A 267,411-nucleotide genomic window follows, 5' to 3' on the forward strand; every position below is an offset into this window, starting at 1 on the left:
ATAATTTTAATTGTTAATTTATAAAACAAAAATTTGCTATCTAATGGTAACTTGTAATAAGTTAAATATTAAGTATAACTAAACTTATTTAAATAAAACGTTTTATAACGAAATAAAGTTATAAAATATGTTATAATTTAATAAAATCCTAATTAATCTTTGGTATATTAGCCGTATTTATGAGCATTAGTTTTTAATTTATAATCACATAAGCAGCACATAATGTTGTTCGTATATTATAGATTTTTTTTTATAACTTAAATTTAAACTAAATTAAATAATTATTAAATTAATTACTAATTTTTATATAGCTCGTTATATTCCCGCGCGTCAATTTATTTTTAATATAATATATTTTTAATATATAGTTTTCTAGATAAACATATATCCCTACCGTGTTTACGAAGAAAAACGCATATAAATGTTAATCTGAAAAAATAATTTCATAAGCAATTAAAAAACATATGTAAGAAAGACGAACAATGGCTAACTATATATATATATTGTTTTCTTGACCAAAGTAATGACGATATTTTTTTAATTGCCAGTCCAAAAATATCAAATACAATTGAGTTTATTTATCTTTCTTAATATTGCATTTTTTATAATTAAAAATCAGAGTAACCTTGATGATCTTTCATATTTATTTTAATATTGTCGCCCGTTCCTGTTATGACCTGTAGAACTTTAAACGCCTTAGACTGCCGCGGCGAACCACCTTGCGTGAATCTGTGGTAGTACACGCTGAAAACGTATAAAAAATATGATTAAAACAATTTAAAAAACGACCAATCCACCTTTCATTTTATTCACAAAGCATCTTAAAGTTATCGAATTTACCTATTTAGTTGTTTACAGGGCAATTAGTTAAATAAAATGACCCTGTCTCTTAAATGTCAAACCAACTATGACTTTCTTCTTATTAAAAAATAAGTGTTCACCTAAAAAATTGTTTAATGAAAACAGTATTTATAAATAAAACCTTTTATAACTAGTTATGAGTAGGTATATTCATTTTACTTTCAAGCAAAACAATATTAAAGTAATACAATAAAACCCTACTTAAAATCTTTTTAAAATCTTTGAAATTGTTTATTATACAATGTCTACATTAAATACGTTAAGTTGAATTAAATATTTAAAATAATACTAGACTTCTATTCACAAAAGTATTAAGGACTTATATATTGTTTTATGTTATATAATATAATTTTACACATAAAACTCACGAGTTGAGTCTAAGGGTTCTTAGAAGCCTTTGACATTCATATCACTACGTCATTGTTAAGCTACAGACCCTTTTATTGGTCAATAAAGAAGTATCGTATCAAATGATTATGTTAAGTATTATATGAAAATTATGAAATAAAAAAAATACTATAAGTAAAACTGATAACAAACAAATCAACACTACAATTACGCTTTGAATCTTGAGTGATTTCGAAACCAAAAATCATAAATTCCGGTCAAAGAATTTATACAACGAAGCGGTTGTTAGAAAAGCCAATTAGAAATATTTTGTGCACTACGCTGTGATGAAAAAATTAAGTAGGTACTAATTATCTCTATCGATATTTAGCAGCTAATTACAGAGAGAGCAAATTTGTTAAATGAATGAAGTAAACAGAATTAGAGCGCGTTCACAAAGCGTGAAGATGCTAATACAGCTAATTATAGAGCAAGTGCTTGAATCATAGAAGCGGTGCAATAAAAATAAGTTTACTTTGGACAGCGCAAACAGCTCCCTTAATACCGCCCACCGAAGCTGAAAATTATAACATTCAAGTTCTTGAGGATGTATTTTAATTACGTAATATATAAACATTCTAAAACAGAGTATCTCCATAAATATGGATATGAAATTTAACACTAATAATGTAAATAAATATAAATTATTTTCTTTAATAATAATAAAAAATAATATTACCTTTTGTTTGCCCCACCGTTGGTGCCACCTTCAATTTGTATTGGAATTATTCGCGTTTTTGGCTGACTGTCCTGAGTATTCTGGAAACTTCTATTCAACACTGGCAAATCTGGCTGGTTGTATCCGGGCTCGTCCATCCTTACTAGTTGCGGCGATAACACTCTCATAATGCGCTGAGTCGGTTGAGAAAATGGAACTTGAGCGTTATTTTGGTTGTGAGACTCAGGATTTTGTTTCATATCAATAACGATCCTCAACTGAGGCTGGTTGCCTCCTTGTCGACCTTGATTTCTCGTTTCCGCACTCGAGACCTCCATTTGTATCGGAATAATTCTTCCTGTGTGTGTGCTCTGTGTATTTTCCCGCGGTAAGCTTTTTCTATTTTCGGAGGGTCTAGTTGACCAATTAGGTTGAACGGGCTGTTGATATTTAGGGGGACTAATGACTTCACGTGCACCCCGTTGCATTTCGTTACTCTTTCTTACCCATTCTGGTTCTTGTTGTGTATCTCTCGGTGGTGTTGCTAACTCCCTGGATGAACTCTTCCTTCCTTCTAATGGTCTCTGACACCAAGCAGGGGGTGGTGTTTTTGTTTTTTCCTTTTGTGTTTTAACCCAGGGTGGTATTGATTTTGGACTATCGGGACAGTAATAAACAGGTTCCTGATTGACATATACTGCCTCTTTCTGGGTGTTATTATATTCTGGTTGTGAATTTTGTTTTCTTGGTGTCACGGGGATGGATATAGAAGATTGATAACGCGTTTCAGGGGAGATAGGCTGGGTAGTGGATCTACCTGTATTATCTTGTGACCTCCAAGGCGCAGTGTCTTGTGCCCTGTTGTTATTAGCCTCTTGTGCAGCCCACGGTGGAGAGTATTGTTGCTGACTAATATTATTGGGAGAACTTTTCTCTTGCTTCCATTGCTGATTATAGTTACTTTCACCTTGATTGTTGTTAGCATCATTTGCTTTCCAGGGAGGATTATAAACCTGCTGTTGATTTGTATTTTGAATATTATTATGAGTAGTTTGATCTTTCGGGTACCTATTAAGTGTATTTGTCCGCCACGGGGGTGTATTTGGTGACTCATTGTTTTGAATCGGTTGAGTTTCTTTAACATTACCTGTATTATTATAAATACTCTGATTATTTGGAAAACTATCCTGATTTCTTTGTCCAACTCTCGGCAAAGTATGAAAAACAGAATTGTTAGGCGCTGTTTGGTTATAGCTTGGGGAATTTTGCTTAACAACCGGTGAAAATGGCCCTCGATTTAACTGTGGAGATTGTGGACTATTGTGCACACTTGCCGGAGAATCTCGTCTTTCTGGTTGCCTCCAATGATTTGTGGCATTAGGTGTGTATGGTGAACCAGAATTTTGTGGCGATTGGTTATTAGTCAGTGGCGGCTGATTTCCAAATGGTTGTGGACTCTTATTGAATTGAGAGTCCTGACGTAATAACATGTCCCTAGTTTGTGGTGAACCGTTGACATTTGGTGAACCTGATTGCTGATGAGCATATTGCGCTTCTGGCCTGTGCAGTGGACTATCAGGAGCTTGATTCTGATTTCCATAAGCATAGTTCGGTCTTTGAATGTTGTTTTGAGGAGAATAATTTTGGTATGAGTTATTTGAAGGTAGCTTGACAGTCAGAGGACTGGGTACCTTATCAACGAATTTAGGAACAGGGCCGATACGCTGCAACTCGGCTTTTTCAGCCTCCCAATGGTAAGGGCTATTAGTTTTTCTAAGCATACCTATAGGATTTTCAGGTATAACAATTTCAGGTCGCTCTCCAGGTGCTATTGGTTTAGGAGACTTTGACGGAGCTTCAATAACAAGAGGTGGTGGTGGCGGCGGTGCTGGTATTTGTGGTGGAGGTGGTGGTGGCGGCACTGGGCCACCCTGAGGATGGTAGACGCTGTTAGGTGGTGGTTGAGTATAGGCATGTTCTTGCTCTTCTTGAGAGCGTTGACGAGCCATCCTTCTCGCCATACTCGGTGTCTTAATTTGTGATAGATCTAAACCTCCAGGAGTATACGTGAATGGTTTCTTGTCTTTAGTCATCATCGCGTTTTGGATACACGCTGGAGGCTCGACACCACCCATGGGCTAGAATTTAAAAAGAGAAATAAATAATTACATTATTCTAATATTTTTTTTATTTGATCACTTTCTTAAAGACAAAATTACCATACAGATATTAATATATCATTATTATTTACTTTATAGCAATGCAAAACTAATGCAAAATGATAAAAACACTTTTTAAGTCCACAACTTTTATAAAATCAAAATGATCTCTTTTCACCAGTTCCATATATGCGTTAAATTAACTATAACAATTAATAACATATACTTACATTGACCTGAGTCTTGCCATAGTTCGGGATCCGGCCGACGTGTCCAGTGACAGGCGCAGGGCCGTATCTGGAAAACGGCCAAACATCACGTTATTTTTACCCGTATGACAACGCCGGTGGACACAAACACTGAAAGCTATTGTTGACCCATTTCGCTTTACCTCTTCGAGTTCAACTTCAAGTTTGCGTAAAACGAAAACGTCAGTTTTGATTTCAGTCGAAATGAATGGCAAATATTTTGGTATAGGGAATATTTTTAAAAATAATAGAGGATTAAGTTCAAGGAGGAGTTCATAAAGTATTACTAGTAGAAGGTCACATTAACGAAGGACTCACAAGAAGGTAACCTATTAGACCATCTGCTATACTAAAATAAATACTAATTAGCCGATTTAAACTGACGTAATTTCTTACCTTCAGGAAATAATTTTCTTTTTTTTCTTATGTTTTGACATACATCTCCTACTATTGCAATCATTGAATCAAATTACAATATACGTTAAAAACAATTTTTAAGACTGATATTGTTGTTTATTATTTAAATTATAATCTTTTTTTTTATTATTTGATTTTAATATAATTGGTGACAGACACACAGACTTTATTTTATTTTAGGCTGAATGTTAACATCTCTTGAATTTACTATTGATTAAAATAATTCGCAGCAATTTATTGGCAAAGGGCTCTATGACAAACAAACCACGAAGTACTATTTTAGACTTTGTAAATGAAACGCCAAATGGCGTATGACTCATTGTGGTATATTTGGTTAACACTAATTTCGAGAATCACGCTTGTATGACCTTCATATTAAAATTAGTGATATTATAATAAAAATGCACCATTATGCGGTTCCGTTTTATGATCTATAATACGAGCCTTATGTAATAATGTACCTAATATTATGAGCAAAATGTTTTAGAAACCATTCGTGACATTATTTCACTATGCAAATATAATATAGTTTTATAAAATATCATTACTTCACAAAGACTCCGAGTCACAAATATTGTAATGTGCAAAAAAAAATTATGATTTTTTTTTTTTATAGTTGTTTTGTAATAATGAAAATTATAAATTTAGATTTTTTATGATAATAATGAGATAACATAACTACATTTATTGCAATTGATTGATTTATATTTATACTAATCTATTACATTTCTCAACTTCAAGTACATTTTATTATAAATCCACAAGATGTGGAGCATGACTAACATTATTTACCAATACCTTTTCTGTACTTATACCTAACGATTTAGAAAAAAGATTATAATTTAAATAAAGAAGTAATTTATTTTTCAAACCATACTATACAAAGCTCAAATAATATTTCGTTCATTTTAATTAATTATAAACGTCACGCCCGTAAAAACAAAATACCAACTTATTAACTGATATCTTTAAATTAAAAAAAAGGCTCTATAGTACCTCGATATGAATTAAAATTAAAATATAAATTTTAAACTGCTTACCCGTTAGCTGCCATGATGTTATCACGTTGCTGTGGATGCAGCTTCAATGCCAGCTCCGACTGGAAGTGAGATCATGTATATTAGTGGATGAACAGATGTAACGGTAAACGCAGTTTTCCACCTGCTGAAGGTTAAGAATGTGCAACAAACTTTTTCTTATTATTATTTTTTTACAAATCTTATATGTTCTTTTGGCTCTAGTTGGCGTACCTTTTAATTTTTTTCTTTGACATTTAAAATTAAAAATTGTATTAAATGACTTGAAGTCGTTACGTTACGTTAAATTAAAAGAAAATTAAACTTTAATAGTATCAATACTCCATATAATACATTCACTGAAAAATGACTCCATAAAATTAAATTAAACTCACAAGGGTTTTCTGAAAAGCATAGAAAATACTGGTAAAATCTATAAATGCCAGAGATGGAATGCGATGGTAGATTTTGGCACTCTTACGATAATTATAGTTGATGGCTAGACGCCAATACGATTTTAGCTCAACTACGCCTTACGTACCACGGAGTTAGCAATAAATTTCCTTTTTTCCAACGTTCGTTTACCATTCATTTTCAGTGCGAAGAAAAATTTACGACATATTACCGGATATAATAAATTTGGACACGTTGCACACTAATGTGCATCATCCAAAACTTACAAGCCTATTTATATAATTGTAGTTTCATATTCAATAGAAGAGGATTTTGCCCAGCAATGGGTAAAGAACTATTCACTGACGAAAGCCCACCCCTCCACGTTTAATTATAATAATAAATATTGGACAACATCACATACATTACTCTGATCCCAATGTAAGTAGCTAAAGCACTTGTGTTATGGTAAATCAGAAGTAACGTCGGCACCACAAACGCCCAGACCCAAGACAACATAGAATACGAATGAACTTTTTCTACCGGGATCGAACCCAGGACCTAGGAGTGAAATACCCATGAAAACCGGTGCACACACTACTCGAACACGGAGGTCGTTAATTACTATCGGCTTGCATTTGTAAGTGAGTAACGCTCTTGCTTACAAATTGTCTTAGTGTGTGTGAGACGACTTATAGAAAAGACAGCAAAAATAACAAATTACATTATAGTTGTTAAGTTTGTTTTATTAAATAACGCCGATAAATAATTGAACTTAGAGAGCACCTTCGTGAGTGATTATATCTATACAATCATACAATGCCATTAGACGATCTCTTGAACGACGATAACATAACATAATGTCTGCACAGTTTTATTAATTTACTTTTACTTTTCTATTGCAACTTTTTTTAAGTCCTGAATTTAAAGAATTTTCAGTTGATAAAAAAACCTACCTACGTAGGTAACCTACACCTTTTGATGATATTAATTTAAAGGTCAATCATTTCACTTTTATTGACATAATAATTAAAATAATATTAATGAATAAATTCAGTAGATATATATTGCATCGTTCCTTTGTACATTAATATATAAAAATTTATGCTTTCGCTTATAAATAATTGTTGCTTATTTTAAAAAAGGGTTAATAACGCTGTTCGCTTTAATACATTATACACAGGTCTTGCAAAATGTGCTTTGCAACACAGCTGGTAGCCGTCTATTGTTAGCACGAGGACGACCATTGAGGTCGGAAAAATATATGTATGTGAGAATGAGTAGCTTCAAAATATATAATTAACTATAATACTAATATTATAAATGCGAAAGTATGCCTGTCTGTCTATCTATTGGTCTCAAACCACTGAACGGAATTTGATGAAATTTGATATAAAGCAAGCTTGATCTCCATGGAAGGAAATAGGCGGCTTTTTATGCCTAGCATGTAACGAACAACCCCTAAAACGCGAGCGAAACCGCGTGCAATAACTAGTTGTAGGTAATTTTAATAAAGAAAGATGTCTACCCAAACATGGACAACACCGTACTACCGGCAATATTAAATGAATTAGAGAATGTAAGTAACTCAAAAAAATGGAGAAAACCCCAAAATAGGTTTGTAGAGGTATTATGTACGAATAAACTCGAAACTCACCGCAGAACACGATCCTGAAATGTCAGAATTGGATATGCGACATTGACCATAATAATTATACAATATATAAAATACACGTATCAGAATGGCGCATCACTCTCGGTTGTCAACATGCCGCGTGTGAGATACGAAGTGAATTCTTACAGAATCGCACTCCTTTAAAAGTTATTCTAATGTGAATGACATAATACAGAAATCATACACAAACAAAAATACAGAAATCATAGGATTAAACAAAAAAATATATAGAAATAATGCTCAAAACAAAAATGTAACTAATTATATTTGTGTACATCGGGCGGACTTATGGCTAATAAGCCATCTCTTCCAGACAACCCAATCTGAGAGAGATTTTAAAACCATTGGAATGTACTATATATAATATGTATTTTGTTGTACCGTGTGTCTATGTGTGTGTGTGTAATCAAAATGTGGCTAGTTGCCGCAACCTTAGCGACGCATTTAAGGAATGTTAGAAGTGCAAGACTAAGTTGTTAATAGATTTGTTAATTACATTTATGACAGACACACAAGACATACAGACATTGATATAATAAGAAAAATCGGGTCGTTCTACTACTACTACTAGAACGAAACAGTAAATACGGTCACAGATAAGAAATAAAAAAAACTTACCTAGAACTTTATACACTGTTTAAATATACACAACCTTAACTAAAGTCGTGTGGGTAATGATGAAAACCGACTATGTAAATTATTAAACATAGATACATAAATATTTAAGGGATAATTAGTCAGATGATACTGTCTTCTTTTTTCTAATTCAAAATCAATAAAGAAAGAACGAGAAAGCGGTGTTTAACTAAACACATGTTAAACGATGTTTATAATAAGCCAATAATGATTAGCTACCTTTAAATACAATAAACAATAATTATCTAATGTGTATCAATACAATAAATTAAATGTCCATCCATTAATAATACTTATAGTAATTCTAAATAAAAATAAAAATATAATATAAGTATGATAAATTTTGAACAAATGACTTGATGTATATATTGTAACCAGTGTTGGCCTAGTGGTTGAAATTTGACAAGATCAGTATTAAATATTTGAGGACTTATAGGAATATACTAGCTGAACCTGCGACTTTACTTGCGCGAAATATTACCTATAGTACACAAACCGTAAATTCATCGGCTTAAGCGGGCAGTTACTTTCGAATTTATACTAATATTATAATTTTTTGAATAGGTTAAAATTAATAATGTTTAAGCTAATTAAGTATTAAAATAATAAATTCGGTTGATAAACAGAGCAGGAAAGGGCATTGAACTATTTTCTTTGCGTATTTGTATATAGATTATGTCGAATTTATTTTATGTACTGATTTTAGACTCTCTAAAATGGACGGACGGAATTATATTCTGTTAGTTACAAAAAAACTAACATAACCCTCAAAGAATTATCCGCGAGGCAAAAGTTAAAAATATTTATTAAAGAAACAATTGTTACCAGTTTGTAGAGACGAAATGGCCTAGTGGCTGGAATTACTACGTATCTTAAACGATGATTACGGGTTCAAACCTAGACAACATCACTAAAATTTTAAGTGCATAATTTGTCATTATAAAACAAGCAATTCTCAAATGTTAAAAATAAGTTCCACACCTTCTCAAGAGGAGAAGTGAACCTTGCTTGGCTTTGAAATGTTTACAGTTTACAATTTTAATTTTTGACAAATTCATTATCTATATATTCAAAATTTACAAATGAGGAAACTTTTTTGTATTCCCTAACTAACTTAACCAATATATATTAAACTTATACCAAAAGATGCAGCAAGTTTCGGATAAAATTTAAGTCTATGTAGTTGTCGTTCGCGGCTTCCCTCCAGGTTCAAGGGTTGGTCGTAAGGTGTTAGCCATAAAAAGTAGCCTGTCCTCCTTGGAGTTCAAACTTGCTTCATACAAAATTTCACCAAAGTCGGATCAGAGAATTGGCCGTGAAAGACCAAAAAAGAGACAAACATACTTTCGCATTTTTAATATTAGTACAGATTAAATAAGCTAATAATAATAATCATCAGCTTTTAATCTTGCATTTAATTAACATGGCAAGAGTCAATTTCAACAACAACCCATAAAAATTATTACAAACATTTTCAATAATTATCATATAACTATTGTTAAAATCAAATTAGAATATTAAAATAATCGCAAAAATGTATAAATAATTTATGATGTTCGTATTTATGAAGCATTTAGCGTCTGAATGTCTGCGATACATTTACGAGACATAGATGTCAATTTTTGTAGTCGTGAGAAGACCTGTTGGCATGACTAATACCTTACCTGCGCCAAGACTCCGACCTTTTCGTGAAACAAATTGATATAATTCACTGCACAAATATGCTTAAGGCAAACAACTTAATACTATACAATGTTTATATTTATCGTAATATATATAATTCATATACGAAGTTATGTATCTAAGTTATATTTCGGTAAGCTTATAATTCCGTGTCAAGATAAAAAAGCAAGATGTTTTTTTTACGTTGCATACATTCGTGTGACATTAGTCTATCTACATACAGCCTATAAATTTCCTACAACTGGCTTAAAGCTTTTTAAACTTTCGATTGGATGACTTGGAGCGTATACCACCAGGCGACTCCAATGCGAGTCGGTAAATACTCCGGTGAAGACCACTGAGTATTAAGTTAACTATAAACATATAAATATAACAAATTAAGCACATGAAAATATTAATAATATTTTGTTATATTTTAATTCAGTCTAAAGAGAAATTGAATAAAAAAAACTTAAAATTTAATTTATTGCTTAATTTAAAACTTACGACTTTACCTGAGAAAGAAATATCTTGTAATGGAATAAATTTAAGGACAAATTGCACTGAAATTGTTTACCTAACTGTTCGTTTTTTAAACTGACGAGAACAGGCATGTTACTAAATATTTATTACTTAATCATCATCGTCAGCAGCCACTTCTGGTCACAGGCCTCTCCAATTGCACGCCACTGTGATCTATCTTCGGCTACTCGCATCTAGCTCCTGCCAGCCGTCTTGCGCAAATCTTCACTCCACCGTGCCTGAGGATATCCTACACTACGTTTGCCGAGTCGCGATCTTTGCCGTTTTCCCAAACGGTTATCGGTTCTACAACAAATATGGCCGGCCCACTGCCACTTCAGCTTACTAATCCAGTGGACTATGTAGATGACTTTGGTTCTCTGACGGATCTCCTCATTTCTGATGCGATCTCTCAGAAAAACTCCGAGCATAGCCCTTTCCATAGCACGCTGAGCGACTTTAAACCAGTTTACGACGACTTTAGACCAGCTTTGTCTTGAGTGTATTACTTAATATTATAAACATGTGCAGAGGGTATTAACAATACGAATTCCAATTTAAAGATATTTAACAACGTCACATTAAATCTAAGTATTTCAATAGATCAGTCAAAATCCCGACAAGAATTGAGTTTTAATAAGTAAAGCGATGAACTAAAGCATCGCGTAGAAAGTTGTATGTTAAGGATTATAGATACAGTAATAAATCAAGGTTTGAACCTGCGACTTTCACATGGTTAGGTGATGTTATTTAAGTAATGCAAGTACTTATTCACGGTACAACTGAGTTATTTTTTTATGGTATCGGTAGGTGGGCGAGCAAATGGGTCACCTGATGGTAAGTGGTCACCACCACCCATAGACAATGGCGCTGTAAGAAATATTAACCATTCCTTACATTACCAATGCGCCACCAACCTTGGGAACTAAGATGTTATGTCCCTTGTGCGTGTAGTTACACTGGCTCACTCACCCTTCAAACCGGAACACAACAATACTAAGTATTGCTGTTTGGCGGTAGAATATCTGATGAGTGGGTGGGTCCTACCCAGACGGGCTTGCACAAAGCCCTACCACCAAGTAGCCTGCTGGGTTAGGTGTAGAATCAACATTAGCGAGCGACTGTTGTTTTGCGTTTAATTAACCTTGTAATACTACGATTCAAAGTGGTGTAATAATTCCATACTAAGTTCCACAGCAATTTTTTACTTTGCCTAATAATAAAATTAAATATCATGCCAGGAAAACATTTTAAAAGATATATGTCAATTTAATTGTACTTAATTGACAAAAATTCTGCCTATAATAAAGGGGTAAAGAGTAACTACTGTAACCGGTAAGTTACTTGCCGGTGCGTCTCTTTCTACTTTCCGAACCGAATAATTCAATACTGTAATACAACGATTCATAGGTGTTTTTTGAGCCTACCTTAATAAAGAATATTTTCATTTGATTTTAATCGTAAAAGTATGCGTGCTAAAGAACATACTATAATTTTTAAATTTTACCTAAGACCCACAATGGCATTAATAGATATTAAAACTTGTTTAAGATTGTCTAGATTCTTACACTTTCAAACAAAACCGACAACCCGAACAATAGACGTGTACGGTATATAGTATTTTAATTGGCCCTTCTTTGTGCTGTTGATGTACCTGTGAAGTTCATCATCTGCCGTATTGCCATCTTCCAAAGTTCGGGCTGCTACTGAGAATTTCTATCACTAATTATAACTTTTACCCGGAATTTGAGCTATAGACCTCGGGCCTTCAGTCTTGTACCCTAGTCACTAACTCAACGAGGTAGTTGAAAATATTAAAAGTAGACTTTTTTTTTTTAGCATTAGCAGCCCGTAAATGTCCCACTGCTGGGATAAAGGCCTCCTCTCCCCTTGAAGAAAAAGGTTTGGAGCATATTCCACCACGCTGCTCCAATGCGGGTTGGCATTATAAATTAGACACATGCAGGTTTCCTCACGATGTTTTCCTTCACCGCCGAGCACGAGATGAATTATAAACACAAATTAAGCACATGAAATTTCAGTGGTGCCTGCCTGGGTTTGAACCCGAAATCATCGGTTAAGATGCACGCGTTCTAACCGCTATATAAATATTGAATACATACATGTATAATAAATTGTTTTATTCTACAAAATAAAATAACACCGTTTTTAAGAAATGACATATGAGTACTTAGTGAATTTATGAGTTATTAAAAAATTAAAACAAAAGAGGTTAACTATTATTTCAAGTACAAAAACATATCATTGTCTTTGTATTTATAGTCGAGGACAGATGGAAGATTCTTATTTATTTCCCTTGAATCAAATTTGAATGTGTTTATGCGCTAAATCTGAGCTTTGACTCAGTGACGCGATTGCGTGTCATTACTCACGGCTTACGTATGAAACTTGCGCTTGCGCACGTGTAATAGAGTATAAGTCTCATTATCAACATAATAATAAATTAAAATAAATATATACAAAAACAAAAATAGTACTGACTGATTAATAAAAATATCAATAAACTTAATTTTCAAAAATTAATTATTATAAAACTTTTTATTTTGACATAGTCAAAATCTCAAATCTTTATTCAATATAGAAGTGTCACACTTGCTTATTGATAATCAAAAACAACGGTTCGGAAATAAACATCTCGGACCTCAGAAGAACCAACGAAAGAAACTCAGAATATTTTTTACAAGAATAGCAAGCAATAAAACTCATATTTTCGTTGTTTGAAATAGCTTGGAGGCGATCATTTTATTCCTAATGTGTTCTTAGTCGACAGAAATGATTAGTTTCGTAATATCCTTCAGGAAACAAATGCTCTTTAAAATTTATTTTAAATTTTATAATTGAAAATTTTTCAGTGTTGTCTGAGATTTTTTGTAAAAACGAATACATAGTAATGCCAGTTTTCCCAGTGTTAACAGTGTTTACGTCACAATTTTAAAATCAATAAAAGTATTAATTATATTGACATAATTATTCCGAACTGCAAATAAATTTCTATTGGTTCAAATCAAACTAAACATCCGATATTAGTAAAAGTATCGTATAAATAATATTATACGCTTACGGATTTTTTTTTTCCAAAAATAGCAACACTTAAAACTTATTACAATACAAAATATCAGAATAATTCTTAAATAGTTCAAGTAATTTTAGTTACAAACCACTAACTAACGTGTACTATCAAATTTCCGAACGTATGTTCAAAGTAAAATTGAAAACAGCCTTCGAAAAGGAAATATAAAATGATAAAAGACGAAAACGAACGGCCAGTTTAAATTCGATTCCTTTAAAATAAATGTTATAACTCACCTCTCCTATAGGGTCAAATAATCCAAACAGATCACACTGCACTCAAATGATTTGAATAGGTAACGTTCGTAAACACGGTCGCGTGGACTTCGTTCGTTCGGATGCGCTGCCGGGCGCCCGGGCAGTCGGCGATTGCGGGCAGCACACAGGCGTCGTAGTAACGTAGGAATGGGAAACATCGATATCGCTAAATATTTTATTTTATACCTCATATCCAAAATATTTAATTCCAATTAGACATCCAGGCTAAAATGTACGTGCAGAGTATACGAGTGGAGATCGTAGGTTTTAGGTATAAAAAATTGCGTTTATCCTTCCTTAGGGTACAAACTTTCTTTATCAGTCATTTCGCAATCAGTTTCATGAAATTCGGTTCGGAAGTATAGCCATGAAAGCGTAACAGAGATACAGACAGACAGATTTACTTTCACATTCACAAAATTAGTATAGATTACATTAATATTTAATAATATAATCTATTTTTATTGTGATAAAAACTCTAATTATTTTTATGTTTTAAAGTTACACGAATACTTCATTAATTTAAATAATATTCTATTTATATATATTCTATATATATATATATATATTATATTATTTATTTCTTATCGATATAATAGTTGGCAACACTAGATTGGCAAATAGTTTTATTTCGGACGCAGACTCACGATTAGTCTGTCTCACCACTTATTACGAGCCACGGTTTTTTAATTCACAACCTTCAATTTGCTGTAAAAAATCTAAAATAGCCTCGCGCTGTCTGTAAGCTTATTTATAGAAAAGCTCTAACATTATCGGTTACTTTAAATATATTAAAAAACTGTTATTCTCTACAAAATATTATTATATGTTATATAAAATGCCTCTGCTGCTAATGTTAAAAGCTAACCGCTGGACTTCTTCTGTTGAAAACAAGGTTTGGAGATAATTCCACCACGCTGCTGGAACGCGGGTCGGTGGATACACATGTGACAGAATTTCATTGAATTTAGACGCATGCAAGTTTCCCACGACGTTTTCCTTCATCGCCGATCACGCCGATCATGAAATATCAGTGTTGATCGCCCAGATTTTAATCCGCATCTTTGGAAAAAATTCAAATGTTCTAACCACAGGGTCCACTAATCTTCTATATCTAGTAGGCTTTAGTACTAAAAATACCAAAATATACAAATCCAACAAATTATATAAAAAAAATATTGTAATCCATCTACTGACCAGTGAACACACAGCAGTAATAAAGACTTGAAATTCGAACTTTCATTTCATAGTGTAGTTTTATTTAAAATCGTCTAAGGGCGATCGACTTGTTCAAAGTGAGATTATAACGATCAGACCAAGACACTAATATCGATTTAATGTCTGAAAAAAAGATATTATTAATTATTATTTGTAGATCAACATATAGTGTTGCAATTACACTGATGCATTTAATACTCTCCATATATACACACATAAACACACAAACATTTTATTTCTATTTTTTAGTATTATCCTCGGTCCTCGGGGTAAAATCTACAAGTGTGTGCACAAACACAGTTGCACTCTCTATTACGAAAACCCCCATCACGACTGGACCGAGCTCAGGCGCAAAACCTATGCTTTACTATCTTTTCGAGATCCATGATTGTACAGACATCCAACTTCAAGACTCCGCGCAAAGTCCTAAGTTTCCGACCAAAAAACTCAATATCTTTAAGTCCTCCAACCTGGGACTTAAACCGGACCTTATACCTAGTAACAAGATTGTAACAGGACTCAAATTTCACGCAGAACTGTACCGAGAAATTATATTAGTCGATATACAACATTTATTATAATAATGACAACATTCAAAGGATACACGCGTCAAAATAGCGTATCACCTTTAGCCGATATGCTTTAGCTTTCCCGTGTTGGAAACGAAGTGAGTTTTTCACAGAACAGCACTTGTAAGCGTTTATTTCTAATGAACAAATCTAGAATCTAGAATCTAGAACAAGTCCAGTAATAAAGAAAACGAACAAATCGTAAAGTATTTAAAATTGAAATATGGGACAGAATTTAAGTTTGGGTAATTAAATTTGATTTTTTTTTAAATATATTTCGGATATCCGGCCAAAGAGCCACGTGGTGATAATTAATTGGTCATAACATTGGCGCTGTAAGAAATACTAACCATCGCCAATACACCGCCAACATTGGGAACTATTATGACCCTTGTGTCTATAGTTACATTGGCTCACTCACCGTATAAACACAACATTACTAAGTATTGCTCTTTGGCGGTAGATGTAATAAATGAATGGTATCTTCCCAGGCGGGGTTGCAAAAAGTCCTAGCAAGTAAACATACTTATATAATTAACGAAGTAACATGATTTTTTTTTATATTTGTATACCTACTACTTTACTAAAATACCGATCAATAGTATCAACTAGTGGAGTAAAATTCACTAGATAATATTCATAATATTTAATTTTATAATATGTAGGACATATAGTACATGGTTTGTTTCAAGTTAGTTTAATTACAATGTTACGTTATATATAATATTGTATTAGAATTATACAATTACTTCCCATAACAAATTCTAAGATTGTTTTTCTATATTTAATTGTTAGGTAAAATAGCAAACATAAACTAATTGTAAATGATCATCAACGCTCATAGATAAGACTATAAGAAATTCTAAACATCACCTAAAGTGTCATTGCGCCAGCAACCCTATGAACTAAGATGTTATATCCCTTGCATAAGGCACCGTCTCAGTCACCCTTCAAACCAGAACTACGATAATTCTAAGTATTACTATTTACCGGTAGAATATTTGAGTAACCTACCCTGACGGGCTTGTACAGGCCCTAATGACATTCATAAAAACAGTTACTTAAAAAATGCTATTTTAATAAAAATAATGACGTTATAAATTTATTTTAGTCCTTGTATATAATATAATATGTAATACTACAAAACATAGTAGATAATCCCAGCTTTATTTCAACGGAAATAGCAGTTGGCAGACAGACAAGGTTCTGTGTGAACGATGAATCACTACACTAGCGTGTGCTCACTTACCTATGAATAATCGAAATACCTGTTAACGTAACCCGTTTTGAGTTTGCGAATTGATCCCACAATAATTAAGTAATTAAATCATTTCGAGTAAGACACAGGCGAACTTAACGGCCTGTGACCAAAAATTACCAATATTTAATTGTCAAAAATGACTGTGCCTGTGACTTTTCAAATTTCGTGTTATTTTTACTACCGAAGCTGTTTTTTTTTATTATGAAAAGGCACAGTCCAAACATTAAACGGAATAAAAATATAATCATTTATTTTTTTATTCCGTTTAATTTCCGATTTCAATATAACGCTGCGGTACCCCAAAAATTGCTTGAATTCATTTATTGGTACGATATGTTCCTCCCACACACTGGAACGGTTGAAACGAGGTTGGAACAAATGATCTTGAGTTTGCATAAACTACGTGTATTTGCTTTGAAACTATGTATTTTATACTTATCCGCCATCCGGTAATGTATTTGGTGCCAAAGGACAAGATATCAAAATCTATAATAAAGAATCATTAAATGTTTAAAACGGAAAGAAAAATCTTTGCCTCATTAAGTTCCAGGCTATGTTTCTAATTATTATAAATTTTTTATTTTGTTTTGATGTTTAATTACATTTTTTTTTAATTTTAGTTGATTAATCAGGTATATACACAAGAATGTATCAAAAAGTGTTTCAATCAAAAAAAAAATATTAAGAAAAATTGGTATTACAAAGGCAAGCTTACTTCTATAATAGATTTCTTCCAGCCTTTAGTTTAGGTAAGATGAGTTTACAAAAAAAAAGTGTGATTTTACCCACAACCTGAGCTTATTATTTCTATTTAAGTATTATTTAATAATACTCAAATATACTTATTACAGGAATTACTTAACTAATACTAAGAGGATTAAATTCTCCGCGAAATTCCTTATGGTACGTTTTTACTGCTACAATTATTAAAAAAAACTTCGGTTCGCCGAAAAATAAGACGATCGTGAAGAGAAAACATGTAAACAGGGTCGGCCTCGATGCTAAATATACCCAATATTTCGGAATATTCCCATTGCGCCCGCGCAGAACCGACCTAACTTGTAAATATTTAGCATTTGTATATATAAATTTATGTCTTTCGTTTCTTCTTAGAATTTATATAAAATAGAAATATTTTAAAAAGCCTAAAAAGAATTTTATTATTAATTTGTTATCTTTAAAGGAACCAAAAAAATTGAACAACGTACAAGTTTGCACGTATATTAATAATTATTTAAAATTTAAAATTAATAATATAGACGAGCAAAAAACATCTATTCAATCCATGTTAATAAATTTCATCATTATTGACAAAAATATTTTGGAAATCTTATCAGGAACATCTTGTTAAGAAATCCTTACGTACCACAATCAAATATTATAACAAATGTTTGAAAGGTTGCTATCAAATAAATTCAACAAGAACTCACAGAGCAATATGTAAATAATAGTCAACTGTTGAAATAGAGCGATAGAAAATCGCGCGTTGGATTTCAGTCGACAGTTGGTGCGCGGGAGTCGCCAAATATTTATACTGGCCATGAGATAGCTTGGCGCAAATCATAGGATAAAGCTTGTTTAAAACTCAAACAAAATACTCAGACCACACTCTATTTTTCTTGCTTAACAGTACATTTGCGAGCAGGCTGAGTTGGCTTGAGCCTAGTTCGTCTTCGGATTTGAATAACATAAATGTAGGTATCGATTTTAATTAAGTTAATAAATAGTTTGACACAATATAAAAAAATATATCTTGCAAAAAGAAGTCTTCAAAACGTCTTACTAACTTATTTTTTTTGTTCCTCCGTTCCATTATACATTTTAAATATATAACGACTTAGTGAAATAAGATCTAAATTGCTGAATTACCGTAAATTCAGACATTGGCAATTGGCCTTGATAGGAAAAATTAGGGTAGGAGTAAAAATTATATTGCGCCTTTACTTGGAATGTGTTTAAATCCATCACTTTGGTTAATATAAAAATGCATTACATGGTTAACAAAATTAAATTTATGCAAGTGTTACGCACCTTGAAAATACGTAAAAAATACCTACACGTCGGTAAGAGACGAACTATAAGTTTAGTTTAATTATATATGTATGTACGCATTATATGTTAGAACTCGAATTTTTTTCCCTACATGAAACTATAATATGGTTTATTTTTCACACTGCACATGACCAGCACAGCCCATCTCATTACAAGAGTCATGTATACTCTATTCCGACCGTAAGAGAAGTCGAATAAACAACATTTGACAGCAAAATGACGCGATATCTAGCTTGAGTAATGCGAAAAATTGGCGTTTTGAACGTCGACGAAACTGTTATCGGAAATTTGGAAGTAAAATTAAAGTGGATATAAGTAGTTAAGTGTAATAGTGTTTATTATAAATAAAGATATATTAATAAATTAAACACTTAGTAATGCACAATATAGCTGAATTATTAGCAAATCGCATGAAATACGTAAATCTAAGGTTTGACCTATCTACAGCCTATTCCAATGGAATAGATGTAGATAGGTCAAACGTCAACACTGAATAACATCTTTGGGGAGATCTTTGCCCTACACTTTCAAAAGTTAATATCTAAAAGACATATTTTCTTATTACATAGACCAAAATGTGTGCTTTAAAATGGGGCTGACAGTAGATGCGCGGGAGTGGTTTGGTATTTTTAGTGCTCTACGTCGAAGAACTGATCACGGTCATAAGTATCGTATCTTTGTTTCGTATAGGTTTAAGAGTTTATTTATATTATCCGAATATTATTTGGATAAAAATCTAAATATAAATTGCTAAAAGTTGAATGAAACATTTAATCCTTGGTTTTTATGCTGAATCGTAAAAGAAAAAAATGGTCTGCCAGCCAGAATATTCTTGTAATTTCACCGAAAACTAATATATTATTTGTTCTGGTAACTGTACAATGCAAATACGTTTCATTTATAAATTTCCATTTCCATATAACAACAAAATATATATGGTTGACAAAACAAATGTCTTTTGAAGTTGCTTAAAGAAAAAAAGTAATTAAAATAAAATAAAACTACATTTAGAGGAATAACCTTTATATTCATTTCTGTTCCATAGTTTATAGTCACTCTTAAAGTATGCACTTAAGGCTACGTTTCACCGTGTGCGGTAATTCTCCTTACGATATGAGAAAAGAAACATTGAAAACAAAATCACGTACAAAACGTCGTACAAATAATCAAATTGATACATTAGTCTCTTAAACAGTTATAGAATTTTTTTCGCTTTGCGAATATCCGAAAAATATACCAAATAGCCAAACTGCATTACGTTTCACAATAGATATTTATAAACATCATTTCATACTTAAACTCCGGATATTTAGTTATTAACAATACCCAACTTTCTATATCTAAATCCAATAACTGTCACACTGCTCGAAACATTACCCGACCAAAACAAGTAGACAATCTAAGCAGACAAGGCGACACACACAACGATCACTTCTCGAAACGGTGATACAATTAATGTATTTTAGCATGTCTAATTACTTTGTTGGGGTAGCACATTGAATGATTTTAGATTACGTCGAATCTTATCGTTTCATAAAATACATCATATTGTTTAAACATCATGTTAATTCACAACAACAGTCACAACCTTTACAAATTTGCTATGCCACCTTCCAAACTAAAATCCTTTGAAGATATAATGACTTATGACATGAAAATCAAGGTGGAATTTCTATTAGTACGTATCTCTTACCATTTACCAGGACGGTATAAATGTATTCACCAGCGAAGGCGCGTTTTATTGCAAGGATACTCATTAATCACACCACAAAATTAATTAGTGTGACAGACTATTCGTTACCATGCAATCTCGTCTTGTCTAGCGAGACATCTTCAGTTGCTTATATTATAAATGTTCAAATACGTGTCTGTCGTACCAAGTCTATATAATAAATTATGAAATTTACATTAAAGGATTTCTTTATCGGAAGTATCGAGAGGACAGGTAAGCGCTTGTGGAAGGTTCTAGAGAATATGTCATTTGTCAACTATCAGCTCTTTCTCATTTTAAGTATTAAAAATCGTTGCAAAATTAAGATATCAATTCTCGTTTATAATTTATGATAAACAATGAACACTCAGTTAGTCTTTATAGATAATCGCTGTGAGGTATAAAGTCTACACGGATTGAAACAATTACATCACGAAAGCATTCCCAATAATATTGAGACAATGATTAAATTATTCTTTCATATAATAAAAAATAACTTATATATTCATACAGTAGCGTATTTTGTTCGTTAGATTTTCAATTACAGAGTAAAAAATCTCTTAGTATTCTACAGATGTATAAGGTAATAATTATTCGCGTATGTGTCTCATGAAACGATCGATTCGACAGCACGAGCGTGATCAACGTCAAGTCCAACTGTGGTATGTAGAATTTGTCAAATATTATTCAAAACATTAACATCATTAAAACCTTACCACTTATTAAAATCTAAAAACCCTTTGAATCCTTTTTTTGATCACTTTACAGAGGTATTTTCGATTGTCACTTATTTTTTATTTATCCTTCGTGAAAACTCCTTAAGAGAACATTTAAATGGGTATAATTCCTAAGTACCGATACGCGGCCACCGTTCGTCCCAGCCGGCCGACCGCCACACGTCACAATATTTATTAAAAATATCATATTTAGTACTCGTACTATATACACTTGCACATACAAATTTCAAAAATGATTTGGTAACAATATTAATATTGTGAACGACGAATAAACAATAAATAATATAATTTGTGATGATATTCGGCCAGTAGGCGAACTCGTGCAATATTATACGAAATACAAAAAAAAAAAAACTGTTACATAAAATGAGACAAAATTAAAACATTATAAAAAGCTTAAAAGTAGGTGAGACCTACAACATCATACAAATCTTTAAAATAAAATAATCAATATAAAAAAAAAATCGCAACACGTCACTAACAGTATTACAATTCAACACATATAAAACTGAGAAGTATTTAAAAATAAAAAAAATTAAAGCAAATCTACATTACATAGCAAAACGAAAAGGGAAAATCTCAAATATTTCAAAGTTCCAAAAACACGACATACATTTCTATCCTTAAACATTTAACTCTCGTACACAAAATATGTCATTTGGCTTAATATCTAAGTTCATCGAATCGATTACGCGACCTATCCTATTTTTTCCCTTTGTTAGCACATCACAGATCATCACTAACGACGAGGTTGCGTGTGACATTACTAAACATTTCATTTAATCTGTTATAAATCATTTAAATAACCACAACAATAAATCCAATTCGTCTTATTTTACCATTTCATGGCAACACAAATGTAATTTAATTTATATTTTTTTTATATGGCAAGTTCTTTAATTATATCATACATTTGTTGACTCGTAACGCTTCACGCAACCCCAACGTGCAGTTCCTCCCGCTAACAAAATACAGCCTTCCTGCGCCGCGTATATCATATCACTTAAAAATATATCTATTCCTAAATATCATAAATTACTGTATAAACTTAACCGCGGTACTTTAGCTTACGTCTATCGAAAGCTAATTACTATTTGGCTTCTTTCAAGTTGAACCATAATCATGTCTTGTTATATTTAATCTAAATTATATAAAAAAATGCCTTAATTTGGTATCGCTGTTACTAAAATTCGTATAACTTTACAACATATATATGTATATCACTAATATCTTACTTAAGTATTATTAACGATAATTCAATTAGGATTTGTGAAAAATATACTGAGATCAGTTCTATATGTTCTTTAGTCCATTTGATATCAATACTGGTGCTATGTTACATTCTAATCTGATCTAAGTTGTAAAATAGATACAAGACATCAAGTATAGTTCACCTTTTTATATAAACGCGAGCGAATGCGCCTTAATACAATGTGCAACGTTTGTTTCCAATCAACAATCCTTACCGTACAAAATATAACCAAACCATTTTATAATAACAATTTAGAAAAAGGAAGACGAAAATGAAAAATAAAATAATAATAATCTTTTGGAAGACGGTTTTAGCCGAAACGTATCTATACTAAAATACAACGTAAAAATAATTAACAAATATATAAATGCTAATCATATGGCAATACTAAACATAAATATCCAGCTCTGTGAACCGTTCAACACTATACTCAATCCTTGACACTTTACTTCACTAAACAAACTTGCACATTTCGCCTGGTTGCGTTCGAGACACCGCTCGAGGGAAAAGCATCTTTAAGATCATAGCACTAAGGTTCATTATGCACTCTCCATTGTGTGCTTTTGCTCTTCGATACATCAAGAGGACAAAGTTAGACTAGGTAGGAAGGATGTGGGACGTACAAAAATATGCTATATAAACTATTAATATCGTATATATAGCAAATAAGGATTAATAAAAACATATTAAAATGCAATAATTAAGTATTCTGACTTGCATTAAATAAATATACCATGAAAACAAATAGAATCTAATGTCTTGCAATGTTTCTTTGTTAAAAAAACTATACACTAAATTACTGGAGGGTAATCTATGTTACCATATCACGTGTAACAGATTTACGTCGAAATGATCAGAGGGGGTAAGGTATACAAAGTGGAGGGGTAAAGAGGGTAGTTTGAGCAGTGTACCGGCGAAGGCGCCAGGCTGTGCGGAGTCGCTCGAAGGCCTCAAAAGAAGCCGATCAACTCCTACTCGATGTTCGACCGCGGACCGTCGATGGGCATCGTGTGCAGCACCTCGTCCAACAGTTGCAGCGCTCTGGTAACAAAACAATATTTGTATAATAAGTATTTTTAGACATTTGATGATAATAATTATTGAAAATTACGGTAAGTAAGAACATTATACAACATATACTAATATTATAAATTCGAATGTAACTCTCTGTCTGACTGAATGTTGCTCTTTCATGGCAAAACCACTCAACCGAATTGTATGAAATTTGGTATGAAGGAAGCTTGAACTTCAAGGGAGGACTTCTTTTTTATGTCTAGCATCTAATGACCAACCCTCAAAAAGCGAACGAAGCGAAAGCGAATACACGGACAACAATTAATATTATATAAATGTTTCAAACCTTTTATCTACTCTTGTCCCAATTTTTACAGATAATATTAAAGCTCGTCAAAAGTTACCAAAAAGTAAAGAAATCCTGTTACAAACTTTGCAAAAGGATGCGCGCTGAATCAAATAATGTTTATATATCCAAATACAAATTCAATAAAATATATTAATGTATACATAATACATAAATAATAAATTTATGTAATACTTAAATATATTGAGGTAGGTAAGACAAGTTTTTAGAAATTATTTCTACCAAGTTTCTTGTTAATGAGATTTTAAAGATAAGTATAATACAAACCTGTGCAGATGCACCTCAACCCAGCATGGCGTCTCCTTGATGGAGGTGCGCGGGTAGTCCGGTCCCCAGCCCTTGACAAACGACAACCTCACGATGCACAGCCGTCGCAGGTCATCAACGCCGATGCCAGCCGCCGCTGATAAACCTACAACAATTGAAATGGTAAAGTTACGGTATAAAAGAATGGACCCATATAAGTCCAACAGCATTTCAAATGCATCCTCTTCTCTTTAAAATATTCAGAGAACTGTTTAATTAAAGCTATTACAGCGAGCCGTGACTGTATCCAATATAATAAAGTTTTCATTCAACGCTGAAGACGAGATTAATTATAAATACATATCAAGTACACGAAAATACTGTTGCATTTACTGCCTTGTTTAGTGGCTAGATATAAGGCTACAGATCCCGAAGTCCAAGCCCCAGGAGAAATCGATAAAAAGTTATTGGCTTTTGGTATCGAAAAGATCTCAGTAGCAGACTAGAGTCGCAGTTCGTACACCGGAGTGCGTCGGAGAGCACGTCGAAAAGTCGTGTCGGACTTGCCGTCCCGTCGGATTATGAGAGGCAGGGAATATAGAGTGCACTATATTATATGTTCTGCATAGTAGTCTGGCTGTGTATATGTCCTGAGTAGTGGCTGGTCTCTAGTTGTCCTTACTGGTAGCACAAGAGTAACTCACACTTGTTCATCCCGGGGTGCGCGGGCTGGATGTGTCCAGCGACAGCGGCGGCCTGCGCGGCGGCGGCGGCCTGCGCCGTGGCCGCCTGCGTCTGCATCTGCCGGTGGCACTGCCGCAGGTCGAACACCTGCCACGGAACGGACCATTGCTGTAGCATGTCTGATTATGTATCGGGCAGGTGAGAGATAAACCATCTTTCACCTGCCCGACACATGCCGATCACAGGCCCATAGGTATAAATCTATCTACTTTCTCTCACGAAGACAATTTTCACGTTAAATTATAGTCATCTCTCACACAATGCATACATGCATTGTGTGAGAGATGACTAAAAGCAGAGATAGCAAATGAAATGAATGGATAGATATCTATAGCCTATAGGTAAATAGGGAGTATTTTTTTTTATTGGTTAAGATAATTTGTATGACATTTTAATAACTATAAGAAGCTTAAGTCCAGAGAACTCTATGGCGATTTTGTTTCTATCAGATCTTCCGTTACTAAAAGAAGACACGAATCGAGCGTTCGACATACATACAAACCACAATTTGTCAAAATAGAAAAAGATAAATGAAACACTTCGGTTAGGCCAGATCAGGCCGCACCTTGATGCAGGCGGAGGGGTAGATCTTGTGCACGGCGTCGCCGGGCGCGCGGCCCGCCTCGCGGTCCAGGTAGTAGGACTGCACGAACACCGAGTGGTCCGACAGGCAGCGCAGCCACACGTCGCCCTCGCCGCGCAGGTCCAGCTGCACGCCCTTGCCGATGTGCAGTCTGCGGATACACACGGTACAGGGTTAGCGGACTATTGCGTTAATACGTTTGAGACTCCTGGTTTAGAACATAGATTTCACCTTTTGTGCCTAAATCATCTGTATAGTTTATATAAAAAAATAATTATACTTTTCTTTTAAAACGTGAGATGTCCATGTCGTCATAACTCACCTTGCACGCTCACTCTGCTCTGTTCTGTGGACATTACTGAGAGCACCTAAACAGAATCTGTTCCCGCCGGAGGGATCTACGTAGCCATCGACCTGAAAACGAAACGTAACCAATGATAAAAATCTGTACACAATTGGAGAACCATAAGCAAAAACCATAATGGTCTGATTGAGGACCTCTTGCATTTAATAGAAAATACATTTAAATTTATCAAAAAACAAGCAATGATGTTTCTCTTGTGACAATGTAAAGCTTAATATAAGCTTATTATTATTATAAATAAAATATATATGTAATCAAAATAATATTCTTTATTTATATGTGTAAGTAAATTTTACTGAGAAGAACTGGCAAGAAACTCAGTAGTTTGTTTTTCACCCATCAAACTACATCACCTTGGAAATTACCGAAACTTTCAAGTTTTTTTTTATCATCTATCTCTATAATCTTGTACACAATAATGACTTGTGTAGAAGTCATTATTGAATATGAGCTTAATATATATTATAAGGTAAATTTAAATGAACCAAAGTAGTAAGAATAGATACAAACTCACAGTAACATTAGGCCGACTGGAGGGCACTTTGAATGTTTCCCCCACTTGAGTGTCCAGCTCAAAGTAAGCAACCGAGCACCAATACTCTGGGGCAGGCTGACTTGATAGAAGACCACCAGGGTTTCCATTGTCTGCAAAGGTTAAATATTGCTATTACATTTCATGTATTATACATACATTAAATTCTACTCACAAAATATATTATTTATTTAAACATAAAATCATTATACAAATATATATACATCCAATAACAATTTTAAAGTTTATAAAGACTAAATTATTTAATTAATCTTATTATTCATTAAAAGAATACTTCTTAGAAAAAAAAAGCCTGGATTTAGGCTCGGATTCCATTCCATTGTAGTTACAATTAAAGAGGACTTTTAAATTCCAATACACTAATCCAATGCTGGTATTGATTCATGTCTAATACTCCATTTTCACATGCGTGCCTTTTGCTTAGTCACTCACACGAATGCGGTATTAGATTACCTTCAAACACATGCAATGTTCTATGTACAGTGCTGAGAACTAAGATGAATAAAAACAAACACAGATTTCTTTATATTATAAAGACACAGCCCCGAGTACTCACAGTAGTGGTGGTGGTGCGCGGGCGCGTCCACGGGCGGCGCGGCGGGCGGCGGCGCCAGGCTCTGCGTGTACGTCAGCGTGTTGTTGCCCGTCCACGTACCTGAAACGTGCCCACAGCGTGAAGATCACTCCCAACATTTCTACATTGATATAAAATAGCAAACAGTCCGATACTCTAATTAAATTATTATTTTAACCATCTAAAGTGACTGAAAGTTTGTGCTAATACTATATAGCTACAATTGATTTAATTACAATTTAATCTATCGAGTGCAGTGAAATTACGATATAACGGAAATTGTCTAATTGAGACAAGTGTCAAAACACCATACAATATTTACCCATAATTTTGAGGAAGCAATTACCCCGCAATATGTAAATATGAAATGTTTTAATGCCTCCCCTGTTTGGAGGCTCAATTTCCTTACCTAGCATTCTTAGTCAATAGTGTGCTACCTTTGATTTTACAATACTTCTTACCCTGTTGGTGCTGTGTACGATGAGGGACTGGACTCTGCTGAGGAGCAGGACTGCCCGCAGCAAAGCCATTCTGCTGAGGCTCAGTGGGCATAGCCGATACTGCTGTAACTGGGACCGCCGACACTGCAGACACTGCTGCTGTTCCGGCTGAAATCAAACTATCTTTAAAAAAAACCAGATCAAAAATATATTAATAAAGTCACATATATAGATTTGGTGATTTGATTATAATAATGAGTTATGATCAATATTTTACCTGGTAATGTTTGTGTCATTTGTGTGTCTGTAGCTGTCTGCTCTGTAGTGAAGAATGTGTTGTTTGAACCGTCTAGTAACGGTGTTGTACCACCCGGTGACATACTGACTGGCATAGAGGCTGAAAATGATCAAGAAAAGTACAAAATGGAACAAGGTACAAGAACACCAAACAACATATAAACAAAAAAGAAAACAAATGTGGTCAGCCTTTACAAAAATAAAGTGCAAAATAAATACATAAGCTTACAATGATTCATTCTCTTTGGCAGCCACATCGCGCGAGCGTCCATTGTATCGGGTGGTTCCAACTTAGGGGCTATAGCTCTTTGTTGCGCCATTGCCATCTGTTGCGGGCTCGGTATTGACATTCCCTGGCTTATGTTTGGCATTTGTGGAGTTCCTGGGGACATCTGGTTAGGCGCAGATGCTAGTCGCGGCGAAGCCATCTGTGGTACGTTTGTCCCCATTTGTGGAGTTCCTGGCCCCATTTGAGGAGTTCCCGGTCCCATTTGAGGAGCTCCCGGCCCCATTTGAGGAGTACCGGGTGCCATTTGGGGTGTACCCGGACCCATTTGTTGAGTACCAGGCATTTGGCCACCAGAATGATTTGTGATCATTTGATTACCAGGTGAATGTACCATTTGGGGTGGGGCCAACGGTGCTCCGGGTCGTAATGGGGTTCGCGAGCCGTGCGTAGCAGAAAACATATTCGCAACGCCATCGGGCGCTAATGAAATGAAAAATGCAAAAGAAAATTAACATGCATCGCAAATTAAACACACACATGGTAAACAAAATAAAAAAAAATAACACTTAATGCATTGGTATCTTACTCTGGCCTTGATTTATAATAATATTTGTAGTTTGAAATTGCTGATGATGGTGAGGTATGGTAGAGTGGTGATGTCTCGGGCTTGTAGCATGATGCTGGATGGTCACCAACTCGCCAGTATCCATGTCCATTCCATTACCGCTTAGACCTGCTGTATACTCATCTTTGACTAATCGACTAGGTCCGGACTGAAGTGTGAGTCCTGAGAGATCTAAAACAAATGGTTTTACTCAAAGAGTTTGTTGTTACACACAAAGGAAAGAGGCAATGTTATTAATATATATCAATGCTCTCTATATATAAAGTGACATGTCAAAAATCAAGTCACAAAGAACATATGTGTAGCATTACAAATATATATAATATTTAAGATTTATATACCAGCTTACTACTTAAGTTTAAATTTAGATATTGTATTTTAGATATTGACTTGTAGTTTTATAAACTTACATCCTCTACTAAAATCCATGGGTAATAATATCTGTCAAATATACTTTAACTTATATGGGTTACTTACCAAGTAAACTAGAGTAAAGTAATGGTGTAAACTACTGCTAGGCTTAATACTAGTTAAATAGTATTTTCATTGGATTTTTTTTTTATAGCAAGTAAGATCACGACATAGTAAAAGGGATTTTTTTATACTGGTTTATATGAAAAACGTTGCCCATTCATACAGTTTCACCTGCATTAAATATAACTACTTCACACCACAGCTTTAATTGCAATTATTTACTCTTTATACTATTTCAATACATGGAAATTCACACATCATTATATTTAAAATTTAATCAGAAATGTACCTTCTGAAATCTACTTTTTTCAACAGACTCTAGTTTTATGTAGGACAAAATATACCAAAAATTACACTTCCATATACACCAATATAATATAAATATATTATATAAATAAGAGAATATAAATAAAGAGTAAGAGCAGTGAGGGTAGTGGTTAGAACACCTGAATATGAATCAAACATTTGCTTCAAAGCTAGGCAAAAACCAATAGCTTGCATGTACAAATTATATTCATCTCATTCTCGGCAGTAAAGAAAATATTGTGAGGAAACACATGTGTTCGATTTAATCTGCCATATCTGGATTCACAAATACACTTTGGAGCAGCATTGTAGAGATAACTCCTAGCCTTGTCCTTGAAAAAGAGAAGGTGTTAGCCCAGCCGGTGGATGTTTAAAGGCTGTTATTTTTATTATCTCATAAAAAGGTAATTATAAAATATATACTATGTAACACTCATAGCTATGCCTAGAAATGAAATGTTATATTTTAAAAGTAAGAACTCACCAATTCCAGGAGATACAACTCGTTCATAATGATAAGGATTAACACAAACTGAATCACATTTAAGGTCAAATGCAAACTGACAGAACTTAACATGTTTAAGTTCATTCTTATGGAGATCTGGCCACCGCCAGATACGAGCATAGATCACATGAGGGAAACCTTTTCTTCCTGCAACCTAAAATAATTCATAAAGAAGTAATGTTACTTATATAATACACAATAATAATAATTTATTACAGACAACATACTATATGCCAGATTTGTTTTTTTTTTTATTGCTATATTTAGTCATTTGTCAATTTTTGTTAAAATTTGACCAAATACGTAAATAATAATAGTAACAAAAAATATCTATAATAATCTCTCAATAGTTTAAGACATCTTAACAAATGCAATCACAATTTAAAGACTTTCTTATTATATATGTATATAAGATTGTAGATCTTGACAGAAGTCTGTATTTAAAGGATTACCTGTAAACGACCATCCAAAGTTCGCTGAATGGTAACACATTTGCTTGGATGGGCACCATTTGTTGTTATTGCTGTGATCAATGAATCTAATTCATCTCGTTTTTCTTTTAATTTCTTAACTAGTGACTCAATAGCTCTTTTTGAGAAGCCCTCGCTTTCACCCCCTTGCCTGTGGCACATCAGGGAGTGAACTATACTCAGGCAGGCATCTGCCGAAGTTGGGGCTGTAGTATTCATGACTGCAAATATAATCAAAATATATCTATATATTTTGTTTATACCGAGAAATTAATCTAAAATATATATATTTAAAGACCTGTACATATTTCAAGCGTATTAATGTATTAATTACACAAACGTATTTGTAATAACATTATTGAAATTATCCGTCTATTTATATCAGTTGAATAATTACTAAGTCTTCATACAAAATGCAGTTATTAAACTAATTTACTACAATATCAACAATCACACCGCTTTAAGTATTTAAAAACACATAACACTAAAACCATTATAATTAATAATCTAGATAAATTAATAGATCATTAGAAAATATAATAATCATTTCCGTAATATATGCGATACTCGAAACTCAGACAGTTCACACAATTACCTGCTGATTAGATTTAAAATTCTTCAATTTTTCATATGTAAAACGCGTAATGTATAATTTTAAATTCATGGATATATTATGAAAATTGATTTCCTTTATTGCGAGATGATACCAAAACAGAACACGACATTTTAACAATCCATAGTCAATAGAGAAACTAGAAATAGTAGAAACTCCGAAAGACTATGTATAGCAAAGAGCCAAAGAACAATTTGATGCACATAAAAGTGAGTAAGTAGTAAGTGGACGTTTTTAATATTTTTATTTGTAATAAATATTAAAAATTGCTCTTTATTTTATATGATACAGTCATTACCATTAATTAAGTATTAATTATTTGGATTATTATTTTCGATTTAAAAACAAAAACATCACACAGTGAGATGAATCAAAACATGAAAACAATTAAACTATATTTTGTAAATAATTCGCTCAATTAGTTATAATATAATAAACACACTTTTAATATTTATATAAAATTAAGAACTACTTTTTTTTTTAATCATCGATTCAATTTAATGTTATTATAAGACATCATATGATTATAATATAATGCGTTGTAAGAAATATACCGTCACAATACAAATTTTTAATTCGTGGAGGTGCTGACATTGACAGTCCAATTTTGTCAAAATTATCTTTTCAATATTTTCTTTTGTAAGTCAAAACAGGGAAAAAAATAAGTAGGTTTTGGAATATTTACGATAAAGCTTAACTGTTTGCATCAATTTATCTATATATGTTTCTTTTTAAAAGGGGTCAAAAAAGTGGGTGGACCTAGGTAGCTAATTAGACAGTGTTTTAGTGTTATGCAGATGAAATTAACTTTTCTGATGATGAAAAATGAAGGGGGTCGATAATTCACCAGCTAATCGTGAAGGGATGACAAACAAACCAATAATAACATGTAAGCTTGAAGTTACTGTATCCATTTTAATTTTATGTAGTTTATGAGATATTTAAGAGTAATTTTTGGATTATCAGGTGCTGGAGATTGGAACTTATTCTGTACTCTCGAAGCGCCATTAGTGGCTGCGATTCCTCAAGATTCGTGTGAATGGCGAAGGTCTTACGGTCGAATCACTAAGTTTGTTTATTTAGAAGCATCCTTTGTAAAATTTAATAAGGACAAAAATCAATCTGAGTTAAATCTTCTGAAGCGACCAATATTCCACGTTTATTGGACAGACTGTGTGGTAAGAAATGACTTCCTACACCTACTTTTTAATAAACAATCTACATACTATGTTTGTTCTTTCGTTTAAATACCAGGTCAATATAAAGAATATCATAACCATTTTGAAATTAATTTACTTGTTTTAAGACTATCCTTTATTATATTATAAAAACTGATATAACAATATTACTCAAACTTACAGGACATAGAGTATTATAAAACAACACTCCGAGAAGACATAGAAGGATGGCTCAAATATTTAGAGAAAAACAATATAACAGACTGGATGATAGTTTTAGTAGAGACTTACGATATAAGAAAAACAAACAAATTATTGCCAAGGACTACTGTATTAGATAAAATAAAGGGTGATTTTTCAGTTAAACAAACTGAGGATAGATTTATTTCAGTTATTAATCCAATAAAGTCTGAAGCAAGAAGTGCTGAGTCATGGAGAGCATTGGTAGCAAAAGTGAGGCATTTTGTTCTTGTAGCATATAATAAGGCACTCATTAAGTTTGAGGAGCACATGAGAGAACAGAGAGAGAAAAGAAATGATCCAGAATGGGATTTTTGTAAATACTTTATTTTACAAGTAAGTTATATTTACAAACAATCATCAGTAATATTATACGAAATGATTCAATATTTTTTCATTTAATTAATATGACCTACTTTTCATGGATAAGTAATAATGTTATGTTTGATTACAGGAGCAATTAGCATTTGTACTTGAAATGCTCTGTCTCTATGAAGAAGCTTTAGTGCAATATGATGAATTGGATGCATTATTTTCGCAATTTGTACTCAATTCTAATGTAGCCGAGAGTCCAAAATGGCTCGACACATTTAAGCAACAAGTGACATCCTGGCAAGCAGTAAGACTGACAGCATTAGTACCACAGAATTTAAGGGAATTAATTATTAAGAAAAAGGCATCTCTATTAGACTTTAGAAGTTATTTATTCCAACGACAAAGTGCCATGTTACTACTTACATTTAAGCCATGGGAGGTAAGGATATAAAACTACTTTACAAAATTAAAATCAATTACAATTAAAAACATTTTATATGTATTTTTTTTTAAAGAAATACCATGTCTTCTCTTTGATCAATGATAAAAATATATAATTTAAATTTGGACTAACATCACACACACACATATGTACACAGTTTTCTTGACTTTTTAAATTTGATATCAAGGGGCACCATTGTTGTTACTTGCTAATACACCGTCTGTAAACAATAGTTATGATGTAAATTGTTTCGGTGCCTGTTATTTGCGTTTTGTGCAATAAATAACTGAGCCTTAATTGCAATTAAAGAACTATATCTATGATGAGTAATTTTTAGTTGTAACTCATAAATTTCACTAACTACATATAACTTTATTCGCAATTGGAACAAAAAGTTTTATATTTCTGCATTTTTATAATTGCGTTTCTTACTGAAAACATTATTTCTCTAATGATCTTCATGCTTCGAATTTTTTTTTTTTTCTACTTGATCGCCCATCTGTAAAGCATATTAATGATAATTGGTGCAATTATATATATCAGCCTATTTAGTTGCTTTTAATTGATGTTTGTTTATATCAAACTATTCTATCTGACTTTTAATAATAAATTCTATGTGTTATATATAGTATGGACTAATAGTTAACAATTTTAATTTGGAACTGAATTTTTATCTATTATTTCAACTAAAAATATATGTCTATAGTAATTATTATGAAAACAAAACATATTTACTATTATATTATTTATATTCGTTGATCTGCAAAGTGGATTCTACCGAGAAGAAGTAACAAAAAAATTAGTAGTGATTTTCTCTTCTCAGTTATTTCTTTCTTCTATATGACTTCAAACAGTTCATTCATGTCATCAACATCCATACAGATTTAACCTTAACCTTTTTGTAATATACATTATTAGTATCCACATTGTGATAATAAATTTTTATTGAGCTTTTCTTTTACTAAAGGTGTTTTCTTAATTTATAATATCCAGATCGCGTCCCGTTGTCTAACAACAGTCCACAACACGCTGGTGGAGCTGTCCCTGCTGGGCGCGCAGGCGGTGGAGGGCGCGGCTGCGTGCTGGGCGCACTTGGCCTGCGTGGAGACGCTGCGTGCGTGCGAGCGATTGTCCTCCACCAACACAGCGCTGGAGGCTTGCACCGCTATGCATGCGCCCTTGCTGCATAACGCTAAGGATAAGGTGAGACAACTTATTATCATAACTGGTTCAATCTTTAATTAAATTTAATTAAAATCATATCGATATTATAAATTCTCAATGATGATTGTTTTATGAGTTTGCATTCTACAATGTTATTAACATCAATGATTGATACTTTGAGCCAAAAATATAAAAATTAAAGCAAATGTATGAAACTCTTAGAAATATAAATGAAGCCTGCTTTAATAAGTTTTATAAAAAGCATGGAATTAGGCTATGTATCACTTTTTCGTAAAGTACTTCTGATTTCTTTGTTTGTGTTTTTTATTTTCTATTTTAAATTTAAAGATATGCAATCTTTTCCCAGCTGCACGAGCTCGGTAAACTCTGTGGCTTATTGCCGGGTTCGTCAGACCCAACGTCCGAGCAACTGCATTTGGTGGTGATGTTGTCCGCTGGCATGGGAGACAGCGAGCCCAACAACCAGCAGAGTCCGACAGATAGATTGAAGGAGGCATTGTGCAGTAAGAATAGCTTCCATCAGTACTACTTAGAGTTGGCCGAGCTCGCAATGGGAACATACAAGCATATTGGAAGGTTAAGGTAAGTCTGATAAAAAATGTTTTTGGAAATCAAGCGCAATTTAATTTAATTGGATAGAATGTAGTAGAAAACAAAAGACGCCAAAAAATAAATTTATAATTTTTTTTTTTTAATGTTAATATTGTTTAAGTAAAGATTGTAACTTGTACTTGTTCTACTTAGCTATCTATTGTCACAGAATTATTAATAATTCTGTCAAAAATAAATATTACAGCTACAGTTTTTATAAAAATAACACCAGTAATAAATCATTAACTCAACACGAATAAGCTCGAAGACACCCCTGATAGAGGAGGGTATGCTAGGAAGGAAGATTCGCTAGGGGCCGCTAACGCAGTATGTTCCCGGGCAGGTTCGCGCGGCACATCGGGCGCGACCTGGCGGCGTTCTACTCGGAGCTGGGCGAGTCGGGCAAGGCCGTGGTGTTCCTGACGGACGCGCTGCGCTCGTACGAGGAGCAGGGCTGGCGGGACCTGGCCGCGCACACGCGCCTCGAGCTCGTGGCCGCCGCGCTCCACATGCGGGACGTCGACAGGTCGGTCGCGCCTCACTCTCTGGGTTACTCTCGATTCGGTTATTATATATGTTATATACCTATAAATGGAATAAACATATTGAATTAATTCGGGACGATTGTACGAGATTAGTGTTGTAAATAAGAAAAATGTAAATTAAACTAGAAAAAGCACTTTCCTGTTCCCCTCATATTTTCAATCTCATCATTTTAACGGTCGAATTTCAACCGCTGGATCGACATGAGTTATTGTAATTATTAATAGCCTCTAGTTGCTATTTCACTTACGTTATTTATCGACTATTGCTCGACACGTAAAGACGTCGCAAAAAACAATACATTCTTATATATCCACAAGAAATCGATGGGACGCAAGAAGGTCTCATAACAATTATAATATAATTTGATATATTTCAGGTACACTAAGCTCTCTGCTAGAATAGCTAGTACAGCCGAATTGGAGATTCTAGTCAGGAATTTTTATTTCGAAGAAATGATGAAATCGCTCAGAGATAATCTCGCGGACAAAAAGGAAACAGTACTGACCGAGCTCAATGACTGCTTTCAAATAGTCTCCGCAACGTTACTGCCGTCCGAACGTGATGTTTACATCACGGATAATAAAATACAATGCCGTTTCGTGGTCGAGAGTTATATGCCCAAAGATGTAAATTGTACACGGGCGGCTATCAGCGTAGAAGTATATCAAGACAAACAGACGGAAAAGAGGACGCCCGTGAAGAATAATAAGACTGATTTAAGTGTTAGTGTAGGTTCACAGTCCAACTCCCCGCGGAGATCGACGCCGGATGATACTTCTGAGAATGAATCGAATAATTTAATTACTAGGTAAGCGTTTTACAGGTTTTAAGATCGTGCTAAAATACCCTCCAATGTTCTAGCATTTATCTTGACTATTTTCTAATCTATAACTCTCTCAAAAAATGTTGGCACTCATCTTAATAATTCACAAATATTTCATATTATACATTGACAGCCTGCAAATTTCCCACTGCTGGGCTAAGGCCTCCTCTCCCTTTGAGGAGAAGGTATGGAGCATATTCCACCACGCTGCTCCAATGCGGATTGGTGGAATACACATGTGGCACAATTTCGTTAAATTTAGGCACATGCAGGTTTTCTCACGATGTTTTCCTTCACCGCCGAGCACGAGATGAATTATAAACACAAATTAAGCACATGAAAATTCAGTAGTGCTTGCCTGGGTCTGAACCCGAAATCATCGGTTAAGATGCACGCGTTCTAACCACTGGGCCATCTCGGCTCATCAATTTACAAAATACGCTGTTTGTTAAAGCTAAACTAGGTTTCCAATAGTAATATTCGATAGATGTAAAACGATATTTTAATTGTCATTTCATATCTTCCATGCGATCTAGATAATTGTTTTCACAATGACTGCTGATAGATTTTTATAAAAAAATATTAAATTGGCCTAGCCGTTCGTTGTCGTTCAATGTTCTTTTAGTTATTACAAAATATTGTATTGAAATTACAACTGGGAAAAAGATTAACCTAGAATATTAATTAATATAAATATTCTTTATTTCAGTATAAGACTAGATGATTTAAAACCTAAAAATCCGTTATTAAATCCAATGAATATAACGTCTAAGCTACATTATAAAGAGGATAAAACCCTCCAAAAAGCGACGGTAGAATGTCAAAACCCTAAAGTCACTCTGAAGCGATCTGACAGCAGCAAATATAGAAAACCATCCGCTACGGTGAGAAATAATTACAAAACGTGCTTCTCTGCCGACGATATTATAATAAAACCAGGGTTAAATGATATAACCGTTGAATATATAGCCAAACAGTGCGGTAAATTCAAATTGGGACAAATTTCGTTGGTCGTAGAAGGTAAATTGGAGTTTTTGTCTAATGCTCTGGTGTCTAGTAAAATGGGATATGAGGTGGAAACCCAAGGAGTCAGTGTGTATTTGAATAAAGTGGAAGCGAAGAAGGATTTGGTAGCGGGATTGGAACAGGAGATGGAGCTGGTGGTGAACAGTGGGAGTTCGAAGATTGAGGAGGTTAGTGTTTCGCGATAAGACTTACACTGTTATTGTTGGTTTTAAATTTTTCTCTAACTGATAATCTTTTCGTTCATCCATTTGGTAATCAATCAAGTTGTTTTAGTAATTATTATACTTTTAAAAATATTAAAAAAATAAAAAGCTGCGTGTACACGCGTGAGAAGTTCTATTTATTCGGCATAATCAAAAATAGATTTTATTTGCATGCAAATAATTAATTATAATAAAATAATAATTGTTATTATATGTATAAATATAATTTTACACTCATTCAAAAATTTAAACATTGAGTAAATGGTAATTAAAATTTGTAATTGTAAAAATAAACACTGTAAAATACGAATAGGTATAGAGTTGTCATTCGATGGACTTGACACTTAATTATCTTAGCGAGCAAACTCAAAACTCAAACTCAAATTCCTTTATTCAATATAGAAGAATTACACTTACTTATTGATAGTCAAATTAAACACTACCACCGGTTCGGAAAAGGAAACATCCTGAAAGAAACTCAGCGGATCTTTTTTTTTTTGTCAAACTAATTAAATACGTATATTGCAACTTCATTAAGCAGTTTTCATGTTATGCTGTGGTCGCACATCATAAAAAATAATCTATAATTTTTTCATAACGCTCCTAAAGAATATAACTTAAAAAAGAAAGATTTCAAGATCAAAGACATGAGTTTAGTTTAACCTTAAAATTTCAGAATGCGAAAATCGAATTGCGAACTTCGACTGGCCTTCATATGCGTTTCGTGGACGACCAATCAGCGATGACCCGTGAACTGTCTATTCCTATTGACGCGATTGGACCGTTCCAAACGACTAAAATACAGCTGCGCCTCTTTGCGATCTTACAACCAAAGAGGGAGAAAAATATTGAACATACAGTGAGTAAAATTGTCTCTTTTATTTATATTACTTGTCACCTTTTGTCCCTTGACCTTGACCGATATCAAAAATCACAATCAAAATGTACTTTATTCAAATATGCTCTTACAACACTCGAAACGTCGTTTATTGCCATGTGAAATGGAAGATCTTGACCGTATTCCATTTTAGGGTCTTTCTGTTGTCAAATAGTCTCTTGAGTATTTCCATTTGTAACTAGATTTGTGCAAGTAGTAAATTTTATTTCATGGTTTGGCGCGATACTTATTAAATTTACTTTAAAGAACTTATTATGTTACTAGCTAAACCTGTGGCTCCCAGTTTAACCCCTCGATGGGAATTAAAAAAGAGGCCTAATTCATTCTCCGGCACTCATACTATCTCCATACCAAATTTCATCTGAATCGGTTCAGTGGTTTAAGAGTCAAGAGGTAACAGACAGAGTTACTTTCGCATTTATAATAATAATCACGAAAAACTTCGTTCAACATCCAAATAATTTACAGCGTGTCCGGAGTTCCTATTATTAATTCATAAGTCTTATTCACACTTTCAAAACAACCCAATTTAAAAAAGTAAATATGTATCCCAGGTGTGGCTGACCTGTCCATGGTGGGAGTCAGCTACAGAGGTGCCGCTGCACTTCGTGCCGCCCATGTCTGCGTCCTGGCGTCTGCTGACTTCCAACACCAGGAAGCTGGTGCACATCACGCTGAAGTCCACAGTTGCTCATCCGCTGCAATTCCTACTCACCGACCCCAGCTTGGACTGTGATGCCAATACCAATGTGTCCGATTTGAACCCGAAAAACGCTGGGGATCTGGTGAGTCCATTATCCCGCTACATGGCAATCGAATTTGGGTAACGCATTCATACCCTACATTAGAAAGTTAGTTGGCCAAATGGGCCTCTTGATGGTAAGCGGTCACCTCCACCAATTATCATTGACAAGGTAAACTATTCCTAACACCATCATTGGGCTGCCAACCAACATTAGAAATGCGTAGGATTCTCGTGCCAGTAGGTGGGTTTAAATAAATTTAAATAATTTAAATACCCATCTAGGTGGGTTTAAATAAATTTCTGTCCCTAATAAAATCTATACAATATTATTTTAATATTATTATTAAAAGCCTTTAAAGTTGATTTTTGTTATAAGGCGGATCGAAACATGTTTCTGGTACCAATTATAGTATTACTTACGATATTATAAAATTACAAACCCAGTATGAACCCTTTAAAAATCCATTAAATAAAGTCAATATTATTTTCAGGTTGTTGCTTCAGATGGTACAACTGCATCATTCATGTGGGAGTTGCTCAAGGACCCGCTTGTGAAAGCTGGGCCGATGAAAGCCACATTTTCAGTGAACTATCGCCTGAAATCGGCCAAAGAAGAAACTTCTAGAAGATTCTCTTGTCCGTTTGACATTCAGGATTACACAACGCTGTTCGTTATTAGGACGAAATTGGAGCCGGGGAAAGGTTCGGACTTTTGCAGGGCGTCGCAAGTTTGCTGTTTGCAGTTGAATGTACAAAGGGTGGGTATAAATATTAACCCGTATACAATATTATATGGAAATATCCGAATACTGATTTATAATTTTTGGTAACAACTACCATAGTTTTTTAAGGAAACTATAGCGATTGGAACTGTAAAATATTTTTTATTTATAGGTAAATGAAACGGAACACACCTCCTTGATGTATGAAGTGCTAGCTGATCAAACTATGTGGGCGGTACTCGGGCGTACTGCAGGTTAGATATATTAATTATTATATAAATACAGTAATTATATATATATGACAGTGGCTAGTTATGGTAGCGTTTCTGACAGATAATGGTCTTTGACGGGACTATTAAAAAGCAAACACGATCTCTAATACTCACGTCATTGAAACAATTTATTGAACAATAGTAAAATGATGTGAAACTATCATAACATAATTTTCACGTAAAGACAGTCGTAATAGTCTGCAAAGTTCTGCCTCTGAGTTTTATTACTACGATCTTAAACATACGAAGTAGAATTACTGGACTTAACTAGACGAGGTTTTATTATCAGATGATTTTCTTAATATATGTGTATCAACAGGCGTGATAACGATGGAATCCAACTCCACGGAGGGTCAGTGCGTGTCGCTGGACGTGATGCCGCTGGGCGCCGGCTACCTGCCGCTGCCCGCCGTCAGGCTGTCCAAGTACATCGCCGCCAACACACGAGGTAAAACGAGATGCCCTACCATATCAAAGACCTAATATTTCTTACACTGCCGATACAGGTGGAGGTGAAAACTTCAGATCATTTGCTCGTCTAACATTCCATTATAAAAAATAGTTCTTATTATTCTCAAAGTAAATTATTTATTCAATATCCAAGCATAACGTTTACTTATTGATGGCCAAAAAAATCTACCATCGGTTCGGAAATGCCTCCCAGCTGTGGAGAACGAGATTTGTCTGAAAGAAAAAATCATTACAATTGTAATTTCGAAACATTTTACAGATCCAAAGAAAGATATATCAGCTCACCCAAGATTAGAACCCTTTAGTCCAGGACAAGTATACCACGCGGGCAAGGCCAAGCAGATCCACGTGCTGCCGCCAGCTCCTAAAGAACACGTGGATATTACCGTTTGAATTGTCGAATGTATGTACATTGTATTTCCAATGTTAATAGAAATACTTGTAATTCTGTAAAAGGGCATGGTGCTAGAGCTTTGTCTCCGCAAACAAAATTGGAAATGTTATGTTGACCACGCACGTTGGTAACAAATGTTTGAGTGATAACCTTAAGTTGTCAACGAAAACGGTCGCAATATTGAGTAATTGTTTGTGACTATCTGAAGTAAACAGTCGCCAACACTTATTTCCAACTAATACAGTGGAATACACTTTATGATATTGAAGTTTCATCAGATGTTGTAAACATTTTCTTTCTAGATAATTCTGCAATTTGTGCTACATTTTTTTATTGGGTTTAAGGTTAATATACATAGGATGAAAAAATTATGCTTAATTGCTTGCTCTCTGAATATATCTACGGATAGCTTGTTAGCCGTGCTAAAACTTATGTGGTAATGTCAATTAAAACGCACATTCTGATATAAAAAAGTATTTATTTAAGCTTCATTCAGATTTGATACTATTTCATTAAAAAAATATTTAAAAAACGATGTTAGTCATGAATAAGTAGTGAAAAAAAATATCCATCTATGCTTCTTACAATGGTGTTAGTTCTACACGACATATTACATAGAAATGTCTCGTATTAATCAAGAGGACTGTCCATTATTTCCCTGTTAGGATGATTTAGGAAAAAAAATTGAGATCTCTTTTTAACAAGCAAGCTCTTATAATTTGGGTGAAATTTCTGTCATTTGTGGTAAAATTATTTATTAGTAGGAATATAATGAACAGAAATATCATTAAATGGAACATAATTACTGTAATGTCAACTGTTTAATGAAAAGATACAAATTTATTTAGTAATATGTAAAAACTCCATAGCTTTTGACAAACTCAAGCTTAATTTTGAGCTTCAAATATATCTTACTCCAAGACAAAGATTGTCTTAGCAATCAAAAAATGGCATTGCAATTTGCAATCTGATTTGTATGTATAATAATAAAAAATAACAACGAAACTTGTACAAATTATTGTGTCCATAAAGGGTACCTTTATACATAGCACAGTTACAAAATGCCTGTGTGAACCTAATAAGTGGCATGTTCACGTACTCTCGTCAATATCTTAAATAAAAATGTCACTGAAATAAGAAAAACCTTTGGGGTTATTAAAAGAAAATATTTGTGCAGTTTGTGCAGATTCTATTGAATTGTATCTGCTTACAACAGATGTCAAAGAGTATATACTAAAAACCCTTTTAGTAGTTTACCATCCATACGAAATAAAAAATTGTGTGCAAAGTATTTTAAGATCAAGCAATGTGTTCTAAATGATGTGTTTTATCTTCAATCTGATTTATGTGAAGTCTTGGACCATACAATATATGTGATAAATGTATTTATGGAGATCTTTGTATATTGTGCAGTTATGAAAATTAAACTTAAGGCTATTTAAGAGCATTCATAATACATATATACTTTTACATACTGGTAAATTCATATGAGTCATTTTAAATCTTATCGAAATATATCCTTTCAACAAATGCTCGATGAATGCATAAGGGCAGATTATTTTGTCTTCTAAAGCTTAAAATATATTCATTATAGATCGGCATGAAAATTGTAATTATAGTTTTAGCTCGAGATGTAAATGTTTCTTTTCTTCAAAATAATTTCAATTTACTACAAATTCCAGTCTTTAGAGTGTAAATATTTTCGGTGTTTTTTAGTAGTTATCAATAGCTATGTTAATTGTTATGTACAAAAACATGCTATGCTAATATTTGTGTAACAAACAAAAACATTAGCAAATGTAATCACATTAGCTATTGATGTTATTTTTATTTTCTCAATATTTTCATTAGATATTATTAAATGTTTGTTATATAAAACCTAGTACATAAATAGTGTTAAAAGTGGAGCTTTCGCAATATTACAGTTGTCTGTTGTAACTGTATTAATACTGTTGTACTGTGTTGTAGCTTTTAAAAAATATTCATGTAAGTAAAGCCATACGTTAATTCATTTTTCGCAATTATTATTTATTAAACAACGATTTAATATGTATAGTCATATGTTATTATCTTCATATATAAATTTCAACTTAATTTCCATGTTATTGGAGTACAAAATCGTCTGATATTTGATTTTAATACATCGACGCCATGTTTTCATAGATTAATAATAACTAGTCTTTGTTCTTGTCTATTATTTATCTATGACATTCGAATTATGTTTAGGTGCTAAAATGATTTTCACCGATACATTTATTGTATGTATATTATGTATTCGATTGTGCTCCGTTTTTAGATTCTATATGTCATGTACTGCGTCGTATTAATATAATTTAATTGTTTACTCAGTTGTTTTTAAGAAATGTAATAATTTATGTTTATAGATTTTATTATTTAACGATAAAGTCATATTATAACATCTTGTGCCGGATTTATAATATTTAAAATAACATCACTCTTTGGATGTTAATTCAAACGATTGTGGAAATCATATATACAATATCATATTTTCTTTTTTTTTCTTGGAAAGCTAAGAAATATTCTATCTGGCTTAATTAATATTAGTTATTATAATTATCATATTATTGAATGTACAAGACAAGGTTTTTTTTTTCTTATAAAATTATTGTTATTTATTTTTCATTATTCAACATAAATATATGGCTTAGCACAAGATATCACTAATTTGTTTTAGAATATGGAAGCGCCAAAAACCAAAGGTAAATCAATTTAATTAAACCATCTTAAAAGTTTTTTTTTTTATTTTTATATGTGAACAATAAGTTTCATATAATATTGGCTGGATATAATTTAATGATTTATTTGAAATCTAAAATTGTATACATAGATATAAGTATTGTCATAATAAATGTCGTGGTAGACTCTTAAATACACTAATATATTATTTTTTTGTAACAAGCAAACTATTTCTGAAAAATACATAATTGTTATTGTAAATATTATTCAAACTGTATAACTGAAAAATGTATTTATATGCAATTACATACATAATACTTATGGCTATCAATATAATGTTTATTGTTACGATGTATGTTTTATTTTTGTTTAAACAATTTAACTTTATAGGAATCAATTAAAAAGTGGAAGCTAAAAATCTAATAAAGCTCCATTTCAGAGCGATGTTGAAGATTAGAACAATTTATTATTATCATCACCGTCCAGGTTCTCCGTCTTCTGCGACCCATTCTTCAGATCATAAGCAAATTAATAAAATATACAATCAGATAAATAATTAATTAAAGATCTTTTATTTGCATGCTTTTTTATAATATAATCAATAAACGATTTTTTTTATAAAAATCCATTAAAAATAGGTAAACAAAAGACTAATGAAGCATTATCCGCAATGTTGTGGATGTTTATCTTGTGTCCATACTTAGTATGCTTCTGCTAAACAAAAAATGTTGCCACTAAATGCTGTTTACACCATATCTTTGTTGGCTTCTTGTTAAATAAATATTTATTAGGGAAACAAAATATTCCAGTAGGTAGTAATGTTAAAGCCTAGCTAATTAACGTTAAACCTATGTTAAAGAAATATAAATGGTACAATGGTACTATGCAGCGAAGCATTTTATTTAATAGAAATATATAACAACTTAAATCTTTTTTCGAAAATGTATAAATATTAATTTGAGTTAAATTTTATTATTTATAATATAGAAATGAACATTTTTAAATTTATTCAACTATCAACTCACTCACATATGAAATAAAATATACATACATTAATTGTTAATGTACTCTAATTTATTTTAATTTATTTTGAATAATTAATATTTAAAAGAAGCATAAAGAAGACGAAAAATAATTATACAAATGTAATCTCACATGTAAATTTTAAAATTTCGTGAAACTACTTCATGTGTTTGGTGCCAGTCACATTAATCCAACTTTTTTATTTAGCAAAGCATTTAATCTTTACGTACTGTCATTTTAAAATTTGTAGGAAATAATTATTCATATTTAGATATTTTTTAAAAGCTTAATTATATGCCAACAATATAAGCCTATTTTAATATGAATCATTTTATAATTTTAAATACAAATAACGTTTTCATTAATACTAAGGCAACACTGTTTATTAGCTATTAGTGTGTGTCAGTGTGTGATTGTGATGTGAACAGTCGTCGAATAAAATTGATAAAGTTTGTTTTGTCTGAGAAGTATGAATATCATTTTACAAAATTTCTAGTCGTCATGAGATAATATAATATTAAAATTAAAAAAGTATCATAGTTATAGATGAAACCAAAATATTCGATGGAATCGGGTCGTGTCCGATATTAAAAATGAGAAGTGTTCTTGGATTACTGATTGTCACACGCGATTCTATCTCCAAGTAGAAAAATTGTATTTTCTTGAAAGAATCGTTATATGTACGCAGCGGGAATGACAATAATGGCAGTGTCTGTTGGCGAAATTTGCGAGAACACCAAGCTGGCTCGGGAAATGGCACTGATGGGAAACTATGAATCGGCTTTGGTGTATTACGAAGGGACAGTGCAGATGATCCACAGACTCCTGATTACGATCGCGGACCCCACACGAAAGTCAAAGTGGCAATTGGTAAGTACAGCATTAACTACCAGTATGCGGCTACTGTATACCTAAATATATTTTGATACATAATGTTAACCTTGTGTATAGTGTCATTTCCTTATATGATATCTCAGTTAATTAGTTTCGCATAATACGGAAGGCCACCCGCGTTCTATAATGGTATTCTTAGATGGTTTGTTTACAGTTGATTTGTAGCATTTTACCTACCTTAGCACCAATATGAACAAGTAAACAATGAGGTTCTGTATAAGTTTTCTATACTTGGCGTTTAACTCCATATAAGAAAACTGATTTACTTAAATTGATAGAATACTATATATGAATTGTATGACAAGTTTATATTTATGTAATTAGTTCCATAGTGCACAAGCAATTTTATAGAAACACAATTTTCTATCACATAAATATAGAAAAATATTAATTAACATATATTACTTTTTTAATAAATCACATTATAGAATTATTATAATATTATATAGAATAATTTGAATATAACAGGCATATAAAATCATATAAAATTATTTATATAATTGACCTTTTGCTCTCCCAAGTTTAACAGTTGCTAAGTTCATTGTATCGTTGATTCATCGCAATTGTAACTATTTAACTCAACTGAGGTCAATGCTACCAGAACTGAGTCAGTCAGACAAAAATACTTCTTACAAATGAGTAAGTTAGAGAATATACAATGGAACCCTCACTAAGCATATCCTCACATCTTTCTTTGCAGATAAATAAAAAAATATATATACATGTCATTGACCCGTGTTTCATAAGCCTGTAATGTCAATGTTTATGTAAATATTTTCAGAGCATAGTTTTAAAACATTGAATTTAACTAAACACGCTAAATCAACTTAATTTATTCTTTTGTTTTAAAGAAACTTGCTTAATGTGGGATTTAATTATAATACAAAATAAACAGTTACTTAAATAAATGTGAATTACATACATAATTAGTTGACTCCACTCACAAATAAATAAGTCGAGTATATATTTATACTATATATGTGTAAATGAATAAATGTGACTATTCTGTCATTGAAGCGTGAACTCAAGGGCAGCAGGACTTTGAGTAAGTTTGACTTAATACCACGCACTTTTCAGTTAATTCTATTGCTACATACACAGCTACATACTTAGTATTGCTGTGTTCCAGTTTCAGGTGTGAGTAAGCAAATTAAGAAAATATATACAATTGCTTACTGATATTAATAATTATTACTCTAAATATGTAAGTGCATTTGTACTCAGTCATACATATTGACTTATCGACAAATAATATGCTTGAATACTTTAAAATGAAATGAACAGACACAATAACCTTAATAAGTTAAAAATAATACATACTATATATTACAAATTTGTCAGTTCAATTACTTTATGAAATGCTTTATGTTTCAGTTATATTAAAAAGTATTTTCAAAAACTATTATCTCATCTCATCTCTCAGCCGAAGGAAGTCCAGTGCTGGACATAGGACTTCCTCCAAAGATTGCCACATGATCATTTTTATAAATTTATCTTGAAGAAATTAATTAGATGTTACTGCTTAGATATGTCTGTTAATTTCAAACAAAGTTGTGGCTGTAAGCTAATTAGTTCACATGAAAATGTTACAAGTATGTGTTAGTGTTGGTAGTGATGGATAAGAATGAAAAATGGAACAACACTGGCTAATGTAGAACAAAGTGTCCATGAATTTGACAGGATTAAAAGTTTTACCATATACTTAAGTAAAAGATTGTTTTAAATGGAAGTCATTGATAACATTCAAATTTAATAAATCTCCTTATTGTGTACCACAGAATTACACCTTTTGTATTCAAGCATTTGAAATCCAATACCAGTAAAAGGTACTTTTTTATACCTTACCTTTTCTTCTTTTTTTAGCTAATTTCTATAGTAAGAAATGACCAGTACCATTATACATACAAAACATTTCATGTGATTACACTTGCATGTCCCAGGTGCACCTCTGGAAGATATATTATTGTTAGTTCTAGTTATTGTTAGTGCTTAATTTAATGATAACCACAATCGATATCAAGAAGTATTAATTACGTGACAAAAAAAAACACAGAGGCGCCACATGTTATCATTACGTAATTATAAGTAGATTGAAGTGTGTTACTTTGGTTTTAGTATCAGTTAAGTTCTCGAGATAACTCATCCGTCGTTGGTTAGAACTCGATGTATCCACGATTAGACTATTAGGAGATAATGATAATTTCCTGATAACTCTTTTACTTCCGGTGATAAGAATTATATTTAAATCTAGAATCGTAATATCGACCACTAAACGAGGCGTGTCACCTGTAAAATAATCTGTACCCTTTTGGTAAGACTGGGATGTGTGGAGAATTAATATATGATAAATACTCCCTAAGACATGTTTTATAGGAAAATAGTATCAGTAATTAAGCCTTTTTTTATAATAAATGCCCTAATATTCCTAATTACTCTTCCAATCCATTATAACGCTTGTACTAGGATTAGAAACAACAAGTGCGGTTCAGGAACGAACCTACGACTTTCACATCGCTACCTGCTACGTTAAGGTACTAACACTTTTATTATAATGACGTATTCAAACGATACCTTACCTAATAAATAAATATTTGTCTCAACTTCATTAATCATCATTGAATTTTAATTAACATTGCGTAAATAAAACAAGTTACTGGTACGCCTACATACATACTTATTTGTGACATATTTTCTTAGGTGAATAAATTAACACGCAAAATTGAATCCATTTTAACTAAGGTATATTTTGACTAAGGTGTAGACTGTAGAGCTTGTGAAATCGGCCTTGTAGAGTAAGAGAGAGTGTGTAGAGCGTGTAGAGTTTTGCTTGGCTTTAAGTGTGGTCGGATAATTTTTTGACAGTGCGAGACACATGGTCTCGCCGTCGCAAATTTACCATGATAATGTGTTCTCTTCTTTTTTTCCCTGCCAGTGTCCCAATATATTTGGTGTCTTTTCTTTCCATTCTCCTCTATTATTCTTAATATGTCTTCTGATCGTTCACATCCATCTTTCTCATATTCCCCCTCAAAACACGACATCCATGTTTTCTTAGGTCGTCCTCTTCCCCAACCTCCCTTTACGCTCATCACTCTTTAAGTAACGTGGGTCTCTTCTCTGCGCCTCAAATTTTACATGAGAATGTTTTTCGTGGGATATTCAATTTGGAAAAATATTACGCAAAAATTTTGAAAAGAGGTTGGTTAATTTTTTGCTAAGACAATCAAAAATTCCACAAAGTCATATTTGAAAAACATTTATTTACATAATAATTACATTAAATATAAACAGTCATTCATGTATATATTTCTTCTTACGTAAAAAATATATATTTTTTTATACGTATATATATTTATATTCAAGAACAACGTGACATAAAATCGTATGAGTATTTGTTCCTCCTACGTAAATTAACTAACTTAAAGAAATTTAAAGTCGTTATGTTCATGAGGTTTCATCGCCATTCTCTAAGAACTTAACTTTGTATCTTGCTGGTGAAATGTTTAAAATCGAGATACAGTGTTACGCTACTTTATACGCCTTTTCTTCATATTTTATGATCATGTTGCATATCACTCTCTGACATTTTACGTTTGTGTTCTGCGGTGAGTTTCGAGTTCGTTATTTCAGAATAGCCTTTCGTATACGAGTTCTTGCCCTTAACTTGTTTTCGCGTTTCAAAGCGTCGTTTACATCACGGTTTAGTTGTATTTTTTAAGGATTATTATTATTTGAATATTTTTATCAGTGATAAGTATTATTTAAATATTTAGCCGTAGACGTATGAATTTGGAATAAATATATTTAACGGTACTTTTATGGATAGGCTATGTGTAATCCTGTGATTAAACACATATCTTATAAATTAATCCACGTATAATCAATTGTTAATTAAAACACGAATAAGTAAGTAGTTGTGGCTGAGATATGTGACTCAAATTTAATAAAAGGTCTGGCGCCAACTTTCAATATTGAACAAGTCAATATAAATGTTCATTCCTTTAACAAGTAAGCCCTTCTCTCTTGTTTAATATAATAAATGATCTTAATCTCACTACTTCCTTATTAACTCAATTCGATCTTATTATTCTATCACGCTTACCAACGAATTGTAGACATAGAATAATTTCTGACACAAGCATCAACCACTTAGTATGTTAAAGTTTTTTTTCAATACAAGCCTTTATATTGCAGCAATAAAAGAAACAATTTCAATATGTAGGTTGTATTGTCACCATTACCAAAAATGCGAAATATCAGCTCAGTTATGTACAACTGGTTTTAAAATCAGTTGCAAGGTTTGACCCACGCATACTCACATGTTAAGTTAAATTTAAAAAAAACGTATAAACAGAGCACCTTGAACTATAACCAGGAAAAAATTATCTCGTATCGTAGCTCACGTACGGTTACAATAATTACTGTCGAATTCGAAACACTTTGAACGTTTGCTTTTTAAACATCGTCAAAGTAATAAAAACATAAGTTCTATTTGTATGAAATGTGTTACTGTGTGTAGCACTAAATTTTGAGCCTAAAAATGATTGGATTTTTGTATTTAACCGGTTTAATAGGTGAATAATATAACATTAATCTTATTTTATTATATTATTATGAATATAAGCTATTGTTAAAAGCTATGTCGTGAAAACCAACCACCAGACACCAATGTGCCCTAATAGTTTCCGTAGTAATTTTTTAATTTTATCAATCATTTCGTAGATTAAAATATGACTTTTATAAATAGGTATGTTTTTACAGAACACTTGTTTAAATGTCCTTGTCATTGCACGATATTTACAGAGTTTTTTTTCCGAGTGAAACCAAACAAAAGCGTTTTACACCTGACTGATTTTACTGTAACGTAACACTATAAATCCACTCGTGAAACCTTCAGGGTTATTGGTCTATTAATTAAAATATATCTGTGTCAATCTTTTAATGTTCAATTAGGTAATCTAATTCACTTAATAAACACTCTTATTAAAAAAAGTTAAGCTTCAATGGATAGTTTGCTAATAGTTTTATGTTTTAACTAGCCCTGTAACATTGAAGACTATCTAGATATAAATAACTTGAAATAAAGCTAGTGAAGGTAGAAGTTGTGAATATATTTTTTTAATTTAAGGGTAATCAAAAATAATTGCAACCATATATACATCTTTTTGATATTTACACACTTGTCATAAAAAGGTTTGTTGTTTAATGTTATAAGCTGACCATAAAACGCTCAGCTGATTTTCTCTTCAATAACGTTGACACATTTAGCTATATCTTATAAACATACAATGTAGAATCATTATACTCATATTGCCAATATCCATCTTAATAGAACAGGCTATCGTGTGAAAGTTCTGACAAGCTGGTCAATAGTTTTTGCGTGAATTCAGATAAAACTGACACAAAACTTTCTTCTCGAAGTAATGATGGCTTTTTTAACGAAGTGGGAAGTTGTTTCCGATGAGCTATAAGAATTACGCGACCTAAAATGATCGAATGGCGTGGATAATCGCTTATTAGAGATGGTTTTTATTAAACGAAATCGTAAAGCGTCCGTCGTTGTGTCGTAGATCCAGTTAATGTTCTTCAAAATAGATTAAAACAGTTAATACTATGATTCGCATTAAAACTCTTTGGATACTATACGATGCAGATGAAATGGCTATTTGAAGACGTAAAATTAGAAGAAGAATTAAGAAATATTATATTTCTATAGATACAATATTTGTAAATCCAAAACGGGTTTTATTATTGGTTCCATATAAAATACCTATAGAATAATTGCTAAAAATAACCCTGAGCTGAGACTGGTGCACTGAATCATGACCTATAGTTAGATCTTTAAATTATTAAAACCTCATCAAAACCACCATAATTTATTTAATAAGGATACATATGATGTATTTTTTTATATGTTTGATTTCGCTAAATACTTCGAATATTTAATTTAGCATACTACAATAAGACGTGTAAAAAATAAAAAAAAACTTTTTGTTTGGTTTTTTTTTTTAACATTTAGTAATGTTTAACTAGTTACCACTGGCGACAACTAGTGTCGCCAGTGGTAACGTTGGTTGTCAGGTATAAAAAAAATATGGAAGGAGTTGAACCTTAATACGAAATTTCATCAAATTCGGTTCAGTTGCTTCGTCCTGAGAAACAGACGTGAGAGTTACTTTCACATTTATAATATTAGTATAGATAATGGTTTCAAATAATGGGCCTTATAAATTTAATCACTTGAATGTAAAACGCTCATTCTACTATTAGACGTTCTATTCTTTGTCATCTTATTTTCCGGCAGCGGAACATCAAAGGCTAGAAAGTTAATAGTAGTTCATCAGTACACATTGTGTTGTTTTATTTTATTACTATATCTATACTATGGTTTTACCCGTGTTCGTTCTTCTTTACTTCAAATAAACTTCTAAGATCAAAGAAATAATCAAGAGTATAGTTTTATCATTGCCCATTAACGGACTTCAAAAAAAAGGAGGAAGTGTATGTTATATGTTTATATTTATGTGTATTCGCCTAAAACTTTTATTATTTTCGTTTATTTAGTATAGATCCATAGGTGGTCTCATCCTTATTACTTACGTGTTAATTTTGCATATGAAGCGGACAACCAGGCAATTTTTTGAGGTCTGACATTTTTTTAAATTATATTTTGTTTATACTTTTATTAATATAGTATGTAATCAAACAATACTATGTTGTATGTGTGTGTTTTAGTAAAAACCCCATTGTCCTTTAAGTCGACTTTCACCCCCCACGGGAACGAAAGGTATACTACGTGGACATGCCCCCGGGACGAAAAAGAAAACGAAATTGTATTGTTTCAATTTGCACTCGTGACTCTCTTCAATATTGTTCTATGAAAAGATGATCTCATATAATGAATTAATTATATACTTTTACTGCATGAGTCCGCTGTGTTCGATATCGGCGTGCAATTTTTCTCTTTCCATGAATTTGCATATTATCACGTAATGTTTTACACTCGAACAGGCACAAATTAATCATATGATCAACTTAATAATTTATTGTACTTTAATAATCTAAGCGTCGTAAATGACGTCAGATTATGTAAATATATTATAATTAATGCTTCATGTTGTTCGTAGTCTGCGGTTACTTATCATCAATGTATCCGATAGAGTTGAATCATTATATAGTAAAGTTGTTTTTGGACATTGAAGATATCTGGCATAATTTAATCAACGTACAATGGGTGGCGTACGACTCGTGATTAAAAGAGACATTACAGTGCGCGTTTGACTTGGCGGTAGTGCTCTGTGCAAGTCTGTCTGGGTAGATACCACCCACTCATCATATATTTGGTAGCACTCATAATATATTAAGCAGCAATACTTAGTATTGATGTGGTCCGATTTCAAGGCTGAGTGACCCAGTGTATCAGGCACAAGGGATATAACACCTTAGTTCCAAACGTTGGTGAAGCACTGTTGATGTAAGGAATGTTTAAAATTTCTTACGAATCCACTATCTTTAGGCAGGGGCGACAACTTAGTATCAAGTGGCCCACGCTATCGTCAGCCTACCTATGACATAAAAAGTAACAAACCAAAAAGACCAAAAAGTTCCTCATAAAAAAGGTTGGAGCCTCTTCAATATGTTATACAATATTTATGATTATATAATCTTTGCCAAGGAAGCAAAGATTATAATCATCAAGTCACGTAAAATATAGATACGGACAATATCTTCCAGTAATTTACATAATAATGATAAAAAATATAGCTACTTTTTTTTACAAATTATATCTTTCTTAGTTATCATTCAAGAATTACTTCAGTTAATCATTTCTTAAAATAACTGCTGATTCAGGACTCTCTGGGCTTAGCGCTAATCAGTAATCAATTCCGCAGTGATATTCTGTAAAATCTTATTTCGTATCTATGTTTATTTTTTGCACATTTTCTGACATATCTGGAGTCGATTTCTCAGTGATTGCGCGATGAGTTTCAATTTTGTTTTCACAGAAGAGCTTGACCATTCCCGACGACATATTGCATTTGTTTAATGAATGAATGTAAATTTTATTTCTCAATAAATATGCAAATTTTATGTTCTGTCCTGTTTGATCATTACTTATAACGTATTATTATGCGTCCATTGTAACTATTCGCATTTGTATACCGTATTGGTCTAGGAATATATATTTTTAAAGAATTTCCTCGTCGTGTAAGTGGTCTTTTTTTTAAATATTTATATAATTGTCTCTATGACATTATTTGAGTTGCAAAACCTGTTTCTAAATGGTATTGGATATTTTTTACAGCGGTGCAGTGTTTTGCGTCATTTTCACGCACGTCATTTTTCTTGTGAGGTTATACTTTGTATGTACTGAGAGTGTATTTTGTATTGTTCGCTCTATTACTTTGTTTTAAAATATTAAGATTGAAACTAAACTTGTCAATTCATCACATTTGACCTACCTAGGACATTTTTCAAGCCTAGGTAGGGTGGGTAGGTAGCACTATCTATCACCACTCTTGAATGAATTTGTACGGTCCTATTCCGTTTCAAATAGGAGTGAAAACATTTTTGTTACCGAAGTTGGTTTGACTTTAAAAACACATAGGTTTAGTTCTTACATACGTCACAAAAACTATAAAAACTTGAACTGTACTGAGTAGTATATATATAAGTGAACTCTCTAATAGCAGATTCGCCATTGTTCTATTATTACGACATCGTTATGCATTGCATATTATGCAATAAACTTTATTTAGTTTTGTATTTTTTTTGCTTACTCAATCAAGAAGTAGCTGTGGCCGACTACGAGTGTAGTGTAGTATGACTAGTGTGAGTCTCAAGCTTTTTGTAGTTTAATGTCGCTTTGGTTGCATCGTTTGTTCTTTCTTTTATAACGCATCTGTGTAGATTAGTATAGAGATATGTTTTAAAAGGAAGGACGAACGTAACATAATTATGGGGATACTAATTCGTTACGGCTGACATTGGAATGTTGGAGTGGTATTTCCTGAGGAAACCAACGTAACAACATAAATAAAGATACTCAACGGATATACTGGAATATGTCGACGAAAATAAGAAAAAATTCTGACACAAACTACTCTGTAACCTATTCCAGTCTATGTAGGAGTAAAGATAAACAAACGTTTGATTTACATATTCCACGCGATTCGCTAATAACTCTGCCTTATTGAGTAACACAAACAGTTCTTGATTTTAATATGGTTTTATTTATAGTACAAAACTATTCCACTTAAATAGATTCACACACCGAAGTTCCGATAACAACTTCGCCGACATTCAAAACGCGATTTTTTCGAGACTCTATATGAATACCGTAGATTATTCAAAATCTTGATCAACGAACGAATTGACGAAGTTTTTTATAATTTGACTTCACTTCTGTGATTGGAATAGGCTCACTTAACTTACGTTCAAACTTATTGTATCGACAGAAAATGAAATGGTTCTTTGTGTTTTGAATCACGAACTCCGATTATGGATTTTATGATACGCACTGCGTCTGTTTAAAGGTTCAATGACCTGTAACATTAGAAAAGTGATCGATGTTATTATATAGTCTAAATCTAACTAAATTTATAACTCTCTGCTCAAATGTAAATATTCACAAATGTTTTGCTTCAGTTCCATATCTGCTCATATTATCGTAAAGTGTTAAAGTAATGACACTTAGTGTTCAATGTTCACTCGACTTTAGCTTCACTTGCCATTATTGTGAATGATATACGATTGAGACTAACGATTAGTGTTAATACTGATTTTAAAATCGAAGTTTATTTCAGAATAAGCGCAATACATTACATCTTTTAATAACAAGTAGTTTTGACTTCGTTTATAAATATTGTTTCGTAAATAAAATTAGCTGTGTTGTTGTTTCGGTTTCTCTGTTTCGTCGGAACTATCATCCGGGAACTATTGCTTTGTATAAATATACATATTAATTTGTATGCCGAATGATGTACGTGTTTATGTACGAAATATGTCTGTGAGAGGTAAATGGGTGGCTCAGAAGGATAGGCTTTGAGTCACAGTTTAGGTCACCTAGTCTAATTCGGTGTCTGGATTGTCGCCAAGCATTTGTTCTATTGTGGCGTCCGTTCGTCATGGATGTTCGTATAGTCACGCATGTTGATAGCATTCGGCTGTCGGTCTGCAGGCTAGGTCGTTGAACCTGTATAATTTATGTCGGTCGCGTATCGTCCGGGGGTGTATCTTATCTTGCAGTGTGCATTTAATAATATGCACTTCATAGATTAATATTATAATCTGTGCCTAGGTAATAGTTGACGTCGCTGTTGTGATTGACCTCAGTGCCTATTTTTGGTAAATATATATAGAAATGTTAAGTGCAAATTGATATATGTTATATTAATTTAAACACTTCCGTTACGTTCCTAATTAACTTGTAGACGAAATGAACGAAAAGATCTTCCATCAACTTCAATTATTTTTATAGTCTCATGAATATTTGAATAAATCACTCATTTTTACCAACATAATAGCCTAAACTAAATAGCTAGAAACAAATTGAACTGTACTATACAATCGTGCTGTTGTTTGGGACTGAACAGCGACGTTCAACGCCGAAACAATTTAGTTACACGCTCGCCTTAAGCGAAGCAGTCAATCTTTAACCAAAGTTCCAAACTATGTGGGTAGTTTTAATCGTCGCATATTAAACAGTAAACACCCTCTTAACATAACAATTTCTTGAAGAAACTCGGTCAAGGCGGTCGGAATAAGATTTAATATTTATATATTTTAATGTTTCAACTCGAATGAATTGTACATTCTGTGTGGGAAGTGTTTTTTTTTTTATTATTATTTTCTGTGTTAATCATGTGAGATATTAAATTTCGCTTTTGTGTATCAAGGAAATTACTCATGTCTGCATTGTTTCTTGTCGTCCATTGTGTGCTATTTGACACTGTACTTTCTGTGAAATGTGCTGGAAATTCGCGCAACAATCGACAGAAGCGCGGTTTGTTGTGACTATGACTAATTGAATATTATTTTCAAGAATATAACTCTTTTTGTTGTTACGTTTTTAAAAGAAAATTACCTTGAAGAAATTAAACTTCTAGAAGCGACGGTATTTTATAATTTAAATCATTGCGCTCATTATAACAATGTAACCTACAAAGACTTTTTTGACATTTAAGCGGTAATTATAATTTATATTAAGTGATTTCAAAGAAACCAGTTGTTTCTTTATATGGTTTATTTTATAAGGCCTTGACTCACTTTTTCATAACCGACCTTCTTAAATAATTAGCATATAATATTAAGAAATTAACCACGTTGAATGTATACATAAACGTGTAGTTTATTTAGTGTCGTGCGTTCAACTACCTAGGCTCATTAAACCTAGCCTTTATCTATCCCTACCTAGATATTATATGCTCATGCAAAATATTTCTGAAAATCAAACCTATTTAAAACCGATGGATAAAACAAACAATTCTATATTTAAAATTATCATTTTGAAATTGAATTTTCTGTAATTAAGTTTTATTTTAACCATCGTACATTTTATTTCAATTAGTTTTATATAAAATACAATACTCATTTACTGCAAAGACAATAATTATAATGCATAAGTACGTGTAATTGTGTGCGTTTTGCTTAAGTTTATTTTATTCCATGAAAAATGCTGCTTATTTTTATAACAAATAAAAATGCTATAAAATAATTCTGGCTGGATATTTCAATGAATAATAAAAATTCAATACACCTTTGTCTAATCATAGTCCACGCGAGTGTATTGACGGTCATTGCTCGTAATAATAATAGGAAAAATATCGATTTGTACAACACTTAAAAGTAATGGATGGATTAAACTGAATGGAGTCGAGATGGCCCAGTGGTTAGAACGCGTGCATCTTAACCGATGATTTCGGGTTCAAACCCAGGCAGGCACCACTGAAATTTCATGTGCTTAATTTGTGTTTATAATTCATCTCGTGCTCGGCGGTGAAGGAAAACATCGTGAGGAAACCTGCATGTGTCTAATTTCAACGGAATTCTGCCACATGTGTATTCCGCCTACCCGCATTGGAGCAGCGTGGTGGAATATGCTCCAAACCTTCTCCTCAAAGGAGAGGAGGCCTTTATCCCAGCAGTGGGACATTTACGGGCTGCTAATAAAACTAATGTAACAATTGCTTTAAAATGTCCTTCTATTGGACAAAGACCTCTTCAGCTCCGTCAAGGCGAAACCTTGAAGTTTACCCCACTATTCTGCTCAACACGTGGCAGAAAAGTGCAGCTTGCACACTTCCTTTAATTAAAACTCAAGCGCGTATTACTCAGTGATATCCTCTGGATTCGAAATTGCTTAGGATTTACTAATGACGTCTAATAATCGAGATTTTTGATAACAGGTTCAAAAGCAGATGGCGCGGGAATACGAACAGTTGAAAGCGACAGTAGCGACCCTACAGATGTTCCAGCATGAAGGCGAGAAGGCCATCACACCACTGACCACTGGTGAGTGTCATTAGTTTGAATGATTATTTCGTCTTATCATAAATTCCTTATATTGCGATCAATCAATGCCGCTTATGTTGAATCCTACTTAATGTCTAACAGAACGATTTGATAACAAGCTTTTTTTTTTTAAAAAGTGATCGTTAGAAAAATATGGTGATAATCATCGTCATTAATGATACGCGTCGAATTCATGACCCTTGCAATTCATATAAAACCGGTTACAATGGTCCAAAAACGAGTAGTACTTCTAATGTTGTTGTAAACATTAGTTGTAAACAGGAGTGTTCGATTTATTTTTCTAAAAGTATTTATCTAATGAAATATTATAAATAAATAACCTTTTCACATCGAAAGAAAAACCATCTTTGATTGGTCAATAAAAAAATATAACATCCATCTCGAACGCATATAGAAAACAAAAATTCCTTACACCTTTAAGAGAGACCTCTAAATACTTTTAAAAGGACGATTTTTATTACCCGTTCGTCTAAAACATAATAGTTTATTCTGTGAAATTCTCAGTGGGATATAATTAATGCAAAGAACTCAACCTCGGTACAGCGAACAATCGGACTTAACACATTCAACTACAGCGCGGAACAATTGTTAGCCAAAACGATGGTTTCCATTCTAGGGCTGGTTGCGATTGTGATCGTAACTCGTTAAACTCTGACGTATTTTATTAACACCCACTTGTATAATGTTTTATTAATGTTTTGCTTTCGTTATTTGGGTCATTGCTTTTTAATTTGTATACAGATTATTAAAATTTTATTTATCGTTTAAAATAGTTGAGCTGAGGTTAGCTGATGGTAAAAAGTCATCAACCCCCATAGATATTGGTAGTGTCAATAAAAATATTAATCATTTCCACAATTCTTTATTCCAATATAGAGATATTTAATATACTTATTGATTGTCAAAAACAATGTAACACTGGTTCGGAAAGAATATTTCTCACACTTGAGAACTCAGCGGGCCTTTTATTTATTTAATATAAGTTTTTTCTATTCTATCATCATCGACTCGCGCCTCATAGGTTCTAAAATCTTTATTTTTTTTTTAATAATGTCTGTTTGGGCTTGCAAAGAATCTTACCAAGTGATACCAATAACGCTATCGATCAAGAGTGATGATCGATATTTGAAAATCGTAAATAGGTTCAAGTCCTTAGATACGTGGACGTATGGCCATTATCTGTATCGTATATCTGAATCGCTACAAACGATTGTAATGAAAACTGCAACTACAACAAACATAAAATACAAGTACAGTCTTATCTAATTGACCCTAATTAATTAGTAGCCGCGCTGTGCAATGTTGTATGACATTTATGATTACTGCTCCACTCCTAAAAGTCGTAAGGATAAGTAATATACCCCCAAAACATGCCTCAATAAAGGGACTATCGAACGCAACAATGGGTATTCCAAATCGAACCGGTATGTAGTTGCAGAGACGAGTACTCTCTCAACCATGTTAGATGTACAATATGTCGTTGATCTTCAAGGACATGCTTTAAAATGAAATATAAATAAATGTAGTTTATATGTGTTTGAGTTATAGTGATTTAAATTTAAAATAAATTACGCAGTGCAGATAGTAAATGTTTAATTCTTTTTACAAGCTTTTGAACTTAGCTAATGAATATTATGAATATACTGCGGTAACTATGCGGGCATGCCGTATGAAGGTATGTTTGCGTTAGCGTCTTGCTTTATATGTTGAACGTATCTATACATTTATAACGAATGGCTACTGTATTCTGCAAGAACAAACTTAAAACTCACCGCAAAATACGATCGTAGTAAGTCCACCAGTAGGTATTATAAGCGACAATGATATTAAAAATTTAAGGTTTCCATCCATTGTTGAGATACGGAGTGGGTTCTTCCAGAAATGCAGATAATTTTGCTACTATTAGGTAATGAAAAGAAGACTATGAAATTACAACATTTCTAGATACTTTTGTAATAATACAGGAGTTACTATTCGTTGATTTTTATGCAAGATACAAAATTTTAATGTAAATATGATTAATACGTATAAATTTATAAGAACAACAACTGATTTGCTCGCTATTTATTTTCAGTAGAAACTACATTCACTACTCCCCTACTAGTAGTAGCTTTTCGTATGAATGCTATTGTAAAATGAAATCTACGTGATTAAATAAAGTATATTTTTGATATTTATTTTGGAGCTATTTTTTTCTGTGACGTAATGAACATTTTATATGATCGAATATTTTATAAGTTTCTCACTAACTTGACTAGTATCAGTCGGCATTTCTTTTCTTACATCTGCTTTAGCACTAGCTGATATTCTACCGGTAAACGCCTTTGGTTTCAATGCTCTGTTATCAAGAATAAACCAAACATACCGCCTTAGATACGAGTACGAAGTGAGGCCTCGATGCTCGTAATCGAGCGTGGCGATCTGATAAAACTACTTTCCAATCTGCATGTTCTGCGATAGTCCATACTCCTACAGAAATAATCTACTCTTCTGTGAACTATAACCTCTATTAGTATACAACTAAAGCCTGCTTTTCCTTGTATATTTGATTTATGAGTTATTATAACTATATATATACATGTCTTCTATTTTTTTCTTTTCATTATAATCTCTGTTTCTATGGGGTTAAGGACTAGTTTTGAATATGAGTTCGGTGTATTCTGCTCTTCAGGTTGTGTTGTTAATTTTTCACTGTTTTAACCTTTACGTCCTTGTGTCAACTATTAGCAGTATTTACAGTTATGTTTTTTTATTTTATTTTATTTAATAAGTACACTAACAATATACATATTAATTGATGGTTTACACAACATCCAAAAAAAGAAAATCAACTTCTGATATGTACATCGATTACAAGTGTACATAAAATTCACAGTGTATGGAGTCAACATGTAAAATAAAGTTTAAATTAAGTTGAAACTAAAATATATTATACAATTTTAAAAAAAGATTATTGGCCTATTTTATCGTCGTTTACAAACACAATAACTACATATTATAAAAGAAAAACAAAAAAAAAAGAAGAAAACAAAAAACAAGGAATTTAACGCACTATTTAACTGACAAGAAGTAATCCATGAGCTTTTTTTTAAAAGTAATGAAGCTATCATGAAAGATGTCAATGCCATGTATAACTTTTGTCAATTCATTATGTTGAGCACATATGCGCACTATCGGAGCCAGTTTTCCAAGATGAGTTTTCGTGATAGGAGTATGGAATATTTTTGTTAAGTAACTTCGGGGATGTTTGCGAGGAACAGTAAGAGATATTCGATGTAAATAGTCGCAGCACTTAACAACATTAATTAACATTAATTAATTTTTTGTTTAAAACATGAATGGTTATATATGTCCGACATACTGTTTGTTTATAATTTTAATATGTAGAAGCTTTAGTCAGTAACATGTTATTGCCACACACTACAAAACTAAATAAAAGTCACACAATACAAAGTCAATTTAACGTAACATGTTTTGTGAGAAATGAACTAGCTCAGCATAAATAAAATGTGTGTGTCAAAAGAATGCAAGTGCATGCATTAAAGAATAGCGGAATCGAATCACAGTAATAGTCGACAAAAAAAAATCTATGCCGTGTTCATAGTAAATTATACATGAAATAAGAATCATATTTTCAATTAAATAACACATTTACTGGTAATATGGACACAAAAACGAGAGAGAAAATCGAATTATAAATTAAATTTAAAGTGACAACCTCAGTAATAATAGAATATAAAATGGACCTTAATAGAGCGTCTTTATAATTTTGCGTAAATAATTATCCTATATGGCGCGCGACTTGTGTGTTGATGGAACTATGCCAGAAGCCTTCTGACGTAGTTCTATTCTAAATGTCAAACACGATAGTCCCACAAAAAAAAAATTCAACATAAAATCGAATGAACGATGTTCGAACCTAAAGATTAGTTACAAAACAAACTTAACTTTGAAACATAGCTTTTGTTTTTAAATATTCTAATCGTAATAATATTTGAACGCATGTATCAAGTAAATATATAATCTGATTTGATTTATGGCTGTATGTAAATAACTTTAAATGCTGGTATTTCTTATTTGCTTCGATTTCCCTTAGCGTTATTTACCATGTGTTTTCTAGAAGCGTTTATACAAAGTCCTATTTGTTTTAATGATAAGATAGTAATAGTTTAATTGTAATTTGTTCAGCTTTATTCGATATTTGTCTTAAGATTTGTAGTAACGTTTATTGTTATTAGACTATTCGCCTTAGTTCAATTATGTTTTTATTAAATTTCGTGAAACCGGTAGGAGCTCTAACCCTCAGGCTGCAACAAGAAAATATATTACACACGATCCATCAAAGAGAAAAATTCTTAAACGATTACTAATCAAATATATTTTGTACCTTCATTTGATTAATTTAAAGAAAAACTAATAACATTTATCAAGGCGACTTGATTAAATAATATTTGGTCTTTTAAATCTGGTCCTGAAAGTAGATACTTTTGAATGTTTGACGTATTTTTTTTTTATTAAAAATTTTCGTTGAATCTATTTATAAATATAGATTCAACTTGAAGTCTTAACACAACAACTAGGTACTCTACGTGATGCCTGTCACCTCTATGAACACCATAGACACATAATTATTAATAAAACAGTACTCGGGCATTCGATATGAAGACGGGAATGAATTTCCAATCTTCACGGCGAAGTGCAAGCACTTATCAAGATTGACTTGAGATGCTGCGGCTACACTATTGCGGAGATTCGATGCGGCAATTTTCTCATACTCGACCGGTCATTTTATCGGTACAGTCTGAAAGGACATTCTTATATATTTATTGGTTCGAATGACAATAGTCAATATAGATTTTTATCTTATATATTTGGAATTTGACCGTGATTATACCTTTTACAATTTTTTGCCCTACGTTTCGACATAGTGACACCTGTCGTAGTTATTAGCTAACTGCCTGTTTCGCGTGTCTTCGTTTTATTCGTCTACCTGTTTCCAGGCAGAATTGTTTAGTAAATATACAAAGCGCAAAGATTAAAAATGTACAATTCTCAATATGCTATTAAAGGAGTGGATTGCAGAATCAACCAAGGCTTTGAGTGCACACCAATAGCTTTCCTGACTTGCTTGTAAGGCAAATCGTAACATTAATTAACCCGATTTAGAAATGAAACCCAGGTCCTCAGGATCTGAATGCAGTTAACTATTAGTTAATCGGTGGTGAGCTTTGTGCAAGCCCGTCTGGTCAGGTACGGCTAACTCATTAGATATTGTACTGGACCGTAGCAATATATCTATGGGTAAAATATATATATATATATATATTATTTATGTCGCATACACCATCTATTGCTTTGATTGACACTCAATAGAAGGACAATATCTATAACTTTAGTACGCGGGAGCTTAATAGATAGTGAGCGGCAGCGACGGGATTAGCGTCGGTCACGGGTTGACAGCCGTCATAGGAAAATGAATTAATTCAAAATATAAAAATAAAGAAAATATATTGGAATTGTTACAATGCCTCATCAATCTAATTGTAAATCTAATGACGATGGTCCTCATTTAACTTCGTTATATACATAAGTATACTTACTTAGATTCTACACCGTATTAATTAAAACGGTGACCTTAAATCTCATAGCGCTTTGCATAATGAAGAAGTGCTCTTTAAAGCCACGCCAAGCAGCGCTCACGTACTAGTCATTATTTTAATACATTTTCTAAGCAAGAAAATAAATCGTTGTAATATTTTATCTTTATTAATTTAAATACCTGTATATGAGAAGCAGTTTTTGTCTTAATTTTATTGTTTGAATAATTTGTATATCCATAAACATTTATTAAAGCTGAGGTTTTATTTCTCATCCCTATTTTTATTACTTATGTAACCACAAAAATGTTCCAAACAAGTTAGCTCATTTCTCCTCTTAACCTTCCACGAGATGTGCTGAGGTCAACGCAGACCATCCTAAATATTATACGAGATCACGTAACTGTGATAATTATTATTATAAATTTATATCCAACTAAAGATATAGTGCAAAATTTGCATCTATGAAATAAAAATCTTTGGAATATTAACGGAAGCAAAATAACGCTTGGTATTTTATCCCGGGGAATTTTAATTTGTGGAAATAGTTTTTATTTTAAAATAGCCGTAAGCAGATATCATTAATCTTTACGTTGTTATAACTTTGTATACGTTTAACCGATTTTAATTAAATAACTTTAATGGTTGCCGTGGAGTTAAATGGTACCGTGGGATATTTGCTGTATTTATAGAGGTATTAAGATAGAAACAAATAGGAATAACAATATTGTTCTCGTTTTGGAAACTTGTTTGTTTTATTATTTATAAAGGTACATTTATCGTTCATAAATGTAAAAAGTTTTATAATCATAATTGCGTAGGTAATAGGTGGTGTTAGGGGTCTATTAAATCGCTAACGTTTTGTATTATCAATTACCATAAGTTTAAATATAAATTTGAATAAATAAATCCTAACAAAATTTTGACAGTCTTACGAATGCTTAAAGTAGGTAAGCTTTGGAATAAGCTGTGAGTGTCAAATTTCTACACATGTAAAGTTAATTTTAAGATATTTTATAATCAGAGAAAAAAACAAAAGTAAACACAAAAAATATATTTACTATAGCTAATAACTTAATCAGAATCGGAAAATACTTTACGACACTAACTAAAAAAGGCAGTTATGACGAAGTTAAACGGAATAAAAATATTTGGTCAGGAATAAAAACGGACTAAGTGCCTACCCTAAGTGATCTCATGAATCAACACCTAAGGACGCCATTAAAGTTAATTAAAGGATGCGACGTGGTATGTCGTGAAGAAATCTAAAGACCTGAGATATCCCTTTAAGGTGGCGTTCATCCGGTGCACGGTATTTACATGCATTTTTTAGAGCAGCTATCGGGATAATGTTTCGAGTAATTTGGTGAGTCAACACGATAGTCGTTGTACTCGGACACGCGTTGGTACCAGCCCTCGGTTTGAACAAGTTTTTAATTTGGACTCGGCCTAATTTTGCGTTCTAGGTGCCGTTTTAATTATTTTTAAAGAATCGCTTTAACTAAAAAAGCCTGTTAGTGTGTTATTTTCTGCTCCTTTAATGTTTGCGTAAGAGGCGTTTAAATAATTTATAGTTACTATGAAACCATATAAGCAACCATATCTTCATAGCTTTACATAAATTAGACCCCTATTTTACTTTGATAATTAGAGTCTAATTTATGCTAAGAAACTACAATAGTAGGTTAAGGGGTTAAGATCTGGCGATGTTTACATCGCTTGTCGACCTGTATACTATTCGATCGATTGAGACTATAATACTTAGTTGAAATGTGTGTTCTTAATACAAGATTGGTATTAAGAAACAGGCATTAATACTACGCGTACATACAGGTATTCATTTAATTTTCTCAAGTAAAAAATACCCCATAATATTGTACCTTGGTTTGAAGAGAGAAGAAAAATAAAAAAGTTGTTCGTTAATTAAATTGAATAATAATTCTGTCGTGATGTATTGTTTGTGATTCAGTCTATCATTATAAATCTAACTTAGCAAATGTTAATGAAAGATAATTTAAAAATGATCTGAGAATCTTGTCCTGCAGTTTATATGGATAAGTGAAAGTTGAATTGAAGGTAATTAGTGTATTCTAGTAACCAAATCTCTATTAGCGGCAACAGCGATTTCATAAGAAGTTGAAAAACTGGTTGACATTTGTAATTTATTTCCATCGATACGAATTATTCATATTTTATATTGAATGTAATATAATTTATAATATACTTCCGTTAGAGTTCGGAAATTCAATTTTGGTTGAAGAATTTATCAATGAAAAGCGATAACACAACTATGTCATGTTTAATGCGAATATTCCATACAAAATAGTATGTTGTTTTCCTTGGTCTGATTTGTCTTGGGAAATGTTCCGTTGGGTAAATATGTCAAGAGTTAATCCTCTCAGTTTCGTGCGGTGTGCATGTAAATGTCGCTGAATATCGTTCGAAACGTGCAGTTTTTCCATATGATTTCGTTCCCTCTTAAGCAAAAAAAATATTGTAAACGCATATTCAATATGGGAAATCTCGGCTGTGTTTATCCAGATTTTAACGAGTGATTTTCAATTAAGATTAACGTGTTGTTCATGGGGTTATTCTGTTCAACTGTTTTATTATGAGGATAGTATATGAGAACTTTTTATTTCACTATGTAAAAAAATACTACTGAATTACATACCCGTACTTCTAGGTAGAATTTACGCTCCGAACCGGTGATAATTTTACATTTAATACAGAGTGGTTCGTACTAATTAACTAAAGTAAAGTTTGTTCTAATTTTAAATTAGATTATTCTCAGATAAATGAAGTTAACGATGTATTTTCTTTCAGCTTTTGAAGATCTGCCAACCCGCGATCAAATGTGGGGCCCAGCGCCGCATGAGATAGATCCGGATATCTGGCCTCCGCCGCCCGACCGCGACCCCACAGCCTGGCCCTCGCCTACCAGCGTCGAACACAAGTTAGTTCATTATGAATGCTCCTTACAATTATAAAGTTTTAAATATGAAACGATTTTTTTTTAATTGAAACGTTAAAAATTATCGAATATATGTTTACCTCGAATTTACAGTTTTACTAGCTTATATGAATTAAAAAAAAAAGGCCTTTTTTGGTTATAATGTTACTTTCTATGACATCATAGCCCTAAGTAATGTTAGCTTACTTAAATTTCTCCTCAAGAAAATAACTTAAACTAGTTTCTCAGATCGATGTCTAGATTCACAATACGTATATGGATGAAACAACTACCGACGCAAGTTCAGTGCCGGCTACGGTCAACTTTTTTTATTAAAGTAGCACGTACAGTTAGCCTCATTGATATATTAAAAAAAAAAAAACCTTTATTAATGTCAATTCAATTTTGAAGTAAAGGTGTGCGATATCGTTTTTAAAGCCCAACGGAAGAATACCGAGGACATTATGAAAAGTGCCATGTGTTAATCTTCGGATGGTATTGATGTTTCCAGAATATTCATAATAAACTTCCGTTGTTTAGAGGACATCCAGCAATGAAATCGGCAAGGAACAATCCCCGTAACAACCGAACAGCGGACAACAAGAAGACGACCGGCCCTCGCAACGCGACCACATCACAACGTAAGACGTCAGACGTCAGGAATCCTCGGATAAACACGAGCAAAGGGCACAGCGGTGAGAGAACCAGTTCACGTATTATAGTCATACTGCAATCAGCTATAGATATAGTCTTAGCATTCGACTTATAAAAGCATTTATATATAGCTACACTTCACCGGGTGGTAGGGCTTATTGCTAGCCCTTTTGTTTAGGCATCACCAAATAAGTATATTCTACCGTCAAACAGTGATTAGTTTGAAGGGTAAGTGAGCCAGTTTAACGGAGCATTAGCGATGTAAGGAATGGTTAATATATCTAACCGCGCCAATGTATGTGAGCGTTGGTAACCACTTAACAACAGTTGGCCCATTTGTCGTATAAAAAAAACAATAATTAACGTAGAGTCAAAACTTACATTTGAAACTTGTGATAAATTTGTCAAATATGGTTGGTTAATGTTAATGAATAGAGATAATATCTTGTCAAAACTGTTATGTATTAAAACTTATGAGTTCGATTGTACCTAATTTAAAACAAAAGAGTCACTAAAATCGGAAAATTAATTGATGGAACACGTTTGTTCAATCAAGCGCAGCCTTAGCGCCCGCCGGAGTCGTCTTTAAAGCTATCGCCACACTGTAAAAATCCAAATCAGTCATCAAAAGTTTGGTCTGTTTATATATACAAATCTTCACATAATATAACGAAAACATACAACATATAAACATGAATAGATCAATATGACATAATATAAGTCAACTAGTTGCTCGTCCCGGTTTCGCTCGGCTATATAAACATATTCTGACATACATGATTTTTGCGAAATTTTGTTTCATTTTTGCGACATTTTTCATGTCTGTTCCGTCTCTAATAGACGTACGCTACATTGAAATATGTTTTCAAACCCAACTAGTAGTTCATGATTATCGCATTCAAAAAAACAAACTCTTCAGCTTTGTAATGTTATACCTGGGAACCTAGTGCTAGCGAGTAACTTTGCCTCCAAAACGGTCTGTTTGGGATACTGTAATAAATAAATAAATATAGGACAACATCACATACATTACTCTGATCCCAATGTAAGAAGCTAAAGCACTTGTGTTATGAAAAATCAGAAGTAACGACGGTACCACAAACACCCAGACCCAAGACAACATACAAAACTAATGAACTTTTTCTAAACCGATTCGGCCGGGAATCGAACCTGGGACCTCGGAGTGGCGTACCCATGAAAACCGGTGTATACAATTGTCGACCACGGAGGTCGTCGTAATGACAACAATGTACGTCAATCTGTTTATTTCTCTTGTAAGTACATACATATTTAGGTCACTTCCTGCAGTTATTGTCCTTAGTTCATTAATAACTCAGGAGTATTTGATGACGTGAATTTAAAAAGGCTGCTTTCCATTGGACGGTATTGTGCCACTACTTGGCCTTCTTTCTTGATAAGAACTACCCATACGAGTGTTTATCTATGGAGTCTCTATCTTTTTAGAATTTAAGCCAAATATCTCAGTCACAATTACTTAGTTTCTTCGTGTTTTAATTAACAATTGATTATACGTAGATTTATTTTATTTTACACGTAATCTATCCATAAAAGTACCATCAAACACATTAATTTAAATTCATACGACTACGGCGTAATATTTAAATAATACTTATCACTGATAAAAATATTCAAATAATAATCCTTAAAAAATGCAACTGAAACCTAATGTTAACGACACTATAAAACGCGAAAACAAGTTTAGGGCAAGAACTCGTATACGAAAGGCTATTCTGTAATAACGAACTCGAAACTCACCGCAGAACACGATCGCGATATGATAGAGAATATGCGACATTGACTATAAAAAATTTAACATTTATGTAGTTTTAGCCGTCTGGAAACCGGCTGTCTTGATGAGGGCATGTTATGCGGAGGAATGAGGACCATGTTGTGATAAAGGTTTTGAGAATGGATGTGGATGGACATAGAGGTAGGGGACCCAAGAAACGATGGATGGATTGTGAAAGACGATATGGTTAGAGATAATGTTACTTATGAGATGACGTCCGACAGAGAAGTATGCAAGAAGAAGAAATGCTGCGCCGACCCCAAGTAAAATTGGGATAAGGGCAGGAGGATGATGATGGATGAAAGAACATTTGAATTATAGTGATACGAACCGACTTAAATGTCAGTTTTCAACCTTCACGAGTGAGATACAAAGTGAGTTCTTACAGAATAGCCCTGCTGATACACTTTTTATTTTTATTTTATACGTAACAACGCACTTAAACCTGTTCGTATAATTTTTATAACGGTTTATTCTGAAAGTTATTAAAATGTACCCTAATTATGCTTTACGTCTGTCGTTTCCAAAGAATTTATTTATTTACTTATTTTGGAAACATTATAATTAATAGTGGGATCTAAGTTTAGTATTAACGAAATATGTATAAAAAAGTCGCTATGAATTGTTCGAAATTGGAGTTAAGTTGTTTTTGTGTGTCATAAATAAGTACTAAAGATTTTAACAACCAATTTCGCTGTTCACGTATTAATAACTAAAGATATTGTAAACACATAAAAGTCGATATAAACAAATTTATTATACTTAACATCCATAATAAGTTACCTTTAAATACGATTTGTATACTTTATATAAAGTTCGTCATACATCGATAAATTCGTAGATAGTAGGCACGTTAGGAAGTCATTACTAGATAATTCGGTTGGGTGTGACCGTATGAATGACATTTCGAAATGAAGTCATAACTCTAAACGACGACGTCTTATTATGTTTGTAATAACATACGCGCGAACTCACGCCAAGATAAGCATAGGGCTTACGCGTGACATTATTGTAAAACGTAATGTACTTATTAACACTTAAAATACGTTTCGTATAACTATTATAAAATATTATAAATGCGAAAGTAACTCTTGTCTGTTGTTTTTCATGGCGAAACTACTGAACCGAATTTGATGAAATTAGGTTTTAAGTAAGCCAAGCAACGTAGGTTATTTTTTATCTTATCCCTGACGACAAAACTCTGAGACGCGGGCGAAGCTGAGGGGCGATAACTAGTTCCTGATATATTCATAGTATGTTCTACCCGCGTAGGATGTCCTAGCTCCGCCCCCGTTGGCCTTAATATGATATTAAAAAGCCTTATAATCTTTTCCAAGAGTAGGTTTATGAAATGCAAAACTATTTTTTCAAAGCTGCCTCGTAAATCCAAATTTAGTGAAACAAGAGAAACAATTTTATACATCAAGAAACAAAAAATATAAGCTAATGAAATGGCTTACCATCAATCTACATTTAAAAATACTAAGCTTAGTATAAACCATATACCGGTGGTAGGTCTCTATGCAGGCCCGCCTAAGCTGGGTAGCATATCTACTGTACAAGACCGTCAGAAATTAATTAATTTGTTTTATTCCGGTTTGAAGAGCGTATGAGTCACTCTATACAAGTGACACATCGTAGATCGTCATCTGACTTCATTAATTTTGTAAAATGTAATCATAATTCTAACAAATTTTGTGAGTGTATTATTCAAATTATACTTTTTTTTAACCGTCATTTTGTCACTCTATTTCCGTTGGCGGATAACATACAATATTTATATATGAACTATAGTAAGAAAATATAATAAAATAAAACGTATCAACTAATCTTTGAAATCGTCATGTAGGCATAAAGATTAATCACAATTACAGAATGTAGAATCTTACAGTCGAACCGGCTAGAAAATCACTCCCCTCAATACAGGTATTAGTCCAGTAGTGGGACATTTGACTGTAACCGTGAGATGATTGATAATCATTTAAGAACAATAGAGATGAAATTTGACTACAATTTTGTAATTTTTTTCGGAATAATCGATACACTGATTATTATCTAATTGGTGGGGGGATGGATTTAGATACGGTTTTTTCGACCTTGACTTTTCATTTCACATCTACTTGAGATATTTACTTATCTATTTATATCTGTTGATAAGTTTAATTAATTTATCATCGCGTTACAAAAAAAATATATGATATAATGTTTGACGTATTTTACCTTATTTTATCGATTCAATGTCTTTTTATCTCTTTCGTTGAATAATTAATGATGTCGCTTTGTTTATAACTGGCAACTTTTAGATCGAAGTACGAACATTAAAAAAAAATCTTGTTTTGTACTGGCTAGGTGTTTCGAAATTCTCGGCTTTTCTCTACTAGAACATGCATGTAAATAAACCTTCCTCTTGATTCGCTCTGTCTATTGATGAAAACCGCATTAGAATCCGTTGCGTATGTTAAGTTCTTAGCGTACAGACGGCGAGAAGCGACTTTGTTTTACAGTATGAAGAGAGATAAATACGAACATATTTCCGGTTCGGTTAGGAGTTTATTCGGCGCTACTCTGATGCGGATTTTTCTCATCCAACACATGAGGTTACCTCACGATGTTTTCCTTCACTGCCATATCAATCATCGTAATCAAAATATACTTTCAATCAAGCTTTTACAAGCACTTTTGAAGCATTTCCAACATCTGTCTTAAAAGTAAAGTTACTACTGACTGGAAATCTAGATTAAAAACCGGCAAGAAACTCAGTAGTTACTCTTTACCACTTACATAGTAGCACAATACTAAATGTAAATACAAGTTAAGCAAATGAAAATTCAGTGTTACCAGCCCGGGTTTTAACCGCCGGGCCATCTAGGCTCCACACTATTATTATTATTCACGAGCGCGGCTTCGCTCGTGTGTTAAGGGTTGATCGTCAAGTGTTAAAATTCAGTTAAGCGACTAAGCCGTAATACACGTATACATTACTCTTCCGGACAACTTAATCAGAGAGATTTTAATAACATAATCTGTGTAGACGTTTCTGCCATAAACATACATATAAATATTTAATCACAAATACACGTACTTATATGTAGTACATATATAAAAATATTGTTATAGCATATATCATTATGATAGCTTTTTCTTTGCATAATGTAACTTTACAAAGAAATTAAAAATTGACGAAAAATAACGAATATTTTTTCTATGCATACGCGTTGTGTTTAAGCAAAACGTAATTATAATTTATATTAGGCGTAAACGTATCGTATCATATACGCAAGTAACAATATAATAAAACTGTGACAGTCGAACCCACAGTAACTAATGACATTAAATTTTAATTGATACTATTCATGTTCCCGTCGCTTTTATGGTGTGTAATAGGTTGGTGTTGGTTGTATGGTGTTAATTATAATATAATTGCAGAAACACGCACGACGCCATTTTTTCTTTGTTCAACTCATATAATCACGAAATACTAGGGTTGGAATCGAATCCTACTAAATAAATAAGAGAATCACTCGTCTCGATGTGTGTAATGTTTTTAATAATTAATGTAATTAGTTAAATATCAAAATCTTTCTTCAGCTAAAGCCAAGGACACGAGTAACAAAGAGAACAGCAATGCAAAGGATAAGCAAGACAGAGACAACAATAACGGAGACACGGACGACGAGAAGCACAAGGAGGAGGAGCGGAGATTCGAACCACCTTCGGCTGTTGATGGCGACCTGGTGGATATGTTAGGTGAGTCTTTGATTTGTGGTCGAGACCTGGTTTACAATTCGAGAATAACGTTACTCTAGTCAACAGTAATATTCTATAATAACTACTTAACTCGCTTTTGAAAAGTTGAAAACCGACTTATGTTTATATATATACCGTGTATTTCATCCTTTTGAAAATTTAAATTTTTACAATGAACGTCGCAAACTTTCCAACATTTCACGACAGTATTCTGCAGTTTAATAGAGAAAGAGAAAAGCTTTACAGCTCTCGTTCCGATAGTTATAGGTCGTGTTAAGAGTATTGTATTGGTTGGAAAAAGACTATATATAACTGTATTAAATAAGACAGTACGCTTTGAAGACAAATATTCGTATTCTAATTCAACTGATTGTCCATCATTTATGAATAAACGGTTCGAATATTTATTTTGATAGTGCCATAGTTATAGATCTGTTCAATCTCGAAGGCGGGCCCCGTTACGTTTAAATTATCGGCACGCATTTGTAAGTGTGACGCTCGTGCTTAAAGGGTGTCTGTGACTGTGTGTGCGTGAGACAATTGTATAATCTTTTTATATACATGTATTGTTTCATTACCATTTCATAAATGGTGTAATTTTTCTTATATTATGTGTTAAGTAGTGTTAAGTATATTTATTTGACGAAAATATATTTAGAATAGTTTATTTAAACCACCCACCGAATTTCACATCCTAGTTGAACGAAAGTACCACAGTGTTTACGTTGTTGTGGGCGTGACGTGTCAAGTGATGGTACGAACACCGTAGCAAGTATTTTATGTTTTCTCTTCTGTAGTGTTTGAATAGAAATGTTTGTATAGCTATAAACTATTCTATTTTACATTTTGATTTCTCGGACAATACACTATTTACTTTGGATTTTAGACTCTGTAACATTATTATGATATTAATTTTGTTTTGTCAACGGTATCATTCAAGTGTAGATTTGCGTACAAGATTGAAAAATACTATATCTAATTGAAAAAAGCTTAATTTGATTTTTTTTTTATAAATGTTTTACTTCTACTTTTTAGTTTTTAATAAGTTAAGAAGTTTCATTTTTATACGTTCTCTATAAGTTTACTAAAATTCGATTTATGAAATGTAACGCTCGTCTTAATCACATTTTTAACTTTCAAACCTTACATCATAAAAAAATCTGCCTTAATACAGTTAAAAGATCTTAATGTTAATAATTCTTATATAAATAAAGCTTAATATAAGTGTATATATATAATTTTAGTTTTACCGAGAGAGACATAGAGCTAATACCGAGCGTGCAAGTCTTCGGTGCAGCTAAGTTTAAAACAAACAAACCAACGACGCGACTGTTTGTCTTCTTTCTTACTTTCGAAACTAACTGTGTAATTTGTTAGAACTTGTTTTTATAGTTTTATATTTAAAAAAACGATGTATATATACTATATATATTACAAGTACTCCTACAACAATAAACTCAGTAATTACTCTTTTATACAAATTAAAGTACATAATACCTATAACTATTAGTGTTTGATAAATATTTGATATTCCAATCTATACAATCCTCAGAACGAGACATCGTCCAGAAGAATCCGAACATTCGATGGGACGATATCGCCGACCTTACAGAGGCGAAGAGGTTACTAGAGGAAGCTGTGGTCTTGCCCATGTGGATGCCAGACTTTTTTAAGGTTAGTTTATATAGATGAAAAATGTGTTTGGATACTTGTACTAACTTAATTTATATTTACTTAGCGGTTTCTTGACTATTTATTTATGAGAGGTTTACTAAATAAACTTGACTTGGAAGTTCTTATCTTTATCATATGTATCTTTAGAAAGAGCCGAGATGGACTAGTCAATTTCAATGAAATTTTGAAATGAAACGCTGAATACATGTGTATTCAGGAATCCGAATTGGAGTGGCAGAGTAACCAACCTTCTCCTCAAAAGGGAAAGGAGGCCTTAGCCCAGCAGTACAACATTTATACAGGCTGTTACTTTGAAACTTAAAAACTTAACTTAAATAAAATATATATTTTTTTTATAGCTGAGATGAATAAATAAGAATAGGAAAGTCGCATGTCATATATCAGAGCATATCATGGTTAATGAATCTGATTGATCTGTAATTGTTTTTTAACAATATTTATAATATATATATATTTATATTCATTTCAATCCCCCCCCCCCCTTATGGAAACTGAACTATATTATATGAATAATTTTTAGTAAACATCAGAAAATAAAATATGTCTTTTCGACAAATGTCATTCCAAAAAACATAATTATGATAACATATGTTTGACATGCTAAATGTACATTTAAATCCTTTTAAATGACGAATAACATTTTCAATTTATTTTTAATTCAATAGAACCTCCCAGGATAAAGTACAGTTAAATTTATTTATTTTAATTATTTAACTCACCTGCATTGATCATAAGTAAGAAACTTGAGTAACATAATTTATATTTTCATAATGATTTTTAGAACTCTTTAACAGAAATCACATATATTAAATATGTCATTTCTGTTGTCAGTCCACGTTGCTTCAATTTTTGTTTTAATAGATACATAAATGTCATTTTTTTTTGGTCAGGGTATTCGTCGTCCGTGGAAAGGAGTGCTCATGGTGGGTCCACCGGGTACAGGGAAGACAATGCTGGCCAAAGCCGTTGCCACGGAGTGCGGAACCACTTTCTTCAACGTGTCCTCGTCCACGCTCACGTCCAAGTACCGCGGGGAGTCGGAGAAGCTGGTCAGGTTGCTGTTCGAAATGGTGAGCCAAATAATATCTATCATTTAAAAGTAAAATTCAAATATAACAAAAAAACGCGTATACCCTTGCGCTTATTCTGTAAATTGAATTTGGTAATGAATAAAAAAATATCCATAAAATCTACCAATATAAACTTAAGCTTAGCAAGTTGTTTAGTATAGTCAACTTAGTTCATTTTAGGTTACATGATAGTCTTAATGACTCAATACCGAGATAAAAATATTGCTAATAACTCAGCTCGGTATATTGTTCAAAGTTCTTGGTTAATGTATTTTCATTTTTGCAACACTATTCCACATAATAACTTATGTCCACTTTTATTTTGTTTCCAAAGTTCTGAAAACAGTATCGTCCAAGTTCATAGATTATACAACCTCTCTATGATATCGCGGCAATTCGATGTAAATTTTCGTTCTAATTCTTGATTATATTGATCTTTTATCCTCTTATGGGTGGAATAGACTTTAGAAGTATATAGTATTCCCGAGTGGGTAGTGGGCAGCGAGTAGCGAGTAGCGACTATAAGCGTGATGTCCTTAGGCGCGGTTCTACGCGCCGAGCACGATCTTCATCGACGAGATCGACTCGCTGTGCTCGCGGCGCGGCTCCGACAGCGAGCACGAGGCCTCGCGCCGCGTCAAGTCCGAGCTGCTCGTGCAGATGGACGGGCTCGGCTCCGCCTCCGACGAGCCCGCCAAGGTAACCTCGTGTATCCTTAATGTGTCGAAAGTTCATTTTGAACTTGTTGAAATACGTTTTGACTTTCATGTTACAAGAAAATATATCTTTGTAAAACCAGGTCGTGATGGTGTTGGCCGCAACTAACTTTCCATGGGACATCGATGAGGCGCTGAGACGGCGGCTCGAGAAAAGAATTTACATACCCCTCCCCACTCAAGAGGGGCGGGAGGCGTTGCTTCACATAAACCTCAGGGAGGTCAAAGTTAATCCAGAAGTTGATCTGCGAACAATCGCCAAGAAACTCGACGGGTATTCTGGAGCGGACATCACTAATGTTTGCAGGTTAGCTTATTGGCTAGGTTTTCAATTATTTTAGATTAATAAAAGATATTTTTATTGGTAGAAAGCGACTTAGTACTTATTGATTGAAATATGACATTGCTTATAGCATACTAAGTGGCCTAGATAAAAGAAAGTTAAAAAATTGTTCAGCAATCAATGTCACAGGACATATGGTATTAAGACATTAAAACGAACCACCGCATGCACTGAGAAAAGACATATTAAAAAACAAAACTGCTAAAATTACAACTAAGCGAAAGTACTTGAATATATATATTGATATTGATATAGAAAAACCTAAATTTAATCTTTGGACAATTCATTACAATAAAAACACACAAAAAATAACACTTGACATGACAGATTGAAAAACTTGATTTATAAAATGTTTAATTAATTATTGTGTTCATTTCAGAGATGCTTCAATGATGTCTATGCGACGAAAAATCGCGGGTCTCAAGCCCGAACAAATAAAACAACTTGCCAAGGAAGAACTAGACTTGCCCGTTACTCATCAGGACTTCATGGAGGCGCTCGCTAAGTGCAATAAATCCGTCTCCAAAGGAGACATACAGAAATATCTGACGTGGATGGATGAATTCGGTTCCTCTTGATTCACGTAGAAACATTCGAAAGACAATCAGTGACTATCAAAATTAAAAAAATATTTCAAGTGTCTGATAAGAACTCGTTGCAGAAAAAATTGAACCATTTTGGATATAAACGAAAATATACCAGCAATAGACTATTGACACGATAATGACTTTTCAGTATTAGAAGCGTTTAAATTACGCCTACTTATTTGTAAACATTGAATAAACATCATATAATTACATTCCCATTCAATAAAATGATGTAAATAAATTCTCAGCTTTGCTTTTTGATAATCGAAAATGTATTGAAGACTATTTTGTGTGATGTATAAATGTGAATAGATTGAGCACAAAATTGTAAAATACGCGGTAGAAATATGCAGCTTACGCGTGTTTAACAAGGCAAGCTACATTCAAAAGATCTGTCATCACATTCTGTCAATATAATTATGTGAATATACCGTGATCTTTGTACTTAAATTAGGATATTACGAGATTTATAGTTGTTTAGAATAATTTTATGCCATAACTAATTTATACCTACTTTTATAGATTTTTATAATTATCCAATTATTATTGTTAATTAAAAATACATATATATATATTTGGCATATAAAATCATTCGCTCAATTTGAAATTAACGTTTTTAGTAGTTGGTTATAATTTCGAATAAGTTTCGTTTAGTAAAATATAATTTGAAACCATTAATATCTTCAGCGATAGATACTCGAAAAAAAGTTAACCGTCAGTATTGAACAGAATTATTCAAAAATGTAAAATTAGACAAATAATAAAAGTGTTTTTAGAAAATAACACAATCATGCATGAACTTAATAAATGTTAACACTATATAAAATTATTAATGCATCATTTGTTAATGTTAATCCTTATGCTAAATTCGTGATAATAATTAAAATTAACGCCTTAAATTAAACAAAAAGTCTACACGGCTTATTATTGAAATTCGAAAGATGATATTTTTGCATCAGTGTTAACGGTAATTTCTATGTACAACAAAATAAAAACCATTTTTAAAAAACTCAACTTTGTTTCATTTAATTATAAGTGTCTTATTAATTATAAGAGTGTTTTGACTTTTGGTTGCTAACTTTACTGTCCACATCCACAGCAAAAGTATTTTTGATCATAGATATCATAGGGATGAGGCACGATTAGATTTGTACATTCCCGCCCAAATATTACCAAATGAGACGTGATACAATAGTACATTACCAATAAAATTATTAGACATTAAATCTATTTTTTAAACATCATATTAAATGTAATGTCATGATAATTATATATTAGTATTTCTAGTAATTTGAATCTCAAACATCTCTATATATATATACTACTATACATGCTATACTATACATACTATAATATATACTATACTATTATTTATATTATAATATATATATAATATACTTAAAAAAGATTCAAAGTTAAAAAAATCTATATTCTATTCTTATTTTTATATTTGTATTTCGTTTTGTAAATTATAAATTTGACAATGAATGTGTGTTGATTATGGCAACCCATTCAAACTATATTTTGTTATAAATATTACATGTAGTCAAGGTAATGGAGAGATAATGCTTTTTCTTTTCTTTGTACAATTAATTAAATATCATTCGAATTATAAGTAAAATATAAAATGAAAGGACCATATTACATGTATCAATATATTAATTAAAGAAATTTTAATAGGCATAAAAGCTACAATCACGAAAACGTATCACTACATATATATACAAATTTTCGACTTTACCAATCCATCTATTAACCATATTTCACTTTAATTATTAACATTTATCACACCAATATTATTTACTAAAGTTAATCATCATGCTTAAAGTTACTTCACTATTAATTTGATAATTTTTCATATAAAAAGATATGTATTTACAACTAATATTTATGACGAATATTATTGATGACGAAACTTACCAAATAGTAGAAAAAACCTTACAATATATTATTGTATATTAGACGAATAAAAACTTATTTTTGATTAAACATTTATTTTCTTTTTTGTTAAAAGAACACTTTGATGTTTTTAAGTTTAATTATTTTATTGTCTTTGGAGTTGTAAGAAACTTCAAGAAAGTTAACTTCAATGTCGTTAAGTTGGTATTGTAGTCATAAGCGTACTTTCTTTTAAAAATAATACAAGAAGAAGAGTTAAAATTAAGATTTCAAATACATTACTATTTTATTTGACATATGATGCATGCGTAGATGTATTTTTTGGTAATTTCATTTTTTTAAATTACTTTCATATAGTTTGTTAAGAGTGAACATAGTTACAGAAGTTCTTGGCGCCAGCGGAACTAGTCATAGACTATTTTGAATGTTGGTAGTATTGTAGTTACTACGTGGTCCCAGTATTACGGAAATGTAAACATGCACAGATAATTTTTGCCTTATTTTCTATATTTGGTGCTTTTAGTCCAAAAATATCTTATAGAAAAATAAAAAATATATTAAATCACTTCTTAAAATTAATAACGTGCCTTTAAATGCTATAATTTCTGTATTTTTATTTTCTGTCACCGAAGTGAAGATAGGCAAAAGCGTCGTCAAGCGCTGTAGAATTTCAAGTCCGCTAATGGCGGACGCCAATAATTTTGGAAGTTTCGTGATTCTATTGTTCTGTTTTTGAGGATTTAATTCATTTTTATAAGCTGGAATGAGTTTAGTTTCAAGTGTTTACGTCCATAGTGCTATAAATGTGCAAGTGATATGAAATGTTCAGTTTGAATATGACAAAAGCGCCCGCTAGATATGTAACCTTTTCCATAACCTCGTTTACGCGAATGGAGTAGATATGTGATCGATGTGTGTGCAACGGTGAACGATTTTTCGTCATATTCGCGTTACTATTAGTGCGAAGTTATTTGGCATATTAGTGATGGAAGTGTCCGCGTCGCGGTTTTGCAATCCGACGCCCGTTTTCGATGTAACGTAAGTGAGCCGGTCGATCGCCAAAGCTAGTGTAAGCAGGGACGGCCGCTACCAGCCGAACATGGCTGCGACGCAGGCTGAGTCTCAGCGAAGCGAAGCGAACGTAGATCAGAGTCCATCGGAACAGCTCAGTGAATCTCGGAACGTTCTATTACAAAACGGCACCGACAAGACCGTCGGGCGCGTTCCGCCCGATGGCGTTGTGAACACAAAGAGTAAATCGCCGATGTCGGCCGATCCGGGCCTGCCACGCGACGGTGGTGAAGCTCCGGGCCACGATCGGAGTGGTGAAAGGCCATTGCCGGATCAGTATGGATCGTATCGTTACCCGGAGGGCGCGGATCCTTATTATGCTCAACGGCCCGGTTTTCCCGGCAAACCGCGTCCGCCGCCGCAGCAAAGATATTTCCCGGGGCAGGCGGTGTCACAAGCTCCCGGGCCTACGCCGACGCTTAATTCGTTACTCCAGTCGAGCGGGGCGCCACCGCATCGCTACCCCAACAGCTATGACCAGCCGCCTGGAGGTTATGGGCCCGCGCCCGGCTGGCCACAGCCTAGGCCAATGCCACCATACAATCCTCAACCAAGTCCATATAGAAATTCGACGGTAAGTTATTTTTAGTTTTATAGACTAGTATTAGTATTCAGTAAGCACATAACCTGTAATTAATAATAAATTATTAAGATTTTTACTTAGTTGTTTAACTAAAATATTTAGAGTAAACTATATCAAGTGTATTGACTTTAATTTACTAAAAATATATTATTTTGAACTAATTATTTATTGAATGTATCCAGTGGTATGAAAATAAAAACCAAGATTAAGATTATGATTACTTTGAGTACCTAATTCAAATAATTTTGGTCTAGATATTAACTACTTATTTTGAAAGGTCTACATGTAAAGTGGATAAGTTCAATTTTAGTATAATTTAATAATGGACAATTTGGCATACACATAACATATAATCCCATTGTATCAAATGGAAATTGATACAACAATCTCTATTCATCTTTATTCTTACACCATCAAGTGTTTGAAGTAAACCCAAGACTCACATTGAAAGTTAAAGTTACCGAATAATAAGATACTCGAAACTAGAACTCGCTATATGTCCTATTTGGTTCAAATTTTTTTTTAAACTAGTAATTGAACATTATATTCTATTGCAGTTAGTTTAGTTTGAATTCTTCAAGTTGTTTTGTGCCTTAAAAAGAGCTATAATACTTTGTGTTTAAAAATCTTTATGAATATTAGTTCTCATACAAATAATATCCACTGGAGTTTAACCTTTTTCTCAACAATAAGAATAGTATGTTGTACCTTCTTTATTCTTACATTGATACATGTATTGAACAATAATTATTCTTAAACCATCAAAAATTTAAAGGAAAATCTGAAATTATGGGGTGGTAGTGAGGCCACATCGCTCACCTTAAGCTTTATTTTCTATATTTATCTTTTTAAACATTGGCATCAATATTTTAAAAGCGCAGAATTATTTTATGTCTCATAACTCTTTTATCTTCATAACAGGCCATTAAATATGTTCAGTTCATATGCAAAGGTACTGTACTTCATTACTACAATTTTTATTTTGTATTTTTTTTATGTTACTATAGTAAAATATTCAACTATTTTTTTAATTACTAGGAATTCTTAAATTGAATTCATACAATAAAATATTTCAATGCATACTGCTTAACTAAAACATGCAAACAGTTTTTAAATTTCTTGTAAATTATTCTCTCTGGTTATACTTAAGAAATTTTATTACGCTGCTTGAAACTTATGAAATGAACTTGTACGTAATTGCTATGTTTCTTGTAGTCAGTAGAATCCATATTCAGGACTAATTGTATTATATATTATACTGCCTTAAAAAATGATAATACTATTAATTTAATTTAATTTTCTCATTAAAATTCCTCATATCAAGGTGTATCTTATATAGAAAATAACAACATAGTACACCTTTATTTAAAATGAATGTTCTAGAATGTGTTCCCATAGGTACTCAAAATTGTATTCAGTTCTACTGCACAAATAAATATGTACAAACCAACATGCTAGATACATATTTTAAAAGTAACATATCAATAGATCAAGGTGTTTGTATGTATCTGTAGGTATAAAAAAAAAGAATCATTAAACATATAAAGAAATTTATATGTTTTATGCTTTAGGCATAAAATGAAAGTGCATTTTTGGTTAATTAAAGTGCAATATTATAAATACGATAGTAATACTGCCTGTTTACCTTTGCCACTGAACAGATTTAGATGAAATTTTTGTATTGGGATAGTTAGTTTTGCGGAAATCATCCCTTAGGGTGTGAAAAGGACAGTGGAATTTGTATGGGGAATCAATAATTTCTCAGTGGGGAATATAATACTTAAATTATCCTTGTGCGTTTTTAACCAATGGGGTAAATGTACTAAAAAAGTTTAAGTATCGTACGGGTAAAGCAATAGCATCATAATAATGTCACTGTCTTTGACACTGACATTCTTAAACAGCTATCAGGTTGAATGGAGAGTGATATCAAAGTTGGATTTCAGCAATTAACGGTCAATGTACTTTATGAAATTGAAATTGTATAAAGACCAAAATGGCACAATAGATACATACTTTTGTGCTCGTTTTCACCAATGCTAAGTAAAATACAATTAACAGTTATTTTTTATTCATCCTGTAAAAGCATACACTAATGTTAGTTTATAGCTTTAGCACCAGGGTGACTAACAAAAAAATACAAATAATAATCAATCAGCCTTTGTCGGGGGTGTCATATATGTATAGTATGTAGTTTAGATTTACTGTTGTTTGTTCATGGTATAGTTCATGGTTTTTTATGGAAATGTAAACCATGTGTGTTAAACCAAGTCTCAATTATTCTATATACTGACCACAAATTGGATTCATATTCATATTGAAGGTGGAATAGTATAGAATACTATATTCCACCTCTGTGAACAAATTTAATAAAATTATATGTAATGTTATCAAAACTCTAGGGAATGAAGTTTTTAAGTAATTGGAAAATTTATATTATATTAGCATAATATGTCTAACACAATCATAGTTTCAAATTTTTACCTAATCTTTTGAATACTTGCTTGCTATGCTTTGTGTATGCACTAAAGTTTCATGCATTTTCATCAATATAAATATGTAACCAACCATGTAGCTATGTAATTATTATTTTTTTAGTTTTATTAATTACTTTTTATCGTTTTCGTAAGTTTGTCTTAAATATTTTTCTTTGCCTGTTTAAAATTGAGAAGATAAAAAATAATTTAACATCGAAGTCTTTTTCCCCCATAATTATTAAAACTTTCTATTTGTACTTAAAATACTTGTTTTGATGGAAGTTAAAAATAACTTATTATTTTCGACGAAAGTAGTTCTTGCTAAATTTGTAGTATATATATGAATATTTTTTATATAGATTATTTTAAAATGAGGGTTTCTTTTATCTAGTTCAGGTATGTATTGGTCTAGCTATGAAGTCATGTCTCATAATTTCCCAATAGCTTGGGAAGTAAAGAGATATTTTTTATTTACAGATCAGATTCAATTTAATTAAAATCAATACTATAATTATTGTACACTTCAAATGGTGGTGTGGTATTCCTCTACTATAGGTAATTAATAAAAATCGCGATACATTCCAATTATCTAGTAACAATATTTTGAGGTTTTGAGTTATGAATTTATTAGATATTATATTCAATGTTTAATTTTGTCACAAAATCAAATTACCTCTACACTATCTTAATTCTATATATTGTACAAAACTCTGCAATAAATTGAAAAATTATATCTGTTTTATTTAACATTTAATTTTTTTTGTTAAACTTCATAACTGTTAAGTTTTAGTTTCTATTTAAAAATTTTTTTTTTATAATTTACTAAATTTCGGTTCTTACCCATTTGCGCATATGCCTTTTGCCTTAAGCATCATTTTATTTAATTCTAACGTGTTATGTAGAACCAGCGCACAATCCGTATTGGTAAGCGAATTGATATTTACTAATTACTTTACCGTCAACAACAATGTCGTATTCTATCTTTGTTCCGGTCGAAAAGAAAAACAAGTGTAATTTCCACTCACAAAAGGCATGACGACTTGAATTTCAATTTGTTAGCAATTTGGCTGTGGAATATCTAGTTTGCCTAATTTTAAAATTAGCATTAGTTGCAAGTTACTATCAGGTTCAACATTGGTTGTCGTGAAGTAGACTGCCTAGTGACACCTGACTAGCCAAGTGTAATCAGTGACTATTTAGAATAAATTCGAGTTTAAGTAGATGTATGGTCTTCGTTTCCTATGATTGACGAATGATCGATGAAATTAAATCACTATTAGAATTAATTAGCTTTCTCAACTTTGTATAAGAAAAATTCATACAAATTTAACCCATTACAGATGAAATTTCATAAAATAATTGCGGATTACCTTTTAAAATAACATGTGTTCCTAGTCTCAGCTTACTAGACTCCAGTTTTATTTTTATTACGATTTTAGTAAACAGCATTGATTACGTATAATTTTTGATTGAAACAAATTGTCATATAGTAAGCAGTCTTTCCGTGATTTTATAAAAAAAAATATAAGATTATTTTTGTATATTTTTATGTTTGTAATGTTTAGTCGAACTCAAGAGCAGTAAACTAAGAGATGAATTATAGAGACCGTTAAATAAAAAACTACAAGGCTGTAAAACAAAATATTCATTAATGAATGCATCCAACATGGAATTGTAGAAACTATGTATACTATTGATACGTTTTTTTTTATATTTATAAAGAAGAGAACCGAAAAAATACATATTAAATTTGTAGTGTATGCTCTCGCAACGGCATTGAATGTCGGTTGTTGGTCACAAAAAGGAAAAATCGCGGAGGAATAACAAAGCTGGCCCGTTGCTGTTAGCGGATATAAAAACGAAAGCGTACGACGATAGTGAAAGTTTGATGTGTAGGCAAATATTACTCGCTTCCAGGCAGAGATTTGTGCGTTCGTCTCTCAATTACAAAACGGGGTAAAGGCAGCCGCGATGCCAGGCTTCGGCGCCATTCTACCGCTTCCACTTTCCGCACATACATTATGTAGAGGCAGCGGCGTCGGGACGTGTTTGACGGAATCAACGTGAATGGAACTTGACATCTGACACGTGTATCCAGCTTCGCGTGAATTCGAAAGGGTTTCGTTTTACTGTGTGCCCAACATATCATGTGTCTCTCTGTCTTTACTTAGTCTGCAACACAGTGTTTCGAATTTAAATTTTCTTTTTTTTTATGCCTTTTGTTGCATTTGAATTTTTTTATTTTAAATACACACGAATCATACTACATTTTCTGTGTACATATTGTCTTGTTCATTGCCACAAATATTTCAGCTGCTGCTTAGTAAAGTTTAAATATAAGCGCTTAGTGCGGTACTGTGTTTGATACAATACTCCTTCGATTTGCGTTAAAATCCTAGTATGAGTGTTGCTGTTTCGAACGAGCCTCCATAAAACAATGCATCGAGCACGTGCTGTTTACACTTTGAGTTCACATTCAAGGTCGTACGCATTTGTAAGGATGTACCTGTGTAGGCTGGCCGGCGAACAAATACCGGTTACGTAACACTGTCCCACTTCCCACGATGCGGCTGTTCTTCCGCTCGTCCGTCCGTCAAGACTCCTTGCAATTAGTCCCATTTATTTTAAGGAGTTACGCCTTATTATTTTTTAATTTTTACGGAGCTTTTTGTCATCATGTTATTTTCAGAACGCCTTGTTAAGAGGTTGCTCGTCGAACGTTCAATCTTATTAGGTGATATTGAAGACTATACTTTTTGGTCTTATAAAGAACACTGTAAGCACTGAAAGTAATGTTTCTAGACGCTGACGTAACTATATAATACTCTTTATTGCACTGAGAAATTTTACATGGTAATTTTACTCATGAAATTATTGTTCAACGTATACGTAAAGATATCTGATCAGATTTGTAACCTACATTGAATGTGTCGTTATCATCGCATCATGTCATCGAAACCGTTTTGACGATATTAAATACATTACTTAATTTATGAATGGCTCAATAAACAAGTGTTGTGGAATTAGTCATTTATCTCGGCATGTTGTTTACCCACAATCGTGTTAGATAGTTGTCGATAAGGAGACACGTGGTTGTGGGGTCGTCGACCCGACATACTTGTGCTCGCCGACAGCTCGGTAATAATAATAAAATGTTTCCGTGCGACTGGTTCAAGGGCGAGCCGCTGATATCGGCGCCCGCTATATTTAGATTTAGCTGTTTGATGTGGATATACAATACGTTGCTCTTGTTTCTGGCATCCGATCTAATCTCTTACACGGAATTTTACAATGTCCTATACCAAACAACTACGATCAAAACGTCTTCTGGTAAATTTCTTTCGAGATACACATTTCGTCTTATTCGAATATCTTTACTATATATTTTGGTATATCTTCATTATATAAACAGTATATAACATCGCCGAATGGAACCATTTAGTTCTGTAAAGTAAACCTCATCCAACTAACCGCCTTTGGTAATCAATTAACGGGATAGTGCTCGATATTCTATTCTCTTCGTATTTAGGGCGGTACGTTGCGGTGCGTAGTGCAAGCCCGAGTAAATTTCGCTCTCACTTTCGCATCGCAATAGCGGTGTGTACATGAAAACGAGATGAATGGGCCGACGGAGACCGTTCATTCTGAGTCCGTGATGTGGATTTCGTAAAATCAATGCGAGCCGTCTCGGACCCGCGTGCCCGATAATCGTGTCATTGTGTTGTGCTTGGATAATGGCCGCTCTCGTCTACCGCATCGGGTGGATGACCGCGTAACTACCATCTATTAAAATTTCACTTGACATCAGCTGCTCTCGTTTCAAACAACTGAATTAGCAGCAATAATGATTCATACAAAAATATGACTCGTTTTATTTTTAATGGTTTGTTAAATGTTGCATCAATGTTCTTTATTACCGTATTGCAACATAGTCATTAATATTTCTTATCAGTATTAAGAATCAACGAGGCATTACTCCGCAACGCGACGTCTTGATTTGCTTAATTATCTCCTTTAATATGAACGTCACGGTCATCTCGATCGATGAAGAGACAATCTTACATCACGATTTGTATTGGCGAACGAAAACGTCACTCGTCACGCGGCTTGCATTCATTCATACTGTATGTTGTAATGGGGTCGTTAAACCACCGTGACGTCATGTAATTGCCGGCCCCTTTGCCCGTCCTCGGTTGGAATCAAAACGTCGGATTAATAACAAGGGAAACCTGTGTAGGTCAAGCCCATTATCTCTTTGCCTTGCCGCTAGACATATCGGTCTACAAAAAGCTAATGAATCACGATTCATCATGTTACAAATCAAATGACTTTTACGTAAATAATACATAGGTCTTCGTAATCATTGTCAACGTATCAAGCGTAATATACGTTTCTGTTAATAGGTTTATTGTTTTGCTCGTTTATTATATAACATTACATAATATGATAATAGCATTAGCGCTGTAATTGATTTAGTAATGAGATGATTATTATGCTTTGATAAAAGAAATGATAATTATTTATATTTGTATATTAATTTCCATTTCAATTGAATGGTTTAACTCGCGAAGTTAAACAAAGTTTAAACATTGACAATAGTTAAAACATTTTAAAATAAAATTTCTCGTGCTTTCGATACTTTATAAACTATAAATACATTTCACTCAACTTCGCACGTGTGCATTTTATAACCAAAATGCACACGTGCTTCTTGTATGAAGAATTTAATTACAAGCTAGCCTTAATAATGCAAACGATGTGACGTAACTTACATCGATAAATGTATATGAATGCAAAAGGGGCCATTACCAAGGACCTCGATCTGAACGCAGTCAGAAAGGTAAATGACTCATTCATATATAATATATATATACCTAAGTTCTGATCTACTGAACGATTTTAAAGACGTCACGGAGTTATGAATACACTTTATGCATCAATACTTGATAGAAATTTTTATATTTTCTTGATATTTCTATTCTCGTCGATGTGATAGGTTGAACTCGACGGTTTGTGATACTCGTATGTATAATGGTGTTACAAGTATGAAAGCGTAACGTATATAATACCCTAGACATCTTATTTCTTCTGAGTTTCAAGATTTTAAAATATGCATCAACTTTCTATTTATATAAATAATAAAAAATGGTTCGAAGTAGATTACACAAAAATAATGAATGATATTGATGTTACGCGACGTAAATTTAAATTGTTGATTCTGTGAAATGCCGCCTCCGTCGAGAGTAAATATTTTTTAATCCTGGGATTGTCGGTGGGTACATAACGGGCGGGCGTTTATACATTATAGTATATCTACATCAAAGGTCACGACCGCCACTCTTATGTACGCCAGATAGTATGTACCTAAAGGGAGTTCTTTATTGAACCGTCTTGGGTGGAAAAGGGGTCGCTTTATTAGGTCAGTAACACTTGTAATCCCTTTGTTTACACTTGTTGCGTGTGAGATATCGATATGCAGGTTGTCATTTATGATTTATTCGATAACATGAATTATTACATAATCTAATTTAAGCATTGAATTTATTGATTAAATTTAACGTCATTCGTACATACATAATTGATTACGGTGACGTGGGCTTAGCATTGAAAATACGCTCGTTTTAGTATCTATTTTAGTGAATATTTCAGCTGAAACGGAGTCTAGTTCAATGATAACTTTATTGTACTCTAAAATGTGTGCGTATTTGTAGATGATGTTTAGATTAATAAACGTAAAGAAATCATTTAATCGTTCTCACATGGTATATTCATCATTTCCATGATTATCTAAGGCGTTACAGTTGTGGCGAGGCTTTAGCCTGGTCAAGTAGAATCTCTCTTGGATTCATCTAACTGATCTTACTTTATATTACTTGAGAAAAATTGTTACTAATTAGTATCTTTAAAAATGGACGTGTGAATTTGTTTATAATCAACCAGTTTAATGTGACCCTTGGTACGTAATTAGAGTTCACCGCTTCCAACCTTAACAAGCGGCTCATTAGAAATGTATGCCCGTATTCATTTTACACGTCACATATGACGGCCGTGCCCTAGAAACAGCCGAGCAATAATAATGCTGCACTATAAATTAAAGACAGTTTATTTAGCTTATTTGATATTTAATGAGAATGTATTATATGCCACCTGTTGCTTAACCGCCTGCACCTAGTATCGCGAGCTTGACATTCACGGGGCTCGTGACGCCAGAGACCGAAATAACACGTCGTAACCAACCGCATAACACGACGTAATGTTCTGTCTATTTATAGATCTTTATAATTAAATACACAGACATTTTCTATTTACCTCCAGCTAGTGGATGAGGCAGGAGGTGACGTTAAACGCGTGCGTTTCAATTCGTCATTATTAACGTTAATTGATTAGTTTTCTTTACGTCGTCGCGAATGTTTCATTTTGTATTCAATTCAATCGTCGTTTATGATTCATACTTATACATGTACTTCAATTATGATACAGTTGTGATGTTTAAATAGAGAAATCGATTGTTATGATCTATTTCTGTGAAATATTTAATCGACTAGTGTATTCATTAAAACGGTTATTTAAGGCAGCACGTGTCATCCGAGGTCGGCACAGATGTGATGAATACGGTTTACGTTCCATTGTTGATTCTCAAACAAGTACAAAAAGTAAACCGGTCAGCGAGCCTTTTATCGTTTCTCGCAGGAGCTCATTGAAATAAAGTAATAATAGTAATAACAGTCAATCCCATCTCATTCATTTTCTCTTTTTCATCTGACAATACAGTTATGGCTCGGCTTTTTTGTAGATACGCAAAGGGATAGCCCGACGGCGTTTAATATGTAAAGGAAGGCAAGGTTACACTCACACAAGTGTATCGGTGTAAGGTGCGCGTGTAGTTGAGGGAATCCCCAACTTTTTACAAACACAATCAAAGAGTTATGTAATGTTTGCTCGTATCCGCCAGCGTACACAGCTACTGTTGTTTGTACGAATGTCGATATTATACATACATTACCGGCCTCTTGTATTAGTCATAGGTCATTAACATTTCTGTTATACGCTGTTTACTTTTTGCACATTTTATATAGCTCTCGCGTCCTTGGCGGTAAATGTATAACGACTGAAATATTTAATGTTGCTCTCAAATGCCTCGTAGGCTTGCTTACGAGCTAACTCTTGTTTTGTAACAGTTTTATTTCATCTCGTCAAATGCTTCATATCACGTAGATTTGAACTATATACTTGTCATCAGACCGCTTCGCTGGCAAAATCAAACTAGAATATCTACTAAAAAGTAATGGTTAATATTGGGAAATCGATAGATCCAGTGGAATTAGCTGAACTTCTTCACCTTAATGTTGATATCAATTCCAATGGTTCCTTATAAACGGTTCAAGGCCAGTCAAAGCTCTGCGATATTTGTAGTTTATAAAATAAGACTAAATCATAGAGACAAAAGATAGAAGAAGTTAAATGAAATTATTGTAAGAAAATGAGTTACTCATACTATTGGCACTCACTTAATACCAAAATCAGTATCTTCAGTAACGTAAATATGGACACAGATTTGAAGTAACAAACGATCACATTAACAGTTTTTGTAATTAAATTTGACGTCGTGTATAAAAAATATTATAACACCGAATAAATATGATAAGTTTAAAGTATAAAAAATCTTTTTTAACGCAAGCATTACTTTAAAATTCATAAAATTACAGCTTAATCGATTAGGTGGTTTAATTCAATAGCAAGATAGCCATACTAAAATTACATAAAATATTGTAACAAAAATACTCCTGAAGATATAAATTTGTTATCAAATTGATTATAACTTTAATAAGGATCATTAATTAAGATAATTTGGATGTTAATTTATGTAGGTGCGTGTTCAAGTTAAGTTTGGAATGGTAGAATTTATTATTGTAACTTTAATTACGCATAGACTTGCTAAATAAATTTGTGTTAGTTTTCTTATTTAACATATTTACTTGTATGGACTTACAGAAAAAAAAACAAAGTTAATTACCAATTCATATCAACCGAACAACGACCAAATATTTATTCATGATGGTAAATGGTTATATTTGATCATTGACAACATTGTTATTGATATAAGATTTTAAATTAACATGGTTATTTTTATTACTAACCATATTACGGGATATTTACCATGTGTTTTATTTTTATTTGTTGGAGCTCGATATTTCATTCATTTCGATATTTCGACATTCGTAGATAATGTCGAAATATCGAGCTCCAACAAATAAAAATAAAAAACATGGTAAATATCCCGTTTTAAATACTGTTAGTAATTGTTATTGATGTTTGAGACTTGATCCATTCATCATATTTGCAATGAACTGTGAGATCAGATATTTAAAGTTACTTCTACTTATTTAATTATACATAGCGGCCTTATTCATACGATGCTTGCAACTATTGCGATCTTAAAACATTTAATAACAAAGAAATAGATTTGAATGTAATTTTAAATAATGTTAATCTCATATAAAATATAAAGTTATATAATGTGTTCCAAAGGAGGCTTGCTAGATGAATTTATTTAAGAAAAAAATAGATTTACTTATACGTTAAATAAACTTTGAATGAAGTTAGAACACTAAAAGATTGAGATTGCGTCTGGCAACAGCTCAAGTTGAACGCAAACTCTTAAAGTTGGTATCGTACTCATCTAAACACAAGTTGATGCTTGCTGGAAATATTCGCAATTTACGCTTAACATAATCCCAGTGTATATTTTGAGTGTAATCTTCCATGCACATCTCACTTAACTCTTATATTGTGAACTTTTATGTGTTGATTATAAATATACAAATAGTAATATTAATAAATATAATAATAACAACACATCCGCGTCGAAAACATTTTTAACAATTCCATACATCGTCAATGTACCACCAATTTACGATCTAAGATACTATGTCTCTTGTGCCCTAAGTCACTGACTCTTCAAACCGGAACAAAACAGTACTAAGTATTGCTTAGGTGGTACCTAACCAGACGGATTTGCATAAAGCCACCACTATCCTTTGTTAATATGTTTAATACCTTTGACGAAAAGACATAATCAGCTATAACAATACCATGGCTTATTAAAATGGCCAATACTAAACTACACTTTGTATAAATAGGCTTTTTATTATATAGGACCAAATTTTAAAACTTGTTTTTATAAATCCCCTATACAGTTAGAACCTGAAGTTAGCAATGGATATTGAAAAGAAGCAATTTTTTTTTTATTTACGATTATTTTTAATTCAATGCGATTACACTAAAATCAAACCTACTTTGTTGTAGCAGGTTCTTCAAGCATTTTTCGAATTTAAACGATTGGACGAGTGAATTTAATATGAAGCTACCGTCGGAATGTAGAATCTACTGTGAAAAATCTACAAAAAAGTCTCAAGACATGTTTTAGATCAATGTATTCACTTACGAAAGCGAGCTCCTCCACCTTAAATTTTCGATTTCGTGCCCACAATATGTTTTAGTGTGTAATACGACTAAGAGTATTGACATCAAAAAAATATACAAATTAATTTGGCAGTGAATCGATCAATAATTGCTCATGCGAGTTTTTTTTGTCAGGCATTCTTTCTCTACAAACAACAACAAATATATATTTCAAAATTTAAACTATAAAATAATATGCCTTGTTGATATTTAAATATAGATTGTTTTAAACTATTTGGTGGCATAATAATAATAATATCGTTTTCATTGTCATATGTTAACAGAAAGACGATGTTAAAAAATGTTTTCAATACTCGTATTGATAAAATAATCTGGCCGAATTAATTAGGATAGATTTATGGACACGGTCGTGTTACAGATCTATTACACGTATAGTTGTTTAGGTTATTAATGACCTAATAGTGATGCGAGTGACGCGGCCGCGCCCGGTCGGAATCCGGTCACATTCCTAACGGTTTGCTTCGCACTTGCACTCGCGTTTGATGCAATGCAGTTGCTGCCGGCACGGAATATTATATCTAATTAAATATGCCCGCCTCATTCCTACTGACTTCATTCATGTACAGTTATAGTTGGGTAAAGGTCGAAATGTTTATTTAAATGAAGTTATGAATGGTTTCGAGTTTGTTTTATAAATTTCAAGTCACGATTTGAAATAATTTAGCAAATAATCCAATTCGAAATACGTAATAATTAATTTGATAAATCTGTGATTATGTTTCTCGGGATTGTGCCCTTAAATGCGATGGGGGTTTGGGGATTTATGAAATACTCTACTAATAACTCTTAAAATATATAAACTATCAGCTACTCTGATTATAATACCATCTTTCGTTTGAAATTCGAATTCCATTGAAAAGTAATTTGACCATATTTTACAACCGATTGCCAACTATCCCTAAGAATGCTTTTGCTGTTTATGCGTGGATTTTGCAACCATACAAGTTATAAATCATAAAAAAACCCTTAAGTAATCTATGTACTAGAAGGTAAATAAAAATATGAAATGACAATTTTAAAATGCTTACTTACAAGGCTCTGAATCAGCCGACTTATATAAATATATATATTATATTTTTTATTTTTTTGTCGTAGTGAAAGGTTTCATGAGAAGATTGATCACACTTTCAAAGTAATCTGTGTACCATCGTTTGAAAAAAGAAAACATAATTGGATGATAGACTATAAATAACGTTATAAATATGATTATTTATATGTAGAGTTCCTTTTTTTGCGAATTATTCCAAAAATTAATTACTAATTCGAAAGGAATAACATTGCTTTTTTTCCTTTTTATATATATTTACTGAGTCATATAGCAGTATATTTTTAATCTATTAAAATTATTTGGTAACTGTATAAGCAGATTTAAAATACCTATTGTCTTACTATATCCCGTTCAAACAGTTATTTTTGATAGCTTCCTTAGAACGTAGGTGCTGCGGATTGTGTAAAAGTTAATTGAAAATGCCTGAAAAGAAGTTAGGCGCCTCTTATTCATCTGTTTTTTTTTGCTTTATTTAGGACTTGTTACATACATTTTAAGTAAAGTAAATGTTTTTGCTTTTTAACTAACTAAACTACTCAAATATTTTTAAATATATAAATTAAATAATTTTAATGTTTTTGAATTGTGGATTTTATAATCTATAATTAAAAAATATAATAAATATTTAATAAGTTATTATTCCAACAATATTATTAAAAATTAAATTAAATATTTAAGTAATATAAGCTTAATTTCTTATCATTCTTAGTGAAATGACATGTAATTTTAGTCGCATGACGAGTCTTGATTTCGATATTTTAAAATATCATGCACAATATACAGTGTTTAAATACGTAGTACATTTATGTATATAGTCTACTTCATAATTGATACGAGAAACAAGTTGATAAGATAACTGTTTTTACGATATTTGCAATAAAAATTGAATTTAAACTAACATAGCGGCGATTGTTTCATTTGATGATATACTAAACACAATGCATAGAAACCATCAACAGAACAAAGAATGATTTTATTCAAACAAGAAAAATTTTATTCAGCGGCAAAAATCGATAATAATATGAACTATATATCAATTAGTGCCAATAATCATTCTTCCATTTGTTAAAAAGTAACTGTTTGGCCAGGGTGTAAGAGTAGTTGGTTTGTTAAAAATGGTAAGAGAAACATTACAAATGTCTTTATCTTCACTACTAAACGCAAATATAGCATCGATGAATCCATCTAGCCGAACATCGTAAAGTAAAAAATCAAATTTTATACTGTACGTTGTTGACTCCCATCTTTTTTTAAATAATAAAATATAAGTAAAATAATATACATAATACGATCAGTACGTGTCACGCCAGGCTTATCATCTATCCGCCAGTACTGTTGTACCGTATTTTACCACACGCTCGACTCAAGTTTTTCATGTGTTTATTCAAATAGGTATTTTATATCTACATTTCTACTTGTCCAAATTGCAAAGTGTAAATGTACACTTTATTTACAGTAAATGTTTAAAATCAATGTTTAGACATTTTGTTATGAATAAATTATGTGTAACAAAGACATTTTTAAAGTTGAAGATCAGAAGCAGTTGTTTTTCTATCTTTTAAAACATGTAACAATGTCTTTTCTATTTAAATTAGATATTTGCTCTCGCAGACTTTCGTTGGCATTTTCGAGATCTACAAAAGTCACATACAAAGTTTCTAAGTGAATGTTATAGTTTTGACAGTGTTTGCTTTTAAAACACCCTTTGATAATTGTATCTCGGTCTAAGTTGACATAATAAGCCATATCAAAAAATTGTACAACATAAAAATTATCTACATAACCTTTGGTTTTTCTGAAACTGTCATAACGTAAAAGTTTTATAGCAATAAAGATAACTACTTTCGGTTTGAATCTGAAAAAAAAAACACAATACTTCTTTATAAGTAAAATTTGTAAATGTTATGAATAAAACAGAAATGTTTGAACAATTTCTTCTTAAAATATTCGTGCTTTTTAAATGAAAAATTATAAAATACTTAAAAAAGGATATTACCTTGTACAAGTTTGTGTAACAAGGTCGCTGCGATTGAACTTTGTAGTTAATTGTTACAAGAATTATGAACGAATTACGCAAGTACAATGTAGTAACGAGCCTTATCGTAATATTCATAATGTACGCTAAAATGAATGATTCAATTATTTTAAAAAACAAGCCCTTATCGTAACTATTGTTTGTGAAAACGTAATGCGCTCGAGTATCTGAACGGATGCACGTGTTTCAATAAACTATTAATCGTTAATGTACGAAACGTTGAACAAACTATATACGGTTTTCGAACGAAATAATAATTGTCTTACATTTGAATATTTTTCGAACTGAAATAGGTCAATATGTTAGTAAACATTAATTTACAAAATTCGAATAGCGTTATCGAATTACGTAATTACTATTACATATTACTTTCGTGATTGTACATTACGCGTATTACATTTGAATCACGGTTAGAGTTTTGTTTTCATTCTAAAGAGAACCTCCCCACCGGTCTCAAAACCTTACAAAAACCCTCCCTCGCATTAAATGAACTTTTATGAGACTTGAAGAGGCCTCGGCTGTGAGGCAATAGGTCACTGCGACATCGGGCCTATTTAACCTAAGATTATGATCTCGAGATTTGGGGCGAGTTTTTCCTACATTGAATGTTTATACGTTTTGTTTATGGATTATTCACTTGAAATACATTACGTTTACAAAATAGGTCGATTTATTCGTATAACGTTACATTGAACCAATTGCATTGTTCTCTTTCATATAATAGAGATACGTGCGTGTAGAGGCAGCATAGGTGCGTAGCGGGCGGAGGTATGCGCGGGCTGCGCACCTACCCGCGGGTCAATTACTGCATAAATCAATACGGATGTCGCCCTATGCGGTGGCTCTTTGTTCCAACAGACTGGAGATACGAGGCCCGTCTCAGTGGTTCCAGCTCTGTCCGGAAAACTCGCTGAGGTATCGCGGGGTCGAATGATTACTTATTAACGTAGGTGGAGGCTGGCTGCCGCGGGCGGGCCGCTCTGAGCTCGTCGTGCGATCGATGCAGTGTCCGCCAATAGCGCGCCGCCGCCCCCCGCCTCGCCCCGCCGCCCGCGCCTTGCGCAACCCTCGCACCACCCCTCGCGCGCCGCACCCCGACAACACACCGCCCTCATAAATCATTGAATCCGCCATAAAACACCCCAATGTTCGTAAAAATGTAAGTCTAATTGGCGGACAAACTCCTCATATCTCCTAGTCCCACTAGATCCAGAGCCTCCGGTATGAGACCGTCCTTTCGAGATGTAAAACGTTCGATCAAAGGGTACCGACCGATTCTCGGCGCTCGTTTGCCTCGGAGCGGGGCTCGTACGGAATAATTGAATTTTCATCATAGAACAAAATGAGAGCTGAAAACTGAAACGGGCGGCATTGTTGGCACAGCGAATTACTTTGGACGTCAATTATTTAGATGCGATATCTGTCTGAAAATTGATATTACAGTAAAGGCGTGTTGTTTTTATAGTGACGATGAGCCTGAAACGTGTTAGATAAAGGGTTTCAGTTGAAACATGATTATTGCCTTTTTAGAGGTTTCGACGTTTTAGAATTGCGTTATTAAACTACAATTTTTACGTAATTCGTAGTAGTAGAGTTATATCGTATTTTAATATTGAAAAGATACTTTTTTCAATTCTAACCATTTATTATGCGATAACGGCCGTATTGACATATTATAATATTTTGTACAAACTTTTAGCTTTGTTTCAACTATTTTAACGTTATGTTTTTATTCTCTATCAGATTTTAATGAATGATATTCGAATTTCGATATAATAATTTGTTTCGTAAATTATTTGTGGTAGGATTTAAGTATAATTAAAAATAGGAGCTATTTTACATTCTGCTTTGTTCAAAATAGATTTATCTTCAATGAACATTTAAATTTTAGACGAAATATAATTTATTGAAAACAATCTAAACTAAACATACGACAGATATTGTTTTGTCGAACAGTTTTAAGCTACTATAAAAAAATAAAAAACATGTTCTAAGAACATTTTATTGACATAATCTTATTAACAGAAGCATATTTGAACAATTGAAAATTCGCATGTTTTTTTCACAGCAGGATTTATCTTTAAATAAATACCATTAAATCGAACATAATAATTTGTCTTATTGATTATGTTAATTATGTTGTTTACTTTTATTATGAGTATTTATTTATTTTTGTTGTTATGTATATACGGATACCGGATATACATAACAAGTTGAGGTTTTTATTTGTTTAGGTGGAAATTGTTATATATAATATGAGAATGGTTTGGATAAAGAACACTTGTGAAATAGATATTAATGAAAAATGACGTAATTCAATTTTTATGTATTAATAATAAATCTTATATATATATTATATTTTATTTATCCTATACAAATCGAATTGTCAGACTTTTTTGTTTATTTTATCAATTTATATGCGAGTTCAATAAAACGGAACATTAAAGACTATTGAATTTTTATGAGTATCAATACCGTTTATGGATTAATTTATTTATAAATTTGCTTTAAAATAATATATTATACAGTAAAGTCTAATATCGGATAATTATTTTATCCTATAGGTACAGATAATACAGATTTTAAGTTGTTATTGATTTGAAGAGATATTGATTATTTATATCTTTTGTATTAGAATTTACGTTTTAATCTTATGACGAAAGAGTATTAAACGAAATTGAGCCGAAGTTCGTTCGAAGATCGTGAGTTCAAATTGGGGTATGAGTTCGGATTATTCAAGTGCTTAAATAGTGTCACTAACAATCATGTTTGAAGGTGAGGTACAAATGTCGTGAGGAAACCTTAGGATATACCAAACCGAACTGAAGCTGTGGGTTTCTTTAATATATAAAATACAAATTAAAACGATTGTGTTGTAAATATAAATATTCTTTCCAGCCACCACGAGGTTATGGTGGTCCGCCATACGGTGCAGGCGCTCCAGGCGGTCCTCAGCAGCCGCCGGGCGCATACGGTCCACCTGGCTCGTATCCGCCACGGTACCCGCCGCCGCCGGGGCCACCGGGCGCACCCAACTCGAGACCACCGTTCTCTCCGCACCAGGTAACGCAAACAAATAGCCTCTCTTCTCGTGACCATAAAGATAAGTTATCCTTTGACTACAACTAATTGAATTGTGTACAAATTTTTCACTGTATACAAATTACATATAAGGTAAATATCAAAGGGTAGCTTCACAGTTAACTGGCACGCCAGACGTGCGAAATGAAGTTTTAAAGATGCAGGTGTATGACTCCACTTGAATATAATATATTTTGTTCAAATGACACGTAATGCTTGCCTTAGATATAATGATTACATAAGGCTTTAGAATTTTTATACGATGTTTAGTTTTTTTAATTCTAAAATAAATAGATATCGAGATGGTCGGTAATAGATATTTATATTATGATAGATGTTTCTTGCCTTATATTGAAAATACGATGATAGTATTTTTTTTCTTAATTTTATTAGCTTGTTCGATAATGGGACATTTTCCTTTGACTGCTCGTTTATATTAGGTATCGTTACATAACAAAAAATATTCCAACTGTTAGCTCATATAGTTAATAACTTGATCGTTGTTTTGCGGAAGTTTAGACGTATTTAGTTTATTATCATATATAATTCAACAATTTACTTGTAAGATTATTTTCGTAATAATACAAACATGGTATTAGCAATCATTGCAAATTTTAAATTATTTATGAATTTATCTTATTTAAATATTTATAAAATGAAATAACGTTTAGCAAATAATCATCTCTGCAATGTGTTATTGGACCCCCGACATAAGTTGAATGTGAGGCCACATAACAATATTAATTTTTTTGTTCATAATTACATTTAGCACATAAAATATATTTTTTTATAAGAAAATGCTAAGCAAATTGATATTAAGGTGCATAAAATAAAAACTTAGCCATATATATATTTTTTATCAAGCAATTGCATTACGTAATAAAAGGTCAATGATCTATTACGAAACGCTTAAATATTTAAAATTTGCTTTGTATTCACGATAAAATATTCATAAAATATGAATATATTTATATATTCCACTATAATTTATATTAATTTTCCTTTCATAAATAATGTTTCGATAGTCGGTTGTTATGTCGTTTATTGAGTATTCACATACCTATGGGAAAGATTATTATGAAAACTGAATAAATACTATTATTATATATTTGTCAGTTTCAACAAAGAAATAGTTCATGTTTTATTGAAATATCAAAATTATTATTAAACTTGTCAAATATACCGAATGATAACACGGAATGTACCTAAAAGTTTCTTTTAAGGTATAAAATAAAAGTCTATAAAGAACGCTCAAAATAACCTTCTTAGACGTTCGTATTACACGATTCATATTCAAGTCCGAAACTAGAGAGACTCGACCGTTTCTCAGAATCGTTGAGCCGGCGGCGCGACGGCGTCGCAGCCTCATCCACTCACGTGAACTTAAACGCTCTATCATACTAGAGCACCCGTCACGGCAACAACGCCCATATACCTAAAGGCATAGGCTTCATCTTAGCTTGAATCTATCACGCTCGAATGACGTAAGCCGTTCTGCGAGCTAGCTGACGTAAGCTCGTTGTGCAACGAAGCCCGAGGTACGTTTTGAAGCAGGGCTGTTGGAGCGAACTCGTCTAGAAATCGGTGTTAAGAAATGAACCGACAATGCGCAAGGTCGTTTTGAAATCATACCTCGTGGGCAAATAACTAAAAGCACCAACGGTTACCTTAATTCCATAGTATCATTGCTCGTTACCTGTATTTTGCGTTACCGACCTTCCGTTCCTTGGAAAGAAACATGCAATTTTTGTGGTTTTGTTGGTAGATAAGTGTTGGTAGGCTAGTAATAAGTGGAAAATTCCACTATGGTATGGGAATATTAAACAACAGTTTTGTTTGATGTCTAAAAGATTTTTTGAAACGTTATGAGAAGCTATAAATAGTAAAATATTATTTTTTGCTAGTCGCCAAGAAAAGTATAATTTACTTAAATATAAAATTGAGTATTACGTTAAGGCCCTAATGTTAATAATTCCTATGTAAATAAAGTTTTTTAATCATCTTAAGTGATATGGTTCATCGTTCCATGATTAAGTTATGTACATGGCTTATATGTATTAAACGTATTGAATATGCTCAGAAAAAATATTTTAAAGGATATTTTATAGACAAAAGCAGGTTTTATTAATTCAATAAGTAAAATGTTTAAAGATGTATACTTGTTAACGTCGCATGCGGGTTTGGTAGGATTCTGTAGTCACTCTTTTTAAAAGAAAAGGTTATATTTGAGGTCACCTATAATTACCTGGCCTACTTATTGTAAAGGAGAAAGTATATAATAAGTAGGCTATGTAATTAAAGGTGATATATAAATGCAAAAGTTTGGATGGATGGTTGTCTGTTAATCAATCACGCCAGAACGGCTGAACCGACCTCAATGAAATTTGGCACAGATATAGATTATGAAATACACCTGCAACATCCCACGACTCCATCCCTCACATGCGGGCGAAGCTACGGGTAGAGACTAGTAATATGTATGTATATATTTTAAAGATAGTTGTTACTTAATTAAACACAAACGACTGGACGGTTTTTGATGAAACTGGAATGCATATAGCTTATACCTGAGACTTAACAACTCCTCTCTCCGTCATACACGCCGGTTTCGTAGGTATTTTGATTTTTAAATCAATGATCAATAAATTCATTGAGTAAATTTAAGCAAAAGGTCTCCAAAGCAATTTCCAAATACCTTTACAACGGTACCCTAATCTTAAAATGACTGAATTTTATAAGTAGGGTCGTACGTAAAAATAATGATCGTGTATCCTTTTTATATGTACAACTTTTAAAGGAACGGTCTTTGCAATAGGAAACGTAATCGATTTCTTTTATATGATTTGTTTCATATTTATATATGTAATCTATTTAACGATGATTAGTAATTCTATAAAACAATAGTTTTTAATATCAGGGTTAATGTTTTTTTGATGTTTACGTAACGTAAGTTTCAATATAATATATATTGAAACTAAACTCTATTATTTTATAGCTTCACATCGGTGCTATGAAATCTCCGAAATTCAAGTTCGTAATTAACTTAAAACTAGGAACCCTTCAAGGTAATAATAATATACTGTTTGAAAGCCAATATTCCATTAAAGTATTAAGGGTTTTGCTAGGTAATTTTTTGTAACACTATTTAGTAGCAGCGTCCGTATATGGTATTAAGTTACACTAGATAGCTGTAGCTGATTCTTAGAGAATAGCTTTAATATAAAATGATTCTGTCTATTAAATCGGGATTTTTTAAAATGTTCCAAAAACTTAAACGTTTGGTATTTTATAAATTTAATAAATTCTATTATTACATACTAGTTCTCGCTTGCGGTTTCGCTCGTGTTTTATAGTCGGTCGGTGTAGGTTGCCAGGTGTTAGGCATAAAAAAGTAGCCCATGTCCTTCTTTGGTGTTTAAGCTTGCTCCATAACAAATTACATTAATTTCGGTTCAATGATTTGGGCGTGAAAGAGCAACAGATAGCTAAGTTCGCATTTATAATATTAGTAAAGATGAATTATAAGATTACGCCCAACGTGCGTATGAGGTAGATAAGGTAATTTTTTATTTTTATTTGTCACTTCAATTAAACACAGGATACAAGTGATTTGAGGAACTATTTAAATAAATTTCTTGACCTAAAACCAGTTTGATGAATCTATTCGCTCGTTTTTTATAAAATTTAACATGTAACCTGACCGGTTCTCAGCGGGGTTTTTCTAGAAAATTGTTTTTATTATTTACTAGCGACCTGTCCCGGCTTCGCACGTGTGCAATGCTTATACTAAATATACTGTAGAATGTCTTACAACGTTCACAGTTTTTCAGTCATTAGACAATACAAACCACAGAGCCTGCGTTTTAATTCTGTAATATCTTCGAAAATATTCATTTAAATTACATGCTGTAAATATTGATCTATATTAAATTCAAAATGTATTAAAGTACGTAATTGGATAAGGATTAATGCTGTATTGCTTATAATCGCTTCGAAAATAAGTTATTATTTCTCGTAAAAAGTAAAGGATAAAAATGGTTATTGTGGGTTATACCTAAGAGATGACATATACCATCGTGGACTTTTTCGAATACCTTGTAAAGGTGTACAATACTGTATTACATTATTTTGATCTATTTCGTAGGGTTCAGCTAGCGTTTGCGATGTAAGCGCAAAAAATGTGTTTTTTTACGACATTACCTCAGAAACCTCTAAAATCATAAGTGTTTCTCTACTATATTGAGCATGTTTTATACATATAAATTCTCTTGAATAAATCTATCTATTTAAAAAAAAAACGCATCAAAATCCGTTGTATAATTTTAAAGAACTAAGTATACATAAGGACAGACAGCGGTAAGAGACTTTGTTTTATACTATGTAATGATGATAACGGGTCGTTATATTGGATAGGAATTGTTTGCTACTCGAATTTCTTTTTTATATTTATTTACTTTAGGAACACGTAGAGTGTTTACTTTGTTTTATACTATTTAATGATTTTATTTTGGGCCAATGTTTTAAACGTGACTTATATTTTATAAGAAGAATTATTTTTTTGTTTTTCACAAATTTTCAATTATTTGAAAAGTTTCTAACTAATCCTTGACGTAAAATGAAGAGGCAATTGAAAAATCTATTCAACTTAAGTTTTATTATAATAGTAACCGTTTACGAATGTCATATACTTTACGATTATTTTGACGTCCGGTTTCTGTATTCAGTAAATGATTCGTTTTGCTTACGGTTGTGATAATTATCTACGAGGTCTAATTCAAAAGCGTTCACCTAAAACGATCTCGTAGACAAAATTACCGTTTACCAGCTACCTACGTAATACGAATTACGAATTTTAGTGTGAATTTACATGCTAGCGCGTAGTAGTTCTATTTAAATATGAAACGCACAAAGTTATTAGGACTTAATTGTCATTTATAATTTCGATACTATGTATAGAATTTTGCTAATAGGTAATAGCTTTTATCAACGACACTGTTCAAGTATTGTTAACACCAAGTGGCTCACCCACTCACTGGCAATTTTACCGTTTAACAGCAATTTCAGTACGAAGAGTTAAACACCCGTTGTATAACATAAGTGATACAGTGTAACGTACGGTTCTGCTCTATGAATATATATTTATGGCATTTGTTTACCACCAGACTGACGAGATTATCTCTCACTTATAGTGAGAATAGTATTTTTATAAATATCTCGTAACGCTATAATTCAATGCAAACGCTCATAATTTACGTAAGATCCATTAAATGCAATATATGATGATTAATAACGTAATTATATCGAAGGTATTGTATCAATTCGTTCATTATCGTAATATCTAGAACGATTTTTTTTTTTAATAATCTATATTCATTTTGTTAAGTCAGATTTAGGTTGCTACTTACGAGAATCTCGATTCCGACTTATTTGATGGAGATTACCAAGTTATATTTTACTAATGAGTATGTTAGGTTACATAAACGTCAAATAATCTGGCAAACTAGGCAACCAACTATCATGAACACTCATGTGTATCAGTGTATAAACGATATGTGTTGTACACAAAATTTTAAGCAAGCGAAGCCGGGGGTAGCTCTACCTTATATTTGTAAATATGAAGGGTATTAAAGGAAATGGTAATGTCATAATGTATAGTTAAATCGCTATAACGTGCTTATAAAAATCAAAGGGAACGTCAATCCATCAGTCGATTTCTACTTGATGCGAAAGCGAAGCAAACGGATCGTATTATAAGGTAATTGTAGTCTTTAAACGTCTACCTCAATTAAATTTATTCTTTATAAATATAAGCTTCCACCTGTAACACGTCATTTTAAAGTTATTTTAATTTATAATTGATAGATACATAATAAAATAAATATATCCCATAAATTATATCACATTGGAACGATTATGAAAAACCCCTTGCGAGGTTTATATGTATATTTACGAGATAAATTTGTTTGACTACATGTGGTTCGTAGAAATAATAAATTACATATATAAATACTCTATAGATGCACATGCAATATGCATCTCAAGCTCACACTAGTTTAACGGTTTACGCCGAGGATGTATCGTCACAACTCAGCTTATTTCCGTGCTAAAAATTTCCATAAATAATAATATGTAAAAAAAAAAACATTAAATTACTTCCTAGTCATGGATATAGTTTTTATAGCAACTACAGTTTTAATTCGTCAGTCGTTTTGATAACTATCAACACACAACAACAAAAATATTAAATACATACACGCACGGACTAACTCTAGCTCTGAGTGAGATGTAAATACATTTCATGATTTACATATGTTAGTGAACATTGATAATTTCCGAATATAAAATAAGATTAAGTAATATTTTTGTGTATCAATTAAAAAGTTATCATTGCTTTAAAGATTTATTTTAATCATCAATCATTTTTCCAAGCTTACGTTTACACTAAGTTATTTTTAACTTGAGATAAACACTCATTTGAATAAACTTTGTAGAAGTTATAAAAATACTTAAGTGATTTAATACATTAGCAGTTGTTTTACTTCTTGTTACTAATTTGTAATGACTAGTCAATGAAACTTCTATATTAACACGAACACAGTAACTATTGTGTAACTTTAAAATGTTTTAAATTTCTTGCTGTCAATGCTTGAGTCGATGAGCGTTTTGTACATAAGAATAAATAAATTCCGATTAAAATTATTAATTAAAAAGTATATAAAAGTTAGTTCATAATATTCTGTAGTGGATGTAAAATACGTGGAAATGCTAAACATGTGTTAAGGGTAAGATTAAATGTTTACTGTATTCATAAACAAGTTAGTTTTGTTCACGATTAATCTTAAGATGTAGATGAGGCGGTAGTTAGTAGTATCTCGAGAGCGGGTATCGCGGGCCTGGGATCCGGGTCGCATCCGAGTGCAATGAATGCGACGACGGTTTCAAGGGCGCGCCTCAGGTGATGACGTACGATACGCGCACCCCACAACCGCCCACCGCACCCGCGGGTGTTCCGGCACCCACCTAATAATGCACGTCTGCGCCCTGTCTGCCGCGTCCGAACCCGTTGCAACCTTGAGTACTCTCTGGGACAACCCCCTCATACCTTGTACCCTTAAACAGCACTAAATCTGTCTTCTTAACGTGACGTAACAAAACGCTAAGTGCGCCAATGTTGCATTGATATACTTTTTAATTTTTCTCTCAGTATCGACAGTAATGAGACAATGTTTACAATGACTGGAATGATCTACTAATTACATTGTACGCTATTATTGTAACGTGAGTTAGTTTCTACGAATTAGCAGGATATAAAGTTAATAACCTTCTAATTATCATAATAATAGTGGCGTTGAATAGGCAGGGTGGCGGCCCCGTCAGCTGAGTGAAAATGAAAGTAAACAGAACTCGGTCAAAGGGTTTGTACTCACCTACCCGCAATATTTATGTGGGTACGGGGGAGACTACCCACACCCGATCCAGTCACCCTCCTTTGATGGATTGGTTGGCGACCGGCGCGGATGGTTCGACTGAAACACAGCCAAACTCCACGACCAAACGTCAGTCCCGATTTCCTGCTGCCTTATAGCGACAAACTTTTACCCCCGAATTATTATTCAGTGAAAGTTCTTGGAATTCTTTGTGTTTTGTTTTGGCCACCACCCCTCCGCCCCTCCTCCTTTAGAGCTATTCCTGTGACGCGATTGTTAAGTAAAACTCGTAAACGTTCAATCCGCAGATTACTTTTCGACATCAAATTTTACTGTTTTCCTACAAGTGTCTGATATCCAAACAAATAATAAACATTATATCTACTATAAGCTTTTAGTAGTTACAAAATATTACATCAATAGTTAATATCGACAAGTAATGAATAGGTCTCAGTTTTACTGACGAATAAGACGCTGAGTATCAAATTACATAGCGAAGGCCCCTCAGGCGGCCCTTCGAGTCTTAACACTCGATCCTCTTTAAGCTGATTATAACATTGCTACGAATCAAATTTCAATATCTCATAATATCTTGGCAGTTTGGCGATTACCGACGTTATTTCATCCAGAAAAAAATAAATATTGATGAAATCTTACAATCTTTTGTATACCTATAATTCGTCTTTATAAGATCATTTTTTAATGAATACCGTGCAACGCTATTTACTTTTGAATTAACGTGTAATATTCACTTATTAGTTTTACTACGACGATCTTGTTAAATAAATTTAACATCGTATGAATTAATTATCAATTTATTTATTAATGAACGCTACGATAAAATGTACACTTCAGTTATTGTATTATTATTCACTACTACGTAACGTAAGGTCACGAACTCGTAACGTTTTGTAATCAATTATCTTCGTGGAATAAGGGAAAATACAAAAAGTTAATGACTCATCTCGTCCTTGACTTTGACTTGTAAATATCTGGGTGACGTTATCTGAGTTGTTTCTTTAATCTAAATTTGTTGTTGTTCTGCTATCATAGTTGCGATTGATTAATTATATATTTGATTTTTTTTTTTATATTACTATTATACATATTTTATACTTTTAAATCCATACTTATCGTTTATGTACAGAATGTTTTTTTTTTCAAATATTTGTGTGAGCTAATGCTCAGTTTCAAAGGCTCTACCTTGCACATTTTGATTATACAATTTGATTATGTCTCATATTGATCCAGGTAAGTTATATTTTCAAATTCATAACATAGTTCACTTATATTTAACAAATTTTTTATTAATAATTTTATATAATTATAAAAATGTAGGTGGACGGGCAAATGGGCCACCTGGTGGTAAGTGGTCACTACCGCCCATAGACATTGGCGCAGGAAGTAGTATTATCCAATCATTACATCGCTAATGCGCCACAAACCATGAGAACTAAGATGTTATGTTCCTTGTGCCTATTTACACTGGCTAACTCATACTTAAAATCGGAACACAACAATACCAATTATTATTATTAAGGCTACCACCAATTATAATATATATTGTTATGTTTCATTCTACCAATATGTGATGAGTGGGTGTTACTTACTCTGAAGGGCTTGCACAAAGCCCTACCAACATATTTTTCAACATGATGCTACGACGGGTATCAAAACACTCGCAATCACACTAAATACACGTTCCGTAAACATAGCATTAGCAGCCCGTAAATGTCCCACTGCTGGGATAAAGGCCTCCTCTCCCTTTGAGGAGAAGGTTTTAGAGCATATTCCACCACGCTGCTCCAATGCGGGTTGGCGGAATACACATGTGGCAGAATTTCGTTGAAATTAGACACATGCAGGTTTCCTCACGATGTTTTCCTTCACCGCCGAGCACGAGATGAATTATAAACACAAATTAAGCACATGAAAATTCAGTGGTGCCTGCCTGGGTTTGAACCCGAAGTCATCGGTTAAGATGCACGCGTTCTAACCACTGGGCCATCTCGGCTAAAAGTCGAATTTTAGCAATCGCTTAATTGGACGCAAAAGGCAAAAATATAAATAATACATACCGTTTAATATATCTCACACCTAGCAATTTTAACCAATAAATCACTACCCATATAACTTGGTCGTCGTAAAATATATAGAAGTCGATACGAATAACGGTATATTAAAAGCCTTAAATAACGATTGAGCGTAGTGTTTACATCCTATAAACGTGACGCAGAAAGTAGTCGCCGAGTGAAAGCATCTAGCGTTTAATGCAATAAGTCTGCGAGAACTATGTCGAGGACGACTCGACGTTGTAATAAATCTATAATGAATGAACCGGCTTCAATTATTATGTCTTCACGGATTGTTGGTTGAGTGTGATTGAGGCGGCAAATCATATACCTACGACGATATACGCTATGACAATTCTATCAGGGGTTAGTTAAATCTCCCGTCTATGCTTACAATAGTTTAAGTTGATATGCAGATGTCTCTTATTTATCTTCGGTCACTGCATCTTTAAGTGACTTTTTCGATAATCTCGCATGGTGGATATTCATTTAAATATGAAATGTAATTGCCTGTAATAATTGTAAGCACATGATGTAACCACCTCAATAGAGTTATCTATTTTAGTACGCAATCATGTGTAAATATAGTTCGATGTTGTCTATATCGAAACTTCAAAGTGTTATAAAACAGATATCGAAATGCATCAACACTCGGAAAATCCAGAGATATGATACAATGATCTACTCACTGGTTCCGCAGTCAATGAGGCTAGCGGTATAAGCTATTTCAATCACGTGGCTAGATGCATAGATGTTGTAATGCACTTATTCGTAAGTAAACTTTGCATAATGGATGCACGGTCAAGGCCTGCGCGCCACGTGCCCGTTTGTTTCGCCCCGTGCATTGTTTGGCTCTCGGAGACTAAAGATTAAATTGATAACAGGCGTGCTTGTTAATCTTCGAGCTGTGCTTGGTGATAGCAATTATCGTTCGTGATTATATTGATAGATTACATTTGTTGCGGCGCTAAAGATAAATTAATTTTGTATGCTTGTTCGATTCTCCAGATTTATACAAAAAAATACTTACTATTTGTGTGAAATTATATAGCATATCGTTATATGAAATATTTAAATTATTATGTTTACTCAGACGTAGAGAAAACATTGATACTTGTTTTCGAAAAGAATACCGCCGACACTATAATACATAGATACAAGTTTGTAATATTAGTTCTATGATGTTTGCGAAAAGTTTGTACTAACGTGTATAATATATGTACGTATATAATCTTACCTTTAATAGATATGTCACATAGTAAAAATTATAATTCTATAAAAAAAAAAGGTTATATACTTTAAAATTACAGCCCCTAAATGCTCCATTGTTGGGCTAATGATAAGGCTGGGTTCCCCACTAGGAGATGGCTTAGAGCGCATTTCTGCTACTATCAATGCGGGTTGTTATTTATTATTATACTTCACTGTGGAACATGAAGTGAATTAAAAACAGAAATCTCATGAAAACGTTGTGGTGTTTGCCCGGTTTTGAAATTTTTAACTTTCGCTATAGAATCCAATGTTCTAACTCTTAGGCCTTGCGGATTATCAAAAGCAACATAAGTTCTATTTCTCGATCACATTATTAAATCTTTACCAAACTGCAACACATTTATACAAAACGTTCCCTGTAAATAAAATACCCTTAAAATTGGGCCTAATAGTTGTGGAGATATAACGTATGATCAGTCTCGAAATGTCGGTCTACGGCGAGCTGTATGAGCACAAAACGAGCGGATAAACGCTTTCTGAGTATTATTATGTTTGTTTTTATCTCTTTTAAATAAATAAAATGAAAAATAATGTAAAATTTTACTAGTGGAAAGTATGGACGGTTAGTTATTTATATACAAAATTGTTATATGTGATTTGTATGAAGATTTATATAATAGTGCCGTAATAACACCGTTACTAAGAAACTTAACAACACTATAGTATGACATATGTAATGTTACAAGAATAATATAAGTAAGTATTCGGTTGGAATACTTGTTTTCTTACTTGAATATACAATTTACGTTTTTAGATTAATGGTTTCTATCGAGTTGTGAAAGGAGCTCCTAGTTTCTGTCACGTAGGGAAGTACGCGTATCATGTCAATGGATTTAATATATGTTTAGGCTTTGTATCTCAGAATTGAAAAGTACGTCTTCTAAAGAACTTGAGCATCTTTAGCGCGTTGAAAGATGTAATAATTCATTCATTAACAAACTTAAAACAATACATTCTTAATATTGTATGAAATTAAATTGAGATTAAGAATTATCTTTGTGATGTTCTATTAATTGATGTTTTTGTTCGTTTTCTATGAAACTTTATACGGTTTTGATTGGTATTTGCGTGAAGGTTACTGGCAAAATACTGTCAACGGACAATAGGTGGCGCGCGAGTTAATTAAAGGAGCATTGCAAAGCATAAGCGCATCGGCTAGTATCATAACAAATGACAGATTTAATTGTATTCAATATACGTGTCATGTTTACACTCGTAAGGATTAAATTTGGCATTACTAATGAGTCAGATTTAAATACATAATCATACCTAATAGAATTAGTGGAGTCTATGTCTGCACATATAAAATTAAACAATATTTTATGTAAATTTTACGGGTAAAATTAATTATTATCACGACAAAATGTAACTAGATTTATGTAATTAAGAATTAAGGTTGTTCAATGTGTAGGATGGTTTTTTTTTCATCCAGGTGTATAAGAGCTTTTAGAGGATTACAAAAATGTTTACTGTATTCAACGTTCAACGAACAAGCGAATAAAAACAGTATTGATTTATGATATTATGAATTCGAAAGTAACTCTGTTCGTAACGTATTTACGGTTGATAAATTTTAATGAAAAACTTTACGAAGATAGTTTGAAGACTGAGGAAAATATTTACAAATACGGCTTTTTTACTCATTTATAAGTATTTAGAGTGAAATTAGTCCGAAAATGTATTCACGACGGAAACTTTAGTGATAAGCGTTAGGTAGAGCAGATAACACCTAACGTATTTTATTTTTAATATCGTAAAAATTAAGCACTACTTATTTAATACTTAGCGATTTGAAGTGAAGCTATGATCTATAAACCCATCTTGTAGGTGATTATCGTAATCATGCATTTAATGTCATCGAATATTTATCAAGCCGTTTTTTTTTAATTATACCTTTTATGTATATAAGCATAAACATAAGCAGCCCGTAAATGTCCCACTGCTGGGATAAAGGCCTCCTCTCCCTTTGAGGAGAAGGTTTGGAGCATATTCCACCACGCTGCTCCAATGCGGGTTGGCGGAATACACATGTGGCTGAATTTCGTTGAAATTAGACACATGCAGGTTTCCTCACGATGTTTTCCTTCACCGCCGAGCACGAGATGAATTATAAACACAAATTAAGCACTTGAAATTTCAGTGGTGCCTGCCTGTTTATGTATAGTTTTGTTATATTGCTTTTCGTAATAGTATTTTTATAGTTTAAAAAAAATGTAAATTGCAATGTTGTTGATGAAGGTCACATATATATTTTTTTATAAGTAAACTATCGTCTATAACTGTGTAGGGTTCATTCTGTAAGGGAAATGGTAAAATGATCATGGTTTTGTTCAGTTAAAATTAATTTCATTAACATAAACGAGCTCAAACTATAAATGGGACCTTCAAATATAAATTAGCTTTATGTACTTATCAAGAATGTTTTTTCGCAGGGTTACGAGCGCGGTGGTTCACCACAGCCACCTACTCATCCCCCTGGTGCACCCAGCCCAGGTACAGCACAGAGTGTGGGAGGCCTCTCGCCGACCCAGGACTCGCAGCATCCGCCGCACTTGCCGCCCGGTTCGCAACCGCCACACCAGGTAAGACTTTCATCTGTAAACCAATGATACACTACTAAGGGCTGTTGATTTGTCTTCAATTGGCCTCAACCCAATTGAAGAAAAATGTAAGGGATTGCTCAACGGATTGTTTGCTGTATCGTGTGTTCGTTTCGTATCCTTCGTACTTTCGAACAGTTAATAGGGTCACATTCAGTGAAGGGATGCTGAGTGTAAATCACAGGTCAATTTATAATATATGCCTACTTACGAATTACCTAGTGTATTTAGACACGATGAAGGAATTAAATAATCACGGCTAAAGGATGAATAATGTATCTATTTGATTTTTTTTTTATATTTCTGATAAAGGATACAAAATAATGGCGACCCTTGAAATATTATACAAAAGCACAACTATCAGATATTCACATCTAATAGTACCAGTTTGCCAAACGGTTGTTATCAAATCACTATTAACAATAAGATTTAGTGTATATCAATTGGTCATTGTTCCGGAACACAGCTACACGAGATATTGTTATTTGATTGTTATAATATTATTTTATATCGTGTGACGCAATGGGACCGACATTGGCACTTTTATTATCACAGGCTGTCGTTTGAATCCCGAAACAATTTGATCACATTTTGAATACTGATATAGTTTATACGTGTCGATTCGATTGAATATATGTATTCTAAATTAGAATGATATTCTAAATTTAACAATACAGTTTTTTTTTTTTTAATTATTTAATATGCGTCTAAGGTCATCTATATTAGTTATGTTATAGTAAACGTTATGATGACGATAAAAAATATTTGTTTATTTTTTTTTCAATTATTGATGTTATCTATTTCCATTGAAATCTATTCTATATATTTATAAAAACTCATACTTCCGTATGTTTTTCTCATAATTATGATACCTTATAGGTGTTTTATAACTTTTATCTATGAACATAACTATCAAAGATGATGATCGAATATTATGGAAATGTTGTTGCAGTGTATCAGTTTTCAGTAACGGCCGATACGAGTTCATTTATCATTTCCTATCACACATGATAACGACACGACTTGTCAAAAATACATTACTATTTTATTAATCAAAATTGATCACGTGTAAACATCACGCTCTGGCTAGACTAAGTGTAAAAGATAAATGTTTTAAAAAAAAAAAAGCATAATTTCATGTCCATGCAATTCCTTCATATGGAACCAATCCTGGGAGTAGAGTCAGATCATGCTTACCATTACAAATGCATTGTCATCGGACCTGAACCAGCGCATAAAATATTAACGCCATTTCTAGGATAAGATGCAGTGGTGTTAATTTAACTTCCGAGATTTAACCTAAAGAAAGGAAAATAGTTGAATGAAATCTTGTTAAAATAATATTTAGTTGTAGGTCCCCGTTAGTTTATCAAATTAAATTACAGAAAGGAGTTTTTGATAAGCCCCCTTAAGTCGCACTATTTCTCACGGACAAGACTCGTCTGGAGACAGTTTCTCTAAAGCCGAGTGAAGGACCGCTTACATTCAGTGGAGCCAATAATATTTGCTATTTTCCGACACTTTAGAACTTGAATGGTGGCTTTAGTAGGGATTGTTTCTATCGTTTAATTAAAACTGGTAAATGTTATATGTGTGTTCTGGTTTAGGTTTTTCCCGATAACAATTCATGAATTATATATTTAATTTGTCGTAGATATAGAGGTAAGGTACGTAAATAAAGCTAATGTTGATTATCGGTTGTATGGAGTTTTGGTTACATGTTCCGGAGATATATTTTTTCTTTTACAATCTGAGTGAAATGACAGTATTTTTAAATTAGTAGAATGAATTATTTGAATCGTTTGCTCGAGCGTTTTTTTTTTGTGACAAAGTTGAAATACTTAGAATGTTGCCTCGTTAAACTGTAATCGTTTCGCAGTTTATATTAAAATAATTAAATAACGTAAATCTTAAAACATTATCGTGCGATAACGACGCCCAGAGCGATGTTATTTTATATGGAAATCTGTAACGTTAACAAAATTGCACAGTCTGTATGGATAGTACGAGTAATCCACGAAACTCGACCGTCGAGCTCCGGCTATGAACTTTACTGTTATCGCAGCCATTAAACTGCTGCCAAATGTAGGCAATTTTTAAAAATTACCTCCCCAACAATAACTATTTCAATAAACCGTCTATGGTCATGCTCATCCTAATGGATAACTTTTACTTTCGCGAACTTTTCACCGCTCTTTTTATTTTTCCTTTGTCGAAGTCGGACATTTTCGCGGCGCTTAAAATGCTTTTTTGTCGTTTATTTTTATACCTTGTAATATAATTTGATAGAACAAAAGAAAAGAATTAAATTAACTTACAATAGTGTCGAGGATTTATTTTTAAATTAATTATTTTTTAAACGTTGAAGCTTAAGAAGCTCCGTAAATCCCATGACGCATATAAACATTTTATGTTTAAATCATAAAAAATGTTTTATCGCGCCGAATGCATAAATTGAACTTACTCATTCGAGTTTTATTTGATGAAAAGCATGGCTTCCACTAAACTCAATTTGATTATAAAAAATAATAATTCACAAATTAAAGCACGTGACAAAAGAGTATCATCAGAAGTGTTAAATTTGTGTTAAAGTTAACTTAATATAAAAATCGTTCTATTTGACTTCACATAATCTTAAATATTAATCCATAATTTTCAACGGAAATAATTTATTATTAAAACCTCATAACAATTAAATATTGATTTATGTAGTTGTTGCTTTTAATTAAGTGATATAATATGATGACGTTTCTTATTGCATTGAATATTATACGTCGATGTGGAATCTGTAATAACAGAGTTACAATACCAGTGTAACATTTGTGATTTTTCTTTTCACAACAACATGATCACTAGAAATGGTACGTCTTCTTTTAGTCGAAACTTTGACCGATAGAATATTGAAGCAAGATATAGGCGTTTATATTTTGACTAAAGTTGGTCTGATCTTATGCGAGATAAAAAAAATAGATCTAGATAAAAATACAACTCAAGAAGTTTGATAATTTCGTTTTCGTTTACAGATTATTGTTTGAAAAAGTTAAGAATTTAATAATGTAAGATAATGTACAGCTACGAATGACTGTCGGTCACCCAATTAATATAAATATACTAATACAATTAATTTCGTTTATCAATATTGATGTATATTTTCTTATTTTTATTCGTACGATAGTTCATCATCATTGGTACGATAATTATGAAGCATGAAATAAATGTTTGAAAGATTTACGGGCGACGACGACAACAATTAGTAACTTACTAGAGAAAGATTTTGCTTTGATAAGTTGGTTTACGTCACCATAGAGGTTGTTTATATATATTGGTGGTCGATAAATACGTATTACCAAAAATTTACTTGGCTCTTACGAAACCCACGAATTAAGATGAGGTTGCTCTCTCCTACTCTACCGGAACCAGGCTATATATAAATTAAATATCTATAAACTTGTAATTCTGGCTCTTAAACTACCGACGTCTCTATATCTTGATTATTATAATTCTTATATAAAAAGTAACGACATCCGTTCAATGGACGTCGTGTTCTAAAGTCGAGATATTCGAACCGAACGGATATGCAAATTAATTTTAAGACACGATTAATGACTCGTTCGTCTTGCGAATGCGACCGACTTGTCCGAGCGCTATTTAATGTTATCCGATCCGCTCTTGTTTGTATAATGAGGGAATAATTTCTCACTCATTTAACGCGTGTTTTAATTAACCAATGTTTTGTAGACATCGATCTACACTACACGGCTCAAGTTCAATAAAGGTTTAATTAACATGTTCACATCTATTATAATTTATGACCCCGATTGACGCAATAATATGTTAAAAATTCAAAAATAATTTAGCTTACTAGACATTTTTACAAGCTCTTTTGAATCATCATTATAACTAGCTGCTGACTTCACTCTACTAACAAATCTGTGTCTTAGTCATACGAATCGACTTTCGCCTTTTGTGTTATTTCCGATCCGATATCCTCGATACTTGAATCGGTTTAATCTAGTTAGTAGTAATCAGTGTGACACGTCTTTATAATAATATAGATAAGACCCGCACGAAACGATTTCCCCGTTAATACTCGATTCAACCCGCCAGCGCTATTTTATCAAATTTGTTCTAACGTCTTCTATTTTTCATCAAGTCTTTTTTTTTTAAATTACATGTACAAATTGCATTGTAAATTTGGTAAAGGCAAAATATATGCAACATGTATTTTTATTGAGTTCAGATTATTCTAAAAGTACCCGATACGATTCAGAAATATTAGAGTAGGTTACACTTTTTCACAATACATAATAAATAAATGTGTACATTGTTTTGTCAAGAAAACAATGAGAGAAACGGTCCCAATATTCAAAACCATTTAACATCAGAAACATTGATATATAATACGTACAGTCAATTGACTCCTTTTATAAAAAGGAATATAATAACTATAAAAGATTTACAGCAAACATTCCCTCTACGAGTCAAAGTTGTATCTTTTATCAAAAGCACTACGAATCTAAAAATAAACAAACAAGTGTTATAGCCCGTTTGACTGCAACGCAGTACACAGTCGTAAGCATCCCGTCATAACACTGTGATCGGAATTCATTCTGCACGTTAGGTTTGTTTTTGGCACAACTCTCCAGATTAACATACTCCTATGTATGAAACGCACGTGGCCTTCGCTGACATTGTAATGGATTTGAGTACTCTATGTATAAATGAACTCCACATACTGCGAGACATTCGGAACGTGACGCTTCGTTGAATAGCTTGCATAAATAAATTATCAACAAACAATACAGAACTATAAAAAACCGAACGTTAGGGTAAAGTAATCATACTATATATTTATTTAATTAAATAAATCAATTAAACGAATAATGCTAAAAAAAGATATCTTTATAAGGTAAATAAAATGTGAAATTTGCGAAAGCTCCTTTAAAATCGTCACAGACTACATTTTTTAATATAATCCCCCCTGCGATATTTATTGAAAGCACGTGGCCGACTGCTGCCGACATTATAATACAGACAGCGCACATGCTCCGACATTAATAAGCAGACCCGGCTCTATTACGATGAGCTACAATTTATATCAAGGCTTCATAACGAAGTTCTCGCTTTTCTTAAAATAAATTAACAAATTGATTTATTCGAGCTAAACTTTTCTTTCCAGATACGTCAGTTTAAATTTTTATAAGAAATTATAAAAATTGAAATTGACGTATCTACTAATCTATTAAACCTAACCTAACCTACCAAACAAATGTTATATTTCTTTGACTTGATCTCAATCGAAAAATAAAAGGTGTCAAAAGTGCATGGTTACTTTATAAAATTAACTTTAACGTACCAATCTACCGAGTAGTATCCAATAAAATAGAACTAAATTGACGTGTGATAAAGGCTTCGTCGCAAGACGCGAGGTCTGTCTCGCGGGGTGCAAAAATTAAACGTCACTCAGCTATCACGAGACCGGCGAAGCAGAACACTCGGTAGGGGTGTTCTCGTTCAATTCCCCGGGCCTCAAATTAAACAATCGATCAACGGTGCAATTTATGCTAACGCAAAACTAACCGGTGCCACTCAACCAGTGCTGAGATGTGACTGTCCCGTTTCATTTAGAACACTCAACCCTACAGCAATTCTCGTTGCCAATCAAAGTAACAAACGTAATTAAAAATTCCGCTCTAAGCTCAAACTCGACGGTGCTGTGGCCGCTGATGTAATTATTGTGTGCGGAAGCAATTCGCTGTTCAGATATGTGCTACAGAACAATGAAATAAATGTAGCCTAGAATAGAGGACACTAAATCACTATCTAAGTCGAACAGCGACTTCAATCTAAAATTCCATCTATGACTAAACGAAACTTACAGCGACGCGAGGTTAATACTCTACGATGTCAGTAGAGAATTTTGAGAGTCAAGGGCCATTCCAACATCGTGATCGTTCGAGAGTCGTACGGTCGAAATGAAACGTCGTATCTTATTTTATGATTAGCGGCTCGAAAGCGCTTTGTAATTTTGTTAGTTCCGCCTTTCTGGTGCTGGGGGCGAGCACAGCGAGTAGAGATCGATGCGAGCGTAGCGTGCGAGTGTGAGCAGGAGAGCAATACTCGTTGCCTCTATCCTCTCTATCACTCGAACCGCCTACTAGGCAGCCATGTTGCGCTCGACCTGCGCTCGCCCGACCGCCATTGTAGCATTTGTTGCTAGTGATGTTCAATAGCTTTGCTCGATGATATTTTATAAAACCTTTATGTCTCCTCAAATCGGACATTCTGCCAGATTTCTCCTTCCACATTAGTTTCTGAGAAACCAAAATACATTTATAATAAACAATCTTCAATATTCTTATCTCTTATAGATAACATAAGTTAAAATTAAAGTAACTTCCAGCTATGTTATCTTTAATGTATGTCAAACGAAGACTCCAGTATCTGGTCTTAATATTATACGAAATGAGTCGATAAAACGTTTATCGATAGATAGGCACGTGGTGGACGTATAGTCGGCTCCGGAATTAAAATGTCAGACGTGCGGCAGCGGCAGCGGCAGCGCGGGCGAGCGTGGGGGCCGGGGGCCGCGGGGCGGGGCGGCCGGTGTTATTAATAACCATAAGCCGGCAGACGCACGAACGTCCAGAGGGGCCATGCCGCGCGGTAATGAGGAATCACTAATTATATTTTACTGGACTCCACTACTGAAACAATATTAATTACATTGCTGCTTTATGGAAAAATATGCTGTCGAGTACTTATTCGTTAATACTTTATTATCAATAAAGCTTCTATATTGTTGTCTATGGACGTACCTCGATTATAAATTCTATATAGATAAAAACCAAATAATCTAACGCCAAAACGTGTTCATAGTAATATATTGAACGGAGACAATGACAAGGAATAATGTTTTGTCTACCGAAGTTCGTTTTGTATTCCTCTATAAGAGGGCGCGCCGGTTGCTCGAGGCAGCTCTACGTTCGCTAGTCGGCCATTTATTTTGCGAATATAAACTCGTTATATTTTATTGTTAAAGAGATATATTTGTCACAGGCTTTACGAATAATTGTTCGACTTTTTATCTGAAATGTTTTTTTTTTCCTAATTGAATGATTTATTAATTGTTGTCTAAGCTTAGTTACAATAATGACTATCTCATAAAGCTAATGAAACATTAGGGTCAGTCAAGTCTTAGTTGTAATCGAACAACTTTTTTCCTTAACGATTTACCTCTTTATGTCAATCATTCGCAACGATTGCTCATCCATTACATAACTCCTCGATTTAATCTCTCGTTCACTTAAGTTGTCGACGCTACGTTGTAAGTCAGAAGAGATTTTATGTCGTGTCAATGTTTTCTTTCTACATAAATAGCGAAATATCGCCGTCGTATGTCTGGTAGGTACGCTCATAACAAACTGCAAAATGCTCTAGATTCCCGGAACTTTAGCGCGGCGGTTCTCTCGGTTGGAAACCTATGAAACGCTGACTGTAGCTTACATTCTCTGGTACGGAGTGGCAGTGGCGACGCTGTCGGGAATTGCCGTGTTGGATAAATTATGACGCTCGCTCCCTTTGCCATTCCCGCAAATAATACTCGAAGAATAAAACCCCCCCCGCTTGCGACTGACGTGTCTGCTCTCTTTCTCCTATTAATTGGCGGACAATGTTTCTGTTTTAAGCGAAACTTGTTTATTATGATAACGTTAACTTTTTCATTATTACATTTAGTTATTTGATTTATAAATTCATGGCGTAGTTATTTATTTATTATATTTGGTAGTAAATGTATTGTGATACAAGTAGTTTTTAATTTAATATTTGGATTTTTGTATATTCTAAAAAACGGTTATCGATAAGTTTTCTAAGCACGTAATTATAAAATGAACACTAATAATTATGTAATGAGTACATAAGGAAGGTTTTTTCTATGTTTGCGGGCTTTTTATTTTTGCAGTCTATTGTTTTATTTCAGTTTAAATATTATATTATTTTTGTATTTATGTCGGTTTAATTCCCTATAAAAATAATTGACTTACTCATTTAGTAAATTTTCCGTAAATAATAATTGCTTTTTAACTTTCTATTTTGTGGTCCAAATTTCGCTATAGGAGGTATAACGTGTTTAAAAAAGAGGGTTAAACGGCCTTCGAGTACCTATTAAGGTTGGATTGTAATATCATTTTTGTTGAATTCGTAAATGTTAAAATTACAGCGATGTACGTTATCATTTTTGTCTTATTAATATGATGAATGCGAAAGTTTTCATGATTGGATGTTTGTTACTATAAATCACGCCAATGGCTAGACGAATTTGAAAGAAATTAGGCTTAGATATATATTATAGTCCGGAAAAGCACATAGGTTACTTTTATCCCTAACGTCTGCATCCCCACCTCTCCCTCCTCTCCCCTCACGCGCGGAGCCGCGGGCGGAAACTACTTAGCATACTATATTTGGGATCTACGGCACATATTATTTTGGAGTACCGTGTTAAATTTATTCAAATGTAGGGCAAGGAAAACTTTTGTATTTACTATACAGTTTCGTAACGTGACTAACGGAATAATCCGCAGGGATCGAACGTTAAAAAAAACTGTCTTAGCGAATGACAGGTAGTTTATTAAATGCCAATTAAAACGGAGTGCAATAACTAGTACGAAATGATTCTTCACCCCGGTCACGATGATCGATAACGACCCCCAAAAAAACGTAAATACCGTGTACCGGAATAATTATTGTCGTCATCAAACAAATTCAATGTACACAACGTAAACCAAATATGTTCGTTTGTCCATGTTTCCGTATTCACTGAACAAAGGGACCAATCATACAATTTTGAATTGCATTTTTCATTCGCTAAGCACACAGATCTCCCATCCAACATCGGACTCGACAAAGTAAAATTAGTGTATTTTGCGCATTCAACTCTGTAATTGCGGGCTTGTTTTGCCTCTCACTACGTGCGTTGTTTGAAAATTTGTTTATACCATATATTGCTTTCAACGCGCGAAATATAATTTATTTACGTTCTAAACAATACTATGAAAACGATTTCAGTCGTTTTCATATTGGTACCAATGTCATTACTGATTAGGTCTGCCGTGGTTTCCAACTAAATGATCTTTAGTATTAATGAAACACAGTTTATACTTGTTGCAATGGATTAAAAATCCGTTACAACCCTTGTTACTTGTATCAAGTTTATAAGAGTGAGGTAAAATAAGGATTATTTTCGTGGACTCTAGACCTCTTCCAAAAAATAATTTGTATCGGGATTTCTTATTTGATTTTGACTATAAATATGAGTATCGCTTCTATATTGAAGAGTTTAAAGGTAAAATATAATATCAACCGGTATTGACAATTGAAATATATACCTATATAAATATGATTCGACTTAGTCTTCGCGTATAAAAGTTAATAATATAGTTCATATAATTTTGCACGAGCTGAGTGAGATATCTTTCGCGTTAAACGTTTAAGCGTCTTTGCTCTCGGAGTTTCAGCAGGAACAAAGTTTGAAGCGAGCCCGTTCGACTTGTCGACGCGGACCGTTTGTAATTACGTGCATCTACGTTAATACTGTAAAGATGTTCTCAGGACGTCGGATAAACATTAAACGAGGCTGACATTTTGAGATATTATTACTGTTTTATGTCTGTTCGATGAATAATAATACATACATAATTATATGTATGTAAAACATAAATTATTATGTTTTAGATTTAACGTTAAATATCTAATAGCTATTTATCTCGTTCCGCGGTACGAAGTACATTATAGTATAATTATATCAACAGGACATTAGAGCGCACACATGCAGTCATTACATTTTTTTTGTCGTTATAAATACTTATATTACCTACGAAAATATAATTCAATCTTTAGTAAAAATAGCTTGTTGTCAAAAGTGAGAGAGAAAAAAGCACCCTTACATATTTACAGTTCATTGCCTGAGAAATAGTGCCGGTGTTATAGATATTAGAGTAAGTTAATTAAAATGTTCTTTAATACCATAATTCCTTTAAAGCTACCAAGGTATGATAATGGATAAAATTTTTCTACAATATACAGCAATTCTGCAAAGGTACAGTGAAGTACGAAATAATTTGACTCAGCGTAAAGGAGATAAGAAAATAATTGTTTAGTATCGCAGACGGCGCCGGCGTCGCTCTCAATTAATATCACGCTACATGGTCAGGCTTGTTTCAGGATCAACGTTAAACCTAGAGTAGGGTCTAGAAGTATTGTTTATTATGAAGCAAAACTATAAAAATTTCGGATGAACTGACACTTGAAAAATATAATCTATTATTATATAGTTATTTTCTATATTATATTCTTAAATAAACATAAGAATAATTAGAAAATATATTAGTGGATGCATATCTTCAGACTATATTTTACGCTTGATAATTAAATTAAGATAATAATAATTGTTCTCAGGGCTACCCTCCACCGCCCCGGCCAGCTCAGCCGTCCACACCCAACGCTCATGATCAAGACTCCGTAAGTCAATAAAAATACAAAAATAAATTAAAACATTGCTTAGCTGTTAAAAAAACATTATAATGTAGTCAAAAATAAAATTTCGCATTCAGAAATACAATGTTGTCAGACAAAAATATACATGTGAATTATATTCACAACCCGAATGCATCCGAAATGACGTCGGTAAAAACAACATTAATTATAATCATAAATGTCGTGTCTTCATCAGTGCATAGCTTGCGAAAACAAGTGAGCCTCGCGTGTCTGTTTGTGAAACGACACTCCATACTCCATACACGTAGTTAGCGAGCCGTCCGCCGCGACACTTGACAATAAGCTTGTTTGCTAAATTGTGCCGCCAGCCGCCCGACACCCGACGCGCTGGAAAAGCAAAACCTACTCCAATTTGTGTAGGCGTGAATAATTTTATTTATAGTCCACATTGTTTCCACGCTTAAAAAATGAAAGCAATTTCCTATGCAATGACGAAGGAAATCGAAGCGCGTTGTTGTTATTTATATTGAACATATTTCGCAATTGAATTGGACGCCTCCACCTCTACGCAAAGGGTTCGATCGGGATTTATATTTGCTTGTGAAGCGTATATCGTCCTGCTATTTCATTAAGCGTAGATCAAAGCACGCGCCTCTTTATTTGAGAAACACAGCCGCGGGCGTACTTCGACGATAACAGAACTGCATTACAAATGGAACGATAAAAAGAATTGTCAGTGGCAGTTGCAACCCTAACTCATAGGGCTGGCACATGACTAGTCGCCGTAACGCATAAAACGTACACTTTAACATCTTTATTATTCTCGAGGAGTTCTTTGTATGAATTTATTCTTTGGGTCGCAGTTGGTTGGATGCGGGCCGACTGAATAGGAATAGACCCGAGTCTTGTTATTTTAGGATCCCCTATCAGTCACACTGAGCCCTTTTCGAAGTGCTTAATTTTTTTCGGTTCTAGTCGCACAATATTTTAACTAATAAAATAGAATTTCATTCCCAGCCCTAGCGTACGATATTTGTAAAGATAGAGCGAGTTTGTTTGATGTTGATTGATACAGTTAGCCGAGCGCGTTGTCTCGCGACTCGTTCGGGGGAAACCAAATGAGTAGAATTATAAAACCGGGGCTCGGGCTATGTGTCGCTTTTTGTAATGAATGTACCGAACGTTCTGCCGAAATCGAGGGGACCGCTCCTTTCTACTGTAGCGAGTGAGCGCGGCCCACTGCCGAGTCGTCGACCCTCGCGTTTCTGTTTTGAACGAAATTTCGCCGGAGAATTTTATTAACTTTTTATACTCCTCCATAATTCCAACGTGATTTTACGGTTTGAGAACTTTGCTCAAGATATAATACACATTTTGCGTAATGTAGCTATTTTTTAAGTCTACGTTTACCTAGTTTACTAAGTCTTTGCTTAGTTTGGCTTAAGCTATGAAAAATAAATAAATAATTTATTATTAAAACTATCATATGATCGTACGATTTGAGGATAAAATAATTCTGCAATGAATATAATTTTCTCTTCGATATACTTTCTGAAATCTTAAGCAAGTCATTCAATTCGAATAACGAGTTAAGGTCGAGAAGGGTCCGATTCGAATTATTTATTTATGCAACTATACGTCGGGCGGTGAATGACAGCTCAAAAGAAATATTATGCATCCTAGAAACGGCAGGGAGGTTTTATAAGAATGTCTTTTTACAATGCTATTCATTAATGTCACGAAGGGTGCACTACGTCGTGTTGTAATTGCTTTAGATGTGCAGGAAGATATATAATAGACGAAAAAGTACACAATAGTTCATTCTACATACAAGACATTAGGGCCATAATAATGTCAGAAAATATTCCTAGCGTAATGTATAGTTAAATGTTAAATAGAGTTTATTAAAAATAATGGTTCCACTAAAGTGCATCGAATGAATTCGGTAGTCAGTATTACGTTCATTATAGCTGTAATTCGTTTAAACATGGCACGGTAATAATGTCTATAAAAACTTACGTAACAGTAACACTAAAAGCATTTTACGTAGCAAAATGTACCAATGTAAAATGCGGGAGACAGGGCCGCTCGCTGCACGTTCATAATAAACGAGATTGAGTAGAGCGGTGTAGACGCAAATGAATGACGGCAGAGTACGTAATCAGCCGACAGGCGACCGGCGACCGCTTCAATGCGAAAACAAAACAAAATTTTTATCCCAAAATTTTTAGATGAAATGTCATCGTGTAGTCGAATGCATTTAGATTATTTACCGTTGTGAATCAAACGTTCTGTGACACCGATGAAAGATTCCAACGAATGAAACACGTTGCCAGCTGATAGTTACATTGAAAGGTTTCTTTAAAAACATTCTCTTTGTGTTAGAATTTATTTTTTCTGTATTAATGATTATAAGGCAAATTTATAAATATTATTAATTTTTGTGTTAACATATAGCTCTATATTTTATAAAATATAAAAGGTTTTCTCTATTTAGTTTTATTACAAAACGTTTTAAAAGCCAAAACTATAATTGAGTTCTATACATTAGTTTTTTTTTTTTTTTGTAAATTAATTATTTTATTATTATTGCCGAGAACAGAACGACCCGTAAGGGCATTTGATATTTATAACGAATTGTTAACATTAAATGAACGGGTGAGTAGGTACTTTGGAAAGAGTTCTTTTTAAAGTGACGAATAATGAATCCCTCGATGATAAAAGTTTATCGCGGGCGTATATTTTATTTGGTCAGTCGCTCGGACATGGATGGAGTGGCCGGCCGCATTCAGCTCGAATGTAATTATTGCGGTCCGATTTCGATAATGCGCCGCGAGGCCGAATGCGAACGAAATGTGGTCGGGCACTCGTTATACTTGCATTTTAATAATTGATACCGCTCCAAAAACAGATAAAGCATTCTCGTGTTGTTTCCCTCCGAAAATACGTCAAAAAGCACTAATGCATTAATTACAAAGTATTGTATTTATGAAATATTCCGAATGATGAATGCATCCAATTATTATTTTGATAGATAATTATTGTTTGTTTCGATTTAAATTTCAATTGTAATTACCTGTTTAATAAGTTTTCGTTTTGAAACTCAGACAGTCGTATAAATGTTTATACGGGATGTAGAAAGTCCCTAATAAAAAGATTTACCCCAATTACAGGGTGCGTAGGTCGAGCAAAGTGGGCGGTATAATCGCGTTGTAAAAACCTTGGATCGCCGGTAACGAGGTTGTAAACCGGACCCGTCCCGCAACCATACGAATCGTTTCTTAATAGCCATCCATATTCACGAAATCGACTCGCTATCTTGATTTACATACAACACTGTATCAAGTCCATTTAAATTAAAACGAAGTCTTGGCTGTTCAGTAATTTCCTTTAGTAAGTTAAATAAAAAGTTTCAGGCACAATCGGAACTACAGATCCGAAGTAATTAATTTTCCACAAAGTACTGTCATATACTGTCATAACAAAATATGCTGCGTTTTCCCGACTAACGAGTTGTAGAACCATTACAAGTTATGTAGAACGAAATGTTAAGAGAGCCGCAATGAACCGCTGTAAAGTACGTGGCCGAGCCGCCGAGCCGCCGAGCCCGTGTAGAGTAAGCGTGCTCTGTCGCCTCTGCGGTTACTTTGTTAGCTAACTGCACGAGTACACGCTTTAATAATGTCTGCATTACCATATTTCGTTCATACATACACCAACGTTTATCCATCAACCTAAGCTAACTTGCAGATTATTACCGGCTTACGCTAAACTTCATACATTGTTCGCAAAGAGGGGTTATAACGAATACGCGACGTTAAGTTTTATCAGTATATTCATAGAGTGATATTAAACCTTATACGAATTGTAAAGATTATTCAAAACCCTATTGCACGAATGCTCATTTCGGATATATTACGATAACCTCATCTAACAAATGTGCCTACCATTTCCTTCTTAGCAAACAATTCCATGTTAAAGTTGTGCATATAAAACGACTTTAATCCCTCAAGAAAAGCAATGGTCCAATAATAACGCGCGCCAGAAACCTGCAATATGGATTCTCATTAGATAAGAGTCAGTGGTATAGACGGTGAGATATAACTTTTATGGTAGTTAATAACATTAAGGTGCGAACAGGTGAGGGTAAATATATTTTCGTGACGGCGTATTGTGTCGACAAGGGCCGTTTATGACATCAAAGAGGATCCTATCGCGGGCCCTCGCTGGATCGTTATTGTTTTAGAATGCCTACTCTAATGTGTATGTGTTCTGTTGCCGTTGTCGTAAAAGGAACCGTTTTATGGCGACCCCACGTATTCGAAATGGGGCCGAACAGTCACCGTTCCGGGTGGTCGTAACCTGAGACCGTCCCACCTTACTTGTTCATGAATTTTCATAAACTAAACAATGTAAGCATCGATTGCGCTGCCATTTCCCAGTAATATTCAAGTATCAATCTCTCTGAAAGACGATTTAAAGTACGCCATGTTTATGCATAAGTTAGGTTTTTAAAGAAAGGGTGCGTGGGTCTTTTATTATGAGCAGAAAAGTTTGCTATAATATATGGAACGATAAAATATAAAAAGAATAAAGATTCCGCTTATTATCTTTTACGTTATGATAATGTAACATGTTGGACATAACTACACACGTACAATATTATTATACAGTGATAATGAAATAAAAAAATATATTATTAATAACTAAAAATAAATAAGATAATTTAATTGAAATACCTATGTAATTTAATTGGTAGAAAATAGTAACATTTCGAATCGGTTGTGTACTATTCATTCAAGTTAATCCTGTGATATGACCACTCAGTAATACTTCTAAAAGACTACTTCAATGAATAATATTAAATTTACATGTATATTTTTGACGACCTCCATGGTCGAGTAATGTGTACACCGGTTTTCATGGGTATGGGGTTCGATTCCCGGCCGAGTCGTAGTCAAAAAAGTTTATTAGTTTTCTATGTTGTCTTGGGTCTGGGATGTTTGTGGTACCGTCGTTACTTCTGATTTTCCATAACACAAGTCCTTTAGCTACTTACATTGGGATCAATCGCCCATCAGCAACACTGGGAGATTGGGAGAGTATGTATGAGAAAATGTGATTCTCATAACGTTGGTACAAGGAACAAACACAATCTTGTTACTCGACTGCATAGAGTGAGTAACTCTTTTGTGGGGAAATGTATGCGCTTCTACAACAGGATCCTAGAAAGCGTTCAAAATGCTTCTGTTGCTAAATTTAAAAAAAATGTTAAGGAACGCTTGTGTGCGAAAGGTTTACAATTAATAAACCAATTATTAATTAATTAAATTATTATTAATAATACAATTAGTGAGTTTATTTGTAAGTGAAACAAACAGCACACACCTTGGGAATGAAACAATCGCCTCCTGGCTGTTTCTACTCATATACAATTATGTATATAATTAATTTGACGTAAAAAAAAAGTCCCGCTGAGTTTCTTTCGCCGGTTTTTCTCAGGTCAGGGTGTTTCCTTTTTCCGAACCGGTGGTAGTGTTTAATTTGACCATCAATAAGAAAGTGTAATACTTCTATATTGAATAAAGGAATTTGAGTTTGAGTAATGTTTATGATGATGTCCAATATTTATTATTTATTTATGTTTGTATTAGAAACCTTCTGTTAAGATACGGCAGATTTAGATATGATGGCTTATAATTATGTTCTTTTCTCGTGGTTATTATGACAACTCTGGCATTGACCCCGCGACCTCCGTCTGACGCAACGAGTGTCACCGCAGCCATCAATCACGAGCCTGTTTGTGACGTTTTGCGAGCCGCCCGCAATTCCCGGCCGGCACTAACCTGGCCCCTAACTTCATATTGTCTAATTTACGTCATGACAGGTTACAACGTAACGAACGTTCATTCCGGACAATGTAGTTTCTCTAATTAAAGGTTTTGTCAACGTTTCCGACGCTGCCTTTAATGGGACATGGCACGTTTCAACACGAACATTATTGGACACATGACAAATTAAATTGTAAACAAAACGTTTAATTGCTACGTAAGTGAACAACTAAGTGTACAAAGTCAGTTTAGTGAAATAAATTAAAAATGTACACTCATGTAGACGCACGACCAGACTAAAATCGTATGCACACTCGACGAGTATACAAAAATAAATTTTCATTTTCTTTCAGAGCTATTATTTTGTTTATAGATTCAGAAAGTCAATAATGTTATTGACTTTCTGAATCTATAAACCGTGTAATAGATTAGGGGTTGATTGTTATATTCGGGATCAATATTCAACAAGTGAATCGTACTATTCACGGCAGGATGATGTCATTTGATTGCGATGAACGAGCACGCCTCGCGTTTGCTTCGTGACCGTCTAACGCATACCTAGTCGCACTTCATGCTGAACAAACGTGTGCATTCTTGAAGCGAACAGCGATGCGCTTTTTATGTTGCATCGTGACAAATATATGCTAACGAAACCTAACACCAATGATGTCAATACACATGAAGAGAGCACAAAGTAACGATCTTCTGAAACTATAATTGAGAACATTTGACATTCGGCTTAGGTTAATTTATACTTGATCAAAAAGTCCCTTGAAATTATAGTTTCAAGCAATAAATATCATTTATAATCAAGTGTCCTCAATCCCATGGGTTCGACCAGAGTTTTAACCAAAGTTAAATCTTACAATATTTTTTTTTTTTCAAAATTTGACGCACGTCAAAGTCGATCTGCTGATCAAGTAATCATCATGGAATAATAAGCCTTAAGACCTATATTTGAAACATAAATATTTCATTATATCGGCATTTGATACTGTAACAGTAATCAGATCAAATATATATTTTTTAAATTATTAATGTACTTATGCCGCTGTTTCGCAAATGTTACACTTGGATTATACACGCCTGTTTAGTGTTTCACAGTTCATATTATTTGACTTTTATGAACCTATAGCTCCAGCGCGCAGTCTTTGTCACATATAAACTTTGTCTATGATATAACGTAACAAAGCACAATTCAAACAAATTCACATCGATCACATATTTTTTGCATCGGAGTTTCTGAGATTGAGCGTTCAAGCATATAGACTTTAAACTAGAAATAGATTCTATTCCACAGAATTACTGCGATTATTTAGGAATACTTTATCACATATTCATCACATATAGTTCGGAAATAATTTTAAAAATGCGATGTTTGAATTATAATTTAGACGTAGGCAATTAATTATGTTATGTGAAATTCTGAAAATATCTTGCTACGGAATACTTATTATAGTTATAGTAAATACTTCTTTTACGACAGTTTGTCGTAAATTCAATGATTTATTTTACTTAAATATCGAAAATTCTCCAATCCAAATTATTTCAAGTATTTATACTTGATCTCGATTTAATATTAAGTTTTGAAATTTCTTGTCAATAAGGGAAAATATTTTGTATCTAACTTAAGGCTCTTTCGTCGAAACGATAGTTTTCGATTAATAATGTCGAAGTCCGCTTCTTTAAAGTTTGTTTTAACCCTTACATTTGAATAGATATTATTTTATTTAAATAAACATACTTACTGTGACGTTGCCTGAAATAAAAAAATATAGCATTCACATCACAACTACTAAGCACAATAAAAAATAACAGAAAGGTTTTTCGTGTTTCTATAAAACTAATAAATGATCCATTATTGAGCTAAAAACTCTTCTAACCTTGAGGTTTCAAGCTTATTCCACTTCAGTGCTTCAGCACGAGTTTTTGGATACAAATGACGGAATAACACGAACTTAATAACAAATTAAGCATATGAACACTCAGCCTCGATTGCCCGGATTTGAGATGTGATTGAAGAAGATCGTGTTCTATGCGGACTGGAAAATAGGCCACAAGATGGTTGTGATCGTTAATGGTCATCACGGCACATATACATTGGTACTGTAAGACTCATTACTCAGAATTCCAATGTGCCACCAAACTAGGGAACTAAGATTTTATGTCCTTTGCACCTGTAGCCTACACTGTCTGACTCGCTAGTATTGCTGATGGGCGGTAGAATATAATAAATATTTTTGAAAAACAGAAACAGCTGAGTCTAAAATAAAATCTATTTCATGGGTCGACTTTAAAGAAAATTGACATCATTACTTTTCATTGGAACTGTATTAATCCAATAAGTGTTTCGGGATTTTATAAAATTCAGAGAATGAAAAGGGGTAGCAGATATGGTTTAGTAAATTTACATTAAATTTGGCACGAATTAAGAATATAAATTAATAATTAAATTCGTAATGTACTATGCAACGCCATTTAGTATGTATCAAAGAGAGATGAGTGCCATATTTATTCATTTTCCAAAAATATGTAGGTAATAGGTATAATACGATTGTATGAATTCTAATAATGAATAGAACATTATTTTGTTAATAATTTTATGAATTACTATATGTGTCTTGTTTTTGGTAATTTTTGGAGCAGAACTACTGAATCTATTCTTAATATTCTTTCACGAAATGTGTATATTTATATGTTGCATACGCACGAGGAAAATTGTCGGTTCGGCCCCTTTCCTGTCAAAACTATACCAGACACACAATAACTTTGTGTCTTCTCAACGGCCTATCGTATTTAGTTTTAAAGAAACGGGTAAAAATTCACACAGTAGACTTAATGCTTATCGATTTATATAAAAACATATAAATTTAAAAATGGAATTGTAGGTTTTCAGTTTCGGATATATATTAATATTAAGATGATATATACAAAGTAAAAAAATACACCGAAATAATAACTTGGATTTCACGGTATGAACATGACGGAGACACAAAATGTATTAATGTTTAATTTCAAAGAAATGTAGATAATTTTGAACAGAATAATAGAAGTGTGTATGAAGCACGCTAGACGTAGGTAAATGTAACCGCACAAATATCACGTAATTTTATCGCGAATAACCTACTCTGTACATATATAATAAACTGTATAATTGTTTTGCCTGTGCTAGTTCAGTGTCAGGTGATAAATGGAAAGTTGGGTGGAATAGTTGGATGGATGAATAAGTGAACGCGTGCTTACATGGACGAGCGTATAGGTCGATGAGTGTATAGGCAGTTAGGTTGATAGATAAGAGGATATGTGGGTAGTGTGAACGGGAATCCGATGAATGGTTGGAGTAGCAGATGGGTGTTTGGAATAGTTTTTGTGTAGAAACTTTGGATTTGTGTATGTATGCTGCATTCATAAAAGATTGGTAGATATTAAATACATTTCAGTGATGTCTTGACGTACAAAATGTATATTTAGATTGAAGAAAGCGTGAATCGTTGAATGCGTTGTGGAAATTTTAATTATCGATGCAACTTTGCAGGGCGATAATTTGATATCGAAAAGTATATAACGATACGCAAATATCATTAAACTATGAAATTGTACTATAAGGAACGGGTCATTGCATAGTTTTATAGTCATATTCATTGACTAAGTCAAGAAATCAAGGCATACGACACAAGAGTACCTACACGGTTCCCTTGATATGTGAAAGGACATGGGATACAATATATTGTATACTCAACTTTGATATAATTTTTGTAGCTCAAAAAAATCACATCACACAAATATTAAATAATAATAATTGCAAATGTTTATGTAACGATATAGTATTTATCTTCTCTTTTCGCTGCTACGGCTAAACGAATTTAGATTTGGTTTTATAGTTTCTTTGAGTCAGCATCATAGATGACACATTCTTTTCTTAACCTATTTTTAAGCGGTTCCCGTGGGAGCGCCGTATAATCTAATTCCATGCGGGCGAAGCCGCGGGCGGAAGTTATGTTTTTATTTTACTTACGTTATAGGAATTCAAAATATTAAAAGTTGTTTATACATTAAGTTGAACATAAGTTTTTTTATATACACAAGTAGGTAATTACAAAGATATGTTTTTAATAGTTTACAATCTGAATTGAAATCTTTAAATATTTTTATTTATCTCGTCTTAGTTTTCTGTTTTACAAATAGATATCTTATGTAAACAAATCTGCCAAATATAATCGCGTCATTAACGAATTTTATAATCCGAAATTTATTTTAAGATGCCCCCTTGATTTTGGCAGCTCTCCAACGGGGAAACCCCCAACATTTACCAGACGATTTGATTATTATGGATTTTTGTTTGCGTTAAAATATACATTCGCATTTACGTAATTAGTATTTGAAAATTATCAGATGATTAAATTTAATTTCTCAATTAATAGGTCATTCATTAGGTAGGATAGTCAAAATATAACAATTCACACTAACGCATGTCCGATTGTAATTAAATATAAAACGAAATCCATAATAAACAAAGTCATTGCAAGTCTAGAGTAAAGTAAACACGATGCTTGCTCGAAGCATGGCGATTTCTAACCGTTCCCATTAATATAAGCAACAAATAAAGGCCACACTGCTCATCAAAGATTAATCAGTTGACGTACATATGTAGGTATTGTGTTGAAACAACGCCGTATCACGCTGTAGTGGGTGTGAGGGTGAATGTCACGCTACACTCATAGCTGTTTTGTATTAGTTGTTTGTGTATTTATAGTGAACTTGTAAAGGCACAGCCACCAAGCCTTTCTTATACGAAAGTGAGAGTTCCAAGTTTCTCGGGAGCACGCTTTACGATGCGTCGACCAACGCGCGACGTCGCGAATTTGTTTAGCTCTTTTACATACTATTTAGGTTTGCAAACTTGTCGCATTCAATTCCTATGCCGAGTAACACGAGTCGAATCGACGAATCGCGATCTAAGTAATCGATTGTGACATTCAACTCAATCGTTTACCGTTTTCTGATAGGCGTTATCGCGCCTTTAATTTACATTTATCTACCTCAATGTTCGTAATCAACCGACACTAGCATCGTCATACGTAGAATAGGTCAGGGATGTATTTATTTTATCGCGTCAGCTGTTTCTGGCCCCCGACACAATGCGGCTTTGATAAGAGCGGTCTTTGTAATTGTTTTTTTAATACTTAGGTCTGTAGGTTGAGAAGCTTGGTAGCATCTTGAGAGAGGGGGGCTGGCTGCCTTTAGATAATAAATAACGAGTTGCAACGATTGCGACCGCCGCCCGGGCCGGGGATAAGGGGGTCTAAGGGAGGGGCCGACCATTTTAATGTCCCGACGCCAGACTTTATATTAAACATTCGACCTTGACAGTGGCCTACATTGACACCGGGACACGCACACACGGCCATTTCTCACGAAAAGAAAAGTTCATTCAGTGTTCACCATTTGACGCTACTATAAATAACAGTCACGTGTTTAAGAGTTGCTACATGATGTGGCTATTTTTATTCTTATCTTGTGCAACCTTGTCAATGCCGCAGGTATTTGGCAAATTTGTACGTTAATTTTTGCTATCTTACGCATCTCGTTTAACGTGGGCGTGTAACGTAATTGCACTATTATGCGAATGATACCGAATATTTACTCATAATAAGACCACCTATGTATCGTTACGTAGTTTTATACGATTTCATTTTTATTTTTATGTGAATATTTTGCGCTACATTCCTTGAAAACCAGATCGCAAGTGATCTATGTTTAGTAGTATATAGAATATGTTTTCGTTAAAAAAAACACCGTGACCTCCCTACCGTAATAGATAAAGAAACTTAGAGCTTGTGATTTTGTGCAGAATCCAGATTTTTATTTTTTTTTAATTTTAAAACGTGCATTATTTTGGAAGACATTCGAAAATGTTGAACTCGTATTAAATCACCAAATACAAAAATAAAAAATGTTAATTATTTCAATTAAATAGGTCATAAAAGTTATGCCAACCTCCAGTGCTGGACAAATGGTTTCTCTAAAGGCTGTTTATTACTATTACAACATCGCTCATGATTCGGCTTAGTAGACAGAATTTCATTCCACACATTAAGGTTTACTCTAGATGTTTTTCTTCAACCCTAGAACATGCGAAAAACTTATAATTATAATTATGAAAATTTAGAAATATATCCCCGGATTTGAACCCGCGATCTTCAATGAATACCTACGTGTTTAATACACCGAGTCAACTCGATTCTCATATATGTTTCAACCACCGTATACAATAATACAATACCATTAATATCTGGTATCAAACAAACAATACGTAGCAGTCAGCACGGCAACGGTTGGTAATGATGTAATAACAAATGAACTTATTACACCGGAATTGTGATTGTGTATGTGAGTAATGTGGGTCAGTGACGAGAACGGAGGCAGGGTCGAAATGCCATTGACGCGTCTTGCGCTTTCTTACGTAACTTTATTGTCTCACCGAAGATGCCCCGATGAATACAAAAGCATTCGATCACGAACTACGATGAATCTCTTTTACCTCCAATGTTTTAATGTATTTAATCCTTTAATACGGCATACATTTATTATTTTTCCTTTTACGTACACGAGCAAGGTTAGTGTCGCGTATGCAACGTTATAAGTTGACGCGATAGTGACTCGGTAGGCGAGTGCTTGCAGGTGTTCGGTGTCATACGAAACTGGTCGAGCATCCGGTCCGAACTGCGCTGGCCGTCCGACAGATGGCGTCACGAGCTCGCTTTATATTTAAATCGTGGAGCTCTATCCAAGTTCGAAAAATTCCAACGTATAGAATTAAACGTTTATTTAAAATTGAATTAAATAATTTTATATAAATGTACATAGATACTCTGTCTACTCTCTAGCAACATTTACATGAAGTATCTGAAAAGACAAACATTAGTTATACCATCTGCCTCGGAATAAATCATAATTGCCACATGATCTTATGTTCTTATGTAACTAACAGCAGCATAATCGCATCGAAGGAATCTGCCCGTAAACACGCTCGCTAACCTACTAAAACATATTTCTTTTATTTTGAGAAGCGCCCGCTCTCGCAACACCCTACTGCCTTCCACTCGGCTCTTAGAGAACAGGTTTCTATATTGAAAAATTACGATTAATCCGCCGTGCCAGAGCAGCTTCAATTCTTCTGCATATTTTGTTTCAATTTAACTTCGACATGGGCGAAATTTGTTAGCATTTAACTTTTGGTTTGTTTGCTAGAATTTCTTTGTAACAAAATTTTATCCTTTACAAGTAACGTTTTGGAATTGTTAATAATTTACATACATCTTCAAATGATCTATTTAAATCTTCCTAGTCTTGTAAATGATACAACATCGGACTCACATATATTGTGCATATTATACATGATTACAATACAAATAGAAAAAAATATATATTTCCATGTCTGTCATAACATTGTTATATGAATCAGTTATCAATTTTCGACCTTGATGTAACATTCAAATATTTTATCGATTAATATGGATCAGTATAAACTCGCGCGCAGACCGTTAGGCGTCTTTTGTTCCATATCCTTAAGGCGCCGCAATGGCGCCGGCCTTTAAGCCTCGCATTATTTAGATTTTTTATCTTTCTTACCTCATTCTTAACTGCGCAAGCTCTTATTTCACGTCTGCTATTTTTTATTTTTCTATAATTCACGATATCGCATTATGCCCTTAGTATTATCTCACTTATTTTTGAAATTTCGAATATATATTTTTTCTTTTATTATAAGATAATACAGAGTTTTTAAACTAACACAACAGAAGCTTCAGTGTGCAAATGCAAGTGACCCGCATTCCCAATAGGCGATTATTATGTACCGCAACTGTAATGAGATGCATAACATATCAATGGATGTATTTATATGACAACCGCACACAATCCGATCAATATTGCCTAATTAATTTGTTACTAGGCGTTAGTGGCTTATTGATCTCTCACGTTTCCTGTTGAGGCTCATTGCGAACCTTCGGTTATAGAGCTACATTTCTATCTTATTATTGTGACTAATTACTCGAGATGGGAGTTTATTTGTATCTACAAACATGATAAGATATTTATCCGATTTGATTAAGTGTCATTGTTTATGCAACAATACTAAAGTTAACTGTGTATCATAACTAAATATTGATAAGAAAAACAAACAAGCAAAATAATGTAAATAAAGATAAATATTACAGTTTTGTATTAATTAAATGTATCGTTTAAAGCAAAGCCATAGCAGAACTAAGCTGATTTGCCATGTACGTTGGCATAGAAGGCGAATGTGTGCGCGAACAAATAACTGGTCGAGTAGGAGAGTCGATTGGGTGCGTGCAGTGCTGGCATAGCGCGACCCCCCGCTCGACTCGCCGGCGCGCGGCGTGCCCTCGCTCCGTCATAGCTATACATATGGGCCGGAGTCGAGCGACGTGCCGCCGTCGCAATATCAGCCCGGTGAAATCGCTCGCCCGCCCGCTTCGCCGCACCGCGCGCCTCGCCTGCGCCAGTCGCTGTGCGCCAACTGAAACGCGCGCACCGCTAGTGCAATCGAGCGTACTCCTGTTATATCCACACGACTGTCGCCCGTCGCTCGCACTCCCCTAGACCCCAACCCACCATAAATACTCTTCTCGCTGTGTTCAAATTAAGAGCTCGCTCTACGTTCCGAACTTATCTTACGACTCTACATTGTTGAGTCTTATCGTTTTTCCTCAAGTGTGTGTGTGTAGAGTGCATGTGCGTGCAACTCTAATCTGTGTATCGGTGTCGTTCCAAGAAGGATTCAAGACGGCCGTCATCATAAGGCTGCCCGCGAACACAGTAAGTAATCGCAGCCGCGACTCCTTATTGTAAAATGGGACGATTCTTATCTACTGCCGATTCTCCCTTGTGTGCGTGTATATGTACGCAGTATCGCTGGTGTGTGTGTGACATCCGACCGCTTTCTCGCTGGTGTGCGTTAGCTCAATACTCGTGGATTCTATTTTGTGACGGTGTGACTAGATGTTTGTTTTTATTATCATATGACCGGTGACTGCTGGAAAGTTTAAATTGAATACGGTAACACGTACAAAGTAAAATTGACTATTTCTTATATGATATCCTAAATATATTTCAATCTAAATTAAATGATTACCTATCTCACTCTATCTTTTCGATTTATTCCTAATTACAAGGTATAAAGAGATTGCTTTGTAATTTATATTTTACTTTTGATGTATCCGCAATGGGAATCGTTTCGAACATGACATATTGCTTCTGCACGGAGTTTCTGAATTTCTCTTGCCGTCGGTAAAATTATAGGCGTATTTGTGCCCAGTTCTACAGCGAATCGATATATCGTTTTTTCTCAAAAAAATGTTATGTTTTTATAAAAAAACATAATCCGTTATCTTTTATAATTATATCGGTCGCTGATTAGTTTAGTTTTGGTTGAGACGTATTTTTGCATTCACTGATTATAATTTGATGGTATTCACAAAATGTTTAGAAAAATGTAAGTTAAGATTTAATTGATGCCAATTTTCATAATTAACAAGATATTTATATTATGTATTAACACCTATTTTTATTTCTCAATATAACACCCGAAAGAGTTATTTTCGCTTTGTTATTGAAAAATAAAATTGATTTATAATTATAAAAAAATCTCAAACAAAACAAAATCCATAGCTCCGTCGCTTTTGTTAATTATCCTAACAAACAAAGATAATTAATTGCAAAGTAATTACATTGTTATAAAAAAAACTTGATTGAAAACATTGAAGGAAAATAAAAAAAAAATGGGCACAAAGCAAAATTCGTAAGAATTATTACATTTGAACTTTACGTAATAAATAGTAAACATTCATCTGATGTTTTAAAAATATGCTTTTGTAAAAACATTTCAGAATAGACTTTCTTAATGGCATAGTAGAGCATAACAATCGGAGTGTGCGTGTTTATGAGAGTGATTATTTAATGCGATCTCACGCTCGGCGACACCTAATCATAAAATGTCCTAAGTGCCTACATCAAATCGAATAGTTCGCTTTAATTCGAACGTCGTAAAACCTATAGCGGTGAAAACTGGCGTATCGCACATTATTCCGTCGGCCGGCCGTTTATACAAATTATACGATGTTACGTATAGCTATTTAGGTGGGCCGTCATTATTTATGTTCTCTAACAGTCGCTCAGTAGTGTGAGTTAAAATCGGAGCAATCAGCTGATCACGCATGTGTGTGTTACGTTCTTCGGGAAACACCTTTTGATGACGTGAGCGAGCTTTGTTTAATTGGACACTCGCATTGTTCCCGCTTTTTTGCTCCTCCTATATTTTATTCACTTGACGCCTTTGAAGTGGATTGTCGCGTTTTTTTTTCATTTACTCGTACACATATTCTCTCAATCTAAAAATAAGGGAAATAAATCTTTTCGAGATTCGACATGATTGGCATACCTATATTTGATTGGTATTTCGTTTGTTAAATGCGTTTCATTCACCGTGTAGATAGATACGTGTTTAGGGTATTTAATTTAACATAATTATGAAGACAGCTGACATACTATTTTTCGCAATTAAAAAAGCTCTTTTGTTTGTCGTTACTAATTATTACGTCATGGAAGAGAGATGTATACTATGCCCAGTATTCATTTATGTTCCCTCTTTCCGTAATGATGTTCAAAACTATCTTCGCTAGTTATTAAAGTTAACGGTAGCCAGTAAATTTTCGCTCATAATCGTAAAACCGTCAAAGTTCTCAACTTGGTACTTTTAAGATGAAAGTTGAACGTCGGTTCTTGAAACTACAAAATTGATGGTTAGTTTTAAAAAAATTCAATTGAAACTTGTGGCGTTGCTACGTGCCGAGCAAACATCGTGCTCGAATAATATTGACGGTTTGAAAATAACACTGTCCCGTGAAGCAAAGCAACGGACGTCTCATTTGTAGAAAAAGCATGCAGACCAGTGATTACGAGCGCCTCCCGCCGCCCGCGCCGCCCGCTCCGTCGTCGCCGCACCGTAATTTTACCGGCCTTATTTGCCTCCACTCATCATCGTCCGATGCCTGTTTTTTCAACTGTCAAATGACAACACGCAGCCTTTGAATGATGTTTTAGTTTGACTTTTTTTGTATACCTCGCTCACGTCACCGTAATTTAGTGAGTCATTATCAATATCTAGTATTTGAATAGATTTAATGACGTAAACACTTGTGTGTACTAGATATCTTTTTATCATTATAACTATGAAAAAATGCGGAATGTGCTTCAATAGTCATGATTTCTGTGTTATGAAAGTTCAGACAATCTTGCCGAGTTTAGTTCATTAGGTCGGCGTGTCACGTCATCAAACAGGAGTCGTCAAGTTGCGCCCTCCCCCGCTCGCTCATTTACAAATAAATAAGTAAGGGCCATTCGACAATAATAATAATTTGTTCGGGCCCGATCAGCTGTTTCCCCACACCGATCCCGAGTAACAGGTGGCCTATAAAGAGATTCAATAAACTCTACCACTCTACTCGTCTTCACACTTCAATGTCGATTTTATACAAACACAAATGTTATGCTCTCGACTCGTTCTATTTTTACTTTTGCTACGAAAGATATTGCCAATCGAAAATTGTTGAGTTATAAATACCTATGATAAAAATATAAATCTTGATAGTTAGAATTTATTTGATTGCTAACGATGTTATGATGTTGATTCATGGAGCGTTTAAAGAGAGCTATAAATCAGATTCGGTAACGAAACTTTTAGTTAGTAAATCTAAGACATTTCTAAGTTTCATTTTGTTAATAGTAATAGTAAAATTATGTTATTATTGAATTGAAATTTTAACAAGCAATGTTAAGCGCGTGAACTCGATAGACCTCCGAAGGTGTCACATTGCATTGATTCTAACGGACTATTTGAGTTAGAGAAAAGAGTAAACACTTTACACATCAGACGTCTATTTTCTAATTATGATTATGTAAATAGATAAAGTTATTAACCCATTCACTCCTTAAGTTCCATGCCATTTTCTCAATAGAGGAATTCAACTTGCAATTCTACATGCTATTTAGATTACGGAACCCACACTCGTCACCATCACCAATTGGCTTTATAAGAACTTACCCTAAATATGTGTCTATATGAATATTATTCGCCTTGGTATTTATACATGAATTACTATTTGTGTTTTATTGCACTCCGTTAAGTTTTTTTTTTTGGTTAATTGTGATCAAATGTCTATACGCTTTTATTATTTGATGAATTCTACAGCGCTAATAAAATATGTAATTTATCTCTCACGTGATAAATTCAATTAAATCTGCCGATTAAAATGAAATACATAATGGAGAAAAATTAAGAATTATTATCTTGCACGTAGCTTGTCCGATATATCGTAGTCTTGTAAGGTATTTTTTAAGCTCTATCGTTCAATTTGTATATGTTGTGTCTAGTGTTAGAGCCTTAGGTTCGATTCTGACGCTTTTCTTACTTTCTCAATGTTTATGTTTTCAAACTTACGATTCTGGGCAACTGTAGTATCTTAGATAACAAAGTAGCAACATTAATGATGTATTGATGTTTTTCCTTTAAGTTATATGAAATAGAATTTTTAAAATTTCTTCACCAGAACATTTCCGTTACCATAGCCAAAATTACCTAAATCTATTTCGTAAAAAAATGTTGACTAATCGGATGTGAATGAATGGAATAGTTTTTGTTGATTGACGTCGAGCAATATTCATGCACGAAATACATATGTTTTCTTAAATTCAACTGAGAGAATCGAACTGAGAGACATTGAGAAAGTAAGAAAAAAATAGAACACGACTTTAAAATTCTCAACAGAGAGTGAAACCTATCGTCCTTTGTCCTATCTAGGGCGCTGTTTACAGAATGGTATTGGTACTGGTACAGTCGCGTAGACGAGTGAAATACTAGCGTAGGTAGCACGTCCGCAATAATTGGTCGAGGCCTGCGTTTAGGGCGCACGCCTGAGAGAAGGCAATCGCAATACAGCCAGCATTTCGCTCTCGATACGGCGCGGTCGCCGATGACGAGCCGGTTATGTAATGTAAATGTTTACGTATGTACCTACTACACGTGCCCGCAACCACGTGCTCCGAGAGAATACTAGCCTTGTGAATTATTTATTTACGAGGCAACATTTTCACACGCCGGTCGACGAACTCTCGAATGATCTTGGAACGCTTTTACGCCGATTAATCTCTCCGTGTCCTCGGGTGACATTGCTCACCCTTTTGTAATGTGTCTTCATATGTTTATACGTAACCGTGTAGCGTCTCTACGTCGAAACGTTTCACTTGTCGCTTTTATGTTTTCATACTGTTGTTGATACACATTTGTTGGACCAAGTGCATTACATACAAACTACATTAACTGACGCATTCATTAGATGTAGGAGAGTGCTGATATTTGTATATGACAACCCGCCCCGAACTCTTATCATTCTACTCTTTTTAAGTATTCCATAAAAAAACTATAATTTATTTTAATTCAAAGTCGCACTTATTTTTTTTGCTTTATTAAAATTGCCTTTCCCCTCTTGGTATAAATTTAATGAATATTTAAGTTTATTTTACATAGTTAATCTTATGAACAAAATTTAAACTGATTCATTTACTTTCATAATTTTGAATAATGTTTGTTATCTTTACATCTTAAGTAAAATAATAAGTGAATAAAGCAATCTTAGCATCCATATTTTTTTAATTGATTTGTTGAATTGATTTTAATAATATGTTTAGTATATCTTGAGATCACGGCTATGTGTTGATGACATCAAGACTCCTCCCTTTCCATGTTAATATACAATAAATAATTGCTCCAGGACTATAGTTCCATGCCTTACTTGAAGATAAAACATTTTAAGAAATCGAGAAACATACTAATAAGGTTTTCATGACGATACATAGAAACAATTTACATTCTGTTCATTCTAATATTCCAACCGAAGTTTATATTGCGTACGTTATTCTAACAAATTACAGCTTGAACTATTCTACGTTGCCGATACAACGAACACTATTATAAAGTTTGTGAAGCATAGTTGTGTAAAATAGAGCGTACATTACCATTAATAATCGGTGTAGAAATACGGAGGCAAAATGCCGTGCACGTAGCTGAGTAGATCGGATCATCAGGCGGAGTATTTATAGCCACGGCTCAGGGGTAGCTTGTCCCACTGATCTTGTACTACTGGTTATAACTATGACCGACAACTACTTAGGAAATTATAATGAAATGCCGGCGTTGAAACGATGATGTTCAAATTACATTGTTTCGAATCTTAAATTTTTTTATGAATGTTTTCCGTTCTTTTTTTTTAAACTTTCAAATGTATGTAATTTTGAATTGTACTGAGATTAGTATCGGTCATAAATATGTATTTATAAATCTAACAACTTCATATAATCCACGTATTACAAAAGTTTCGATTAACAAATCGATTGATCAAATGTGATCTTAATTCCCTAAATCCATCCAATTCATTGATCTTTTGATGATGGTTTTAAAAAATATATATGCATATATATATAATTGATACTAAACATTATTACTTTGACCTGGTTTTCATGGGTACGCCACTCCGAATTCCCGGGTTCGATTCCCGGCCGAGTCGATTTAGAAAAAAAAACAATAATTTTCTATGTTGTCTTGGGTCTGGGTGTTTATGGTTCCGTCGTTACTTCTGATTATCCATAACATATTTGCTTTAGCTACTTACATTGGGATCAGAGTAATGTATGTGATGTTGTCCAATATTTATTTAATTATATATTATAAAAAAAAATATTGTAGATAATTAATCTGATGATGATTTCAATTAGTAGTAAGCTAACAGAAGTGAAATAGATAAAACATATTTCAGAAATTAATTTCAGAAACGGAGATATATTACCACAATAAGTTCTCAATCCAACCGATGTCTGATTTTTTTTCTGGCAAAGCGGTCGCGGATTTCTTATAATCAATAACTGAGTAAAGTGGTTCAATTTAACCATAAAAAAAACCTTTGACTTTGAAAAAACCAAACTTAAGTTTTTAAGTAGAGGGAAAATAAAGGAAAGAGTCTTTAATTTTTCTTGTCAATACATAGATTACCTATACAAGAAATGGGAAAATAAGTTCATATTTTTTTAGTTATTTTGTGTTCGTTTTAACAAAAACCTTATCTCTTAATTATATAGTCGATATATCACGGCTTTAACTGCCCATTGTGTATGTATAATTAGACCGCATTTGTGATTTACTACTCATAGCAAAATAAAACTCTATAGAAAGTGTAGTACTAATGTTTGTAGAGATGATTTTTTTAATTTAACAGTAAAGCTCTTACACGGCATTTTTCATATTTTTAACACATATTGTGTTCATATTTGTTGTGAAATATTTGCACGTCAATATGTAAAACTAAATAATATTAAACAAAATATATGTTTTTAAAAACAATTTTTTATACAAGATATTTCGTGTATCTGGAAAATTTTCTTTCTCTGAAGTCAATCCTGGGTGTAGAACCATGAAAATGGCATTGTCATCGGAACAGAACCAACAACAAAGTAAAATTCTAAGTCCGTAGAATAAGACGAAGTGGTTTTATTCAAGTTTTTTATTGTAAGCAATCTTACATACATATATGCTAATATTATAAATGCAAAAGTAACTTTTGCTATTTCATGGTCAAATCATGTAACCGAATTTTATAAAATTAGGTATGAGACCATCTCGCATCTCCAAGGAAAGACATAAACTATAGACATAGCTCTTTTAAGCCTTATATCTGACGACCAAACCTTAAAAACTGAGCGAAGCCACGGCGGACATCTAGTAAGCTTGAGTAATGATCAGACTTGAAACTAAAAAGATTTTTTTTTTGGAGTTTTGTCAATGCTAAGATTTGTCAATTAAGCCTAAAATGTAGCAAAATATATTTTAGTAATAAAGTAGTGAGTATGTATTATGTATGTATATAGGTATATATACATATATCAACTCGTAGAGGAGTTGCGTGCTTCATACATAATCTTAATGTGATATTTGAATAATTAGAGGCTTATTAATATTTTTTCAGCACATTTATCTCAATGATCCTGATGATGTATTTTCTTACACTCATTAGTTTATAAAAGAACTTTAAAATATCATAATTAATTAAAATCGTTAATTTATCGCTGTCTCTATACATCAGTTTTAATCCAATAATATGTATCTTATCTTTTTAAGGAACAGCGTACATTATGCTTTAAATAAATATTAACATCTGACATATTTAACTAAGAATTGAATTGTAGAAAAATTTTAAAATCTTGATTAATGTTGTTACGTTTCTCCATACTCGAAGTTATTTCGCTTTCCAAGTTACCTTGAAAGTAAAATAAAAGTGTGTAAAAACCGATATTATGGTTGAATTTGCAATGGCTCGTATGGAGCAGTTTAACTTAACTCGAATCAATTCTGTAATACAATGTAAAATACGCTCGCTTCAGAGAGCACAACACATTCAGTACAGTATCTAGATAGAGCCGCCCAGCACGTTCCGACAGCTTCCAACAATAATAATTAATTGACTCGTCCGTTCGTTATCGTGCTTTTATATTGACGTTCCCGAGCGAGCAAGCGAGCGAGGCGCATTCGGAATGAAATTTCCATAAAAACTTTTGTGCTCCGGACGTTGCGAGCGCACGTTAAAATCGTCGGCTGGCAATAAAACAGCGGCCGGTGCGGCGAGGCGCGACGAGTCGCCCGCGGGTGCGAGCGGGACGGGGCGAGAGATAATGGACTCTGTACTAAATGAAGAACGCGCCGCTGCGTCGAGCGAGCGAGTTGGAGCACGGCAAAAACATCGGCGCGGTTATCGCGTTTCCCTGGCCCGCGCGCCGCGCCCGCACCCCGCCGCGCCGCGGCCGGACTCGTCTGATCGACGCCGGAGCCTCTCGCGGCCGAGCTAACCTCGACAGCGGGGGGTCGAAACTTGCCTCGCCGGAGCTCCTTCGCTCGCTCTCGCAACCAGTGTGTACGCTGTACGAGCTACATCGCTCTACCATTCTCGCCACTTTGTTTTACGATTCAGTTTCTACTCTAAAAAGCTGCAACTTTGCGTTGCTGCTGTTCGCTTCCGACTGTGAACTTTATATTCCATTGGCCGGTACCGTTGTTTATAACGTCGCAATTGAAAGCGACTAACGATTGATTTACGATTCGGCGGACCATTGGTCGCTTGAAACGGTGAGTGCCGCTAACATCACCTCTACTTTCTAGTCTTGTAACTTTTGGAGATAAAAAATAAGAGATAAGTTAATGAATTATATTTAATTGTTGCATGTGCTTTTATCGCCTGATCGATAAGTTACATAATAACATTCGTAATATTATCCGTAGCCCTGATATTGATATAAAAGAGCGGGTTCATTTTTTGTTTTTGTTTTGGCGAGTAGTGGAAAAAATGTGAGTTTTGCTAGTTGTTTTATTGTGCGACGATTACCGCAAGCGGCCATGCTCTATTGACACAGTCGAACTATTGTTGCTTTAGTACTGGTGCATAGGTGGCCAATGTCAAGGCGATCCACTCGGTTTGCTATTATGTATTTAAATCTAATAGCTACGATACTAAGATCTAATAACAGCTACAATATGTAAATATTATGATCTTAGGATCTCATAAATAACTGCATTTTTTTAATCATAATTTGTTCGTTTCGTTCGTGATTTGCATAATAGGTGAACATTCACACTTGAAAAAATATTTTTGTTTATTATCATAACATGAATAAATTAAAAATTAATTATGAGTTTTTAACGCTACAACAAATGTTAAGCATTATTGTTATATGTTATATTGTTCTATATTCCTATCCCAACTCCTTGCCGAGTGAGTGCTAAATAAAATTTAGTTTAATAGAGATAGAATTGTGTTTTATGTAAAATAATCAATGATTCAAAACACATGTTAGTTAGAGGATCTTGCGTTGCGTATATAATTTTTAAATAAATAAAAAAATAAAACCTCGTTTTATTATAAGTAGTATATTAGTATTTTCATATCGTTGTATCGATATTTGGGTTATAACTTCGCTACGCATTATACACATATATTTAGGAAATCGCTGATATACTTCACAATACAATCTGTAAATAGAGGTATGGTGTGATATTTCAGCAATACAAAAATACGCCAAATAAAAAGATTTGTATTTTCAACGGTGTTTTAAAACTCAATCAAATTTTAGTTTAATTTTACGGTACAAGACGGTCAACAAGACTGACACAATTTTTATATTTAAAAATTTATTCCAAAATGGATCTTAATTTATTTATTAGAATATAAACATGTGACACAAATCGATGAAATAATATATTTATAATAATTTTGTTTCAGGATCTGACCGGTCAGAACAGCAATGACTCGGGCGGCAGCGGCGGCGCGGGGCGCGCTTCCACGCCGCACTTGAGGCCCACGCCGAGCCCGACAGGCTCGAGTGGATCGCGATCCATGTCACCGGCTGTCGGTGAGTACTTCGATAATCATCATCATTCATTATTCGCTGACCCTTACGCCATTTATTTGTGTATGTTTATACAAAACGATTTTGGCAGATTTTAAGCCCTTTGAAATGGTTATGCTAGTGGACTGGGTTTCTGCCATGGATTTGACTGATTTGACACTATATTCATGGTAGTATGCTGACAATATTGATAGATACACTTTACGTAACATATCGTTATGTCGGTTCTTTTGATACTTACATGCTGAAATTAAGGCATTTCGTTTCTTAATCTATTCTGCAGGAAAGTAGTAAATAGGTACTTAGAGTATTTAAGCTAATCTATATAACTACATATAATAATATAAAACTAGCATATAATATACTACAGTGCGAAAACAATAGACGTTATACTACGATTACCTATACCAATGTAGCATTTTTAAAAATAAAATTTTACATTGACGTCACTCAATATATTTCTTCATTCAACAACATTGACACTGATTACAGTTCCAGATGGCCAATTAATAAAATAAAATACGAGTTCTATATTTTACAAAAATACACGACCATATTTTATTTTAAGTATTTTTAGCTCATAAACGAAATATACGCGTATTTATTTATAACTTGACTCGAAGTGTAGCACTTACACGGCATCGTTCTCTCAGTCGGGCACTCTTGTCAGATCGTTTGTTGTTTCGATGGAGTACGCGGGAGGTCTTTGAATGCGATGTGCTTAATTTTTCTTACACTGATGTGATATATTATTCGCTACTTTATCGCGGTCGGCGCGTCGTGACCGAGTCGCTACCTACCTACTATCGTCTTTTGGTATATATGTCACCACTACCAGACTAATTCTATTGGTATTTGTTATTTGTGTGTAGAAAGATTGTAAATTGCGAAAAAAAATAATAATAATGATGAAATTGAAAAATCGAAAAACTTTCACTCGTAGATTAGTTCGCCGGATTCGTAGTTTCACCAAAGGCGTGTTGATCAGATTCATTGTGCATACTTCGTCACTAGCAGACGCGGGCTTTCCCGACATTGACCCACATAGAGCGGGCGCCCAGAGTACACCGTATTTTGCCCCTTTTGCGGGCGCGAACCACCCTCCACCCACCTTATGTACGAGTGAGGGGTGGTCGCGGTATATAGGGTCTCGTGAAAAACTTACCCCCACCGGCGGCGAGCACGCAAAACAGGACCTTTCCACCCGCGTCGGGTGTCGACGCGTCACTCTTATGTGCCGGTCGCCGGACCAACAGCCTCTGTTTACGATTCTTTGCTTTACATATATACATATATATACAGATAAATTAGAGCGAGACTATTCACTACGGTTACGAATCTTTGTTGATACGGCCCAACCCCGAGACTATATAGAGCATCAGCTGATCTTACGAAGATTCTGCGATACGATCACGTTGAAATATTAGCTTTTCTTTATTTCATGTTAAACTTTGTCTTTAGTACGATTACGTTGTTCTGATAGAATACAATATTTATTTAGTTGTTTAATATTATAAGTGTTCACTGCATTCAATGTACAACTATCTAACCACAATAATTAAGCACAATAGATAATAAAGTCACCCGCACACCGTAAGTGTTCGCATACATTCGACTTAAGGTAATATGCAGTCATTTTTATTAATTTCGTTTGCAAAATATTAACGAATAAAAAGTTTAACGAAATTGGGATATGAAGTTCTTGTACATACGAATGTTGAGTGCAGCTTATAAGTAATGTCGATCATTGTATTGTATTTATAATCATTTGGAATACAATGTTTGCTACATCGTAAAAAACAAACATAGTATAGTTTGTATAGCGAGTTTGTGTAGCTAGATACAAACAAACATACAATCATTTAATTAATCTACTTCTTAACTCGAATGGCCAAGCATCGAATCTTATACTAAAAAAAAAAATCTCTGAGTTTTTCCTTGCCCCTGTATGTTTCAGAACAAAAGAAAGTTCCCTAAAAATGTTAATACAAAAATCATTTGCGTCCTTGTCGGGCTTCCCTCGGAATGTCCTTGACGAGGTCATTGACTGGGGTTGCTATTATATACCCCCACTTAGATTTGTTTTACAATTGTAAAGACCTAGATATTTGATCTCGAGGCTAGGAGAGTTCATTCATAAATTGAAGGGATTGACGCCAATAACAATGTGTTACGTAAATTATGATTTTGTTATTATAAATCGTCTCGTGTATTTACAGAGTATATATACGGCGTCTAAACGCGACTTCATTGTATGTAGTAAATATATATGAAGTTTTCATTTTTATGCTACTTTATAAGTCGAGTCTATCAGTATCAGTGATCTTTATTAATACTATGAAGATTGTTTGGTTGAACGCTCTACTCTAAACTACTGATCAGATTTAAAAAAAAAATCAGTTTTAGATAGCCTATTTTCATCCAGATATATACCATTATGTAATGACCAGTAGAAACAAAATCATGTACGATAGAATCTGTAATATGGCTTAGCGAAGTCAGGACGAGCAGCTAATAAGGGTAAACATCCTCCTCGAAGAAAATTTATTAATATATCGCTACGTTTCAAAGATATGTCGACCAAAATTTCCATTATAATTATAACTCATAACTCCTTTTACTTTCAATGCTCATTATATTACTCGGTCGAGTATGCCTTAAAAGTATTCGCTTTATCACACTGGCCTGTAACGAACGGTCGTTGCAATCTTGTTTTGTTAACGTCAACGATTGCCGAACACGGCTTTCTCAAAACATCAGGCCGGAGCATGGACTGGGCGAATGGCGACTGAGCGTTCGAATACCGGTTATGTGACCGCGATACGCCTTCACTCCGAACCTTGTTTATCACAACTGACTATGCAATGTATATATTCCAATGCGGCCTGCCCGCTATATATCCAGCGAGGCTTCGAACATAACCAGCAATGTAGAATATAATAGTGTGCTTGTCGTTCACAAAGTCACTAAGCTAGTAGAAGTTTAACATGACTACATGACGTCAACCTTTCGGCTCGTCGGGCTTCTCGACTCTCGACAAACACCCAGTGAATATGAAGTCTCATTGGAAAATTATACGAAGCGCTTGAGGAAAGAGCCGAGAATATATGCTAACAGAGTTATAAATACGTAAAATAACATATAAAAGAATAATTTATTTTTACTTTTTTTAATTTCTATTACCATTTTAATCATATTTTGTCTTAGTTTAGAAATTAAATGGATAAAAGAGTTATATTAAATAATCTTTTTCCCTATATCGGAAGTATTGTGAAATACGCATCTGTTTGTTTTACGTAATGTACTCCGTATAAAATAGCGCTGTTATCACCGTTTATGAATAAAAATAAAGTTCAGTTTATCGGGCGCATTGTGCCCGTTTCCAATCCAAGTTCCATCGTTATTTTAACACAATGAAGCCGCAATACCGCAACCCGACGCGTTCGAAGGTGAATTGCGTATTGTTCGAAGCCCGCATGCAACGTGACTTTTGAAACCGACTTTAAATTTTGATGAATAAGGTTTCTTTTGCTCGCTGTTTGTATCGAATTACTATTAGACATATTTTGTGTTCTATATCGAAGACATTAAAGTTCATTTTACAATATATAAAAGTTGTTGTGCTAAATACGGGCGCTAAAAGCATTTCGCAGTCCGTTCGCTGCGCCTATCGGTGGTCGAGCTGGAATGTCATCAACAAAGATAAGTCAAGCTCGGATTCAGCCAAAATCTAGATACACAGTTGGATTTTGTTGGACTTTTATATATATTATGAATATGCAATGTTTGATTCTTTCAAATTTCTGTTCAAATCCTTCAAAGTATTGTATAATTTATTATTGATAACTTGATTGTCATACAAATTGTTGGAAATTAAAATTTTATAAAATTAGCATTTGCAAATTGTGAATGGAAATAAATGTATTCGAAACGAAACAAAAAATAATAAAACCATCTTGATAAGTCTTAGGACACGCATTGTATGACTAACAATATTAATCTTTGCAACTTTAATCTTGCGTTCATTTTCCTTATAAATAATACAAGTGACTATTTTAAGGCAAAGGTCAAGTGGTATCAAAGTGGAGCTTGTAAGGTTTCGACACGCGAAATTGAATTTGTGATCTTTGCGTAAGTCGGTTTCTGGAAAACCAATTACGTTAATAGTTGCCTAGTATTAAATAACTTCTTCAACGATTGTGTTCGCAATGATTGCGAAAGTCGAGACGAGTGTAGACGAGAGTTTGCCTAGTGAATAGAGCACGTGGATTTAAATCGAAGATCGAAGCGCCAGAAATTGGTTATGAGCCCAATTCGAATTTTTATTTCATCTCATGCTTATGCGAGGGTCTGATGATATTCTGTCAGAATTGAACAGTATGCCGAAACGAGCTCTAAACAACTTCCTCAAAACTAATATTACAAGTACAAAGTATAAAAAGTTAAAACCTATTAGAAACACATTCTCGCAAACTTTACAAGAGGGACAAAGTCGTTATATTTCCAATTTGTGGTTATCATTAGTAATAATAATAGAGGGAGTTGTCGTCCCCTTGAAACCGAGGGTACACGTATAGAAGCGGGCACCTGCAATGTTTGTCGCACTGCCTATCCGTCGGCCGCCACGTGCCTCGCGTCCTTGGCAAGGCCAACGACCTTTAAATGAGAATGAGAAAAAAAGAAACAAAACGCTTTTTGCCTCGATCCCCACCATAATGTTTGTTTTGATCGTTTTCACGTAAACGATCCGTAGATTTTGTTTTGGTTTTTTGTTGGTACCGAGATTGATGTTCGTTATTATTATTCATGACGTTTCACGGTCCGGCTGAGTCGTCGATTAATAATTGTGTCAGATATTTTATTTCTTATCTGAATCAGACGTCCGAGTCGAACCCGATCACTTAAGATACGTTTACATTTTCAACGTCAACTTTTTATCTATACACTCGTATTGGCGAGCTTTTTATTAGTCATAAATATTTTGAATGTTAAATGTACTTGTAAAGTGCATCCTTGTTTTAAGAGTGTACATTTTTCTTGATACAAGACATCCGTCCCAGACAGTTCAACGCTTAATCGTATTCAGTATTACCCGGAAAGTAATAAATCTTTCTGTCAAGGTCAACCGGAGCTTCGGTGTTTCATTCACCCCTTTCCACCCCCCTGTTAATGGTGCGGGTTTTTCTGTTAACTCCACTCGGTGTGCTAAAAAAATATTCACTGGTTGTTATATAAGAACATTTTCACCGACACTGAAATTAGGAACAAAAAATATTCTAGATATTCAAACATGAAAAGACAGTTTATGAAAAAGATAATTTAGTATTTATCAGGGTGACATAATTATAGAGCGCAATATTCACATCGAACCCCTAGAAAAGAGAAATCGCATTGCTTATTTAATAAATTTAGACGTAACTATTATTTCTATTAAAGTTGTCGGATAACAAGAATTCATAGAACTCTAGGCATTTCAATCTGTTGGAGAGGTGTGGCAGGCATTGCCTGTTACAAACTATTTTAGGTATCAGGGCTCTTCTAGTTCCAAAAGGTCATCGTGTATCTGAGACAGATTATTGTTGTGATCTATTGAATAATATTTGAGTTTATTTTACAGTTTCTGAATCGGAGTTGTTCATGTTTCCCTATCATATCTATCGGAATTGAATCATAGTTGAAAGAGTAATTAATTGTTCTATTTATTTAATTAAAAATGTAAGGATGTACGTATACATACAAAGTATTAAATTCAATGCAGTAAAATTAGGCGAATCAGGTCGCTTAAAAAGGCTTTTATTAAAAGCACATATAAATATAATGATAGTTGATTTATAGCTATATAAATAAGCTGTAAAGCGAAGGAACAAGTAACATCAGATGTCGTGATATAATAATGTAATTTATTGTAATTAGTCATGGTGTCCTCGACCTCACTTCTAAACGTTAAATCCAAACGGTCTATTAGCCGTAAGTAACGTAATAGTTACGACCATTGATCTATTTGTATCATCCTGTATCAATGAACACAAAATAGGCGGCGAAAGTTAGCCGTGTTTATTAGAAGTTGGCGTCGGTTGCGATCAATTTAAATAGACCACAAACGAGTTCTGGTCATCGTGACGCCAGCGTTTGTCTCAACTAGGCCGCCCTTGTTAGCGCACTCGGTGTACATTGTACATTACGTTCCCATTGTATACACAATCGACTTAGCGCACGTTGTCTAAGAGAAGGTAAACATTTCGTGTCTCTGGAGTACTGTAATAGTCTTGAGCGTAAGTCTCTAAGTACGTCTTGAGATATTATCATAGACATAAATAAAACATTTGATTTAGTTACTTCAACGAAAATATCAAACACATGTATGTAATTTAGCATTTTAATAACCTACTACTGATAATTCGTTTCATCTTTATAGTGTATGTACACAGGAACATGAAATTCACGATTGTCACGTGAAACAGCCTGAAAATATTATATAGGTACTAATCTTCTCCGAAACGTGATGCATCTATTATTTGTTATACGTATATCGTTTAATATATTTATTTGCAGTTAGTATTACAAAAACTATATATAGATTATTATTTAAATATTTTAACTAAATATCAATAAAATTAAAATCATCCAGTTCCCATTTGTTTACGTAATTGGTTTAATAGGCCAACGTGATGCATACTGAACCAGTTATTCGTAATTCAAGTTTATTTCTAATTTGATATTGAAAGCCGGTCTTCAATGTATTCTGATTTAATAGGAGTAATTTGATTTCTATAGTTTCTATGAAATGTTGTTTTAAATGATAAAATAATTACGTAAATAGTTTATATTCCTATTAGTACATTATAAAAATAATATATATCTTTAATTTTCTTAATGTGTTCCATGTAAAAATTTAATCTTTTGATAATTATCAATTTTGTCTGGTTTACGGCGATTTAAAACCTTGACGAAATATGATAAAATAGTTTTAAGTCGCTAAAAAGTCCAAAGGATATCGTAATTGTACGTTATCTATAAAACAGGTTTCATAGTATGGTTACCATCTGCTTTTCAATATTACATAGTACCTAGTTGCTTACATGCCTATAACATACTCCTTAAATTAGAAGTATAGATCAACATTTCCAAGATTTTGTTCAAACTGGAATCTAAATCACATCAAACCTAAATGATAGATATGATTTTTTAAGCATTTTTTTGTTGTTGGACATACTCATGTTGTTTTCGTACTAAATAATGACTCGTCTCTCTGTTACTGTAAACGTGAGTAAGATTACATTCAAATTTAAATATTAGGCAAAATTAAATTAATGAACTATCAGTGAACACCCAAATTAATTACCTATGTAATTTAGTTACTTTTCTCGAAAGATAAAGTGAAATTTGTAAATTAAATACACAACAAAATTATATCTGCAAAATGTAGCGTGAATATCGACCTACACGATGGGAATGTTTGTCTAAAGAGAGTGGTTACATTTTGGCTCGTTAACTGCATCGTATATTGTGTATGTGATCATTTTCACGGAATGTCGGACTACCGTTGGCGGATTCAGCGGTACGTGGCTCGCCGCACATTACCAGCCCGCAACACCGCATTCTCCACACGTGATATCGATACATGTACACCACTACACCGTAGCACTACACCGACACTAATTAGTTAGCCGCACGACACTAAACGATGCGAAACAAGCCTTATATACCTTAGATTAGGGTTTATTATACTAATTGCTTGTTAATAGTGTAGTTCCTGTTCTCTGTGAAGCGGCATGACTAAGGCGCGAAATTCAGAAAATTACAATCGTTTCACCTGTTGCTGAGATGCCTTTAAAACTGCCTATTGTCGGTATGATTCACCTGCGTGCTTATTCTGAAATATAGTTTTTCTATGACGCATATATTACAACGATGTCTTCGTAATGCGCAAAATTAACATAATTAATTAAATTTATTCATATTTGCTTCACATATAAGTAGGAAAGGGGAATACATGAGGTATTTTTGTAGATGGTAAACTGTTTCATAAAAAGAGTAAGAGTACGTTTTATTTTTAATTATCTGTATTAATAATGTAATTAAAAATTTAAATAGAGTTGTTAACACAATAATTGTAGTCTTTAAAGTACATAAATAAATAAATAGAACACTGTCACAGTAACATTATAATACTTTTCTTTTTTTTCATATTACATTTTAAACAGACTTTTCAAGAAATTAAAATCGCTAAAATTAAATAATTAAATTTTTATAAAAAAATTTTATTTAATATTTAATGAATTGATAAAATGTTTAAAATTAATTTATTTATTATTATCTTTCACAAATACATTAATATTTCCTGTAGTTATTAATATGAATAGTACATATGAAGTCAAACGAAAGGAGGTAATTTTAAGGAAAGTTAATCCGAACATAGAGCACTTATTACTCTATAAAGAATCGTAGTTTCTGAAATTATAAACATTAACATAACAATGTTCTGCCATTAAAAAAATTAATGACTGTTTAATTAATTTAGCTACCGTAAAAGTCGCATATACATAAACGTTTATTAATTATAAGACTCTGTATATTTCGATCGGTTCGATCACGATCACGTCGAGCCCGCTGTAGGCGGGAAAGTAAAGACCTCGTCGTGGACTGCTGCTGCCCTTGACAGAGCTGGTTATGCTTGTGTGCGTTAAGTGCCATTTTACCTCTGTAGAGCACGTTTTGCTACTGAGTTGCTAACTATTTTATTGAAATGTAAATACATTATTCGTGTTAAGTTTTCGTTGTAAATAATATATATTATGCATTATTGGTGTATGTATATTAACTTTATTTAATAATAGCTGTTAGAGACTTGTTTTGCGCTCTTATATAGTTTGAATATTTTATGAACATAATGTTTAAAATAAATAAATCTCTTTTTTCTAACGTAAACTATTTATAAAAATTAAAAATTTATTTTCTATATTTTATACAATCTGGAATTTTTGTATAACGTTATAAATGAATTATTAATTAATTATTATTAATGTTAAATCATAGTTCTTATAAAATAAGAATGTTGAATCGCATTTTAGGATACTAAGCACTATACAAAACATAAGCCTAAATAAGTAACATATTATGTTACTTAAGTTCTAATTATTAATTAGAACTTATTTGTCACAAAACTGGTAAACAAATGAACAAATGAATGGTAAAATAATTTTAACTAATTGAATGAATTATAATAATGAATGGTTTACAAATAAAATAAAACAAGTCATTTCATTACGCTAATTGTTTTAAATAATAGTGGCATCAATAACTATTTAAAGTTTAATTCAATAACTAGTTTCAGTAGCTGTAGGTACTAGAATAAAGCTGTCCTTCATTCCTGAAAAAACTTTAGATGTGTGCGTTTGTTTTGATGCATGTGTGTACCGTTGCGATAAGGCAGGTTGTGTAAAAGGTAATAAGAGCAGGGGTTGAATAAGCTTTTAAGACAAATATGCTAACCAGGATGTAATTGTAATTTTAAAAGAATAAATATACATTCGGTAACTTCATACAATAAACTTTGAATATTATATACTTAACTTTTAATTATGTATTCTTTTCGTTTAGCGTTTATTTTATTTGCACAGGCTAATTATGCGTGGTCCCTGGAGACAATCGATTTTTTAATAATCTATTAGATACTATTACTATATTATACATTATTTAACAATGTTGATAAAATTGTTTGAATAAGTTACTCAATATAAAACACATCCTTATTGAGCGAGCGTGAAGCTCGCTCAATAAGGATGTATTCCTAAAAGTACGGTAAAAACTTACAAAATGATAAAAAATATAAATATTTATCAAAAAAAGATCACGAAAAGTTAAAGCTGTTAGAATTGTGCGTTTGGACAACTTCAACTTTTCATAATACGGTTCGTGACAGTTTTCCCTATGATGATATATATATGTCATTAGGGATCCGCGTAGGTCCTATACGCTGTAGAATGTTTGATTTACCAATTTTAATTTTATTGTTCGGGTGCAGGTATTAATTTACAACTTATAAAAACGACTACTGGCAGATAGAGTAACACCATGACTGTGGTCAGGTTGATAGTGCGTTAGTTTTACGACTCGGTGGCCCGTTCCGGTCGACCCCATTATTCTGGCTGCAGTCGTTAATGGTCGCTGTAAACAAATAGATGTATTATAGATGGGCGCATATGCCTCATTCGATATGATTCACCGGCGCCTCGCCGTCTGCCGACCGTCTGATCGCACCAACAATATTATAATGCCCCGATAATTGCTCGCTGACGAGATTAAAGTGTCGTCTCGTGCACGTGATAACGCATTGTTTATATTCGTAATGATAAGTTATAAGCGAATGATAAGTCGATTACTAAGACATTCGTCGGAGAGTAGGGCGAGTTGTATGATGTAATGTTGACATAACTGCATAAGTTCAAATCGACCTACATAAAAGCTGTAATACCACTTTCGTCGTCGCAAATCACTGCCGTTCGTATCTCGGCCTCGGTCAATGTGTTGCGTGTGTCGTATGCACATATACGGATGCAATAAAGTGCAGCGAGAATTCGCAGGCTAGCGGTGTATGCGGCTCACGTGCCGCCGGAAAACGAAAGTGATCTGGTGCGTCTCTCCGCCCTCGATTGATGCGCCCCGGCTTAGGCGAGCCCTCGTTAACTGTATTATTCAAATTGTGTGTACGACGAGGAACCGTGAGCGTTCGGATCGATCACACACGGAAACGTTTGCCGCTTGCACTCTCGAATACAATTTAATTCAAGTTCTAACCGCAACGTATACGTATAAGTATACGTTTACGTAGGTTGTAGTAGTTTAACAAAAGCTCAGCGCACCTCATACCCGTAGTGGGATATTTACGACCCAATAAAAGTATCCTATTTGTTATCTCAAATGCTATTCTGTTTAATGTGAGGTGATTATCGTAACATTGAATCTTATCATTATTGCCTTGTTTTCGAATGTAAACTAATTTGATAATGACGTTAAAAAACACAACATGTTTACAGTAATAACGTAATTTTAAATAATAATTTTCTTTTATTGCGGATTTGGTTTTTGTTCGCAGTAGAGTATAATAGTGCATTAATAGTACATATCTTAAAACTTGAGTGTCATAGAATCGATATATGGTATTTTTTGTAAACCAGTCACTTGACGTCGTTGAGATGTTGTAATCCGTGTGATGGCGGGAAACCAAAACCAGCCAAAGCATTCCCACGAAGGGTCGGCCGTCAGGCCATAAAACTGACAAATATTTTTTATGCAACTTATACACTACGCCTGTGATCACAGGGGCAATGAAATGAAATGAGAACAAGCAAATGATCATGATGATCATAAATCTCCGTATATAATATTCGAATAACAAGTTTTTTATCTAACTTTACTAGCTTTAGTATCTAACGAAACTTATGGTCTATTCTTAACAAATTCTTCGAGTTGTCATATATTTTTTAATATTTTTTTATAATCGATGTTAAGGATGGATTAGTTGCTAGTTATAAATTCAATTTTGTTTCTTCAAAATGACACTGAAACATAAAATTTTATTAACCCACACTCTTAAATCCTTATGGGCTGTAGAGTATAAACAACAATTGGTTATAATGTATAAAATAGATTATATTAATTAGCAATTCTAGCCTTCCGATCTAAATATATATTAAATATATATATATTAAATTTATTTTGTTGTATGTTAAAATATTTAAATGTTTCTTTAGGTACCCAGAACGTACCGATGCCACCGCGGCCATCGTCATCGTTATCGGACGGCGGCGGACCGACCGTGAGGGCCGGTGCTGGCGCAGGCAATCCGGGCGCAGGGCCGCCACCGTCGGCGGCGCCTCCACCCGGAGCGATGCTGCCGCAGCCCTACCACCACGGCCCCTACAAGCCGGCGCCCTATCCGCCGCAGCCCTACGCTTACCCGCCACGCAACCACCACCCCTACCCGTATGGCGGCTACCGGCCTACTCCGCCACCACATCCGTCACAACATTATCCCCCGCTCAAGGTAAACACACTACATTACAAATAACTCAGTTATAAGAAAGCAAAGTAAGATAAAAAAAATCAATTTGAGCTTCTTTATGACTACTGTTTACCAAGTATTAATAATAATTGTTGTCGTTTAAAAAAATAATACCTTTGTATAACTGGAAAAATAAGTTTTAGACGGCGTTCTTGGGATCTCCAAAGCCAAAAAAAAAAACAAAAACATCAAAAGCTGGTCTTGTCCTCAAGGTCTCAAGCAGCTTTTATGTTGAATTTATATTTTGGTAATTCAAAAGATCTTAGATCTAAGTGTTATTTATTTACTTTGAAGATATTTGAAAATGCTTTTACATTGGTTCTTGTTTTAAAGAAAATAATCATACAAATTCATTCGAATTGCAGCAAGCGGGTCGTCACATGGGCCCGCCGGGCGAGGCCATGCCGCCGCCCAACGCGCCGGGCGAGGCGCACGACAACGGGCCCGCCGCGCCCGCCACCGCGCTCGTCACCACCGGGCCCGACGGCGCGCCGCTCGACGAGGGCAGCCAGCAGAGCACGCTCAGCAACGCCTCCGCCGGTACGCGACACCCGCCCCACGCGCACAAAGATACAACTCGTGATCGGCAACCCCGACTACTCGTGATCGTTTCGACCCGATTTTCTCGAATGGGTGTGCTAATCACGACCATGATAGCCGGCCACTCATACCATACGTAGACCGTATACGTAACCGTGATTATGAGCAGCTCTGATCGCATGTAAACATTTGGACGTCCCGACACCGGCCGAGTCACCAAAATCAGTCGTAGTGATGTGAGGCTCGTCGACATTTCCAGCGTCAGGCGAGGAGCAGTGCGGCACGCCCAAGAGCTCGCGCAAGGAGTACGGCGCGGGCAGCGCGGCGCCGTCGCCGTCGCCGGGCGGCGCGTCGCACTCGTCGGCGCACGAGGACTACGACGCCTCGCCGTCGCCCTGGCCGCGCCCGCCCTCCAGTCCTGTGAGTTGCACATCTCGACCTTACTCGATCGTGTTCTGAACGACTCTGTTCGCTTTGTTATACGATGATGTACATTCTTAAGTTTTGATCGTAAGCCGATTTGTTTAAACTAGTAGATGATTTCGAATACCTTCTACCTTTACTCACCACATAAATTAATCTTAGTGGTGTCTTTCTTTGTAGGTAATGAGATTCATGTATAATTGTCAATAATAACACCCGCACATTATAATTTCCGATTACACTCTCCATTCGTGTATGTACCCTGTGTCCCCTATGCTAACAATATATACGTAGGAGACGAAGCATTGCATTGTGTTCGTGTATTTCAGGTGTTTAACAGTCACATAGCGCCGGAGTCCTACAGATCAAAGGTTTATATCCAAGTTAAAGCTCACTAAGCATGTGTAGTGCTCGAAACGTAACGTAACGCGTTTACAATTGCATGGCGCCATATTATTATAATTATTATTATTACAGTTAACGTATAAACCATGCAAACAAAATAACGCCCTGTAGATGAATAATTAGATCTCATCTGGAATGTCATGCGAAATTAATCAAAATTATTTTTTATGCTTGAGCTTTAAAAACTACAATCTGTTGTGCTTCCAGCTATTTACTTATTGGTGTTGGTTTTTTTTTTATCTCATTCAAGTGATATTGAATGTGTACTTAGCTTATAAATTTTCCTATTAATTATTAAAATGTAACGATTGTTTCATAATAAATATATATACATTTAAGGTTTTAATAATCTTGTCGGTAGATATAGATGGCGATCTTTGCCTATTTTTTTTTGTAGATTTTGAGTATGGTAGTTTGTGTCTATAAATCTCTTCTTCCTCATAGTATTTTTTTTTTTAATTTGATATAGATTTTGGCATGTTTTGTTAATGGAAAAGGTATGCATAGTTATAACCTAAATAATATCAAAAATGTATGATGTAGAAGTACTATAATTCATATAAATCTATTAATATTGGCTTTTACTCTCTTGTTTGCTAAGGATTTAAGGTTCAGTATTCTAATATTCAAATTTGTAATATTTTTTATTTGGTGATTCAAGAACACGCTAAGGAAATCGTACGATTTCTATATATGGTGTTCTTTCCATCAAATGTAAATGAATATCGTTTATATTATGTTTAATCTCTATTTACATATGTATTTGGAATGTTGCACACTTCGTTATATTTCCGAATAATATTTCGCGAGTCGACTCCGCATCCGATTGCGCTGTATGTATGATGAGTGTGGTTGCGCCAGAAGTCGGACTCGCTGGGCAAGCTGTACGAGATGGACGACGCCCCGGAGCGGCGCGGCTGGGTGGAGCGCCTGCTGGCGTTCATGGAGGAGCGCCGCACGCCCATCGCCGCCTGCCCCACCATCTCCAAGCAGCCGCTCGACCTCTACCGCCTCTACCTGCTCGTGCGCGACCGCGGCGGGTTCGTCGAGGTGAGCAGAGATACATTTTAGTTATCTTGTCGGTTGTCGTAGTCAAGGCTCTAAGAGTCGAGGACTACCTGAACTGCTATAATAACAGTCAGGAGTCCGTATCCGTGTCTATATCTTATACCTGTTATCTCGTAAGTCCAGCTAGCCCACTGAACAGAGAGGCTGTTTTAAAACATAGTAAAAATATAATGATGAGTTATCTAAGTGATAAACAATTAATATTAATTAACTTTGGCCTCTCATCATTTTGTTTTTATTAAGGAAAAACCATTCGAAAGTTTTTGTTAAATGACTGTTTTCACCAATGGACGGAGCCATTCAAGAAACTCACTGGCTTGCGCCGCGTACACCAATAATATTACGATAAAACGGTTTATGTTGATTATTCTATCCCTAATTCTACCCGATGCCTGGATTACTAGAGAAACTTTAGGCAAGGAAGGAATTCAATACAATTTTACGTGCAATATTTTTATGATAGCTTTGCTTAGCTTTTGTAGTGAGATGTCAATAGCAAATATTTCGTTTTGGTTTGATTTTTATAAGCGCCGCTCTCCTTCGACTAAGTATAGTATAGTCATACACCTTTTTATCTGTATCACAAGATTTAGTATGAGTTATTCGTTCCAAGTTAAAATAAACGACCGTTCGTTATGTCACTTTATAGGCACTTTAATGTTCGACTCACATTAATTAAAAAAGTAAATAGCGGTTAGATTATCGTGTTATTTATATTTTAGCACGATTGCAAACATTCATAACACTTAAACTGACTCAAGCGAGTGGTATTAAAACCTCACACAGTACTCGATGTAAGAAAGGCTAATACTTCAAGTCGGATTTATGTTAGTGCATGTACCGTCGGTGTTATGTGAATAGCCGCCATAAACTCGCTGGCGTTTTAACGATAGTTAATAAATTTTTATCATTAGAACGTTCGCCGAGAACGCTTCGACTGCACGAACATTGTTATACAGTAGACCGTTGCCCGCCGCGCGGAGCGCGCGTTACTTCGTCGCTTACTTTGCTACTAAGTGGCCGACTAGAAAAACATGGTGAGGTTCCCGCTCGTTAACAATACGAGTTATGGCCTTTTTCCTTCAGTAAATCTCCATAATTTATGTTACAAGCGTTCGCGTGTTCGAATCGTATTACAAGTGGAACATGTATGCTTTTTCAAGGTGACGAAGAATAAAACGTGGAAGGATATCGCCGGTCTGCTCGGGATCGGTGCGTCGTCGTCGGCCGCATACACGTTGCGGAAGCACTACACGAAGAATCTGCTCGCATACGAGTGCCACTTCGACCGCGGCGGTATCGACCCGCAGCCGATCATAAACCAGGTGGAGGCGTCCACGAAGAAGAAGAGCGGCAAGTCCAACAGCACGACTAGTGCAGGTAATTGTTTATATTGGAATTTAAACGTCGGCAATATATTATCGCACGCCTCGAATCGATTCTCTCTGCGATCGCTCCATTTGCGATCGATCATAAAACGAATAAAAATATAACAGCTCGTACTTAAAAACTTGACCAAAAAAAATATTATGCTAAAAAAGGAAAATATAACCACATATTATAAAATATGTATGTCAAACCTCAATATCGTATAGAATTAATTTAGCCTTCACAATAAAACTGAGATGAGCCAGAGGAGCGCGAAAATATATGTCAGTCGAGTCCGCTCCCGCGTGAGGAGCGTGTAGTAAAACGAAACGTGTCGCCAGCAGGCTCGTCCAACTCGGCGGAGCAGTTCGTGGGCGGCGCGGGGCAGGCCGGCGCGCCCATGGACGGCTACCCCGCGCACTACGCGCCCTACCCGCCGCAGCCCGCGCAGCCGCAAGGTACGCCATGCTCCCGCACTCGCCACACTCGCCACACTCACCACACTCGCCACACTCGTCACACTCGCCACACTCGTCACTCCGTCACTCCGTCACCACTGTCGTAACGAGCATCGCCCTACATCGACTGCTTATATATTGATACATTTAACTAACTACTCTAACTCTCTTACAATTTAAATATTATTCGAGTGATTTTACGGGCAGATGGATTTTCGGAAGAACACTTTGCCATCACATACTGCAAACTGTACATTGTTTACATTCTGACACTCGTTATGACTGTACAAAGTAATATCTGACTCGAAACGGGGAAGTGTAAATATGTTTGCTTTTATCTTGTATAATCATTAACTTAAAATCACTAGTGATTAGTTTAAAACGATTGCACGGACCAAGTTCTATACGCTGTAAATAAGCGCTACATAGATATAGTATTAGAGAACCGCTTTCTTGTGGTTTACAGAGAACAACGCCCGATGCTTGTTTTTATTTGTGCGGTCTGAACTAACCCTTATAAAATAATTTTCATTGGCTGCCCGATCAGAACGAAATATACTTATACTGCCTATTAACATGCTCCCAATGTAATTATAGTAGTTGTTGGTATAAGTCTATTTCGTTTTGATAACAATGGCTAACAAATCATTTGGCTTTAGTTTGCTTGTCACTAACTCCTCACTAATTGAGCACCATAGTTCGACCTTTTAAAGATCTCCATTAAAAATTGTATCGTAAATGTTATATGATTTTTTTCTATGTTGATATCGTATATATGTCGTATATAATATATAATACTTGAAAATTCATTTATTATGCAATAATTTTTCATGGCGATCTTACTACGACAAAATAATATATATTTTAGGAAATCTACTGGCGTCATGATCATCTTGCTTTAAGTTTTATATATTCGATCTTAATATAATTATATTATATCAATAACGTAATCAAATCTAAAGTAAAAATCAAAATTGAAAATGTTTACGACGAAACCTTCCACGTCCACGTCCACGTCCAAAGTATGATAGTCTCCAACCCGGCGGTCAGTAGATTTCCACGTAGCACGTAACGGGTGGTATAACCTCGTGTGGTTGTAGGCGGCGGGCCGGGCGGCGACAACCTCGCCGCCTCCAACCCGTTCGACGAGCCGCCGGGGCCGAGGCGACCCCCAGGTACTTAACCCACGCTTGACCCCGAAACCCCTATCACATCTAACCATTGGCGGAGATGCTGCTTTTTTTATATTGGTTCAAAAATTGAATGGGTGTTGCAAATTATTTAATCGAAATAATTAATACGTGTAAAGAGAAATATCGATACTTTAATACTTGTTATTTTATTACTCATTTTTTTAATACTCATTTTGAAAAGCAATTAATCTGTTAGATTTACTCATGTTACTATGTTGTGAGATGTACTAAACTTGTTCTAGAAGATATTTTATTATTAATAAAAGTTTTAATCAAATGAGCGGTCCATTAAAGTACCGATGTTAAGGATGCGCTTATTTAAACAAATTAAGCTTGAAACTAGAATCGCCTCTGTAACTTTGATTATATAATTATTTTGGAATAAAACGTTTTTTTCGTTTTCATGACCTCGAGTTTATAAGATCTTGATATCTAAGATGAACCAAAAACATAAATGTGTGATTCCAAAAGTAAATATTTGATGAGTGTATAAAAACGTTTTATTTCATTATAAAGTTACCAAAATAACGTGCGTATTAATCTTCAATTTAAATATACACAGCGTGCGACATATATATTCTAAAAGGAAAAACAATTTGTGCTATTAAATATATGATCGGACCATATGTTATTAGTAGATAATTGAATTTATCGCGTATACATATATTTATATTGCTTTAATGCTTGGGTTTTAGTTTTCAATTATTAGCTTTTGTGAATTAGCTATTGCTTGTTAAATGTTTTTTTTGTTCTTTTCAAGTGAAGTTACTATCATTTGCATACTATTTATTGATTCGCTTAAACAGCTGAGTGTAGGAATGCATAACGTACGAAAAGTAAAATAGATACAAACTTCTCTCTGGAATAAAATGTGTATACATTTGCCGTCGTAAAAGTAAAATATTTTATCATGAGCCATTTTTATTTCCAGGTTACCAACAAGGTTACGGGTACGAATATGGATCTCCTTATCCGTCGAATAGGCCCGTCTACCCGCCGTACGGCCCCGACGGCGACAGGTCAGTCACCCACAGTGTACATTATCAAAAAGTGTAATAATCTGCCATGTCTAGGCATGCTGCGTGTTCGTTTCGATCGTTAAGAGTGTATGTGTCGCAGGGGCTACGGTTCGGGTGGCGAGTACCGGTACGGCGGCTACGGCGGCGGGTACCGCGCGGGCGCGCCGGCGGGCGGCGCGGCGGCGGCGCAGCCCGCGCCCGCTCAGCCCGCCGCGCCACCGCCCGCGCAGCCCGCGCACCCCGCGCACCCGGCGCACCCCGCGCACCCCGCGCAGCCCTACCCCGACTACTACCGCGCGCCGCATCCGCATCCGCACCCGCCGCACCCTCCGCACCCGCAGCACCCGCCGCACCCGCCGCACCCGCCGCACTCGCCGCAGCAGCCGCACGAGGTGTGTATCGGCGTGTACCGCGGCGAGCGGGAAAGCTTTTGATATCCATTACGAACTGTGGCGATCGCTACTGAAGATATATTTGAAAAACAGAATCGGCGAGTCGAACGACAGTTCGCAATGGATCTTCGTCAGATCGACTTTTAGATTCGAGACTAAGATTACACACAGTATATTATATTTAATTTATTGTGTAGAAACGTATTTGTTACGAGCATGACTAGCATGTAAGGAACAGATTTATATAAATGTTTCTATATTGTAACATGTGCTTTTCTAAATGTTGTTAACTTGCGTTAAATATTTGGCGATAAATAAATTTGAAAGTATTTCATTATATTGTATGCGAGCCTGTCGTTATAAATGTGCAAGATTGAGTGAAAGAGAATTCACAACGTGACCGTTGCCGTACTTCAGAAATGAAGACGTTAGTTTCTACACTAGTATCATAGGGAGTCTGCCACGATTAACATTCAGTATTATGTTCTAAACTTTAAAATATTTTATTTTGTAATAAATAAAGAGACCTGTCAAATCCGGTACACATTTGCATTTTATGGGAATAGAAAATTGAAACGGTTATCTCGAATAAAGTGAACGAGATAGCTCTCGTAGCACCGGACGTAGCGCTTAGATATGTCGAAGGCGGGGAGAAGGGGGGAGGTAGTAATGAGTCGCGAGTCCCGCTGACGCAGTGTGTTGGTGTAGATGTCCGGCGGGGCGCAGGTCGCGGGCGCGCTCATGAGCTCGCAGCTCGCTCGCCAGCTCGTGGCGCCGCTGCCGTCGCCCGTCCGCCCCTACGTACGGACGCCCCGTTTGTACCACGCACTCAACACCGCTTCCCATATTGGCGATCGGTCTCGGCCCGCCGCATCACCGCCGCACCGCTTCGTGATTGGGCACTTACCATCCCTCACATAGACGACCTACACGATAGACGATAGACCCTAGCGATACAGTAACCTGTATAGTGCACCCCCCCTTAGACGATTTTATCAGGATGTCACATCTGATCGACCGACTCGTGTTTTACTCTGACTGTTTTTTTTTTTAACACTATCTCATATTCGTTAAACACGTCAGTAAACTCTGCTACCTGTTCGGTAAATCCCAATTATGAAGTGGTGTCGATGTCCTCTGTAAGGCTCGACTCCGATATCTCTGTGTCGAGAATTACAGTTCGACTCTAAAGGTGAAACTCATCCGTGGTTTTGGCTTCATTTAATTTTTTTTTTTTATAAATAATACCACTCGCTTAACGAAATTTCAAGCTGTCACTATTAATTTTTCTTCAGTTTTCGTTTAACTAAATTTTGGCTTGCGGTGTGATTAATTGGCTTTTCGATTTTCGGTCAAAGAACCGTAACTATTCGGAAAAAAAACCGACTCAAAATTTAACAAAGAAAACAGAACATGGAAGTTAAGGTTTAGAGTGTGTGGTGGTGGCTTTACGTGATAAAAAAATGTCACTGATTCATTTGCATGCTTTCACAGTTATCATGTAAGCTTAGCTATAAGTGGAACATCGTCGTTGTAGCTTTGTAAATTGCGGTACGTTTCAACACATCTTAACGAGCCCGTAAAATCTGTTGTATAATATGGCATAGTTTGAGATGCGTTCGGAACATTTGACGGTTTATTCATCATTATAATCATATTTGGGCTCACGGCTAGTGTAATTAATGTGTCGCGGAAGCTGAACTATGTTTTTAATAAAGTTATTCTCATATTTTCAAGTCGTTGCACTAACATTTGAGTTTTTGAAAACAAAGTTCAGCTTCCCCTACAATCAACTGAATCAATATATTTTAATAATTTTAAGTTGCTCCGCTAAGGTTAAATTTATTAAGTTTTTTTTCCGTAATCATAAACATATTACGTAAAAATTCAATGTTTATTGAAATTTCTTTATGCCGGTCCAGAAGCAAATGAAGGTGAATAAACACCTCAATAAATGCTTCATCGGCATCTCAGAGCCGGGTCGCGATCGCGCCTTAGCGGGGCACACAGCTCGAGTATAAATGATATGCATATATAACGCGGACAGTACGGCGTGAAGGGAGGAGCGGGAGCGGTCGGCGCGGCGGCGGCGGCGGCGGGGGCCCCGCGGCGACACCCCGACTTCGCCAAGGCGGAGGGCCCGTACCCGGGCGGCGGCGGCGCGCGCTTCGCGGGCAGCGCGTGGGGCGGCAGCTTCCCGCGCGCCGCGCCCGCGCCCGCTTGGCGCGCGCCCGGCCCGCTGCAGCACGCGCCGCTGCACCAGCACCAGCCCGCCTGGCCGCACCAGCACCAGCATCAGCACCAGCATCAGCCCTACCATCCGCCGGTAAGGCCACTTCTGATACTTACTTCACAGTTTGAGGTCGATAGCGAGCGGGCCAGCTCTACCGTTGGTGAACGTTGAAAAATCATTTAAAATACTGGGTTGTGAGTTGGTACATCTCATAATAAATGTCACTATGAATATTGAATTAAATACGAGCTGGTCGAGCCTCTAGGGGTAAATGAGTGGGAGTGTAGATATTTGCTATTTCACTTGTGAAATAAATGTATTAAAAGTAAGATTATAATATGTAGGTTAAAATAACCTTAATAAAAGGCAACAATTAACCTATTCATTCATTCATTCATTAATTCATATCATGCTTATACTTAGAGCAATTAAAAATGTTTAGATCTAAAATAATGTAACTAATCCTATTTTCTACGATTGTTAAGTACCTAAAAAAAAAAACAAAATTAAATTCTAAATTTTGATTACTATGTTGTCACATGTATACTTCTCGATACGGAATTTATTAACGTTATCAATTTGCACGATAATCCCAGATTAGTTTTTAATATTTAATTTTGCTTTCACATTACTGCGTTTTTTAGAATGAGTTGCTTATATTTTAACAAAAAGGTACAATATTAGCTCCAAAGAAGAAAACAATGCGTGCGGTACAAATAACCTTGTTTTCTTCTGTAAAATCGTAGAACAAAATCTGTTACGATTTTATATATAAAAAATATTAAAAATGCACGTACGCTGATATTCATAAATTAATTTATGAGGGTATCTTAATTCAAAAACGATTAAAACGTAGTGAAAAAAAAGGAAAAAATTGTAATTGTATGCGAAAAGTAAACAGTAAGGGTATCGCGTTTGAAGGGCTTATCGTGTAGTTTATCGAGAAGGGGGTAGTGATGGTAACGGCGCGCTGTTGGGTGTTGTAGGCGGCGGGCGGCGCGGCGTGGGGCGCGCGGCCGCCGCAGGAACTGCCGCCCACCGCGCACTCGCCTGTGAGTTCACTCGCACTCATCGCTCACTTGCACGCGTGCACTCATCTGCTTTTCTAACTCATTTCGTACATTCTGTTTGAGCGAAATCCAAAACTCGCCTATCAGTACTTGCGTAGATATCAGTAACTTTTGTTAGGAGTCATTTAAGTTATATTGCTATGTAATTCTATGATTTTTAAGATTTGATCTATCAGTCATGCATGCAAAAAAGGTTTTTTAAATAGAAAATTAAAAGCGTTTTTTTATACTGTTTTAATTTTGCTATTATAATATTTTAAATATCCTATACATTTCGTTTTACAGGGAGCAGCTTCGGGCGTCGGTCAGATCAAAAGAGAATTAACGTTTCCCGCGGAATGTATAGAGGCGACTGTGCCCTCCGCAGAAAAGCGACGTCGATTGACGAAGGCCGACGTGGCCCCGGTCGACGCGTGGCGCATTATGATGGCGCTTAAATCGGGGCTGCTCGCTGAAACCTGCTGGGCGTTAGATATCCTGAATATACTCTTGTTTGATGACAACTGCATAGGCTACTTCGGCCTCCAGCACATGCCAGGTCTGCTCGATCTACTCTTGGAACACTTCCACAAGAGCCTCAGTGACGTGTTTGACGCACCCGCGGCAGAAAGCGAGCCTTGGTACGCGCCGCCCTCCAGCCCTGAGCCTGCAGCCAAGACGCGGCGGAGAGCAGAGCCCCCTGACCCCGGCGATCGCGTCCGTCTGCTCTCCTGTGAGAACTATACGCTTGAATCCAGGCGCCGTCTTCCCGTGACGCTTGCGACCCGTTCTGATGAAGACCTGTTTGCACCGGAAGATCCAGAGCCCGACCGCGACGTCGAAGACGTGCTCGAGCCTTGGCAGATCGGCGGTGACTCGGGCGGAGGAGCGCACGTTATGCCCTGCTTCCGCGGAGAATTCGTACACTTGCCCTTCGTGCGCGTGCTGCCCGGCTCGAGGCCGCCGTCGCCGCCTGCCGCGGTCGCGCCTCCCGCTTCCCCGCGCGCCGAGCCCGAACCGGAGCCGGTGCCGCGAGATATCTCCGTCGAACCCGACGGCGATAACCTCGAAGCTGAACCCATGGAACTCGAACCCGAGCGCCGGCCGCCGCTACAGATTCGCGATCCTGCAGGCGTGCTTAAGCGCCGTCGGCTCGAAGACTACGAGGACGAGTGCTACACGCGGGACGAGCCAAGCCTCAACCTGGTTAACGAGTCGAGAGACGCCCTCGCCAAGCGGTGTATAGCCCTTTCTAATATTTTACGCGGACTCACTTTCGTGCCCGGCAATGAAGCGGAATTTTCGCGATCGGGCGCCTTTCTCGCTCTAGCGGGCAAGTTGTTGTTGCTGCATCACGAGCACGCCCCAAGAGCGGCCCGAGCGCGCGCCTACGAACGGGCAGCGCGGGACGAGGTAGACGCCGACGCGTGCTGTTCGAGCTTAAAAGGAGAGAACGAGTGGTGGTGGGATACGTTAGCGCAGTTACGGGAAGATGCGCTCGTTTGCTGCGCCAACATTGCCGGCAGCGTCGAGCTCTCTGGACAACCGGAGGCGGTAGCGCGGCCGCTGTTGGACGGCCTACTTCACTGGAGTGTATGCCCGGCGGCCGTGGCCGGCGACGCACCGCCGGCGGCCGCTCCCGGGTCACCACTGTCGCCGCGGCGGCTCGCGCTCGAGGCGCTGTGCAAGCTGTGCGTGACGGATGCGAACGTCGACCTGGTGCTGGCGACGCCGCCGCGCGGGCGGATCGCAGCGCTGTGCGCGGGGCTCGCGCGCGACCTGTGCCGACCCGAGCGACTCGTCGTCCGCGAGTTCGCCGTCAACCTCCTCCACTACCTGGCGGGCGCCGGCGGCGCGGCGGCTCGCGAGGTGGCGCTGCACGCGCCGGCCGTGGCGCAGCTGGTGGCCTTCATCGAGCGTGCCGAGCAGACAGCTCTGGGCGTGGCGAACCAGCACGGCGTGGCGGCGCTCCGGGACAACCCCGACGCGATGGGCACGTCGCTGGACATGCTGCGCCGCGCCGCCGCTACCCTGCTGCGCTTAGCCGAGCACCCGGAGAACCGCCCGCTCATCCGACGCCACGAACGACGCCTGCTATCACTCGTCATGAGCCAGATTCTCGACCAGAAGGTGGCGCACGAGTTGGCGGATGTGCTATACCACTGTAGCCAGCAGCGAGTAGACGAGCCGCGACAGGAAGACAAGTGAGGACATTCAGTGCCACGTGACGCGGCGACGTGATGCTGTGACGTGACGTGATATCGTGACGCGGTGACGTGACGTTCGTGACATGACGCGTGACGAGCGGCGTGGCGGGCGCGACAGACTGACTACCGTTGGGTACGTGTACATATAGTGATACGGCGCCCGCCGCGACCGCGATCGCTCGATGCGCCGGAGCTTCGAGCGTTAGGCTGTACAATCTGATTTTTGTTATTTATGTCCATGATGATTTATTTACAAGAATGTCAATGTGCTATAATCGATTTCTATTGTTCGATTGAGAAACAGATGTATTATAACTCGTAATTTTGATTTTTATAATAAAATGGGACTTGAATCTGTTTATTGGTTTTATGATGGAGATTTTATACCGAGTACCTTAGCGCCTTGTCTATAAGAGAGTAGTGAGTGGAGTGAGGAGCTTATGTGGGCTATAAGTTTTAATTAAGTTTAATGTGAATTATTACAATAATCTATAATATATTGAAATTGAATCTGATTTCATTATTTTCTTTTCTAATTGGCATTTTAAGATTCCACACACCTTGGTTCCAAATTACAATTAAAGATTTTTTTGTTTTATGTGTAATAAAAATATAAATGTGCAGCATAGCATATTTTTTACTAAAATTAATTGTTATTTTTACACTTGCATAAAAATTTATTTAAAAAAATATTATTACTGGCTATGAAACGTCTTAACTTGTTTTAAATGACTAGTACAAAATGTTTTATTTGATTTAAAAATTTGAAACAAAAACGTCTGTACGAATTCCTTGTAAACAAATGATAAAAAAGAATTATTTAAAACATTTTAAATATATAGCATTTTAAACAAAAATAACCTATTAAATAACAAAAAATTATAATAATATAGTCATATACCTATGTCATATTCTTCTCAAAAATGGCATTACAATGCATTAAGTGATTATTATTTTTGATAATATTTGACGACGGACGAGAGCATGGGCCACTGATGGTAAGTAGTCACCATGGCCCATAAACATTGGTGCTGCAAGAAATATTAAGCTTTCATAACAAGCTACTGCGGCACCAACCTTTGTTAGCTAAGATGTTGTATCCCTTGTGTTTTTTTCATATAGTGGCTCACTCACCCTTCAAACTGGAACACAACAATATATATAACTAAGTATCGCTGTTTGGCGTTGGAATATCTGATGAATGTGTGGTATCTACCCAAACGAGCTTGTACAAAGCCTTACCACCAAGAGTCATGATCAATTGCATTTTTTTTCGATCAAGCCAAGGCTATGTAAGATAGGTACTAATTCGTCTTTAATATTAATGTCAAACCTATGCGGAAATGGCTTAGTCACACTACGGACCGGGTGCGTCGGTGACCCGACATTAATTAAACGCAATCAAAAGTAACACTAAAAAAATTGCTTACACATCAAATTGATGACAAATTAAAGAAAAAATCGAGAAATTACACGATATTCTCAGTGCGCTGCAGACTCTTTAGCGTCGAGCCGCCGACACGTCCCATCCGCTGTCTGATCAAAGCTTTTACGCCAACAGGCTTTCTTATTCAAGTTGGACCAACGTTTTCAATAGGTTTTTATTCCGTAGTGTGGATGTTATAAATTTCGTAAATATAATAAGGGATGAATTCAATGAAAATAGCTGCCATAGATGCATACATCTACATTTCTTTAAAAACGAACCTGGCATTAAAGATTGTCTTTGAAATAGTATTCTTTTTTCAATTACTAGAAATGACACAATAATTTCTGACCGTGTTTTTTGGTTATCAAACATAAGAAAATTCCGAATTATTTTTAACTATTAAAATTACGTAATATAAGTAACATAATATTTGAAAGCGGTAAGAATAATGTATAAAATTTAGTTAAATTGATCACATGTTTCGCGATCCATTCGAAGATATAAGATGGAATGTCAGCCGAGCGATAGTAAAAAAGTATTTAAAGTTTTCGAGGCATCAAAACGTAAGCGCACCAGAAAAAAACGTGAAGGAGATGACAGTAATTCGATGGCTACAGATGAGTCTACTGGCGTAAGTATGGTAGGGGACCAGCGAGATTATACCTTAAGTATACTATTAACTGTCATTCAAAAAACAATATGAAATTGTTAAAATTAAAAAACTATAATACAAGTTCCGTTTACTAAGTATATTACAACAAAATGACCCGTAAATTGTCACGTTATAAACAGCGCCATTCGTTGTGCGATGACAAAGCCGTAGTCCTAACAAAAAAATATCTATTATAAATAATGTAGAAGAAATTTTAATTTCTAATTATCTTGCATCTTGTCTATTAAAAGGGGGGTACTTTTTTAATTAATTGACTGCAAGATAAATACCTTTTAGATTCATTTTATATGTATTTATAAATGTGCATAAACCATAAAATATTGTTTATAGAGAGAATTTTTTTTTTTCAAAAAAATGTTCATTAGAATGAAGCGAAAATGTATAAATAAATAACGATTACTGTTTATTTTCAAAATTTCAACTATTTTGAACCAATGGGAATGTAACTACTATTACGAAAGACTATATAACAGTATCTTATATACATGTATAAGTAATAAGGTTGTTATAACTTCTGAATACAAAGATTCTTCTAAATAATTCCTCCAGGGTTGTCAAGGGAACGGGCGTCGGCTGATGTCGTCAAAGACGAGCCTTCAAGACATTTCAACTGGTCAATGTATTGATGGGGATCAAGAATCAAATATTATCAAGAGGTTAGAAAAAATAAATACGTTGAAATGCTTGGACTTCTATAAGACTTCTATGGAAGACGTTTTGAAAGTGATAAATGAAAATATACTCTTTACCTTCGCGACCGAAATATCGGATAAAAGCTCTAAAAGTATTCTGAATACTAGGACACAATTGAACCACATTTTAATCTCCACAATTATTGTTATGAATATATTCACCAAACTATAATATTTTTGAGTCATAATAAATTAAAGCAAAGATGATTACTGAACCTGGATTTGAATCTTCAAAACCCCCTCAACTGGAACTGTTGTTCCGAAGTTGCTTATAATTGTTAGTAGTATGAGATAAACATAAAGTTAATTAATTGCAATAATATATTATACAGAGACAGCAGTCCTTCAATATCTCGTTCACCTGACGACGCGCACCGACCTCGCTCACCACGCCGACACCGTCGACTCGCGTATGATTGTATATTAGAAATATAACCCAACAAACATTATTGACGTTGTCGAATTATAGAGATTAGGATCAATTAAGTTTACAATTAAAAATACGATTCATCATTTATATTGACATGATGTATATTTTGAGAGCCGGCGAGTACAATGTTACCGTCCCATATTGGGCAGCATATTCATTTTGTAACTATCGGCACATAATCGTTTATCGGTTTAGCAAATAATTCATTCTTAATGTAATATAATAAGAAGGCATCAAATTTAGTGGCAAACACAATACAATTTAATAAAAATGTGTGTAAGAAATTTACCACATTACCAAATTTCTATTATTTTGACGCTCTGGCGGTATGTCAATATTTGTAGCCCTAGAAAGTTAGGTAGATAAGTTCAATATCAGTTCAATTTGATAATTGATTAATGAGATTTACCTACTCTATAACATAATTAATTTATATCAATTAATAATAATAAAAAAAAAGTTTCGTTCTTGCGTAGACTTTAATGGTAGTATGGACTCGTAGACTCGAACTGAATATTTTATTAACCACAGGCGAGATGGAATATCTCTAGCTCTGAAAGCTGGTCTAGTATCAACGCCACGGTCTATTTCGCCAAACGTGCAGGTGATTTTTCACATTTTTGTTGTATATTACATTTTTTTTGGAACGAAGTTATTTTACGTCGCTTACAGTAGAATGAACTGGCAGAAATCGTCACGTAAGGAGCGAAAGCGTTTTGGTCTCCCTTCCTCTACTTCTCTGCTTTTTTCCCTCTCTTGTTTCCCTCTCCTCCTTCTTTTATGATTTTATATAATATTATTAAAACTTTGTTTGTTATTGTTTTAATTCACACGGGATTATTAGTTAAATTTTATTTCTTTTCATTGAATTATTTCCAAATACCCAAAAGTCATTAAATAGTTTCTGTCAATATTAAAACATATTAAGTATATAGCGAAAGCAACTTCGTTCCAAACAGGTGTGCCGCGACACCTCTCACTTTTCATATTTACTTTTATTGTATTCAATATAATGATCTATTAGGTTGGTGATGATCTAATATCATCTGTCCCGAAGGACCAAGATTCATTTATTTATGCATTTCTGGAAGAAGCCATCAAAAGAGACAAGAAGAAGTAAGTACATAATAAAAATAACAATATTATTTATTAGTGAAGAGGAATGTTATAAATGTAGGGCATTCAATTTTGTTTTTATTTTTATATGAAAAAAAAACTGTTGTTACTAAATTAATTAGGTGTTAATCTATAATAAAATGTAATATTTTTTTGACATTAATCATTATGCAAGCAGTATCTATATATAATATTACAATAATTTCTAATTGTTTCATGTGTGTTGTAAATACCTAGTTCAAATAAAAAAGTTATTGCTTCGCTATTTCTCAAGTATATGATCAGAAAATACCTATATTTTTTTGCTTGTTATATCTAACATATATTCTGTTTTTATTAGACATCGTCATAGCCGACGCCACGGAGACAGGCGCACGAGTCATGATCGCGATGTTTCAGTTTCGAGAGAACGCCGACACCACCATCGAAGACATCGGGACGATAGGGAACGTGAAAAGTATGTACAAGTAATTAATTTTCGACCAATGTTGACATATCAATTCAAGGACACGGTTTTTATTTTTCTTTACTCCTTCTGCCATTGAAAATTTAATTTTGCTGTGCCTATATGGTGACTTGAAGACCGTTTATAGTTAATCGCTAGCCGCAAACGAGTCGAAATGCAATACGTACGTATTTGTCATTTAATATTTTTCATATTAAGTACGAGTTTATTAACGCAACGACACAATTGCGGTTCGGTTTAGATCGGAAGAAAATGGCGAAGGTATCATAACCTTTTTAATTAGATCCTAGATCCTTGAATCGGCACCTACTTACGATTCAGCTAAAGTTTATTTTGGTAAGGAATGGAAATGGGTTTTTATGTAACCGTTAGAAATCAGTAGAATTACCTGGTACACTTCCATCAAAAATGTCACTGTTGGCGAATTTTTCATTTTTTGTTTGAGTTAAAAGTATTATGAAGCCAGTATAATGTCATATTATAATCTTAAGTGCTAAAGTATAATTTAGCAAAATTGAATCTTATTTTTTATTTTTCGACCTTTCAAAATTACTTAGCTTTGTAAACTTTTAAAATCATAATGACAGACTATATAGATATAATAATAATAATTTAAAATTGTGATTGTTAGCTGATTGTAAAAAATAAAACCTATTGTACTTTTATATATACTTTTTATTTTTTTTACTGAAAATCTCGTTATCCAGACCAACTAAAGAAGAAACTCGTGGACTAGACCAAGCAGCACTTTTCGAAACATTTGCGAAGCTTTGTGCTCAGATGAATGAGAAAACTGCACATTACGCCCCTATAAACCAAGTTGTAAGCTATGTTTTTGTTTTTTTTTTATCTACTTGTTTAGGGATTGGCCAAATTTTAAATAATGTTAAAATTGACAATGACTACAATTTTTACTTATTTCTTTTTCGTTCACAGCCTCGTTCGCAAAGTCATAAGTCATTACAATGTGAAGTTGCATCGCGTCGTGATTTGCTCGATGAATCACAACGAACAGTACGACATAGCAGTCGTGATTATTCCAGAGACAATTTTTCGCCATCGAGAATACGTAGCCATGAACATTTTCATAGCAGAAACCGAAGTCAGGACAATATACCTGTTCCGATAGACAGCCGAAAGGATAAATGCGTTTGTTGCGATCCATATGAAAAACAACCAGCCAGATATTCGAGCAAAGTTAATGTTGAAACCAAACATTACGAAGGCGAAAGATATAGAAGTTACCCCCCTGAAATTTCTCCCACTAAAAGTTGTATTAATGGTAAATATAGGTCTAGTGTGCCAGAACGAAGGGACAACAGAGAGTTCGATGATCGAATACATAGAAAATATGACGACAGACGGCGACCATGCGAGCAAAAAGCAAGTAGAAGTTTCGATTTGCAAAGAGAGAGATATATTGACGATAGAGGTTATAGAAGAACAGCTAGAAGTGATGGGATTAAGGACACTCCTTACAATGATCGCGATTATACAGAAAGAAGATATGAAGCTAGTAAAGGCAGAGAAAAATACTATGACAAGGACATTCCAGAAAGAAATTTTGCAACGTTGCCGAGTAAAGAACGAAGATCGAGGAGAAATTTGGAAAAGTTTGAACGTGCCTCTGTAGCATCCAGAGATGAGGACTATAGAGACAGATACTCAGAGAGAGAACGAGATTCGGGGCTGAGCGTCGCTGACGGTGAGACCAGTACGATGAGTGGAAAAAGTAATTACTTGCGAGTCGTTAAGGTCAGTCATTTTTACTAGTATGTATTTTAATGAAAATTATGTTTACTTTTGTTTGTATATTTTTTTATTATATTTTAGCAAGAGATATCGGAACAGCGTGAGGCGATGGATAAAATGATGAAATTGTGGAAGGAGTTGATGCGGTGCTTCAAAGGCGTTTCACAAACTCAAAATCCGAATAAAGTTCAAGTTAGTATTTGTACATTAGGCTTGACATATTAACGATAACTTCAGCGGAAATCAAAAATAAAACTACTGGTTTCACATTATAATACAGAAATGCTATAACCGTACTTACTTTGCATACATTTTTGACTACTGTAATTGATTAAAGAATATAATATCTATTATATTACATACAGAGACGTCACTTACGAGTACAATGCACTGAATTAATATTGATCGATTTCGAAACAGTTTCCATTAATAAAAACTTGTTAAACTTCTAATTTAGGAGTTAAAAGAGATGAGAGAACTGTCAGATTATAAATATGAATTAAAAAGAAGTGTTATGGTAATTAACGTGAGTGTTCTTTTAGTGTTTTATATAAATGATTATGCTACTTAGGAATCTGCGGCTAATGTGCGCGAATCTGCCGTCGAACAGCTGCGTCTGTGGCGTGAGTGTATGCGGCGCTACGAGACTGTCGCTCGTGATGTCGGCGACACTGACGCGAGGCTCATGGTACGGGTCACATTTCGTTTTTTGTTCCATAGGTACTCTCTATTGTGCCGTGGATAGAAAACTTGGATTTTTATAGAAGATTGGCGTTTAATTTTTGGAAAACTACACGGGCCGGGTGATCTGACCATGCGTTTATACATCCTCAGTGCGCATCCTGAGCGATAGTGCATGGTGCACACACATAGTACTGTGAGGACGCACACTCAGATGAACAGATTAAATAAAAACTATAATCCTTTTCCTCTTAGCACAAGAGGATATTATTAACAACATCGAAACACCCAGGTAGATAAATTACTTTGTTTTCAAATTCTAATCACTTAATAAATTAATTAAATAGCAATCAGCAGTCACTATATGACCACCCCGCCGTACTCCGAAAATTGATCACAATAAATTAACAAATTCAAGTAAAAACCTTTTCAAGTCAAATCAAATCAATTTTATTCAAGTAAACTTCACAACGAAGCGTTTTTTAATCTTCAATATTAAATTACTACAAACTACTACTACTACTACTTTCAATGATATTAAATTTAAAAAAAAGCAATTTATCATATTAATAAGTTGGAGACAACATTTTCCGTATAATAATTTAATTATATTTAACAACAACTTACCGGACTCTTTATCATAGCCCTCGAGTGACTGTTCATGGTGTTTGACTAATGGCATAATAAGTAGGATCTTTGATATGACGTTTCTGATAACTCTTAATAGCATTGTTTTGACTGCGTACAGCGTTTGTTCAGTATTCTTTTCATCTTTAATTTAGTGTCCAAAGAAGGCATTTATTTGAAGACACAGTATTCAATTAAATTCCCTAATCAATTTAACTTTTCTAGCCGTTCTGGATAGGTGGAAGGGCAAATGTGTTACCTGGTGTTATGTGGTCACCCATAGACATGGACGTTGTAAGAAATAATAACCATTCCTTACATCACAGAATGCGCCACCAACTTTTCGTGCTAAGATGTTATGTCCCTTGTGCCTGTAATTACACTGACTCACTCACCCTACAAACCGGAACACAATATTACTAAGTATTCTGTTTGACGGTAGAATATCTGATGAATGGGTGATACCTACCCAGACGGACTTACACAAAGCACTACCCCCAAATAAACTGTACTCTTTTTTGCTGAGAGTATTGACAGTTCAACTGAGCATACTACATTATGTTCGTTTTAGCAGTTTAGAGATGAAATAAAGATTTAATTAAAATTGCTTTTAAAAAAGTTTGTTGTCTAATATAATATAATCTTATGACCAAAATTATTTCGTAAATGAGATTTTTCTTATTATACTACTATTTTCTTTTTAGGAGGAAATAAACAAGCAAAGGTCAGAAATGTCAGAAATGGCTAACATGTGGCAGGAATGCCTGCAACGGTACCGTGACATGAGCAACGACTTCAATAACCTCAAGCAACAGGTGATTTAATCAAACCCAAGTGTTTATAAGTTACATGTTCCTTATTTAAAACAGACTTGTCAGCCGAGACAGCAGCTGGCAGGTCTTGAGAGTCTTGATGTGATGGCATCTACAAGACCCCTGTAAACTCTCTCCCACTGGCTCCTCAATAAAGTCCACGGGATTCAATATATTTAGGAAATCCATATATTTTGTCAGCTTCAGCTTCAATTTTTCTCAAAAAAAGTAATGATTCCATAGTCTAGCCATCTACAGTTAAGGTAATTTATTTTAATTATTATTGCATGGGTTTTTGGCTTATATAGTTTACCAATAATTTAGTTTTATTAATTAATAAATTTGATACTGTCACAGACAGTAGCATTTATACAAAATAATATTATAAGATTTAGTAAACCTAATAAATGAAAAATAAACATTCTTCATTGTCTAATAGTCTAGTAATAGTCCATAAGGCTACTGAATCCAAGGTCTCGGGCTTAATTTCCTTTAGCTGTCCGATAACAAGAGTTTGAGTTCTTCTGTCAATAAATTTACTGTGGTAGCCCAGAATTGCACCTCAGAAAGCACACAAAGCCGTTGTACTTGCACCTGGACTTTGGTCTGGTCGAGTCAGATTTGGCTTATCATCGAATTATGAGCTCGAGGGAATAGACAGTTAACTTAATTGCGCATATACTTGTACACTATAATTTCTTCCGCACAGTTAGGTTAGTCTTCTTCGAGGAAGGTTGTGATGTCTTCCTAGGGTCACAAGTATTTAAGTAGTTTGAGCTTAGATATTTTTGATATAATACGAGCTCTATTTTTCACAGCTGGCAACATCCGAGAGCCCTACGCGAGCAGTTGCACCGCCACTGGTGTGCGCAGAGGGCGAGGGTCCGTCGGCGGCGCCATACAGACTGCCACCCACTTATCCTCCCGTACATATTCTAGATATAAATATATAAATTACAAAGTTTTTTTATTGTGGGACATATATTTGTATAAAACTTGATTAGATTAATAGTAGCAGCATTTTAATAGTTAGCTACCCCAATTTGTCAGATGCCTCCGATACCCCCTGGCTACGTGGGGTCGCCCCTAAGGTCGCGAGCGTCCGCTCCACCGGCGTGGTGGTGGGCGGGAGAGCACGCGCCCTCCCCTCGAAGGAGATCCTCACCCGAGTCGCACACTTCCAAAGAGCGTCGACATCGACACAAAGACAGGGATCGAGGTAACTTATGACATTTTAAGGCGAGGTCAGTTCAGGTACCAAAAAAAACATTTACGATTATATCTCCAAAGACTTCCGTACCCAATCGTACCTTAAGTTCTATTCTTGGTAGAAATTTATATAAACAAATCGGTAAATAGTTACTTGCACATTGCAAATAGTTGGTCCATATTACCAATTGTATTGAATTGAAAATAAAAACAATAAAAGACACAAGCACGTAACTCGATCAGCACTTTAAAATGCAGATAGTTGTAGTTAGGAGTGAGAACTGCCAATGTTTCTAAATAATAACAACATTTTGTATTCGTTATCGTTGTTGTGTATATAAGATACACAACAATAATAACGAATACACAGTGAAAAGCGCTTTCAAATTCCAGTAGGGCGTGTAGTACCTAAATAACAATTTGGTGATACTTCAAATATTAAAATGACAGCACTTTTTGACAGAAAGATGCATCGTTTCGTACTACGCGGTTTGCATTCGCTTTTGATTGTATTCCCCTTTTGTTTCATCACTATGATGTTCCTAGCATTCCATCTGCCTTTTGTTTTTTAATCTGATACTATAGATACAATTTATAAGATGGTTTATTTAACTGATTAACTGGCAAACTTTACTAAAATTTGAGATTTTACAGATGATACAAGATACAAAGAGAAGTCTAAGGCAAGCGGTGCTCGCTCCGAGCACAGACACAGAAAACGATGATAAAAACTCGACTTTACGTCTATTTTAAGAAAACTGTTAGTATATTTTAGGTTATGTTAAATATTCAAGTGATATTATAAAAATTGTTGTCGATTGACGGATAAAACTACAAGCCGAGTCCTTTCAAAATATTGTTGTCTTAAAATAGAACGTAACCCAAATATAACGAATTCTTGTTTTTGATAAAGTTTTGTTTTGAAGTGTTTATTAAAAGGAAAATGACAATCTTAGTTTTTTTTTTCAATTCAAGGACAAAGGTGTTAATTTATTATTCCTCCTGCCATTTGAATCAGCTTACAAAGGTCATATTTACTGTAACATAACATATTTTACTATAGTTGATATGACCTTTGTTAACGGTTAAAATTTAATAAATAAAAATAATGCATGTCTGAGGGCCACTATCAATTACATCTGTTTAAGACGAACTGTGCATCCTTCAGTCGAAATATATTTTCCTCAATCTATAGTATTTAGGTAAATATGTTTAATCGTAAATCATATTATACTCGGCTTAATGTAGAATGAGCTGGCAGAAATAGTAGGTAAAAACGTTATGCCCTCAAGCGACATTTCGCTCTCTCTCTCTATTTACGGTTTAATATAAGATTATTCAAACTTATTCACAATTACACACGCATCACATTTCACACATTAATACACACAGGCTTTTAATAATAATTTTATTACTTGTCATTTATTTTTTCGCAAATGTTGTCCGTTTGTTTTATTGTATATTTTACTTAATACATAATATAATATACGACAAACTATTACGTTCCACTGGGACACCCAGTTGTAACGAAGTTGCTTTTTTATTTATATTTGTTTGTTGCGCTTTCAAATGTTAGCTCCTCAATCAATCTTCATGAAATTAGGGATTTTTTCTTGAGAGAATATAGAAAATTGCATACCTAACCTGCACCCTCACAAACTGGTCTTATAAATATAAATATGTCATACAATGTTGCATACTTCGACCGAAAACATGCATGTATCTTGGTCTATTATTGCCAGAAAATAATGATTGCGATTTAAAGTACGATTTTTAATTCGAGTCAGTAAAATGACAAGTGCAACTGTCACTGATACAAAAAAGGGTTACCCGCTACAATAGTGATGTTCGGCAATCAATTGACTTCGACATTTAGTCATGCTTTATTTTATTAGGTATCAAAGCGTTTTTTTTTATTGTAAATTAATACATACCGTATTAAATAATACGATTTTAGAAATATGGACCTTACCAGCGTATTAAAATTTCTCACAACAACATTATTACAAAGCTGGGAAAAAATGTATAAAGAGGTTCAGAGGAATTAACAATAAAAGGTCAAGAAAAAACAAGTAATTTTATACGTTTTTATTCATTACGGTTGTTATTGATTCCGATATTTTGATACTTAATAAAATAAAGCATGACTAAATGTCTATGTCTATTGATTGCCGAACAGTATCAGTGACAGTTGCATTTTACTGACTGGAATTAGTAATAGTGCTTTAGTCGAAATTCCCAAAATTATAGTCGAGATTCTATCACATCACTATTTATTTGAGATTAAAAACCTACAACACTGGAAATGTCATTTTACTGACTCGAATTAATAATTTTACTATAAGTACTTTTTTTTATGAAGTCATCAAGTCATCATGAAGTTATCAAATATTATTTTTAATTAAAGTAACAGATTAAATACATCGGTTTTATATTACCTGTTACGTTTAGGTGTAATTATAATAATAACTAGATATGTTAATCGTTAGACTAAGCAATTTTATCAAATACAAAATTGATTTATAATAAATTAATATCGATTTTATTAAAATAGGCAATATTCAATCGATTCATTTTAATTCGTATTAATATATATTTTTGTAAGTTGTGACACTTGAATACTGTAAAAAATAAAACAACAAAACATTCTTTCACAATTCATATTTTTTCAAATATAATTACAATATATATATCACTATATTGAGTTACAGGCAACTTTGTCGTTTTAACAATAAAATGACAAAATTATTAACAGATTTGCTAAATATGCATTTGGCTTGTATCGTCATTACGTTTGCAAAAACCGAACGATGAATAACATAAACGATAAATTGTCTGTGTTCTTATTTTGAACATCGTATGTTTTGTTTTTTTAATTATTTTCGCATGTCATACATGCGAATGGGCTATACGCATCGGCAGTGCAAGAAGTACTCATACCGTCGCCAATGCGTTGCTCAACACAGGATCTTAGATGTTATGTCCCTTCAAACCAGATAACAGCACTACAATTTATTAATATTTGTTGATGGAATAATAGACGACAGTGTGGTACCCACAAAGGCGAGCTTGCGAACTTGGCAGTATGCGCTAGCGATCCCCTGACGCCCCCGAAAAGACGTAGTAACCGATGCAGGTGAAACTCCCCCACTTCACGCAAGGGAAAAATAAGGCGGGCTTGCACAAGGCCCTATTAAGAATACCAATCATTTTAGTTTTTGCAAATGCAGCGACGACACACAGGATGTAAATAGATACAAAACTCTATAGACTATAAATGAACTTCCTTCTATTGTAGTTTTGGGGTGTAATCTCTTCGTCATTCGTATGCCCAAAAACGTTCGGGCATGAAGACAATATACTAAAAATTCACAACAAACTACGACTAATTTCATACGTGGAAGATAATACAGACATCTTATTCTATATATTCATGAGAAAAGTTGTTCTAATTATTAAAACTCACACAGAATGTTTACCTAAGGGATTATAGGAGCTACAATTTGGTATAACTGTTGTTTACTCGTTACGAATTCGTTCAAGTTTACAAATTCAAATAATTTAATAAGTCATGTTCGAACTTCGAATACATTTTACTAATTCGGCAGTGTATTTGTAGTAACTTCTTATAAAAATCATATGCGTATAAAACGTAGATTTATAGACCTAACATTCATTTATTAATAATCGATTTAGTGTACCGTTACTAAGTTATAGTAATAGGTACGAAAATTGGCAATGGTACCAATGTACGAGTAAAATAATATTAAGTGATGTGTAGCATAAAAATACAAAGCTATGTACACATTCTCTTTAGTGGAAAATAATTATGGTTCCTTTTATTGTTGGTGCACCGCGTCCCATGGTTCCATGAAGTAAAATTAATCAACGTCCTTACAAAATTATTATATAACCAGCAATCTATATAGTACATATGTTTTTCATGGTTGATCTTTTTTAAGCAACATACCCAATTAAAGTATTCGTTTTGATACTTTTTTTTTTTTAATTTTGGCTTAGGTAGAAATATATAAGGACAAAAATTCTTTTTAATTTACATTTCAGAAACGGGGTGATTATACAAATTTTGTTAAATTATAAGATTGTGTTAAGACAATTTGCTTTTTCAAATAGTAAATGACTTATTATACTTATTTGGTACAAAATATATAATCGCTATGTGTGTGCATCGTCTAAATTTAGGTAACTCATACATTTTCGTCTCCGGTGTTATTCTCTATACACAACAAAACATAACTATCTAATCTTAAAACTAAAGGTTTCTTTAATAAATACATATTAAGATCATATTAGAATATTTTCACTCTGTTTTGTCACAAACGTCTCTGATAAAGCCGCCTTCGCTCAATAAACCTGGAAATAAAAAAAATAAAAATTAGTTTTTAGATAAATATATTACTTACTCAAGACCAGTATATGTACATAATCTGTGGTTTTTGCTTCACTAATTATGTTTGTAGTCACGTTAATATAGTATGTTCTTCTACAATAAATGCAGGTATTACTCTTGCATTTAACTACATAATTATGCACACTCTAGTTACATAATATGATTTTTTTTAATGATAATCGATAGATTAACACATACATGTGTTCATATACATCACTGCATATAATACGTATTAAATTAATATGATACTAAATGTGATAATTTGTGTTATTACTATTACAGTACAAATGAAGAAATGCTATAATTTTGTTAAATAAATGGAAAGCTCTAGAATCAGATCTTATTATTATATATTGTTTGTTATATATAAGATTAATTGTTTAAGGTTTACGTCAGAGTCAACGACGATAGCGTCTAAAACAGTTTATATAATTTTATGATATTGGTAGGTAGTTTGTAGGGTTTTTGCAAATATGTCTTGATACTACCGACAAACAGTAATGACGAAAGGTTCAGTGAACCAGTATTTTTACACAAGGAACAACATCTTAGCTTCCAAGGTTGGTGGCGCATTTGCGATGTAAGGAATGGGTAATATTTCTTACAGCATCAATGTCTATGGGCGGTGGTGACCACTTATAATCAGGACAAGTTTTTCAGTCCGCCTACCTTTAAAAAAATAAAATAAGAAAAATAATCGACATTTTGTAGATTATTCCACCGCGCTGTTATAATTCGGGGTTGGATGAATATAATGATGTTCGACCTTCCAATGTAAATGGGTATCCTCGAGATTTTCGCCTTCGAATAAATATTGTACATCATATTTGCTCACCTTAACACCATATGCCATTTCGTAACCTCCCTTACTTTGCATCTGGTTCTGTATGGAGTGAAGCAGCGATGAGGGCATGTCCACGTCGGTTGATCCTGAAATGAGATAAAGATCACATTAAATATATTTTTTTTTTCAATAGAAATAGAGTAAGGTCAAGGTATGTGTGTGTACTGCCCAAAGACAAATAAAAAAAAGTATAAAAATGACATTCTAAAATTAATTTAAATTTTATCCTTAGAAGATTGCATCGCAAGTTCCAATTTTGAAATACAAATTTTTGTTTAATTAATTTAAAACATCGTAATAGTTAATAACCCCCAAAAGTTATCCGGCTGCACTCAGACGATAGAAAAAGGGTTAAGCGTGAAAGCGTGCTTTAAAAATAAATGACAGCCGATGGCAACCTTAATCAAACTGTTCATTAATAATAATATTTAACTATTATGAAAATGTATTTATAAGTTTTAATTGAGTTTGAACTGATCGAAAATATATGAGTATTAGAAATCAATCGCATTCAAGAAGTCTACGTTTCAATCTAATTAGTTGTAAGGTTGCGCGTTCACCAGACAATGAAATTGACACTGATGTTAATTATTGGAATTAATTATATAGGATGGATTAGATTGGTCTGGTCACGCTAGCCTTATAAAAATAGGTCATATTATAAATGAACAGTTAAGGCATTTTTTGTTACTTGACCTATTTTTCTCGAACCGGACTTTTGTACCTACTGGGTAAAAATAGTATCAAGTAAATTTAGACAAATATTAAAAATCTCTATAGTTCGTTTTTGTTTTTTTTTTTCACGCTTAATTATTGATAGTATCCTTACTTTATTATCGTACTGTCTTTAGTCTCGCATATCACTTAATAGTCTATATACGTAGAAATGAAATTGTTATTGCCATAGGCCCTACTTACACATAGCCTTCTGGCGTCTAACTGTTTTTTTTTTAATTATTACTATTTTTATTAAATACTCAGACATGCTAAAAATTCTATTATTATATTTTTTTGTAAACATAATATTCAAATACCATCAGATATCAAATGAAATAAGGAATTTCTAATTCTCTCAGAGAATTAGAAAACCTGTTTTGTGAAGTAAATCAAAATTAAATTTACGACAGAAGAGCGAGGTAATAATCGTTATATCATTTATTTATTATTATTATTGTATTATAATAATTCATTTAAAGAGTTAAAAAGTCTTCATGTAACAGAAAACGACTACACATTTTTTATTACTAAAATTCTAAATATTTATCAATGGCCTAACCTAAACAATTACGTCAAAATATATTTTAACTAAAACCTTTTTATGATCAAGATTTAATAAAAATATTATCGATACAATTATTAATAATTAAAAATATAAATTTGACAACACGAACAAACGTGATCAGAGCTTTCCGTGCAACAATAACGACCTTGCGCTCGAATAGTCGTCGGTGAAGTTGCGGCGCCATTCGGGTCGACTGTGAGAGCCGTCCTTGATTCACCTGACATTCCTTATAATATAAATATACAGATAGTTATGTAATAGGGTTGTCAATCGTCATATTTTGATAAGAAACAGGCTTATCAATTTTCTAAAGAACATTGCTAAGAAATACTCATTTTATTTATATCGATGGCGTAAAAAAAGCCTTTGGTTATTGATATAAGTTTGATATTTATTAAGTGAAATCTATGCTTAAAATAATAGTATGTGTATTTGGTCACTTTGTTAAAAGCACTTGGCAGGTTCGAGTCCAGCCAAATATTATTCAATTTCCATGTTTTAAAAACAAAACTGCCACGCGAATACCGATTTTCTCTAAAGGAGACTCATCTCTACTACTGAGATAAAGTCTCAACTTCATCCCATTAGTAGGACATTAATATGTTTAGTTTTACTTGTTTCATTACGATGACGATGTGTTTCATATCAATTGACAAGCTACTTTGTCTAATCAATGAAGTCAAATCCTTGAATCCTATTCCAAACTTCTACGAAGATTACTTAGCATTGTATCGTATAATCTGTGCCGAGTTAAATAAACAGTATTTTTATTTATTATCTGCATCAAAAGTTGACTTGTAACAAATGAAAGCGATATGAATTAATTTTGCAGTCAATACGATTATAAGACAGGTTTTATATCAAGTATAAACTAAATACAGAAAATAGAAAACTAAACGTACCGAATAAAAGTCATAATAATTACCTTATTCGAATATTATATTTATTAAGAGAGAAAATAAGTATTTTCATATCATAATGATGTACTCAGTCACGCTCTATATTTTCATATTTAACAGTTGAGATTAAAGTTCCATCTAGTATGATTTCGAACTGGAAACCATTTCTTTAAAACTCAGAAGATAAATTGCAATGTATAATTTACGTGGGTAACTTTCTGTATTGGAATTGATTATGTGTATTTTATCAGAAAATATATATAATTCACAATTAAATAACTTATTGTAATTAAACTTAATTGTTAAATTAAATGTTTCGTGGGCTATTAACTCTGTTTTTTTAATTATCTACGAACAACTGCTATTAATAATAAATAATTATGAGTATTAATTATTATTTATATTTTCTACATTACGAAGCCAGTATTAATAGGTTAGAAGTGATATCGGCCGCTCTCTACTTCGACCGCGAGATAAAATTGTTAATTAACGACTAATATGAGAATTGGAAATTAATTTATGCACAGATAAAATACGGTTTTCTAGATGATATAACTACCTTGCTATGAATAATATTTTTTAATAAAAATCAGACCTATAAAATTAAAGTCTTTTAAAAAATTTATGGAATATGGTCTCCACCGCCCAAAGATAATGGTGCTGTAAGAAATAATAACTATTGCTTACTTTGCCAATACGCCAACAACCATGGGAACTTAGATGTTAAGTCCAATGTGCCTGTAGTTACACTGGCTCACTCACCCTTCAAACCGGAACACAACTGAGTACTGCTGCTTGGCGGTAGAATATCTGATAAGTGGGTGGAACCTACCCAGAATGGCTTGCACAAAGCCTTGCCACCAAGTAAATGTTTTAAAAATTACTATACTTACTATAAAAACAATTACATTTTGAAGTCACATTTCCAGTTTAGCTAGAACTTTTAATAATTGAAACACACTGGTTTACACTTTTACAATTTTATTTGTCTCGCTTCAATTTCGACGCGTCCAAATAACTTCTAGCACAATCTGCTTCCCACTACCCACATTGTCAATCATACTCCTTTATCATTTGTTTATTTGTCTAGTGTTGCTATTTTAAATATATTTATTAGTAATTATTTTAAATTAATAATAAGTGTTATTTTACACAATAAAAATCTATAATTAGATAATTATGACTTATTATTTAGCTTACATTATACACAATTTACCTAATGATCCTTTAAAAATATATATCTATATTATCTATATAAATAGGTAGGCTTACAGCTCGGCCTTCCTGTTCTTAGCGAGCCCCTTCGCGTTGAGGGGTAAATTATTTTTTTTTTTTTTTTTTAGTTCCCTTTTGTTACATAAAATTTACTAATATGTAGTTATTTTAACATGTAAATATTCGTTTTACTACATTTTATCTTTTTATGAATATATTAATTGATTTCATAACAATAAATTAACTTTGAATAAAGTTTGAATAACTATTTATTTATGCGTATACTTAGAATTATGTAAAAAAAATTACATTACATGTATTAAATTGTTCTATGAATATTTTTATATAATACTTATTACCATAAACAAAACATCAATCAATAATCATGTAAAATAAGTGTGTATTAAAAGTACTTTATAAGGTAATTATTATTATTTCAATCTTTATTATTATTTACAGTTATTATAATTATATCATTTTAATTATTCATTATTATCAGAATCATTTTCTTCGGAACTACTATCTAAGTCTCTAGTAAAATGTAGCCACGGCTGTATTTTGTCTACTGCAACTACCGCTTCATAGCGGCGATTATTTTTACGCGATAACGGAGTGTCCTCAATGACATACCTATCGTTAGGAAGAACTTTTATGATACGGTACGGACCTTGGTACTTAACAACCAATTTTTGCGACTGGCCATCATGAGGTACCTGTCGCTCTACTCTAACTAGATCACCTTCGGAATATTGTTTTGGAGCTTTTCTATGGCTATCATATTTTTCTTTGTCCTTGCTTTGCTTTTCTATTATCTTTTCTCTTGCTTCCTCCCTATTTCGCACCAATTCCTCCTCAGAAGATACATTAATAGTGTCATTTAAAACAGCGCTTAGTATCCCTTCGCTTCTACATTTAATGTTGAAACCAAAAAGTAACTCCGATGGTGTTTTTTGAGTTGTTTTATGTGTTGTAGTATTTAGTCCCAACTGAATGTCTAGAATATTCTCGTCCCACGACCTTTCGTCTTTGCCGTGATTTAAAGTGGAGAGAGCATTTAGAATGGTTCTGTTGAACCTCTCCACTTGACCATTCGCTCGCGGAGTTGCCACTGCATTAATGATATGTTTGATGCTAAATTTGTTTGTAAAGTCCTTAAAGACGCTACTTGTAAAGCTTGTACCTTTATCTGTGATTAGACGAGTAGAAACACCAAAATTACTGATATGATCTTTAAGAACCCTAATCGTAGTTGCAGACTTTGTGTCTTTAACGGGTCTTATACTGGCAAATTTTGTAAATCCATCAATCAGAACTAAAAGGTAACAGTTGCCTTTCTTGCTTTTTACAAAGGGGCCAAGATGATCCACGTGAATCGTATGAAAAGGCACGCTGGGTTTATCTATGGGATGAAGCTCTCCTTCACGCTTTCCTCCTGGTGTCTTATGATGCAAGCATTCAAGGCAAGAGGAAACGTATTTTTTTACAAACTTCCGCATCTTTGAAAACCAATAATTTTTACGGATGCGTTGCAACGTTTTGTCGAAACCGCAATGACCAACGTCGTCGTGGTTCATTTTAAGTATTTGCCAACGCACTCCTTTTGGCACAAGCCACTTTATTTCCTCTCCTACGACTCTGTATACGCGGTTATTCTTTAATTTATAATTCTTATGAATGTCCAATATCTGTTCTGTATCAGGAGTGGACAGAATTTCTTTTATTTTTTTTTATCTCCTCATCACCAGATTGTACAGTTGCGATCCAATCTTCTTCAGACTTTTCAGTGATCATGACGTCGAGAAACATTGGGGTTTCTGTTTCAGCAATTCCAACTGGATTTCGGCTTAATGCGTCCACGTGAGCCATACGTGATCCCGGCCTGTATTCGATGGTGCAATCAAACTCCTGAAGTTGAATCCACCATCGGGCAATTCGCGGTATTAAATCTCGTTTAACCAGAGTTGCGCGCAATGCATTGCAGTCTGTAAAGATTTTAAACGAGATACCGATAAGATAGATTCTAAACCGATTTAAGGATGCAACCACTGCCAATGTCTCAAGATCATACGAATGTAGTTTCCGCTCCTCAGAGTTGGTTTTTCTGCTAAAATACGAAACAGGCTGGAAAACCCCGTCGCAATTAGCCTGGAGTAAGATACCAGCTAAACCTTCCTTACTGGCATCCGTATGAACTTGAGTTTCGGCTTTCGGATTATAAAGCGCTAGTAAAGGTCTGTCTACCAACATCTCTTTTATTTTATTGAATGCCTCATCTTGATTACCGGTCCAACACCATTTAACATCTTTTTTTAAAAGATCAGTTAGTGGAGCAGCCAATGACGCATAATTTCTAATAAATCTCCTAAAATATCCTGACAGCCCCAAAAACTGTCTCAACTCATGCTGATTTCCAGGCTTAGGGAAATTAGCTACAGCCTCAATTTTACGCAGCCCTGGCCGAATTCCATCGGATTTTACTTCATAGCCAAGGAAATCGATGGTCTCAAGGAAGAAATGGCATTTGCTTAGTTTTAAGGTTAGACCACCCTTTTTAAGTAACACCAAAACCTCTTCTAATCGCTTAAGGCCTTCTTCTATGTCTTTAGAAGGAATGAGAATATCGTCCATATAGACGATAGCGTACTTGATTTTTGCCTCGAGCAATATTTTATTTATGGTACGTTGAAAAACCGAGGGTGCATTTACCAAGCCAAAGGGCATCCGATTGTACTCATACTGGCCGTCGGGCGTCACAAAAGCCGTTTTGTGTCGTGACTCTTCCGCTATCGATATTTGATAGTAACCCGAGGCCAGGTCTAGGGATGTGAAAACCTTGTTGCCGGCTAATTGATCGAGTTGATCCTCGATACGAGGGAGTGGGTAATGTTCTTTTTTAGTTTTCCGATTTAACGCTCGGTAATCGACGCATAGACGCTTATCACCAGTTTTCTTTTGGACTAGTAAAATCGGACTAGCATATGGTGAGTTTGATTCCCTAATAATGCCATGATCGACCATTTCCTGAATCATATTTCTAACTAAAGTACGATCAGCATAGGACATTCGATAAGGTCGATAGACGACTGGCTCTGCATCATCAAGTTCGATCGTCATTTCCGTCAAGTTTGTGAAACCTAAATCATGAAGTCCAGTTGAGAAACAATTGCCATATTTTTGTATTAATTCTTGTAACTTTTGTTGTTCGTCCTTATTTAATTTATCACTATAGTTTAAATTTTCGGTTTTCTGACTTTCTGAAAATGTAACATTACACGAATCTAATACGTTGTTTGATAATTTTGACTCTTTAGGAGTCACACGTGACAAAAGTGAACCCTTTTTTATTGTAAAGGTATGTGTAGAAACGTTGTATATTAATAGGGCGCCTTGACCATTCCTAACCTCATATTCACCTGGAAGGAGAAAATATTCTTTACCTTCTGGACCCCTGATAGATCCATTCACGAAAACTTGACTAGAAAGACTTGGTTCAGCTGTGATCTGAACAGCACATAACGTATTGGGAAATATTTCCGTATCTTTACTTGCCACTAAGCGCGTCTTAACAGTGGGGGTCTGTTGAAATATAATTTCAGTAGGAGTCTTTGTAATAATAATATCCGGTTGCTCGGTAAAAGAATGACCTAGTAAGGTTGATTGGGTTATTACGTAATCATCGACAATATACATATTTATGACTTTTTTGATATTTTGTACTTCAACGGTGACAATCGTCATACCTACTGGTGCGATAAGGTTAGCACCAATACCCCTGAGTACAGGCAAATCATCTGGTACAACTATTTCCAAATTAAGCTCCTTAGCTTTAGTAAGCCTAATAAGGGAGCATTGACTTCCTAAATCTAAATGACAATCAACAAAGCTATTGTTTATTTTAATAGTAATTATATATTTGGCAGTTGGATCATCTGTATGACTTAATTGAGCTACGCGTTTTTCAGTTTTATCGTTGGTAGGATTAGAGTCTTTCTCACGATCTTTGTTAAATTTATTTTTAAAACAATGAATGGACTGGTGGCCTAATTTATCGCAAGTAGAACATTTTGCAGGAGGTTTGTTACATCTAAAACTTGGGTGGCCTACTTCATCACAATTGTAGCAAACCACTTTTGTATCAGATTTTGAACCACCTGATCTAGAAGTTGATTTTTCATTTCCGGCATTTCTACGCTCATTCCGAAATTTAGAATACGATTCATGGTTTTCGCGGCTTGGTCCGACTTTAACAGTCCTAAAATATTTTAAGACCTTTTCCGGTTCTGAGAACTGCGCAGCTTGCGCACCGACTTTTACGGCCCTATCTTCTACCCCGTACAGTAGACAATCTACAGCCTGGCGTCCATATATCTTACATCTATTTAACAAATTAATTTTAGCGTAATAATATTGCTCAAGAGACTCTCCATATTTTACGCGCTTGGCCAGCATTTCAGTTAAGAGTTCAGCGTAGTCTTCACGAACGGGAAATGATTCAATTAGTTTATTTTTCCACTCGACCCATGTAAATTTCATACTAGGTAAGCTTTGATACCACGACTTGGCTACACCAGTTAGTTTTGGAAGGGCATAATGAATGATTTCCTTATCATCCCAACCGTATATTTCAGAACACTCTTCCACTTTTGTGAGCCACGTTAAAATTGTTTGCTCTTTAGACATAGGGTCGAACTCAGGGATAATGTTAGTATTAAAAGTTAACTTTGACTTATCTGAACTCTTGACTGACTGCAATATTGACAAAAATTTATCTATTATATTATCCTCATTAGAACTATCTCTACGTCGGCGTCGCCTAGAGGTACATGGTTGCTCACCCGGATCATTTGGACTTCTATTCCTCTTACTTCCGGCTCTGAATGTGGAATTTACATCATCATATTCGATTCTAGTCCTGCATCTTTCTCGCATAACACGTCTCGAGGAACCGGCACCAGGCGATCGATCCCGTGCGACTGAGGGCGTGCGAAGAGATCTTTCCATATTTCTTCGCTCTCGAAAATCATTTAGTTGCTGACGCTCTCCGTCAGGCCGGCGAATACTCTCACCCTCGGTATCACGCTCCCGCGATACCCTGGGTTGCTCGGAATTATAATGTCTAGCTCTCCTGACCTGACCCTCATACCTGGGTTCTCCTGGCCAGCTTGCACGACTAGTATGTTGCCTTAGGTCTAGTGCGTCCTGACCCTGACCCTCGAACCTGGGTACACCTGGGTCTGCACTAGTCCTATCATAGGCTGCTCTTTTTCGTTGATCATTGCCTTGATCCATAGCAAAAAGCTGAAACTGACAAATCTCAGTTTTAGATAACAATTAATATTCTCTTTCATAATAACCTGTTTTAATATTATGAAACCAGTCTAGGTTTGTAAATTTACGTGTATTATTTCTTAGTCAACATAAAACACATCATATTGTCATTATGCTAAGATTAAGCGTTTTATAATAATAAAACGATTAGGTGATCATAATTAAATAAAAAAAATAAATATCACTAGTCAATGAAAGGAAAATCATTACGACACAAAATTAGTAGTACACTTTTGTCGCATAATATTTGTATTTATTACTTTTATTCAATCTAATGTGTTAAGTTATACCTTCGTTATTATGAATCACAATAATTTTATCGATTTAGTATTATTACTTCTTATTTCATAATAAAATAAATTTTTAATTTTTAATCACACTCAGATGTAGGTAGAAGAAGAGAAAAAAAAAATTCTTTAAGCAATTAGATATCAAATTTAAAATATTAACGGTCAGTAAGTGACTTATAGTTAGCTTTAAAGTACGTTTCTTTGGATGAAAAAAAATTATCAAAATAATTATAAAATTAAAAACCTACACAAAGTTCTAAAAAAAATTAAAATAATGTACTATATGTACCTCCACGTTACTTACAGTTTCACGGTGGCGTGGAAAGGAAAATGATATTATCTTCCTTCGATCCCACTTCTGAAGTTGAAGTCACATTTCCAGTTTAGCTAGAACTTTTAATAATTGAAACACACTGGTTTACACTTTTACAATTTTATTTGTCTCGCTTCAATTTCGACGCGTCCAAATAACTTCTAGCACAATCTGCTTCCCACTACCCACATTGTCAATCATACTCCTTTATCATTTGTTTATTTGTCTAGTGTTGCTATTTTAAATATATTTATTAGTAATTATTTTAAATTAATAATAAGTGTTATTTTACACAATAAAAATCTATAATTAGATAATTATGACTTATTATTTAGCTTACATTATACACAATTTACCTAATGATCCTTTAAAAATATATATCTATATTATCTATATAAATAGGTAGGCTTACAATTTACACAAACCCTTTCGTTCAAAGCGAGACGCGTCTTTGTTTCTTTTGTAGCGTTTTACAACCCTATCAGACGTAACCCTTAAAATATACAGTTAAAGTATAACTACAATAAAATATTTTAAAAAATATTACTTTCTTTATGTTATCGATGCGCTTTCACATTGAAGTAACATTTGCATTGATAGAGGTTCAAATAATACATGTTATTTGTAGGCTATAACTATATAGAAATATATACAAAAAATCATATGAGGTTTGGAAATTATGAACCAACGAAAATTTATGTTTTCTTTTCTCATTTAAAAAAAAGAATAATTGTGCTATTCTAGTAAGCACTCGTCTTTGTTGTCATAAAACATTTTGTTTAATGTCTAATCATAGTGTTATTATTAAAAGGATAATCTTATGTACTCGTAAATAATTATATATTAAAAAGTTTATGTGATATTTTACGGAGGTCTTTAACCATCAGTAGGACATTTTTTTAATCAAACTGTCAATAGGAAATGAAATTTCGCTTTCATTTTAATTTTTATTTTCTTATTGACAGTTACGAGATAGTTAAATATTAACATAATATAATAAATACTTTAAATACATGAATTATATTTCATACAGAAAAAAGCTTATTATGGAGTTAAAGGTGAAGGTTTTTCTGTTAAATTGAGATAACCTTAAGTCATTATGAATTAAGGTCATTATGAGTTTGACCATCTGAAATATCTGGACAATAAAAAAATTAGGGTAGTTTCATATTTTCAGTCAAATAATGTTTGAAGGTTAAAACGAAGAAATCATTAAAATTAGTATTATTTACAATAGCGTTTATTGCTGACGTAAGCGTAACAAACATATTTTTTAAAAACACTCGACATATTTTGCAAAGATTGCCCAGTGGTTAGAACGCGTGCATCTTAACCGATGATTTCGGGTTCAAACCCAGGCAGGCACCACTGAATTTTCATGTGCTTAATTTGTGCTTATAATTCATCTCGTGCTCGGCGGTGAAGGAAAACATCGCGAGGAAACAAGCGTGGTGGAATATGCTCCAAACCCTCTCCTCAAAGGGAGAGGAGGCCAGCAGTGGAAAAATTTACAGGCTGCTAATGCTAAAAATAAAAAAATTTTGCAAAACATATAAAAAATTGCCTTCCTATCATAAGGATATAAGTCAGTCCATTAGTATAATATTTATAGGCTTTTACGGTTTTATACTTTAAGCATATACATTAGGGAATTAAAAAACATATTATGAAATGAACTGTGCTTATATTTAAACAGTCTACTTACAAACTTTTTATAATAATTGATGAATTTTGAATCATCGATAACAGCTCGACTGTCAATAATTCCGAGATAATATTGAGATTCGATTGAGCTAATCGCTCTTATTGTGTCTAACGTTTTATCTATTTATTATAACTACACGGGTACGTTGCCGGATATCAACAATTTGTTGAATTATATATTTATCAAGACTCGTCACGGCTACTGATTCGATACTTCGTCCACTAGCCCTCATTGGATAAGCGTTGGAATATCAATAAACTCCAACCCTTGGAAAAAGAAAGTCATTGTTAGCCCTGTAGTTGGATATTTACAAGTCAAACGTTGTTTTAGTGCTAGTTTTAATCTAATATGTTAGCGGACGTGCAAATGGGCCACCTGATGGTAAGTGGTTACCACTGCCCAAAGACTGGTGTTGTAAGGAATATAAACCATTCCCTACACCACACCAATGTGCCACCAAGCTTGGGAGCTAAAATGTTATAGTCTCTTGTACTGGCACTAACACTGGCTCACTCTCCCTTCTAACCAGAATATAAAAATACTATGTAGTGCTGTTTGATAGTAGAATATCTAATGTGTGCATGGTACCTAGTACCTACACAGACTTGCCTGCACAAAGTCCTACCACCAAGTTAAGTGTTCTCTGATTTTATCTCACTATGTTGTTTAGTGTATATTTTGTGAATCAATGTTGTCTTCTTCTTATGATTGTCATAATTTTTCGCATAAGGCAATATATATCAATAAGTGATTGACTATCTACGCACAATTTAAACAAGGAAGTTTTTTAATAGAGATTTTTGTCTAATTTTGATTCGAAGAGGTTTATCCAATCGTTCAAGGTTTCACTCTTTATAGCGCGATATATAAATATAGTAATATGTATATGTTGGGGTGAAACCGCGCTAACATATCTATTAACCTTCCGGGGTGGACGCTGTGACGTATAGTGCTCATGAGTATATCTGACAAGAGAAACGTATCACGCTGAAAATTCTTAAAAAACCACACACTAAACAGGTATTATATGTTTTTTTTCTTATATCGCGACTTACTTTACTAATGATTTACTTAATTATGGTTTTCTTAAATTTCTCTGTACACCGTATTTTCTCTATCATACATTCCTTTCTTTACTTTTTTTTGCCAACTCGCATTTTCCCCTTAACACAACAATAATGAAATAACTATCGTTACAATAATTACGTTCTATTATTAAAATATTTATTAAATTTAAAATTAGAATTAAATCTTATGAATTAAAAAAAAAACATTAAAACCGGGAAAAAAAAGCTTAAAATAAATACTTTTACAGCTTTTATTTTTGTTTATGGATACAGATTATTTCGCCACCAACATGCAAGCTAGTATGTTAGTTATATGTTTAAACGATTAATTACATAGTGTCACGTCATGTTACACGAAACCATATGCGCGATGTCGAAACATCGTCTTGTTAAAAATATAAACTAACATATTGTTTGCTAGTAATTTGGCGGACGAATTAGGTTAGTGATCTTTATTAGTATCAGAAGTACCTACGTGATTGTTATTATAATCACAGTTGGTAAACACTAATACTAAAGCTTACGTCACGGTAATAGTATTAAAAACACATAGACAAACTGCTTGTATACGTAAGTGTAAAAAAAATCTTATGCGAGGTCAAATGTTTGAATAAAAAAAAGTAAAAAGCAAGCAGTATTTGTGCGCGTTTAGAACGGAGATGAGTCACTCGCCTGCTTACTCGCCTCGGCCGGCGAACTTAGTTTATTTTCAACATTCGAACGTCGGTTGGGAACATTGAATGTGTACTTCGGTATTCTAAATTTAAATTCAAACGACAACAGCGTCATTCCATTTTTTTATACATAATACTAAAGTATTGAAGGAGTACGCATGTCGTAAATAATCATCATTCATAAAATATTTCATTATAATGTCCCTATAAATGAAGTAATGACACGTTTAGAGTCTACGTAAACAATTTCTGATATAAACTTAATATTAATAGCTAGTATCCGCCCGCGGTTTTACCCTGGTGTGAGGGTGTTGGATCTATCTATGTCTATCCAAAATATGTATTTCATGATAAACCATTAAAATCTCGTTCGCATTTTTAATATAAAACAGATTAGTTAGGATACGTCGTAAAATAAATTATATAGCAAGTTTTTCTTTTGGGAAATCAAAAAAAGAAATTCACGTTCAATTTAATTTTAAAATTACAAACTTAAATTCTTCGCGTTGATTTGTAACATAATACTCCCGAAATAATTAAATTGAGCGCCAAACAGAGCAGCTGTTTAACAAATCGATTAAAATTCGCTCCTAATTAAAATTCACTGAAGCCAAACGAGCGCGTATTGTCGAGTTCTGACTCATTTTAAATTTTATGTACGTATATCTGTAAGACGAATGTACTTACTGGTTTTATATTGATAAATTAGGCACTTCGTATTTGTTCTGTCAACACTCCTTATATAATTTACAAATAAAAATACATTACCAATTATAGGATTGGTGGTAGGGCTTTGAGCAAGCCCGTCTAGGTCGGTACCAACCATTCCTCAGATATTTAGCCAAACAGCAATACTTAGTATTTTTGTTTTTCGGTTGGAAGGATGAGTGAGCCACAACAGGCACAAGGGTCATAAGTTTAGTTCCCAGGGATAGTGGCGCATTGGCGATGTAAGGAATGGTTAAAATTTCTTACATCACCAATGTCTATGGGTGAAATCGTTTCCGAACAAGTTCATTCACAATTTGTGCTGTAATTAAAATACGTTCATAAATATTTCCATTTTGTTTGTTATTAACTATCATTCAGATGAATTATAGCCAATAACCGAATGTTGCTCTTTTTTCTACAAGCGGTTCACTACGTGAATTTTTTTCATCCAATATACAAACGTACAATTCCTTTGTTCTTTGTGAACCCGAAAACATCAAATAATACTTCATTGATAATGGTAATAACGATCAATGTTATCACACAAGTACTTTTACAAAGATCAATTGCTATCGATAAGTGAATTAATTGTATCTAGATATCTGATAATTTGGACGCATAGGATTGCACGTAACTTTACATTTGATTACCATAATCCGTACTATCGGTCATCAAGACGTATCAGTCAGTCGTCACAACAAAATAATTGCTGTTTGGGAAGTGGGAGGACTAATCTATCCGCTGGTTGCCGGAAATTTCTTGGTTATATTTAAACGAACTAGTAAAAATACACCACCGCAGTTACATAAAGTCGAATGTGACGTGACTGCTATAAATTAGTATTTCCATGGAATAAACGCAATAATTATTCCAGACTGCAGACGTCGGACGCATTACATGTAATTTGTATGAATTCATTCGTTGTAGCAACGCTGCGACAATTCTTTGCCATATACGGAAGAAGACGTCCAACTGGCTCCTCCGAATTTGGAACGCACGTGTATATTCAGCATACCAATGACATAGCTTTTATGTAACTATAATTATAATACGTAACCATTGATATTCAAATGGTACTTTATGTTCATTGACATAAGACCGGCGTTGCGTTGGATCAGTATTGTCTAGATATTGTGACGTTTGAAAAAGCTACCGCTGACCGTGTTTAATGAGCGATACACTTTAATCGTTTGGTCGTGAAACTTGATTTTAATTTTCCTTTCGGTCAAATACAATCATTTTCTTAAGTTACGTAAACATTTTCTTATAATACAAATAAACGAACGGATATCAGATTAAATTATGCTTACTTTCTCTTAACATAATAATTGACTAAGTTAATAGCTATAGATGTATAACTACTTAGTATGCAGTTACCTAGATGCAGACTAGGCATCCTCTGCATTGTGACGACTAAATGACCTAGTATGGAGTCGTGATGAGTACCCATCCCCTAGAGAGAGCTTGGAAAGCATTTTTGTTGGAAACATTCCAACACACTTATTGATTCATTGTGTATTAAGTCCTGTCCCGAGAATATATTTTGTACTATTAGTACCTACTTAATACTGCAAAAGAGAAATTGTTAGTAGCCTTCTTAACGTATAAAATAGTTTATCCTTAAATACATTATGTCTTACTTTTAATTTTAAATGTATCTTCAATATATCGTAACGAACTTTGTAAGTGTAACTTGGCCATGTCTAGAACTAGTCCACAGAAGGTAGTATGACGACGCTCGTTTCGTTTTTTATAACGTTTTAAGGACTCTAGAAGTGGTTGGTATGAAGAAAAGCATTTAATAAATAAACGTCTAAGTCTATTTGCAAATAAAAAGCGTTGGATGATGTTGACTTTATTTGGACATAATTGATCTTTCAAACCATAGTTCACTTAATTTTTTTCCCTTTATTTCCATTTCTCAGAACCCATAGACAATTAGACAATCTTTTACAAATAAAATTGTTTACAAATTACTTTTATAACATTTTTTAAATAGTATTAGTACTAAAATTACTATACTATTATATTACTAGTAATATTACAAGTCAAATTCTGATAAGTTTACATTTAATTCTATACTATCTAACTCGACGATTAAAAAGTGCTTTTATGAGCCTATTTGAATAAAGAATAATTTGATTTGATATGTAAATCATACGAAAATATTTAAATTATGTAGGAGTGCCTACCGAATTAAAAACGTGCTCAAAATTTTATAGTCAGTAACCACAGTGTTCAATTTTTAATGATTTGAATAACGGTAACACCAAAAACGTACATACTGTAAGCAATCATAACATGCGATTGAATCGTGTATCGATATCTTGTTAGCAATATCATTGGGTCGTTCACATCGTTCTTGAAAACTGTCATTAATCGATTGACAGATATATTCGATTGCAAGGATTATATCGATTCATCGATTACGAATATATTACTTTAAAATTGTATTAAAAACACATTAAATGCTATTGAAATGTATTTACGGTGTTGATAATTGAGGATTTTTTTTTCTATTAAAAAGTTGAATAACAATATTATCTTCTGAAGGATAAAAGATTGTAATCTTACATAAACACGATTCAACTACGATGTAAATTACACAACGAAAAAAATAAATAAAATTGGTCATGGATCTGTCTGTAAAAATAACAGAAGTTGGAGTAAAAGGCAAAATGAGCTCAATAGAATTTATATTATGATGATTTCCAAAAATCGTAACTTTGTTCAAACAAATATAAATTCGGTTTATGAGCTTGTTCATTCCAATCGATCCAGTCTAGTCCAGGACACCCCTGCTATAGTGAGGTAATGGTGTTTGGGATAGTAAGCGAGAAGTTCCCTTGTGTATCTTCGAAGTCTGACATTTTTCACGACTCACTACCTCTTTTTCGCAAAAAATTAACCCTGGGAGCTTTACTGTGATTGTGATATCTTTACTTTGTATTTTTTATTTTGTTATTTTCTGCTTAATATTAGAACTTTGTAAATTATGGTATTACCTCTAAAAAATTTATACTATAATTGTTTGTAATTATTGTTAGTTATTTTTATTTTTTTTTACTTCATTTATTTTGCTAATTGTTTAAATGTTAAGTGATTAATAAGCGTGTTATATTGCAGTCTGTAGTATTTATTTAATAAAGTATTGTTAAAAAAATTGTTATTGGAGGCTAACGTAACTATTAATGCTGTATATACCTATTAAGTGTTTGAAATTGTATCTGTCATTTTATCGTATTCTTGTTTTAAGTGCTATATTTCAAATACTGTGGTGTATCGATTAAATAAATAAATAAATAAATAAATAAATAAAGTCTAGAGATTATTTTGGTGCTATACTTCAAAGTAAGATAAAAATTAAAAAAGGAATTAATTAAAAAAAGGTTAAGCATATACACATATACATACATACATACGCATAATGCATTAGTTAAGTATAAGTCATTATTTTATTTCATTAATATTATTGAAAATAGTAAAAAATTGATTTGTATATGAAGCACAATAAAACCAAACATATTATATCAAATTGCAAATTAATAGTTTGAGAAGCGTAAGTAATTAATAAATCTAAATAAAAATGAGGAACATACCGATGTGTCCTGTGTGTTGGAAATTGGTTGGTGCACTAATCATAGATCTGTCTATTCTCCGCCGGGTACGCTGTGCTTGCGCAGCTGGCTGGTAGCAGCAAGCAAACCACTGCAGCCACATCTCACTGCCCGTAGTTGCCATCTTTAAAAGTTTACTACACCACTTCACTTCACTAGTCTTTAAAGTAGCGACGCGTTTAAACGCGGCACGAAATTAACAATGGATCGCTACGATCGGATTATTGTAATTTTTGAAAATCGAACACGAACCACTTCAAGTTTCAATATCACAAAATGGCCGACGAATGTTTCGTCTCTCGTTCGATCTAATTTTCACTTGAACGTTGATTATTTCTTTATCGGATTAGATATCTTAGTTTGAGAGATGCGTTCTCTCCGTTGATCTCGCATGTACTGATAGTGATGTCCGCATGGCTCGCCAATAAACTGCAAAGAAAAAAATAATATAAGGGATGTTCCTCGAATCGATCAAGTAGAGTAAATAGTGCACGCTTAATGATCTATTAAACTAATGATTATTTGTAAAGTATTTCGAAACTCGATATAATGAACTAATATCGGACTACCGGTTAACAAGCAAACGAGTCAATTAGTTATATAAATATTTAATAAATACAAAATAATATTAGCGATAATTAGCAAAATTTAACAACTAAACATTGTTATAAATGTGACAAGTTTTAGTAGGTTTTTTGTCATTTTATGTCGTTATTTAAAATTATGTATTTATTAAATATTAACAATAGATAAATTTTAAATATGTTAAAGTTACACTTACAGTGAATATTAAAATTTACATAATAAGATTTACTATTAAAATTCATTATTTAAACTTCAATTTTTCGCAGGAACGTGTCGAAAACGTGTCGTGAACGCATTATAAATTGAAACTAAAATAATAATATTATGAAACAGAAAATATTATATGTATAAGGAATAATTCCTAATATTAGTGAATTCAATTTTAAGGTTACATATAGTCTATATAACGACGCACAGCGGTAACCATAAATGCCAACTAATCTGGCACAGCGAGTCCATACCGTGGCGTTTATGAAACAGGCATGCGTAACACGAGTTTAATGTCGTTGCAATCGAGTGGCACAGGTCTTATATACTCTATCGATCAAAGTAAAGCTTGAAACTCAAAAGGAGACCTCAAAATAGAGGGTACATCGATATTTTAGGTATTCATGTTTTAAAAAATAATTAATTATTAGTTATCAGTTTTGACGACCGCCGTGGTCGAGTAGTGTGTACACCGGTTTTCATGGCCACTCCGAAGTCTCGGGTTTGATTCCCGGCCTAGTCCATGTAGAAAAAGTTCATTAGTTTTCTATGTTGTCTTGGGTCTGGGTGTTTGTGGTACCGTCGTTACTTCTGATTTTCCATAACACAAGTGCTTTAGCTACTTACATTGGGATGAGAGTAATGTATGTGATGTTGTCCAATATTAAATATATATATATTTAGTTATTAGTTATGTAATCTTAGTATTAGTTTTAATTGTATTTATTATTTTGTAATGTCATTATATTATTTCGTAAATAAATAACAATGTAAAATAAAAATTCGGTTGATGCAGACATTTTTCTTAGATACACTCCAGTAGTCAGTTCCGCATCCATTCGGGTCCTGTCACCTTGAAGTCATCGAACCAAATGGCTGGAGAGCGCCCAACCCGAGTTATATATTTATTTGAAATTTATTGTATACATTTCTTTATATAATTTATATTATTACATTTGAATGTTAGAATTGTTAATAATACTTTTACGCAGCACGCTTGTCCAATTCATATCTTCATCTTATCATGTCAGTTAGAGGATGAATGTGATCAGTCAGATAAGCTGACGGATGCTGGGCATGTGAAGTTGCTTCAGAGTCGTGATGATCGTTGAGATTAAAAGGATATCGGTATTTGAAGGGGGTGTGGAAAAATAAAAAAAATATATTTTACATTAAAGTTAACTTTGAATGAAATGAATATTTTAACCATATTGGTATAAAAAAGTAAAAGAGTTTATTTTTTGTTTTAATGCGCTCATCTCTAAAACTATTGCTAGATGTGAAAAATTGTTTTGAAAGGCAGTTTGAGGAAGGTAATAGGGTCACGTAACGATCCACCGGACTGCAGCAGTAATGGACGAAAACGCGCGGTGCAGCGAGTAAAACATTTTGAAAAATTCGATAATGTCAAATTGGAAACATAAAACGTCAGATGTAAGACGATTTAAAAGTCATTGGAAACTTTGCTTAGTATCATTAACCGTCTTCATAAAAAAAAAATTGTTCCCCCGTACGTTTGAATGTGTGCGATTTTATCAGAAACTTACACCGATTATAGCGATTCTGTTACTGGGGGTCATTTACACATTATATTTATGTAAACGTTTTTTGGTAATTTTTTTATATTTGTTATTATTCTTTATATACTATATATAAGTTATATATAAGTTCGTGTTTTTTGTTTTTTTCTTTCCTTAGATTGCGATTTGAATTATTGTATATATGTACATATATAATGACGTCTTTTATTGTGTACAGTTAGTGTTGCGTGTTTGTATTGAAATTGTGGAACCATCGCAGAGAAACTTTAAAGTACTGCAACTCTCAATTCCAGTCAGCTATTCGAATATACATAAAGTATTTATAATATAAATTATATACAAGGTGCGATTATCATATGTAGACTTAAATATTATTGCAAACAAAACTTTAAATATTTATAATGAAGAAAATAAATTTTGAATATATTAATATTGTACAAAATAAATTGTTAATAGTTGCTTGTATTGTAATTATTATTTAATAGCATTAAATTGTGCAATTGTCTAGACATCTAAAGAACTTTAAAAAGTCTCAAAATCCTTTTTCCAAAGAGAAGGAATAGCGCAGTAATAAGAAAGGTTGGAATGGAGCCAGACACTTAGCTTAAGTACCTAGTTATTTGCAGAAATATTTGTTTTATAAACTTAATGAGTATTTTTATTGGTGTAATGTAAAATTTAATGCGAATTTCGTCGTTCAATTGTAATAAAAATAATTAAAATGAATGACAATCTTTATACACGCTTATCTATATATAGATCTTGTACAATTGTAATATATTTTATAAATGACACCTTAAATATACTTTGAGATTTTGATATACATTTTTATTGCTTTTTTTTATGGCATTGGTTGGCGGACGAGCATATGGGCCACCTGATGGTAAGTGGTCACCGCCGCCCATAGACAAAGCCGCTGTAAGAAATATTAACCATTCCTTACATCACCTATGCGCCACCAACCTTGGGAACTAAGATGTTATGTCCCTTGTGCCTGTGATTACACTGGCTCACTCACCCTTCTAATCGGAACACAACAATACAGTGTACTGTTATTTGGCGGTAGAATATCTGATGAGTGGGTGGAACCTACTCAGACGGGCTTGCACAAAGCCCTACCACCAAGTAAATTTATTGATTAATTTAAATGCTTTATAGGATTATGAGCATGGTTCAATGGGACTCAGTTAGTACTATATTCTAACTGAGTCTAATATTTAATATTATTAAGTTTTTATCTCGTTTGTTTTGTGTTAACTTATTTATAAAAAATTAACAAATTATCGCTGTAGTTAAGCTTTCTCGTATCTAATCGTTCTGCAAAAGGGCTTTATACTTGCTAGCAGTGTATGCTATTAATTAAATACAATAAATAATATCCACTAAATAATAGAATGCCATCATCGTTCCATTTGTTCGTTTTATAATTAAGACACCCGTACAAAGCCGGCTAAAGTCGTCTATGGTGACAAAAGGTAAAAATTCTAAACTCAGACAAGCAGCAGAGAAGTCGTATTGTCTGAGACAACTTTAGAGCCAGTAGCCACAGAAGTGGATACGTGCTCAAAGTGCTTTAGTTTGTTTGGCGCTGGATAGTACATCACTAGGGTCGTATTTGAACGCACTCAGGCTCTACGTTGATGTGCGTACAGTTTCTACCTACGCACGGCAACGTACTTATTTTTGTATTTGGAATGTATACAAGTGTGTACATGACTGTCTCTGTCTTAAAAAAAAACAAATACACATTAACTAAAAAGACAAATAAAACCGTCATAGAAGACACGTTAAATCTTCTTAGAAGCACTAATGTGAGAGATTGGCAAATGTTTTCAAATATTAAAAGAAAACTTGTTTTTCTTTGAATTCCATGTATTTATTTGCGCATAAAGGATTACGATTGAGTAGAAACTTTGTACCACCGTGCGTTGATGGCATCTTACGTAAAGACAATCAAGAAGTTGCGAGCGAGATGCATTAGATCAGGGAAAGCTCAGAAGCATTATGAAGCAAAGCTTCGTTATATTACATTAAATTACTATTAATAATAAGTAAGTATATTAATAATAATCTATACATATAATAAAATTGGAGTGTATGTTTGTGATATTAAAATAACCGCGTTTTACTAAATGCATATGTATGTATACACGGTATGTATACCTAAATAACATTTGTTACAATTTTTGTCTGTCTGTCTGTCTGTTTGTTCCGGCTAATCTCTGGAACGGCTGGACCGATTTTGACAGGACCTACACTGGCAGCTAGCTGATGTAATAAGGAGTAACTTAGGCTTTACTTACTTTTATTTTAAAATTATACGTAAAATAAGTCGCGTTTTTTATTAAATTCAAACGCGCACGAAGTCGCGGGTACGGCTAGTATAACATATAATAAAAACATGACATAACAATAGTCATAAGTCACTCTCAATAGTCACAATCACAAGAAAGAATTATTGTAAACGTAAAGCTACGATACTCGTTTTAGTACTTATACTGTTAATTGTTACATCACAGAGAAAGAGAGAGAGAGAGAGAAAGAAAGGTTCGTAGTTATCGTCTCGAGATAAAAGCTTATCAGTCCACGAGGACCGTTGACATCAGAACAGTGAAAGTTTATGGTTGATCGAACAATGACAAGGGAAACGAAAGTGATCACTGCACCGGATTACTTGACAACTTATTCAAGACAAACAGGATTATATCATGATTGTCTTGAATTTATTTATACGTCCCTTAAACGTATTGACTAATACCTTATTCCATTATTAAATGAGTCGTTAGTGTACGTCAGCTACCGATCATTTTGAAACGAGTGGTTATTTATACCAGTGTTATCTGTTTAATTTTAGTTATCGTACTTAGAAGCTTATGTAAAAAATTATATGAAGCTCTTGAATTACGCCTTGTAGATCTAATTCTACTATTCCTTAGCAAAACGTTTAATTTATTTTATTAGCAAAACTAGACAAATTTAATGTTAATATGATTATATCCTCATGTATGCAATATCGTTTATCTATAACATTGCCAATATTCTTAACTTTAACATAAAGATATTAATCAATCTAGAAAAAAATCTATTGATTATTATTGCTGTACTAATTTGATTAGTGATTGAGGTAGTAAGGAAAGCACTGTACAGTTTCCAAAAGACATAAGGGACGTTATTGGATTTGAACGAGGCGTTATTTTGACACCCACGAACATACTTTCCTAGTTGTACAAGTGAGCGCTAAAAGATACTTCAACGTGTTTGTCCCGCTTCAATCATTTGCTTTTGGTGTTTTTGTAAAACGTCGATGCTTTAAAATTGACAGATTTTTTAAAACGATGATCTCACAATGATTGTACAAAATTTCTGTTTGCGCTATTTTACTCTCCCTAAGCGCGTGCCTGCGCAAAGTAATTTGCTCAAGTACGTGCTAAGTGACGATTTAATATGAGCTACGGTTTTAAGTTCGAAGGGAAATAATTATAAATATATTACTGGTATAGAAACTAGATTAATAATATGTATGTAATATATATTATTAAGACGGCTCTTCTGTTTGTTTGTCTTTAAAAATCAGCATTTTTATAAAAAATCCATTGTCTATTTTTAGTTGCCTATAATTTTGTTCACAGTCGCTCTGTATAAAGATCAAATTATCCATACTAATATTATCTATAATAAGAAAGTATCTCTGTCAGTTAACGCCTTAACAGCTGAACCGATTTAGATTCAATTTGGTATTTAGATAGTTTGAGTCCCGGGGTTAGGTTACTATTTTAATTCACTCCTTGAGGACGTAAAATCCGGGGTGCCTGTTTGAGTGCTATGGATAAATTTCGAGCGGGTAAAGCCACAGGTTCGGCTAGTCTTTTAACTAATAAATTTAAGAAGACAATATATTTTATTCACTAATTATTGCATATGAAAAGTAATAACTGTAATGCAGAAAATATACTATTTCCTGAACTGAAGTTAAGATGCAGATGATATACGATACTTATCGTGAAGTAGTGACGATACACTCGACACACGTTTCTGAAACTGAAGTATCTGCGACAATGGGGTGAGTAATTGCAATTTTTGCAATATCTAAAAGCGTCCTTTATTTAGCGTACTTCATAAAAATATGTTCAGTATAAAAATGTTTAACTATAAATGAGATCTGCTTTCAATTAAAATAGAATATACTAAAATAAGGAATACCTAATACTAATGATGAAAACGTTTTATTGATTCCATAAAATGCATTGCTAACTATGTACGTTTATCAAGTAAATAAACATCCGTTGGCAATTTGCCGCCACAGGCTTTAGCCTAGAAAGCCTGCAATAAATCAACCATTGTCTACAGCCTATAGTTTGAATATAGCCCGCGGAACATATTCGAATAATCCAGCAATAAGTTGATTGTATCCTGCGGAATGTATACAATGTAAAAATATTAGATGTTATTTACAATTAGGCTCTTAATCAACGTTTTCAGGTGGAGGAATATTCATTGTTGCCGATATTAAATAGGTTTGGGCGTAAGTGGATGTTATACTTTATATATGGCTTATGCTTCAGCCATACTAGATATATTCTATCATGTCTAAAAAACATTATTAGCTAATTGAAGTAAAGTCGAAGCCGGAAAGCAGACAACTCGAGATGAGTTGCATAAGTTGTAAGCCCTTTCATCTTACGCAGGGCGTAATTTGATCAGCTTCACGACTCGCTGCTCGATTACTTCATGATAAAATATTGTTATCACACCATCGGTAATATCTTATTTATTATTTATTGTTATGTAACAATTATGAAAGAAGTCAAGAGTAATAATATAATAATAATAATAAATAAGAAATATTGGACAACATCACATACATTACTCTGAATCCAATGTAAGTAGCTAAAGCACTTGTGTTATGGAAAATCAGATGCAACGACGGTACCACAAATACCCAGACCCATGACAACATAGAAAATTAATAAACTTTTTCTACGTCGACTCGGCCGGGAATCGAACCCGGGACCTCGGAGTGGCGTACCCATAAAAACCCGTGTACACACTACTCGACCACGGAGGTCGTCATGAGATCGTTTCAGTATTTTTATTTATACAGTATCTATCCAGTTAGTATTAAATATATATTATGCTATATAGTAAGCAAAAACAAATGATTATTGTTTAAATACGAAAAGAGTATGCCTATGTAAAAGCCCGCTACTGATAGTTGGACTTATTTTTTTACTTCGACTCAACTGAAGTTTGGTATTTCTGATAAGAAACTAGAACGATGTGTCATATGCTTAGCTACGTTGAAGCTCACGAGAATTCCACCATCACTGATATAACCATACCTCTTATGTTAAATGGGACAGTCCCACTTTCACCCAAACGTTTACTGTCCGTCGTCAAAAATGTCACGGTTCGAAAATATTCACACCTTCAATAATATGATATTTTCAAGCGCTGAAGCAAATTTGCTTTACGAAAAAGTACAGGAAGATATTAAACGCAACTGAACAAGATTATTTGTTGAGTAAACAACTTATAAGAATGTTTTTTCTTTGTAATACAATTGTCGTTTCACTGCGAAAAAAATATACTGGTTGGAAGAAATGACGATTATCTGAATACTTTTGGGTAATTTTTGTCAATATTAAATCTGTGATTTTGTCATTATTGTTTTGCTACAGTTTGATTTGCTAAGGGTTGTAATTTGTGAATGATGGCATTATATAAGGTAACCAGGTAAGCTTATTCAACGACACTAATCCAACACGGATTTCTAGATATCCAGGCATATAAGTGCCAAAATTGCAGCTGACGCGGCGTGAATCCTCTCTATGTTTTACTTGTACGAGAAATAATATAAAAAATATTCAATCACATTAAAACAGCGAACCAGTAATCTTTTCTTCGTTCACGTGTTCTAACCACGGGTCCATCTCGGCCATTGCATATCGACCGTAGAAAAATAAAGAGCACACGATGCATTCTACATTCTGAAGCAATTAATCGGAATTATACACAAGAATGAATAGCGGAGTCAGTAATTCGATACGAATGTCGCAATGTTACAATTTCATTAGTTTCATTCACATTTTGTATTGTTTTTAATACATGCGATGTCCATTAGCAATGACACAATTACGTATTGCACAATCAACGATTAAGCTGACTTTAGTAAAGTTGAAAACATATATGATACTATAGTACATTTCAATGGCAGAAGGAGTAAATATAAACAAACCTTAAATTTACAAATTCTTTACGATTTATATCTTACTATTTTTATTTTATATACTTACAGCATTTTTACACTTAACTATTTATATCCAGTTCAATATGCTATTTTTAAATCCAAAATAAATACCATAGATTATTTTAATTTTAGATCTTGACCAATGATATCATACAAGGTTAAAGTAATTTATTTTTATTTACAGCTCCTACCATTGCAATAGGCTTTAGACGGCGATTGTTTTGGATCCAACTTCCTTATACGGTGTATTTTATAAGGAAAACAAAACAACTCCGATAATATGTGACGTTAAATAACAATATTTGAATAATAATTAATTCCTAATTTGCGTATACGTTTGAGATCCATTTTCGGAATTGTATATGACTAGCTTAAACTCAATGAATTTATTTGTAAACTATTATCAATAAATAAAATATTCATTACAGTATTATTTAAAAACATTTGTAGGTATATATAAAACTTCATAACGATAGTATTGTTCCAATAGCATGTAGTATGTATTATGATTCGTATTTACGTATGCTTATAAATAGTTGATTGATCCTGTCTCCCGCGTAGTTTTAAATCGAACGGATTTTCATGCGCCTACACTAAGATATTTTTTGTTGATGTGAGGAACTCATAATGAACTTACTATTTTGAAAATTGTTGGTATATAATCACGCACATATTTTGTTAAAAAAAAATCCAGAAAGCGTTTAAAACATATCGTGATACTTTTCCATTTTTTTCATTAGCAGCCCGAAAATGTCCCACTGCTGGGATAAAGGCCTCCTCTCCCTTTTGAGGAGAAGGTTTGGAGCATATTCCACCACGCTGCTCCAATGTGGGTTGGCGGAATACACATGTGGCAGAATTTCGTTGAAATTAGACACATGCAGGTTTCCTCACGATGTTTTCCTTCACCGCCGAGCACGAGATGAATTAGAAACACAAATTAAGCACATGAAATTTCAGTGGTGCCTGCCTGGGTTTGAACCCGAAATCATCGATTAAGATGCACGCGTTCTAACCACTGGGCCATCTCAGCTCGTGATACTTATACTAAGTATATTTAAAAGACGAAAAATGCTTAGCTAGATACTTTTAAGAGTATTTTTATAGCTCATTATTTAAAACATGATATGACCACTATTGTCTCTATTTGTCATAATTTATTTATATATCCAAATATTGCCTAAGTTTTTGTAGATTTCTAACTTAGTATTTCTTGATTCTTTACGATTCGATTTATATTTAATAAAACTAAATTTTTGAATATGAATGTAATGTACCGTACAGTATAGCTTTTCAGCCGTTTTGTTAGTCGTAGCTGTAACGATTTAAGACAATTGCTACGTTCCTGTGTTATTTATAGCACAAGGATAAATGCATTTATCCAAAACAATATTAATAGTTCTCACGCTAAAATGAATAAGCAAACAAACGACAAATTACAACTTCCTAATTTCTAAATAACACATAAATATTTATATAACATCCTTAAATAAACATACAAAGATCACGTTATGAAGAAACTCGTTCAAAAAATTCAAGTCATTACTCGTTTACAAAGTGATAGTTGTGTTGCAATTGGCGCTTCTAACTAGTTCTCAGAGTGTATTAGTGGATCAGTGTAACACTTTTGTGAGTCAAAGCGAGCCGAGGTTAGAAACGAGAACATATTGTTATGTGTTATACAATCTAAACATATATTCATCTACAATAAGAAACAAATATGTATTCTCCTTAAAAAGCTCAATAATTTATTCCTTTGCAAAATTACAATTTAAAAAAAGGAGGTACAAATAATACAATTTTTATTTAGACATAATACTTATTAAACATAAATGAAAATGTATAACGTTATTTTTTAAAAAGATACTTCAAAGTGTAATCGTTTGTAAAACATATTAAAGCTTAAAACGAATGAAACATTTCTTTAAGTCAAGACGAGCTTAAGAATGGGAACGGATGATGTTATCTGTTACACAATGTTATAAACAGTATCTAAAAGAGCCAATTAGGTCACCTGAGCATATAGGTCGGCTTGCTAGTGTTGCCAGGTTCAATAACTAATTGGGACAGGTAAAAGCGAATTGTTAGTAATATGTTTTTGCTCTCGGAAAACGTAAGAAATCTCAGGAAATAATCAATAAATTGTATGCAATATTATCATGATATGTGACCATTGTTAACATTATACTTAATAGCAAATTCGTACATAATGTTTGTAATCAAATCAAATCAAATGAATATAATATAAAATTGTTATACAAAATCATATTTATAATAGTCTCTCCTGGTTCCCACCCGACGCAAAGCTGCCCATAATGCAGGCTGCATTTCCACGCTGTACGGCAATGGACAACCTCTGCGCCAGGTAGGACCCGGAGCGACTGTCAAATACTTAATTAAATACCTTACCATTTTATTGTACAAAATAGTCGGCTGTAAAACATGTCGTTTATGGTTACCGAGCGTTCCTTAGAGCTTCATCGTAAAATTCTCTATCCTATAACTTTCATTAATAAACAGGCTATCCAAGACATAAAAAGATATTAAAATCGGAGTAGTAGTCTCGAGATAAGCACATTTAACCATACAAATTGTTCATAGTTTCACCTGCAAGATATAGCGGGATGCAATGTATGTAGTTCAATAGCCGTCCTCAATAAATGGGCTATTTAATGAAAATCGGTCTACTATGTTCTTAGATTAACGAGTTCAAACAAACTCTTCACCTCAAGTTTTAATATAAATTTATGATATAGATGAGTGTTTAATTTAGTTAAAAATATCTATAATTATATCGCACTATTAATATCTTTATAAATTACGAAACAAATGCAATTAAACGTTGTAATATTTGGCTGGTTCAATAGAAGGGGTTCGATACGTCATAGGAATCCTAAAAATTAGGTCGCGTTGCGTTAATCTTGATACCTGTCTGATGTCTGTTACGAACCGACGAACCTTTGCGTTTAACACGATATTTATATCATGTTTCGTTATAACCTAACGCCATATTTGTATCATATGTCCTAAAAACACGGAACCTTTATTGTAATTGACGTGACGTAAAATTATTGTAAAATTCGTGATGTGTGTTCGACCTTTGAAAAGAGGTTTACCTATTTTTTTTTTTTATAATAGCACAACTAATTTATGATATGTAGGTTGTAGGGTTAGCTTAGGAAATTTAACTGATACCAAATTCGAAATAATCTCAATTTTTTCATTATTGTTGCTTGGCGTGTTTATTACGCACGTCATGTCCGCCATATTGGATTAATATGACATCACAGCACGCGGCATAAGGCACTCTACGACACATTGAACTTAATATCATGATCAATAAGTACCCGGCATAGGAACCACTTGGGAATAGACGAATACATAAATATATAGATATAGAGATTATTAAAGTCGTAATCTATCTTTTTACCGCAAACGTATAAAAATCTATGCCGAAAGATTATTAAAAAAAGCATAATAAAAATAGGCTTTAACATATGGACAAACAGACAGACACAAAAGAGATTCTTCATGGGTTCCATTTTTTTAATACAAAAGTCACTAAAAATACGTAAAAAGTTCCTACGTAAATAGAATCTTGTTCCATTATGTACGTAAAATACTTTATGCTGCAATAACTTTCGCGTAGTCGTGCAAAAAGAAATCGTACTCACGCTAGCCTTTATGGTTTCTCTTTGAACTTAATCTGTTGTAATATAATTCATCGTAAACAGGAATACCACAGACCTCGGACCCAAACTTTGGATTATAGTAATTTTAGGAGTCTAGGGAAACGCTAGGTTTCTCAGATTTTTTTCGTTATCCACAAAATACGGTGATCAGATAAGATGAAGATATAGGAAGTAAGAAGGTAAGTAGAGATAAGATTTTGGACCCTTCCTGGCTTGAAAAAAAATACGCAGACATTTTTAACTTTGCCGTTTCATAGATTCAAGTCATTTGTAAAAAATACATTGTTTAAGAAGGCATAATATTCGATACAAGATTATATAGATGATAAAAAAGCGTGGAGTTAATGCTTGTTGACTTCCAGGCAGGAGACATAACATACATATATAATTGTATTTAACTAACATGACTGTATTTTTAGATGTTGAAAAAGAGTAACTGCTGAGTTTCTTCTGGAACCTACATTCCGACCTACTAGAACCGATGGTAACTTCACTTAATATAGTTTGTTAAATGACGATTCAAAAGTGCTTGTAAAAGCCTACTTGAATAAAGTATATTTTGATTTTGTACCAGCAATCTTCAGTTAAGATTCACGTATCTACTGACCCATCTGTGTTCTTGAATTTTGTTCGGTTTTCTTAGTATTTCAGTTAATTAATATTATAATCACCAAATATCTTGCCCGCATTTCAGCCACAGCCCAAACACTAGCCATCTGCGCAGAAGACATAAAAGTGCGCAAATGTGAATACAAACACAGGTGGACACAGAATATATCGAAAAATATATAAATAGCATGATTCATAGCTTGGATAATAAATATAAGGTTTTAAACCTCCTTTCGAGCTAACATAGCAATGCATAGTAATTATTATTTTAAAGAATACATATTTACTCAGTATGTGTTACTTGTTTATGAGGCAGACCCTGGCGTCATCATGTGGTATGTCAAACGTTTTATGCCAGATGTTATCTGAGCTCGGATGAGACGAACCGGTTATATAATGTGCTACATTGTTACACTGTGCAATAAAAAAGAGCATTTTATATTTTGTCATGAAAGAATGCTGAGGTCTAGATCCTTAGTAAATAAAATAACGCGTGATTTAGCTCAGAAGGCAAAGTGGATACATAATTTTTAGTGCACCAGTTCAAAGTTGTTAGTTTATTAATTATTATAATTCTACGGTAGGGTACGAGGGTACGATTTTAAAGTCAACCATTATTTTCTCTGATAAAGACATCAGCCTGTATTTCTACTTTATAAATTTGGTGTGTTCAAGCTTCAATAGTAACTATCAAATAATTGTATATATAGTAATAAGTGGTTATAACGTATACCTAAGTTTCAAAATCAATTGTAACAAACATCGTTTATGACTGTCGCCTTACAATATTTATTTGTCTAGATTGAATGCCGCACTACAGAAGAATTAAAATTAACGATCTAACGTTATTATTTTGCTGTGCGTAACAGCTACGCTTGAAACTCGCGAACCGTCATCCTACTTTACTAGTGCTTAGTGGCCAACTCTTGACTTATTTCTTTCGACGTGTCCTCAGCTTTGACAGTCTATCGAGGCAATAATTAATAATCTAAGAGTATTGCATACATTCATAAAATGTAAATAAAAATTAATGTTACACTCAAAGCATAAAATACTAAAAACCTGCAATCCATGAGAAATGGACAGAAGTTTTATTTCTTAATGAATAATGACTCAACTCCTAACAATTATTGGCGACTTACGAAAACATTGTTTTATTTTAGATTTCACAAACATTGCCACAATATTTTTTTAAGGAAAAAGACATCTAGCGTCACGGATCTACCAAAAATTATAACTTTTTTTTAATCTTTCCATTATAAGCAAAGAAAGTGTTCAAGAATATTAAAAAAATACATACCTATTTATATTTTTTTATTATTTGACAGTAATAAACAAAAATAATAAAAAAACAAAACAAAAACCTTATCTGTATTTTATATTTGTTTAATAAAAAATTCTCAAACCACAATAATAAATTCGAACAGTTTCTTATTTTGAAATAAAGGCACAGATAATCTTAAATTAACTCAAAACGAACAATGAAACAGCAAGGGAGCGTCAATCAAACCTTTATATAGCGAAGGGACACGATTATTCCCGAAGAAATGCGAGTGACTCAATGGTCAGGTGTTTTACTTTGCAACTATTTATGGAGGGGTTCAAATATTCCCCCTTTTAGATTGAGTTTATGTTCGTCATGTTTTAGGATATATACACACACAGACAACTGCGCAGTTGAAGAATTTACTTATTCCGCTAATTTACTTTACGTAGCATTATATAAGTTGTATTTATGTCATTAGTAAGTACTACTACAATTAAATGTACACGTCCACTCCATTAAATAACGGATATTACATATTAAATAGTATATAAGAATATTCTAAGCGCCAATCTTTAAATGATAACATGTTTTCTAAACTACTAATACAAGTTATATGGTACCTACTTTCATATTAAGGTAGGTTATAGTGTCAAGACGAAATATACATACATATATAACCGAAATATACCAAAAATTATGATCTACTTTGGTTCAATTCATTTTTGACAATTTTCAAGATGGCGGAGAAGCTCACTCTTGTGAACCGACATATACAAATTAAAAAGATAATTATTAGGATTTGTTTTGTTTTACATATTTTTCGGAACTATTAAGTAATACATATAATTTTACTTTATTAAACCTAAAAGTTTAAGTTGGTAATGCAACTGATTAATAAAATGATTGTTATTCATTAATTTTAAATCGTGTAAAAGGCGCCGGGAATCCACGCAGTAATGCGCCATGCACTTAAATAGCGCGTAACGTTGTTTTTTATAATTGTTTATACTTGGCCAGTCGTCCCCGCAATGTCTTTGTCCAATCTCGGTGAATAACGATATATCCGCGTTGCTTGACTCATGTGTTTTATTATTTTAACAAGTAACTCGGAAGTAAATTACCATTAAACTGTCTGCGTCACATTGAAAATGATTTTGGAATACATAAAGATACATATATTAAATTTAATTAGTATTTCTGTATTCTACAAATTAATTATATTTATAAATATTAGTTTTATTTCCGAGGTTTTCTATCAAATTTCTTTTATTGTGATAACTTATAAGATTAAGCGTTCAAATTTTTTAAAATTTTTATTTTTTAACTCTTACTTGTAAATTTTATAAAAGCGTGCTGTAAAGTTTTTTTTATATAAGAAACTTTTTTTATTTATAGCAGGAAATCACACTATCTAAAGAAAATGATGAACCTATAAGTCCGTAAGTTTTTTTTCGAAGATTTTATAGTGTAATCTTTATTAATGTTATTATCAACGACTGGGTGACCTGCAAGACGTCCTGTCTTGCAGGTCACCCAGTTAGTTAGTTGTCTGTTTTTAGTTATGAAAAATCTTTGTATTTTTAGTTTACGTCACTGATGCATAAATATGTATGTATGTGTGTATAAATGAATGTATGCATTTGTATTCCTAATAGTGATTCACTGTTAGATAAACTACTATAAACTGCTAATTAGGTAAATATACGCTCATAAATTTGAAAAATTCCAATTTGTCAGCTCAATTTTCTTTCCGTAAGAACCTACAAGATATTAGAAACAAAAAAAAAGGATGAATGAAATTTTCGTTATTTAAAAGTTATGGCGAGACCAAGGGAAGTAGTTTTATTTTTTAAATAAATAGATTTTTTTAAGTTGTCTATGTGAAGTCAAATATAGGCGTAAAAAGTTATTACTGAATTTCTTATCGATTCTTCTTGATGTAGCCCTCTTTGCGAACCAGTGATTATTTCAAAATATGTATCACTTCTTGCTTTGTAATAAATTATTTGTCACTTTCTAATGCATAATACTAGTAAAAAACCGTCCTTTTGCTTAAACTTTTAAATTTTGAGAATAAGGTTAAAAGGTCAAATTAAACACGAAGAATTTTAACCTTCAATAAGTTTCCTGCTTCAGTTTCTGCCCAGGGTCGGCACAACCCGTATTACACGTACAATTTAATTGACCCCGAAATTGCATCATTTGACATTATAATGGAGGGCGATGTTACTTGTCTTCATTGTTGTATTAACTTTGTTATTTCCATGAGTCAAGATGGCTCAGTGGTTAATTTTAACTGATTATGTGCTTGACTTTTTTAAAGGAAAACATCGTCAAATTTGCATGGGCTGGATCACATATCGACGAATACAAATTTGAGCGACGTATACAGTTTTTCTAACGATGGTCTTCTTTTACAGCGGATTAAAATAAAAGCAGAGGTGGCGTTTATACCATCTGTGAAATATTTGCAGGCGGTTAGGTTGCATTTCGATTTATTTCCTATATTACATTCTAGTTGTCGCGTTTTAGAAGTTGGTCGTCAGGTATTTGAGTGAAAAAGATACCCTATTCTTGGAGTTCAAACTTGCTTCTAAGCAAAATTCATCAAATTTTACTATAATAGACTGACAGAAGGACAGAGTTAATTTCGCATTTATAAAATGAGTATAGATATAAATACAAAGAACGAATGATTCAACCTTTTTTTTTCTAAGTCTGTTTATCATGTAGGCAAAGAAGCTCGGCGCACCCACTGTGCAAGATACATACAAGCCGTTGTACTGCCTAACATCAATAGTTTGAATATCTTTAAGCAGTTTACAGGGTTAGTCAGGTAGTAATTACACACATAAGCGATATAACTTCTTAAACATACCGATACTGGTCTATCAAACAAGCTCATGCGTTATTTTCTTTAGTAAATTTAAAAGCTTTAGGTGAGCTACAATAGAGATTTAAGTTTTCATCTGTTACAATTCTATGTATCCGGGTTAAATCTAAGATAATATTCACAATCAATAAACAGCCTTGAAAGTGGGTTGAGCGTCAGTCGTAAAATGGCGGTTAATTAAACCTGATCTATCTCACGCTTATATTGAGTTTCTTTACATGTAAATATTTCTGCCTAGATATTTTTTTTTACTGTTAGGAAGTTGAACCAGTATAGGTATTTGTTGTAGTGTTCATTAAAAAAAAGAACTTTCTATAAAGAAGTTTTACTTGGCCTCTTTAGTCTTTACTAAATTTTGTTATTGTGAATTTCGCTTGTTCAACGTCGATTCGTCATTTCTTTATTTCAAGCACATCTAGACATTTTACATTACTTACGCTCTTAAGTTTATAATGACATGATCCGTGTAAAACACACAATATATTTTTTAAACCGAACAATTGTACGGATAACAATTATGTATATATAATTGTTATTTCAAATATGGTACGGCTACGGTACGGTACGGTATCACCAACTCATCAGATATTCTACCCCCAAACAGTAATACTTATTACTGTTATGTTCCGATTTGAGAGGTAAGTGAGTCAGTGTAAAAACATGTACAAGGGACATGACATCTTACATAAAGAATAGAATGACAAATATATGGTTACCAAGGTTGGTGGAGCATTGGCGAAGTAACTAACGGTTAATATTTCATACAGCGCCTATTTGCGTATGACCAACACTTGACATTCGTCTATTTTGTAAAAAAAAAAAATTTTGGCGCTCATTCGTAAACAAAAAGTTGATTTTGAGAACCTGATTGAAGTTTGAACATCATATTACATAATAATACATTGTTGAGTGTTCTTACGTAAATCTTAGACTTTCAAATGTAATTTATTTTTATTCAGTATCTTTATGTTAATGGAATGAAAAGTTATAGCTGATATCAAAGTCATTATTATTTATATACCTATTAATGCCAATAATATTACGAATGTTGAAATATTATTTCTCAAAGAATATTTTATTACTTTACATTATATGCGGAAAATTAGCGTGATTATATTTGAAATAATGCAATTGATGGTATACATTTTAATATTGAAGGAAAGAATGACACATTATTGACATGCAAAAACTTTTTTTTATCGTTGTCAAGTCATGGATGTTATTCGCTGCTAACGCTTATTGCGCATGCGCTCCAACACATTGGTTTTTTTAATAAAGGAAAATATCAAACTGGACAGCGAATTATTGTCTAAGAGTATTTAATAACCATAAACAATAGCTAAGCTACTCCTGACAAGCTATGACTAGCTGAAGATATTTTTGGCCTAAAAACGATTAAAAACTACTTTTGACAAAGTAGGTTAGAGTTATTTCTGTAATTACGCTGTCTACAAGTATTTATGTATAGTATGCTTCACGAAAACACGACCCTGTCAGACTTGTCTCAGATAACACGCTTATAGAAATATAAACTATTTAACTTAAACTAGGTACAGATCTACGTCTCTCAAAAGTATTATTATGCGTATTTCCGATTAAAAGTAGTTTTGATTGGAAATTATTTTGTCTGTAACCTATAGACTGAGCCTAGCGGAACTAAAGACTGCATAATTGGTTCAATCCAAACAAACTACCAGTGATAAATCTCGTACTCATTTTGTTTTGAATTACTTAACTTTTGCAAGGCAGTGTAAACATCGTGAAACCATGTTTGGGATTAAATGCTGCCGTACTCGCCCAGAAGTCGTTGAGCAGCTTTATGGAAAGCCTTTTTAGCCGATAATAGTATTGCACAGCAAAGAGAGATTTAAACGCTGTTATAACATTCAAATTTAAATTTGTTTACCAGATTTCAATATGTATAATTTTTGAAAAGTTCGTTTTTTTTATTTAATAATCTAAACAACATGCGCATAAGTTTTCCATTTTATAATGTTTTATATTTGCATAATAAAAAAAAAAACTTTTTAATACTATATCGTGGTTTGAGAAACAGTGACTATGCCATTTATTTTTAACGCTTGCTACTCTTTGTTAAGGCTTAACTAAGACAAGGGTTACGTCATCGATTGGTTGAATAATGTTTAGTCCGGACGCCTTATAAACTATTCTTATCTCTTCTTAGAACTAAGATAATGATAATAAAGACATCAAGAGAGACGTAAACCTTTAATTCAATGGAATGGCGAAACGATCGGACGATCATTAAACAGTTCCGGGATCTATTTTGGAATGGATTGAGAATCTGTGACCTATTTAGTTAGACGTTCTAAGGTATAAGAGATATTTTATAAGCAGATATCATTCTTAAATAGGACTAAAATATATAATACATTATTATTTATTCTTTAATAATACCCACTGGATTTCTATGTACGCAAGTTATTAATAATAAGAGAACCTAAGAAACAATACACGAGTACAAACAAAATATTTCGTAGCGGGCATCGAAATAGATAGATAAAATTTATTTATTTATTTCCAGTCAAATCTTTTGATTTGTTACAATAAATTAAACTATGATCGATTAAATTAATTGTCGAAACAGAAACGATAGTGTTGTGACATAACAAATATCTTTTCTAATATTTTCGAAATTTCATTAACATAATTAATAACAATAAATATTAAATAATATCATAGGTCAATGTTTATTACATATATTTTTTATTTTTGCAATATATGCAATGAATTTAAAATCAACTTTTTATATAATTAACGTTTATTTTAATTCTGATCTGAATAAGGAAGTCAAACGATTTCCTCGGAAGTTAATATATAGGACAAATCAGAACTGTTACATAAATTGAAATATGCCTTTTGTTAATTGATATATATTCGTGTTATGTAAATGTAACATTATATATGTACTTATAGAATTTCAGAGCTTCAATGCAAATTACTTAATAAGTATAAATACAACAAGAATTAACTGTTAGTTATAGATTTTTAAAGTACTTGTTTTCTATAAAGAAACAAAACACATTCGAGATATCTGGTTGACTTCATATTTATGAATATTTCTTTACTCAAGTAACAACGTTCAGCTGCAGCTCATCGTGGCTTTATGACTGTTCTGTGAAGCTAACATTTAATGTCCAATCTAAATCATCAGTCATAAATATGATTATTCTCTTCTCTAGCGTCAAGTTTATTGCTACAATGAATCAGAATTATGTCTGGAACTTACTTATAAAACTACAGTTGATAAGGCTAATTTTTGTAGACAGTAAAGATATAAAACTAATGTTCCTTTTTATTAGTAACTAGCTGAACCTACCTATAGCACAAACCGTCACCCCCAATATAGAGGGGTACCCCTCCTTGAGGGGTGAACTCGAACTATCTCCCTACCAAATTTCATCTGAATCGGTTAAGCTGTTTAAGCGCGAAGAGGTAACAGACAGAGTTAATATCGCATTTATAATATATATTAACATATAATTGATATGTTTGTTTTTTTGATTTAAGTGGTCGGCGAAAAATAGCCATAGGATATTTTTCGTGTGAACATTCCTTAGCAGATTCTACAGCATAGCAGACACACGAAAATATCTTAATCTAAAAGTTGAAAATATAATATTTTAGTGAAGTTTTCAGCTCAACGTACACAATATGTCTAATATCAAAAACGTATATGATCGTATTTATTTTCATCTGATTGTAAGCATAGTATATCGAAGGGGAAAATCGGGGGACGTCGGGGATTGAGGGGTTGCAACGTCCCCTTAAGACCAATTTCGCAAAATAGATTTTTAGTTCACATTTACGTTATAAAACGAAAGTCTTCTCAAATTATTTATGTAATTTGTTAGTGAAGACATACCTTTTTTATATATGAAGAAAAACCCAGCACGGAGCTTTTATATCAATATATATTTATATATATACCAATTGTCATGGATACCGGATTAATTTTATATCGAAGTTGATGTGCTATAGCGCCGCCATGGCGCAGTTGTTGGCTAGTTATTACAAATCGTCGTTAGGCATTCAGAAGCGCGAATGTGAAAATATTTAATTTTTTTTTCTTCTTTATTATTTAGATAAATACTATCGATAAGAGAGGGAAAAAAATTTTCACATTCGCGCTTCTGAATGCCAAACGACGAAATAATAATGTCAATTTAAAAAATATTCTCCTTTTTTATAGTTCATAATGTGTGTTAATAATTTAAGTAGGTTTTAATGTATAACGCCGAAACATTAGCTAAATTAGCAAGAACTTTCGAGACTTTATATTTATTTTATTTTCAGTAGGAAAACCAACAGTAGATACAAAATCACATAAAAAAAATAATTTTTTTAAAATTATATACACAACATACACAATAATTAATAAAAATATAAAATTAAACATAATAATACATTTTTTATTACTGAGATGGCGAATGTATTTATAAAAACAGAAAATAATGACATTGCGAGTATATTGTACATAAATACGTTATTGTGATGATATAATAGAGTTTGTTAAGATCACAACATTATTCTTAAGCGAGTTTTTTAATCAAATCTATGTATTAATTTTATTTTGCGCTTGAACAATGATCTTATTGTTTCAACAATTAATTCCAACTCCCACTCCCACGACCCTCGAAAGTAAGCGCGTTGTGTATTTAAATTGACATTATTGTTTCTCTGAGATCGAAATAAAATTGTATTGGCTATTTTTAGACGATTTTTTTTAAATATCTACATACACTAGTCTATACTAATATAATAAATGTGAAAGTAATCTGTCTGTTTGTCTGTTGCTCTTTCACGGTCAAACCACTGAACCGATTTTGATTAAATTTGGTATATACCTCACATTAGCACATGTATATTTTTAAAAAGAAGGTTTGGAGCATATTCCAACACGCTGCTCCAATGCGAGTTGCTGGAGTACACATGTGGCAGAATTTCGTTGAAATTAGACACTTACAGGTTTCCTTACGCTGTTTTCCTTCACCGCCGAGCACGAGATGAATTATAAACACAAATTAAGCACATGAAAATTCAGTGGTGTCTTCCTGGATTTGAACCCGTAATCATCAGTTAAGATGCATGCAATCTAACCACAAGGGCCATCTCGGCTCTATATGGATATTTTTTTATGCTTAATGCCTGACGACCAACCCTTTAATCGCGAACGAAGGCGTAGTCAACAACTAGTATTATAAAGAAAAAGAGATATTACTGATTTTCGTACCTAATCTCGATAGAATAGCCTTAAAAATTAATCTTGAAAAAGGATTACTTTACTTACGTTACTTTTGCAAGTTTTATTTACTTTTATATTGTAATTGATAAAGAATAATCTTCGTCCATTATGTCCAGTATTTGATGTTTATTGTAGTTGGAGTTAACTGTTTTGTTTTTTATTTAGAGCCGAGTGTGAATTCCTCTTCATGCATAAACAAGCGCATCTTATCTGACCCCGTTCTATTTTAACTCTTAGTATGTAATGTCTGGAAGCTACCAGTTTACTCGTTCGATGCACGATGTTGGGAAATTTAATTCAATCAAGACCGTAAAGAAAACTAACTAAGTATTGTTTATTTTAATTTAATTATTACAACACGCTTAAAACACATCAAGTTTCTTTTATTGGTCTTTTTTTATTTTCTTCATGACACGCTTTTTTTTACTTTGTGCAGTCGAAATTTGATGTTACAAGGTTTTATACAACGTTTTGTTTATGTTTGAATTAAAGGAATCAATCATTTTATAAATATTACATTTCATATACATTTTAAATATTTCATAATTTGAGTTGCCAGAATGAAATAATTGTATTTTCAATTGAAAGGTAAAAACAGTCAAGTAGTTCATGTCAATGTCTGAAAATCAAAGACCTACTATGATTTAGAGGAGAGGTATTCTGAAATGTGTTTATGATAAATTATACACAAGAGATGAATATCGTACTTGGTGGTAAAAATAAATATGATGAGGAAACCTACACATTTTAGAAAAAAATGTGCGACATTTATTTGTCCGCTAACCCGCATAACGATGATGGCGTGGAATAAACTACAACCACTGTTCTGGATTAAACTGGCCCAGTGGTTAGAACGCGTTAATCTTTAACGATGATTATGAATTTAAAGCCAGGCAAGCACCCCTGAATTTACATGTTATAATTTATCTATTGCTTGAAGGTGACGGAAAACACCACAAAGAAACCTACATGTGCATATTTCAATGAAATTCGGCCACATGTGTATCCACCGACACGCATTGTAGAAGCGTGGTGGAATTAGCTGTTACGATACGGAACTTTGAAAACAAATAATTTTATTTACTCAAAAGCAGGAGACTATAAATTAAGGAAGTTAATTTGGTTAGGCCATCGGTCGGTCGCTGTTTACGTCAAACAGAGGTCAGACAGCAGCGCCAGTTGAGTCATTCATGAATGCAAGATAGCGCACGATTCACCGACCTATCAATAAGAATAGTTCACGAATCAAAATTAAACTATTTAACTGTGTACAATTACGAAATTATAATTTAATTGGTGTTTAACTTTATGTTTTTTTTTCCATGGTATTTTACATATTTTTGTTTAAAATAAATCTATATAATACAAGTTATCGCCCGTGTCTTTTAGATGTTGGTTGCCAGTTAGTTAAAAAAAGTCTGTGTCTTTCCCTATACTTCAAGTTTGCTTTGTACCAAATTTCATTAAATTCTTTTCAGTGTAGACAAACAGACAGATAGAGTTACTTTCGCATTTATAATATTAGTATAAATTAATAAAAATGTTAAAAAATATATATAATAAATAAAGTCGTAATGAACGAACAAAAAGACAGTAAATTTCGCATTTTATAATAATTATTTAACTTTAAAAACACTAGACATCCCTTATTCTTTAAAAATTAAAATATAATTCACACGCAAAATTTCATTCAATTGATGAGTTCTGTCGAAATGGTTCACGTGCGAGGAATTCTCCGCGTAGCGAGATCAAGGCACGCAACCGAAATAGCACCGTCTAACGTTGTCATGGTAACCTCCCGCTTGCAAGACTCCTGATATGGTTTCGTGTTTTAGCGAGTATATTTTAAACCATGTCTGTAGCTTAAATAGCTCACATTATTGAAACAATTACCTTAATTTTAATAGTTATGTTTTTATATCATATCTACATAGTATAAAATAAAGTCACTTCCGTCTGTACGCTTAGATCTTTTAAACTACACAACAGAATTTAATGCGGTTTTCTTCAATAAACAGAAGTGATTCAAGAGGAAAGTTTATATGTATATTTAAGGAAAAGACGAAAATTTTCTAACTCACCAACTTTCTTGGCCGGAAAAAACAAGACTATTTACTTTTTGCTGTTTTTCAATTTAAATGTACCCGTGTGAAGAGAGGACGTGTTACGAGTTATATCTATAATGGCATATCTGCGTAATACAACAAGAAAAACATCTTTATTATAAGTGAAATTACGTTGTGATAGAAACAATATATTTTAGGAAGTTAGAAAAGGGTGAAGGGGCCCCGAGAAGTCCATTGCCCGACATTGTTAATCCGGCCTTGTGTGGCGGGACCTTAACAACAATTTCGTCTTATTCAATGAATGACAAAACATCATAGAATAGAATTCATGTACATGACCAAAAGTTAGAACTCAATCAGTTTTATTTACATGACTTTTATTATCCGTAATATAGTTGAATTGTATCAGGGATGAAACATATACTTCATCGATAAGTCAGATTAAAATCCGTCTCTCGGTCTGACAAAAATTGATGTCTTGATAAAAAAAATGGGGATGATAACAGCTTAAACATTTAATCTCATATTGTCATCTTTTTTACATGGCTGTGTGCAAGCGTGTGTGTAAATATCACCCACATATCATAGACTCTAACATGCAACAGCAATACTTAGATCTCAAAATTGATACGCGATGTAAGGGATGGTCAATATTTTATAGAGTGGTCATGTCTACTAGTGGTGGAGAACATTTAGATTCAATCTATATATTGATACGTATGCCTACCAATTTGTTAAAAAAAATATATGTTGCACTCGTTAACAATAATATTCATTGTTTTATTTTTAAATTAAAAGTGTTTTAGTGCTATAAAATTATTTTAGTAAAAAAAATATATTTGTATATTGTACCTCAAAATGCAAGCTGTGGTCGTCTTAGAGTTGCACACATTGTATTAAATCCAAATTTTTATTATTACATGTGTAAGTGACGACGAAGTTAGTACTACTGATGGCCCTTAATAAATATAATAAAAATAAATAAATAAGCTTATGTGATAGGAAATAATTTACGATGTTCACGCGGAATAGTATCAAGATACCGGTATTTCCCCGTTCAATCGAATCTCGAAAATGGAAAATTATCTTTTTATTAACAGTAGTAATCCCTCTCGTTTTTCCTGCTTGATATTTAACATACAGCCAAAAGTACTGAGTCAAGAAAGCTGAAATTTGGAACAAAGATCTTTTTTTATAATGTGAGTATCCGTTAAAGGATTTTTAGAAATTTTAAGTTTAATTTTTATGTCTTTTACCAAAACTAAGCTGGAATCTTCTAGTCAATTAGAATCAATTAAAATGTTAAAGTAATCAAATGAATCTTATTAACATACAGTTAAATAACTATAACCTGATAGACGATTTCTCTTGCAATATATAACATATTAGAATCTTATTCGCGTGGGAAGTGTAGCCAGTTTCTATAATTGTGGACTAGATCCTGTTAGGTACGTAATAGGGGGTGAAGAATGTAGATTATTGCAATAATTATTACTTATATCAACATCGCAAGCGGCTTAGGATTATCTTTTTTACAAGCTTTCATTAAATGTCCCTCTGCTGGGCTAATTCCTCCTCTACCTTTGAGGAAAATGTTTTTGGAGTTTATTCCACGACGCTACACCAATTAGTGGATGGGTTATATAGGTTTAATCTAGATGTTTTCTTTCACCGCCGAGCACATGAAAATTAGTGTTTGCTTGGATTTGGACTCGCGATTTTCGCGTAAGATGTACGCTTTCTAACCACTGGACCAGTTGGATTCTACTTGCAATGTTTGTTATTTTTTTAGATCGTTAAAATCTTGCAAGCCTAATTAGAACCACTTACTCTTATCCTGCAGAGATAATTTACGTTTAGGTTCAACTCCAATGATAATGCAAATTTATGATAAGCATCACGTGATCAAGGGTTGGCTCCGGAAGAAAGGTCTTCTAAACGGAAAGGTCTTCTAACAACATAGACTTTTATTAAAAAAATATTACTAAATATTTTTGGTGCCATGGCTTAATTATATGTCTCTTTGATCTACTTGGTCGCTGATCTCGGTTCAAAGCTTCTAATCTTAAGCCAATAAAGCTAAGAAATTAGCGGTGGTACACTCTCGATTTACGCGTACAGCTGTGCTTACGGATCTCTCGCCTGTCATAGTTGATAGTCATTCAATTGAATTAAGCGAAGGAATAAAGTTCACACCTGGGTTTGTTTGGATATCAACTGTTAAATTAGCTAGCTAGTACTTGATTGTATGTGAAAGTATGTATGCCGTGCAATCAAACTAAAACTAAGAAAAGAATTCGAAATGTATTCAACCATGCTACTCCGCTAGATTATGTTTTACCATCACTTGCGATGAAGAATGATTTCATTCAAGACAAATTATATTGTAGCGTATTTAGGTGTATGCGTACGTTGAAACGTCTATGTTTTGTCTATGGAATGATTTTGACGTATGACGTACTTCCTTTTCTCTCTTCCCTTCTGGTGTGAGCCGCGGTAACGTGTGTTATGTGAGTGCGCCGCGCTTTTGAAATTAGCTTATGTAACGGACTTATCCTTCTCCTATAATATCACCCAAAGGGATCTTTGGCTGTGTTCTTCGAGTGTATGAAGACCAAGGGAGCGCTCCCAAGAAGAACGTGTCTTCACCGAGCCCAGAGTTTTGAGGTAACACCCTTTTATACCAAAAATACAGTCCACTTTTCTCTCGCGCGTACATATATAAATAATAACAATAGATATATATATGCCATATATTAGGTAATCTTAATATTATTCATAGTAAAAGCCACTCAGCAAACAAACTTTCACGAGATCAGTCCAATGTATTCGTTATATCACTTCGCAAAGATTGGTTTATCTTAGTTTGTTGACAATTGCGACCGTTAACTTTGCGTACGAGGCATGTTGCTATTTCATTTGATTAAATAGTCCTTTTTCGTATTACGACGCCTTAAGGTTTAATTTAGCTCAGCAAAATTTTGCCGTCAACATACATCATTGTATTCTTCCTAACAATGGATCAGAGTACGTACGTCACACAATAAATATGGTTCCATATCTATTGTTGCGGGCGATCTCATAAATGCTCCGCTATTGTTGTAAAATTAAGTGAAGGTAAGAAATTGGACATATTATCGTCGATACAACCTCATTTTCTAAGGTCGTTTCTCTTTTGTTAATTTATATATACAGCTGCAGTTTACTTGTGTTAAAATTAATTAATTTTTAAAATATTTAAATATATTTTTTTTGCACATAATATACAGTAAATAGAACATAAAAGTTTATATTTGCGAATAAATAGATAGTTTGTTATACGTTGAGACTATTTTACCAGATTTATACAAAATTGTTCTGACATTTCTATCATTATTTAAAAAACAAAATATAACAATGCATAAAAATATATAAATAAATAAATTGGTCGGTACTGTACTTTAACTTCTATGAAATAGTTTCACAAGGCGTAAACCTGGAAATGATTATATAATTATGATAATATTCTAAATAATTAGTCGTCAAAGTTATTTGTCATTTATCGCTGCGACAAAATTTATTTATTGTTTTTTAATTATCTATACGATTAAATTTTATTTGTGTCTGTAGTCGAAGAACGATTTAAATAATATTAGACAAAAATAATACGGAATTGCATAAAAATGACAAAAGCGTCCGGTTTCGTCCATTTGTTTCGTAATATTTGATGTTATTTAATTGGAAAGTAAACGTTCGTCAGATCGTTGTATTTCGATTATTCAATATGAATTAGCATTATTAACGATTTGAATAACAACAAAAACGATCGTCTATCAAAACAATGTGGTTTATTTTTGATGAAACATCAGAATTGTATAAATGAATAATTTCTCAAATAAACATTTTGAGGTTATAAGGCAAAACACTTACATGATTCACGTTTCGAAATAGACATAAAGTAATGCTCGTTTCTTCGGTCGACGACCTTGGTGAGGATGCTCGTGACAAACGGACATAAGTTTAGATTTTTTTCCACAAAACACTCTGCACGCAAGATATTATTCCGCAAACGGCTGTATGAATTCATTTACGATAATCGGAATTCTCGAGTGTTTTTGTATTTTGTAACTATGGCGCCTTCAAATACAAACCAAAGTGGCGTGTCAAGTGAGAGTACTTGTAAAGTTTCAATATTACTTATTTTACCAAAATGTTTTTTTTTATCGTGCGATGTCCTCGTAACCGATTTCTGTCACAAAGACTGATCTGGCAACGCATGACCGAAAAGAAATCAGTAGCAGGACCAACGGCTTTCCGAGGCATAGCAGTAAATTCTTGGCTCTATTTGCTATTGTGACATTATATTATTTCTCGACGGAAGAACCCAAAATTTTAGTAGGGCAAGTTCGGTTACAGGACCTCGGGCCCTTTTAAGCTAGCCACATCGGGCCAGTACTTTTATAAAGATAGCAGTTTACATTTTAAAAAGCCAAATAAATAAAAGAAAAGATTATCCGATTGGGCTTCTCCCCTTTTTGGGAGATTTGATAACCTCTGTTTTATTTGAAGGATGAACATAACGACAATTTTCAATATGTGTTTGTGTGTTTAACTTTTGGTACGGCTTTTGGTACGGTTACACATTCAAGTGTAAAATTTGTTATTTGTAAGAATCAAACTTTTAGTTCTCTTAACGGTCCGTATTCGACCTCAGCGTGTCGTTATGCTAATATTAAAGGCACCGTTTCCATAGATATATAGATATTTATCGTTCATTGTTAAGAAAGACTTCCGGCTGCTGCGGTCGCTTTATATTTTTATCTTCTTGCCATTATAAATCTTAGCCGAGTTTCCATTGTTATTCGACCGGCTTCAATCATTGTCAACTTAACAAAATGATCCGTTTTTCCTCATTACATTTAGTTGGAACTATGTATTACTCATATGTTTGTTTTGTATTTTGATTGTAACCAACTCATTGCACGTGACTCGTGAATTAAGAATCGTGATAGATATTCAATATATAACTCAAATAGACAATTGCTTATGGATTTATCCCTAGTGCCATGCTATGTAGATGGCATATATATCTCTTTTTTAAATCAACACTAACAATAAGTTGTTACATTTTTGTTTTGTAATGCAATGAAAAAAATATATTTAAAAATATGAATCATTATAAATAAATTCTCGACATAATTATAAAACTTTGTCAAAAGTAGGTTCCCAATGTATTTTGAGAACACCGACGAAATCATTACCCATTATCCATTACTGCGAATGTGTTACTAATGTAAAAAAAGCATTTCTTCAGCTAAACTATAGACTTTATTTTAGTTAAAATAGAGTCTAAAATACTAACAGTTTTGATGTGATGAAAATTTTATTAAATGGCATACAACTTATGACTTCATAATATCATTTTATTTTTAAATATTTTTAAGTTTATCAGCATTTAGTGTAAACTCAAGAAGTTAATTTAAATATCACATTTATTGATATAAAGCGACCAGTAGTAGTAGTTTATAATTGAACTCTCAATAATATATAACGATTTAATTCTTCCATAATATATTCTTGGGGTTATTTGCATTAGCATAATAATAATAGCATATATTGTATATTATTACGAGCGCTTCACCGAAACTATCATAGAGGCAGGATGGGGGCCCAAAGAGTATGTATTATGTTAATATGTGAACACCAAAAATAGATGTAATTTTTATCTTATCTATCGTTTACGGAAAGTCAAACATTATTTGGAAGGAAAAAGCCTTGAGAATTGTCATATAAATGCACAATTTTTTTTATCGCAATTCATCCCAAAAATACCGATGGATTTCAATACGTATTTTCTATTATCAAAAATTCAAATTGTATACAATATCGTATGAATTGGATCCTCACAATTATTTTGTCTGTGGAAGTCACGAATGCTTTTAACTCGATGTTTTATGAATACCGGACTTGTTACTGATATCTAAATAAACATACCGCTTATAAATATTTATTATATACATGAGCAACCTCAGATTAGTCATGGCGGTAACCATCCACTTCATAGATCAATATAATTAATACCAGTATAAAACAACCACGAACCACAGTCGATATACATTTAAAATGCTTAGCTGTGACATTATAAGCTGAGAGAGTTAAAGTTCTCATATATTCTAGAGTTTACCCGAAACAAGAGGAAACGAATTAAACTAATAGTAGTCAGACGAGTTCAAAAGAAGGCAAGTAACGGAATTGCGGACGCAACATGCTTTCCATTAAATGGATCTAATTAATCACATACGATAGCCAAATACACTTATGCATCTCAACAAAACTTTCCAAAAGTTCAGACTTCTGAGGACGTACAATCGATACTTACTTATAAAACAAAATCCTGGACGACAATGTTGCACACATATAATACTAAACACGGTTTAAATGTAACACAGATAGCTGAGTGTTTTTTAAGTTAATTGAAAATTAATTGAAGTTTTGATAACGTTTTTAATGTAAGCGAAAAAACGCGTGCGGTCCAAACGCGGTCTCGTTTATGACTGATGACGTGAAGCGAGCGTGGTAGAGTCGCCGCGCCGGTCGACTTGTCCCTAAGTTTCCGAAAGGTCTAAAAAATACCACATCCTGCTCAATAAAATCACCTTTATTTCATGCATCGTAATAACGAGTTTCCCTTAGCTGATTCTTAAGTTATATTTCTTTAGTTTCGCTCTACATACAAATTGTGTATGCCACGGCCGTTTACACATTTCTTTTAAGTGGAGAGAAAAGGCGAAAGGATATCGCGACTTAATGTTTGTCTGCAGCGTGTGATTGTGATTGCCTCGAGCCGTAAAGTGAAATATTAGATAACTGTGCTTATTTAAATAACGATTTATTTATCTTATCTATATAATCCACTAGATAAAAATATATAATATTATCTTGTGACACATGCATAATAAGATCCGACGTAAACATAATGCAGGTAAATGCTAATTATTTTGCATGCAAAACAATTATAATATATATAATTATAAAATATATATATTACAATTGTATGTACTGAACATGTTCAACATAATGACATAAACAGTTGCTGCTTGCAGTTCTAGAAATATTGATAAAATCGACTATTTATTTTCAATTTATTTCATGTCATTCTAGAAAATGTTAAGTAAACAAGATGGATTTATATGAACCCTTGTTATAAATTCGATTGATCGTAACTATTTAATTATAAATTAGTTCACACCCAACTCTGACCTTACCCTAAAATGGCGTGACTCTGCTAAATTACACGGCCTTATTCACACCATGTGAAAACAGCGTTTTGGACGGTGTTGTTGACATTAGAAGAGCTCGTTATAAAGCCTTGATACAGACTTGGTATACTGATATACATTTCAATATAGTAGGATCTCCTTAGACTACGGATAAAAATGGTAGAGCCGAAACGGCCCAGTGGACAGAACACGTGGATATATATATATAGGTCGCAGATTTAAATCAGAGCAAGCACCAATTTTTCATGTAGGAAAAAGTCATAAGTTAATACATATAATATTCAAGTCTGCCATGTGCGTCACCATCCGCAGCAGTGTAGAGTGGTGGAATAGGCTCCAAAGCTTCTCCTTAAATGGAGGGAAGGCCTTTACAGAACCGTGACACATTTATGTTATTCACTTTACTTACTAAGTCAGCTTAGGCTTAGCTAGTCTAATGCTTCTTATAATTAAACTGAAGACTGAAACGCTGACGAGTCAGTCTATGCCTATGTCTGCAAATAAAAAAAAAAAAACATTTTTATATTTTATCTGTTTTTTTGAAAATAAAACTATAAAAGTCAATCATAGTAATGTAATTTAATCTTTATTATTTTACCTTTGTAAAGAGTCGCTGCAATTTTAAATTGTTGTAAATATAAAATGTCATGTAGGTTATGTTCGCAAAGACTGCCTGTTCGTTCGTCGAGACTGTTGTTGTTGTTTTTTTGTCGATTCTTTTCAGGTCAGTGTGTTTTCTTTTCAGAGCCGTTGGTTGTGTTTAATTTGACAATTAATAATTAAAACAAATGCTATATTGAATAAAGAAATTTTATTTAATTTGTTTGATTTTTCAAATGACTTTTTGGATTAAATCTATATGTAAACTTTTGCATTATAATTTCTCCACAGACGTGCTGTCCGTGGAAAATTATTTACATTTTTAATTATTTTATTTTAATGTATTATATAGCCAGACAGCATTCAAATTTGTAACATTTAAATGTAAAAAGTTGATATGTCAAATAAAGCTGTCTTTAAATAGTAATTTGTTAATAAATAAGAATGTTTTGGATGTATATTTTTCTTAAATATTACGTAAATTTTTCTACCACACCATGTAGAGCCGATAAGACACAACTTAACACTTGTAATTATTTTTTATTTCAAGTTTTTAAAATTAACGTTGCGTACTACATATACATATGTATAGTCCTTGCATAACAATTTAAATTTTGATAATATTAAATTTAATGAACGACTTCAAATATTTTTTTCATATTTAAATGAGATGAAATGGGAAGTATGTACACTCAAAAAAAATATTTTTCAAATCTTAACTAATATTATAAATGCGAAAGTAACTCTGTCTGTTAGTTCTTCACGTTTAAACCGCTGACCCGATTTAGATGAAATTTGCTATGAAGGTATTTTGAGTACCAAGGTACTTTATTAATTCAACCCTGGAGGGAGTAAAATGGGGACTGATAGTTTGTGTGCAATAGGTAAAGTTTTATAAACTTTAAGCGGGTAAAGCCGCAGATTTAGCTAGTAGTTTCAGAAATAACAATCTCTACTCTAACCTAATTGACAATCTCCTTCCTTTTTTAAAATGTACTCAAAACTACTAATATCCGATAAAAACTACGATTCGATATTTTTCTTTGTCGCATCACGCAAGTAATAACTTAATTACTATTTAATTATAGGACACGGACTGTGCGGAAACCGTTTTTATTGTTATTCTAATATCAATATTAGTTTTCTCTGCACAAAAATTGATATTAAATGAATATTTCATTCGTAATCAGTGTACTTATATCATTAATCTGATTGGATTGAATTCGTACTGTTTGAACGTGAACATTTGTCAGAGTACCATCATTGGTTGATAGATGGCGTACTAATCGCATCGAAAAAATGCTTATAAAAAAATTGCATAGTCATGTTATGTCATGTAATGCCGAACATCAGGTACCGCCTTAATCAATAAAAATGAATGTATGGTTGTCATCTCTGTTTTTAAGGCATGATGATGATGAGTTGTTCTGCGGAGATTTCTGGCTCAAACATTAAGTTTTTTTTTCTTTGCGTTTTCATCCTTTAATAAACGTTCTATGTTCATCCTTATTCTACCTATGTAAACGGGACGAGTAGTATATAATAAAACTTAATGTACATAGCATATTACATAGACTCTACTTTTTATTACTTTTAATTTTCATACTGTAAATGAAATTAATATCACCAATTAAAATATTATTTATTTTATTTATCGCATAAATTTAGTTATGACATTATTGTTTTTTATATAATTTTATAAGTGAGATTGATATACTCAATCAGTTGATTATATTTTTTTTGTCAAGTCACGTCACTCAACATATTGATATTGGTAGGGGTAAACCAGATATATGAAATTTATAATAAAATAATATCATTATTTCATTTAACAATGTTTACTATACCAAAATATACTTTGTGGTAGAACTTTGTGCAGGTCCAAGTACGTTACCACCCACGCATCATATATTCTACCGCCAAATAGCAATGCTCAGTATTGTTGTGTTTCGGTTGGATGATAAGGGTGGATGAGCGATCTTAGTTCTCAAGGTCAATGCGCTTTGGCACTATATATATATATATAGTGTTGACGCTTACCATTTACCAGGCGGCGTATTTGCCTATCAGTCTACCTATTACATAAAAAATTATATATGAAAAAACCAAAACGTATATAAGCCAACTCCGAGCAGTAATTTAAAGTATATTTTTAAGGTTCTATGGGATGTATGTGGTAGTCAGACTAAACCAATTACCATTACTGCCATAATAAATCGTCTGTCTGACAGTCAGCTGTCGTGCGGGAATCGAACCGGTTTAGTAGTAACTTAATAACTCAACTAAATTATAGTATCTGTGTATGAAATTAGAACAGTGCTATAATAAGCAAGCAAGGTTTTCATAGTGTTAATGAAGTAAGCACATGGTCCATTGGGGCGAAGAATTTTCTATATGAACGATCGACACGCAACGTGAGAGGTGCTCATTCGTCTGTGCATTGCGGGCGCTGCGCAGATGTGCGGTGACATCGATTTTTAATAATAGGAGATGTTTTCTTTTCCAGTTGGGTCGTACGGTTTTTATGTATCTTTCAGAAATATTCCTTAAATTGCAGTTGCGACATTGTTTATTATAATCACAAAGAGCACCACGTTACGTAAATGTTATTATTTCACGCGAGATGAATATAGCTCTAGTATCTCTTTCAAAATATCTGAAATATGAAGATATGACATCTAGCGGTATAAATAGAAACTAATTTCAACAAATGGTTGCGATTACAGCCTGTTGACCTTTCAGGTTAATAATACTATTATATTTTTATTATACTTGCCAAATAACAGTACTCTGTATTTTATTAATCCGGTTAGAAGGGTGAGTGAGCCAATGTTATCACAAGCACAAGGGACATAACATCTTAGTTCCCAAGGTGGCGCATAGGTGATATAAGGAATGGTTATTATTTCTTACAGTGCCAACCGTACGCGTCCGCCAACCAATGCCTTAAAAAAAAAACTAGTAAGACGCTACTACACCTCAAAGCCCATGTTCGAGGTGACTACGACCAGTCATCAGCTCAAAAGCTAAGATCTTGTAGTTGATGCTCCTTGTGAAGAGGCGAGTCGTGGTCTATACCCAGAATGGCTAATTCTTCCCAAGATCCCATTTCCACTTTGTATTACTAATTGTATTGGTAGATACGTCATAGAGCCCTTGGTATGTTGACATAAAAAGTTATTAATATTTTTGGTGACAGTTTTTATAGGCAATTAACTATACATACTCTGCTGAACATTCAACATATTATATGTATACCTACTGGCACAAGGCCATAAAAGTATTACATTGATCCACTCATACTTAAATTGAAACAAAACAATTCAGAATATTGATCTGTGGCGGCATTATATTTGAAGAGTCGGTTGTGGCGTACAGGTACTACCGGGTTATAGTTAATAGGTATTTAATTAAACAGTATAAAGTTACATAAATAAATACCTTAAGAAGAATTCAATCGAGACATTAATACAATAATTGTACTTTGCGATTAAGATAAAGTTTGATATCTAGCAATATATAATGATAATAATTTAATCATTGGAAATATAATATTATGTAGCAATAGCGACCCAGAAACTAACAGAATAGAATAGAATACGGTAATTTGATAAAAATATATACATTGCATTATAAAGAATCAAATACGTCCTCGACTTTACAATACTTTGATTAAACTTTAAACGAAGTAAGATTTTTTTCTCTATAAATGACAATATCATTATTTTTCCGGTACTACCACCCGAAAGCAACTTTATGCTGGCCCATCTAGTTTGATACCACTTACCATCACCAGCTATTCTGAATGAACAACAATATTTTGTTTTGTTGTGTTCTGATTTAAGGTCAGGGTATTCGCAAGCACAAGTATATTGCAACATACCTCAAACGTACTCAATGTCTACAGGCAAGGGTATCCCATAAGGTGTCCTATTTGTATTTCATATTCATGAAAATTATTCATGGAAAACTATTTTTAATTTACAAATACAAATACAATTCATTTATCGATAAGAGAAACATGAATCAAAACCTGTAAACCTACATCGTACATTTTAGAGAATATTGCGGTTAATACAGTCAGTGACAGTACAATTAACAACAAAAGTTTTTGTCCGCTACCCTCGGCATCGACCACATATTACAACTGTCCAACAGCGGCCAGTGTATCGTAGAAAAATAAGGGTTAAGCGTAAGTCATGAGGGTCATTATAGCGTATGTGGCCGTGCCGATTGTAATTGAATTAGCAAATCATTAATACATACCTACATTTTTTTTACATTAACAGTCTGTAAATTTCCCAGTGCTGGGCTAAGGGCTCCTCTTCCTTTGAGGAGAAGGTTTGGAGCATATTCCTCCAATGCGGGTCCAATGTGGTGGAAAAAACATGTGGCAGAATTTCGTTAAAATTAGACACATGCAGGTTTTCTCACGATGTTTTCCTTCACCGCCGAGCACGAGATGAATTGTAAACACAAATTAAGCACATGAAAATTCAGTGGTGCTTGTCTGGGTTTGAACCCGAAATCATTAGTTAAGATGCACGCGTTCTATTTTGGACACATAAAACTAACATCATGGTCACCCTATTGTCATTCTGGGAGGTCCACCAGACCCAAAAGGTATACAAGTTGTCCGCGCATAATTAGAACAATAAAGTTACAGAATCATTATGAAATTTGCTTGTATTTATAATATGAAATGTATGTACTACATGTTTATTTAAATTTTACATAACGAGCAGTCTAAGTTTGCCGCTCGGAATAAGTCACCTGTGGCTCCGAAATATATTATTTAAGGAATAAAAATCAGCATATCATGTTGATATTGATAACTAAGCCTAAAGACACAAATTTATTTTATTATTATTAAGTAAAGTGTTGATTATTATCTTTGTTTTTATTTATCCGACGCACGCGCACATTTCGGAAACTTTGAATTATATGGCTTCACATTGATAAGTAGTCAAATATTTATTTTAAGATACAAACAGAATACGTAAAATAAATGCTGTATATGTTTGTCATTTCGATATTTTTTTTTAATAATCGTCGATTATAATATAAATCTTACTAATGTTAATGAATTTATCTTTATTTATAAGTCTGGTAATTGGTAGAGAGAATTTTCAAACTTTAAGTTTGCCTTTTGTTTTAACTGTACAGTTATATTAATTATTTTAAATAGCTAGAATTATGTCGTTAGTAAAGGGCTAACACCCTTATTAAGGATTGATGACGTCACCGAATGTCAAATGGGGGTTAGAATACTGTTATTAATCTTGCAAATTAGGGTATCCTTAAGCTTTGAGTGTATCTCTCTCCGTCCTTCAACTTGATCGTGATGAATGTTCGAATAGACTATTACGCCCTTATAAAACTTTGTGAACAATTCTAATCACATCTCCGCCGGAAGAGGCCGAATTTTCGTTCTGGTTGAGCAATACGTATTACGTATACGAGTAGATTTTTTGACGGCTTATCACAATCAACAAGAAATATTATTATTTTTTACCAAAAGGAAACAAGCGCTCATTATTCTCCCGATACTTGCTTAAATCAATGTCATTGGTAAAAGAAAACCTGTATCATTCCATTGCGAACCCTCAACCGGTTGGAACTGATGTCCACTGTATGTTCAATCATCCTTCAAACTTCCACACATAAATATAAAAATAATAGTCGATGCTTGAGCGTTTACTGAGTCTTCATATCTATACCAATATAATAAAACTAAAGAATTGGTTTGTTCCTTATTCGAACGCGCTAATCTCTATGACTATAATTGGCATTCTTGAGGCTTTTCAATGAAAACCTAGTTAATATCTATGTATAATAATATAATTACGAAATTGAAAACATTATTTCCTGTCTCTTATAAGCAAATATTTAGTTTGATACATTTTGATTTTATAGACGTCATTGGCTGAACACCTTAGAATAAATACTTAACTTGGTAGTAGATTTGCGAGTATGTCTGGATAGGTACGACCCACTCATCAGATATTCTACCGCGAAACAGCAATACTTAGTACTATTGTGTTCCGGTTTGAAGGCTGAGTGGAGAAATATTACTGCAGGCACAAGGGACATAACATCTTGGCTCCCAAAGTGATGTCGTATTGGCGGTGTAAGCAATGTTTATTATTTCTTACTGAGCTGTAATCGTTGATAAAATATAATAGGCTTGTCATATTGATGATTAGGAGTAATGATCCTGATCAGCTCAATTTTTTTATTCTATTTACGAGTTTAAAGAACTTAATATGAAATACATAAATGGTTGGTAGAAATTACCTTTTAGCTCCGTAAAGTTTGACAGCTTAGTAATGTTGATTTTCTTTTTTTTTATTCAATAAAGTTTTTTAATTATTATTATTTTAATTCACTAGAATGTTATGTATTTTAACAGTTTAATTATAACGTTACGTGCTACGTTCGTCTAGGGTCAACAAACTTTTAAGCCGGATAAGCCAGTCATAGTAAAACTATCGATTTCTTGAATTACAAAGACCACTTTTGGTTTCTGCTTTTCTAATAATAATAATAAGTCTTTATTGTACACACACAAGAAAAAACTTACATTCAATAACACAATATTAAAAAAAAAGAAATGCACAGCAGGCTTTATAACTTTATAACTATTTTAAATCAATCAAGTAACGAAACGGTGTTTAACGATTACGAAATATCCTAATTCATCATTGTTTTGGAAAATATCAGTCAGATTACTGTTAAACATAATAATAATAACTATATTTGTAATATTCCTTCTTCTTAATTCTTTCTGTAAAGTTTCGGAAGTCATTTAAAAAATCAATCAGAATATTTTGCCAGATATTCTTTTGTGGGCATAAATTCGATACATAGATTCTCAGTAGAATCCGATTCTATTCAGTAATAGAACCGGAAATAAACTAAAGTAAAGATTAAATGCATAAAAGGTGAATTTCTGTACGAGATCCTCCAATTAATCAAACCAAGAATTTTTGTCAAATATTTTTTACAGATATCGAGTACTAATGAGATTATTGTTGATATGATATTGAAGTTTGTTTAGTGACAGTTAAAGTATAAACTGCGGATGCTTATTAAAATTGGTATACTTTGCCCTAAAAATGTATTAAGAAATTTGTGAAAACAAAAGCTGAGGTAAAGTGTAACGTTTACACATGTAACATGACACTTATAATATACCATGACGCATTTAGTATAATACACATTTTTATGAGACATCTCTAAGGAGGTCAGGCTTCTAATTGATGTATAATTCAATAATTGTATTAGTATGGCTCTTTGAAAAGAGCCCTTGATTTTTTTTTACCGATATAGGAGGCGGTCAGGTATATGAGCCACCTGATGGTAAGTCACCACAGCACATATAAATTAGTGCTGTAAGATTTTTTTACCATTACTGACATTACCAATGCGCCCCCAACCTTAGGTACCACTGGCTCACTCAGCCTTCAAACCGGAGCTTGCAAAAAAAACAAGTAAATTAGGCAAAATACCGTAAAACTATGTAAATAACTAATAACAGTTCTGCCTGTTTCGATATCAGTCAATTGCCTAACTTATCATATAGCATAAACCGCGACCATAAAGCAGAATCTACCTGGTAGAGATAAGAAAATGGTGGACCGCTGCTTCACAGGTATATATTACAAATTATATTATTTTAACTTTAAGTACTCTATTGTTAATAGTGTACTTTTGATAATGTATTGTTTATAAGCCCTATCTCTCTTATTATATCCGTCACTCAGACCGATCCCAAAATGATGCCTGTGGGACACCTATTCTTACCATTGATCCGGAAGATTTCACATCAGTTGTAGACTCTCTCTGAATTCCGTCAATTAGATAAAATTTCCATAACGCAATCAATATCGATTTAATGACATTATTTTAATATAAATACTTTAACATCTTTAACATCATACACATTCTAAAGCCTCAAATCACAGAAATCACCCAATTAATTTTAATTAAATTTAAAATTTACAAGTTGGGACACTTTCATTTTTTATATTGGTTATAAATATTCCACAAATCTTTATAATTTAGGTATTTAATTAGGAGCGGGGGGTAAGATATTATGGCTGAATGAAGTCGAGCAGGATTACCAACTTGGGTTACAGGTCAGTCACCTGCTCGTGGTGCACCCTGGGCAACTGAAACTGACTAAAACTAACTGACAGAAGTTGGGAGGGCTCGTTACGAGCATCCAAAGTGTTTTACACCGGTGGTCAGCGGAGGAGCCGGTGAGTCCACATACCCGTCCCGATCCCCCGACCGGGCGGCATGCATAAATGCATTTCCTCCTCGTAAAACTAAAAAAAAAAAAAAGGACCACCAACTTCCAATCCACACAGATAATGAATGAATGACACTTAAGATTTTTTTTCTCGACGCAATATGGCAAAAGAAATCTTTAGATGTTGGATCTGAGTAACAGTTGTAGTAAATTGAGTACAAAGTTATATATTAAATATTATTTTTTATGTTTCATTGCTTAATATATTACTACTATCGACATTATAAGAACAACTATGTATATGTTTTTGATTATCCTTAATATTAATCGGCCTGGAATTCCCTTTGTAAAATAAGTGTATTTTATTTTACGGTAAAGCGATTCTCAATTTTAAATTTGTTTGGTGTTAACTGCCTGCTTTTAATTAAAAAAATAAAATAAAGCACAACATTTGATTTATTTGTGCTTAATATAATTAACTAAGTAAAAAATCCAGGGAGTCGATTCAACCAGAAGATCAACAAGTATATTATAATTATCGTCTCTAACCTTGCCAAATATATTTAAATCAGATTACATTAAGATAATTTGGTACCAGCAAACTAATCTCGCGATGGAGACAGAGTATTGATTGTTAAACTCTTTAATGGCTGCTACTAAACAGCTATTATGTTTGCTCATCTGGTTTGACACTAACAAACGCTCATTTTATTACTTTTTGTTATTTATTTAAATAATAGTAAATTTACAGCCTGTTATCCCACAAGTGGGACTCCTCGCAAGGAGAGGAGCCCTAACTCCTCTCCTTTCGCGGAGATTTTATTCATAATATTTATAACAATATCTGTTATTTTAAGATTTAATTTAACTCACGTTACTCAAAAAACAAATGAATTAAATATTTCAATTCAAGAATAAATAAAAAAATATATTGTAAAACTATAACGATTAAACTATATTTTAATTTAACAGTTGAACGACTTTGTGAACTTGATTTGATATGTTTATTCATCACGCTAATTGAAATTAAATAAATTAATTGTTTAAACATAGATATTAACCTCTCTATGTTGTAATTAGTAGTTTGACTATACAGTTAATCAAACTATACAATAAATGCATGCAATAAACAGAAGGATCTACTCTTGAAAGCATTAATTTACAACCAATACATAAATCTTATTAAAGAACAAATAAAAGCCAGAATAAAAAAAAGTATATTATGAAGTCTCATATAATAGTTGGAGAAGGATTGACAATTGTAGAACCTCTTTTTGCAATTTTAAAAGTAAATTTATAAAATGGATTTAAAAAAAGAACTATAATTGCGTGACGAAAATAATCACCCGTACAAGGAAAATGATTATAATGTGACATTCCGTAAAATGTACACTGTTTACATAGCCTCCAGTTTGAAGACGTAAAGAAATATAAATTACAATTCAATCGATTAAATCAGAACTATAACTAGCTAAGTTATAACAATAAGCGAATATTCGAACAGCGTGTCCAGTACTAGTCTTGATAAAACGTCGCTATCTCAAAGATGAATGATTTTAGATAAATAATACACATATTTACTCGCGATTTATTTGATACGAAGTTTATTTTTATATCACAAAACTGTGTTATGACAACATGGTAAGCGACTAATTTACAAAATGTCATAATTCAATGTTGACATGTAACACAGCCTTCATTAAAACAATCCCCGCGCAGGCTTTTATATCCAAATGTAGATATCACCATTCTAACGGGCAATCAACCATTGCATACATCACGTATGAGATTAGATAAGAGAATTTAGACCAGATATTGGAGATCGGTTATTGATTAATTACAAGGATATAAGGGTTCATAGCATTAACGTCGCGAGGTTATTTTTCCGTTAGTTCTGCGCGTACGCAGTTCTCTGTGCGAAGCGACAACATGCGGTCGCATAAGTTGAGGATCGCGGTGTTCGCCATTTTACTAACAGGTGTGTTTTAATTTTTTGTATATTGTGATTTTTAAAACACGGCCTAAATGACATCGTTAGTGCCGTGGAATTTACATGCTTCGTTTATTTCAAGCCATTTTGTCCGTACAAGTATTCCGTATTCTGCTGTGTTTATATTTTCAACAATGCTTTGTACCGAAGAAAGGCTTTTGCACATTTTGTGTTGATTAATGTCAAAACCAGTTGAGTGTTAGTAATTATCTACTTGTGTGTTTGTTGCCCTTGAGAACGTGAATAAATAAATTACGAATGAAACCTCAACGTGTCTCTGAAGCTATTGCTTTATCGTAACTGTTTTATTATAGTTTCACGTGAGTTGTGAGTAAACTTAATACGTCACTAGCCTGAATTTAATTAACAATATTATACTTCACAACAACATATTCTATAAGTAATGCCAGTGTCTGTTAAAATAATCATTCCATTTTTAAAATCATATGTTTTTATTATGTCAGGAGTATTTATATAACCAAGGAGGTTCGGATTGAACCTACGAAAGTACGTCATTAGCTGACTCGCATACCATTGGACTATTTAGAACTAATCATTAAAAACTTATCGATACATTTTTAGCTATACACTAAAAGTGGAAAGATAAGCACGAAATTCTCGGCGAATCGATCACGGAAAGTCAACTTTATTTATTTTATTTTTAGAAATCATATGATATGAGTCAACTCGTTAGAACGAAAAAGGTTATTTTTAACAGACAAATAAATATATATTTGAGTGCTGATAAGACAATTGTACATAATTAAATATTAACATAGTCGTAAGTTATACGAGTCGGTAACGTTAATAGCCCAAACGTAATTTGTAGCATAAATAATACTTACTATGTTGAAAGGACTTCCGTGGGACATCATTGTAAAAAAGGATATAATTATACTGCCTACTTGACAGCATAGTTTTTAGGCAATAAAACATATTGATCAAATATGTTCATATACAAGAACCAATCACTGTAAAAATCATGACCGCGTGAAATCGTGTCAAGAATGCCAGCAGCATTTCCTTGTGAAAAGCATTTCCGATTTATTGGATGAAAAATGATCGAGAGCTCTTATAACCAATGGGTATATATAATCTTTTAAAAAATATGTTATTACTTTTAGAAAATATTTCATACTAACCATCTGTAACTAGAAAATAGACAGAGACAAAACATATCTATAAAACTGTTTGCAAATCGATTTTATATATTTTTTTACCGAATTCAAAAAAAAAGAATCATATCCTTCTTTCAGCCAATCAATTATCAATTCGATTAAAAAATAGTTTTTTTTTTGTTTTCTTTAGAAATTCGTTATTGTTAAATCTATTTGGTAAATGTTTTTTGAGTGAAAAGTTATAGATATGTTTTGTCTCTGTCTATTTTCTAGTTACAGATGGTTAGTATGAAATATTTTCTAAAAGTAATAACATATTTTTTATATCCCGTGGAAATATGGTTAAAAATTTATATTATTTTTTCATAATACGGTTGGAAAGAAACAACAGATGGGGACAATAAAAAAATGGAAATGAGATCAGTAAACCAGTTGACACTAGTTTTTACAAACTCTTAATAAAAAGTAAATCAAAAACAGCTTAACACAGTAAGCGAAAACCTAATATCAGTATGAAATATTCCTACAAGTATTTAATATGTTCAACATATAAATTCATTATAATCTTACCTATAAACATAATCAAATATAAATTAGTTATCTGTCCATACTTTATATAACTAGCTATAAAGATTTATCTGATTAATTCAACACGTTTGCGTAGTCATTAGCTTACAAATAAAAATATATTTAAAATAAAAAGTTAAACATTGTCTATCATACCCTCGATTTGGGTGAAGTTTTGTTTTAATTATCTATATTATATAGACATTGCTTCTATTCTAAGACACTGAGATCTTACATAAAAGGGACAATGCAGTAGAGTTATGTGTTGTATTTTAAAAAATAATTTACAGGTCTTTCAACTAAAACTCAGTCCTTGCTTTATAAACATTATTTAAAAAAAAATGTAAAAAATACAACAAAAACTTTTTACGATCTATCACGGTTGCCTCTGTATTTAATCAAAACTCATTCTAAATGACTTAAATTAAATGATTCAACAGAAATATCTTAATTACTTTGATGATAAGTAATTTGCTCGAATACACAAGACTGTCTTTAACAATGCATTACACGAACTTTATACATTTATATTAATTTCATAATATTGGCGTAGTATAGGCGAATCGATCGAACGAAAAATATAATAATAATCACAAAAATTAATAAAATGTAATGTCACTTTTTCCGAATTTACAATTCCACCCTATATGCTGTAATAATATAATGACGACATCCATAATAGGCTATTTGACAATATGGCGCTGCAATGGGGTCGGTGACGTCACATGCCTGTATTGTAATCTGTGGCACATATAATCCACATATAGTAAGCAAATAAGGTTAACAAGCAAGTGACGTAATCATAAACCCGACCAATCAGGACATCTTGTAGAACAGTGCGAAATGGTTGTCAAATCCAAACCCCTTATCATTTTGAAATAATACAAAATTATCCTTGAATTAATCTAGTGTATAATTTTGAAATTTTGTTACACATTCGAAAATTATCCTGTAAACTTATAAAAATTCTCATAATAGTAGAACTTTTCAATAAACATATATACATATATATTATTTTGCAGTGTAAATTTAATCTTATTGAAACTTTAAACTTTGTATATTTGCGTATGCCATCGCAATGCGACCGATTCTTAATAACTTTGAAGCTTTAATATAAGCCGTATCATGTATAGCCGTCGGCTGTTTGGCGCCTTACTATGGATGATAAGATTAATTATACTGAATCAAGTAATATAAACATAACACGGAAAAACAAAGACTTTGGAGATTGGAGACTAAACTAGAAGAATCACATTTTTATAGTATTCGACATAATATATAAAGAAAATATTGAAGATTATAGAAATTTGTGTATATTTAAATGACATTATGTTTCAATTCAATTACTTAATAAAGGAAAAACCCCTGATATATATTTATATATAAAGGATGAAAAAGTTAGGATTGAGCTAATATAACAGTATTTTAGTAAATGAAATTAAAGTAGCGTCAGTTATTCATGACTTACTATTTGCAAGAAACTATAGAGCAGAATTTAATCGTATTTAGAAGACGGCTTTTGCAACGTAAATTCCGCCCTTACAGGTTGATTAGGATTAAACTTATCTGAAGAAATCACGAAGACAAAATAAACCTCACATTTCACGTTTTCAATTAACTTCTTAAGACGAAATTTAAACTGAATTCAAAGATTTAAAAAAAAAGAAAACACTAAATGTTAACGAAACGTAACATAAAAAAATTGGGTAGCTATGAGTCCGAGCCTATGACGGAAGATAATAGGAAAGAAAATATGAGATAACATTTATTTATTGATATTTTTTTATGATAAAACTTACACCTACATGAGTTGCTTAAGAGTATTATTTAAATTGGAATTTATTCCTGTGATTTAAAGTTTTCATAAATAGACACTAAAGTTGTTCTAAATATGCTTAATAGGTAGGTACTATGCAAAGGAACGTGATGATCTGTGATATGTGTCCTGACGGACCTCAGTCACGGCTGCCTTTCTCAACAAGAGACCAGCCTAGTTGGCTAGTCCGAGAGTCTGGCCTTGAGATTGGCCTCAGGACTTATAATAGTGCACAAGTGTGAACGGAAACACAAACACACAGTTGGACTTACTCCGTATAATTCGATATGACGGAAAATCCCACACGACTGGAATGAATTCAGGCGTAGGACCAACGGCTTACGTGCTTACCAAGGCACGGTAGTGTCCACACTTCCAACTTCCAGTCTCCGGGTTGCTACATAAATTTTTCGACTGAAAATCCCCTTAACTTTTTATACATCTGACCTGGTTCTTGGACCTAGAATTCTGTGATCTAGCCCCTAGAGCAACGAGGCAATCGTCGAAAAGTACACTCTGTACGTATGAATAAAAAGTAAGCCGAAGTCCAAAGATCATGAGATAATTCAATTCCTTTTTGATAAATCTAGTTAAATAAATTCGGGATTTGTGCAAACCCGTCTGATTAGGTACCACCACATCATATATTCTACCGCCAAACAGCTGTACTGTTTTATTCCGGTTTGAAAGGTGAGTTCGCCAGTGTTAGTACAGGCACAAGGGACAAAACATCTTAGTTCCCAAGGTTAGGGGCGCAATGGAAAGTAAGGAATGGTTAATATCTCGTACAGCGCCATTGTCTGAGGTGACCATCAAGTAGCCCATTTGAACGTCCACCTACCTATATCGTTAAAATAAAATACAATGAATGTACATATACATATATAAGATGACGATAGAGGCGTTACCAATACTAACTCAACGTTCTGTTGGAGACCTAAGTTCACCTAAGGAATTATACATGTTAAAAGTTTAAATCGTTTCTTGAATATGAACTAGACAATATGATACAGAAATGGACCAGATATGGATAAAATGTGTCCAGTGGATTGAATACTTAGATCTTAACTTAATAACCACAATGTAACTGATGATAATATCCTGGGAACAACTGCATATGTCGAATGAAATTCTGACAAATGTGTATCCAAGCCGTTTTGGAGCAGTTTGATTGAATATGGTCCAATATATCTTGCAAAGAGAGGTAACTTTTGTCTAACCGTAAGACATTTACTGATTATTACTGCTTTGTTACTTTATTGAGTAACTAACAGTGACAGTCCCAGATGATAACTACGTTTTATAATAAATATATGTACATATATATAAGCTATACAAAATTTGGCTAATTAAAAATATACATTTAGGCCGTACGCTAATATTACTTTGTCACCGTAAACCGTTTATTTTTTACTCCAACACGGAGTGAATATACAAATCCTTGTGAACGTATTTATCTTGATATATGACATGATAGTGTTTACAAAACTCACATCGACGACTATTATCAGATCAGGATACATATACCAACTATTATATGTCATTATTTGATAATAAAAAAAACAATATATTTTTTATTGACAGCATTTGACCTGGATGACCTTCAAAATGTTTATCTAGGTGTAAAGGCTGAATGTAATATTTTTTTATCCTTCTTGATTCTAAAATCCGAAGCGATTCCTGAAAGGAAACTGCTTATCAATTACTTAAACCACAGTGTGATAAGAGCTTTATATAATTGATTAAATACTCAATACAAATAGATGGAATACTTTGATTGTTGATGTCTAGATATACAGTCAAAGCTAACCGGTAGCCAACAGTTGGCCACTAAGCACACTAATAAATTAGTGTGACGTCTGACGAGTGTCAAGCGTATCGTGTCACACATCTAAGATAATAAAGTCAGGTCCTAAGTTTTTAATTATTTTGAGGTGCAACACTTTTTCTAGATATATAAATAATTTATCTAAGGTGGAATGTTACAATTAATAAATGACAATGTCCCACAAAAAAGACAACTGGTACGCAATAATACACTTTAAAAATATATGTTATTGGAAATGAAAGCAAAGAAACAATTGAATTTTGATTATGATACTGACTGGAATTAATTATGTCGGCGTATCAGTTGCTTCAAAGGGTAATTCCATGGAGATTTAAACGAAAATAAAATTAACGGCGATTAGTCCATTCACAAGATGGCTGCCCGTTTGACATTCTGCCAGCGTGACATTGACAGCAAAGAGTATGTAATCACTCTCGAAATCACTAAAATTGATAGTCTCAATCGATGACGGCGATCTACAATCTCGCCATCAAATACAAAAGATCAAATTAATTAAAACATACACCGAATACATAATCGATTGCTAATTCATTGATTGATTTGTTAATAGATTCTTAAATATTAAATGTGTTTTTTGCTATTCAAACTTTTTTTTTGTTTACTTTGCATGGTTAATTCTCACTGTATGAGACTATTTTGAAAATGTTTTTACCTATAATTGAAAAAGCACTTAAATTTTAGACGATAATGGCAGTATTTTGTGCTTTCAATAGTGTATGCCTTGCTGATGTTAATATTGAATTATGATGTTAATATTGAATAAAAAAATAAAAAATACTAAACTTTATATAAATATTAAAAACATACATCAATTTATAAGTATAAATAAAAAAATACACGAAACATAAAAAAGATATATTAGGGATTTAAAAAATACGGAAATTTTGTAATGACGTGTCTTATAATAAAGTTTATCTATATTAATGATTGCTATCAACCCGCCTCGATTTTGCATAGATACCTAAATATAAGTACTGGTTATATGCTGGTTTATACAATGACATAATAAATATAACTGGTCCTTCCACCCGTATCATACAAATTAAACACGTATTTACCAAACGCTCTCTCTAACCATCCTCTTAAAGCGGAGAAAATCAATTTGATTATTTGCTTTTTTTGATGTTTGTTCCCTTAGAACTCAGTCATTTATGAAGCGATGAGGAAAAATCTTTCTTTTTGGGGGCGTTAGTAATGAGGATACTTCTCGTTTGATGGCATTTAAATTTGAAATCGCTTTTTTATGAATTTATTTTTATATTTTTTATTATCTCCAAAGATGTCCGTCAGTGTACAATCCATTGTAATTAAATTACAGAGGTTGTAGTTAACTTTTTTAATAAATAGGTCAGTGTAAAGTCACCTGCCTGCCTGCAGTAAAGCCTGTTAATAAATTAGCCACCCAAATGTCCCGATGCGGAATATCCCATTATCTTTAGGTAAAAATGTATCTTAGCATTGGATGAGCAGCTAAATATATAAACTGGCGAAAAACTGTTGAAAACATATACATACGTTAATATAAACAGCCATTGTTTATGTATAAAAGATTATTATGTGAAAATTTCCAATACCGATGTATAATTTATTTCTCTATAATATTATTAAATGATTCTCGAATGCCTTAAATGGTATTACTTAAGCGACGGTGTTAACTTAAGCTAAATAAATAAATTAATCATTATTTATCGAGTATTTATAATGCGAAACCGACGTTAACATCTTTAGAAATAATGTTAAATATTCGTGATATTGCATACTCTGCGTAATTACTCGTTTTTATTTTTACATATTTAATTTAATTGAATGAAGTTTTTTTTTATTCAACTATTATTTGCGTTATAGGTTTTATTGGGTGATATTATTTTTGAGGCAGCGTTGAATGCAAACCTTTCTGAAGTACTCTTTGTAGAAATATCAAGTATCGATTGTGTTTAATTCAAGAAGTTAAATTCTTGTAAGTCATAAATAAATCAACGTTAAAAATATTTTGCACATTTTAATCGACTTGGTTTGCGCAGTATCTTTAGTTATTATTTATAATTAAAGATCTTTTACGATCTGTTCACTTATATTGTGTTTTTCCTTTAGCAACATCTCTCTTATCTATAACTTACTGTAGTCTAGACTACTTTAAGTCGTTGAACTACTCAGATATCAAAAATAAGTGTATCATTTATCAAAGTCCCTTTTCCCTAGTCTCTTATATACACGTATTTATAATTGTAAGGTTGTTCAATATAGACCCTACTCACACAAACTTCTAACGTAATGTGAAATTATATAGATGTAGAAATCTAATCATAGATATTCCTTTATACGATTATTAATTTCATTTACTAGTTAGATAATAAGAACGGATAACAATTTTTAATAAATAACAGCATATTTTTGTATTTATTACACATTGCCCAATTCATATAAATAAATATAAAAATAAGTTGATTTTTAGTATTTTATAAAACTAAAAAATTTCAGGTTATACATACGGACAAAATCCGCCAACATTGTTGACCCTTGACGAAGGTGCAACTTTACGTACTGTTGTCCTGACATTTACTAACGAGGTAGAAAGATGTTATCTAGAAACACCAAGCGGCTTAAAAGTTGAATTTAAACCAAATGACGAAGGAAATGATAAATTTCAATTATTACCAGACACAGACGTAACTCAATGTCAAGCTAATGTGAACCACATCGATGTGAACGATAACGGCGTGTGGACACTTAAATCGGAATTATCTACTGGATCTATTCTATCACAATCTTACAATGTAACTGTGAATAAAACATCAGGTTAGACTACAAATTTGAAATATATTTATCAATTAACATTTGAAAGTATAGTATAATTAAAAATATCGATATCTATAATTTTAGAAATTACAGAGAGGTGAATGTAATAAAATTAAACAAAACACGTTACAATTCTAGACAATACTGCAGACGATGATGATGTTGAAAGCGATACTGCAGATATAGAAGATTTAGAAGGCCAGTACTTTGATACTACAATAGGTGCCAATCACACAGTTTTCATCAGAGATTATGCCTTTGTAACCAGTGAGAGATGTATCCTTATAACACCTTCGGGTACACGGCACAGCTTCGAAGAGTTGAATCTAGAAGACATCGAAGTAATCAATCACCCAGGCGCTACTTGTGCTATAAGAATTACCATCAATTCCGATGATGTTGTTGGAAATTGGTCGCTGTTAGCTGAAGGTTCAAGATTTTCCGAAAATATTATAAGAAGATTACCATTTACAATCCATGTCGAAGGTATTATTGGTTATTAGTATATTAATCCTTAATAATTGAAAGCGTACGCGTATCTAGTCACGTTTAAATGATAAAATCGATGTCCTGATAATGATGATAAAAAATGAATTAAGCATTTTTTTAAATATGTTAAGTAACAAATTAAGACATCTGCTGTATGCTATAGAGATTATTTTTAATATTACAGAATTCGTTGATGCCTCTGTAAGTGAAGTTATTGTAGTCGAAGGCAATGATCTCTACGCTCGATTGAAGAATTCTATACCTAATTATGATACTTGCAGACTTCTGGGACCTGATGGAAATGAATATAATGCCTTTGAAAAAGATAGTCGATTCGTTGAAAACTGTGGTTTTATTGTTAGGAACCTTCAAACAACACAAAGTGGAGAATGGAATATCGTTTATGGACATAGAATCGTTTATAGGGCCCCCATTAGTGTGACAGTAAATGGTAATTCTTTTTTATATGATGAATAAATATTCATTCAATATACTCTTATTCATTCAATAATAATTTTATTTAATTATTATGTTAACATTTATAAATAAGTGAAACTATTGTCTCTATTGCACAAATCAATGTTGGTTTTGTAACGCAATAATGCTTCGCTATTTTTCACAGACGTGAGTCATTTACAAGCTTTTATTGTTATGTTAAGAAATTTACAATCTTTTAGAATAATATATTCTTTTAGAATAAGAAAAGTTAATTTAAAGACTTTTTCAATTTTAGTTGCTGCGACTGGAGGAGCAACAAATCTTGTATGGAACAAAGATCGACCAGTTTCAGTCAGTCTTGGAGCAGAAGATGCAGTGTACTGTTCCTTAACTGGCCCAGATGGCTCAACATTTTATGATGGTTTCGGTAGATGTAAGGTCGCTATCGACAGAGCATCAAAGGCACATGAAGGTGTTTGGAGGATGAATGTCGGCTTACCTGGTCGAGTCCTCACTACAAACTCAGAGTTCCGTGTTACGATTGTAGAAGCTGGTTAGAATATCTTTACTATTGATATGCCTTATCTTATGGAATAAATCATCGATGTTTCCGATTGAGAATTTTTCCTGAAAATAATGTGTTTTTCTTTTTTAATTTCTAGATCCTAAGCCGTTGGTAATGACCCAAGTGATAGCCAATAAACCTACCGTCTCATTGTCTTGTAATGTCACAAGTCCATACCCAGTCCGTTCGTGTAAATTCCGTGACCCATCTGGTCGCGTCTTATTAGCTAATGAAGGTGTTGGGGAAAGTAGATATACCTTCCATGGAGCTGGTACCAGGTATATTTTTTTATTGACATTTTGTAATGGGTTTCGAAACTACGTTTTCATTTACATTAACCATAATTCATTTTTTATAAACAATAATCAGACCTTTATAATTCTTTTTGAATACCAACTTTTTATGGTATCCAATTTTATGTTGAAAGTGTGGGTTGATTATTTCACTAAAATGCTTTTTTATTTTCAATGTCTTGTAACTCAAAGAAATTTATTTTTCTTTTCAGCTATAAATCTGACCTCCACACACATGATTGCGGTATCCTGATCACAGGTCCTCTCACCCGAGACTTGGGTCTTTGGCGTTGTGCTGTAGAAACTGAAGGGGAGACCTATTACGGATTTTTAGGTGTATTTTGTCCCTGGGCTATGAGAGACCCTGAAGTAGTAGCTGCAATTGTTACCGGTGTGTACAAGAAATTGTGTGTCGTAAATGTGTATTAGAATAAGTAAGATGTCATAACCGGTAATTTTATACGTCGTGAGAGCGCCATAATTATTCATTTACATTTATAGACACGGTCGATACATGGCTTTCGGCAACTCCCCGCTAGCGGAATAACGACTTGACTTTCTTCTTGAAAAAAATACTTTATGGAAATTTGTTAATTAAAAAATTTAAAATGTTTAATTCAGTTCTCGTTTAAATGTTTAAATATAGTAATTAAGACGATTAATAAATATTTATGTTTTTATTATAATTACTTGTATTGACTTTTATGGAAAATAAAAATATAATTATATTTATTTTCAAATCATGTAATTTTCAGAGCCTACTCTAACAGCAGACAGACCTGTGGTTAACAGTGTGGTGGGTGACAGTGTCACCATGACATGCTCAGTCCAGTCCGCCATTCGCTACTGTTACTTCCGAGCTCGAAACGGCACCGTATTCAATGTCGGACCTAGTAAGATAAACACCATAACATTACAGCAGTTAATAACCTTAAAAAGCCAAAGTGGTACAAACCCGGGGAACGATCTCTGATTTTATTTATACTTAATATTGTGAATGAGAAAACTTGCGGTACATTGTAGGAACTCACATAGTTTTTCGCACAAGAAATGTTGAAACAATTTGAAACGCATCAAAATGGCGCTTCAAAAGTTCATAAAACGTGATGACATTTCAAGATCGTGTACTGCACTCTGCATTTAGATTTGAGTTAATGTTACAGTTAATGTTACTAAAGTACACTCAAGTGTACAAAAAAGGATAAGAAAAGAAACAATAGTTATTTGTTTTATATTTATAGTCTTATAGGAAAAAGAATCAATCTTTACGATAATGTCACCAATTCTTTATCATAAACTAAATACACAATGTATAGCTGATGTAATCCTCGTATTTATATAATCACTGAGACAATATTATATTCCCAATAATTTCAAAGACATTTATGAGTAAAAAAATATTAATAATTCCAGCCGATTCGCATGACCAAGCTACATACGTTGGAGCTGGGTTCGATGCTGGAGAGTGCGGCATCAGGTTCCCAAGCCTTGCCGTCTCTGACACTGGTAGCTGGGGTTGCCACGTTGGTCTCGCAGATGTTCAAGAAGCAGAACAACGTGCTCGGATTGAAGTTAATGTGCAAGGTGCTTTATTCAAAACAAACAACATTACCCATTAACTATTCATGTAGATATACAATTGGATAAAATTTATATATTATGTCATTTAATAATTGATTTATGTTATTTGTCGAAATGAAAACCAAAGCTAATTGATAATATTTTTACGTACGCCATTTCTTTATGACGTGCTCGTTGTTTTAGTAGCTAACTTATGAACTGCAGTTTTTGCCGAACCTGAATTCAAATGTTATCCCAAACCGAGGCTGTTGTTGAGATTATCTTGACAGTTATACATTCCTGTGTCTAGGAAATAACGTAAAACCTTTGGTCTTACACCTGAACTCTCCTCTATCGTGTGTCGCCGTTCCAATTATAATTAGAGTAAGGGAATAATGAGTGGACCTATGATTCCGCATATACTTAAGCATTATAGTACGTTTTGCTATGTTGGCTGGTCTCTGTTGCGAATGGTCACGGAAACAGAAATTGTTTAGGAAGGCATCATCATCCTCAGTATCATATTTCTTTAATCTACTATACGTGTGATATTTTTTCATGATCTAAATTGTGATATTTTATTTGTCTCCATTATTTGCAGACGCGATGACAGCTAACCAGCGCATGGAGCGTAAAAATTTGATAGTGGAAGCACAGATCTACGACCGAAGAGCACTTGAATACTGTCGATTTGTGCGTATTGATGGCTTAGGTAATTACAATAAAATAGCATAACATACCACTTTGTAAATTACGTTTCCATTTTCTAAACTAGAATCAAATTAGACAAGTGAAAGATGATCCAGTAAAAAATAGCGGTGTAGTAATAAATTGTGCCTTTGTCCCAAAAAAGCACTGCACTACAGCAATAGTTTTAAAAAATATTATCAAAGATCTGCTCAATTTTAGTTCATCATATTGTTAGTATAAGAATTTTTACTACGAACTAATTTCTACGTCATTTTTGTGCTACAGATTTTGCTTAAAACATTTATACTTTATTCTTCAGGTTTCACAACAAATACTATTCCCGAAAGATACACCGACTTATCCATTCTCCGAGACGGCTATTGTGGTATAGCTATAAAGGAACCTACAATCCTAGAAAACCATCCTTGGACTGTAGTTGCCAGGATCCGGGGACAGGATGTTGAATTATCTAGAGTAACACCCATTACTCTTGCCGGTCCCAATCCCCCTCCAGAAGGTGGTGTTATATGTAAGTAATTAGTCTACTCTATGCTTTTTATGTGTTTAGTTTTAGATGAATGAATGAAGCTGTCTCATTTACTTATACAAATAGCACATTGACAAATAAAATCCATTTCTTACACCATTTCGTATATCCCTCTCAATGTAAGATGTTACATTGAGAGGCATATACGTGATGTTTTCATATTCTCTGTGTGTGTAATTTTACTGGTTCATTGATTCTTAGCCGAGATGGTCCAGTGGTTAGAACGTGTGCATATTAACCGATGATTTCGGGTTCAAACCCAGGCAAGCACCACTAAATTTTCATGTGCTTAAATTGTGTTTATAATTCATCTCATGCTCGGCGGTGAAGGAAAACATCGTGAGGAAACCTGCATGTGTCTAATTTCAACGAAATTCTGCCACATGTGTATTCCACCAACCCGCACTGGAGCAGCGTGGTGGAATTTGCCTCAAATCTTTTCAAACGGAGAGGAGGTCTTAGCCCAGCAGTGGGAAATTTACAGGCTGCTAATGTCATGTATTGATCCTTATAGCCAGAAAACCGCATTTTTTGTACATCGGTTCAATGTCTGATTATGGTCAATATCTTACTAGAAAAGCACAATCAAAGTGGTTTATTAGTAATATGGCTAATATTACTAATAAACCACTTTGATTGAACAGGTAAAGAATAACACTACTACGTGTCGCCTTTTACATATTTTATAACATATGTGTTCTGTCTTCCAGATTACCGTCTACCAGTCACATGGATCATAGTTATGGTAGTCGGTTTGGTAATGGTGGTATTGGCATTTTTCCTTGGACCGAAAAATAACAGACGTTGGGCATATGCAAGAGCCAGTACCATAAGAAACAGTTTCATCAGGAAGACGGTTGAACAGCAGAACAACCAACCAACTAAGGTCACCGCCACAGCTGCTTAGTTTCACAGATATATGATTCCTCTAAAGTAAACTAAACTTCATTCAAATTCGTTCAAAACATGAATTAACAGATAACTAAAAAGCATCTACATCATCGATAATTTTAATTCCAATTATTTCGTAATTTTTTAGATTTCAAATTAAGAATGATTAAGACAATTAGTGTGTTTGACAGAATTCTTTTTAAAAATCGCCCTCTTCTCGATGGTTGCTTTTTTGACGTTTGTATGTACTTATTATACATTACAGTAATAAAGTTATGCATAGGACTTCACGTGGCAACATATAGCTCATTAATTATTATTTTTTATATAAATAAAGTTTATAGTTGTTACTCTACATTTTTAAATTGTTAATCAATATAAATTTATACACCATTCATAATAAAAATGTGAAAATGTTTTTGGTTATTTTATTTGTAACAAACTTACAAAAATAAAAAGCTCTTAGTGTTGACTGTTCTAAGTTTCAGATCTCCTTTAAACCATTGTTTAAATATTTGTTACCTGGTAAATGCTCATGCTCATACTTTTAGTACTGGCAAAAAAAAAAAAAAATTAAAGTAAGTAATCAATATTTTTATTTTATAATCGTTTAAGAGTTTTGTGCTGCTATCTAAAAATGAAAATCGGCAAAGATGAGTTTCTTTAGATGAAAAAAGAGGATTTTTAATCGATTCCAAATGCATTTTGCTTATAGAAATACCTTCACTATATGAGGAAATATATTTCTATGTTTACGCGGGAAAAAAGGTATTATATATTTAAAGCCATACGAATGACATTCTGAAATCGATTACACAATTTTTTCTGAAATCGGATACAATAAAAATATATCATTTTATTAAATATATATGAAGGAATATATAATTATAATATAAATATAATGCAAATAAGTAAATATTTCTAACACTACGAATCGGAATGTTGTTTCTAAATCTGATTTTTATTATAGCTGCGATGAAGAAAACGGATCAAAGACTTGCAATTGGAAGACTTTTCTTTTTTTTTATTGATATAACACTGCAAACAAACGAAGGGCACGTTACCAGTTTTCGCTATATATCTTCAAAGTATCAGTGGGTTGATTTCCTTGAAAAAGAAATATTGAAGGAAAATTGCGTTGAGCGCAGCTGGATTTTTCGTAACTATTCAGTCAGATACGAGAATAACGTAACATGTTTCGGTTCTTTTAAATAATGCCATAATAAAATAAATTAATATAATTAATTTATTGGCCAACTGAGGAAATTATTCGATAGTTATGATAGAAAAGAAATTCGAACACGATTTAGATATTTTATTCTTGAAGAATCATGTACAAATGTGAACTGCTCTACAAAAAACGTAAGAAGGAAATCTGCATTCTTGCATTTTAAGACACAATAAATGATTCTGTAAATTCAGTATTAATGGATGAACGTATTCTCTTACAGGAAGATTGGTTGCAATGGCATAAATATCATTAATTATAATTTAAATTACCTAATGGCTTTTGATCCCGCACAGATTAAAAAAAATCTGATTTACCAAAAAATATGACATTGAAAGATACTGATTAACAGAATTTTAATGGTATTGGACATTATAAGTCACATTGTCGACAGGCGGGCATGGCGGACAGTTCCAGCATTAACTGTCGTGGCATAGCTTTGGCTTTGACTGTGGCTTGGCTTCTCTTTGCTGGGCTCGGTTCGACTCGGCTCGGCTTAACACATAGCATGGCGTAGACATATAGTATTTTTTAGATTTGTCTACAAATACAAGAGAATAACAAGATAACTACTTTATTTTTCTCTTTATACCTTACTTTTCTCTGTAAAATGTGTTGTAATTTTATAAGAAGAACTATTAATAAAAAAGCAACATATTATTAACCAATATTATAAATGCGAAAGTAACTCTATCTATCGTTCTTTTACGGCCAAACAACTGAAACGAATATGATTTTTGGCATAAAACAAGCTTGAAATCCAGTGAACTCTTTTAAGCCTAACTCCGACTATACCCTGGTCAAGTTAGCTTGATCTTTTTGACAGACAGGCTAGTGATGAGAAACAGAAAATATGATATATAACAGTCGATAGAACGATGGAATGCATATCCTATCTTGTACGGGGATATAAACCCTTAAAAAGCAAGCATATTTGCGAGCAACGACTACTTCCTAATAAGTCTATACTAATATTATGAAAAGGTAATGTTCGTTTTTAGTATGTATTGGGTAATTACCGATATTATTCAATTCTAAAAATATTTCACTATTAGAAAGATAAATTATTGTACATATATTTATTATGGTAATTATTAACAAAGATTCTAATCTTAAAATTGTAGTACTTCAAAATACCATATCGAAATTATCACAATGAAGTCCGAAAGGAATTAGTTCAATATCAACATATTTAAAAAAAAATTATCAATATCGTTAGATATTTATAAAGATAAAGATTTCTTCAGTCAATTGAAGGACTTGTTACGGAAACATTACAATGAATTTATTAATTGTTTTTTCTGTTATTTGTGTGTTTTCAACCAGCAATGGTACGTATAAATTGAAGGTTTTATTTAATCTTGGATAATCAAAACTATATACGGCTATATGGCTTTTATTCATGACAGACGCGTGGTAGTGTAAAATGAACAAATTTCTGTCTAAATTATGAATGAGCTTGTGATCATAAGACTACAGTTCTCGAGAGTTCAAATCTAAGGCTAGATTTTTTTTTACATAATATCGGTAATACCCCAAATTGATTAAGGAATTAATAATATTAATATTTATCCTTTTAAGCTTATTATCGTCCAACTCCCAACACGAGTTATTAGGAGTGGGGACGATATTATAGCCCAAGTGGTCAGAATCGATCCTGCGACTTTTTACTTCGTTAACAATTTTTATGGACATAGCTTAGTAACCTCGTTGAACTGCGAATACGGCAGGTATAGCAAACGCTTCCTGAAGTCAGAGAAGAAATAAGGATGATAATGTTTCAAATGTTCAATGTTGCAAATGCCTTATAATAACTTACTACAAGAAATATATTTTTTTAATAAACTCCAAAGGCAAATATATATAAAAGAGAACTTTACGTGGAGGTTATAACATTTTAAAATAAACTATAGAGAGAAGTGTATTTTATACTACTGTTACACCCAGTAAGTTCAATTTCCGGGTAAGGCATTTACGCTATTCCTTGTAGTTTCCAATGCCGTCTGAGCTGACTGAAATGACACTAGATACTGTTTGACCTTGCAGCCTCTTCCCGATTGCAGTACTAAATGTAGTAACATTTTTATTCAATTGTTATTCACACAAACAGGAGGAACACAATTTTTCTTAGTTTCGGAGAAGGTCGAGAATATTGGTTTTTCTTTCTCTTACAATTGTTTTAATAAAAAATAAAACAATTATAATATTTATAATAGCAAACCTGACGAGAATTTCTGGAGGTACCGTTGCTGATATAAGGGCATACCCATTCGCGACATCCCTTCTGAGTAGTCCGGGAGCATTGCCCTTCACGCAAGCGTGCGGTGGCACAATCATATCCACATCAGCGATACTATCAGCAGCCTCCTGTTTCGTAACCAACAATGTGTGAGTGTTGTCTTTGACTTCGTTTTACTTTAATTAATTATATTTTGCTATATTATTTCTAGTACTTTACGCAAATAATGAACATTTCCAAAAGTTTGATACTTTGGCAACTACAGCGTTTCAAAGCAATCCGATGAACGATGTTTAAGAACGCATAGAATACGAACAGAAACAAGAATAATTTAGAAATTCATATAATTATTTCAATAATTTAGTTGTCATAATATAATTAATCACAGAAAATTCTAAAAGAATAAAGAAAATATAATCTAATATAATTCTCATCGTTGAAAACATTTAAATTCCTTGGCATACGTTCATTCATAATAACGTTTACTTTATATATTAATAGTATTTTATGTAAGAATAAAATATATTGACGATTACTAATGCCTTACTCCTGACAGGGTCGATTCAATGCTTTGGTGGCGTGCTAGAGTTGGGTCGTCGTACTCCAACAGACAAGGTATTGTCTACCTCATCCGAAGAATTACTGTCCATCCTGACTTCTTGACCGCAACCAGAGTAAACGACATTGCAGTGTTGAGAACCTCTGTGAACATCGCATTTGGGCAAAACGTTCAAGCTGCGTATATAGCTGGTGGTTCATATCTTTTGGCCAACAATCAGCCAGTTTGGGCCATCGGATGGGGTGTCACCTCGGTAAACCTAATGAATTTTACTATTACATAAAATATAAGTTGGCAATATTTAGTTAAAGTTCACGTAAAAAAACACTGCACACGCACGTACAACGGAAATGTCCTCTGAATCCAAATAAATATATTCTTCAGAGATATTCAAACAAATTTGTTTTGAATTAAGTTTCTGCTGAATTTTTTAGGTATCATCACCGCTTTCTCCAGAATTGCGCCAGGTCCAAATCTGGGTGAACGACCAGCAAACATGTGCTAGCCGCTACGCTGAGGAGAACTTCAGCGTCACTAGTAATATGCTTTGTGCTGGCTGGCTCGACGTTGGGGTTCGAGGACAATGCCAGGTATATAGCGAAACTACATACTAATAATCACTTATTATAAATACCTAATTAATAGTTTTCACATACGAAAATAAAAATATCTTTTGTTGAAGGTATTACAATCACTTTTGACAATTCACAAGAATTTATAAAAAGTAAAGAACTTATAATATACACTGATTTACAATTGACTAAACTTTGAAACGTCTATTCTAGTACTCACTAATGTTACGCTTTACGGCTAAACCACTGAATCGAATTTGGTGTAATTTGGTGTGAAGCTTGAACCCCAAGGAACAGCGTAGCCTAAGTTGTCCCTTGAGATTTTTAAACCTAAAACATACGAAGCTGAAACTAGTGGGTAAACTCAGAAGAGCTTGCACAAAGCCCTACCACCAAGTATATAGAAATATAAAAGTTGACCATTTGTGATAATATCAAACAAGAATATTTTCTTGTTTCTTAAATTTCCTAAACGCGATTTTTACCATTGTCGAGTTTTAGCTTTTAAACATTTTCGGTTTGGAATATCGATTCTACCAAGACGATGGACGACAACTCTTCGTCCATTTGCATTGTTTCATTGTACTATGCAGATTATTAACATTATGTATAACATTTTATTTTATGTTTTATAGGGTGACACAGGTAGCCCTCTATTGCACAACGGCGTGGTGGTAGGCGTTTACTCATGGACATCAGGTTGTGGTACTAGTCGTTATCCAAACATCAACACTAGAGTTTCAGCGTACTCGCGATGGGTTGAAGCAACGGCAGTTGCCGCTTAAATTACAATTTAATTATCTACTCTTTTATACAATTAAAATCCACTTCTAAAAGTTGTTTCATTGTAAATATTGTGCCGGGGGGCGTTTTCAAAATGCTGCATGATCAACTTATTTGTATAAATATAAAGAAATTCGTAAATTTATGTTTCTAGAAACATAATATAACCACAAATATTAAGGACTTCGAGTATATATGTAGGCATATTTAATCTCTCTTTTGTAAATTGAATAAAATTGTTAAAAATGTATTAATAAACTCAAAGTTATCTTCTGATTAAAATTGAATTTAATATATTAGACTTTTAATTTAATAATGATAGGTATTAAAATTTCTATTTGTATGTGTGTTAATATACAGGCAAATTGAAATGTCTCGAAAAATTGACTTTTAATAAACAAACACTATGTCGTCAGGACCGATACGTGCAGAGCTCTTTTTCCTCTTACTCCTCGAGAGGACGACAATCCAACATGACCAGAGAGCGTAGGAGCAATGACTTCACGTGCTCTCTGAGCCACGGGACTCCCTTAATGTAGCGAAGTTAAATCTGGTACCAAGAATTACTTGACAATAACCGCCTGTAAATTTCCCACTTCTGGTCTAAGGCCTTCTCTTCCTTTGCGGAGAAGTAGCACATTCCACCACGCTGCTCCAATGAGGGTTCGTGAACACACATGTGGTAGACTTTTCGTTGAAATAAGACACATACAGGCTTCCACACGATGTTTTCCTTCAACGCCGAGATGAATTATAAACACAAATTAAGGACATGAAAATTCAGCGGTGATTGGCTGGTTTTAACCCGCAATCATCGATTAAGATGCACGCGTTCTAACCACTAGGCCATCTCGGGTCAGAATTAAAGAATTACTTGACATCAAAACCAAATTCAAAATGGATCCGATCCTGGGCCAGAACCCCCATATGAATCTCGGATACCGGTATATGAATATAACTAGACCAACGAGATATTTAGACATATGTTTAAAAGACATACCGATATAAACCTGACCGAAGTCGGTCAAGTGTTAATTGTTAAATTGTAGATAACAGACGCCATTATCATTAACAACTTCAACTTCAAACAAAACCATTAAGATTTTAGACAGTCGCTCGTAATATCTAAGAGCATCAGCCTTTTCGAAGTAAGGCCTATTTCATTAAAGCATTCAGTATTAGAGTAAGAAATTAATTGTATCGTGTTCGCTATATCGATTTGTTGGCTTTACACAAACTCATTAATAATAATAATGTATTCGAGACTGTTTGAAAAAGGGATAAATTCATCACTAATTTGGTACTGCGACTTAGTTGCGAGTTGCTGTAAAATTATGTGTCAACTGCGAATGAATATTTCTACGTTGACTAAACGAATTTGAAAGATCCTTATTACAAAATATTTATAGTAACAAGGTATTCAATTTTTATATTTAATGCGTACATAATCTGCTAAAATATTCTCTATATTTAAACACGATAACATTATCGGACAATATTCGACAATGATAAGAAATTACTCGATAAAGCATTATTTGATGGCGCTTATCTGCGATCATGCTAGTAAAGTAAGTGCGAGGCAGATATACGAAAACCCAATTAAAGAGACCAGCAACGCTGAATATAGTTGAAGTATTTTATAGTACGCTGTAGGAAATAATACTCATACCTTCCATTACCCATTATTGCAAACATACCAAAATTTAAGCATTCTTATTACGGCCGTAAGCATTATTCAAAATGATTATCTTAAGCTACATTTTTGCATGATAGCGCACCAAGTTTAAAAAATTTTGCTCATTTCCTTTCTCTGAT

The 267,411-nt window shown here is 33.5% G+C and overlaps 9 protein-coding genes across 16 annotated transcripts; 6 read left to right on the top strand and 3 right to left on the bottom strand.

The window, feature by feature from the left end:
• Nucleotides 1-551: 551 nt before the first annotated feature.
• On the bottom strand, nucleotides 552-14,108 carry LOC125071226 (pollen-specific leucine-rich repeat extensin-like protein 1). 2 transcript variants are annotated; one of them, XM_047681334.1, is made up of 6 exons: nucleotides 13,962-14,108; nucleotides 5,771-5,829; nucleotides 4,296-4,362; nucleotides 1,928-4,044; nucleotides 1,724-1,765; nucleotides 607-744 (listed from the first exon to the last, which is right to left on the bottom strand). In XM_047681334.1, exons 2-5 carry the CDS (start codon nucleotides 5,782-5,784, stop codon nucleotides 1,747-1,749), a joined length of 2,217 nt encoding a protein of 738 aa, XP_047537290.1. In that variant the 5' UTR covers nucleotides 5,785-5,829; nucleotides 13,962-14,108; the 3' UTR covers nucleotides 607-744; nucleotides 1,724-1,746. The 2 variants fall into 2 exon arrangements, with proteins under 2 accessions (XP_047537289.1, XP_047537290.1); XM_047681333.1 differs by lacking the exon at nucleotides 1,724-1,765 and having other exon boundaries at nucleotides 552-744.
• Nucleotides 14,109-20,096: 5,988 nt separating this feature from the next.
• LOC125071319 (mothers against decapentaplegic homolog 4) lies at nucleotides 20,097-31,310 on the bottom strand. The gene is made up of 14 exons (XM_047681515.1): nucleotides 31,169-31,310; nucleotides 30,556-30,794; nucleotides 30,083-30,257; nucleotides 28,780-28,989; nucleotides 28,194-28,673; nucleotides 27,945-28,064; nucleotides 27,689-27,835; nucleotides 27,210-27,308; nucleotides 26,615-26,745; nucleotides 26,059-26,150; nucleotides 25,719-25,887; nucleotides 25,114-25,240; nucleotides 24,431-24,575; nucleotides 20,097-23,823 (listed from the first exon to the last, which is right to left on the bottom strand). The coding sequence occupies exons 2-14, from the start codon at nucleotides 30,790-30,792 to the stop codon at nucleotides 23,754-23,756; spliced, it is 2,202 nt and encodes a 733-aa protein (XP_047537471.1). The 5' UTR covers nucleotides 30,793-30,794; nucleotides 31,169-31,310; the 3' UTR covers nucleotides 20,097-23,753.
• A 504-nt stretch (nucleotides 31,311-31,814) lies between these two features.
• Nucleotides 31,815-41,329, top strand: LOC125071390 (trafficking protein particle complex subunit 10). Its single transcript, XM_047681612.1, has 15 exons — nucleotides 31,815-32,075; nucleotides 32,153-32,364; nucleotides 32,548-32,940; nucleotides 33,059-33,358; nucleotides 34,355-34,564; nucleotides 34,893-35,128; nucleotides 35,481-35,663; nucleotides 36,060-36,491; nucleotides 37,216-37,699; nucleotides 38,412-38,594; nucleotides 39,188-39,418; nucleotides 39,870-40,136; nucleotides 40,273-40,354; nucleotides 40,692-40,820; nucleotides 41,103-41,329. Exons 1-15 carry the CDS (start codon nucleotides 32,012-32,014, stop codon nucleotides 41,234-41,236), a joined length of 3,540 nt encoding a protein of 1,179 aa, XP_047537568.1. The 5' UTR covers nucleotides 31,815-32,011; the 3' UTR covers nucleotides 41,237-41,329.
• A 4,040-nt stretch (nucleotides 41,330-45,369) lies between these two features.
• On the top strand, nucleotides 45,370-78,560 carry LOC125071414 (katanin p60 ATPase-containing subunit A-like 1). 5 transcript variants are annotated; one of them, XM_047681647.1, is made up of 10 exons: nucleotides 45,370-45,827; nucleotides 58,259-58,364; nucleotides 66,809-66,938; nucleotides 67,476-67,630; nucleotides 72,988-73,146; nucleotides 74,699-74,820; nucleotides 75,732-75,911; nucleotides 76,452-76,610; nucleotides 76,711-76,934; nucleotides 77,350-78,560. In XM_047681647.1, exons 1-10 carry the CDS (start codon nucleotides 45,636-45,638, stop codon nucleotides 77,546-77,548), a joined length of 1,626 nt encoding a protein of 541 aa, XP_047537603.1. In that variant the 5' UTR covers nucleotides 45,370-45,635; the 3' UTR covers nucleotides 77,549-78,560. The 5 variants fall into 5 exon arrangements, with proteins under 5 accessions (XP_047537603.1, XP_047537604.1, XP_047537608.1 ...); XM_047681648.1 differs by lacking the exon at nucleotides 45,370-45,827 and adding an exon at nucleotides 56,558-56,674; XM_047681652.1 differs by lacking the exon at nucleotides 45,370-45,827 and adding an exon at nucleotides 56,711-56,856.
• Nucleotides 78,561-79,932: 1,372 nt separating this feature from the next.
• Nucleotides 79,933-172,231, top strand: LOC125071539 (trithorax group protein osa). The gene is made up of 18 exons (XM_047681849.1): nucleotides 79,933-81,101; nucleotides 99,052-99,216; nucleotides 112,438-112,587; nucleotides 123,061-123,123; nucleotides 147,329-147,458; nucleotides 159,209-159,501; nucleotides 159,885-160,059; nucleotides 160,319-160,479; nucleotides 160,812-160,853; nucleotides 161,749-161,937; nucleotides 163,119-163,335; nucleotides 163,668-163,781; nucleotides 164,882-164,956; nucleotides 165,906-165,993; nucleotides 166,094-166,385; nucleotides 167,094-167,186; nucleotides 168,433-168,711; nucleotides 169,974-172,231. Exons 1-18 carry the CDS (start codon nucleotides 80,556-80,558, stop codon nucleotides 171,873-171,875), a joined length of 4,974 nt encoding a protein of 1,657 aa, XP_047537805.1. The 5' UTR covers nucleotides 79,933-80,555; the 3' UTR covers nucleotides 171,876-172,231.
• A 1,420-nt stretch (nucleotides 172,232-173,651) lies between these two features.
• On the top strand, nucleotides 173,652-182,667 carry LOC125071349 (zinc finger CCCH domain-containing protein 13-like). Of its 2 annotated transcripts, none has more exons than XM_047681555.1 (14): nucleotides 173,652-173,943; nucleotides 174,526-174,632; nucleotides 175,001-175,078; nucleotides 175,630-175,702; nucleotides 176,123-176,214; nucleotides 176,555-176,671; nucleotides 177,388-177,502; nucleotides 177,617-178,435; nucleotides 178,514-178,624; nucleotides 179,004-179,120; nucleotides 180,445-180,555; nucleotides 181,371-181,478; nucleotides 181,603-181,771; nucleotides 182,416-182,667. In XM_047681555.1, the coding sequence occupies exons 1-14, from the start codon at nucleotides 173,809-173,811 to the stop codon at nucleotides 182,484-182,486; spliced, it is 2,223 nt and encodes a 740-aa protein (XP_047537511.1). In that variant the 5' UTR covers nucleotides 173,652-173,808; the 3' UTR covers nucleotides 182,487-182,667. The 2 variants fall into 2 exon arrangements, with proteins under 2 accessions (XP_047537511.1, XP_047537512.1); XM_047681556.1 differs by having other exon boundaries at nucleotides 173,652-173,934.
• Nucleotides 182,668-185,730: 3,063 nt separating this feature from the next.
• LOC125071350 (CDC42 small effector protein homolog) lies at nucleotides 185,731-235,019 on the bottom strand. Of its 2 annotated transcripts, none has more exons than XM_047681557.1 (4): nucleotides 234,849-235,019; nucleotides 204,100-204,546; nucleotides 187,008-187,102; nucleotides 185,731-186,135 (listed from the first exon to the last, which is right to left on the bottom strand). In XM_047681557.1, the coding sequence occupies exons 2-4, from the start codon at nucleotides 204,239-204,241 to the stop codon at nucleotides 186,127-186,129; spliced, it is 246 nt and encodes an 81-aa protein (XP_047537513.1). In that variant the 5' UTR covers nucleotides 204,242-204,546; nucleotides 234,849-235,019; the 3' UTR covers nucleotides 185,731-186,126. The 2 variants fall into 2 exon arrangements, with proteins under 2 accessions (XP_047537513.1, XP_047537514.1); XM_047681558.1 differs by lacking the exon at nucleotides 234,849-235,019 and adding an exon at nucleotides 217,061-217,078.
• An 11,464-nt stretch (nucleotides 235,020-246,483) lies between these two features.
• On the top strand, nucleotides 246,484-260,633 carry LOC125071409. The gene is made up of 12 exons (XM_047681640.1): nucleotides 246,484-246,584; nucleotides 254,425-254,742; nucleotides 254,881-255,228; nucleotides 255,416-255,682; nucleotides 255,965-256,222; nucleotides 256,332-256,512; nucleotides 256,740-256,918; nucleotides 257,283-257,420; nucleotides 257,941-258,111; nucleotides 258,689-258,799; nucleotides 259,097-259,306; nucleotides 260,035-260,633. The coding sequence occupies exons 1-12, from the start codon at nucleotides 246,536-246,538 to the stop codon at nucleotides 260,229-260,231; spliced, it is 2,427 nt and encodes an 808-aa protein (XP_047537596.1). The 5' UTR covers nucleotides 246,484-246,535; the 3' UTR covers nucleotides 260,232-260,633.
• A 913-nt stretch (nucleotides 260,634-261,546) lies between these two features.
• Nucleotides 261,547-265,641, top strand: LOC125071580 (trypsin CFT-1-like). The gene is made up of 5 exons (XM_047681902.1): nucleotides 261,547-261,577; nucleotides 263,660-263,831; nucleotides 264,239-264,494; nucleotides 264,676-264,831; nucleotides 265,449-265,641. Exons 1-5 carry the CDS (start codon nucleotides 261,547-261,549, stop codon nucleotides 265,596-265,598), a joined length of 765 nt encoding a protein of 254 aa, XP_047537858.1. The 3' UTR covers nucleotides 265,599-265,641.
• The last annotated feature ends 1,770 nt before the right edge of the window (nucleotides 265,642-267,411 follow it).

This window comes from Vanessa atalanta, chromosome 19 (genome assembly GCF_905147765.1).
Source record: "Vanessa atalanta chromosome 19, ilVanAtal1.2, whole genome shotgun sequence".
Taxonomy (NCBI): Eukaryota; Metazoa; Arthropoda; class Insecta; order Lepidoptera; family Nymphalidae; genus Vanessa; species Vanessa atalanta.

Coding starts and splice junctions, on each gene's coding strand:
- LOC125071226 (XM_047681333.1), bottom strand. Junction 4,045..4,295: donor ATGGCAAGACTCAGGTCAAT/GTAAGTATATGT, acceptor TTTAAATTCTAG/CCCATGGGTGGTGTCGAGCC. Junction 745..1,927: donor AACGGTGGGGCAAACAAAAG/GTAATATTATTT, acceptor ATACGTTTTCAG/CGTGTACTACCACAGATTCA.
- LOC125071319 (XM_047681515.1), bottom strand. CDS start 30,792: ATGAATACTACAGCCCCAACTTCGGCAGATGCCTGCCTGAGTATAGTT. Junction 26,746..27,209: donor CGCGCACCACCACCACTACT/GTGAGTACTCGG, acceptor TAACCTTTGCAG/ACAATGGAAACCCTGGTGGT. Junction 23,824..24,430: donor GTTGAGGTGCATCTGCACAG/GTTTGTATTATA, acceptor TTTTGTTACCAG/AGCGCTGCAACTGTTGGACG.
- LOC125071390 (XM_047681612.1), top strand. CDS start 32,012: ATGAAGGGGGTCGATAATTCACCAGCTAATCGTGAAGGGATGACAAAC. Junction 39,419..39,869: donor CGAAAAACGCTGGGGATCTG/GTGAGTCCATTA, acceptor TATTATTTTCAG/GTTGTTGCTTCAGATGGTAC. Junction 40,355..40,691: donor GGTACTCGGGCGTACTGCAG/GTTAGATATATT, acceptor GTGTATCAACAG/GCGTGATAACGATGGAATCC.
- LOC125071414 (XM_047681647.1), top strand. CDS start 45,636: ATGTACGCAGCGGGAATGACAATAATGGCAGTGTCTGTTGGCGAAATT. Junction 66,939..67,475: donor CCTACCAGCGTCGAACACAA/GTTAGTTCATTA, acceptor TCCGTTGTTTAG/AGGACATCCAGCAATGAAAT. Junction 75,912..76,451: donor TCAGGTTGCTGTTCGAAATG/GTGAGCCAAATA, acceptor TGATGTCCTTAG/GCGCGGTTCTACGCGCCGAG.
- LOC125071539 (XM_047681849.1), top strand. CDS start 80,556: ATGGCTGCGACGCAGGCTGAGTCTCAGCGAAGCGAAGCGAACGTAGAT. Junction 160,480..160,811: donor CGCGCCCGCCCTCCAGTCCT/GTGAGTTGCACA, acceptor CGTGTATTTCAG/GTGTTTAACAGTCACATAGC. Junction 167,187..168,432: donor CGTCGCCCGTCCGCCCCTAC/GTACGGACGCCC, acceptor TAACGCGGACAG/TACGGCGTGAAGGGAGGAGC.
- LOC125071349 (XM_047681555.1), top strand. CDS start 173,809: ATGGAATGTCAGCCGAGCGATAGTAAAAAAGTATTTAAAGTTTTCGAG. Junction 174,633..175,000: donor GAATCAAATATTATCAAGAG/GTTAGAAAAAAT, acceptor TATATTATACAG/AGACAGCAGTCCTTCAATAT. Junction 176,215..176,554: donor ATCAAAAGAGACAAGAAGAA/GTAAGTACATAA, acceptor TGTTTTTATTAG/ACATCGTCATAGCCGACGCC.
- LOC125071350 (XM_047681557.1), bottom strand. CDS start 204,241: ATGGCAACTACGGGCAGTGAGATGTGGCTGCAGTGGTTTGCTTGCTGC. Junction 187,103..204,099: donor CCAACACACAGGACACATCG/GTATGTTCCTCA, acceptor ATCTCATTTCAG/GATCAACCGACGTGGACATG.
- LOC125071409 (XM_047681640.1), top strand. CDS start 246,536: ATGCGGTCGCATAAGTTGAGGATCGCGGTGTTCGCCATTTTACTAACA. Junction 257,421..257,940: donor CGTATTCAATGTCGGACCTA/GTAAGATAAACA, acceptor TAATAATTCCAG/CCGATTCGCATGACCAAGCT. Junction 259,307..260,034: donor TCCAGAAGGTGGTGTTATAT/GTAAGTAATTAG, acceptor TCTGTCTTCCAG/ATTACCGTCTACCAGTCACA.
- LOC125071580 (XM_047681902.1), top strand. CDS start 261,547: ATGTACAAATGTGAACTGCTCTACAAAAAAC. Junction 263,832..264,238: donor TGTTTCGTAACCAACAATGT/GTGAGTGTTGTC, acceptor TACTCCTGACAG/GGTCGATTCAATGCTTTGGT. Junction 264,832..265,448: donor GGGTTCGAGGACAATGCCAG/GTATATAGCGAA, acceptor TATGTTTTATAG/GGTGACACAGGTAGCCCTCT.